The 271937-nt window shown below is 37.3% G+C and overlaps 37 protein-coding genes, 3 long non-coding RNA genes and 2 other non-coding genes across 53 annotated transcripts; 18 read left to right on the top strand and 24 right to left on the bottom strand.

Annotated features, from left to right (window-relative positions):
- Positions 1-23405: 23405 nt before the first annotated feature.
- Positions 23406-25922, top strand: LOC110849739 (cubilin). The gene is made up of 8 exons (XM_022097175.2): positions 23406-23565; positions 23673-23830; positions 24019-24178; positions 24248-24589; positions 24656-24828; positions 24901-25057; positions 25319-25588; positions 25651-25922. The coding sequence occupies exons 1-8, from the start codon at positions 23430-23432 to the stop codon at positions 25773-25775; spliced, it is 1521 nt and encodes a 506-aa protein (XP_021952867.2). The 5' UTR covers positions 23406-23429; the 3' UTR covers positions 25776-25922.
- Positions 25923-42440: 16518 nt separating this feature from the next.
- LOC110850152 lies at positions 42441-45006 on the top strand. The gene is made up of 3 exons (XR_002547936.2): positions 42441-42681; positions 42800-43985; positions 44992-45006. It is a non-coding gene; the product is annotated as an uncharacterized LOC110850152 (long non-coding RNA).
- On the bottom strand, positions 42994-46160 carry LOC110849962 ((S)-2-hydroxy-acid oxidase GLO1). The gene is made up of 10 exons (XM_022097445.2): positions 45994-46160; positions 45677-45830; positions 45172-45323; positions 44943-45063; positions 44732-44866; positions 44085-44210; positions 43892-44024; positions 43431-43550; positions 43205-43316; positions 42994-43146 (listed from the first exon to the last, which is right to left on the bottom strand). Exons 1-10 carry the CDS (start codon positions 46130-46132, stop codon positions 43088-43090), a joined length of 1251 nt encoding a protein of 416 aa, XP_021953137.1. The 5' UTR covers positions 46133-46160; the 3' UTR covers positions 42994-43087.
- Positions 46161-47270: 1110 nt separating this feature from the next.
- Positions 47271-48326, top strand: LOC110849849 (skin secretory protein xP2). Its single transcript, XM_022097311.2, has 2 exons — positions 47271-47419; positions 47827-48326. The coding sequence occupies exons 1-2, from the start codon at positions 47368-47370 to the stop codon at positions 48108-48110; spliced, it is 336 nt and encodes a 111-aa protein (XP_021953003.1). The 5' UTR covers positions 47271-47367; the 3' UTR covers positions 48111-48326.
- An 11196-nt stretch (positions 48327-59522) lies between these two features.
- Positions 59523-60296, bottom strand: LOC110850137. The gene is made up of 2 exons (XR_004834925.1): positions 60140-60296; positions 59523-59771 (listed from the first exon to the last, which is right to left on the bottom strand). It is a non-coding gene; the product is annotated as an uncharacterized LOC110850137 (long non-coding RNA).
- An 889-nt stretch (positions 60297-61185) lies between these two features.
- On the top strand, positions 61186-64946 carry LOC118435849. The gene is made up of 2 exons (XR_004835034.1): positions 61186-61308; positions 61541-64946. It is a non-coding gene; the product is annotated as an uncharacterized LOC118435849 (long non-coding RNA).
- LOC110850231 lies at positions 64210-65863 on the bottom strand. The gene is made up of 3 exons (XM_022097696.2): positions 65585-65863; positions 64946-65310; positions 64210-64639 (listed from the first exon to the last, which is right to left on the bottom strand). The coding sequence occupies exons 2-3, from the start codon at positions 65212-65214 to the stop codon at positions 64234-64236; spliced, it is 675 nt and encodes a 224-aa protein (XP_021953388.2). The 5' UTR covers positions 65215-65310; positions 65585-65863; the 3' UTR covers positions 64210-64233.
- A 4806-nt stretch (positions 65864-70669) lies between these two features.
- On the top strand, positions 70670-72093 carry LOC110849963 (FAD-binding monooxygenase BOA2). The gene is made up of 7 exons (XM_022097446.1): positions 70670-70695; positions 70788-70960; positions 71095-71293; positions 71434-71571; positions 71632-71697; positions 71785-71951; positions 72038-72093. The coding sequence occupies exons 1-7, from the start codon at positions 70670-70672 to the stop codon at positions 72091-72093; spliced, it is 825 nt and encodes a 274-aa protein (XP_021953138.1).
- Positions 72094-74071: 1978 nt separating this feature from the next.
- On the top strand, positions 74072-75193 carry LOC110849964 (baeyer-Villiger monooxygenase). The gene is made up of 2 exons (XM_022097447.1): positions 74072-74392; positions 74846-75193. Exons 1-2 carry the CDS (start codon positions 74072-74074, stop codon positions 75191-75193), a joined length of 669 nt encoding a protein of 222 aa, XP_021953139.1.
- A 4734-nt stretch (positions 75194-79927) lies between these two features.
- Positions 79928-84798, bottom strand: LOC110849965 (cytochrome P450 9e2). Of its 3 annotated transcripts, XM_035852249.1 has the most exons (5): positions 83645-84798; positions 82926-83165; positions 80402-82799; positions 80280-80317; positions 79928-80196 (listed from the first exon to the last, which is right to left on the bottom strand). In XM_035852249.1, exons 1-3 carry the CDS (start codon positions 83826-83828, stop codon positions 82663-82665), a joined length of 561 nt encoding a protein of 186 aa, XP_035708142.1. In that variant the 5' UTR covers positions 83829-84798; the 3' UTR covers positions 79928-80196; positions 80280-80317; positions 80402-82662. The 3 variants fall into 3 exon arrangements, with proteins under 3 accessions (XP_035708142.1, XP_035708140.1, XP_035708141.1); XM_035852247.1 differs by lacking the exons at positions 82926-83165; positions 83645-84798 and having other exon boundaries at positions 80402-80456; positions 80542-82667; XM_035852248.1 differs by lacking the exons at positions 82926-83165; positions 83645-84798 and having other exon boundaries at positions 80402-82667.
- Positions 84799-86573: 1775 nt separating this feature from the next.
- Positions 86574-88966, bottom strand: LOC110849967 (cytochrome P450 3A12). Its single transcript, XM_022097449.2, has 3 exons — positions 87786-88966; positions 87302-87541; positions 86574-87094 (listed from the first exon to the last, which is right to left on the bottom strand). Exons 1-3 carry the CDS (start codon positions 88912-88914, stop codon positions 86928-86930), a joined length of 1536 nt encoding a protein of 511 aa, XP_021953141.1. The 5' UTR covers positions 88915-88966; the 3' UTR covers positions 86574-86927.
- A 7081-nt stretch (positions 88967-96047) lies between these two features.
- LOC118435799 lies at positions 96048-97686 on the bottom strand. Its single transcript, XM_035852225.1, has 5 exons — positions 97596-97686; positions 97464-97524; positions 97379-97406; positions 96673-97118; positions 96048-96393 (listed from the first exon to the last, which is right to left on the bottom strand). Exons 2-5 carry the CDS (start codon positions 97464-97466, stop codon positions 96178-96180), a joined length of 693 nt encoding a protein of 230 aa, XP_035708118.1. The 5' UTR covers positions 97467-97524; positions 97596-97686; the 3' UTR covers positions 96048-96177.
- A 1182-nt stretch (positions 97687-98868) lies between these two features.
- On the bottom strand, positions 98869-103060 carry LOC110849968 (cytochrome P450 6j1). The gene is made up of 3 exons (XM_022097450.2): positions 101938-103060; positions 100468-100707; positions 98869-100258 (listed from the first exon to the last, which is right to left on the bottom strand). The coding sequence occupies exons 1-3, from the start codon at positions 103058-103060 to the stop codon at positions 100092-100094; spliced, it is 1530 nt and encodes a 509-aa protein (XP_021953142.1). The 3' UTR covers positions 98869-100091.
- Positions 103061-104030: 970 nt separating this feature from the next.
- Positions 104031-107069, bottom strand: LOC110849969 (cytochrome P450 9e2). The gene is made up of 3 exons (XM_022097451.2): positions 105923-107069; positions 104940-105179; positions 104031-104667 (listed from the first exon to the last, which is right to left on the bottom strand). Exons 1-3 carry the CDS (start codon positions 107043-107045, stop codon positions 104501-104503), a joined length of 1530 nt encoding a protein of 509 aa, XP_021953143.1. The 5' UTR covers positions 107046-107069; the 3' UTR covers positions 104031-104500.
- Positions 104660-104755, bottom strand: LOC118435972. Its single transcript, XR_004835088.1, has one exon. It is a non-coding gene; the product is annotated as a U2 spliceosomal RNA (small nuclear RNA).
- An 11433-nt stretch (positions 107070-118502) lies between the features above and the next one.
- Positions 118503-124159, top strand: LOC110849742 (deoxynucleoside triphosphate triphosphohydrolase SAMHD1). The gene is made up of 7 exons (XM_022097180.2): positions 118503-118904; positions 122059-122236; positions 122317-122505; positions 122717-122982; positions 123062-123311; positions 123621-123790; positions 123860-124159. The coding sequence occupies exons 1-7, from the start codon at positions 118672-118674 to the stop codon at positions 124008-124010; spliced, it is 1437 nt and encodes a 478-aa protein (XP_021952872.1). The 5' UTR covers positions 118503-118671; the 3' UTR covers positions 124011-124159.
- Positions 124160-124376: 217 nt separating this feature from the next.
- On the top strand, positions 124377-126383 carry LOC110849820. Of its 2 annotated transcripts, none has more exons than XM_035851734.1 (5): positions 124377-124987; positions 125133-125273; positions 125361-125598; positions 125687-125793; positions 125985-126383. In XM_035851734.1, exons 1-5 carry the CDS (start codon positions 124925-124927, stop codon positions 126303-126305), a joined length of 870 nt encoding a protein of 289 aa, XP_035707627.1. In that variant the 5' UTR covers positions 124377-124924; the 3' UTR covers positions 126306-126383. The 2 variants fall into 2 exon arrangements, with proteins under 2 accessions (XP_035707627.1, XP_021952964.1); XM_022097272.2 differs by having other exon boundaries at positions 124535-125014.
- Positions 126384-126467: 84 nt separating this feature from the next.
- LOC118435548 lies at positions 126468-128725 on the bottom strand. The gene is made up of 3 exons (XM_035851732.1): positions 127204-128725; positions 126855-126941; positions 126468-126756 (listed from the first exon to the last, which is right to left on the bottom strand). The coding sequence occupies exons 1-3, from the start codon at positions 128275-128277 to the stop codon at positions 126697-126699; spliced, it is 1221 nt and encodes a 406-aa protein (XP_035707625.1). The 5' UTR covers positions 128278-128725; the 3' UTR covers positions 126468-126696.
- An 828-nt stretch (positions 128726-129553) lies between these two features.
- LOC110849970 lies at positions 129554-131196 on the bottom strand. The gene has a single exon (XM_022097453.2). The coding sequence runs from the start codon at positions 131157-131159 to the stop codon at positions 130140-130142; it is 1020 nt and encodes a 339-aa protein (XP_021953145.2). The 5' UTR covers positions 131160-131196; the 3' UTR covers positions 129554-130139.
- Positions 131197-136173: 4977 nt separating this feature from the next.
- On the bottom strand, positions 136174-137332 carry LOC110849976. The gene has a single exon (XM_022097461.2). The coding sequence runs from the start codon at positions 137293-137295 to the stop codon at positions 136276-136278; it is 1020 nt and encodes a 339-aa protein (XP_021953153.2). The 5' UTR covers positions 137296-137332; the 3' UTR covers positions 136174-136275.
- Positions 137333-143457: 6125 nt separating this feature from the next.
- On the bottom strand, positions 143458-146105 carry LOC110850143 (zinc finger protein 2-like). Its single transcript, XM_035851736.1, has 3 exons — positions 144449-146105; positions 144287-144382; positions 143458-143597 (listed from the first exon to the last, which is right to left on the bottom strand). The coding sequence occupies exons 1-3, from the start codon at positions 144773-144775 to the stop codon at positions 143514-143516; spliced, it is 507 nt and encodes a 168-aa protein (XP_035707629.1). The 5' UTR covers positions 144776-146105; the 3' UTR covers positions 143458-143513.
- LOC118435599 (zinc finger protein 595-like) lies at positions 144700-147481 on the bottom strand. Its single transcript, XM_035851893.1, has 4 exons — positions 147455-147481; positions 146273-147378; positions 144854-145005; positions 144700-144784 (listed from the first exon to the last, which is right to left on the bottom strand). The coding sequence occupies exons 1-2, from the start codon at positions 147479-147481 to the stop codon at positions 146293-146295; spliced, it is 1113 nt and encodes a 370-aa protein (XP_035707786.1). The 3' UTR covers positions 144700-144784; positions 144854-145005; positions 146273-146292.
- LOC110849977 (oocyte zinc finger protein XlCOF19) lies at positions 147377-149091 on the bottom strand. Its single transcript, XM_022097462.2, has 5 exons — positions 148908-149091; positions 148809-148844; positions 148354-148710; positions 148176-148278; positions 147377-147943 (listed from the first exon to the last, which is right to left on the bottom strand). The coding sequence occupies exons 3-5, from the start codon at positions 148678-148680 to the stop codon at positions 147504-147506; spliced, it is 870 nt and encodes a 289-aa protein (XP_021953154.1). The 5' UTR covers positions 148681-148710; positions 148809-148844; positions 148908-149091; the 3' UTR covers positions 147377-147503.
- Positions 149092-149395: 304 nt separating this feature from the next.
- On the top strand, positions 149396-151033 carry LOC110849603. Of its 2 annotated transcripts, none has more exons than XM_035851735.1 (3): positions 149396-150051; positions 150321-150572; positions 150887-151033. In XM_035851735.1, the coding sequence occupies exons 1-3, from the start codon at positions 149830-149832 to the stop codon at positions 150923-150925; spliced, it is 513 nt and encodes a 170-aa protein (XP_035707628.1). In that variant the 5' UTR covers positions 149396-149829; the 3' UTR covers positions 150926-151033. The 2 variants fall into 2 exon arrangements, with proteins under 2 accessions (XP_035707628.1, XP_021952725.1); XM_022097033.2 differs by lacking the exon at positions 150887-151033 and adding an exon at positions 150642-150766 and having other exon boundaries at positions 149414-150051; positions 150321-150557.
- Positions 151034-154514: 3481 nt separating this feature from the next.
- LOC110849978 (cytochrome P450 6j1) lies at positions 154515-158079 on the top strand. Of its 2 annotated transcripts, XM_022097463.2 has the most exons (4): positions 154515-155658; positions 156994-157233; positions 157320-157372; positions 157604-157764. In XM_022097463.2, the coding sequence occupies exons 1-4, from the start codon at positions 154536-154538 to the stop codon at positions 157634-157636; spliced, it is 1449 nt and encodes a 482-aa protein (XP_021953155.1). In that variant the 5' UTR covers positions 154515-154535; the 3' UTR covers positions 157637-157764. The 2 variants fall into 2 exon arrangements, with proteins under 2 accessions (XP_021953155.1, XP_035707577.1); XM_035851684.1 differs by lacking the exon at positions 157320-157372 and having other exon boundaries at positions 157604-158079.
- Positions 158080-169377: 11298 nt separating this feature from the next.
- LOC118435674 (alpha-(1,6)-fucosyltransferase-like) lies at positions 169378-173146 on the bottom strand. The gene is made up of 8 exons (XM_035852054.1): positions 172742-173146; positions 172491-172648; positions 172229-172423; positions 171592-171844; positions 170898-171065; positions 170675-170828; positions 170135-170374; positions 169378-170054 (listed from the first exon to the last, which is right to left on the bottom strand). Exons 1-8 carry the CDS (start codon positions 173071-173073, stop codon positions 169941-169943), a joined length of 1614 nt encoding a protein of 537 aa, XP_035707947.1. The 5' UTR covers positions 173074-173146; the 3' UTR covers positions 169378-169940.
- Positions 173147-185630: 12484 nt separating this feature from the next.
- On the bottom strand, positions 185631-191571 carry LOC110849602. Of its 2 annotated transcripts, none has more exons than XM_035852163.1 (9): positions 191386-191571; positions 190364-190661; positions 189689-190092; positions 187953-189359; positions 186639-187878; positions 186334-186513; positions 186201-186249; positions 185855-186130; positions 185631-185776 (listed from the first exon to the last, which is right to left on the bottom strand). In XM_035852163.1, exons 1-5 carry the CDS (start codon positions 191386-191388, stop codon positions 187666-187668), a joined length of 2325 nt encoding a protein of 774 aa, XP_035708056.1. In that variant the 5' UTR covers positions 191389-191571; the 3' UTR covers positions 185631-185776; positions 185855-186130; positions 186201-186249; positions 186334-186513; positions 186639-187665. The 2 variants fall into 2 exon arrangements, with proteins under 2 accessions (XP_035708056.1, XP_035708055.1); XM_035852162.1 differs by having other exon boundaries at positions 186611-187878.
- Positions 191572-193424: 1853 nt separating this feature from the next.
- On the top strand, positions 193425-195603 carry LOC110849980 (retinol dehydrogenase 12). The gene is made up of 3 exons (XM_022097468.2): positions 193425-193826; positions 194367-194945; positions 195169-195603. Exons 1-3 carry the CDS (start codon positions 193524-193526, stop codon positions 195334-195336), a joined length of 1050 nt encoding a protein of 349 aa, XP_021953160.1. The 5' UTR covers positions 193425-193523; the 3' UTR covers positions 195337-195603.
- An 895-nt stretch (positions 195604-196498) lies between these two features.
- On the top strand, positions 196499-197853 carry LOC110849604 (myosin light chain alkali). The gene is made up of 6 exons (XM_022097034.2): positions 196499-196638; positions 196726-196756; positions 196845-196985; positions 197219-197386; positions 197475-197561; positions 197653-197853. Exons 1-6 carry the CDS (start codon positions 196636-196638, stop codon positions 197700-197702), a joined length of 480 nt encoding a protein of 159 aa, XP_021952726.1. The 5' UTR covers positions 196499-196635; the 3' UTR covers positions 197703-197853.
- Positions 197854-198384: 531 nt separating this feature from the next.
- LOC118435600 lies at positions 198385-199264 on the bottom strand. The gene is made up of 3 exons (XM_035851894.1): positions 198928-199264; positions 198551-198625; positions 198385-198483 (listed from the first exon to the last, which is right to left on the bottom strand). The coding sequence occupies exons 1-3, from the start codon at positions 199102-199104 to the stop codon at positions 198385-198387; spliced, it is 351 nt and encodes a 116-aa protein (XP_035707787.1). The 5' UTR covers positions 199105-199264.
- Positions 199265-203870: 4606 nt separating this feature from the next.
- On the top strand, positions 203871-208154 carry LOC110849601 (DBH-like monooxygenase protein 1 homolog). Its single transcript, XM_022097031.2, has 13 exons — positions 203871-204255; positions 204331-204477; positions 204922-205122; positions 205201-205287; positions 205357-205559; positions 205623-205726; positions 205983-206146; positions 206263-206379; positions 206462-206587; positions 206655-206830; positions 207362-207614; positions 207695-207752; positions 207829-208154. The coding sequence occupies exons 1-13, from the start codon at positions 203974-203976 to the stop codon at positions 207909-207911; spliced, it is 2001 nt and encodes a 666-aa protein (XP_021952723.1). The 5' UTR covers positions 203871-203973; the 3' UTR covers positions 207912-208154.
- Positions 208155-208501: 347 nt separating this feature from the next.
- On the bottom strand, positions 208502-211386 carry LOC110849981. The gene is made up of 5 exons (XM_022097469.2): positions 210516-211386; positions 210222-210389; positions 210047-210153; positions 209469-209930; positions 208502-209388 (listed from the first exon to the last, which is right to left on the bottom strand). The coding sequence occupies exons 1-4, from the start codon at positions 210790-210792 to the stop codon at positions 209493-209495; spliced, it is 990 nt and encodes a 329-aa protein (XP_021953161.2). The 5' UTR covers positions 210793-211386; the 3' UTR covers positions 208502-209388; positions 209469-209492.
- Positions 211387-211517: 131 nt separating this feature from the next.
- Positions 211518-215924, bottom strand: LOC110849599 (zinc finger protein 90). Of its 2 annotated transcripts, none has more exons than XM_035852214.1 (6): positions 215294-215924; positions 215060-215208; positions 213906-214024; positions 212796-213818; positions 212384-212462; positions 211518-212090 (listed from the first exon to the last, which is right to left on the bottom strand). In XM_035852214.1, exons 1-6 carry the CDS (start codon positions 215667-215669, stop codon positions 211668-211670), a joined length of 2169 nt encoding a protein of 722 aa, XP_035708107.1. In that variant the 5' UTR covers positions 215670-215924; the 3' UTR covers positions 211518-211667. The 2 variants fall into 2 exon arrangements, with proteins under 2 accessions (XP_035708107.1, XP_021952720.1); XM_022097028.2 differs by having other exon boundaries at positions 215054-215208.
- Positions 215925-217696: 1772 nt separating this feature from the next.
- Positions 217697-221695, bottom strand: LOC110849600 (zinc finger protein 37). Its single transcript, XM_022097030.2, has 5 exons — positions 221102-221695; positions 220732-221008; positions 219616-220644; positions 218781-218859; positions 217697-218251 (listed from the first exon to the last, which is right to left on the bottom strand). Exons 1-5 carry the CDS (start codon positions 221460-221462, stop codon positions 217829-217831), a joined length of 2169 nt encoding a protein of 722 aa, XP_021952722.1. The 5' UTR covers positions 221463-221695; the 3' UTR covers positions 217697-217828.
- A 328-nt stretch (positions 221696-222023) lies between these two features.
- Positions 222024-223878, bottom strand: LOC118435793. Its single transcript, XM_035852215.1, has 2 exons — positions 223616-223878; positions 222024-223230 (listed from the first exon to the last, which is right to left on the bottom strand). Exons 1-2 carry the CDS (start codon positions 223745-223747, stop codon positions 222862-222864), a joined length of 501 nt encoding a protein of 166 aa, XP_035708108.1. The 5' UTR covers positions 223748-223878; the 3' UTR covers positions 222024-222861.
- Positions 223879-227989: 4111 nt separating this feature from the next.
- Positions 227990-231149, top strand: LOC110849606. The gene is made up of 10 exons (XM_022097035.2): positions 227990-228357; positions 228627-228748; positions 228841-228954; positions 229036-229156; positions 229221-229363; positions 229498-229615; positions 229746-229869; positions 229935-230108; positions 230494-230631; positions 230711-231149. The coding sequence occupies exons 1-10, from the start codon at positions 228082-228084 to the stop codon at positions 231028-231030; spliced, it is 1650 nt and encodes a 549-aa protein (XP_021952727.2). The 5' UTR covers positions 227990-228081; the 3' UTR covers positions 231031-231149.
- A 6368-nt stretch (positions 231150-237517) lies between these two features.
- On the top strand, positions 237518-241111 carry LOC110849609 (zinc finger protein 709). 3 transcript variants are annotated; one of them, XM_035852217.1, is made up of 7 exons: positions 237518-238084; positions 238290-238546; positions 238657-238861; positions 238930-239157; positions 239295-239726; positions 239901-240124; positions 240318-241111. In XM_035852217.1, exons 1-7 carry the CDS (start codon positions 237766-237768, stop codon positions 240756-240758), a joined length of 2106 nt encoding a protein of 701 aa, XP_035708110.1. In that variant the 5' UTR covers positions 237518-237765; the 3' UTR covers positions 240759-241111. The 3 variants fall into 3 exon arrangements, with proteins under 3 accessions (XP_035708110.1, XP_035708111.1, XP_021952729.1); XM_035852218.1 differs by having other exon boundaries at positions 237519-238084; positions 239901-240109; XM_022097037.2 differs by lacking the exon at positions 238930-239157 and having other exon boundaries at positions 237520-238084.
- Positions 241112-241796: 685 nt separating this feature from the next.
- On the top strand, positions 241797-246365 carry LOC110849608 (zinc finger and SCAN domain-containing protein 10). 2 transcript variants are annotated; one of them, XM_022097036.2, is made up of 7 exons: positions 241797-242205; positions 242832-243436; positions 243619-243823; positions 244200-244631; positions 244788-244996; positions 245378-245792; positions 246044-246365. In XM_022097036.2, the coding sequence occupies exons 1-7, from the start codon at positions 241887-241889 to the stop codon at positions 246079-246081; spliced, it is 2223 nt and encodes a 740-aa protein (XP_021952728.1). In that variant the 5' UTR covers positions 241797-241886; the 3' UTR covers positions 246082-246365. The 2 variants fall into 2 exon arrangements, with proteins under 2 accessions (XP_021952728.1, XP_035708109.1); XM_035852216.1 differs by lacking the exons at positions 245378-245792; positions 246044-246365 and adding an exon at positions 245111-245281.
- An 84-nt stretch (positions 246366-246449) lies between these two features.
- On the bottom strand, positions 246450-248525 carry LOC110849610 (protein real-time). 2 transcript variants are annotated; one of them, XM_022097041.2, is made up of 7 exons: positions 248049-248510; positions 247899-247974; positions 247759-247802; positions 247321-247435; positions 247008-247214; positions 246867-246947; positions 246450-246799 (listed from the first exon to the last, which is right to left on the bottom strand). In XM_022097041.2, exons 1-7 carry the CDS (start codon positions 248178-248180, stop codon positions 246630-246632), a joined length of 825 nt encoding a protein of 274 aa, XP_021952733.1. In that variant the 5' UTR covers positions 248181-248510; the 3' UTR covers positions 246450-246629. The 2 variants fall into 2 exon arrangements, with proteins under 2 accessions (XP_021952733.1, XP_021952732.1); XM_022097040.2 differs by having other exon boundaries at positions 246867-247214; positions 248049-248525.
- Positions 248526-249743: 1218 nt separating this feature from the next.
- On the top strand, positions 249744-249827 carry Trnal-uaa. The gene has a single exon. It is a non-coding gene; the product is annotated as a tRNA-Leu (tRNA).
- A 6857-nt stretch (positions 249828-256684) lies between these two features.
- Positions 256685-259518, bottom strand: LOC110849983 (RCC1 and BTB domain-containing protein 1). Its single transcript, XM_035852362.1, has 8 exons — positions 259145-259518; positions 258675-259063; positions 258389-258457; positions 257776-258129; positions 257582-257706; positions 257410-257516; positions 256989-257119; positions 256685-256907 (listed from the first exon to the last, which is right to left on the bottom strand). Exons 1-8 carry the CDS (start codon positions 259383-259385, stop codon positions 256767-256769), a joined length of 1557 nt encoding a protein of 518 aa, XP_035708255.1. The 5' UTR covers positions 259386-259518; the 3' UTR covers positions 256685-256766.
- Positions 259519-259535: 17 nt separating this feature from the next.
- Positions 259536-262461, top strand: LOC110849984 (RCC1 and BTB domain-containing protein 1). Its single transcript, XM_022097472.2, has 8 exons — positions 259536-259918; positions 259998-260350; positions 260415-260477; positions 260682-261056; positions 261126-261250; positions 261313-261419; positions 261539-261669; positions 261743-262461. Exons 1-8 carry the CDS (start codon positions 259687-259689, stop codon positions 261878-261880), a joined length of 1524 nt encoding a protein of 507 aa, XP_021953164.2. The 5' UTR covers positions 259536-259686; the 3' UTR covers positions 261881-262461.
- Positions 262462-271937: the final 9476 nt, after the last annotated feature.

The raw sequence follows: 271937 nt of genomic DNA on the forward strand, positions 1-271937 counted from the left end.
TCGGAACGTTGACAAAATAGCCTAATATGGACCCTTCGAAGTATTACAAAAGTGAGGCTTCTCCTTCCATTTATATATATATTAATATATCTGGCTACGTGTCCCTAAAATTTCATAAGTTTTCCTCGAAACAAAAATTTCCTATACCATTTGAAAACGACGAAAGTCGGGAAACAAGTTTTTGTAAGTCCCAAAATTTGCTCGTCATTGACTCGTTGAAGGCCTGCCTACATTTTAACTGAGGAGCGAAAAGAGGGATGTGGCCGTGCAAAAATTAAGACATACATAAAAAAGTATGGAGAATCCGAAAATGTCAACCCAAAATACGCAGGATGAGAAAAAATCATCATTTCGACTCCTCCGAAAATGAAAAACTTGTTTAATAATAATAATAGTTTATTCACTTCATATTTGGTAGAAATACATTTTGAGAAGATCATTCATACCCTGAAGATCAGGAAATACATGAACGTCTTAATTATCGTCATTAAATCATATCAAAAAATCGTACATAAAAATTCATAAAACAAATTTGTTGATTCTGGTGCAACTTTTAGTCAATAAAACAGGTAACTCAGGTACTTTTAAGTAACATATAGTTTTTCAGTTTAGTTTTGAACGTATCATAAGATTGTTCAGCCTTAAGATTTTGAGGTAAGTCATTCCATAAACCAATAGCCCTAAAGTGGAAGGATTTTTTAACAAACTCCGTCTTCGGCTTTACAGTGCTCCTAAAATTATTACATAATCTAGTGTTATGCTCATGAATACAATTTGCACGTACAAAATACTCATTAATCCGGCTTATGAGAAGGGTCAACCACTAATTTCAAAATTTTTCAAAATTTTGACTTACACATCAAAAATGTATAAATAATTAGGAGGAATACAGGTCAATGCTTTTCGCCACATAAAATTAATGTTTTACCACAAAAAATACATTTACTTCCCATTTTTTGAACTTTAGCGGCGAAAAAGTTGATTTTAAAAACTTTTTTTCAATTGGCAGTTGTTTCTCTCCCCTTGAGTGATTTTATAAAAATACTTTCACTTTTTGATCAAGACTGCATGTATGACCCCTCAAGAATAGCAATTACTGTTTCGCTGTCGGTTCTGGGAAAACTCTCTTGTGGTGGGCCTCTGTACTTTTGCATATTAAGCCTCATGTGAATAAATAAAGATGTACTTCAACTAATCTATTTCTCATATCGTACATAAATTCATATCTTGTGAATTAATTTTGAAGAGAAACCCAATGTATGAAATTAGCTGTGCAATATGTTTGCATTAAAAACTTGCCAAAAACTAGAGATATTGTATTTATGTATTATCCAGAATATTAATGTGATCAATAGATACACATGTATTCAGTCGATGGAGCTGAACTGAAGGCTACATACATATGTGCCCATAAGTAATTTGTTCTAGTCAGTTGTGTAACTACTGATATTAATCCTGATAAATTTCATATTTGTACGTCAGCTCGCTTATCAATTTACATAGTCCGACCATAGGTTCCCGTGAATGCATTTCCGGTGCTAAAGCCCAAAGTATTAGAGCTATCTGATAGAAATTTTTGTGGATGAACAAGGTATTAATCTTGTTTAGAAATCATAACTTCGTTTTCACAATTTCCTCCACGGGCTTGTACACAAGACATAAGTCGTGGCGAAAACTGCTCGATCGCGGCACGCACGGATTTCCTGGGAAAAGCGCCAGATCTTCAGTAAGTGCGACCTCAGCCCTTCCACACTTGGGTGAAATTTAGAGCATACTTGTACCTATAATTTTGACCACCAGTCATAATTTAGGGGATTAAGGTCTGCAGATACTGAGCACCGTTCTACGGATGAAAAAAAAGTCATGAAAATTCGTCTGAAGCCAGTTTTGGACAATTTTGCACCTTGCGCATGAGCAGAGTCTTGTTGAAAGGTCCAATGTCGATTTTCGGAGGGTCCAGGGTTCAGGTTATTAACGTTTGGCTTTAGGACACTCTGAAAATAATTCTTAGCTTCAACTTGTACCCTTTGCGGTAAAAAACAGAGATTTCATTTCTCCAGCCAACTTGCTCCCATGCACACCACGGTGATGACTTCGTATTGACTTCCGCATACTTAAACGGATGTCAGACTTCTGTACAACAAATATCTGGCCTTTTTTTCTATTAAATTTTTTGCCAACGGTGAAAAGTCTGAAATACTTTTTGCACGAAAATTGGCGCGTACCACGATCAACCTGTGGCCGTCACGAGTTATGTCTTGTCTAATTGCCCGTGGACGAAATCTTGACAAAGAAGTTATGATTTCTAAACAATATTAATAGCTTCTTAATCCATAAAAATTTCGAACAGATAGCTCTAATACTTTGGGATTTATTACCGGAAATGCATTCACGAGAACTTATGACCCCACTATGTACAGTTAATTTCGAAGCAACATTTCTCGAGTATATTAAACATTTATTCTTCATTTTCTTTTGATCAATGTGATTACTTTAATCGATTGGAAAGCTGGCGAGGAGATTGTACACCGACAAAAATCCGGTAGAGTGAGATTTAACTCCGTAGTGGTATAGGTTTGATACTAACTTCTTCTCAGATTGGTAATCGTCTGTTTCTGAGTGGTGAATTTTCATTACCCAAACAGAGTACTTCATTACTATACGGTAATTCCCATTCTTTAAGATTGGTGAAGTAATATATGCACCCCGTTCGGTAATGATTAAATATCATTTTGCTAAGGGTATACCTACGTGGGTGTTTTATTATTGATTTTCAACAGGTATGTTCCGCACTGTTTCTGACCAAAATTTTGATGAAATAACAAACTTCAAAAACATTTTGGAAGTCGTGATTCTTTTCAGCTCAATCGGTTAAAAGAAACACCCGCAACAAATCATCCAAATTTACCTCGAAAATATGCAAAAATTTACGACTTGATTCCATTATCATCCTAAAATCGTTTCCCCCTGATGTTTTTCTTCGACGTTTGAAACGGATAATAATCACTAAGGGTCCTGTCTGGATTGCACGGGGGGTGGTCTGTGCAGGTAAAGCGATTTTCGTCTGCATCAGCTCTCTAAAACAGTGAGGTATTTGGTGGCGCGTTGTCGTCTAAAAAAAGGCCAACTCTTTATTTTGACCCCGCGTTTCTTTTCAACCGCAGAACGCAGCTCCTTTTGGGTTCCTGCATACGCGACCCCATTTATCGTAGTATTTCTAGCAATAAATTTTATAAGGAGGAGACCTTTGGTATCCTTCAAACTGATGATCATCAATTTTTTGGCAGATTTTTGCACTTTTCCTTTTATGTGTGGTGGAAATCCCCCGTGCTTCCAATGCATAAATTATTGTGTGGTCGTCGGGTCATAATAGTAAACCCAAGTATCATATTCAACTACTAAAATATGATACAGGTTCCAGTTTTCATTTAAAAGCTCAAAATTTGCATTGCAAAAGCAACTCGATCTTGTTTTTGAGATGCCAAAAGCAATTTTGATACCCAACAGAAGGAATCCATTTTCATACCTAAGTCTTCAGTTAACATGGAACAAATTATTGGTTTTGGAACACCCATCTCATCTGCTAAATAGGACAGTTTCAATCGTGGATCTCTAATAATTGGGTCTTTAAGTTTCTGGAGGTTTTCTGCGGTGGAAACCGATTTTGGGTATCCTGGCGACTTTTTTGTTTGGGACATCTTCTCGCCTTTATTTGAACTTATCGACCCAATTGTATTTGTGCTTTGTGTTGAGCAGTTTCCATCGTAAACTTTAAGCATTCGATCATAAATCTGCGACACATATTGCCCCTCCAGCAATAAAATTTAAATCACACTACGATGTTTAATTTGCAAATGTGACATTTTTTCCGTCGAGGTAAAGTTTGCTGATTTATTGCTAGTGTTAATGTTAACCTAAACGGCTGAAAAAAATCACAGCATCCTAGATGTATCTAAAGTTTGTTATTTCATCAAAATTTTGGTCAGAAACAGTGCGGAACATACCTTTTGAAAATCAATAATAAAACACCTACGTATTTTTTGATTTGATGGTCTCACGAAAGTATGGACAAAATATAGAACCAATTTCTCCATGAATGGAGAAAGTAATCAATGATTTGGATGATTACTAATCATCCAACAAAATATGTACGTGCTCCAGCATATACTCTCCCATTTTGACCAAATTAGTCAGTCTGGTTCAAGTGCCGGGGGATTGGAACTTAGTACCTGGGAAACGTCACCCAAAAGTTCCGATCCCCTGGACATTTTAGTTATGCAAGTTACAGGGAAACGGAACCCACTTGTCGCAGGATTTAGCGGGTTTCGATTCCCCGGTACCCTCTTACGCAAAAGTTACGATTCCCCGGAACCCAACATTTTTCTTTAATTTTTCATAAATTGGATATATTTCCAAGAAAAAATTTTATTGTCTCAAATTAACCTCCCACCAATGAAGAACATTGGATAAAAAAATTAGAATTTTTTATAGTGGCGTTTTTCCTAAAATCGCAAATATCTGACAAATTTAAGGAGCGGTAAGTCCAAAAAAGTACGGGGAATCGTCACCCAACAATTATTTTCAAGGAAAAATACAATTATTTTGAGAGAAAAATAAACCGTCGCAACCGCGCATACGGAAGTAGCTTCAGACTACTTCACTCCAAGCACTCCCACGACATCGCGGGAACACTTGATTTTACTGTATTTCATCTATACATTCAATTTTTTCAAAAATCTCATTTTGCCCCGACCACACCCCCTAGTGACGAGGGGGTGTGGCACAACTCGGGAGCACTTTATTCTACTGTATTTCATCTATGCATTCAATTTTTTCAAAAATCTCATTTTGCCCCGACCACACCCCCTGGCGCCCGGGGGGTGTGGCACAACGGGGGAACTCAAAATTTCACTCCATTTCATCCATAGATTCAATTGCACTAAAAATCTCATTTTGCCCCGACCACACCCCCTGGCGACCGGGGGTGTGGTCCGGTTGCACCCAAAAGTTGATAGGATCCTCCCCCTGGGGTATTATGTATGATGGCGAAAACCGATTTCGATTATCTTTATCCGTTCTCCCGTTATCCTGCTGACAGACAGACGGACGGACAGACAGACAGACAGACAAAGTCTTCACATAAAGTAGCTGAAGCTACTTAATAATTGTAACACAATTATAACGTAATAATTGTAACAATAACTGTAAAATAATTGTATTTTTCCCTGAAAATAATTGTTCGGTGACGATTCCCCGTACTTTTTTGGACTTACCGCTCCTTAAATTTGTCAGATATTTGCGATTTTAGGAAAAACGCCACTATAAAAAATTCTAATTTTTTTATCCAATGTTCTTCATTGGTGGGAGGTTAATTTGAGACAATAAAAATTTTTCTTGGAAATATATCCAATTTATGAAAAATTAAAGAAAAATTGTGGGTTCCTGGGAATCGTAACTTTTGCGTAAGAGGGTACCGGGGATTCGAAGCCCGCTAAATCCTGCGACAAGTGGGTTCCGTTTCCCTGTAACTTGCATAACTAAAATGTCCAGGGGATCGGAACTTTTGGGTGACGTTTCCCAGGTACTAAGTTCCAATCCCCCGGCACGTGAACCAGACTGTTAGTGTCAATCGATCACAAATTTAAGTTTATTCAAATTTAAGTTTAGGATCAATTGACACTAACCATGAAATCAACAAGATATTTGCAAAACATACATTCTGCCAATGCTCTGCTGGTTTGACAGAGAGATTTGCATTTGCATCTAAACATGAGGAAACGCACATTGGAAAATTGTCCACTTCCCAAATGTACTAATTTAGTAAAATTCTGAGAAATCTTCCATGGTCAGTTATGTTTTAAACGAAAAGTTGCAGTTTGATGAAATGTGTTGTAAATGTATTTCTAATCTTAACCGGACACAGCGATCTCTTCATTTCTGACCCCAAGGGTCGCCGCCTTTTGTCCACGAGCAACGAACGTATGTTTATGCAAATATCCCGAAGCGTAAGCGAATGCCCCAATTTCATTCCACACTCGGCTCCACTCGGCTAATGTGTGCTCCCTGCTCCTCCATATTTTTAATTTTTAATATTTCAAAGTTTTGAAGTGCAAATATTTAGCCCACTGTAAAAGAGTATTCAGCACTATTAAATAGTAAGTTGGCTATCCACTGAAGCCACTTTTAATGCTTAATTTCGCCGTAATTATACATTACGCCGTGCTAGAAAATTTGCACCTTTAACTTGGGCAAAGTTCCGCTAACCTGTGAGATTACTCACTGTATATTATATACATAGAACCCGTCTGTAAAAATACTCCAGCACTCCCTCCAATTAAAATATTCGGATTTGACCTCAGAATTTTGTCGGTTCAACACCATCGTGGGATTCCAGGCGCACGAGCCGCTCTGATGCCCACCCCCGACGTAGGAGTCTGGTGGATGAGACGCTGCTGACATTGTTACACCTTCATCTCACCTCTCTATCTTAAATGGAATGTTCTGTCCGTGGAATCCCCATCCGGCCTGGCTTGCACTTCATTGATTGTCAAAAATGTGGAAACTACTTCCACAGAAAAAAATGCATCCCACAATGAACCATGCGGCTTGGTCCATTGCCAAAAGGACCAGTTGGACTTGTGTCAATTGCAATTTATATTCAAATAATTTAAATAATTCACCCTCAAATAATGTAAATACTAATAGCCATATGAACTTATTTAGCGTATTGCCACAATTAGACACTGATGGACCTCAATTCAATACATCGACACCACTCAACTCTTCGACTGCCGACAACCTTTCAAATTTCTCCTCAACACTACATAATCAGCTACGTTCATCTAAAGGTCTGAAAATCTGCCATCAAAATATAAATAGTATAAGAAACAAGTTTGATGATATCATTAATATGTTAATTGATTGTAAACTAGATTTATTATCACTTACTGAATCCAAATTGAAAACTGGTAGAGATTTAGATGGTACTTACATAGTTGGCGGATATAATTCTATAAGAACTGACAGAATGAATAATGAAGGTGAGGGTATTTTTGTTTATATCAAATCTGAGATTGTGTATGAACAAATTGAATGTAATTTAGATATTGGACTGAATTCTGAAATAGTAATAGTGAAAATATGTCTACCTAATGCTAAACCTATTTTAGTAGTAACAATTTATAGTCACCCTGCTACTCCTATTGCCAAGTTCACAGATTTCTTCAGACAGCTAAATATTTATTTGTCTTCGTTTAAAGCTGATTATTATATTTTAGGGGATTTCAACATTGATTTATTAAAAAGGGATAGTAATTCATATGCAATTTTTAATATCAGTAAAGAATTTCGATTGTATCAGCATATGTTGGGCCCGACTTATAAAGGACTTTCTCTCCTTGATCATGTTTACTCTAATAACAGATATAATGTAAACATTTCTGGCCACTTTCCTTTTACAAGTTCCGATCACGACCTCACATATTTAGTTCATAAAACATGTAAGCTAAAATTCAAGCCAAAATTTATTAATTATCGTTGTTACAAAAACTGTGACTTTGATGAGCTCGATAAAAGATTAGCTACTTTTGAATTTAATGTGTATTCAACTGTCGAAGAAGAATTTAAACGTTACAATTCCTTTTATATGTCACTACTTGATCTGTATGCTCCACTTAAGAGGCGACAAGTAAAAGCCAAGGTTAATCCTTGGTACGCGTCAGAACTTGCAGCTTTACGTAAATGCCGTAATAAGTTGCGGGTAATTTCTGATAATGAGGGCACAGATATTGCTATTAAGAATTATAGGCATGCGCGTAACAAGTATAATATGTCTCTCACTAATGCGAAAAAGTTGTATTTCAGGACTAAATTTAAAGATTCGATTGGCGATACTTGTACTCTCTGGAATAATGTCAATTTACTTACCGGCTTCCGTAAATCTACCCAAGGAAGTATCAATAAACTAGTTGTAGATAAAATCATCGATACGCCAGAGGAGATCAACAAGACTTTAGCCTCTACGTTTGTTGTAAAATCTACTCCGGTTATCCCGGAATAGCAATTACAGAATAAGATTGTAAACTATGAAACTGAATACTTAAATGATAATCCCGATGATGTATTACCACCAGTTTCCCCCTCAGAAATTACCAAAGCCTTGGTTAATACAAAAAGAGATAGTTCCTCAGAGTTATATGTACCTCTCGCTATATTTAAGAGGTGTAGTAATGTTGTATCATTCCAATTAGCTTTGATGTTTACCTTGATTTTACATTTTTGTATTGTACCTCAGGTGTTCAAAACAACTTGTATCACCCCAATCTATAAACGTAAGGGTAAACTAACATGCCCTTCTAGTTACAGACCAATAAGTTGTTTAAATTTGTATTGCAAATTGTTCGAGCGTGTGTTGTACCAACGATTGCGTGTCAGAATCGAATCGAAACTCTGTAATAATCAGCATGGGTTTAGGACAAACAGGTCATGTGACACTGCCTTAATTGAGTTCACTAATTTTATATATGATGCCTTAGACAAACCAAATGGTAAGGTTATTGCAATATATTTCGATGCAAGATCTGCGTTTAATAGTCTAGATCGATCATTGTTAATTAATAAGCTTATGGACAAGTTCCAATTACACCCTCAATATGTAAAAACGATATATAATTATATGACAAATACTTTATTTAAATTTAAGGGTTTTAACGAGTATTTTAATAACTCAACCGGCATTATACAGGGTGGTCCGGTTATGCCTTTGCTTTATAGTGCTTATCAGGACGATATCGCCAAAGTTATCTATTTAGCGTTCATTTTATATGCGGATGATCTTTGTGTGTACTTAGCTGGTGATAATCTAGATGACATGATAAGTAAGTTATTAGTTCAGATTGAAATTATTATAAAATGGTACGATGATAATAATATGAAAATTAATTTCGATAAAACAAAATATCAAATATTTCATAAGAGTAAAGATCCCATCCCTCAAAAATATTGTAATCTTCCCCTAATCCTGAATGGGGGACAGGAGATCGAACAAGTGACTTGTTTCAAATATTTAGGGGTACATATTGATTCAGTCCTTGGGTTTAATAGTCATTATCAATCTGTATTAAATCGTGTCTCATGCAATCTTGGATGTATTTTCAGTGTTAAAAGATATCTAACTGATAAATTACTTAGTATATTTATATCGTGTTATATACATTCTATAATTGATTATGGTAATAATATATGGGGCGTGAAAACTAATCTGCAATTTGACGCTATTCAGAAAAAGGTACATTCACTCTTAACAAGTTACTTTCTCCCTAGCTATGCAAAAAAATTAAGAAGGTCAAATAAGCGTTGTAAATTCAAAAATGTTTATAGTGCCCTAAATTACAACCAGTTACTAACCAAATGTGACCTTTTGACGGTACAGGAGAGGCGAGATATGTATCTATTTAAGTATGCTTTCTGCAACCTCAAGCATTTGCAAAGCTCAACTTCCGGTCAGCGTTCTTGGCCACTTCTTGTAGTGCCCAGGGTGCGCACGACATTGGCTCTTAATAATATTACCTATAGAGCTACGAAATTATGGAATACCCTGCCACGGTCATGGGATTTTAATATATCTTATACCCAATTTGTTAATTTATGTCGCGACTTTATAATTAATCAAAGGACAAATGAATGATATATGTATGAATTCTTAGCATTTATTTAGTTATTACTTGACCCAATAATTAGATTAGTTTAGTTGCTTATAAAAAATATATTGCTACTTGTGTCATGGTGTGTAAACCAATTTGTAATGAATTGATCTCTGTTGACACGTGAATAAAGGATTAACAACAACAACAACAACATTCATAAAGCTATCTTACCGATTTCGGATTTTGGTATATGTAACTTCTCTTCGACCGAAAGAAGAGTTGCATCGCTAATTGGCGGATATACTATAAGAAATTGATTTTTTACAGGGCTGTGATGGGCTAAAATAAAAGCCTTATGTAACCTATAATGCAGACCTGAATTTTACACGTAAAAGACCTGCATTGTTAGTAACCTAATTAATCGATATAGAATGGTTGTCTTATTTTAGATATGTTTATAAACTTGATACTTATGTAACCATGAGGTTTGATAAAGTTGACTTATTCTTGTAATGCAAATGTTTGATAAATTCTGTCTGGGATTTATTTTTTTAAACGAGAACCCTAACTTAATTTCTACAAGAAAATATTGTTATCGCATGTTATTGATTCGCTATTTAATGCTCATATATTTGTGATCGAAACTTCGGGCGTAACGCCCGAAAAAGTTAATCAACTCAAATGCATACATACCTACATACATATATATACACTGATTGTAGCTAATTTGCAGCTTCATCAAACATTTATATTTAACTAAAACATATACATGCATTTGTATAAGCCATAAAAACTTATATATAGCAAAAATTGAAAAATCTGAAGCTTTAAGTTAATGAATACTCAGAACCCGAAATACCACCATACCTTCACCAGTATCGGTCAGCCTTCTAAATATTATTGGAAAAGGCTCATTCGAGTTCCAGTATGCAAAATGTGCAGACAGTTAAATTTACATGTACACAAACGATTAGAAAACTCGTACTAATTTATTACTGACCGGAGTGCATATAAAACGCGACCGGCAGTGGTAACAACGGGCATTACCGTTTAGTATTGTTGTGGTGATGAAAAAGTTACTACGCAGAATCAAACTACCAATCAAGTAGGACGTTATCATTAAATCAGTACCAATCTGGAGTATACATGTGCAAACGTGAATCATTGCACTTCTACTTAAATGTGTGAATAGTTGTAAATACGTGCATACTTAATTATCTTTCACATATCTACTACAAAAGGTACGGTTTCATTTTGAGCTTAGCTACCAACATGCGCATCCCTTGTGGAATCGACACACCCCTCGGCGTTCTCCGACTTGTACAGTTTTTGTATTTTAAACACTTCCCATTCCCGTATCAGCTCATGTATCAATGTGAATACCGGAAAGGGATTATGCACGTCGAAGCGGTGCCATTGAAACATTGGTTTGAGAAATTTATACCGGTGCTCGTCCACCTGGGGACAATATTACTGTCCACGATGTCAATCATTTATTTGGCGCGGGAGGAGGATGAACTTTTGCATGATACCCGTTCCTGGGTGTGGATGTGCTTAATAATCCTCTGCAGCAGTTGCATTTCCGGCAATGCGCTCGTATTACTGGATACGGACCAAATCTCTGTAGAAGTTTGGGAGCGAATGGTGGAATTCGATTGGCATGTTCGAAAAGGTAAATTAGATAACTAAGTACTTGCAAAGCCTCTAGTGCAGCTACTCACACGCATGAATGAATCCGCAGAAACTGCGGAGGTGCAGTTTCGGATGTGGAAAACGCTTGTGTACTTAAAAAATTAGTCTGTTAAATTTGTCCAGAAACCTGTTCGAAGGGCAATTCTTGAAGCATATAATTTTGTAGTAACGAAAACTAGGTTGACTTCGATGCACCACAATAGTTTTCTATTCAAAATGACTTTGCCTCCAGTGTGTGCAGAGCAAGAAGGCAGGCAGTGCTTTTTTTGCCTGCCTGTTTGCCTTTTTGGCCCACAAAAATGGTTGACTTTTTGCCCTTTTGCGAATTGGGGCGAGATGAGACGAAAACCCTGTGATCAGGGTAAGGAAAACCCCGGGGTTTTGCTATTGAAAACCCATACCCCGGGGGTTTACCTGGGGTTTGGGGGTAGTCGGGGTTTTAGGGACAAACTGAGTCAGTGTCTCATGTATTAAGTTCAGAAATGACTGAAAAAAATCAGTTTTTTAGTAATTTCGCAATAAAACTGCTTATTAATTATATTTTAATAAGTAATTAATATGTAGAATTGCTAGCAATGCCCTGTTATCATATTTTTTAAAATTAGAAAAACCCCGACTACCCCGACTACCTGTAGGTATTGCTACCTCATAACCCACCAAAACCCGCAATACCTCAATACCCCAAAAACCCGGGGTAGCATACCCTGCCTATGATTAAATTAAAGTGAAGTTGTTCATTGCGTTCTTTATGCTTTTCAAATATGATCTTTGGCCCAAAATTTGATTCATCAAAATGATAATGATCTAGAAACAACCGTGAAAATATGTAGTGAAAAGTATTCAACTAATTTGAAGTATCGATGAAAGCCAGAACCCTCCAATACAATCTCAAAAACATTTAATATATTCTGGAATTTCGTTATCACGTTATAAACGACAAGGAATCGGGTTCATTCGTCAAAAATCGAGCAAAAAGGCATGAAACAGGCAAAAAAGCATCAAAAAGGCAAAAGGGCATTGAAAAAGGCAAAAAGGCATGAAGAAATAGCAAAAAGGCTGCCTTTTGCACACACTGTTTGCCTCCCTCTTCAATCCAATTAAACTAAAGGAAGTTGTATGACTATGATTCACAGAGTTCAAAATCCATTCCAGCCTTAATTACCGCAAAGTAATCAAAAACTCGGAACTTCGTCTTGTCTCGGTGCTCCTCTGGTGTTACGTGATCTGGTCGTACGTTTCAATCCCATCCGGCCTCCTCGTTGGCATGCTTGTATTCAATCTGGACCCGACTTCCTTCGTTGTTGGACACATGTTTCCTGACACAATCTCTGGCCCGATCACGCGGTTGCCAATATTTTTAGCATGTTACGCAATTAATTTAGTAGGGCTGTATGAGCTGAATCGGATGGTATGTGTCGGGTTTGCAGCCTTAATATATGACATAAAATGTGTCAGTACCGCTGCATATATCTGTCCTTTGTTTCTCACTGTCATGCTTTGCATGTGTTAACTCGGTGGTATAAATTTTGGCAGATTCAGTTCGCAGCTGTTGAATTTGGTATAAGGAACTCGTTATCATTCTTGCTCGTTGCATGTGGTATGTTCTTAATTTCGTGTAGTTACCTATTAATTAGATTACACAGTGAATTAATATATTTTGTGGTGGGTACGATTGCCTTATTGTGTTGCGCTCTAATTTTTAAATTTGTCTGGGGGATGAGTTCGAACTTTGAGAGTCAGTCGAAATATTTTCTCCAAGTTTTTGGGGAGTTTAGAACCCTGAGGAGAATTGAAACGATTCGGGAGAAAAAGGTACACTTGAAAGTTTTGCGGTCTCTGAGGCCGATCGAATTCCCGGTGGGAATTGGAAGCTGCACGTTTTTTTATACGCGAAAATCCACGAATATTTATGTGATGATGTATATCATGGATAATATGATTTCACTGCTTCTAATGGACTGAAAATGATCCGTGCAGAGTAATGAAAATTTTTGTGGATGTACACATGTATGTGTACAGTTTCTATATGTGTGACAATCTGAGTGGTATGCATATATTTTAAAATTCCAAGAATTCTTGAAAATCCAATTAGTTTAAAACTGTATGTATATAATTACATCACTAGCATGCTTTAATTAAATATTTCAGTGTATACTTATAAGTTGTGGGTTAAACTATCGCCGTAAACTATATACATTCTTTTTAAATAATTAAAACTTTCAAATTATATCAATAACATATGATATTACTAGCTCTGTATCAGCTATTGATAAGGATATTGTGATAAGGACAGGGTTTAGGCTTTAGTGGAGCCGAAACAAAGGAAAACAGAAGCATTGAATGACCGATATTTTAAATACGACAACCTAGATATCGTATCGTAATTTTATAAATCAGATATCGTAATTCTACTTACATATTACACAACTTATAATCGTGATTCCTGAGTCATAACACAATATTATTATAGGCTATTCTTTGGACTGCTTTAATTAATTATTTTATTTGCATCAGGAAAATGCCAAATTGTGTGACCTTACAAAGCATAAGTTAGGTATGTAAATTCATCTATGTATACATACATAACCCATATATACAGGGTGGTTAAAATGTCACGCTACAATGGAAAATTTGTCAATGGAAAAAACCCCCTAAATCTCCATTAGTTACAAGATTTTGGATTGAGATTTTTATAATTATTTTCAAAACTGATGGAAAACTGATGACGAAATTCGTAAATTATTGAATTTTAGAGAGAAAATTTCGGTAACTAATAGAAATTTACGAATTTTTCCAATCGAAAAATTTTCCATTGTGGCCTGACATTTTAACCACCCTGTATATATTAGCGTTTTAATAGTAATAATAAACAAATTTCAAATTAACGTATAGTACTTTTACGTACTAAGCCTCACGTGAATAAATAAATATGTACTTCAACTATATTTATTTCTCATATCGTACATAAATTCATAGCTTATGAATTAATTTTGAAGAGAAATCCAAAGTATAAAAATAGGTGTACAATTTATTAGTATCAAAAACTTGCCAAAAACTAGCGATATTGCATGTTTTATCCAGAATATTAATTTGATGAATGGATTCATATGTATTCAGCCGATGGAGCTGAACTGAAGGCTAGGTCTACATACATACATATGTGCCCATAAGTAATTTGTTCTAGTCAGTTCTCTAACTACGGATATTAATCCTGATCAATTTCCAATTACATCAGCTCGCTTTATCAATTTAAAGTTAATTTTGCAACAACATTACTTGAATATATTCAACATTTATTCTTCATTTTCTTTTCATCAATGTGATTACTTTAATCGATTGGAAATCTGGCGAGGAGATTGTACGCCGACAAAAATTTGGTTGATTTACATATATGCTCCGTACTGGTCTATATTTTACATATACTAACTTCCTCCCCGATTTGTAATCGTCTGCTTCTGAATGGTAAATCTTCATTACCAAAATGGCGTATCGTTACCATACGGTATTCCCTTTCTTACCATGCTCGTGAAGTCATATATGCACCCCGTTCGGTAATGATTTAATACCATTTTGCCAAGAGTATAACTATTTTTTTATTTGTTGATCTCATAAAAGTGGAGACAAAGCGGAGAAAATTTCTCCGTGAATGGAGAAAGCAATCAGCAAAGCGAACATCTCACAAAATATTTAAGTCGTCCAGCATATGCTCTCCCATTTTGACCAAATTAGTATCAGTCGGGCATGAATTGAGTTTATGGTCGATTGAAACTAACCATAATACCAACATGAAATTTGCAAAAAGCACAATTTACCAATGCTCTGGTTGGACCTCTGGTTTGACAGATATTTGCATTTGCATCTAAACAAGAGAAAACGCTCATTGCAGACCAAATATTTTCAAATGTACTAGTTTGGTCAAAACCAGAGAATATAGGCCTCCATTATCAGTTATTCTTTAAACGAAAAGTTGCAATTTGATGAAATATGTACAAATGTACTATGCGTTTTCAAGTTTCCTACCAGGCAAAGAAGAGCTAAGGGGCGAGCACGTCGACGCGCCCTCGATTACCCCTTGGGTGCGAGGGGTAGTCGGGGTTTTGGCAAACTGAATCAGCGTCTCATTAATTTGCGAATACAATCTGCTTTTTAAGTAATTTCGCCACCAAGCGGCTTATTAATTTAATTTTGGTAATTAGTTTTTTGTAGAATTGTTGGTAAGGTCATATTATCGTTCCTTATTAAATTTGAAACCACGACTTGGTGAAATTTTGTTGTAAGGTTTGGGAAGCCTTGCGTTCACCATTTGTTCTTGACCTTTCGTATGTTTTGTTGCAGATCTTTTTGCATACACTTTGACCCACAATTTATGGACCTTAATATGATACACATAGTTTGTATTAAAAAATGAGAATGCTTTTGTCAAAATCGGAGATGTCATAATTTTAGCTTAGAAAGTGCTTTCCATTTTTTACCTTTGACGTTATCAGTGGTCCCTTATCTTACATCTGCCCACGTGCACAGAAATAGACCAGGAGACATAACGCTTTTATGTACATACAAGGGTTTAAAACTATGACATGTGGAAACACATAAAAGATTGCGCACATATATTTTTTACCCGACTGCGTTTTTTTCGAGCGAAAAAGTAGAAGACAGCTCTTTAAAAGCTCTTAAAAAACTATTTAACATTTGGCGCCGCCGCCGGGAAAAAACCGGCGCGGCGCGGCGCGCCGCCGCTGATGGAAACATCGGCGTCGACCGCTGGCACGGACGTGGAGTGACACTTTCCAAAAATAAATTCAATCGCTTTTTCCTCTCGGGGGGTCATTATGATGGTTTTTACTTATGGTGCGTATTTGAGGTCGATGTTTTCAGATTTTCTGTACTTTTTCTGTAAGCGTTAATTTTTGCACGGCCATAACCGTTCAAATGTGGTCAAGCCTTCTTCGAGTCTTTGTCGCTCAGATTTTGTAACTTATAAAAATCTCGTTGCCCGACTTCCTCGCTTTGAAATGGTGTAGACAATTTATTTGTCAGGGAAAACTTATGAAATTTTGAGGACACGTGGTCAGATATATTTGATATATTATACCAAAATTTGCGATTTTTAGAGTCATTTGTTGACCATGTTTACGTAAAAGTTCCCCATCGCCACTATATATTACGGGATCTCTAATTATAAGACGATTCAGATCAGGAGTTATGTAGGTTGAAGTGCAACCAAAAACTGGTAACTGGGAGACTTAAATGACGGACGTCCTAAGTGCACCAAATTAGATATCGTAATTCTACTGCATAAGTAAATAATCCATAATCGCTAGTCATAACACTAAACCAAACTATTTTTTGTATTACACCATAATTATAAGTAACCCTTACAGTTAATTTTGCGCATGCAAGTAATTTAATCTAATCGATTTTATATCTCTCCATATTAACATCTTGATCAATTTTTCATTTCTATATCAGTTTGCTTATCAATTTGGAGTTAATTTTACAGCAATATTCGTCGGAAGTATGAAATATTTATTCTTCGTTTTCCAAATATATGATTACTCTAATCTAAAATGTGGATCCGACAGTGGGAGACATTCATATACTTCTGCATACATATGTACATATTTATATGTATAAATATCAAACAATCATTTGTGACCAGTTGGATGACCACCCAGCAGAGTGTTGAATTATGTATGTAGGTAAGTATGTACTTACTATGTACTTACTATGTAGCAAGCTATCTACTAAAAACAAATTCGGTTTATCAATTATGAATTATGAATTAAACATCAATCCAAATCAATCGGTTTTTTACGAAGTTTCACCAGAGTCGCATTTGCTTACTATATATATACATATGTATATTTGACACACTTGTAAGGCTGACTTCACAAGGAAAATCAGCCATACAGGTAGGAGCTTATTTAAAAATATACCAAGCCTTCAATCGAAGCAAAGTAAAATCTCAAATTGTTTGATTTGGTACGTATTTACATGTCTATTTAAATACAAAAACGAAAAACTATGCATATATCTAGGAGAACTACAACTAATCTATCTACAGCTAAGTATGTACCTAATACACGAGGCAGAATAAGAACTACTTATTGAGGAAATTTATAAATGCATATTTAAATAATAGGTGCGTATGGCTCAACTTGAAATTTTTACAAACGTAAATATTACCTTTTGCTATTATACAATATTTAATTATTTTGCAATAGAATGAGTCTGGAAACCGTAATTTGATTAACTACTGGGCCTGGGTATTAACAAATTACTGGGGTTGTTCCTCTGGTCAGAAGTAATTTTCTGGTTCCTCCCACATTTATAGATATAGAGTTTAAGGCTCACCCTCAAGCTCGGAGGATTGAGTTGGGTTTGGAGTAATATCCCAGTTTCAACCTTAACTCTCGCTTTGCGTAATGCATTGTAGTGCCCATCTCGAAACTTCGCATCGACCCTGTGGGGGGAGGAGTCGACCTCAGGGGGCATAATGATGGAATCTGTTGCCCTCGTCATTTTGCGCCTGATGGTATTTTTTTCAAATTTTTTGGACTCGCGCGAGGGACTAAACATACTTTTCCAGTCTACATAAGGTTAACACACGTCATGGAAAAGTATGTTTAGTCCCTCGCGCGAGTCCAAAAAATTTGAAAAAATACCATCAGACGCAAAATGACGAGGGCAACAGATTCCATCATTATGCCCCCTGAGGTCGACTCCTATCCCCACAGGGTCGATGCGAAGTTTCGAGATGGGCACTACAATGCATTACGCAAAGCGAGAGTTAAGGTTGAAACTGGGATATTACTCCAAACCCAACTCAATCCTCCGTGCTTGAGGGTAAGCGTTAAATGTTCCAATAATTGCACGAATCTATCTATGAACTTACTTCGGTTTCATGCAATAAATACAAAAATTGGGGCTTGATATTTAGCTTAGCTACCAACATGCGTCTGCCCCTTGGGATGGACACACCCCTCGGGGTTCTCCGACTCGTCCAGTTCTTGTACATCAAGCATTACCCATTCCCGTATCGATTTGTACATCGAAAGGGAGTTCTGCATCTGGAAGTGGTCCAACTGAAAAGTTGGTATGAGAAATTCATACCCGTGCTGCTAAATCTTGTGACAATATTACTTTGCATGATGTCAATTTTTTATTTGACGATGGATGAGGATCAAATTTTGCGAGATATCCGTTTTTGGGTGTGGATGAGCTGTATAATTGTCTGCATTAGTTCGACCAACTCCAACCTGATCGTAGTACTGGACAAGGACCAGGTACGAGTGCGAATTTGGGAGGGAATTGTGGAATTTGATTGGCATGTTCGAAAAGGTAAATTACTGGCTGGTTTAGTCGATAACTTACTAAAATTAAAATGCATATGTTAAGGGTTGTCTTGATGATAAGTTAAATCATACTCTTCCCCTATACATTTTTAAATTCAAGTTTCTCTAATATGCATAAATTAATCCACAAAATAAGTCCGATTAAAAAAAAATATTTGATCTATTTGCTGGAGAATTAATATATTCTGAGCGGAGGAACTAATTTTTAAAGTATTTAGAATAGTTTGTACTAAAAATTTGTGTTACATGTGCACATGTAACATAGATAATTTTGGTTTATCTAAAGATTCACGAAACGGGTTTAGAAATTGTCATTTCATTACATAGAATACGTGAACAAACGCATTATTTAAAGCTTTGTCCATAAGAATTTAATGTGAAACCTTGAATTTCCAGAAACAATGCCATTTAACATATCCGAAATATCCCCTAGTTCAATTAATAACTTTACTAAATATACGGTATAGTCTATACCCCTTGCATCCAATTTATGTTACTAAACCAGGTTTTATGAATTTAATTCACAGAGTTCGAAATCCATTCCAATCTGAACTACCGTAAAGCAATAGCAAACTCAGAAGTCCGTCTTGTTTCTTTAATCCTTTGGTGTTACGTGATCGGATCGTACATCGGAATTCCATTTGTCGTCCTCATTGGCATGCTTGTCTTCAATCTGGACCCGATTTCCTTCGTTATTCGGCACATGTTTCCTCAAACAATGTCTGACACAGCCGCGCGGGTGGCAATATTTTTAGTCTTTTACGCAATTAATTTAGTAGGGTTTTACGAATTGAGTCGCATGGTGTGTATCGGATTTTGCTCTGTAATCCATGTCGTAAAATGCATCAATACAGTTCTGAAAATTGGGCCTTTATTTGTCACTAAAATCAGGAAATTGTACGATTTGCAGGTTTTAATCATGTGGTACAAATTTTGTCAGGTTCAATTTGCAATTGCTGAATATGTCGTGAGAAACACGATTTTCTTGATGCTCACGACATTTTGCACATTCTTGACTTTGGCTTGCTACATACTAATTAGGTTACACGCTGAACGACCGGATGTTGTGATGCTGCAGGGTACGTTTGCCTTAATGGGTTTCGCTCTAGTTTTTTAGTTTCTTTGGGGGGTCAGTTCGAACTTTGCTAGTCAGACGAAATACTGGCTCAAAGTTTTGGGGCAGTTGAAAACCCTAAGGAAAATAGAAAAAGTTTGGGAGAGGAAGTTACACTCGAAAGTTTTGAAGTCTGTGAGACCGATTGAAGTCCCGGTGGGGATCGGGAACTACACATTTTTTCATGCGAGACGATCTAATGATCTTTCAGTGATGATGTTCATCGTGGATAATACGATCTCGTTGTTACTACTGGACTGAAAATTGGTTCGGGTCTGTGCAGCAATCAGAATTTTGTTGATATATAATACTTTGCAAACTGAAGTTACTAAATAGCTTAATAGAAAATGCATTCCAAACTTTTAGATAAGGGGATTGCCTATGGAAATTATGCCATAATATGTTCTAATATGCCGATATGATTAATTTCTTGTGGTAACCGGGATGTTTGATTTATTATCTGATCAGCTATAATAATAATGAAAACACATGATAATTCATTCATGTAAATTCCCGGTGGGGATCGGGAACTACACGTTTTTTCATGCGCGCCGGTCTAATGATCTTCTGGTGATGATGTTTATTGTGGATAATACGATCTCATTGCTACTACTGAACTGAAAATGTGTTGGTGATGAGTAATAAGTATTTTTATGGATGTATGTAAATATTTTCGCTGTATGTATTTAGATATATTTAGATATGTATGAAAATTTTCGTGGTATGTACAAAAGGTGTCCAAACATTTTAGGATCTCTTGAAAGCGTGAATTACCTTAAATAGGTACAATGGTTATGAATACCCCTGATATTGTCAATTTGCTCTGCATGTATTTTATTACTCATGCCGTTAATAAATTCATATCCAATGGATTACTAAAACGAAAACCAATTTGATTGTGCAATTTGTTAGCATAAGTTACCCAGAAATTTGCCTCGATATTGTCCAGATAATTCGTTTGATTAGATACATGGGGCAGCCATGCACATATAACTTATAACCTAAAATTATGACGTATGACTTATTTTATAAGTTATAAATCATAGAAACGCCATATGTTGACGTGTATGTACTTATAATTATAAGTCAAATTATACGTGATAATTTTGAGTTGTAAGTTTTGCGTCCATGGATGCCCCATGTATCTATTAAACATGTTCATACTTCGTTCATCAAAGTGCCTAGGCGATAGATACATATACCTAGCCTAGGTATATGTATCTATCACCTAGGTATCTGAAGCACCTAGGTAACCTAGGTGCTTCATTCAGCCGCTGAAGCAGAACTAACCCTGACAAAGGTTAATTTGGGGAATTTGTAAGTAATTTGATCTTGTATGTGCTCCACCTATTAATTTTTGAGCAATTTCCATATCAACTCGTTTATCAATTTAATTTTAATTTTGCAATAATATTCATTGAATATGCATTAAACATTTTTTACTACGTGATTACTTTAACCTATTGTAACATATGGATCAGGCAGGCGAGGACATCCATATATTTCGACATATTTATAAAGCAAAGGTATGTGCGTAGATGCCACCCACCTTGCGGTCACGGCGTCGGCGTCAATTTTGATTATTTTTAGCTGCAGCGCGGCGCCCCAATGTTGAAGGAATGGGAATACTGTGTAAACTGAATTATGTAGTTACGCTAAGGATAAATCCTAAGAATAAATCAACCCCTACGGGGTAAAATACTATCCGTGACGGAGTTAAGTTTCCACTCTCCGCAGTGTATGAGACATATGTACATATACATAAATATGTACGTAGGTGTTTTATTATTGATTTTCAAAAGGTATGTTCCTCACTGTTTGTGACCAAACTTTTGATGAAATAACAAACGTCAAATACATTTAGGAGGCTGGGATTTTTTTCAGTTCTGTAGGTTAACATGAACACTAGCAATAAATCAGCAAACCTTACCTCGACGGAAAAAATGCCAGATTTGCAAATTAAATATCGTAGTGTGATTTAATTTTTAATGCTGGAGGGGCAATAGGTGTCGCAGATTTATGATCGAATGCTTAAAATTTACGATGAAAACTGCCCAACACAAGACACAAATTCAATTGGGTCAATAATTTCAAATGATGGCGAAAAGAAGTCTCGGACAAAAAGCCGCTAGGACGCCCAAAATCTGTTTCTCCCACAGAAAGGCTCCGGAAACTAGAGGAACCAATAATGAGAGATCCGCGATTGAAACTGTCCTATTTAGCAGATGAGATGGGTGTTCCAAAACCAGCAATTTGTTCCATGTTAACTGAACACTTCGGTATGAAAATGGTTTCCTCCCGTTGGGTACCAAAATTGCTTTCGGCATCTCAAAAACAAGATCGAATCGACTTTTAGAATGAAAGTTTTGACCTTTCAAATGAAACCTGGAACCTGATTCATATTTTAATAGTTGGATATGATACTTGGGTTTACTATTATGACCCGTAGACCAAATAATAATTCATACAATGGAAGCACAGGGGGTCGCCACCGCCTATGAAAGCAAAAGTGCAAAAACCTGCCAAAAAATTGATGATTCCCATTTTCAAGGATACCAAAGGTCCACTCCTTGTAACATTTATTGGTAAAAATACTATGATAAATGGGGCAGCCTATGCAGGAATCCCGAAGGAGCTGTGTGCTGTGGTTGAAGAAAAACGTCGGGTCAAAAAAACGAGTTGGTGCATTTTTAGCACGCTAAAGCGCCACCGAATACCTGGCAATTTGCGAGGGCTGCTGCAGACGGAAATCGCTTCACCTAGATAAACCACCTCCCGTACAGTCCAGACATGACCCTTGATGATTATTATTCGTTTCGAAACTTAAAGAAAGACATCAGGGGAAACGGTTTTCTGATGATAATGAAATCAAGTCGTAAATTTTGGCATATTTTCGAGGTAAATTTTGATGAGCTATTGCTAGTGTTAATGTTAACCTACAGAACTGAAAAAAATAACAGCATCCTAAATGTATTTGAAGTTTGTTATTTCATCAAAAGTTTGGTCAGAAACAGTGCGGAACATACCTTTTGAAAATCAATAATAAAACACCCACGTACATACATTCTAAATAGACTGACAAGAATTTGTTAAAAATTAAAGCATTATGTAAATGCATACATAATATTTCCATACCTTTAAGAAACGAATACAGTGGAACATCTACTTTAGTGCATATTTAAATGGATGTTCTCCGTACACATGCCAGTTAAGCACGAGGAAAATTATACATTTGATGTACTCCCAATAAAAAGATCGATGACAGGACGATGGAAGAATAGATTAGGTTTGATCAGGTGTTCAATTTCACTCATTGATCTCGTCAACATATTTTTGAATAATTGAAATGTTCCACTATGTATATGTACATATATTTGGACATATATAAATATCGCCTTATGCCATTACGCAACCAAGACTTCAAGTACGGCGTCACCAATACTGAGAACCATTGTGCTTAACCAAAACGTTTACTGGAATGTTCCAGCAGCGCGTAGTGACGTCACAACATTTTAATTGATTTTTGTAGTTGCTCCCCGTGTCTGAGATAAGTGGCTGTGTATTACGCAACCTTCTCTGTGATCTCCAGGTTGTTGCTCACGAATATAAGTGCACTCAACTCGCATGGCTTTCTCACTCATTGTCAGTCGGGGTTGTCCAAATTATTCAGTAAACAACAGAATTAGAGTGAAAATGAGCCTTCCATTTGCTATTTGTATAGTCGCCTTCCTCGCCGCGGGGGTAAATGGAGCAAATGAAAGTAAGATCATTTTCTGTTCAATTTAAATATTGTTTAAATTTAGTGGTAATAATGATTTAGTGGTAATGAATTTATGTACATATGTAAATTTGTGACATATATTGCAGCGACTGGAATCCTTACCTCGCCCGGATATCCGGACGCTTACACTAGAGGGACCAGAACGACCGCGATTGAGCTGCCAAATCCAAATGCTACGGTTTTACTGCAATTTCAAAAGCTTGATTTAACCGCAACTGGATATACCTCGTCCACATTTTTTAGAGTGAGTCATTTCAATTTAATTAGATAATAATAATACGGAGATTGCGAATTAAGGGTCTTTGCAATAAATGTTCAAGTTAACGTTAATTTTCAGCGTTTGCGTGAAAATTTAGGGTAAAAACCTTAATTCGTAATTTCCATTGTGGGTACAACACAGTGTCACAATGCTCTCTTATCATGTTACTACAGATACACGACGGCTTAAACACGTCCGACAGAGTGTTAAATATTTACAGTTCAAATGAATACTACACCGCGAAAGATGTTGAGTCGACCGGAAACAAAATGCTGATATATTTCTCTGCTTATCACACTGGGGCGCCAGGATCGGGGTATTATGCTACATACTGTAAGTGTCCCTTGGAAATAAAGCTATCAAAAAGTGTCATTTTATGGTAAATCCGTTAACTAATTTTAGCAACGGTCGACCGTCACGACAACATTATTCTGGAAACCGGTTCTATCACGAGTCCTGGATATCCAGCCAAGAACACGGATGCCGTCGCCATTCACTGGACCTTAACCCAACCGAACAGTGACTTTGTCCGGGTTGAAATCGAGGATCTCGAATTGAACGAGGACTCTGATTCCTTAACAATTAGGGATGGACCCTTGGCAGGATCACCCATTCTAGGACAACTATCCGGTGTGAAGAATCAGACTCATCATACATTCTTATCGTATAGGAACTCAACGTTTTTGCGATATGTTTCCAACGGACTTTCAACCGGAAGGGGGTTCAATGCCACATTTCATCCCGGTATTATTTTTTAGACATATGTACCTTAATTTTTTTAATAAAATTAACTTATTAAAATTTGAATAGGTTACCGTTATCGTCTAACTGGTTCCGCTTCTGGTGAAGTCGCATCCAAAAATTTCCCCTCCAATTATTCTACCTACTTAGCGGAAGAATGGGTAATCAACTTACCCGCGGGAAATATGAGTGTTCTTCTCGAATTTAAATGTTTCCATACCGACACTGACGATGTCCTTACGGTAATGTCGAATATTTATTTCTAGATGAATATTTTTATAAACCTGATTAGATTGTTCTCTATATTTAACTAGATTCGGGATGGAGATTCTTATCTAAGCCCGATTATTGGAGTTTACTCTGGTAATGATCTTCCCCCTAATATTCTAGCCTACAATAACAGACTCACGGTAAGCTTCGTGTCGTACGGTGGCGCAACAAACAAAGGATTTTACGCGACTTATAGATCAGGTAGGTTTATTTTTAAATAAATGAAAAATTTAGAATAATTTATATAAGAAATAAATAGTGGGGGTACCCATGACGAGTTCGCATCACATCATAATTTTGAAAAAAAAATTTGCGAACTTTGAAGTTGTGCAAGTTCGCAAATAAATTTTCAAGTCTATATTTTTGCGAATTTTATTTTTTGCAAACATTGCAAAATCCTGAATGAATACCCCCAGTGTTACAAACATATAGCCAAAATTTAACGACTGATCATACGTTCAGTAAACCGTGCCGATTACACGACCACCACGACACCAGCACCCACCACGGCTGAACATTTAACCTGTGTTGAACCCGGGGTATACAGGATTCCTTATCCTGGAGTTTGCGAAAAATATTATCAATGCGTGAATTTCAATGCGTATGAGGGAACATGCGCACCAGGACTATTTTTCGATTCCTCCATCTCTGAATGCAATCTTGCCGACCGCGTTGAATGCCCTTGGTTTAACCGCTGTCCACCAGAGGGTATCTTTTATCTTCCAGTGTCAGGTATGTATGCAAATTTTAATTTTGTACATAGTTTGAAAATTATACCATTTAAAATTTGATAGGTGATTGTTCCGCGTATATAATGTGTGTGGAAGGAGAACCTTTTCCACACCGATGCGCCAATGGAACTTCATTTGATCCTGTTGACTTAAGGTGTGAATTGTCTGAGGATGTTACATGCGCGTGATGTAAATATTTGTATTTTGTTGTAAATCCAAAGATTGACTGTAATAAAGCTAAATTTCATGCTTCACTATGGAAACAAATAGCCAAAGGGATGTTTTTAACTCCATATGTACAGATATTGAAGATTAAATAAACCTATGCCAAAAAAGTTTGGTTTGTTTTATTAATTTTCCAAATCACTATGAGTGATCATATACGGACATTCACCACGTATTAAATTTGATACGTGTTTCTCCTAATTTTACCTGCTCACCTTGCATTCCCACTTTTAAGAAGATACGTTAAAGCAGATTTCATGTCTGCCAAGATTAGTACTTCCCGTCTCATCTAACTCCCTGAACTGGGCCATTACTATTAGCAGCGTAAGCAGGACAGACCAGATCTAGCGGTACAAAAAATATATGTATGTACTACATACTATGTAGTACATATACATATGTCTCGAGCGCATAATTTTGACGATGGCTCGTCAATAATGTGTATCGATGCCTTTTTAAAATGTCAGGATCATTTTCTTACAGATAACACAAAACTCCGATTCAATGTAAAGAAATTCCCCGGGCTGATACTTAAGTTACAATTGATCACTTTCCGGTCAAGATAAGTTAGCTAAAAAATGCAAAATTTTAATATATGCATAATAATACAATTCTTTATTGATTAACCTTTTCCAGCCCGACTTGTCCCAACGTGTTCCCTTTCACGTTACACAACCGCTTCACCAGCGTAATCCGATTTTGTTCCAAATTCTCGCCCTCATTTCCATACGTGTACAATGTCCTCATCGCCATCCCGGATGCCAACAGGTTGGTCAGCATGGTCCCAAATTCGCCCATCTTATACGACACGAGTGACATGTATATACTCCCCAATATCCATACGATACTAATCCACACTTCGGAGACCAATCGAACACTTAACTTGTCATTAAAATAATCCACCAATTCCAGAATGACGTCATATGCTCGGGTGATCTCATCAATTTTGTCCAGAGTGACGAAATCTTGGTCACTCTTCATGGTTTCAACCTCCTTAACATACATATGTAAATATTAGTGACGCGATGACCCAACGCGAAGATAAGCACATATGTATTTCAAGTATTTCTTGGCTCTGGAAATTTATTAACAATTATTGACGACAAATTTGTAGGTCAGCTCGTTGCCAATTTTCGAAAAATATACACTCCAATCTCTCAAAGTTTTTGAAGGAGGGGATCTGAAGTTTAAAAACCTTAAGAAAAATTAGAACTCATCGAAACTTACTAACCCTGATTAAAAAAACAGTTGTCGTCCAGAATTTTAAAATAAATCCCCACAGCCGCGAAATGATTCAAAATTTGCCGATTTTGGTGATTAATAATCCAAATCCAAGTCTACCTTAATGACGCAGGTCAACACTAGATTGTAAATCTTGACGAAACAGGTGATCCAATTACTGAACAAAGTATGCGAATATGTGAAGTAGATCCAAAAAATTATCCCCCACAGGAGGCTAATATCCGGATCCTGTACCATTTTTAGCACGGAGGCGTTACTCGACTCGCCGAAAACCTTAGCGATAATTAAATCCACGGAGAGGATGGTGAAAATTGGTAGCAGAAGAAAGAAAACTGTCCAGCAGAACTGGACGCGAAGTTGTTTTCGCAACAAATCCGTAAATTCTGTGCCCAAATTTCCGAAATTTTTTCTAATTGACGACAATGCATGTGCCAAAACATAAGGATGCCTCGCACCGTAGCGAATCCATTGATGCGGTTTCCCAACGCGTTGACCAGTGCGATGAGGGTCATCACTGTAATTATGATTATGTCAGTGGATACTTGGCTGAATTGGTGGAATTTTTCCGTTTGTTGGTCAGTTGTCATGAAGACGATAAAAATTAGGAGGAAGAAAATGACCAGGAAAAGTTGGGAGAGGACGGGGATTGAAAGCCACCGGAAGTGTAAGGATTTTTTTAAGGGGAGCGATTTAATTTTTGAGGGGGTTTCATTTTGGAGGATGATGGTGAGGGGGACATAACCGATTATTTGGACGCCGAGGAGGGGATATTTCAGCAGTGTTAGGAGCAAATGTTCGACACGAGGTTGGTCTTCCATGCTGAGAAAGTATATGTGGGGAGAATTTATAAATTGAGTGAATATGGAATTAATGCATTCATGTAATTGGGGACGTTCTCATAAAAAGAATGAACTGCTCGATCGCATTAATTTGTCTAATTAAATTAGTGGATCGATTAATTGATGTTTGCAATTTGTCAGGTGATTTATTGACAATTTATAAACTAGGTAGCGAGTCGTACATATATTATTACGTAACTAAATTAGTTTTACCAGGTGAAAAGTAATGTGTAATAATTATTTTAATTCTTAAACGGTTAAGAATTTGCACACATTATGTAAATAGATATTCACCTATATATATGTGTGTATATCAAATTCATGTCTGAATCGTCCCTGAAAAAATACACTTCCATGAAAAATATTAAGCGAACGATATCTGAAGTTCCATAAGGAGTATGTACGTATCTTTTCTTCTTAATCTATCTAAATGTCAGTATTGAGCCAATAACTTATGTACGCAAAGAAAGTAATCCAATAATCTAATAAATACATTTTCATATGACCGGATTCACTTAGAATGGGGGCGCAAACCATGTTCACTCCGTAAAATTTTTTGCAACCTTCATTTGAACACTAGCCCTTCAGAAACTACATTTAGGGCGGCACATGCGCCGATGTGAAAACCTCAAGAAGTTATGGGCGCTGTAAGTTGGAGAGAAATAACAATCTGACCTGGTGCCCCAATATTGCATAAAAATCATGGGTTTTTGCGAACTTAGGCCTCCCATAATGATCTGCGTAAGTGTCGCAAACGTTGTTTCTGAAGAGTTTTTCTTTCAAAGTAGCAAGGTCAAAAAATGATCTGGTTGAACATGGTTTGCGTCACGATTGTTAGTTATTTTACCTCCTCCTGTTTTTAACATTTCTTCCGCTTTCCTTCGCCTCGGCGGGATTCGTTCTCTATTTGGTGGTGCCCATTGCAAGTTTAGTGGCTTTTTTATTTGTCATACTTTGGATCCCTGAGGCAGCCAAGGTGTACGAAAGGTCAAACGTTTACTTGTGTAGGACAAGGAGGGATTTACGAAGGGGGACGTGGGAGGAGAAAGTGGTCAGGTCGATGAAACCATTGGGGATACAGATTGGACCGTTTGGCCTGGTTAAAAATAATTTATTAATAATCGTGATCAAGGTTTTGACAGAACATACGGTGAATTTGTTAATTACGTTTTGAACATGCGTGCAAATATAAATAGATTAGAACCGTAGATTTAGAACCCACATTAAGTATATTCACAGACTTGCACTTACATATGTGCACACTTGAAGGGATGAACAAACGTTACCAGATTAATATGTAAAATTTACTATTTAAATATATACTATTCCTTCCTGTTGGGAAGTTAAATTATTTATACGTATGCACAGGTTCCTGTGTCATAAAGACACGTGCGAATATGCATATTCATACATTTAACAAAACAGGCACATTTGAGCACATTCATAGTATTGATCTATCTTCAACTCTGATATTTATATATATATATTTATGTATGTATGGTTGGAAATATGAGTTTAAGTTTAACGAATTATCAATTCGCTTGTATCGATCTATACCGTTATGATTTGTGATTTCAGTATAAGCAAAATGGTTAAATAATTAAATACACATATTAAAATATTTGTATATTAAATTCGTCTAGGTTACTAAGTAAAATAAATATTGACTATTGAATATATATTCGAAAACAAAAGGGCGTCTAACCGGAAATCATTCACTTGATTAAATATTCAAACAGGATAAAGACATAAACCTTGGTTAGCTGAATAATGTCGGCAATTAGCCTTAAATGTGCTACCGCCGCTGGCTTGGCCATCTCTTTTAATGAGTTGTCTGGTCACCCCACAAAGTACATAGCTGAATAATACATAAGTTAATAAATTAACTATTTACACAGATGCAGGTGATACTTCCTGTTCGAGTCTTAATTAATATGCATAGCGTCCCTTGTCCTAAAGTTACTGTCAACTGTACAAAATGCTGTTTATTTATTTAGGACATGAAAATGCTATCATTTCCATAATAAGATCGTATAGATCTATCCTCTTCCTTGATGCATGGGATGAAAATATATATCCAACTGTCATTTCGCGTCAACCAGCACCATTGTGATCAACTTCGCATAGAAACTGTAATCTTATTCGTAGACAATGAGGTATTTCACGTCAAGTTTGTAACTGCGTTAGATTTGTAAGTTTAAACACTCACGATGAAGTGAGTTGACTATGTAAACATTTCCCTAAACATTTTTTTAGGAAAAAGTATCTCGTAGAATAGTAACCCTGATTTCCACTAAAAATGCAGACATATGTAAAGCACCCAAGTTATTTACGAACTTTTAATTATCTACGAACCAAAAATATGCTTTTGAAAGCTGCGAGTTTTGTAAAAGTTAGTAAGCAAATTTTCTTGAGTTCCCTAAGTAACTACAGCTTGGTTTTACATATGTAACATTTAAACCTGAATGAGTAACACTCCCCCAACTCTGCTACATTCATGGCCAAAATAACGTTAGCGTCGGTCTTGCTGCCTCTTTTCAAGCGTAATTTATTCCTTGGAAAATTGCACTCTTTCATGTACTACGCATGGGATTCACGTCTAAAAAAAGTCATCCCATCTTCCCCTATTAACTCGCGCTGTACGAGGATTCATGTGTCGGTCAGCATCTCCTACGTCATTCTGCAAATCTTATTGATTCGAACGTCGCCTATCGCCTTGTCGGATAAAGTGTTTCCTGCAACCCTGACCTGGATGTATATCGCATGCACCGTCATAGGTGTGGAGTGGTGCGCAGATACAGCGAGCATACAATTGATGAACTTGATCTATAAAACGGAAGAAAGTGAGGAATTGGGTAAGCTAACCGTGATTAAGTTTTTGCTGCCCGAACCCAATTTTGAGTAAAAGTGTCCAAAACTGAGAATAAATAATTAGGGTATTTATTACTTCTTCGCATCCTTAGCATCTTTTCATTCGGAAAGCAAGTTACGATGGTTACGAGATTTTCGAAGACTCGTAAGATTTTGTCATAAAAAAATCACTTTACTAAGCTAACGATGTTTACGAAACTTGACCCCTTGTTTTTCTTTCGTACACCATTTTACGATACTAAGAATGCTAAGGATTAGTGAATACCCTCAGTAAGCAGCATCAGATTGTCCCGTTTCCGAGTTTTGGCTATCTATTTGATTTTGATTTAGACCTTTATTCACGTGTTAATAGTTATCAGTTTAATAAACTGATATCTATTTATTTCCAGATTGCTTAGTGGTAACTAAACTCCGTTTCAAGCTGACTGAGCTCAAGCCACAGGTAAAGAAAGTGAGATTCCAATGTTATTTTCGTGTGGCGGTAAGATCAGACAGCTTGAAACGGGGTTTAGGCATTTTTTCTAAGGAGGAGAGCTTCACCACCTGCCCCTCTCAGATCTTGATGTGCTTTGCATATGTGGTATGGTCCTATGAGTGTACTATAACCCTGAAGTGGTTTGACTCCATGGCTACATTTGCGCCCGCCACACCCACTCAAAGGGATGAAAACCACAAAAGTTACCAACTTCAAAAATCCACCAAAAATCCAATTTTGCTCGGATTTTGGTAAAATTTACATTTTTGTAATCCCAGATACTTGCTTGATCATATCCAGTAGCAATCTCAACTTTTTTGAAATTTTAGAAATTTTCGGGCATTTTCGGAATTATTCGAAAAAATTCAAAAATTCAAAAAAGTTGAGATTGCTACTGGATATGATCAAGCAAGTATCTGGGATTACAAAAATGTAAATTTTACCAAAATCCGAGCAAAATTGGATTTTTGGCGAGGGTTTGAACAAGTGAAAACAGGGCTTTTTTCGTGTTTTTGGCGCCTTTGAGTGGGTGTGGCGGGCGTGACTGTGGCCATGGAGTCAAACTACTTCAGGGTTTTGGTACACTCATGGGACACTACCACATATCCAAAGCACATCAAGATCTGAGAGGGGCAGGTGGTGAAGCTCCCCTCCTAAGAGTTGAGTTAGCAAAGGAAAACCCTAATCGCTAAGTATTGATGTTATTTCTAAAATATTGCTTGTGATTATTCAAATTCTATTTCAGCCTCTGGAGCATGGCAGAGCATCATATTTCAAAAAATAATCCAATTGACCTACTTCCTAATGGATCTCAGTTGTCACTTTGTCTTTCCACCAGCCATGGCTTTCCTTTTGATGCTACTCCCTTGCCAGCTACCATTTCTGGGATCGGTCATCCTCCCTGGTTGCGAATTCACAAGATCACCTTTTCCATCACACGTCTACTTAAATCTGGTGGTCAAAGTGGTTCTAATTTTATTTGAATTTTCCCAAATATTTCGCAACCTAATAACCGGTATGCACTACGGGATGTACATCGTCATCGCTGGAATTCTGCATCTGTGGGAAGCATCCTCTAAGATAGTTGGTTCTCCAGGATTTTCAAAGAACTACAGGCAACTCCAAGTTTTGGAAGCTGTAGTAAATGGGGCTCTTCGGGATAAATTGTTCCCCAGTTTCTTGGTACTGTGTCCATTCATGCAAATAATGGCAACCTATGCAAGCGTCAAGTTTCATGACGGGATGCCTGCAACCTATCTCATTTTTGTAGTGTTGCTTTCAGTCGAGGGCGTAATTCTAAATGGCCTCTATAGCACAGCAGCTGCTGTAATATATAGGAAGAGTGATGCCTATTTGAAGGCTGCGAAGGGCGTGGTGCTGATCAAGCTAGACAAGAAGGTGCTCAAATCGTATACCCCGTTAAGGGTGAGATTTGGGAGTAATTTCATGGACCGACTGACACCTTTGGTACTTCAAGAATTCATTGCAATGCAGACGATAAATTTACTTCTTTTGACGTAAAAACTTGGACAGATGAAGATGCACTTTAGTTAATATGTTCTAAATTTGTATGTCTATTTGTAACAGATCACAATATAAATTTTGTGGATATATGTATCTAAATCCAATAATGCATCATATGCTAATACAATTGTATTAGCATAAATAAAACACTCCGATGAATAAAGCATAGGGTTAATTCAATACGAATAATAGGTTTCCGATATTTGTCGGCTTGAAAAATTGCGTGCGAACATATTTTTCGTTAGGAGTAAAGTTCCCGAAACATTACAAAAACTATATTTGCGCTGCAAACATTGTAAGTAGTCTCTCCTTATTATTTTCCGAAAAAACTAATTTACGCTAAAACTGCAAACTTATGTATGTAGCACTGTCTAGAATAGTGTATTACATATTCGAATTACATGTTTGTGTTCTTATTCACGAATTGCGAAACACGAATAGGAAGAAATGCATAAGTTAATTAAATTACAATATAGGTTGAAATAATTTGGAAGATAATACTACACATTAAGCCTTACCCTCACGCTCGGAGGAGAATTTCGAGCAGGAATATTCTCCTAGTCTCATCCTTCTCTCTCGCTTTGCAGAATACATGGAATCACACATCTCGGAACTTCGCATCGACCCTGTGGGGGGGAGGAGTCGATCTCAGGGAAATGCGTTCTCCGGTGTTTAGAATTTGGTTTCCTGCGTCTGATGGTATTTTTTTCAAATTTTTTGGACTGGCGCAAGGTACACTTATGCCCCTTACCTACATAAGGTTAAGGTTAAGTCTACATAAGGTTACATCACTTGATGGTAAGGGGCATAAGTGTACCTTGCGCCAGTCCAAAAAATTTGAAAAAAATACCATCAGACGCAGAAAACCAAATTCTAAACACCGGAGAACGCATTTCCCTGAGATCGACTCCTCCCCCCCACAGGGTCGATGCGAAGTTCCGAGATGTGTGATTCCATGTATTCTGCAAAGCGAGAGAGAAGGATGAGACTAGGAGAATATTCCTGCTCGAAATTCTCCTCCGAGCGTGAGGGTAAGCCTTAAGAATTATTAAGCAATCATAGCTTTTGGTTTCAATAATACATAATTATGCGACTTAATTTAGACTTTAGAAAATGAATTTAAGATGAGTTACTGTGCTAGAAAGCACAATGTATGAATTTCACAAAATAAATTACTCAACGTTGAATAATAATTGTTGAATTACTAGGATATTACGTAAGTTATGCAACTAAACTAAAATTATTAATGACACAGTATGATAAAGTGCCGAGGAGAAAAACTGGATTCTTATCTCCCTCGTGACCCGAAGGAATGGTCCGATCCAAACTGCAAGTGCTCTACAACTTCTTAATTGTCTTTTTCTACGGCCAGACGTATTCTGAAGTTGCCAGTATCTTACGAAATTTAGCGTCTTTTCGGTCACCTCAACCAACAAAGGCATCAAAAGATGGATAAGTCCGATGAACAAAATTAGGGTAACAATTGCAAATATTGTTATCGGAAACGGAACTTTGCCCGTCAGCTTGACCACGATATATCCCATGCTAATGCAACAAAGCAGCATAACTAATATAGCGACCTGCACAACTTCAAATGCTACCTGATTTATCACCGTCATCATTACTTGAAGTTGTCGATAATTCATAAAATTTTCCAGAAAAAAAGAAGTTTTTTGAACTAAAATTGGTGATAGGCTTCCTAAATTTGAATTTGCCACGTTATTTGTACCCCACAGTTTTGTAGGAGTTAGTTCTTCCATAGTTCTGGGATTGCTTGACATCACGCTTAAACAGGAATGTAGCACGAGTGCAACATTTGTACCATTTATAACACATGAGAAAATGAGAATGCTGCCGTGTAAAGTGGCAAAAAATATGAGCAAGATTCTACAAATTAAGATATAAATCGGACTAATGAATGAAGCCTTTCTAAAAATAAAGTTCGTCGAATCAATATTTGGTAGGAGAACGGGAATACTGCAAAGTATGAAGCAGGCCAGCAATGGGGATGGAATAATTAGGTGAAGTAACACTCCGATTATGTTAGGTTCCATTTTGAGCCCTTGATTATAAAATTGTCCAAAATAATTTATAAATAAAAAGATATGTATATCATCGTCACGTATAGTCAAAACGACATGGTAACAACTCGATCCCTCATGGATTTCCTATGACCTTTTCCAGATTAAAGTTAAGGAATTAGTATAGAGTGGGAATTGGTGGGTATGAATAGGTGGAAGGGAATTGCTGGATGTAAAGCGTACAATACACAAAAATATCTAACGTCATAGTTACCCCGCGAGGCGTGTAAGTAAATATGTATATGTTACCATGTTTTTCTGAGCAAATTAATGCATGAAAAATATAAATGTTACCATATTTCCGAAGAATTCTCCTGAACCCCTGAAAATTTCCCATCACGAAACAAATCTCGTTCACTTTCCCCACATAGAGTGCAGTAATTACCATGTCGAGAGAATAAACGCAAATAGTGAGCAATAATAAAATTCCGGACTGAATATTAATCTCGGGGTCTTTCTCGTACGACAATATTTCCTGAACCACGATGAACAAGTAAACAATATTCAGGCCAGCGAGGAGAATGGACATTACGTACCAGGGAATTAGTTTAATTTTCAAAGTTGGATATGGTTTCCATGAAGATTTTTCCCAAGTGAAACATTGTGGGTACAAGGATTCACTAAATACTGCGAAACGTTGGAGAGCATTGTACGCTGTGATTGTTTGGCTGAAGTGAAACAATTGCAATTTTAAGCGATTCGTGGCGAAAAATTGATCAAAATGCATGGTGAATTTATGGATATTTACCTAAACGTTTGTCAAGGAAGACTGAGAGAAACATCATCTACATAGATCGATTTAGTTGACCTTAGTTTTCCTGATATTTTTTTTAGAAAACCTTGAAGATAATGGTATGATGGACGTCTTTATTTAGGAATATCAAGTTAAACCAATTAGGTATTTGAATAGCTATGGAATATAGAATATACTGAGGGAAATAGAAATAGTACCGAATACAAGAAATGGCATATTAAAAAGTTCTTATATATCAATAAGCATAGGAGCAGGGTTCGCTACCCCGGGTTTTTGTGGGTTGGGGTTTTTGGGGTTTTTGTGGGTTTTTGGGGTATCAAATCTCCGGAAAAACCCTAATGCTTAATGGGGTTTTTGCGGGTTTTTGCGGGTTTTTGCGGGGTTTTTGTAAGATTTTGGGACAGATTGAAACAAAATCCCTTAAACTACAACTTAAATCAATTATAATTAAATTGACGGATTCATCATGAAATTTTGAGAATTTTCATGTGCGACTTGAATTTCCAAGTTTGCATGCGAAATATGAATTTTCGATTTAACAGTCCAACTCAATGATAACGCTTAAAATTGCATGTCAAAATCGTATATTAAATTACTTTTTATCTAATATATAATTTAAAGAATTTTGGTTCAACCTGCCCCAAAATCTACAAAAACCCACAAAAACCCACAAAAACCCAAAAACCCACAAAAACCCCAAAAACCCCGGAAAAACCCGCGGGGTTGGGTTTTTCCAGAAAAACCCCGGGGTTTTCCGAACCCTGCATAGGAGTTCAATAGTTCTCATACTTCGCTGGTTTAGCAATAAACCCATGATATTTACATACACAGCTATAGATTCTTAAATATTTAATAAAAATCTTTATGTTATTGTAAGAGTTCCTGGTTTAGAGACTTGAAAAATCGTTTCACTCTTGTCCAATGTAAATATCCAATTGTATTGTATGTGCATATATATGTACATACATAATATATGTGAATACATATATAAGTATGTGCATTTATATGAAAGCAAGCATGTATTTGTATTCCTAATTTGTGATACGATTTTTTTAATGATTCTTTGTTTGTGAAAGTTGTACTACATTTGCACATATGTAATGTACAAATTTTTGTGTTATAAATATTTGTATGTACTAAAATGGCTAAAAGAAGCTAACTATCTACATATTTTTCGTATGTTTGTAAAATTTGCAAAATTTCATGCCAAATCAGTGCTCGTCAGCTTTTCATAAAATTCTCTCCGATTTCGGATTCTTGTCACTAATTGATCCTCGAAAGCTTCCTGATTTCTAAGGTCACCACCAAGTGAGACGGGAAGAATTGTTTTTGGTATGTCTTCATACAACGAGGCGAGCTTTGAGTGGCTGAATATCTGCAAAGATTTTGCAAATTAGTCACCATTTTTGCAGCTTATTTCATATGACAGACCCTATTTCGCATTTTCTATTTCATGAAACGAGTCAACAATCAGACCAAAAAGTTTGTGAGGAGACCAACATTGACCAAATGAATGGCAGCGAGCCGAATGGGTACGTTATTCTGTAATTTATTTAAGGCAAATTTGAATTTTTTGTTAAATCTTAAGAAGAAATATTGAGGGTATTCATGATTCCTTGGTATTCTTCGTATCGTAAAACAAATCACGACGGTTACGAGATTTTACAAGAGGTGTAAGATTTTGTCAGTGAAAAGGTGGTGCTAAGGTCACTATTTTTGGGAAACTTGACCCCTTATTTTTCTTCGTATACTTTTTAAGATATTTATTAAGGATACTAGGCAAATTGTGAATACCCTTAGTAATCATAGTTACCACGAATAAGTCCATAAGTTGCATAAAAGCTAGTGGCGTCCCATGCTTCGCGTGATGAAATGAGAGTCCCCCACAATCAATTAACAGGACGACCTCATTTTTCCCCATGTCGGACATATGTTCGCATAGCTTCATCAATTATGAACAAAATCTCGGCTGCTGCTTCGTAAATATTGTGATTCGCAGGGTCCCATAAACCTGTCAATTTTGATTTCTTGAATGAGTAACTTTTGGCAAGGTTAATTATTTTGTCAGTTTTACTAATTTGATCCACCACGATAAGATGCCCTCTAGGATCTCTGTGTCTTAACAGCTTCACCTTGCCGATATCCAACATTGTTGAATTTTCTGGTCTAAGGTACTTTTTCCTGAAGGTTTTGTACTTTTCTGTCCTCGCATGGATATAAGTTTGCAACTAGGTTACGAACAAAATATTTTTATTTGTTCCAAAATTATATTTATAATGGGGGTATTCATTACGAGTTCGCATCGTTAGCACAACAGGGTTATACATAGATAATTGAGTTAAGAATGATTAGCGAATTTGTGCAAATTTTACACAAGAAAAACATTTTGCCATTAAAATTATATTTGCAATTCCAACATCTGAATTTTTAATGAATCCCCCGGCCAAACTCGTAGTTTAAAAGACATACACAAAGTGCTGCTGTCTGCACATCGAAATCTTTCGCACGGAGAAATGCGAGCAGAAAATTGTCATCACAAATCCCCTGGAAATGTTTTAGGTTCTCGTGGTCTAAATAGTTAAAAGAATTATATAAATTATCTTTCTGTCTGAAATTAGGTATATCTCTAATTTGATCAAGGAAGTAGAATAAAAAAAATGATTTCTCATCTGAAATTTTAGATTTAAATTTTTCCAATTTTTCGGTCCTATTTTCTGAAAGCATTGTTTTTACTTATAAATAAATATATTTTGTTAAAAAATAAAATTCCACTTTAGCAACAAGATTTTATCCACCTTGGTCTGCAAAACTCGTACCGATTGAAATATGAACATGTGTTCTGTGGAAGAGTGGACTATTTAACACGAGAACCACATAACTGACCAAGACAATTAATTTAATCGTGTAATCACTTACATATTTTATGTCCTCAATTTATATATGTACACAAGTATCGGTAATATACTGACAATGGGAGCGCAAACCATGTTCATCCGGGATTATTTTTTGACCATGTTAGTTTGCAAGAGGAAGTCTTTAGAAACAACATTTGGTTCGGCACTTGGGCAGATGCGCAAAATTCAGCACATTACGGGCGCCACAAGTTCGCAAAAACGCATGATTTTTCATGCACGGTAGAGCGCGAGCCGAAAAATCATGCGTTTTTGCGAAATTGTGGCGCCCATAACGTGCTGAATTTTGCGCATCTGTCCAAGTGCCGAACCAAATGTTGTTTCTAAAGACTTCCTCTTGCAAACTAACATGGTCAAAAAATAATCCCGGATGAACATGGTTTGCGCCTCCATTGTGAGTATTTACATGTCAAACATGATAGAACTCATTAATAAAAATCAATCAACGATATCTTGAATTTGTTCAGGGCATGATCATCTTCATTTTTACATATGTACATATGTGCAGAGAGGCTACATATGTGCAGAGAGGCTATATCAGCGTTTGTTGCAATAAACTAAACCAATGTACAAAAATACAACGAGGAAGTTATCCCAAGGATTTATTAATAACTGAATTTATTTTATTTTTCCTCAAAGAAATATTTATGTTTATGTACATATGCAGATGATAAAAATACTTCGGTATGTGGATATGACGTGACTGATATTTAACCACAGAAATGTTTTAAAAATTTGTAAGGAGCATGACTTTAATTTACTTGCCGAATAAGGATTCTTACGAAGTCAATTCAATAATAATCCCAACTATTCTCAGGAAATGATTTTTCCTAAATAATAAACAAATACTAACCATTTAGATTTCATGAATCAGCATCCAATTATTTTTAAACAAATTCTAAATTCACCCCTATGAACATACATATTGGTCTTTTTCGAACAAGCCTCGGATGTAATGAAGCATTATCTCACTCACAATGCAAGTCTTTTACGTGTACAACTCAGATCTGGTTGGGACCAATTTTATTTTGTTCAGAACAAAAAATAAGCACACCCGTATTTTTTCATTTTTCATAATGCGCTAATTTGAGCGCGCGGCGCGAATTTTAAAACATTTTTCAGCCAAAACCTTGATTTTAAAAAATTTCGCAACTTTTCGAATTTTAGCGCGAATCCAAAAATTCGAAAACATGTCTCTTCAGAATGACTTACTTGACTCATGAAAAATCCAATTGTCTCGAAATTTGGATTTCAACATTTTTTGCCAGTTTTTGAAATTCATTTAAATTATAAATTCTTTCAAATTTTTAATTTTTCAAAAAATAATGCATGTGGATTTTTTTTAAGTCAAGTAAGTCATTCTGAAGAGACATGTTTTCGAATTTTTGGATTCGCGCTAAAATTCGAAAAGTTGCTAAATTTTAAAAAACCGAGGTTTTGGCTGAAAAATGTTTTAAAATTCGCGCCACGCGCTCAAATTAGCGCATTATGAAAAATGAAAAAATACGGGCAGTCTGGTTCAAGTGCCGGGGGTTTGGAACTTAGTACTTGGGAAACGTCACCCAAAAGTTCCAATTCCCTGGACGTTTTAGTTATGCAAGTTACAGGGAAACGGAACCCACTTGTCGCAGGATTTAGCGGGTGCCGATTCCCCGGTACCCTCTTACGCAAAAGTTACGATTCCCCGGAACCCACAATTTTTCTTTAATTTTTCATAAATTGAATAAATTTCCGCACAAAATTTGCATTATCTCAAATTAACCTCTCACAAATGAAGAACATTGGATAAAAAAATTAGAATTTTTTATAGTGGCAGAGGTTCCTAAAATCGCAAATTTCTGACAAATTTGAGGAGCGGCAAGCTCAAAAAGGTCCGCGGAATCGGAACCCAACTATTATTTATATATACAAATTATTTTTGGGTGACGATTCCCCGGACCTTTTTGAGCTTGCCGCTCCTCAAATTTATCAGAAATTTGCGATTTTAGGAACCTCTGCCACTATAAAAAATTCTAATTTTTTTATCCAATGTTCTTCGTTTGTGGGAGGTTAATTTGAGATAATGCAAATTTTGTGCGGAAATTTATTCAATTTATGAAAAATGAAAGCAAAATGTTGGGTTCCGGGGAATCGTAACTTTTGCGTAAGAGGGTACCGGGGAATCGAAGCCCGCTAAATCCTGCGACAAGTGGGTTCCGTTTCCCTGTAACTTGCATAACTAAAAAGTCCAGGGAATTGGAACTTTTGGGTGACGTTTCCCAGGTACTTAGTTCCAATCCCTCGGCATTTGAACCAGACTGACGGGTATGCTTATTTTTTGTGCTGAACAAAATAAAATTGGTCCCAACCAGATCTGAGTTGTACACGTAAAAGACTTGCATTGTCAGATGAAATTTTACACGGAAAAAATTGATTAAAAAAACCGACAGCTTCCTCATAATTTTCCAATCTAATTTTCTAACAACCTGGTACATCAAAAGAGATTGATGCGTGACAAGTCTGACAGACCCTCATTTTTAATGCGATAAGTTCGTCTTACTGCTCAAAAATATAAATTCATTAACGAAAATACTGGAATTTAGCAGCCCGTTAGCTTTTTGAATAATAATTTTTTTTTCACAGAAACATATGCATATCTTTTTGAAAATGATGGTATCATTTTATAGTAAAAACCAATTTTTATTATATTTATAACGGGTTAAACATGTTGCCCAACTTGGTCATAAAATAACTACGCCTCTGTCACAGTTTCTTTTTTAAGGCATCGTTTCTTCTCGCATTCGCCAACCACGTAACAACATGGAACCCCAGCGCCACAAGTCTTGTCCGTTTCGCAGGCTAGTTCTTGGGGGAAGTTGCAGGGTCCCCTTTCTTCTGGATCGGTGGGACAAGAATCACTTTCATCACGTCCCAGTGTTATTCCCGCTGAACCTGAGAAAAAATCAGTAATGTTCTTTACATAATCCTGAAGTCAAAGATTGGTTTTGCTGCTGTGGATAATTTTCGTTTTTTTTACCTTGAAAGGCGACGAGAAAAATTAATGTTACAACAACGAAGCTTGTCATAATTGTGCAGTAAGATTTATATTTTGAAATTTCTAAATAATTTTGGGAATATTTACTTATCTAATGTTTTTGTTTAATGGGTGTGGGTGATTTTAAAGGGTTGCTTATTTTTCATAATTTTATGTATACAATGTACATAGGTCTGTCATTGCCAAACATGTAGATAAATAATTATGCGCAGTAAGTTATAAATTGTTAAATTGATTGGTAGCGGACATCCTGTAACTAAATAAGAGACCATTGTCAATTGTCTTTGAGAAATTAAACAATTTTATTTTTTTGCTCGAATGGTTTTTGGCATTTTTTTAAGTCCTGCTTCTTTTTTTCATTTGCATGTTGGCCGTCGCAAATTATACATATATGGTATGTGTCTATATCATCTCTGCGCATTTAGGACGGGTCCAGGTTGGCTATGCAAATGTTTAAATGGGATTTGAAAAAATTGAATTAAATTTACACATGTGTTATAAATGCACAAAATGAATTATTTATTTAAAGTATATTTAATACTTCCAAGAATAACCTAATACATATGTTCGGAATTTCGTCACGACGAAAATAGGATTCCCCCGAATATATAGTTCTGGATCCATGCAACCTAAGCAATAATCCATTCTTTGTAATGTCTGGTTTATTGTGAAGATATTTTTGGCACAAAAATTGCAAAGGTAGGTTATGCACATATGTATACATACGCTATTGCGAATTGCAAGCAATTTCGCTTTGCATATGTATGTATCTACAAATAAATGACTGACTAATTATGCAATTCAAGTCATTAGCATAATAATACTCAGGTGTACGTCAAGTGCCCGATTTGCATACATATTTATGGATGACTGAATATGTATATAAAGTACCGGAACCACAAACTTATTTAATCGATTGTAAGTTGATCAAAGTGGAAATCGGACATTTGATGTTAAATTACTCGTTGCAAATTGCAAATATTTACACGCGGATTAGACTTATTCATTATTTGCGACGTTACTAATACAATTAATCAAGAAATAAAAAAACGAGTAAAATGGTATCGAGAACTTTGGGCTTGGTCATTTCCATTATCACCGGGGTGATTATTATAGCAACAATTCCTCTCACCATGGGTAAGTCAATTTAAATATTTAAGTACATATACCTTATGTGAAAAGGATATCGTCTAATTGCAGGGATAGTTAACGTGTTGTTAAATTTAGGAAACTTATTTATTCTTTTTCTTCATAGGCCCGCTATTAATGGGAATGCTGATGTAACACAATACTCACGCCATACGCCACAATAGTTGGACGGTCAAAGGTTTTAGATGGAGAAAGAAATTGTGACTTATATACATACATATTTTGTATTATGTTATGTAAGTGTTAGTAAATATAAAAATAAGCTGAATCAGAAATGTTTTTAACTCAAGCAAAAATAAATTATTTTAATTTATGAAAATATTTATTTAATAAAATAATTACTTTAGATTTGACTTAATCACTTATCTTGTACTATAAGTAAGACAATTTCTGACTAAATTGGTTCGTAAAGTTCCACATAGTCCGAATTTATACTCGCCACGTTCGAAACTCCTAAAAGAATGGGGAAGCTATTAAGTATATCTAGGTCGAAATTGGTTATTCTTCCTACCTGAAAGTGCCATAGTCAAGTCGAGTTCACTTTTGAGAATTTCCAACACCTTCGTGACACCTTCCTCCCCAGCGACGCTCAGACCAGCTAACGCCGCTCGCCCCACGAATACCTGAAATTTCAGAAGCTGCATCATTGTCCACATTTTTTTTCAAAATTACGTTTCAAAATTAAATATGTAAACTTGTAATGAATCCACAAATATTTTTGTCTTTGTTTGCAATACCATTTTGGCTCCAAGTGCGATCGCTTTAAAAACATCGGTCCCCAGACTGATTCCACCGTCGAGATAGATTTCCATTCCGCTTGACGCCGTGGCAGACACAACTTCGGACAGTGCATCAATCTGTAACATTGATACATTTGCAAATAATTAAAAGTACCAATTCGTATACTTTTAATTGTTTGTAAATGTATTAGTGTTACAGTTACGGATTAATTATAGAGGTAATTCACGCAGGTCTTGTAAAATCTTGTAAAATCTGTAACTAATATAGGTATAAATATTTGTGGGAAAAATTAACTTGCAAATTTTCGTAAATTTGCTAAGATCAAGGACATTTTTTATATTCTGTAAAAGTTTGTAAAATTATTCTACGAAACTTATGGATTTTATAAGTTACAAATGACTGCGTGAATTTCCTCCATATTTTTATGACTTAAATTTAAATTAGTTTAAATATTAACCGTGGGAATAACCGAGTCCAACTGACGACCACCATGGTTCGACACGATAATGGCATCCACGCCATAGTCCGCTGCAAGCTTGGCGTCCTCACCGGTAAGAATTCCTTTCAAAATGAGTTTCATTTCTGTATGGCTAATAAACAGAAAATTTTTAAGAGGCGACAAACGCATTTTTCATTAAAAAAAAAGTTACTCTCTGATCCATTTAACTACGTCCCAAGTCATGGTGATATCATCTCTCAAGACTTTTAAAGTTTGATTCAATATTGTCCCCGAGTCAGTAGAATTTTGGTTCATGTTTGAATCAAAGTTGGCCAAACTGCATGACATCAATGACATGTCATGTTAAATTAGTTACAAATTATTAAAAATGGAACAGTTCACTCGGATATTTAGATAACCATGTAGATAACCCCGGAGAGTCTGCAAGCTTAGAAATATATGTGTTCTAAATTTCACACACATAAGGAGGATGATTTGTTTAAATACAGCAAATTCTGTAAAATGCAGAGGCCATATTTGCTGAGTCATTTCAAGCTTTTAAAATCTGTAAGTTTTGTAAAATAATTTTTACACCTTTTACAAAACATACATCCATCCGGGATTTATGTAAGTTTACAAAAATTTGTAACCTAGTTTGCTTAGAAATATTTGTAATATTTTCCAAAAGCTTGCATGTTTACAGAATTTATGAATTTTACAATGTTACAAGGCCTGCGTGAATTGCTCCAATTTTATGGAATTTTGCAAAATAATTCGACAAAATGTATTCCAAGTTTAATAGCTAACAAACATCCGACTTAATTAAATGTTTACTGATTGAGCTATAAAGCTACAAACCTTGCATTTTCCGGAAGTTCAAATCCATGTCGTAACTGATCGACTCGCTTCCCAATTATTTGTGCGTCCAAGGTAAGAACGACAGCTTCGTAGCCTGAGTTTTCCGCACGAGTGAGTAGATTGGCATTAAATGTGCTGATTTATTAGGAAAATTATTACTTTTTTTATCTATTTCTAATTTCGACAAAACTATTTCTATGTATTTGCTAACGTGTCATTTTTAAAGTAAAGTTGAAACCATAATCGGGTCTGTGGTGCAGATGCGGCGACCTCTTCGATACTGGTGGTGGCTAAAGTGCTAAGAATGTAGATGGCTCCTGCTCGTCCAGCCCCTTCAAGTCGCATAAGTAATTATGAGAAAATAAAATTTTGAAAAGGTACCGATTAAAAATAGTGATCGAAATTTGTAAAAAAAATCATTTCTATCTACATATACGTACCTGTCGCCACCGCGATTTCTCCGTCTGGATGAAACACTTTCTGCATCGAAGTGGGGGCCACGCCGATCGGTAAACTAGTAAGTTTTCCGAGTATCGACGTGGTCAGGTTTCTTATCGAAACGTCGCGAAGTATCCGTGGTCGAATTACATAACTTTGCAAGTACGAAATTTAATTATACATAATTCTTAATTATTATGTGTATTCACATCACTCAAAAACGTCGCTTCACAACTTTGTGGTTGATGCGTATCGCGAGCGACTTATTTTAAATGAAAATACAGAAACTGAAAATTAACTTGATGACAAGTTTGCAAAAAAACTTTTGCGACTCTAATGAATACCTTTTTGTGTGTCATATTTCGTAAAAAATAAAGATTCTGATTGGTTATCGTGTCGCAACTCTTCGCAAACACTGGAAAGAGGGTAAGCTACATATGTTGCGCAGCTAAGTTTACGGAGTTGACGTGAATACGCGCATTGTCAATAATTTAATAACACTCTAACCGACGGTATGCTCTCTTATTCTGGTCCAGTGTCCAACCGAGGTCTGCCTTCCCTTCGAAATATTCCCACACTCCGGCAGAATTCTTCACCAATTTTGATTTGGCTGCCGTATAAAAATCCTCGATATTGAGAAGCTCCTCGGTTGTGTAAGGTTCTGCAAAATTATTTTTGTTCGTGTGAAATGTTAAAGGTACGACAAAACTGTATAAAATTTGGACTTTTTTATAACTTGATATTTATTTATTGCTTGAAAAACGACCTACGAAAGTTTTTTAAGAAAATTCATTGACTTAATATTGGTTTCAGTGTTGTTTTACCTGGTAAATCTTGCGGCCTGTTGTAATTAACTTTTCCATAGTCAGAAAATGGCCAAATTGCGACAAACATGCCACCAATAATAATCCCAGGTACGAAAACTAATACGAAGATGAGCACGTTTCGATAAGCACAATTCATATTGGGTAAACGAATGATTCTTGCAAAGTTTTATTTGCAATTTTTCTATTAAGTTTGAAAAAATATAACTAACTGTTAGTCAAGTTTTAGCAAAGTTTTATCTCAATTCGTTTGGCATTAATTAAATAAACTGAATCTTACTTGATTTGTATGTATCCGATTTATGAACATGTTTATGTAGATCACGTTAGAATTGAATGTCAATCTCGTTCAATAAATACGTAGTTTTCATTGTATGCATATGAGGAGGATGTGATTTATGTACTCAGAATGAGAAGATGAAATGTGAAATAGATAAATAAAAGGCAGATTGAGATGGTTTCAAGTTCTTTACCGTGTGAGTAAATTGATTTTAACTTTAAGGCAATGCTCTGATCTTAAGAAAAAATAGTAAGAAAATCAATATCACGGCATGAATTTACCTATGAGTTATAAATAAATGTATACATAACGGAATCAGTGTTTCTTTTGTTTGTTTTTTGCAATATCATTTTGATATGTGTACATACATATACTGCATAAAAAGAAGTAAAAATGCATAAAAATTATTGAATAATTTTTATATTTTTCATATTTTCAAAGAATTTTATGTTTCCCTACCCTGACTAATGGGGGGGGGGTAAGATTCAGCTATATAAACTTTTATACTGCAGTATTTCAAACCAGTATACTGGTTTGAAACCTTTTTAAATATTAAAACTTTTGGACAACTGATTAAGTTAAGATTAAAATTAAGGTCTTCGATTCCTAGAAATGGCAAAATAACACGATGTCTGAAGATAATGCTGAATTCCTGAATGCATACATGTACAAATTCATGTCTCCACTTGGAAGCCGACCAGTTTATCTATTCTTTTGGTTTCCAATTTGTAAAAAAAACACACAAATAGAACTTTTGCGTCTTCAATTCATCTATTGTAAAGTGGTCTGACTGGTTTTTTGTTGCTTGAAATGCCCAAGTTATGTCGCGCATGCTGAATTACATGTAATTATTTTCAGACACATATATTAATACAGGTTGGGCTAAAAATGCGAAGTTTTTCCAAGTAAAGTTATACGTCATCGGCTACATGATAAGTAATAAAGAAAGATCTTAACCCGTAATAATTTCTAACTTGTAGAAAATGTTGATTTTCCAGTCTCAGATCTCATATATAAGGCTGGAAGCCTCAAAAATTAAACATCATTTAACGGAAACATATTCATTTACATACATTGTTAACAAAGGACAAAACATGAAAGTCGCAATGTGCACCCTTCTTGTACTCGTCGCATCATTGGTTGCAGGTGATTGAAAATTTATTATAAATTTAATCACATTTTCATAAATTTGAGAAGAATTACTAAATACTGATAGTACTGATTGAAAAATAAAGTAAAAAAAATTGTGGACTTATTTTTGACTCAACCAGTTACTGATACACTTGTTTGAAATTCACTCTTAGAAATCAGGTATACTCACGTACTTAGGTATTGATTTCTCGGTACTAAAATTGTTACCGCTTGGTATTAAAATTATTCTGGTCTACCCAAATGGTACCTTTAAATATCTAGCTATTGTTACAAAAGATTACTTATATCTGCAAATACCACTTTGGTAGAGTCATATCTACAAATATGACCTTCAAACTAAAAAAATTAAATAAGAAATAAATTTTAAATTCTAATTAAAAAAATGTAATATAATCATCCAGTGATGGAAGCGAAGGACGCATGCTACCCAGAGAACAGACGGGAGGACTGTCACATTGGTGCAGGGGCCACGGAAGAAGTGTGTCACTCGAGGGGCTGTCTCTGGTGTCCAACAAGGCAAGGCGTTCCATGGTGTTACTTTCCACAAAAGGACAAATGCCTTCCCAACAATCAAAGGGAGGACTGTCATCCAGGAGCAGGAGCCACGGAACAAAAATGCCATGAAAGAGGGTGCCTTTGGTGTCCAACTGTAATTGGAGTTCCATGGTGTTACCATGCCAAGTAAAAAGTACAAAAACCAAGTTCAGTACTTGAGAGAAAAATTTACGATCTGCTACATAGATAGTTGATTAAAAAATAAGGGATATTTTAACTACGTGTACTTTTAATTATATAATTAGAACCATTTAGCTTTTCAAGACTGATCAAAGTGTATTTGTATTTCCTGTATGTATAGTAGAATAATGAATAATGAAATCATTTCTGAAAAAATAACTCAATTGCACATATTTCTGAAGTTTTTATTAATTCAATATTGCATGAGTATAAACTGCACTATCAGCATACATGCTTGGTTCCTTATATATGTACATACATAGTTTTCCAACAGCACATAATGTTTTTACATTTTAATCTTAACATACATGAAGTGCAAACATGTACAACTTTAGTCCTGTGAACTGTATACATAGTGTGTTCATATTCATGCATACCTATATACATACATATATGCATATGTAAATAGGTAGTATAGCTAGACGCTGACGTTTGCAGATTTTCCATATGTAAATATTTAACAAAATTTTTCAAAACGTGATTAACAGATTACATATATTCTCGCTCAAAACAATCATCACGATCTTCATCAAATTATTTCTAACTTGTCCAAACGGTCCGACCTCTATAGCCACTGGTCTCAACGATTTGACGACCCTCTTTTCCCACGACCCCTTTCGTACATCCTTTCCCTTTTTAGATAGATACAAGTTTGCCCTTTCGTACACCTTGGCTGCCTCCGGGATCAAAATAAAGACAAAAAATACAGAAATTAAACTGGACAAGGGCACAAACAAATATAGCGCAATTTCCATCCGATCTCGCATCCGTATTGTCCCATAAATGCCCAATACTAGAAAAGAAACCCCAAAGAATACCAACGGCGTGGTGGCAAAATTACCAAAATTTCTATTCACGAATCCAATCCAGACCAATAATTGTCGATAAAGCTGGATCTCACGTGCTGGAAAATTTCTCTCGCTAAACACCACTCGCTTAGAATTTAAAACGCTCAGAACTTGTAGTACTTCGCTAGCCGAGGATACCACAATTAGACCAAGGATAAAGAAAGCATTTACTGCTTGGAACAACACGTTTAAACAAATTATTAAGAAACTAGCTCGAACGAGAAATGCAACCAGTTTGAGCACAAGGGATGAGAAGGACACCATGGAAATTATAATCCGTATGGGCAGGTCAAGGGGATCAGTGCGGAAAACTACGGCGGCCAGGGCAACAAACAACATGGGATAATTAGTCAGACAAAGAATAACTTTCATAGCTTGCACAGAATATAGATTCTACCAGAAGAATCGATCTTATGTATTCGAGTGACGCTTATGGAAGAACGGGGAGAGCCAACCAAATAACGCGGTGTACATTTGGCCCACCTGGGGGATGGCACCTCCGCATCATCATCATCACCACATCTCCTGGCATCAAAAAATGATGATGAAAGCACATAGGTGGCGGTGGCACCCCCATTTGTGCACAAGAACACACCATTCTGAGCTGCGTCTCCACAAATTTGATGCTCTACAAGGGTGTGTTCTGGTGCACAAATCGGGGTGCCACCGCCACCTATGTGCTTTCATCATCATTTTTTGATGCCAGGAGATGTGGTGATGATGATGATGCGGAGGTGCCATCCCCCAGGTGGGCCAAATGTACACCGAGTTATTTGGTTGGCTCTCCCCGTTCTTCCATAAGCATCACTCGAATACATAAGATCGATTCTTCTGGTAGAATCTATATTCTGTGCATAGCTTGTATTAAAATTCTGTAGTCGGGGGGACATTCCATGGAGGACGAACTTGCGCTTATATCTGGAATAAAATCAGAAATATTTGTATTACTGGACATGAAAAAATAAGCCCACCTGCAAGAAATTACTATAAGAAATTGTGTTTGTTGCATCATAGGCATACTTTCTTGCACGAGTGAAAGAAATTCCAGAAATAATAGCCATCTAGCGGAAAATCCATAGAATTACGAAGGGTGTACCGCTAGATGGCGCCTATTTCTTACCTTTTCCGCCATGTATGTATTTCTTCCAGTGACGTGCAATAAATGTGGAAAAGGAAGTAGTCAAGGAATGCTTGATTACGGTAAACAATTCCATAATACATGTTAAATATCGATGATAAAAAATCTAAAAATTTTAAAAACTATTTACAAATATCTTGAGAACTTCATTATCCGAAATTATTTTTTACAAATTCTTCTTTATAGAAAATAAGTTTGAGCTTGTAAGCATGTGTTGAAATACAATAAACCTTATTAAAATATTACCATAAGCAAATTTCTTCAGGTCCACAATCGGATTTATGCTATTTATTATAATTACAGAATTATGAACTATAATGAATGCAATAGATACGAAACAAATATGAAGAACTGTTAAGACTAGAAGGATGTAAATTCGAATAATTTCCAAATTCTGTTCCTGATTTTCAAACCTAAACACATTTTTCCACAACCACCCCTTGTAGCACAAACTCGAGAATTACACGGGAAAAACACCTATTTTCGGACACCGAATTTCGTGATAAACGCGTGTTGATTTGGTGTAAAAGTTGGTGAATTTTGGGGGTAATTGTCGCCAAATTGGGGTGTAAAACTCGTTTAAAACTCGTGTTGTAAACGTAACAAAACCATAAACTAACACGTGGAAAACTCGTTTAATTCACGTTTAAAATTAGATACTATCTCGTGTAATTTTCGTGGTTCCAGATTCTCCATACACGTATTTTATGCTAAATAAACCCAACAATTACACCAATTTTAATTATATAAACCAGCTTTATTTTAATTTAAATTGCTTTATGATTAAAATAAATAACAAAATGATGAAATAGTCCAAGAACTACTCATCTGGTTGGTCATCGGGTTCAGACTCGACCCTTGGGAGTATTCCATCACTATTAAAATATATTATCAATGAATCATTAAGTTTAGATTTAACATAACTATGTAATGTGTAGTTACTTCGGATTGCTCTTCTTCTTCAATCTTTTAGGTGCACCTTTCAAATATTCTTTAATTGTAGTTTCCATCTCGTCATCGGAGACGAGCGTTAATGGTAAACTCGCACGAACCGCATCTAAAAAAATTATACTTCCATTACACTAAATTTCTGTACATATTTACGGTAAGAGCTAATTTACCAAATACAATGTGTCTCATCCACGCATCACAAAACGCGATTTTGCTGCCCCTGGACCCAATCCAGTTGTAATGCTGCATCAATTCGTCCGCACAAAGTCTTGATAACACACGGCGTGTGCAGCTTCCGATATTGCTTACTTTTCTCTGAGTTAATTTTACAATCTGAAATTTAGCATTTAGATTTTGCTAATTATTTAACTGTACATTACATATTTTTAGACGCAACGAATGGATTAAGATTATTTACCAGTGATTCTCGGTTACTTGGGACTGCATAAAAATTAGCAGCATTACTAACATCGACCATATTCTTCAGTGGAATTTCGTGCCGAACTTCATCTTGCGGCTTTCTCTTTCCATCTAAGTTAAGCAATATCGCGTCAAGTGTCTCCTGGATGTTACGATTTTGCGCTTTTAAAATGGCCACATTTCTGACCACCCAACTCTGAAATTGATTTCCTGCGCAAACAAAGACAGTGTTAGCTAACTATGCAGAAATTTTTATTGCTACTTCCCTACCAGAAAGTGAAATTTCGTCTTCACATGAGGACTGGGATGTATTTGTTGCGTCTCCCTCTGGAACTGGTGGTGCAGTTACTGGCTCGTTTTCATTCATAACACCGAGGAAGTGAACCATTTCGGTGGAAGCTGAACATCCAGGAATATCCATGTCCGGTTCCGGATTTCCAGTTTCTGATACTCCGGGCAAAGATGATCCGTTTTCCGTAACTGAAACGTAATAGCATTATTAATTAATGGAAGGTAAATAAATGCTGAGAAATAAACTTTGCCAGTGTAACCCACCTAAACACAATTTAAACGGGATCTTACTGGACTCTTTAATTTTACTGGGCTTTATTTTAGGAATTGATTGTCCTTTAGTTGTGACTTTCTTAGCTGCCGGCGTAATCAAGAGTGACTTCACATTTTTCACTGAAACATTATTTTAAAATAATTAATGGCATGTGTAAATATACAGTCACCTAATATGAAACAATTCTGTAATTATTATTAATTATTATCTCATAACGGTTCTTACTTAAGTTATCATTAGGCGCAGGAGGCGGTGGCAGTGTAGAGTGACAGTCATCCCCTTCACTTTCCGAGCTCTCATATGTATTGGGCGCCTCTTGACGAATTCGAATTTTACCATCGCCACTCCCAACCTCTGCGTCGGACTGGTCCATTACTTTGGGAAGCTTCTTCACCGCCTCATGATAAGTGACTGCGTAATAAAAAAAGTCTCAATAAAAAAGAATTAATCAATATTAAATGAAACTTGAAAGCTTTAATAGCTCACCAAATTTGTGTCCACCACCAAGTAGCTTGACATCATGGGTTGACCAGTTTGACTCGGGGGGCATATGTAGGCCAACAGCTTTCACAATTCTGCTAGGATTTTTGTAATTGGGCCACACGCACTGAGTATTATTCTTACATAACCACGCACTAGTGACTACTTCAATTTCCTCCGTCTCCAAAAATTTGAGTAGCACAAAATGTTCGCTCATGATGATTCAGATAAATGAATAAGGGGCGCACCAAAATATTCTTCACCGTACGGCAACAAAATCACTTTTTTGACGATTTCAGAAATTTTAATGCACTCGACTGGTCCAAGTCTTGATAATAAATAAATATTTATGGTAGATGATTCACAAGGAGTTTTGTAAAAATTAATTTTGTTTTGAAATCGTCGTCCAAGGAAAAATTCTCCTGTCTCTCCCTGTAGAAAAGTATTTATAATAATAACAGCGCCGTCGCCTATCTCACAAGCACTATCACCAGGTCCTCCAGCATTTAATTTAAACACCTGGTGTTGAAATTTCTTGTAAAAAACGGAGCAATTAATATCAAAGTGAGAGTTATGATAAGACCAGGCAGAGTAGAGAAATGGATGGAGTGGAGTGGAGTTGACGTGGTGGTGGGTTTGGTCTTCCCTCTCTAGCAGTCTTCTGTGCACCTGCTGCAAGGGGCAATTCGTAGATCGCACCAGCTTTTTAATTTCTTGCAGTTTATTTTCGAATTTAAAGGCACTAAATTTGTCAAGTTGACCGTGATTAATGCAATCATTCGCTAAGTGCAAAAGTCCGTGGACATTAAATGACATGTTTTCACGGCCATAAAGCATATCAAAATACTTAAGAAAAGCAACTCATTCGCATAATTATTATGAGTGACATGAAGTGTTTTATCAGCCAGAATTGTTATTGCAACATGAAGGGAAAGAAAATTTTGATATAATGGTTTCGAAATTGTCTGTTTCAAAACTACTGGTCCCGTGTATAAGATGAATTGGCGAAATTCGGTTGCTTTCCAATGATCTAAATCTTTTAATTTGCGAGGTTTGCGAGCAAATTCGTGAGGAATGTACTTTTTTAGTTTAACTAGTTTTTCTGAAATTTCTTCAATCTGATTTGGCCGTAATCTGGCAGGACATTTTTTTCCTTTTGTCAGCAAATGAAGAATCTTACGCACAATTCCTAGACATACTAAATGCATGTATTCACCAGGCGAGCCCTTAACTAAATCTAAATCAGTTTTTTCCATAAATGAGTATTCATTATGATGCTGAGGATCACTTTTTTCACGATGTGTTATATTTGTTCTTTCTGGGTGTATATCATACGGAAATATTACGCGGTTTTGATAATAAAAACCTTTTATAGTACAGCTTCCACATGAACTGTACCCAGTGTGACACTTTGTTCCGAGCACAAATGCACGCGCTGGTGCATCACAAATTAAGGCACTCAACTTTACTTCATATTGAACGCCATTAATTAATAAAGGTCTAGGCAATTCTTGCAACTGCTGAAGAAATGGCGACAAAAACTCATTCACTGAATTTGGTTTCCCCTGTCCAGAATAAATGCCAATGACGAATACATTTTCATTTATTGCGCCTAAAATTGGCCAAAATTGATGTGATGAACTGTGATATAAAGGTATTCCGTCAATGTTTATTTCACTTTTGCACTACTTTGGCCATTGTATAAAATTATTTTACGGATGGATGTGATCCAATCAAACGTGCAGTATTTTCCTGGAGGAATATCAATAATAGTTGTTGTCCTTGGAGTTTGAAGTAACGTCCTGCAATCGAGGGGTAAATATTTGAAACAATGATGACGGTGCAGAAGTTTTAACAAATCAGTCGTTGCTGTGGCGGTGGTGTTGTGAGTTATTGTCCAATTTCTTAATTCAGCTTTAAAATCAGTAACTGATCCACCTTCACTTTCGTCACTTGCACTGCTGTTATCACTTAACAGTGACCTTACACTAAAATCACTATCACTTTCAATTTGATCTTCATTGTCAGCTACGGCCAACGATGAAACTTTATCCTCAGACGCCGGATTGTCAACAAAGTTTGGCGATATTGGTGGGTGCACAGTTTTAAAAACTAAATTATAATCACTTATTGCACCGCTAATGTTTCTTTGTATTTGTCTATCTCTAGATTTTTTCATTTTTTCTAAATATTTAACTTAGAAAAATGTATTCCATTTAAATGACATGTTGGCCATCCTGCGTTTAAGTTTAAGTTTAGCGGCGACAGATGAATTGGGTCATCGTAAAAATGCACGAATTTACTACGTGTAAATCACGAGTATTTATTCAATGTCGAAGCTAAAAATACACGTATTCGATACTCGTGTTTTAATGTGGAATATACACGTGTTTCATGAATTGTTTAGATTTAAGTATTTTGTAGCCGAGAAAAACACGAGTATTACCAAAAAAGTTACACCAGTTTGACACGGACACCTAATGCATACGATTTTACACCAATTTAACACGCGGAATTCTCGGGTTGAGCTGCTAGGGACACTAAGCGCAGAAAGCAGTAAATTGCGTGAAACACAAATCCTCCGAATGCAAAATGGACAAAGGTGCTTTGCCTCTTGGACAATTGGACATAAAACACTTTTTGTCGCCGAACTGACACCCGGAGTGGGATTGGATTTCGATTTCGAAACTGGTCTACGAAGGTTTTGAAAACGTGCCACATTTCTAAAAATTACTGAAACTTATTTAGTAAGTAAATGATTTTATACATACATACATGAATTTACATATGATCATTCAAGCAGTTGTCCTACTCGTTCAGAGAATGTCTAAAAACAAAACCAAGAATAAAACAAGATACAATGCTTTGAATAAGGTGGGCATATGACAAAATTAAATTATTCATTTAAATGGGATACATTTACCAGAAGTATGGACAAACTTAGGATTAGCTTTTAAAAAGATGGCACAAATTTTTATGATAGAATATTTACGATGGTAAAAAGGTTTATGATATAGCCTTCAATGGAGTAAATACTTATCCGAATTTAATTTTTTGACCTTTAAGCTCGAATGTAAGGAAGTTACATATGTATTTTTGATATTCAGATATGTGGCATGGTTGTTCCAGAGGCAATGTATGTACATACGTACAAGTATGTATAATTAAAGTTATCTAGGTACATGAGAACCAATTTAAATAGAAATGCAAAATGTTGAAAGCAACTGGCTATACATCCAAGGCTTGAATACTTAAATAAGTCCCTAATTAAATGAAATTAAATTAAAATCCATAACAAACAAAGTAAGAAATTCGTCTGGAATATTCTAAGGAGGAAGGTTTCGCTACTGGCCCCTGTCAGATCTTGATGTCCTTTGGATGTCTCGTAGTACCCCAAGAGTGAACAGAAATCTACAACTGGCTTGACGCCATGGCCACACGTGCGCCTGCCAAACCCACTCAAAAGAAGCAAAAAATCCCTGTTTACGTTCGTTCCAACCTTGATATAATTTTTTAGTTATTTCAAGAAAATTCCTGCATTATTGTGCAGAGGTGTTTTGTCGTATGCAGTATTAAATTCAAACGTTTTCGAAAAAATTGAAAACATTTTTAAAACTTGACTTTGATATTATAAACGAACTATCTGAAGTCACAATTATGCTAGAGTTTTCAAAATCCGAGCAAAACATGATTTTTTGTAAGCCCAAAAAAGGCACAAAGGTTTTTTTTCGTTTGAGTGGGTGTGGCGAGCGCAAACAGACACATGGCATAGAAGCACTGCAGATTATCTGTATTATTCATTCAAGGCCTGGCATAAAACAGCAAAATGACAAATATCCAAGTGCCATCAAGTGTGAGATGGGCAAGAATTCAAGGCTTTCCACATTAGTTTCTTAATGCTCGATTTTTTTAACCATTAATATGAGTATATATTAAATATTAAGAAGAAAAAGTACCAAAGTCATGTCGGCGATTTTGACCAGTAGCCAGCGTTTTTATTATTTATTATTTTGATTATCTCGTACATAATATAGGAATATTCAAAACTATTGGAAAGTAAAGAAAATGAGTTGAACAATGGGGCAAGGATTGGCGAAATCGAGTTTCTAATCGATCCTAACCTCCATGCAAAGCCTAAAATTATATATAAATTTTCTTAACATACTGGTGTATTTGCATAAATATCACTTTTCATTGGATGTAGGGAAACAATTCTTTCGCATGTTTACATATAATTTTGCTACTAAATATTAGCCTTTGAGATGTTCAAATTCGTAAATAAATGTTCAACCCATTTTTTGCGAACTTGCGTCCTTTGTTTTTGTTAGTGGCGCTAACGATAAAAACTTGTAATAAATAGAGTTAAATTTAATGCACCACCGAATTAGTTGAAACTTGCCACAATTTTTAGCTGAATTTGCCACTGGATGAAATTTTTCCAACTTTGGCCTTTTTAGCCACCAACTTAGATGGTGGTTAAAACAAAATTAGATGAGCTGCCATTAAGATATTTGATGACGTTAAATATGGATATAGGATACAAATACAATGCACAATTTGCAATACTATGATTTACTGATTTATAATTATTTGCCTATATAGTTTTAAAATGCAACTGAAATAACAATGAGCGCTTTTTTAGTTTTACAGCTTTAACACTTTTCACCCAATGGAACGGTTTTAGCTTCCGGTCGACCAACATCTAAAGCGTATTCTGGATTGCTAAGTCAACTATATGCCAACCGTGTTCTATTAAATACACACGGGACGTGAACATGTAGAATTAGTCCATTGATTGGTGTGAACCATCCATAATCTTGTGACGCTGGCGACGCAGGAATCGAAAATTGTTGATGACCTGTCCGTATTCACCCGTAATGTAATCCGCAATTTGTAAATTTTCTTCTTACACCATCCTCTTTCAAAGGAGGTTGGCGTGAAAAAGAGACAAAATAATGCCTAACGTTTGGTTCATCTTTAGATGTATTATACCTGGTGCTTGGTTTTGAATTATTCCAATTGAAAGCATCGGTCTCAAGTCTGAGCGAAATATTTGGAAATTGTAAATATTTTGTGGTTTTTATATGCAGGGTCTCTTTGCTGCGATCAATCTTTGGTTTGACTTAACATATAGGAGATGACAAACGAGTCATCTTACCCAAGCAACCTCAATGCGAATTTACTGCGAATCCCAATGCAAGTTTATGCAATTTTTGTGCATAAAAAGTTGTAACCATTAATTTGTACAAGATTCGTGCAAAATTTGTATCAATTTTTGTGCTGCTAATAAATTAGCACAAGAAATCCACGAAACTATCACAAATTAATTAGTAGCAAATTATTACAAAGGAACAAGTGAAGATTTAGTGCGTATTTGTTAGCACTAAATTTTCATGAGATTTCTTGCACCAAATTCATGCATAATTCGTACCTGGGAAATTGTACAAACTCAAAATGCAGTAAACAGGTGCCAGCATATTCACACAAAATTTGTACCGATTATTCTGCAATAATTTACTACTAAATTAGTATCATTTTTCTATTCGCGATTAAATAAACAAACCTCAAGTCAGTTATTCTTTTTGCCATGCCGTGACATCAACTCCATCATCTCTTCTCCATTTTTAATTTCCAACCAAAAAATTTGTTTCGACAGTTATGGTCGAAAATCAAAATCCTATTTCGGATAAAAGTTCGTATTCCTCGAGTTTGAAGGCGACAAATGAGTGGAGATTGTGCCGTCTACGTGGATTTGGATTTGGACGACTCATGGCATGTGATATGTCGAAAAATACGGTAATTACATATATACATATTGTTGTTGGCTACTTTTGCATTAATATATATTCGGGTTATTTATGTAAATATACGTTTTGCTTAATTTATAGATTCATACGTGGGGAACACATACAAGGAATAAACCTATCGACTCATGTGATAACGGCAAACGGGATAGCCCTAAATTATCAGCAAAAGAGCCTGAGGTGAATAATGAGGCATTTCTCAGGAATTCATTTTAATTTAGTCTTTCTCTATACGCCGAAAGTACGTATTCTACCGAATAATTTCGGTAGTTGTCGTTATTGACAATTGCTGCTTGGGTAGTAATTGTCAATAATATTGGAGTTGACACCAGTATGCCAGAGCGTTTGTGCTTATAATTAAGCATTGAGTGGACTACGGATTTACCAATGGTACTTGGGATCTGTGAATTGTTGTTTTCCAGCGCCTGGAGGCCTCCAAGGGAAACAATTGGTGGATGGTTTGTGAGCGATGATAGGCCAAAAAGCTTTTAGTTGAGTTGTTGAGCTGTTGAGACAATTTTGCGTAACTCGGTTAGAATCATTCTTGTTTTAGTAATCCCCACTCCACTAATTTAACAATTTCGTCTTTCATACTTTGGCTGATGCCTAAGATAATATCAAATGTAATATGTACGTCAGTTCATATGTATGTGTTGCATATGTCGTACAAATATGTCCATATATATCCGGATAATTAAATTATAATTATTTAGAGATTATTGTAAATTGTGCATTGTATTTGTATCCTGTATCCATATTTAACGTCATCAAATATCTTAATGGCATCTCATCTAATTTTGTGGTAACCACCATCTAAGTTGGTGGCTAAAAAGGCCAAAGTTGGAAAAATTTCATCCAGTGGCAAATTCGGCTAAAAATTGTGGCAAGTTTCAACTAATTCGGTGGTGCATTAAATTTAACCCTAATAAATACTGGTCTGGTACTCATATTTTTTTATTCTGTAAATCTTAATTATTATGATAACCTCATGTTCTAAAAAATGTGTTGGCCAACGCTAATTTAAACGTACCTACATACATATTTTTTCAACGAAAAAAACGAATTTCATCTCAACCCAAATGAAAGTTTATGATTCAAAATCTTTTCTAATCAATTTCTATGCATGTTAATGAATTAAAATCTTGGCTCGCATCGCTACAGTATTAAACTTTTTATTAACAATCGTTTTTCATGCAAAGAGAAGTAAAATGTTAAATCAGAGATATTCCATCAATTAAATAAATTCTGCATCAAGGTTGGTAATTACAACATTGTAATCCAGCATAGCACTCCCCAGGCCCTTGGTGCAGGTCGAAGCCATCATCGGCACAAAAGTCCGAGCAAATTGTTCCCTCCATCTGCATTGTCATGAGAATTGTGCACTCCTCTCCAAGCCCTTGCGAATCTACATGCATGATCATACATAAATTCAATGAGATAATTGCAATATCGAACTTTATTTACACATAACTACACTTGGCACACACATTTCTGAACAAATCGAGTCAAAATTGGTTAAGAATCGAAATTATTTACGAAAAAGTCAGTGTAGGGAATTAGAATTGGACTCCAAGTAGATAGTTGCATCATAGGTGCCTTGCAAAAAGCCCAAACAATTGTACAATATTTTATTAAATTTATGAATATTTATTTATTTATTTCTGAAAAACATGCTGGATGTGAATTCCACAAATTATTAATCAAACATTACATATTTCCTTAAGGGAAATCGTGTTAAGGAAATTGTTTAAATACATATGTGTAAATTCTTACCAATCTTATCAATCAGGGAAATCAGGATGAAAACGGATGCAAAAATAATCAACCTCAAAACTTGAATCGATTTCATTTTTATCATAAGAATTTTTCACAAGTTTCTGAAAATAAGTATTTATATCTGTTAGGAGAAAATATAAAAGTATCCAATTTTTTCTTTCGACTTATATATACATATATTGCCTGAAAAAATTGGGTTGACGTTGACGTTAACGTGAGTTATTTCTGGCATGGAAATTTGTTCTTTTCTTTGTTCTTGTCCTAAATATGGGAAGACAATGCACAGGTTACTAACCAAGAATTAATTGTACCCGAATAATAAAATGTATTTGGGTTTTGGTTTACAATACTTTTATTATATAAATTTTATTCTTTAAGGTATGAGGAATTGGAACTACATAAATGAGCACAAATGTATTTATTTGTGTATGCTATTAGAAATCCAGCATTAAAATAATACCAAACGGTATTCATACATATATTTACGTTTGACTTAACAAAAGTGGTCGTGATAAGTAATACCGCATGGTTACAGCAATGCCACATTTTTACTACTGGTATAATGTTATTTCCAAGTGGTAGCGAACACCGAGAAATCAATACTTGAGTGACATGAACATATGTAAGTACAAAGAAGTTTGTAAATAATTACCAACGTGCTTGTCTGCGCTACGATTTTTGAAATTTCAGGGTAATTTTATATGTGCAAATATGTATTTAATATTATGCGTTTATTTATCTGTGTGTTAGTATTTAAATAATGCCTACCTTTTATTTTCGTATTGATAATTCAAAATTTGCTGTTTTTGTAACAATTGGCTGAAACCCTATGTACTCCTGGAGGCGTAATACATTAATTGCTGAATTGACAAGAGATGCCGAATATCGACTTGTTTACGACGTGTGTGACCACATTTTCAATCGTGAAAACATGTTTTTCCCACTACTTAATTGATTGACATTGATAAAACCGAATAATTAATTGATAACTGCATACATTGAGACAAACAAAATACTCAAAGTAGTTTTCCATTCGCTGTTCAACTTGGGTATATAAACGACACAAACTTATTTAAATAAAGCTTTGAATTAAGAAGCATAAGATGATCAAATTTGGTACTTGTTTAGTCTTGGCGATATGGACCGTTGTGTTTTTGTCTGCAGAAGTAAGAAGAGAGTATTCTTGGTATCCTTAGTATTCTTCGTATTGTAAAATAAGTTACATCGGTTAAGAGACTTTTTTAGCGTCATAAGATTTTATCTTAAAAAATAGTTACCTACGTACATACTAAGGTTACAATTTTCACGAAGCTAACCCTTCCTGTTCTCTTAGTAAACTGTTTTACGATACTCAGGATACGAAAATAATTGTGAATATCAGTATATTTATTTACATAGGTACTCTGCAATTGCCAGTGGAATGTGTATGACGTAAGCTACCAAGACGCGTTGGGCATACTCACATCAACGTGTTTAGTATTTCGCATCGCAAATCATTCAGAAAATAGCGAAATAAATAAATAATTAAGATGAATAAAATAAAAACTGTGTATTATAGCAATTTGAATTTTCCAACAAAAATGTAATTGTTTTCAAGCAAAACGTTTGTCAGAATTTTATACAAATTTCAGAAAACTAAAACTTGTGCAGGTTATATGTTAACACATTCAGATTTAAAGTTTATGTTACGCTGACCAAAGTTATCGTGGGTATGCTCAACCTTATGCTTATAAATAGCTTACAATATTAACCTCTTACATTTCCTCAGGTTTCCCATGTTATCTTCGAGCACCAAATTTGTGGAGACGCAGCTCAGAATGGTGTGTTCCGGTGCACAAATGGGGGTGCCACCGCCACCTATGTGCTTTCATCATCATTTTTTGATGCCAGGAGATGTGGTGATGATGATGATGCGGAGGTGCCATCCCCCAGGTGGGCCAAATGTACACCGCGTTATTTGGTTGGCTCTCCCCGTTCTTCCATAAGCGTCACTCGAATACATAAGATCGATTCTTCTGGTAGAATCTATATTCTGTGGGAGAATGGGCAATTTCAATAATTGCGTAACCCAGCAATACTTGCAGTAATGGGCCGACTAAAGTCAAGGCCAAGAATATACGATCTCTAATGCACGAATTTAGAATTTTTTCCAGCACTTTTACACTTCTATAAAGTGACAACTTCCCATCTTGTCCCTCAAGTCCTTTACAGTCCAGCCATAAACAGCCATGCCCGTGCCAGTGGTCGAGATTACGTAGTGCGCGCCTGAAACAGCAACAGTTTGATATCCAACAAACTCAAGAATGACCAATCCGACCGGAATCAATGTCCCGTTCCATTCTGAGTTGCACAACAATGAAGAAAACAAGGGTGGAAAGCACGGCCAAATAATGCACAGCAATGCCACGGAAATGGGGACAAGCCAACTTCCAGAGTAGACCAGATTCACTAGTATGGCTAAGCATTTATGTAGCCTCCCCGGGAATACCTTTGTCTGCAAGTTGTAAATATTTAAGTGACAGTCTATAACTTTTGAAATTTTTACAGATGTAGATTTTACAGTAGATTATACAGACCTTTCCTGGCCTCAATGTAGTTTAACAGTTGACCCGGCGTGGGATCTCGATTGATGTCGAAAAGGAGGAAGAATGCTAAAAAGTAGGCGCCACTCAACGCCGTTCCCACAACGGCCTGATAAAATGTGACGATTTCATTAAAATTGATACCATTTGGCATACAAGATGGAAGGCGTGGAAAGTAATCCAAAAATATGTTACGGTTTGTTTCCCTGTTTTGGTCGGTATGAACAGATCTTTGTCTTTATTGAACGTTAGAAAGAGACAGTTGTAGAAGTCTGCAATTTTGAGGAAGCGTTTGATACCGTGGAATGTATGGGAAAACATTTTTTGTAGATTTTAAGGCTTAATAAGTATTGGGTGTACAAATATGTAGAATGTCTGGGAAATTTTAGGAGGCAGTTCAATTCAGGCAGGTCTACATTTAAGTTTACTTAAAATTTTACTGCTCAAGATTTACCAGAACGACTTACTCGAGATCGGAAGTGAAATGTTTGAACACGTGTGTATAACATACACACGTATTTTAGTGCAACTTCGCTAGTTATTGACTAGTAGTCAGTTAAGGTGGTATAGTATGCGGGTTTTGAGTTTGAATTGTTGATTGTTGAAGGCGATTTTGAAACCTGTTCATCTCCGTGAGTTTTTCACAATATGAAGATTTTAATGCACCTAAAAATTGTTGATTTTTACAAAGTTAGAATGGTGTGATGTTGATTTTTGTCTTCCAAGAGAAATATTTAAGTTTTACTGATTATTTTTCGTCTATTTTATATTTATTTTCTCAAAATCTCCATTTGAATATATGGAAGAAGGGAAAGTTGAGACACAACAATTTAAACTCAAAACCCGTATACTATACAACCTTAACATTTCCCGTGTGTTCCTCTGTACATTATGTGTCTACGTACATAACAAGTGATATCAAATCAAGCCGTATTTTATTCAAGTGTAAATATGTACGTATCGGTTTGCAAAACTAGCTCTAAATAAATATATGTATGACACAGGAAGCCGCTAAGCTATTATGAATGTGTGTAAATATTTAAACGGTATCAAATATACATATAGGTAAGTATGCTAATACCAAATATAGATTCCACTTGCATTGAGTTACTTCAAAGTTGAGTCAATATTTCAAAATTTATTTTGTCCAATATTTCTTCATTATATACATCTGTATTTGTGCATGCACACATTTGCAAATGTTACAATTTAATCTGACTAATATCGCAAATTCTGCGCGTCAAGGGAGTAAGTACGTATTCCTTGATGTGTTTGATCGGCGCGTAGTTTCGATGTTTATTCGGTTGTGCAATAAAATTAAGATGCGCGTTGCTTAATGAAAAAGCATATTTTTTAATGTATATAAATTCAAATTTTAAAATCATAAATAGTCTTAATCATAATTTTAAAATCATAAATCAATTTTAAAAATCATAAATTCAAATTTTAAAATCATAAATAGAATCAACAAAAATAGACATAAGCATGAATTGAATCCGTTAAGTTATTTTACCCCAACAATAGCAAATTAACGATTTGTATAGAGCAAAAATGCTGCACGACCAGCGGTGTCAACTCGTCCACGAAATTATTCCCAAACCTCAATCTAACCTGGGTCAGGGATCTTGCAAATCTTGTCTCCAATTTCCCCCTTGCCCTGATCCTAACTCCGTCCAAGTAATCGGCACTTTTCGAGTAAAGTTTTGCCGACCCGGTGAACAACACCATGTTGAAAAGGATGCCATCCACCATCCCAAAAAATACTACGAGCAGATGGGTCAGCTGCATGGCGTCGAAGTGCTTCACGCATGCGTACGTCGTAATAATTTGGATGCCTGGAACCGTCGCGGCGAAGACGGGAAAGATTCGGAATCGCGTGCATGAATTCAAGAGCTGTTCAAAAACTTGGACTTGCCTGGAAAAAATAAAAAAAAATGATATTGCGGATACAATTCGTTCGCTAATTTACACTGTTAGAACTCTGGTATAGTCAAGCAGGTATTGATTCCTCAGTATTAAAGTTACTAGCGCTAGGTATTAAAATTATACATCCGTAAAACATTGGTACAGATATGGAAAAACTTTAATAACGAGCTATATCAGGACGACTTTGATAGAGTCATATAAATACCGCTTGGTATTATTTTAATACTGGATTTCTAATGGTGTATGTAGTCAATTGTAAGAATACAAATAAAATTCTGATCTGTATGTAGCTTACCTATACCTTTTGCTGAATTTTACCGTGTTATCTTCACAAATTTTCTTCAGCTCGATCCACAAATGGATTGTTCCCGCCATGAGAGTATAAATGGAGTAGAAGCCTCCCGACAGAATCATGTATAAGAGTTGTTTCATCTCGAAAATAGCCAAGAGAATTCTGACACCGGCAAAATACATGCCTGCTGCATGAATGGGTGTGTCACACTGATTCCTGGGTAGAATAGCGGACCCAAGGAAGGGAAGTTGGCAAGGAAATATCAGAATCATAAGGGCAGTCCCGAACGGAATGATGAATTCGGTCCCTGTCACCAGAATGCTGAATAGGTTGTTTACACGTGTCAGTAGTTTTAGTTAATTGCACACCTGGAAAATATTAACATAAATTGACTGTAATTACAAGATTAGTGAAGAATTAAGCCTTGCACTTAGAATGAAAATTGACACCTTATTGATCGCTTAGGAAATGCATAGGTTAATTATTCATGAAGATTTCACAAGGCAATTATGTGCATCATGAGATGAATTTTATCGATTTTTACGGGGTAAGTTGAGACGACCTGGCCTTCGCTCCCTCAAATGGAGTCCTCTTTTTACGTCGCTGGTAATGCTAATACATACCTTTTTATGAAATTCTTACCGGAATTTACACCATTTCCATCTTCCCCAAGAACGACATTGATCAACTGAATGGTTGCCATGTCAGGTCCCCATTCATACGTGAATCCCACCCCGGCCAAATACAGCAGCGTCGAAAATAAGGGGACAATCTTATTCGCCGTGTCAACTTTTGATGTCCAAAGGGAGACTAATTGGAAAGCGATGTAGACAGTATTTCCCGCCGTGAAAGTTCTCCCAATATAGCGTTCCCTTCGCCTCGAGGGGCCCACCCTGTTACGAGCCTTGTCCCAAGTGTAGTGAAACCCATGGGACAAGTCGGATAGGGAAAAGTGTCGTTTCAAATGCGTAATCAACAACCGTCCCAACATTCTATTTGCTACTGAGATTATCCAGGAAATAGGCCTGTAAATATATGAGCCAGGAAAATATGGAATTATGTATGTACATTAACGTGTCAAATATATGATATGTGAAATGTATTTAACCATATCCACAAGGTTGACTTGCGGAGATGATTAGATAATTAAAGTGGAGTGTGGAGTTTAATTAGTGTTAAAGCATTTGGTTGTTAAAGTGAAAACACTCGACAGGGTTTCTCACGTCAAGTTTGACATGTGGAAATAAATTTTGTATAAATATGATTTGGGAGAGAATTAAGTTTTATATTAATTGATAATGACAATGTCAAAGTTTGCGGGAAACAGACGTATAATGAAGGCCTCCCGGTAGATGTTTTCAGGTTTTGGCCAAATTAGTGTCAATCGATTACAAATTTAATTTACAGGGACATTATCTGCCAATGCTCAGCCTTCGTGGAAATACTAAGTAGGTACTTGGGGCAGCCTTGGGCATATAACTTAAGAATAAATTAAAATTATGACGTAATTATGATTTACTTAATTTATAGGTTATTCAGGAATAAGTCATAGGAACTTCAGATGTACATATAGGTAATTACAAATCAAGTCCCCGTATATCTTTATCAGTATTTACATCCAAAGTGGAAAGAACGTCTCATAAAGTTGAAAAAGTTTATTTTCAAAATCTGCTGCGCGTTTTCTCCTCTTCGGATGCACATCTCTGCCAAACTTGGCCATTAGGGGATCGTGCTTTTTGCAGGTTTGAGATTAATTAAAATCGTGATCACTTCATATGTATTAATTTGATTAAAATTGGAGAATACCTCCAATGTTATTTAGCTAAACTTTACGTAAATAATTCACTGGTGCTGAAATTGAGTCGAATCGTTCAAATTCCGAAATAATAGAAAATTCATCGCCTACGCTGTTCGAAATCCGGGTGACGCTTACTCGAAACCCTGGTCTAATTATTTCTGAACTAAATTGATCCACATTAGATTCCGCCATTTGGTTTAGTTCCAGCTTTGTTATTCAGACTGGCATAAAATTACCGGATGTCTTATCTTTCAAGGAAATCAGTTTATTCGAACTTAATAAATAAAGTAGTACGAAATCATTGTCACCATTACGTCGTAGACATTTCCGTCTTAACGGGTGACCAAATTATGTCCGAGTGATTAAGTATGTATCACTATGAGAATAGCGGCATGATTCGATTTTCCAAAGTAATTAACAAAACTTGGTGATGCGAAGTGAGATTGCATATTTAAGTTAGCAGTTTGATTGTGGTACATAAATAGATACGTATTTACCTGGGATTTTGGAGCTGTGTCGCAAAACGAATGTGTAGGAAACTCTAATATTCAGTTCTTTAATGAAAGTTAAAGTTTATAAAGTTGACCTTTAAAAATTACGATTAATATAAATTACGTACATTTTCTTATGCAAATTAGTCGAGAAGCATGTCAAGCTTAGTGTACAAATTACGTTTTAGAACGAGAATGAAAGAGTAGCTTAAAGTGAATGCTGATTAAATCTTAAAGCTGCTGAATTAAATAAACTTTAGTGTTAATTAGCACAGTGAAAGTCGTAAACTATGTATGAATATGATAATTGAGAACGCTTAATGTCGAATTAGAGTTAATTAATGTCATTTATCTGTGTCTAACGCGTTGGCTGAGTGTTTAATATTGTGCACGTGTACATAAATTTAACGTAGGAACGAAACATACTTCCATAAATAAGTATATGGATACATACTTTTAAAGTGTATGCACTCATCTCAAACGGCACGAAGCGATTACTCCGCAATAAATATTTACGTTTTGCTTATTAGCTTTCACTTTCTTGTGTCAACTGGATGCAAATGAGATTGACGGATTTGGCGAAAAATAAATTTTCACCAAAATGGTAATTAAATGTCATGAAAATATTTGACTTTATATACACACATATGTACAAATGTAAGTGTATGCACATATGTACAGTATGTAACTTATTTAATGCTACGATTTTTAATTTCAAATTCAACTTCAATTTTCTCGAGAACAGGTTGATATTTCAAAATTGTTTTCATACCAATTCTTCACCATATATTGGACTACATTTAGGTAAATTTTCAAAGGAATGGAGATAAAACTGTTGAATCCACAAATATTTTAATATCAAAATATTGCGAATTGCACGTTACATAATTAATGCTACGGGGGTATGAGCGGTTCAATATTTCGTCAGACCCCAATAACTGATTGAAATCGTTTGGACATCTAATCCACAAACCCTTCGGTTACGCTATGGTCGATGTTTGTTAACTTTTCTGTGATGACGGGTGTGCCGGGGAGCCGTGCTTGTCAGTTTTAGTGTTGTCACCAGACGCTGCAGAATTTTTGGGTTATGGTCGATCGAGTTGAGGTCAAGAAATTTGAAATTCAGTCCAAAACCTTTGTATCATTGTCCTTGATGCATTTTGAGATGATTTTTGTAATATTTGTCTAATATCCGACGTTTCTGAAAATAAATCTCTGACCAAAGTCTGTCTTTGTTGCGAATTGGCCAATATTTATTTCTAACAAATCAAGGTAAACCTCTTTGGTCATGATCCCAGCGACGCACGTCAATGTTACTACCCTGAGGCAACATAAACTGCCCCAAAACATTATCTCCTTGCAAGATTTCGAAAGTTTCACATCAGGATTTGGCGGTACAAATAGCCTAGATTTCCTTATCTCTGCTATGTTTGATAGCTTGTCTCAGAAATCAATTTCTTAAGACTTATTTGGGCTCCTTCCGCACTCTTATCGTTCCATCTGAGCTAAAAAGTTGAATTAGGGTCTAATCTGAGAAAAAAATTGTTTCCGGTAGCCATGGAATCATCTTCTCTTTACATTGCCCACGAAAAGCGTTTCTTGTGATTATTCGCTAAGGTGTATGGTGTGGAATTTGGAATTTCCCCAGATATTCCTGCGAATATCAGCCTGTGTCTAATCATTCATAGGTGTACAGCAGTACAACGGTCACTTTGAACATCTTTCGCAATTTCTGGCGCGGACAGACAAGCATTATTGTCACTGTTTTTACAATCGTCGCGTGCGGGTGTGGTGTTTTACTGGGTTTACGACTCTGACGGTTACAATTCGCTACAGGTCCTGTAGTTTTCCTTTCTCCGGTGAGCCTTGGAACAGATCCTGCGTGTATTCTAAATTGTTTCCAAGGTTTCCTTAAAGTTAGGCGTTATTAATGGAGGGAGGTCACTTTCCCAATATTTTGATACTGAGAACGGTGTCCTTTGTTATTTATTTATTTTAATTCGACAAATTATTTTCATTTGCAGCAGAAATACTACAGAATTGTTTATCCGTTCGAAATTCTGCTCTGTATTTAGGAAAGACTGCAAATTTGTACCGGTTGTGTATCGTAGCATTAATTATGTAACGTGCAATTCGCAATATTTTGACATTAAAATATTTGTGTATTCTACAGTTTTATCTCCATCCCTCTGAAAATTTGCCTCAATGTAGTCCAATATATGGCGAAGAATTGGTATGAAAACAATTTTGAAATATCAACCTGTTCTCGAGAAAATTGAAGTTGAATTTGAAATTAAAAATCGTAGCATTAAATAAGTTACATACTGTATATGCCAAAAAATATATTGTTAAAAAATCCTGTTGTTTTGATGTACATATTTTGAAGGTGGCATTTTAAGGATTTTACTCTATTCACTAATTTTCCGTCAAAAAAGCATAAGGCGCCGTCCATAAATTACGTAACGCTGGGTAGCATGGGTAAGATAGGGTTTTTTCCCTATCCTGCTCATGTCAGCCAGCGTTACGTAATTTATGCACGGCGCCTAAGATCCTTACTTATAGGTAGATTAAGCATTTTGTTCGGATAGGACATTTTCCTATGAATATTTTCAGGGTGGTATGCCGACATCGATCATTCTCCACTGCTGGTCATTCGCAACTAATTCATTTGCAATTTTAATGTGCACCCAAAGATTTTTTGCTTAAAAAAGCAACTGGTATTTCCCAGTCTCACACTTTATCACTAATGACGAAATGCATACATGCATTTAACTAAATATAACTTTCAACGCAACAAAGGCAAAATTCAATTAAGAGTATGATAACTGCTACATAGATCTCCATGAACTATAACTATGTATTCTGCCGCCGTTCCCACTCGCACAAGCGTAAGCACGCAAACACAATGAAAAAAATTGACTTCATAACTATGCATTTATATCTTACCAATCGTTTTGTATCTATGTACATAGTTAGGGACCCTAACTTAGGGTCTAATAATTTCCGTAACTTCTGTTACAAACCTTCGTGAGTAAATGTTTCAAGATCTTCATTAATTTTTTCTTGCAAGTTTAGCAATGTTGATTTTGAGAACCCAAGAACTGAAGAACCAAATCTGTTTTCAAATTATCATGTGAGTATGCACCACGTTATCGTACGATTACAGGTATTTCTCCAGCGCTGCACGAAATACCAGGATGCTTAATTAATGGAAATATGCATATGCTTATCCAATTACTTTAACGATTGGCATGGCACGTGTATCTTAATCCCCCAGTTATTGAGAAAAATATTTAGCATGTCCCATTACCAAACTGGGGCCATTAAAAAAAATAATGTAATCAAAATTGCAAAGTTAGTGTGGGGAAAATTTCATATAAATCAAACCGTGGGAAAGAGTGATCTCAGTCCAAATTTGAGCACATTCTGCTGGACGAGATGAAAATCTGTGTCGTTGGTGGAGGGTAATAATTTCTATATATTTGAAGTTAAATTTCTAGAATTGCGGAGTAAACTTACCGCGATTGCATATTTATGAATTAACCCTTGCTTTCAGACTGTCCGGAATTTGTGCTGGAGTTAAGCTCAAGACGAAGCTGGGTCTGAATGAATTTACCATTTTTGATGAAAATGCGGATTTTGGAGGAGTTTGGTTTACTCATACGTATCCAAAATGCGCGTGTGACGTGACAACGCAGAGCTATAGTTTTTCATTTGCTATAAATCCAGGTACAGTTAAAAAAAATTGAACTAAAATATAACTATGGTTTGTATTTTATGATTACACCCTTTTCTTCACAAGAAATTCATACAAAAAATGGTCCTGCCGAAATACTGAATAACAAATATATTTTGTGCCCCAGACTGGACCAAGACGTTCCCCAAACAACCCGAGGTCTTGGCATACTTGCACAGCATTGCTAAAAAATACGATCTTTACAAAAATGCCAGATTCAACCACCAAATTCAAACTTTGACCTGGGTCAATAACGCCAAAAAGTGGAAAGTAGTTAGCTTTAATAAAGAAGCAGGAACTACAGAAGAATGGATTTTTGACATTGTGTAAGCAAGCCGTACTAAAAATATACGATTAAATTTCCGTTCCCGGTCTGAACCAGGAATATCTGGTCCTCTTTACTTTGTGAACAAAGAGATCGAGTCGCTATACCTAACTAATTATACACGATCTATATTGTATACAGAATTGCTGGGCCAGAGCCTTTCCACGTGCCGCATATTCCAGAAAAATTCAAGTCCTTCGCCGGCCCGGTCATCCACTCGGCCAAGTGGGATAGTTCCGTCTCCTTAAAGGATAAAACGGTCGCCGTCGTGGGCAGCGGGTTAGTTTATTTGGCAAACTTATTTAGGCCTTGAAGATAATTTAATGCATTATTCTGCAGGGCAGCGGCATGCCAAATAATCCCAGGAATTGTGAATGACGTCAAAACCTTGTACAGCTTCCAGAGGTTGGTTGAGCAAACTTGTACATTTTTAGTATATTTTAACTAAATTGTTAGATTTAACTAAATCTATGTATATTATCCCACTTAAAGACGACCTGCTTGGGTCTATTACAAAGCCCAAGTGGACATACCGCCCCTTGCGCGCACCGCAATTCGGAACTCAGTTCTACTACAAGGTTTCCTCAGGGCGGTAACCGCCACCGGACGTGACATTGCTTTCCACTTTCATAAGAAAAACGGTGTGGCACATGCCATGGGTAAAATTTATTTAATATGCATTCAAATTTGTGTATGTACATATTTGACACTATTTGGTATTAAGCTAGATACGTCTTTCATACAGGGTGGTTCAAATGTCTTGCTACAATGGAAAATCTTTGCAAAGGGAAAACCCCCTAAATCTCCATTAGTTAGGGGATTAAGATTTTTCTGATTAAAACAAAATTATTAAACTTTAATATTCAACTCTATGATGACAAAATTCTCAAAAGGTTGAACTTCAGTGGCAAAATTTTGGTAGCTAATGGGAATTTACGAAGTTTTATAATTGCACCCCGACATTTAAACCACCCTGTAAATACGCATCGTTATAAAATAATGCCACGTATTCAGGTGAAGCTCTCTGCAAGGCGAACATCCTTCTGGGGGTGGGACGACATAATGAGGAACTCTACAAAAAACTAGTTCCCAATTATCCCCTCGGCTGTAAGAGGATATGTACAGTAGACTCCATATATCTGCATACCCTATGCATGTGCTATGCTCTGTTGCATATAAAATCTCAACCGATTATCCAAATTTGAAACAACTAGTATCAAATTGCAGGTAATTTAATGGGGACTTGAATTTTTTCTAACTAATGCCCATAACTCGTGTTAGTTGCGGAACACATACTGAAATATAAGATGACAAAATTTCGGCGCGCAAAAGTCTGCGTACCTTTCTGCAATTCGTAAAGTAAACAACGTCCCCTGATTTGTTTGACCAAGGGAAGTTAATAAATACATTTCAGAGATTCATAACAAATATTTTGTCACTCGTTTTACCGTAGGTCATGATGGCGCCACCACGGAGAGAGATTTCCATAGCCATCCGCGATCGGATTATCCAAGATTGGAAAGGTGATGAAAATGGGCGTCTGGGATACAAAAAATTAGGCGAGAAGTACAAATTAGCTAAATCGACGGTCCAGAGGATTGTTACAAATTTCAAACTCACTGGATCAGTGCAAAATAAGAGAAGAAGTGGACGGAAACCAAAGTTGACCCAGAGAGAAGTCCGCCATGTCGTGAAAAAGGTCGTAATATCTCCTTCACTAAGTGCTCCGAAACTTGCAACTGAGGTCGAGGAGATGTTTGGGAAGAAGGTGAGCCACAATACCATCCGGAGAGTACTACACAAGCAAAACCTAAAGTCCCGACCAGCAGTTCGAAAGCCTCTCATCTCAAAGAGAAACGCAACCAAAAGACTTCAATTTGCACGGGACCACACTTCCAAAGGCCAATCATTTTGGGATAGCATTTTATGGAGCGATGAGTCGAAATATAATGTGTTTGGGTCAGATGGACGTCGACGAGTGTGGCGACTACCAAATCAAGCTTTAAATCCCAAGAATCTCAACCCTACCGTAAAGCACGGAGGTGGATCTGTGATGGTATGGGGGTGCATGGCTGCGAATGGGGTTGGAAAAATGGAATTCGTGGACGGAATTATGGACCAGTTCAAATATCAAGGTATACTTGACCGAAATTTGAAGGAATCTGCCAGGCAACTTGGACTTGGGAGAAGATATACATTCCAACAGGACAATGATCCCAAGCATTCTGCGAAGTCCACCATGGAATACTTCAAAAGAAATAAGATTGTCAAATTGGATTGGCCTCCTCAAAGTCCAGATTTGAATCCCATCGAGCATCTTTGGGAACACATCGAAAGAAAAGTCAGAGAAGAGTCATTTTCTGGAATTCCAGGGCTTAAATCGAGGATAGAAAAAGTCTGGAATGAAATTTCTCCCGACGTGACCAGAAATTTAGTGAGCTCCATGACCCGGCGTCTTGAAGCAATTATTAAGGCTAATGGGGGTCCAACTAAATATTAAAATTGTTTAAGCTAAAATGTCTTGCTAAATTTGAATTTTAAATTATTTTTGCTCAAAGGTACGCAGACTTCTGCGCGATTTTTTTTTGCATTGTTTGTCTACAGTAATAATTTAATGAGTAATAAATTTTGATGGCAAACACCATTTTCACCGTTTGTTGTCCACTAAATTCTGCACAAATTAATATTACTCGTTCCAAATTCGGATAATCGGTTGAGATTTTGCATGTAGTTGAGCATAGCACATGCATAGGGTATGCAGATATATGGAGTCTACTGTATGTCCAACTCGTACTATCCCGCCTTGGCGCGCCCTCATGTGGACGTAATTCGCGAAGAAGTGGTCTCCGTGTCTCCCGAGGGGGACATTTCCACCAGCGACGGAACCACGAGACGAGTGGACGTCATCATTTGTGCGACGGGGTACGAGCAAATGACGACGCACTGGTTCAATCCGGTCAAAATATTTATAAAAGAGGACGAAAGTGAAGAGGGCGATGGGATTGATGTCACCAAAGGGTTGAGAGAAGACGCAAACTTTTATCTCGGCATAATGACGGATACCTTGCCAAACATGTTTTTCCTCTACGGGCCGCATTCGGTACGAATATTTTTGCAACATATTTAATGTTAGAAAATTTACATAATTTAAACACGGTTCAGAACATCTACATATGTACGAATTGCTTCATTGCGTTGATGGATGTGTGTGTGAGTATGAATCAGGGTAACGAAAACCCCCAATATTTGCTATTGAGAGTTCTGGTAAACCAGGGGTTTTACATAACTGGGTTAAGGGGTCGTTTGGGTAGTCTGGGGGGCAACCTGAGTCACGACTTTGTATATTAAGTTGTGGTAACAATCTGCTTTTTCCGTAATGTCGCAACAAAGAAGTTTATTGGTCAAAAAGATTTAATCACTTATAATAGCTAGTAATGTCCTGTTATCATACTTTCTTAAATTTGAAACCCCCGACCACAAGTGGGTATTGCTCATATTTGCTACCCAAAACCCACCGAAACCCCGATTTATGTATAATTTTATGTATTTCCAGATTATACCCCATTTTTCTGCCGTTTTTTGTATCGAATATCAAATGAGCTGGATTGTCACGGTGCTCAAAAGGATGCGGAATATGGTCAAAGGGGAAGTTGCGAAAAATGGGGGCAGCCAGAATGTAGTTGTCCGTGTAAAGGAATCCGCCCAGACGGAGGATGTCCGAAATGTCCGGAAAGAGATGAAATATGTTGCACATGGCGGATCTGTAGCCTGCAACGGTTGGGTCGTGGACAGAAAGACGGGCCAGAATATCTCCACTTTTTCCGGAAGTGCAAAAGATTTTTGGTGGAAGTGTAGACGTGTGAGATTTGAAGATTTGGAGTTTAATCTGACTCCAAGTTAATACGAAATCCAAGTAATTGTATAGCACGTTACAATTACTTCTGAAGACGGCGTACGAGTTTGTATAAATACAGTATCCCACTTAATTGTAGATGCAGTGCATTCATGCATTATACAAATCAGAAATACTCCAAGACGGGTTAATATTTCAAACTGATTCTTACACCAATTATCAACAATATTTCGTACTACAATCGTGCAAAATTTCAAATGAATTCGTCTAAAAATGATAAAGTTATAGATATTTAAATGTCAAAAAATTGCAAATTGCACGCCACAAAATTGTAGATGCAGGCGAGCTTAATTGTGATAACGACCCAGTCTGTCACTCTAAAGGCAAACTTCATTCGGGATTGCTTATTATGGGTAAGAACAGTTATTTGAGTTGTCAATAAAAAATATTTTGTGGAAATTGTATATCAAAATAGTAAATAAGAACGAGGTCAATCTAGAAATTCTGGCAGAAAATGTTGCGTGTCATTAAAATGTGCAAAGTTATGGAAAAATTGGCCAAAAACTTTAAATTTCAAGACAACCTGTACCATATATTGTGCAAAAAATGGGATTAGATTGCAACTCATTTTTGTCATTACGACCAGCGTCCAAAAAGCCGTACATCTCCGCGTCATGACACGAGACATATGAGAATTGTTAGGATGGTCCTCGTCTGTTCACACCAAACCTTGCGAGAGGTATCCAAAGGGACCTTTTTACAGATGTTCACTTATAAAAGATTAGAAACAGGCCGCTATTCGCTGAATTATCGAGAGATTTGGCAAAATAAACACCTAAGATCTCAGTGGGATACCACAAGAAATTATTAGCGTTAAGAAGGCAAAATACAGAAGTTCCGCTTGTGACAGGAAATTTTTTTCTTCTTGGATGAGATCAAAATTAAACTTCCTGGTTCAGATAGAGTTACCAGAATGTGGCAGAGGCCAAACAAAAGTGCGAACAATTGATTTCTGAGGCAATTGTTAAAAATACACGTGTCAAGGAAAATCTTTGCTGCCTGTACATTTAGTATGTGGTGTGAAACTTTCGAATTCTTGCCGGAATGTAATGGTTTGAGGCAGTTTCCGATAGGACGGGGTAGGAACATTGAAATGAGTCGCTGATATCATGACAAACGAGGCTTTTCTTGATTTGCTAAAAATAAATCCTTGTCGATTTGCAGCGAAAGAGGACTTTTGTCAGAGATTTATCTTCCAATATTGCGAGAATTTGATAAATATTACAAAAATTATCTGAAAATGTCTCAAGGAAAATAAAATGAAGATTTTGGACGATTGTAGTACGAAATATTGTTGGTAATTGGTGTAAGAATCAATTTGAAATATTAACCCGTTTTGGAGTATTTCTGATTTGTACAATGCATGCATGCACTGCATCTACAATTAAGTGGGATACTGTATGTACATATGTATGCATGCAAATAATATATTCAATAAATTCAAAATACATAACTGCAAAAAAAATTGATTTTGCCAAATTGGATCTTTAGTTTAGCTTGATACATATTTAATTGAGCAGTTATCGAATTTTAACACAAGTCTTGCAGTGAATCGGGAAAGTATGAAATTATGGAAATCGTAAATGCACTTGCAATTATTTCATCGGGATTTTTAATGAAACGTCACCAAGTTGTTTGAGTATGCTGGTACAAAGTGCAGTAATTTTTATTTTTTGACCAATTAATTAAGGTTTTGATTATTAATGTCAGTTCGTTTATTTCTCAGTTAGGTATTACTTGAAAGTGAGTCGTCAAATATTATGTGACAGATTTATGTAATTCATGACGGTGGAACGCTGGGTCAGCTTATTCAAAACGTTTATAAATAAAAGCAATTACGACTTGTATTGAGTTAACATCCTAAATTCCAGTTTTGGCTACAATAACTGGGCCAATTGGAACTTTAATTACTATTTATGTAATTATTTGATCTATTAAATAATATAAACATATATACTTTTAACCTTAAACCGGACCCCCCAGTAATCTCGTCTGTTTTTCACATTTGTGCAGAGAAATTTGTAAAACCAGGTCAGAAATGTACTCCGAATTTGGTTTACGATTGATCCACATCTCTTGCCTGCCATCTGCTCTTTTAGGAACAAATAGCATTCGATTTAATTCGAAAACTAAGACCTTTTACACTACGAAATTCTCCTCCAGAAAACTATTGCTTGTTTCGACCCTGTTAATTTGCCTCGCCATCTTCATATTTTGGCGAACAATTCAACTATTTTTATGAAGAGGGGGGAAATCAAATCCATATTTTCTTATCTGCTACGCGTTTTCATTCACGTTTCTAATAGGTTCGAGCACGTTAATATTTTTAAACGTATATCAGAAGCAAATCTGCCAAGTTACGACACAAATTGTACGATGCTGCTGTCAGTTTGAAGGTGATTAGAATCAGGGTATTCCGACCCAGGGTTTTACTAGGTTGTTTTTTTTTTAGTTTGATAGGTTTTAAGGGGAGTAAATGTTGACTTGGTTTTATTTAAGTTTTATTAGGGTTTATTGGGTTTAAATGAACCCAATTAAACCCGAAAACATTAAAACCCCTGGGTTGTTATTTGTGATTAATACCCTTCGTTTTTCTGAACCCTTCCCCGATCATGACGTTCCCGAAAAAAAAAACTATTTTCATTTTTTAATAGTGTATTGGATGAGGAATTACGACCCGAGAAAATCCTTAACGGGAACATTACTTGACGGAATCCTCTTGTTTAGCATCATATCCTTCTCAGTTACCCCATTGGGTACCATTTTTCACTACTTTGTGTACCCAGAAACACCGGTCTACTTCCCGACAGTGCTCCCCTCCATGGGGACACTAGACATTTACATTCACTGGACTCATGCAATTTTTGTGATTTATTATTGTTACGCATTCTGGGAACACACCATGGTCATTTGTACTCTTGGATTTCTTTATGTTTGTAAGTTCTTAAGGTGTTAGGGGAATGCAAATTGCGTTTAAATGTGACACTATGTATGCTGGTATTTTTACGAATTCGGATGATAAGTACGTTAAAAAACCAAAGTTCGCAAAAAGTTGGCTTGAAAATTCATTTGCGAGCTTACGCATCTCCAAAGCCAGAACATATGTATGTACTTATGTAGTTCACAATTTTTAAAAAATTTGCGATACGAACATGCGAACTCCTAATGAATTCCCAATTTGTCATTTCCATATAGGTAGTTGACTTCAGTTTAATTAACATGTGCTTTGCCTTCCAGTTTCCATTCTACCCCTGTTGCACTGTGAGTTCCGTGTTGGTGCAAAAAATCAAAAGTCGTCCCAACGTTTGAGGTCAGGGTGGGTACTTCCGTTCGAGTACAGGTAATGGTACTTTTACTTTTGATTAATTTCAGAATTAGTGTAGGACCCATGCAAGTCGATGGGTGACATGTCTGAAAATTAGTAAACAGTTCAATTTAGGAGATGCATACATATATTAATTGACGATTAAGGCTTCATTGTCAGTAAATAATTACAAGATTTGAATTGACATGCAATTTTTTCTACTAGATGCTTGGAAATTATACATAAGCAATTCTTCAGTATAACGGGCTGGCTGCTAAATATGTTTCAGGCTGGGCTAGGACAGTTTATCGTTTTCGCTAACGTGTCACTGATCATGTACAGAAACACGATGGGAAGTCACATCCAGGTAGATCAATTTGCAATATTGCGAATTTATTGTAGTCGTCATATTAATAAAATTTTCGGTAATTAATTACTGTATTTCAGTTGCTTCTCTTTTCCTGGTCGATCATTGTTGAAATCTTATGGGTAATTTTTCTCGAAATGGCCGGCCGATTCCATACAAACGCCAAGAGGACGATTTCCTCTTGGAAACAAATGAAGTTTAGGACCCCACAGGAGAAACGGTATATGTCGAAATTTCGGAAATCTTGCCGACCGCTAAAAATTGGGTGTGAGGGACTATTCATTATTAAACGATTGACCGTGCTGAAATTTATGAGGGCAATTATTAAGGGGTGAAAGCCCTTTATAAGATCGTTATGTCCGTCTGTCCGTCCGTCCGTCTGTCTGTCCGTAGCTCCGATAACTTTTGAACGAAAAGACATAGAGACTTGAAATTTTGAACGTGAACTCCTAACGTCAAGGGACAGGACGATTTCGAAGATGGACACTGTGACATCGTCACCTGTGACGATGACGTCGTCACGGTGACGAAAAGTGACGAAAAAGTGTCACGTGTCAGTTTTGACATGTGACACATCATTTTTAATTATTTTTCAATAAAGAATTCGAAAATTCATGTCATTTTGCGATTGGACGTCACCTGTGACGATGACGTCGTCACGGTGACGAAAAGTGACGAAAAAGTGTCACGTGTCAGTTTTGACATGTGACACATCATTCTTAACTACTTTTCAACGTTAAATTCAATGGTGACCTACATTTTGACCTCAGAGGTCATCTAAAGGTCATAGGGCATATATATGTCAATTTAACAGGAAATTCATTTTAACGTATGAAACAGTTCTTTCACCCCTTGGTTACATTGGTTGTAACGGTTTATTAAAGGAACGTTTAGAACGGTTTTGACACTTAATAAGAGAAAGTGAATACCAAGTCCAATTTGTTTAGTGAAAAAAGAGGTTGTATGAGGTTTAACTTAGCAAATAAATTTAATAGATTATGCACAAAAAACGGAGAGTTAAGGAGTATTAATTAGCTCCAGCGTTAATGACTTGACGTACATGCATGTATATTTTTGGAAACATGTATACTCATTGCTCAATTAGGGAATACATATTTTATGTTTCATGTATGTAGTACTTAACTTAATTATTTAACAGTTTGTAACCTAAGATGTGTCAGGTTTAAGGTAAATTAAAGGTCTTAAGATATAATATGTTCGAGGTGTAATTGGACCCATATTTTGATTTCCACCTGCGGCTCATTCCGCTCCACGAAATTGGATGAGAACAATGATGAAAGTCGTAATGGCGGATAAAACCTGAAAGTATGGTTGCCAAATTAATTAGTATCTTCTTAAATTGATAAATATGTACATAATAAATTATTATATGCAAGTCGTACAGAAGTTATTAATTTCCTATTCAATGTGAAAAATCCTCCTACCGAATAAAAACATTACACATCTTTTTTTGCTTTTCCTCGTATACGGAACTTATTTAATATGACAATACGTGTAAATGTACCTGGAGAAATTTTCAGCGGTTCCATCACAATTTGTTTCAACAGGCAGGAGATGTCCTTCAAACGATTATAGACATACAAATATTTTTACTGTAATTTGAAACCCTTTCAATTTAAGAAAAACGATTAATTCCGTACTCACCACTCTCACCTGCGTCCAAACCGTCCCACCAATTAATACCTCGACTTGACATAATTTGCTATAAATTACTCCCTGCACTTCCCTCAATTTTCCAGCATGATTAGCTAACTGATATAACGCTATCAAATGCAGCATCAACTTGACCGTCCTTGTCGCCGCGGGATAAATGCTTCTCATAGCCAGGAGGGAAATCACAGAGTAACTTTCACACGTGATTTGCACCGAGGCATACCCAACGGTCAAGAGAAGACTTATGTTTCCCGATTTTTTACAAGATTCCAAAATTTCTTTGACTTTCGTATAGTCCGCCACCCAATTTTGGAGGCGGGAAGGACAAATAAATCCGCTACTTCGATGACCAAGCTCTTCACTTATTTCGTTAAGGGCATCATTTAGATGAAGAAATAACCCTTCGGTTACCCTTATTGGCGCCATAAGCCAACCCATATACATCAAATTGGCGCAAGTTGACCAACTAAAAATTATCGTCATAGAGAAATGCACAACGAATCCGTACCAGATCTCTGGCTGGTCTTCAGTGGGGAAGAATACTGTGAAAAATGCGGCACTGATGCAGCCCGTGAAAGCAAGAAATACGAAAAATATTAAGGAAACACTGCATCTCAGGTCTCCCCGGAGGGTTGAGAAATGGTTAGAGTTTAGAATTTGGCGGGACCCTTGCAGTTTATCGATCCCGCTGCACAGTTCACCCCAAGTTGTTAAGGTTTTCTTGTGGAAAAATAATCCATGAATTCGGCAAACTATGGAATACACTATGGTCAAAGTGTAGCTAAGAGCAAATGAAATTTTTTCCGTAACGCGTGTAATTTCAAGAGATTTGTGCTGCTCCGCGCTGCTACTGATGTAGCCAAAGATAACAAAACTTTCAATGATAAGGAGAAATATGCACCACCAGGGTGGAAACGAGTTAAATTTGTGAGACAATCTTTTATGGGAAATTTTGAAGGGGAAACTCCCAAAATATTGATTTCCGCGAATTAGGTTTTTTAGCGTGAAAACGAGTCGAGATTCGGTCGTGTCTTGGTTTACGTTTGTGAGTGAGAGGGAAATTAAGTCGTTTAATGGAGGTAAGAAAATATTGTTAAGATGGGATTTTTGCAGGGAGACTTTGTTCGTCTCCATTTTAGAGGTTAGTGAGTGAGAAATGGGCATTAAGTGGTGAGAAATTGATTAAAGTAAAAGGTAGCTGTCTGATGAAAGTGTATTTCTTTATACACCGTATAAAAAAGTTGCATTTGGACAAGTCAAAATCTTGTGAACTTCAGAAAGGGACAACTAAATATATGCATATGTACATATTGAGTTACGACTTTACGAAATTGACAAAATTTCTACTTGTCCCCAGACGTACATATGTATTACTCTTTCAAAATATGCTATCTATTATCCTGATAAAAGTTCATTGATTTTTGGTCATATTTGTTATAATAATGGTAATGAAATTGAAGTGGAGTATGCATACAGAAATTGACGTTTTTCCACTTCATATAAAGCCATTTCCTAAAATAAGCAATTTGTGCTCAAATGTTAAACACGTACCGACCTTCGAATTGGGTCACGTGTTAGATTATGTACATCGATGCAACTCAACTTAACACCAATTTCCATTAGAGATGTACATATTTACTTATGTACATAGGTACGTATATTTTGGTAACTTCATTTGCACACATTTAACTACGCCCATGTTAAGCGATACGGGATTTTAATGTTTTTGTACACTCTATACATCTCTCTTTGTAATTAGCTCAAATGAGCGGGCGCATCTCTCTAAAATTCATGCAAATGAGGTGACCTGCTCGAATAATTCTGGAATATGTACAAGAAACTCGTCAAATTTATGGAATTAAGTCAAATTTATGATGTTTAAAATTTAGGTCACATTCTGAAGTATTTAATTTAATTAATGCGAAAGACTAATCATGTGGTAATGACGAATTTAAATTTAAACCACTTTTAGGTTTCTGTAGAAGTATGCATTTCGTAATATTTAAATTCACGATATGCATAAACTTTTTAAAAAATTTCATATAAGTATTAATTGCAAGTTTTCTTGTGATGCACACATAACCACTAAATTTAAGTGAAGTTTAGGACCACCTACTCCGGATCCATTCCTGGAAATTGCGTGTTAACGAACTTCATGGGAATGAGCGTATCTGAGGACGGGGTAAGTTTAAAATTTCTCAGGACGTGGCACAAAGCAATCTTGGTTTCCAGCATTCCCATCCGCATTCCTAAGGGTAGAATAAATCAATACAAATTTAATACAAATTCTGACAAAAAATTTAAGCAGATGTTTCAAAAATTCGAAAGTTTTTAAAAGTACTCGATTCTCAAAATATGTATACAACTCAACTCACCAATGCAATTCCTGGGTCCTTGACTAAACGGAAGAAAAGTAAAATTCTTACTTGCCCCGGAAAATCTTTCCGGATCAAAAACTCCCGGATTTGGGTAGTACTCTTCATCATAGTGTAAACCGTAGAGCGGAATAAATATGACATCTCCAGCTTTTAAGACGAGGGTAGTGTCCGGGACGGCGTATTTTGTTTTGCACGTGCGTCCCACCACTCCTATTGGCGAGTACATCCTCAAAGTTTCTGAAAAAAAAATTATTTAACGTGTCATTACGGAAGTCACAAACTTCCGATAGAAATTTTCACATTTTGTAAACACATACATGAGATAAGATAAATTAAGTATTATACGCTGACATAGTCGGACAGGTATTGATTTCTCAGCATTAAAGTTGCTGTCGCGTGGCATTAAAATCATACCGGTCCGTAAAAATTTGCTACCGATATGGTAAAACGTTAATAGCGAGCTATTACTACATGGTATTATCCACTCGTAAAATACCACTTGGTATTGCCACATATATGAATACCGTTTGGAATTATTGTAATACTTGATGTCTAGAAGTGTGCAAAGGCCACACATTCAAGTTTACCGAGTTAAAACTTTCATGGTAAACGTTTTGTAGATATTTCCCTACTCGCATTTATTCAATATCTATAAATGTTATTGTCATGTTATACTTATTTATGTATTTTAATATGGCTTTATGTATGCGGCTTACCATTTATCACCATATCCATATAGGTCATTTGACTAACCGCGGCCAAATTAAATTCATCCCCGTTCGATTCGAATAGGGCATTCACCTCTTCCCTTAACTTGTCTTGTACGTCTTGATGCAGCGCCAAAACATACGCGCACATTGATATCAGCGTCTGTGTCGTCTTGTAAGCCGGTAAAACCATGCCGCACAAATTGGCCGTGATCCATTCTTCCTTATCCGGCCGATCCACCACGTGACTCGCGTACAGTTCCTGCCACGTGGAATGGACAAGACCAACGAAATCATTCTTATCTCTGACCTCCTTCTTTTCCTTCGAATTATTTATCTCGATCTGTCCGACGTTACGATAAAATTCAGTAACTTCTTTGTCAATGATTGTAATCTTGAAGTACGTCGCAATTTGAGGAAACCACTGAATGAACCCGGGTTTCCACCAATTCCCAAAGTTGTCAAATGAAAAGACAAATTTTGCCGAGAGTTGTTCAAATCGAGAAGGTCCGCACGTCTGAAGGGATGCCGTCTCCAAATTTAACGGACGGATGTGACGGATCCCGCCACATCGAGCGTATACTTTTGCGCGGCAATTCTGAAATCGATCCCCGTTTCTGAATCCTTATCTAACTCTCGGATCAAAAATTGTACCAAATCCTTCCCAAGTTGATTAACCTGGTCAAAATTATGCTTGATTTTACTCGGTGTAAAGGCACTTACGAATTTTGTCCGGGTCTTCTTCCAGTCCTCGCCTTGCATCCAGACTAACGATTTTGACACGATGTAATCCCCTTTTAAACTGAGCAATGTATGAGGCCTGTCAAATTTGGAGGCGTCCTTTACCAGAATTGATTTTATGAAGGATGGTTTCCTCGCTATGATGAAGTTATGCCCAGCAATTCCGCACCCGGCGAAGTCGGCTTTCGCCTGTTTTACTCGATTGTAAATACACTTTCATCCAGTATCTCGTGGATGAGATTCCGTTGATAAAGTCTTTCGCGTAGTCGATCGAGACGTCGCCGAGGTAAAGGATTCCATTGGATTCAAAATATTCTTGAGTGTTGGGATTTCTTATCAAGTAGAAGTACAGCGCGACGATATGGAAGAGAACGTAATTGGAAATAAGAGTGGTAATCTTTTCTCGGAGAGACATGGTTTAATAATGTCAGATATAATGTCTGGCAATGTGTTATACAGTTTTGTGAAGGTGAGCAACTAAAAACAACAGTTGGGGCGCAAACCATGTTCAGCCCAGAGTATTTTATGACCTTGTTAATTTAAACGAGGAACTCTTTGGAAACATTTAGTGTGCAAAGCAAATGCGAAAAGTCTTGGGCTCTGCAATTTCGCGAAAACGCGCAGCTGCCACCGCAAGGCACAGATTCCGCTGGAAAACCGAGCGTTTTCCAAAACGTGCTGACAAATTTTTCCATCTGTGTTCCGAATTAAATATCATTTCCAAAATTGTGCACTTTAGAAGAAACATGGTGAAAAAATAATCTGTGTTGAACATGGTTTGCGTCCCCGTTGTAAGAAATTCGAAGTCCTTGAAACTTTCCAGACGTTAAAATGCGTAGTTGGGTAAGGTTATTACTTCTATATGTGATCATGTAGAAGAAAAATGAGGGACGCTACGTTAAAGATGTGATCGATTTTTAGTCAACTTCAACCCCGAAGTTTGGTGAACATGGGAGATGGCTATTGACTTCCTCAATCCTGCTAATCCTGCCCCCGACTCTTCTGTAGGGGCCGTACACAATGTATGTGATCGATTGTAGGGGAATTTTTACCTCTACCCTGCTACCCCCCACCCCCCCGGGGTATGCCCCATGTTATAATAAACATGGGAAGGATACATAGAATGTTTTGACCCCTCACAAATCGATCACATGCTTTCTGCAGTCTATGCAGTCCCATACCAAATTAATCACAAGCTTTGCGCACTGCCTCAAGTTCAGGTTGTAAGTGTTATCGTCCCGAACTGGTTGCAGACTTGTGTTACGCGAAATTGTATACATTCCTAGCTTATGTATACATTGTGAATACTTTGTTGACGGCTAATCTGTTGCGAAAATCTGAATATCCACGTCAGAAATGCATTTTCAGGGTTGAGATAATTACCCTTTGATGAATTGTAAAGTTGCAACTTATGCCTGATATTATGAGTTTCATGTTTCATGTATGTATATGTAAATTTGCATGACGATACTTTTTAAGTTGACAAAAACTAAAACAAAAAGTTTCATATAATTTCAATTTTGGTTTAAAACATTTAATTGACTTCAGCCTGCAGAATTTTACGCTGTCAAAATGAATCCGACGTAAAAATACAATTGATATCTCATTTTTTTGTGCACATGCAGTTGTTTAAAACTGAAGAAATATTTTTTGCGCATGCATGTAAATATGTGCATATTTGTTTGTACATATACGTGTAAGGCATGCATAAGAAATACCCCATCTCTGAAATTTTGTATATTGTTCACGTAGGTAAGTATCTGTGTAGTTCTACCCATTTTGTGGACCGATCGTAATTTTTTCTTTACCTTGTATGTGTAGAAGTTTGTTCAACTAGGCGGATGTTTCGAAATCTCTGGGATTTTTTACTCCACAGTGCAACTTCAGTTGAAATTCTAGTCTTGAACCTTTCTAAACGGCATGTGCTAGTTGGATGTTAATTATATAAATAAATTCAATACTGATAACTTTGTTTAATGTGATACATGTACATATGTATTTACAGACATATGTACATATAAAACTGGTGTATCTTTTACACGAGTAGATACATACATACATATTTATATTATTTTGACTTGATACATTTGTAGGATGAAAAATAGTATTCAAGAATAAAATATTTATGAAGGAATACAGAAAGCTTACACGAATATGTAAATAGATACTTGTCTCGAATACTTAACATGTCCTCCAATGCCGATATAAATGATAAAGTACATAAAAAATCAAACATTTATTACTTATCAAAATTTAATATGAACCTACAAATAAGTACAGGTACAATTGGCAACAAAAATGCTGATCGGACCAGAATTAAATTTCCATCAATTTGAATTGACTTCCGTTTCAATTCAGTTATGTATACTGTTTAATAATAAAATAATGTTTTTAACAACTTTATTGTTGATTGGCATGACCGTAAAATTATCCGCATCATTTAAATGAGTACTTATTAGATTAATGACATGTTTGCCTAAATAAGTACATAAGTAGTTATTGTGTTCTTTATGTTTCTTGGATCCTCCAGCCCCCGTAATTCTCTTGACGATCACTCAATTTTAGTACAGTTCACGAACACCTTTTCCGGATCCATTACAGGAACTTGCGAGTTAACGAACTTCATGGGAATGAGCGTGTCTGGGGACGGGGTAAGTCTGAAATTTCTCAGGACGTGGCACAAAGCCATTTTAGTTTGCATCATTACCATCCAAATTCCTACGTAAGAACAAATAAATCCAAATGTAATCCAAATTATAACAATTAAAAAAAACTTTATAAATAGATTATGTTCCACATGTTTCAAAAATTCAAAAATTTTCGAAAAACGATGGGTGGCTTATATTAAAAACTTATATTCGGATTTAGCCTGGTCGGGTTTCAAAACTCATCGATCCGACTCACCCTTTTTGGTGTAAGACTCACCTATGCAACTCTTTAGCCCTTGACTAAACGGGAGGAAGGTAAAATCCTTATTTACTCCGGAAAACCTCTCCGGGTTGAAAACTTGCGGATTTTCGTGATACTCTTCATCATAATGCAGCCCGTATAATGAAATTAGGATTATGTCACCGACTTTTATGACATATTTAGTACCCGGGACGGGATATTCTTTTGTGCACATGCGCCCCAACAATCCCACGGGCGAGTGCATCCTCAAAGTTTCTGAAAACGAATCAAATTGGGGTAACTGTAAAAATTTAGCCGTTTTTAGGTTTTTCAAACAGCTTTAACATTTTCTGGGATTACGAAGAGTTCTCAACACTAAAAACTTGCAAATTTAAGGATTATTGGTTCATTATAACGTTTTATTAGCATTTATTCAAGCCTAGGCGAAAAATTAAAGCTTTTTAATATATGTACAAAGATCCGCTTAAGTTTGTTTAATTGATAATAATTTGTGATTTACCATTTATCACCATATCTACATAGCTCATTTGACTAACCGCGGCATAATTAAATTCCCCTCCATTCGATTCGAATGTAGCGTTCACCTCGTCCCTCAGCTTATCTTGCACGTCTTGATGCAGAGCCAAAACATAAGCACACATCGATATCAGGGTCGGCGTCGTCTGGTAGCCCGGCACAGTCATGCCAAATAAATTGGCTGCGATCCATTCTTCTTCATCCGGCCTATCCACGTGTCGCCCGTACAGTTCCTGCCACGTGGAGTGGACAAGTTGGACGAAATTATTCTTATCTCCGACCTCATTTTCATTCGAGTTATTCATCTCGCCCTTAGCGACGTGACGGTAAAATTGCACAATTTCCTTATCAACCAGTGTAATCTTGAAATACGTCGCAATTCTGGGAAACCACTGAATGAACCCGGGTTTCCACCAGTTCCAAAAGTTATCAAACGAGACAAAAAATTTCCCCCAGACTTGTTCAATATGAGACGGTCCACGTGTCTGAAGGGATCCCGTGTTCAAATTTAGCGTCGTTGATCCCGCCACATCGAGCGTATATTTATGCGCGGCAAGTCCAAAATTGATCCCTGCTTTTGTACCCCTATCCAACTCGCGGTTCAAATATGCCACCAAATTTTTTCCGAATTGGTTAACCTGGTCGAAATTCTGCTTAATTTTACTCGGTGTAAAGGCACTCTCAAATTTCGCCCGGGTTTTCTTCCAGGCCTCGCCTTGCGCAAATATTAATGATTTTGACACGAAGTAATCCCCTTTTAGACTGAGGAGTGTATCCACCCTGCCAAAATGGGAGGCGTCCTTTACCAAAATTGCTTTTATGAGGGATGGGTTTCTCGGCAGGACAAAGTTATATCCGGCCATCGCACATCCGGCGAGGTCAGCATTCGCCTGTTTGATTCGATTGTACACTTTCATCCAATATTTAGTACCGGAAATCCCGTCAATGAAGTTTTTGACGTAGTCGACCGAGACGTCGCCGAGATAAAGGATTCCATTGGATTCGAAATATTCTCGAGTTTTAGGATTTCTGATCAAGTACAAGTAAACCTTGGCGAGAGGGAAGATGAAGTAGATGGAGAAAAGTGTGTTAATCTTGTCTCCCAGAGCCATGGTTAAAGAATGTCGGACAATGTTGGTTGGGCAGCCTGTTCGGTGTTATATATTTGCAGGAAGGTGAGCGACTATGTAAGAACTGCGGAAATTCTGCAAAATTTTGTAGACATTCAACTCTAGTTTTACGTACGTATACTTATTTGCATAAACAGAATGCCCCATGCATGCAGCATGTGATCGGTTTTGGTCAAGTTTAAGTTAGAGTTGACCAGGTTTGAGGATGAACCTGAAGTTATGATGCAGCGGTACTTAAGTGTCCATGATTTGGGCGTAATGCTTCTGTCAAAATGCTTTACGCACTGCCCCAAACTCCGTTTGTAAGTAGTCTCGTGACAGGAACAATAACTGGTAGTGATTTACATATGCAGTGAGAAATTGCGACATAGTGAATAATGCTTTGACGACTAATATCTTGAGGAAATCTGACAACTAAAATTGTGAGTATGCAGAATTATATATGCATTTTCAAGGTTGAGATAATTACGCGTGGCTGGGGATGAAAGAAGGTAAATTTTGCAACGGGAAAAGTCCATAAGTCTCCATAAGTTACTGAAGTTTTGAATTTTGAAATTTTTGACATTTCTTAAGCATTTTGATAATTTCGGTCGGATTTTGAAAATCCTAGCCGTTTCCTTTTGACTAATTTTTTATAGCTCATTGGAGCTCTAAAATTACAAGAGACGGTTGAAAATATAGATCAGTTGACTTATAACATATCATATGCAGTATTTGAGAGAAGCTTCGCCCTTAATTTAGCGTCCTTTACGATGTCAAATCGATCATATGCTTTACGTACTGCCCTAATCTCATTCTTTAAGTAGTTTCGTCCAGAGCAGGAACGACAACTGGGTAGAGAATTGTGCAATGAGAAATTGCAACATTGTGAATAATTCATTATTCATTTAATCTTCTGTGGAAATCTGGGTATCCAGATTATAAATATATGTATGCATTTTCAAGGTTGTGGTGATTATTACTCTTGTCTGTTTGTGTCAGATTTGAGTGGGAATGAAGGATACATATATATATAAATTTGTATATGGGTAAAAATTTTACACATTTACATACCCCCAGTCATAATTTTATCCAAGATCTTGGAACTAGATAACAATGCGATGGTGTGAAGTGTAACCCTCCGATTTGGTTGAAATTTCGAAATTATGTGGTCCATCTCAATACAACCAACATTTCTTGAGGGAATTTGTGCGATGGTCGGAATGTCAAAATATGTGAGGTTTAAGTTGAAAAATGAGCGATTTTCCCTTTGATGGCAATACGAATGAGGCTTACTTCCTCCGCCTGGTAAAAATCGCCCGTTGACTAACTTTGACCTCACATATTTTGACTAATTCCGACAATCGCACAAACTGCCTCAAGAAATTGTGTGGAATGGATATTCCACCCGACGATCCCACCACTCGGCACACCGTGCCACCGTGGCCGAGCTAGACTGTAAAAAGAAGGATCTTCTCTCCGTTTCTGGACAGTCGGACCCGAGTGTGCACAGTGTGAACACCTCCACAACACTTCTCTCCAATTTTTCCCTGCACCACGCCGTCTGCGTGGCTGCCATTTTGGAAATACATTATTATCAAAAATTAAGTTCCTAAAATTCATTTTTTGTACACGTTATGATCGTTTAATGTAAGGAGTAAAGATTTCTTAAAACCTTGTCAAGTGAAACTTATTGCGTACACCGATATCGAACAGTTTATTCGGGTCATTCTCCATATAAATTCGTACATTGAATCGTGCCAGGTGCAGTTTAGTATAGAAACGGTGCATAAGTGGAAATCAGAGTGCAAAGCAAGACAGTATTTTTAATTGCCAAGCGAGAGACAATTTCATCCTCCTCCCCGTGCGTCGTAGCTCTCATCTGGCTACTCCCCCTGTGGCGTGTAAAGGTGGCCGTGACCAGAGGCGTGTCCGCATCCGTCCCCCCAAGGACCCTGACGTCCGGTACTCGATGAGACTCGCCCAACATCCCTTACCGAGCAGCCGCCGCCATATTTTACGCCCACAAAATGTTGGTTGTATTGAGATGGACCACATAATTTCGAAATTTCAACCAAATCGGAGGATTACACTTCACACCATCGCATTGTTAGTACATAAAATGTACAACACAAATAAAGTATACATATGTAATAACCCGACGTGCCACCAGAATTCGCATCGAATTCTGATTGAAGTAGGTGCACGCATTCTGATCGAATGTAGGTTTTGTCGCCTAAGTTGTGTTCGATACGAATTCACGGTGCGCCTTCGATACGAATTCGGGATTCGAACTCGTTCAGAATTCGGTAACCGACCGCGATCGGATTCTGTTCGCGTTCTGATTTAGTACTAATTCACGCATCGAAATCGACTCTGATCAGAATCTCTTCCTATTCCACTTTACGATCGAGATCGGAAGTATAACTGACTCAATAACGAATAAATGCAAATACAAATATTTGAATATACAAATTTTATTTTAGCCAAATCTATAATTTTAATGAATGTAGTATAGGAATTAACAGAAATTCAGTCTTAAATGGTAGCATAATGTACTTAAATAAAAAATCATCTGGTAACAATTCTATTTTAGATAGTTCCGACAGTCCACTAGAAAAAAATATATATAGTTCACTACTATCTATCGGATAATATTCTACACATCGTCTATTCATAAATTCTTGACAAGTGTAATGTGTTATTTCACCAACCTGCTCAAAATTACTTACTATAACTATTTTACCTGATTTTAGCATGTAACAATTACCCCCATTCTTACACATATCTTTAGGCGAAAAATTGACTATTTTTGCCTGATTACACATTGTTATATCTTGATGAACAGCTTCCATTTCCATTATCCTTTTTACAACTTGTTCCAAATGAAAATTATGTGAACTCAATAAGATTTTAATTTTTTGCATAAAACTTTCGAAATGAAATGTACTAGCATTATCCAACTGTCCAAATAATAATGCGTCCTCATTAATATGTAATAACCCATGCACATTATAAACGGCAAATTCATTTCCATATATTTTTATGCAATATTTAACAAATATCTTTAGCAAATTTTTTGCGGTGGTGTTCCACCCAGGATCATTAGCCTTGGGTGATAGAAGTATATAAAGAGCAGTGTGAAATCTCAGATAATTTTTATATTCTTTAAGGGGTATGATGTACCTAAGGGCTGCTACCCCAGTATATAACAAAAGCGTCCTGAACTCAGTCCCTTTAAAATGGTCAATCTGTAATAACGATCTAGGTTTTCGCTGAAAATCTTTTGGAAAATCTTTACGAAATGCAAATAATCGATTACTAATTAACATGGTTTTTCTAGCAAGAAGTCGAAAGGGAAGACGACCTTTTACCCACATGCGACATAATTTTCTAGTAACGCCTAAACATACTAAATGTAAGTAATCCAGCGGAACTTGAGAAACTAAACCAATTTTAAGTTCGGATAACAAAGTCTCTTTTACATGATGAGATTTCTGAGTTTTTAAGGTAAAACTCTCATCTGTTCTTTTTGTAAAAGTAAGATTCAAAAATGTCACCCGACCATTCCAGTCACCTTGTTCAGTACACCGCTCGCAAGAAAAATAACTATTATGCATCTTCACCCCCTTAACAAAACTACGAGCTGGGGCGTCGGCCAAAATTTTCGAAATTCTAAATCTGTAGTTAGTGCCAGACAAATTGATTCCATTTAATTCTAAAACCTTGCATTCCTCAACAAATTGTTTTAAAAAGTCCAAGTTAGTTGGCTTGTGTTCCGCATAATAAATACCGATCACAAAAGGCGTATTGTTTAAAGAATTATCTACTAATCCTAAAATTGGCCAAAACTGCTTATTCGAGCTTTTGGAAATTGGAATGCCGTCAACTCCTATAGTAATACTAATAACTGGTCCTGACCCTAACATATTTTCAATATTTGTGGCTGTAGTTTTTTTAAGACCAGATTTAACCCTATGCATAACGCCACCGATCACGCCAAAGTAAAAGAATTCTCCCCCACTAACTTTATCAATTTTTAATTTGCGTGGCGTTTTCATCAACGTGCGCGGATCAGTTGGCAAATTATTATTTGGATACGAATTTTTTAAAATAACTAGAAGAGATTTAAGAGCCGATTGTTTCACATTATGGTTAACGGTCCACTGTCGCAGCGCTAGGTCGATTGGAGTAATTGTTAGATTAGGTAAAATTGTGCCTACGTTACTGCTTATAATCTCTAACTTCCCACTATTATTATAAATATCCTCTACTGTGGTACTCGTAACTAACTCTGATGCAACTGATTGCCTAACATTATTAATTCTAATTGGGCTTAAATTTAAAGATTGAGGAACCGGTGGAATTAAATGACTATTAAAACTTGGTTGTCGAATTTCACGCAGAATACGGCACCTCTCTTCTATTCGTTGTCGTTGCCTTGTCCGCTGTAAGCTGCGGCCTGACATGATTGTTTTCCTACTTTTCTTGGATCCTTCTTATTCTTTATCCAGGCTCGAATTTTCACGTCAATTTCACTATTGGTGGTGTATTTTGTGTCCTTGTTGAGTCGAACGGATTCTACAGATTTATAATGTACAGTTAGTTTTACGAAAAGTATTGCAACAAAAATACGAGTATTTGTAATATACTTACTGTAAATCAGTTCCAAAATTCGACTTTGTAATCCCACCTCACTTTTTTTTCATTTGCCAGAGTGACTACAAATCTTTGCCAGTTCCGTCGAAATCAATTCAGACAGAATGCGGTTTGTAATCTCTTCCAGATTTCGTCCACCGAGATAGCTTAATTTTTGACACTATTAAATAAATTATTAAAGGTTAGGTGAGATTACGAAAGATTCACATTTCAAGAATAACTGACAGAGTACGTATTTAACTCACCAATGAATTTAAGTGTAACTCGTCCTCATTGATCCAATCAATTAGTCCCTGGAAGTTTTCAAGAGAAGTTGATGGTAGTGGAGGATGCCGAAGTTGCTCAGCAAGGGTGGGTTCGCCTGGAGAAGAAGTTCGGCGCAGCAGTTCGACTAAATTTTCATTTATCTTGACCAATTCCCATACTAGAACGGTCTGCAGATCTAAACAGATTCAACAGAACTTAATTGGTAATTTACATGAATTTATGAAAGATTTGGTGAAATGTTTTACAAACTTTGAGATTCTGCTTTCAATTCATGAACCAACGTGACCAACTCGGAAATTGTTTCAAAACCTGGAACGTCTACAAGAGAAATATTTGGAATAGCACCAATAGTCGAATCATTCAGGGAATTTGAGTTGTTGACACTTGCGAGGACAATATTTTCAGTTTCTGACTGGATTGTTTCCGCTGCCACAGAATTGCTCGACGACTCACCAGTCCCTAAATCAGTTATTGCACCTATTTCGTAAAAAGATATTATTAAGATTAAATAACTTATTATACTCTACCCCAACTAGTTAACACATTTTTTTATGACTTACATATTGGCACAAATGGGATCCGTGTCTGCTTATCACTTTCTTCGGAGCAGCTCGATAAGCTGCTTTCATCCGTCGACGATTCCTCTTGGTTCCTTTGCGCCGGCTTTTTGAGCGAAGGATTTTTCTTTTTCCCCTTGTGTATTTTTCTTGTTGAAATTTCATCCACCCCGGACGAAAGAACCTGGTCACTTTTTTTGGCCTGGATAAGACCCACCTTCGCAGATGCTAGGGAATCTAAAAAATTAAAAGCGAATTTAATACTTACATAAAACTGATGTAATTTGAGTGAAACTTACTAAATTCCTGCATAAAATTGCACGAGTACTTTGGCCAGCTAGTTGTGGGAGGATGATTTTTCTTCAAGTGGTCCTCCGAATTCGGACCAATTGGCCATGAGCAACTAGTCTTTGTGTTATCCAACCATGATGAACAAACTATTGCAACTTTATTTTCTTGATAAAAATTAACAACAGAATAATTTTTTAACTTTTTGCTACTCATTCTGAATGGAAGAAAAAATGGACTAAACACGCGGTGGCAATGAAAATTGAGTTTCCCTCCTATGTCTGGGGAAGACGGGACGAAGTCGTATCACGGTCGGGATACGCATTCAGATTTTACGTGTGAATCCGAATTCGCTCCGACTTCCCAATTGCGCACCCAGTCCGAATTCGAAATACGTATTCAATCAGAATATGAAACGATGCGGAAATACGAATTCGGCACAAAGTCTGTAAAACCACTTCCGCCCGAAGGCGTCTTTGAGTCGTCTTTTCGAAGTCGGTTTTCAGACACCAATCAGGATTCGATGCGAAGTCGCATACCTGATTCTGATCAAATGATGCATTTCAGAATTCTGGCCTTAGTCGTTATCGAGTCGGCGAATTCGCACGAATCAAATCCGACTTTACTGAATTCGCACAGAATTCGATACGAAAGCGGTGGCATATCGGGAAATATGTCGTTTCACTGTGCATAACACATACATTTACATATAAATATGTATTTACATATACTCTTAGGAAACTGGTATTAAATCTACTGCCTCGTATACATATTTGCATACGTATGTATGTATATGATTTTACCGCCATGGTAATTTTAATAATGAGCATGGTAATGACAAATTTGCCACACAAAAGCAAACTACAACCAATCTGATAGGAAATTATTCTCAAATCAATACCAGTATTGAGTATACATGTACGTATCTAATATTGGAGAAGGTCTCTCAGGGTATGCTAAAAGATTTTCTCCAAACTAGTGACAATCGAATACAAATTTAAATAATATTTAAAAGGCACTATATGCCAGTTGTGAGGTTAGGCAGGAAGGTATTTGCAGGCATATGTAAGTATTTGCAACCGAAGAACAGAAAATGGGCAGCAAATTAGGAACATGTAAAATGTGTCAACTGTACATATGCTGCGTTTTCTCCTCTGTCCTAAGCATGCCTCGCTCAGGATGATCGGACAACTAATAATAGTTTAGTAGCTCGGGTAGCTTCGTAAGAATGTATTTTTATGTTATCATGTATATATGATAGTGCAGTCTTTTGTAAATACATGAATACAATTTTACAAATATAATTTATCGAATTCAAGGATCAGTCTGAATAAATGAGGAAATCATACATACGCACCTCGAAGATAATTTTTCTTATGTTTTATTAGACAATTCAAGTTTTTGTCATAAATTTTAAAGCTTATTAAACTGAAAATATTGGTTCAGGATAAAATTATTGCTTGACTCTAATTAATAATCCGAATTAAGTTGCGGCCTAAACTTGGTTAGACGTGGCATTACTGGCAAGTGTTGTTGAACACCATCCCCCATGTCCTTCAGTGACTTCCATATAAGCCGCAGAAACGTAGCCAGGCCCAACCAAAAACCAGTACGGGTTTCCAAAGACATCGTCGCCAACGACACGCTCGAAAACGGGAAGATTTACCCATTCGTCATAAACCGCCACAATAAATGCGCCAAGGTTGGGGTCCTGTAATTTTGATTATAAATAAATAGTATAAATCAATGGTATCAAGCAATCGCCCATTTATTGAAGGGATTCATCATTCCATCGATATTTAGTATCGTAAAATAGTTTACGAAGAAAAAATAAGGCATTAACTTTCTTAAAAAACCTAACCATGTGATTTTTTAAGACACAATCTTACGAAATCTCGTAACCGTCGTAACTTATTTTACGATACGAAGAATTCTAAGAAATCATGAAAACCTTCATTGATATATAAAACCAGCCAGTTATTTAGCATACTTTTCGGCAGTTTAGCGACAACGCGTTGACCACCCTCGCCCTGCAGGACGTTGGACAGCCACCCGACGCGCAAAATAATTGGCGTTCCGACTCCCTCCGCCTCGCCAGACCAAGGAGAGGTTGACCCCCGGCATTGATCCACTTTCTGAGTTCCAAAGATGCCGCGAGAGTATTTCCAGCGTTCAAGTATTCCAGCAAGGCGGAAATTTGAAAGTTCCCGCAGCCCAGGTTGAACGTGAAGGAGACAAGGGCAGAAAACATGTCGGCGTTTAGGCCCGCGAAGGCATTGTAGGTTCTGACGCAACCCTCATAATTTCCGTAAACAAGATCGTCCGCGAGTAGACTTTGACCATCGGCGAGCGAAAGTGGGACCCAATATCGGCCGTTCAGGGGACAGTGCAGTCCCAGACGTGACAAGCGTGACCGTACCCGATGGTCCGGATGCCCTAAAAAGTTCGAATTATGCGTGTAGATATGGTTTCTACTGTAAATATGAGGGACAGATCTCAAATAATTTGTCGGAGGATTTCCTTTTGAAGATACATATTTTTGAGCGGATTGGATTTTTGGATTGATTCGATTGAACGAAATTTTTCATGAGAGGTTAAAACCTGCGCAAATAGAGATTGAGACACATGCGCAATGAAACCTCTCAGGAAGAGTTGTCTCTCGGTTACAAATAAAAAAGTTCTATGACTTGACTCACCACTGGGTCCAAGTAGAAGTCTGGGAACCTGTAAAATTCGGAGTTAAACTTGAAGCTAAAACTTAAGAAACGTTTAATAGTTTACCATCCTTCGTAATATTTGATCACGTCAATCCCTGCCTGGTTTGTTGGACCATCGTAGCCAGCTACATAGTGCATGGGTAAATTTAAAATTTGAAAGTTTTTGCGAAACAAAATGCTAAAAAAATCGACTTACCCCCGTTGGCCATGCTAGCCACGGCTAGAAATGCTAAAAGAATAGGGACTTTCATTTTCCAGTTGTACCCCTGCGGAGAGTATAGTTTGACTGATGGGGTACAACGGTATTTATAGTGCTTGCAGCGTTATGTAAAAAAATCTGATGTGTACAGGGTTCGGTAAAGAGCAAGAAGGGTTTGGTATGACACATTTACATATTAGCAGCATGTCCTTCTATGTATGTACCTCCAGTTAGGCTGGTGACATCTAATGGCATGGATTCATTGAATAGTTTTTGCTAAATAAAATTTTAATGCTGAATTGCTGTTTGCATACATAATATTTTACTTGGCATCGACTTGTTATCCAGGTTTTGTTTTTAGTTAGCTTTTTTGCTATGTAAAAATAATTATGCTCGTACAATTTCTGTAAGCTACAGAAAAGCATTAAACGGTAAAAAAACTGTAATAAAACAACAAATAATTCATAAAGCACGCATAACACGATCAAGAAAAAACCTAATTTTTTGAGGGCCAAGAACACTACATACATACATATATGATATAATATTTATGTAAATTTATCCAATAATAGATAACTAACAGTAAAAATGGTATTGATAAGTAAACACTTATTTACCAGGTGTGGCGGAATTTTAATTATGCAACAGAAATTTTGTAACTGAACACGTGATAACCTTTAAGCTTGTTTTATAATGTGAGATTAGTGATTAAAGTTTTAAATTGGGATGGGCTGACGATCTTGGCAAACATAAAAGTACATTGTTGTTATTCAATACTCTAAATAATCTGGTCACTTATTGCAATGGTTACCTCAATCGTGTACATATTTTGGCCATTATTGGGAAAATATACACTTCATTATGTAGTATGTTCTTTTATTTTAAACATAGTTAAATGTAGCGAATCTTAAATTTTAGTAAAACTTACCTTTCGTACGTGCTATTAAAATCGTATTATACGAATAGATAATAACATTTTAGTTTTTAATTTAATTTTTTAAGGCATTAAAGTGATAAACCTATTTGTCCGATCATTTAGAGTGAAACACTCCAAACCGAATCTGATTACAAATATTGATAACCTGAATAAAGTTCTGATTTGGATTCCATTTCATTACATAAGAAGTCCTGCTATTACTGAAGCAATGTCCTGCATGTTAGGATTACAAGTGAGATTTTTATTGAACTAGGTTAGTTACATATGTTGTTTATAGAATATCAGTCACAAATGTTTGTAGACAATGCTAAATAGATTAACAAATTACAGAAATAACACTTTATTAACTTTATTATTGTGATAAACTTTCTCTATTTGACAAAATTGCGATGCCAATAGCTTATTCCTCTTATAAATTCAGAATTTCATGATAGCAGATAATTCAGGAACGTATATATCAATATCATAGAAATATTACGATTAATACTGATACACCAAGTTATATGATTTATAATTAATTCAGTTTCATGCTGTTAAATAAAATATTTGTAACAAGTAATTATTAATAAGCTCAGGCACAAGCCCCTCGTGGTCAAGGTGTGTGGTGACACAATTTTTCGGGGAATTACTTGTTTCCATCAATTGCTACATTTAGTTTGCATATTATTAATCTGATTATTATACATATGCACGGCAGGCCCGTAGCAACATTTTGTCCGGCCTGGAGAGTTTGGCCGTAGTACGGCCTCATACGCCCCCAAAAATTATTCAATTCCTGATTTTACCTAGTGTATTTTATTGCTGACCCTGATTTTATCTAGTGTATTCTACTACTGGCATTGATCTTGTCTAGTGTATACTATTGCTGACCCTGGCGGTACGGCCTGGAGAGTGTCTCTCCACCTCTCTCCACCTTCGCTACGGCGCTGATGCACGGTATAGTTGTGGGCTAACAATCAGTTTACAACAGTAGAGTAATTCATTTAATTGTCAATAGGTTTTATTTGGTAAGTGTGTGTACATGTTGGATATGTCGCAAATGTATGTACATATGTATGTACAAGATCCAAATAGTACTGCGATTTGATTTGTTATGAAAGTAGGTGATCATTTTTTTATCTTGGAAAATTTTAGAGATATTTGCTTCTACGTTTGCATGTAAATACCTCCTGACTTCACGATAATTTTCCAATCTTTCAATGCTACATGTATGTAGAAGAAACAGTCAGTAATACATTAAGGAGTTTGAAAACTATCGTCAGATTATGAAGCATAAACGCAATAATAGTCGTCTAACGAAATTAGCACTCGGATCAGAGTTGTAAGTATTTCTATAAATTTTAAGCAACATTTATATTTTAAATTTGTCACACCGTTTAATAGTAAGAAAATTGCTCTTGAAACATTTTTGTTGTTATTTGCTAACATGAAAAACTACCTGCACCATTTAAATACTTATCACACCAGTAACATAATTACATAAATACTTTTCGTATTATGTATGCCTCTTGGATGCTTAATACACTCGTAAATCTATGCAACTCTTCTCCTAACGATCATTCAATTTTAGTGCAGCACACGATCACCTCTTCCGTATCCATGACTGGAAATGCAGATTTAACGAACTTCATGGGAATGAGAGTTTCTGGGGATGGAGTAAGCTTAAAATTTTTGAGAACATGACATAACATCATTTTCGTCTGCACCAGGGCCATCCGAATTCCTGAAAAGTATAATAAATCAATTCAAACAAAATATACATACTTTGGACTCAAATAATGCTGTTTAGCAAAATGCTAAAAAATACGCATGATACAAAAACGTATGTATGTACAAATATGTTTCGTGTCAAAAATAGACCACATAGAAAAATTTTCAAAAAATCAAGAAACGTTGAGTTACCTACATATTTTTGAAAAAGGCATAATTTACCTATACAATTCCTGGGTCCTTCACTAAATGGGAGAAAGGTAAAGTCCTTTTTTGCTCCGGCAAATCTTTCCGGGTCAAAAACTTCCGGATTTGGATGGTATTCTTCGTCATAGTGTAAACCGTAGAGCGAAATAAGAATTATATCTCCGACTTTTAGGACAAGTGTGGTATCTGGAACGGCGTATTCCTTTCTGCACATGCGGCCCACCAGTCCCACGGGTGAGTAGATTCTCAAAGTTTCTGAAAAATGATTGAAGTACATATGTTATATTTTCATAGTGTGAAAGTATACATGCAAACAAATGGATACATAAATCGAAGACTTGCGTACTCTCTCATACGGAATTTTTCACTCTTTGTAACGATACATAATGCTTTCCAATCGTACAAATGATATCTGCACCCATGTTGGTATTATGTACTTACACAAACCGTGTGCGATCCCCAGATTGGAGTCGCCTTCTACATAAATATTGAACACATGACATCCGTAATATTTAATCCATATGTACTTTACTGTTGGGCCAAAAACGAGAGACCAATGTTCTTAAATTCCTCAAAATTATTTTTGTTTCGTGTAAACAGACTCTGCCAGACAACCGCTCAGACTTTTTGTATCTATTTTTTTTAAAGGAATGTAGTATACATAAGTACGTATAGACATGGAACTATCAGACCACTTACAATGAGGAGGTGTGAGGTGGTTATCGCCGATATCCACCGGACTAATTTTAAATTGTTCACGTTCAAAAATAAGTGGACCCGTATTTTTTCGTTTTCCTGAATGGGCATGTTTACGCCCTTGGCGGAATGTTCAAAAAAAATTCAGCCAAAATTCGGATTTTTAAAAACACTGTAACTTTTCGAATTTTAACCCGATTTCAAAAAATAAACCCATTTTTTGTTCAGAATTACATCCCTAAAAATATACAAATTCATTTTTAAGAAACTTTTAATTTTCAAAAAATTATCGTTTTTTGAGTTTATAGAAATTCAGAAATAGCAAGAAAATATCAAATTTTTAAAATTTTCAAAAATGAATTTTTATATTTTCAGAGATGTAATTCTGAACACAAATTGGGTTTATTTTTTGAAATCGGGTTAAAATTCGAAAAGTTACAGCGTTTTTAAAAATCCGAATTTTGGCTGAAATTTTTTTTGAAAATTCCGCCAAGGGCGTAAACATGCCCATTCAGGAAAACGAAAAAATACGGGTCCACTTATTTTTGAACGTGAACAATTTAAAATTAGTCCGGTCGATATCGGCGATAACCACTTCACACCGTCGCATTGTTAGTAATACCTCGTCCCTAGAAACTTCCAACGCATTGAGAGTGCGTACATGCATACATAAGTCTCCATTGTAACCGTTTTCAAACTGACAGATCTTAATGTCTCACGTTTTACAATCTTAGAAAAAGATAAACACAAATTTCCAATAAAAAAGTCATACATATAACTATTTATTACCGTTTATCACCATTTCGATATACGTCATTTCATTCACTGCTGCAAAGGTGAATTCGTCCCCGTGCGACTCCATCATTGCGTTCACCTCGTCCCTCAACTTGTCCTGCACGTCTTGATGTAGCGCCAGAACGTAAGCACACATCGCGATAAGCGTCTGCGTCGTTTTGTAGCCGGGCAAAACCATGCCGAACAAATTGGCCGTGATCCATTCTTCTTGATCCGGTCGGTCCACGTGGCCCCCGTAAAGCTCCTGCCACGTGGAGTGGACCAGACCAGCGAAATCATTGGCATTTTTATCTCCCCCAGAATTTTTCATGTTTTCCCTCGTAACGTGACCGTAAAATTGAAGAATTTCCTTATCAACGACTGACAGCTTGAAATACGTCGCAATTCTGGGAAACCATTGAATTAAGCCGGGTTTCCACCAATTCGCAAAGCTATCAAATGAGAGAAAAAATTTGGCCGAGATTTTTTCAAATTGAGATGGCGCACGCGTCTGAAGGGATGCTGTGTCCAAGTTCAGCGTCGAGGATCCTGCCGCATCGAGAGAAAATTTATGAGCGGCAATTCTGAAATCGATCCCTTTTTCTGGATCCTTATCCAACTCTCGGTTTAAATATGCCACCAAATTCTTCCCGAGTTGATTAGCTTGCTCGAAACTCCGCTTGACTTTACTCGGTGTGAAGGCACTTTCGAATTTTGCCCGGGTCTTCTTCCAGTCCTCACCTTGCATGAAAACCATCGATTTTGATACGATATAGTCCCCTTTTAAACTGAGCATTGTGTGAACCCGGTCAAAGTGGGAGGCGTCCTTTACCAGAATTGATTTTATGAGGGATGGTTTCCTCGGGATGATGAAGTTATGTCCAATAAATCCACACCCGGCGAGGTCGGCTTTCGTCTGTTTTACTCGATTGTAAACCTTGGTCCAGATCTCGGTGGATCCATATCCGTTGAGGAAATCGTTAGCGTAGTCGGAAGAAACGTCGCCGAGATAAAGGATTCCATTGGATTCGAAATATTCCTGAGTTTTAGGATTTTTGACGATGTGCACGTACAATTTGACGAGAGGGAGAAGGACGTATCTGGAAATTAATGATATGATCTTTTCTCTCAGAGACATTTTGTAAGACTGGAAATTGTGCAAGTTGAGTAACGTGTCTTTAATGAAGAGGAAAAATTTGAAGTGAGGAAAACTGGATTGATATTTAGTGCGTCGTGTAATTAACATACATACTCTTAGAAATCCAGTATGAAAATAATAACAAGCGGTATTCATACAAGTATGATTTTACCAAAGTAGTATTGACAAATACTTACGTGATACCGGGTAATAATGAGGTTTTACTATATCGGTAGTAAATTACACTTTTAATACCACCCGGTAGCAACTTTACTACCTAGAGATTACTACGTGTGCTTATTTATCCCAAATTTCTAACAGTGTAAATATACAACAGTGTGAAGGAGGCTTGAACCGTGAGGAAAATTATGTATTGTGAGAAATTATTTTTGACTTGCATAATCATTTTTCCAGCTAATCAATTGTGAAAATCTGAATAACCATGTTGCCTTATATGATTTGGGATTAATGGAAATCCCACGAACAAGAAACCGAAAGGTGAGAAGTGAGAGGGTATTTTCATTTTACACTTTTTTTTACATGAAGGACCAGCATATTTAGCTATAGCTAAATGTATCTACCTACACATGTGTAGGTACATACATAAATGCATATCGATTTACTGCTGTTGAGGCTCTAAGAACTGAAAGATCCCACATGCATAAATACACCGTTAGTTCTAAAAACTAATTTGGGCGAAACAAATTTTTAAATAGATTTAAAAACCTAAAATCGGCGGCCAAAATTGGGAAGGGGACTATAAATAGTCCTACCTACTGCTGCCACCTGTTATATCCAAAGCATTCCGCATGCCAAAATAAACTTACAATGGAACATTTTTTCAAGCTATGTACATACGAAATGAGGTACGATGAAGTGAAATGAAATGAATTTGAAAGAAAATTACTGAATATAACCGAAAATCTTCAGTCAGAAATGTCGATGACTGACTTTTGAATGAAAATAAAAATGAACGGGTTTAGCATTTTTATTTGCAATGAAAGTAAAATTAGTTGCACATCACTTAAATTCAGTACTAGTTAAATTAATAATATTCTTACATATTTGTGTACATACATACGCAAATATGTATGGATTTATATTTATTGTAGTACATACATAAGTACATATTTGTGTTTCTTGGGCCAATAAAATAATGGTAAACGTAACTGCTCTCTGACAAACATACAATTTTAAATCTAATTCCATAAATTTTAAAAAACAGCCTCATTTCAAATTATGTAGTGGCACTGCTTAATATTACCAAATTGTTTCCAGCAATCTTTTGTAAATATGTCAAAGTTAAAAATTTGTTGCAGCATTAACATATGTGTTAAATTAGTTACACGTACTTCTGTACATAAACGTTTATTGTACATATTCTCCGTTTCTTGAACGTTCAAGACAATCGTATAATAAATCTAATTGTACTCCAGTTGCTCACTCAATTCTAGTGCAGCACAGAATCACTTTTTCCGTATCCATGACTGGAAATGCAGATTTAACGAACTTCATGGGAATGTAAGTTTCTGGAGATGGAGTGAGATTAAAATTTCGGAGAACGTGGCACAACATCATTTTTGTTTGTACCATAGCCATTCGGAGTCCTGAAATAAATTCACTTATGTAAAATGTATATTAAGGTGATAAGAACAGATACTACACTTTGATCTTAGCCAAAAGCCAAGAAGCAATGTAAAATGTATATACGTCGTTCAAAAAACTGAAAAGGGTGCTACCCACGTGCTAAAAATCTGCTATGCAAAATCGAGTGTAAATATCTATGTACATTGTTCAGCTTGTTTCAAGAATAGGTTGCAAAAAAATTAAAAATACAAGCAACCTGATTAAGATATTTTCGAAAATAACCCAGAATTACCTATGCAATTCCTAGGTCCATGACTAAACGGGAGAAAAGAGAAATCCTTATTTGCGCCAGAAAATCTTTCCGGGTCGAAAACTCCCGGATTTGGGTAGTACTCTTCGTCATAGTGTAAACCGTAAGTCGGAATGAATATTATATCTCCGACTTTTAAGACAAGTGTAGTATCCGGGACGGCGTATTCCTTTCTGCACATGCGCGCTAGCAATCCCACGGGCGAGTACATTCTCGAAGTTTCTGAAAAACGATTAAAGCATACTGACAATGGAGGTCTCCCAACGTATTTTCACAGATTTGGACCAAACTAGTGTCAATTAATCACAAATTTAATTATTGTGCAATTTGCAAATGGAACTATTTGCCAATGCGCACGTTTGGCGGAGATATTTGCAGGAACATAGGATAAAACGCGTCACAAAGTTGACAAATTTTACATTTTCCAAACATACTGCACGTTTTCTCCACTTCGGATGCAAATATCTATGCCAAACCTGCGAATTGGCAAATAGTTCGATTTTCAAATTTCATACTAATTGTATCTGTGGTCGAATGACACTAGTTAGATTCAAATTTGTGAGCATATGTATGTTGTGAGATATTATGATTTGTCTAATCGTAAGTACTCTTTCATATTTTCACTTTTTTTAACGGGCATTAATTCATAGAAATGGATTGTACTAATTACAGAAATACCCTGGCTGCCCCCGATTGGAGTCATTTCCTCGATACATAATGGTCAGGTCACATGACATATGTACAATATTGTTCGTTCAAAAATGGGTACTGGTACTAGTTCCCAAATTTTTATAAATTATTTTGTTGAGCCATTTATACAAACTCTGTGGGATAATCTCTTGGATTTGTATATTTTTTAAACGAACAATAGTCTTGTGTTACATAGTATTAACATCGAACTATCGGATGGGTATGGAGAAAATTAAAAAGAAACTCTAAACGAACAAGTCATGTTTCAGCATTACCGTTTATCACCATTTCGATATACGTCATTGCACCAACTGCTGCAAAATTGAATTCGTCTCCGTTCGACTCGATCATAGCGTTTATCTCGTCCCTCAACTTATCTTGCACATCTTGATGCCGCGCCAAAATATACGCACACATCGCCATCAGCGTCTGAGTCGTCTTGTAGCCCGGTAAAACCATGCCAAACAAATTTGCTGTCATCCATACTTCTTGATCCGGTCGGTCCACGTGACTCCCGTACAGTTCCTGCCACGTGGAGTGGACCAGACCAACGAAATCATTCGAATTTTTATCTCCTCCAGAATTTTGCATCTTCTCCCTCGTAACGTGACCGTAAAATTGAAGAATTTCCTTATCAACGACCGTAAGCTTAAAATACATCGCAATTCGAGGAAACCATTGGATAAACGCGGGCTTCCACCAATTCGCAAAGCTATCAAATGAAAGAAAAAATTTGGCCGAGATTTGCTCAAATCGCGATGGTGCGCGTGTTTGAAGGGATGCCGTGTTTAAATTCAGCGTCGAGGACCCAGCCGCATCCAGAGAAAATTTATGAGCGGCAATTTGGAAATCAATCCCTTTTTCTGGATCCTTATCCAACTCTCGGGTCAAATATGCCACCAAATTCTTCCCGAGTTGATTAGCTTGCTCGAAACTACGCTTGACTTTACTCGGTGTAAAGGCACTTTCAAACTTGGCGCGGGTCCTCCTCCAGTCCTCGCCTTGCATGAACACCATTAATTTCGACACGATGTAATCCCCTTTTAAGCTGAGCATTGTGTGAACCCTGTCAAAGTGGGAGGCGTCCTTCACCAGGATTGCTTTTATGAGAGATGGTTTCCTCGCTATGATGATGTTGTGTCCAGCCAAGCCACACCCGGCGAGGTCAGCTTTCGCATTTTTTACTCGATTATACACATGCGTCAAGAACTCGGTGGTTCCAAATCCGTGCAGAAAATCGTTGACGTAGTCGACCGAGACGTCCCCGAGATAAAGGATTCCATTGGATTCGAAATATTCTTGAGTTTTAGGATTTTTGACCATGTAGGCGTACAAAGTGACGAGAGGGAGGAGCACGTAGGTGGAAATGAAGGATATGAGCTTTTCTCTGAGAGGCATTTTGCGAGACTGGATATTGTGCGAGTTGGGTAACGTGTCTTTAATGAATAAGTGAGGAAAACTGGATTGATAAGTATTTATACTTCGTCGTTTAATTTACGAACACTCTTAGAAATCCAGAAAAAAATAATACCAAGATGTACTCATATATGATTTCATCAAAGTGGTATTGACAAATACTACTGTATAGTAATAGCCCAGGGTTAAAGTTTTACTATATCGGTAAAAAATTTATACGTTGCGATACAATTTTTCTACCAAGCGGTTGCAATTTTGATATCGACAGATTTATACGTGTGACTACTTATCCCAAATTTCTAGCAACATAAATTTCTGTAAATATACAACTAGGCGAATTAGGTATGTAAATACATATGTTCCGTGCATTTCGAATATGATCGACTTTGGATAAATTTTGACAGTTGAATATTTCTAGATATTCTTTCAAATTGATGACGCGGTTTATGCACTGTCCTCGAAGTTGTTTGGGTACATACATGTATGTATTCGTCCTGAGAGTAAGAAAAACTGCGCAGGGAAATTAGATATATGCATATTATGAGAAATCATTTTTCCAGCTAATCTATTGTGAAAATCTGAATAACATGTTGTCTTAGGATTTGGGATTGATGGAAATCCTATAAACAAGAAACCTAGAGGTGAGAGGGTATTTGCATTTTACGCATTTTTATATGATAAATTTATTAACCCAGCATATTTACTTCGTACAGAAATATAGTTTCCATATATTTTTTTTTTTTTTTAAAAAAGGGCAAAATTAATTTTATTCCAATTTAAGTACATTTCACATCAAATTATTAAAATAAATATTAATTAATATGTTGAGGCGACGTCTTCTAAACAGGACTTAACTTTTTGGCCGTCAGGGGTAGAAACTAAGCCACTGCCTGTTATTCTCAATCTTCTGGCCTCTTAAGATATTATTACTCTATTAATACATAATTTGTTTGCTTAAACTAATTTATTTATTTGGATTAGTCAGGCAAGAAAATATAAAAAGAAAGTTAGTTATTCAAAAGCCTAAATTTATGTTTATTTTATTATTATCAATTGAGTAAATTTTAAATTTCTCCCATTTCTTGTAAAACTTAGAAAGTATACTTTTATTTAAGTAACATGCATGGAATTCCATAAGTATACGTCCATAGACCATGTGACGATAACTGGAGATTAAATCATAATTACCAGAATAATTATTAAGTTTATGTATAAAACATTGATAGATAGCATAATAGGCATAAAAGATCAGAATGTTTGCACCTACATGCTTGGTGCCATGCCGAAACGCTTCATCGAAGGCTTGTGTGCAAATATTTACCTTTGTGAACAGATTGGCAACCACTTGCCTCAAATCTGTGACATATGAACATGATAAATAGTGTATGACTTTAGGGTGCACGGAAGCACAAAATGGGCAACAATGATTATCGTAAATGTGTAGTGATTGTGCAAGTGATGGAGTGAGTCCCACGTTATGCCAAATTTTGAAAACGGTATCTTTTTCGGGGTTGGATATCGGCGTGGTCACTAAATGCTCCCACTGTGGAAGCGAGCAAAAATTATTATCTAGCTCTTCCCACTTGATACCTACGTGAGATCGTAAACAGTGGAGGTAGTTGGTCTCTTTGACTACACTGACTAGTATGGACTTGTCATATAATGAGAATAACGCGAGTTGAGTATTAGTGGACTCGGTAACCATGGCAACCACATTAACATGTTTCGCCCTCTCGGCTAATACATGTCTATGCGTTGCTCTTGGCAACGAGTCTAAATTTGTTAAAAATTGCTCTGCAAATAAATCTTTGATTTTAATTACCTTACATCGACTAATATAATTATTGCTGAGATCATGGAAAACTATTTTACTATGAATATGAATCTCATTAAGTATGTCCTTACTACAAGAGGTAAGCCTTAGTCCAAGCAGTTGGGTCATGGTCTGGATGTTAGTGAAAAACGGTGACAAATTCATATCACCATTTATAAATTTAGATGTCTGCAACTCTGACTCTGTTAAAAAATATGTATTATTATTTTGGGCCATGATTTTCTGAACAAATGTAAGTCTGAACGTGGCAATCTGCGCTGCTGGACTGCGCACGCCAAGACCCCCATTTAAGATCGGCAGGTAGACGTATGGACGCGCTACCCACCTTTTGGATGTTGCCCATACATAATTTTCAATTTTCGAACAAATCAAGCCTAAAAAACTTTCTGGGGGATCTAATACCTTTAGCACATACCAGAATATTGGGAGTAAAAAAGTGTTCACGATTTTAGCTCTGGAAAAATGACTAACAGGGGCGCATTTCGTCGTATAAAATTCTAGTTTTGAGTCAAATTTAGTCATCATGGTCAAGAAATTTTGGGCCATATACCTCTTATGCCCAAAGTAGATTCCCAAAATTTTCAAACCGTCAGACACTACTGGGAATTCTACCGGGATTTGAAGATTATAAGCTCCCAAAATTAGAATATTGGACTTATTACTGTTCAGTTTTGAGGACGAGAATGCGGAAAACTTTGTATATTCGGATACGACAATCGAAATCTGATTTTGATTACCCAACAAAGCGTTGGTATCATCAGCGTAAGCCGAGAGGTAGATATTTGGGTGTCTGCGCCATGCGCTAGGACCTGAATCTCTCAACTTGTTGTCTAGATTGAACAAAAAAGGTTCGATCGCAAGACAGTATAGAGAAGATGCTATTTCCATATAAAGTTAGCAGGTGTATCTCAAGACTTTATCATCGAAACGAGTAAATTAAGTTGCTACTTTTTTATAATTTTGCCAATTCGTCGATTAATGACCTTACATAAGTCTAATTGATTATACCAAATGGAAATCCCAAGCTAATGTATAGATGGTCATGTGTACAAAAAATAGGATTTACGGGGTGAGGATAGTAAACAATAAATACGCATTTACATACTTAGCTACGGATTTAATACGGAAATCATGTTGTAATCATGTCCTGCAGACTCAATATGTATACTCAATAAGCAAGTATGTATGTACACACAAATTATACTTCAAGTGTCACCTGCGAAACTAGTCACACATACATTTGTACATACATTAGGTCGCATAGTTGATAGTTTCCTGAACCCTTGAAAAAGCGTCGGAGCAAGAAGACGATTTGGTATAATTTGAGTTTAACGGATACGGACTTTGTAACTTTGTCGCACTTTTTCAGTCGGCAGAATCACCAGGAATTTACCTGGGCGTCTATACTATGTACTCGTACATATGTAAGTACATATCTATGGTTGTAACCTTGTTTAGACTTGTCTGCCGGATGTAGCAAATATTTAGAATGCTTAGAAAAGTATGAATGGAGTAAGGAGAATTTATATCACTGTATGACTATAGTCTTAAATATATCTTAAAAATATTACCGTATTTACGTCCAACAGTATGAGCAACATGTCTACTAGTAGTAACTTACTACTAGTAGACATGTTGCTCATACTAGCTTACTAGTAGTAAGTAGTTAAATGTATAAGACCAAAAATTAAGTTTAACCTAAGTCCAAATGATCTAAAGAAATAAAATCACAGGTAAATTTTACGGCATATGCGTAATTTTAAAATCTTCCGTTTAACTTTGTTCACTTGTGTGCTAAAATCCAGGCCAGCCAAATATTTGTATAATCGAATCCAAAGCCTCCACATGACCGCATAATTCTCCAAAATTAAAACAAATCCCCCCAACAATAACAGACATCCCGTTCCCATAAAAAGCGTAACTATCCCTCCCACCAGGGACATTGGCTTGTCTAACTCTTCCCCATTGGGGACTGCCCTACCCCGCCGGGCAAGTCTCCCTCGAGCCACTTGCTTTTCCACCCCTCATAAATTCCAGACTCCAAGATTGCCGCAAAATTCCTGGGCACCTTTGACCCCCCGCTACCTTTAAAGCTCCACGCCCTCAAACCCGATCTAAAGTCATCTATCCCCTTATAAAACTTCTTCCTAGGATATTTTCCCGATAAATAGACAAATTCTTTATCAACGTTAGTCCTCTCTCCGATTAGGACACTCTTTTCGCAAAGCGCAATCTCCTTTTCGGCATAACCTTGATACATTTCCATCGCCCTCCTCCTATTTTTCAGGAACACACTTGCCAACCTTCTCGGATAGATGGAATGCTTGTCGCTCAATAATAAAAATTCAGCAAGCTGACTTCGTCCCATTTGTGCTACGCCTCCCACTCTGTCCACATGGTGTAATTTAAGCTGAATTTCTTTTCGAATATCCACCAAGGCATAAGCAAGCATTGGCATCCGTTCGTATTTGTAGTTTTGTGCCATCAGAAATCGAAAACAGCCAGGGTCGTCCCATGAAAGCGATAAGTTTCTAGGTTTTCTTGCGAGGATTTTGGCCAAATCTGTACTAGTAATGTTAACCAAAAACCTAGTTTGCCTTGTCAGAATGGATTTTTCGCACACAAGATCCTCCAAAAATTCGGGCGTGGCGCCACGTAGCGGCGCGTTCAACTCGGAGATAATCAGGCTGCTGTAACAGTTCATCAAAAGTAGGGCAACTGGGCCCCAAGCGGAAAAAATGATGCGGTAAAACTGCGATCTTTCTAGCCTCTTGGGTACGTAAGGCGTATCATCAAGTAACATAGCGATAAATAAGAGCCACATCGAACTGTATGATGTTCCATTATCAGGAAAGTAGATCCATTTAAAGGCCATTAGAAGGGTTATCAGCATACCCAGAAAGATAAGCAACGTGCCCCACAAGTCAGGCTTAAAAGGGGTGAGGTAAAACTCAAAAGAAATATATTTCTCTTCATAGCACGAAAGAAAATTGAAACAGCTCATTTTCGTGACCACATTTTTGGTCGATTTAGCTCCTAAGTGCACAGTGTCGGAAATGATGGCAGGAGAATAATGGGACAAGGTCAAAGAAGAATTTGACCTTTAAGTAATAATCTGCGCCACGTGGAGATAAATATCGAACAGAGCGGTATACTCGAATGGGTTAAGGTGCGTCGTAGAGGGTAATATTTTTGAAGTTTTAGCATAGCTCCCATCTGGACGGTACGTCAGGCCGTTAATGTAGCGCCAAAAAAACGTGAATTTACACGTTTTAAAATAGGTTTGAAACACATTTTCGTATCTCTTAATTTTCCCGCACTGCGTTTCGGACAGGCTTGGTTTGCTTTTTGAAGTTAGGCAACATAGTTCCTTCGTCGTTTCAGTAAGAAAGACGAATGCAAACCTCTGAATGTCGTAAAAGACAAAAAGAGCTTTAAATTGGGGATCAAGCATGGTCCTCATGATCACATCTTTATCCGAATTTAATTTAATCGACGTAAAGACGTATGTGTTTGCCGTGTCGGAAATAAATGTCCTCCTCACTGGGGTTTTATCCAAGGAATTATTGTACTCAATTGCTTTCGGATTGAGGAAATATGAATGGAGGAAGGTTGAAATTCCGATCCATTTTGTGAAATCCTTCCCACGCATGGGAGATCCACTCTGAAATAAGGCGTGAGAAAGCAGCACACTAATTTGGCAAGGGGAATGGTGAGATTGCGCAATGTCGAGGGGAAATGGGAACACGTGATCTTTACGTAGTATTTTGTAACGAATGTATGCAGGGAGCATCTTGACGATCCTGGTGAGATGGGAGGTGGCAGTAATAAGGAAATTTTCGGTAAATATGCCGTCATAAATGGTAAGGAAATCGCAACTGGTCATTCCACCGAAAAGATGAACAAAGGATGAGTCCGAATTCGGAATGAAATTTGTAATTGCAGTAAAAGTGAGAAGATATGTCACAAATTTTGAAACCATTTTAGAAAATTTGGAAATCTTATGTATCTCGGTTTCTGAGGAATGAATGGTATAAAATCAGCAAGATTTTAATGTTGGAACTTTACACAGCGTTATGTATGTATGATTAGCATGTTTATAGAATACATATTTATAATTTTTGACTTCGTAGGTTTTAACCGCAAGAACACTTTGTAACGACGTTTCACCACTGTAACGGAGGCACGCAGTGGAACGGTGGGTGATAAATTGGTAGCATTGTATTTTCATGGTAGGAAATGAAGCGTATCTATATGACTCTACGTGACCCTTCTTATCTAACTTTTATGCATGCAGTCATATAATCAACGAAGAAGTAGGGATTTGTGATTCGTAACTATTAATGCTATCAGTGGCTGCGGAAGACGTGAGGACATTAGCATTTATATAACATGGGCAGATGTGGGGGATATCGATTAACTGTTTGACATTGTCTCCGCCTGTCTCCACGCTTCCGCGCCCACTGAATGCGACATATGTAAATAATTATCTAACCAAAGTAATGGATAGGTTAATTAAAATAAGTATGCAATGTTGTTGATTCTGTTGGATTCATAAACTTTAGTGAATTACATATGTACATTACATAAGTACTCAAGAATGTTGAGCCAACATTTACATAAGCCAATCTCTGTCGTGCATAACTTCGACACGAGTTAATACCCTTCTTCTTAAGTACTATCGTTCCGTCCTAAATATACATACCTTATATTCTACAGAAATCGTAATTCACAACAGAACTTACAGTAAAAGTATGTAGGCACGTACATACATATGCATATCAGTACAAACTAGATAAGGCATTAATGCTAATCTAAATAATCGGAACTAATCTAGATCCTCTAGGAACATTTTTAAATACATATTGACATGAATAAATATGTACTTCCATAAGTAGCTTAACAAATGTTAAAATACAGTAATTTTTATCGTTATATTTCATATTCTATTGATAATTAGAAATTAGTGAGTTTCCTGCGAGACAAGAAAATTGGACGAACTTGGACGAATACTACTGCAACCTTTGTAATGATAATGCATATGCGACATTACCATTCCAAAGGGCAAGGGATTCAACTACATAGATTTAGTTTCATATGCAGAGTGTTATATATATGTATCAACTCGCCTCTCATGGTTAACCAAACACATGTAGGTGAAGTTTCAAGTTTGATCAGGCCCCATACCTCGGGTATTGCCTTATCCTTAACTTTTCTTTGATAGATAAGATAATCAACTCTCTTTCTATAGTTCTATCAAAGTAAAAGTTGAGGAAGGTCGAAATATGAGGTGTACGGTCAATCAAAAGGTAGGAAAACTAGGGATCCATGATATGATTCGACCGTATAGATGCGCTCGTGACCTTTTCTCAATTAACTTCTTGAAGAAGTGATAATCAGCTATCACTTTAGGTACCTGCAAGAAGTTTAGGTCAGAAAAGTCGATACCCAACGTATACGGTCCCTTAGAAGGTGAAAACTTAGAATTCGTGACGTATTAGGAACTCTGATCACGAAGGGGAGAAAAGGATAGGGAAGAGGAGCGTAGGGTGGTAACAGCGCTACAAGCACTGCTACGTCATAGATGTACATATATAGAGTAAGCAGAGAAGAGAAGAGAGGAGTGTAGTTTTAGACACGAGTGAAGAAGGTGACACGAGTGAAGGAATTTAGCAACCATCAAGGTTACATATTTTTAAGTTTCTTAAAGTAGAATAAGTTCCCGTCTAGATAAGGTGTAAAATATAAACTAGCCATAAGCTCTCCCACGTATTAAATAATACTAGCATTTCGGTAATCAATATTTTTCAGTCGGTATTGATATTAATAAATATATTTTATAATCTTTCTATAAAAGTGAACTTCTACTCAAATTATTCGCACAAAAGTCACAAAACAAGGGGCATCCACGAAAGCGGGTGTGGACAGGGACACGCAAACCCCATAGTTAAAACAGGGGGCGTTACACTACATAGGTTCTTTACAACATAAATGTGAGAAATTGAGAGTAAAACAAATTTAGGGGGAAATTAGGGAAGAATTAGAACCATTTAGAATAATAAACACAATAAACTATCATACGACCTTTCAATTTATATAATACTTACTTAGCAAGTATCCTTACGCTATTTTGCCCGTCATCGTTCATGCATATTATTCATTCCTACATTTACAGTTTCAAGGAAATGTCAGGAGCAAATTCCATGTGTTGTTCACCACATTCATAAAAAACTCTGCTTTATAGTCTTCCTCAATACGATAAAACGAAGTGGCCGACAACCCACATTCCAAGCCCCAAATCGGTATCGAGGAAACGATCATTCTCTCCTCGGATTTCCTGACCTTACCCAACTTCAAGTTACCGAGCCCATCCTTCCACTTGGTGTGAATGCTGATTAACGCCGGAAGTAGCAAATACACCACCACGGTAATTAATGCAGATATGTACGGTGCAACGATGTATACAACGAAGGGCATCTTACCGTACAATTTGAGAGTGACATAGTTAAACCCAGAGATCACGATGAGCCATCCCACGAAAATGATGGACAACATGGTCATGACAATTTTTCGCCCGATTATGGCCACAACTTGCATCTGTCTATAGTTCCAGGCTACATTGTTGAACTGAGATTTTGTCGCGTATGAGAGATTTGCAACTAGAATGGTGATCCTTTCCCAGGGCAGTAATATCGAGCTAATGACCGTCGTGGACATAATGGTCATTTGATTGCTTTCCAACAGTCCTACGGTCATGATGACGAAACTGGCTGTTTTCACGGTCCAACGTAGGATCCAATATTTTGCAAGGTACGCTCCGAAGTATTCCGTCATTATGAAACCATGAGGACAGAGGTCCGTAAGCGTTCCTACGGCAGATGCGTAAAAACAGAAAAAAATGATGAAGTAGTTTTGGAACTTCATGAACCGGACGAGGGTTTTGTAGCAGGGAACTTGTTTCCGAATGTGGGGGAGAGATTCTGTAATTTAAGTGGAGGGCATAAACCATGAATTTAATTTTAAATTTTTTTATGCACTCCTAGAAATCTATTAAAATAGCGCCAAGCTCTATTCATATAAGACTCTACTAAAGTTTCATTGATAAGTAATGCCTATAGAAATAGCTCAGTGTTAAAGGCTCGCCTTATCGGTAGCATATTTTTATGGGAGGATATAACTTTAATTGCACGCGGCCAACGGTGACAACTTCAATACCGAAAAATAAATACCTACATGACTTAAGATATACGATTTCTATTAATTGCCCAACTTTGTGGCTCCATCACTTTTGGGGTTACATCTTAAACTCCCTCTACCATTTTATATATTAGCGAGACCAAAATTACCAGTCATGAGCCGACGTTCCAACGCTATCATTTTTCCGACCAAGTCAGCAACTCCAGACGACCAATAAGCGAACATTACTGTTAGCAGGAATGCGGCAAGTATAAGAGTCGTGACTACCGGAAAGAAGGATACAATCCATGTACTGTTGCTCCCGTAGCGGTATTGTCGCCAGAGAAGAACACTCAGCAGTGTACCGTTCATCGCCATGACGACCACGCACACGTTGAACCAGTACATTTTACAGGATGTAAATGGTACCCGAATTAGTTGTTTGCTGGTGATGTTCCACGCCAGAGGACGTCGTTCGAAGTATGGTTTATCGAACGTGGAGGAATAGATGTCGAGAAATTGGGAAGGCAATAAGGCGAATTCTTTCTTCTTCTTTTTGTTTGGGGTTGTCATGGTGACGTTTGTAAATTTTTCTCTATTTTGGAATTTAACGTGATTCTTTCTTTCTAAATGAAAAAACACATTTTGAAACATGGAAATACATTTTGTTTAGACCACGGAACGGCTGAATTAAATAATTAAAGATTTGCAATCGAACTCGAGTTATAAAGGTGTCGATTTAAAATAGTGCTGTTTTTTGCAATTGCCAGTATATGTTCTGACTGATTAACTGATCATAAGATACTACACTCTTAAAAATAATGTTGCCCATTTGATATGTAAATGCACTCTCGATTCTATATTAACTAACTATACAAAATCCAGAATAACGTAAGGTTGATAAAGAATAACGTTTACTTTGGATATACATATAACAGTTTACATGCTTACATAATATAGCATTGAGAGTGATCCTATACTCTTCAAAATGGTAAGATTATTTGTAAGACTGTATTGTTTAATCAATTTCTCGTTACAAAGAGGAGACACCAGTAATTAAAAAAACCTACTCAATACAGTTTGGGAAATTAAAATATTTTCTGACTTGCAACGATCGTATTGTTCGACTACGAGTTTAATAATTATAAACTATATATGCACGTATGTATATACAAGAGATAAGAACTCACTATTCTTATATCACAATACGAATGGAACTACATACATATTTGCGGAATTTCAACCGACGAATCAGTATCCTTCCCCTTGCCTTAACTTGCTGTTTAATTAGATTATTTTATTTTTAAGAACTCTTACCAACTTTGTATGATAAGACCATAGCTATATTTAATTCAGTAGACGTGAAGCAACACATACATTTAGCAGACTTATACATACATATGTATGTACATATATGTAGTGTGTTCAAATATGTACATATAAAATGACTATTGATTTATCCGTATCTCTAAATACAGTCTGCTTAAAGGACTACTTAAAAAAATCCAGATAGGGCTGCTGTGTAATTGACTCTAGGATTTTAAACTTATTGATAATGTTTCTGTAGGTATGTCTGAAATCGAATTCCGAAATGAGAGAATTTCGTACCCGGGATTCAAATAGAACTTGGATTCGTACGAGGCACTAGGCCGCTTAACGCATTATCAAATTTCTCGTATTAACATTCCCATATGAAAAATCAATGATACACGCTTACCAATATTATTACACATACATAAAACTAATTTACTTTAAAATGAAATCACTAATGGCTATTATGTTGTCTGGCCCACATATGTATGCACATTACAAAAGTGGTGAAAATTAAGAACCTATGTGGATAGCATGATTGCACGAATAGATAAATATGTTTTTCATAGGGAACGACTTTGCTGACACAACTTAGGATGAGCATTTACATAATATTTAATACGGTTCACACCAAACCCACTGAAGTTGGGTTTAATTTGTCTGATTTTATGCAGCAAACAACTAAAGTGTTGAGCTCTTTACAACACAAACCAACGTATTAGTCATTAAATTGCACTGAACAAGGAATAACAAGTGAATAAATGACAACCAACAAAACAATGCATTGATAATTATTTTTGATCGCCTTGCTCTTATTATGGGAATACGGTGTAAAATGCATGGTATACATACATATGTACCTATGTATATTTACATTGGTAAAATTAATGTTAAAGTCAATAAATATTTAAACCAGGCAAATATATAAAGCTGTTTTTTACGCATTAACTTACATATGTAAAAAGTGCTGAAAATGCTGTCAATTTGATTGATTATAATAATAAACTTGTCGCGTTTTGATTTCCGTATCTCTACATTTCCCAATGATACAAATCAGGGTTGCCAATTTACCTGCACATCACTTTATTATCACATTATCATCATCCATTCGTGTGCAAGGGCATTTTTATGGGCAGGTTGTAAACAAATTGTGATAAACACAGTTGAAAAAGAGGAGTTGTAGAGATTCAGATCCCAGTAGGACACAATCAGCACACATAAAAATATTTTCGTATAAGTTGACCAAGGATATACTGGCGAAAATTTCTTCTCGTAACGGATTTTAACATGGTTTTATTTAAACCTCAATTTAATTTCAACTTGGAAGCAAGGGGCGTTTCGATCCTGAAGAAAACCAGGTTTTATAATGACGCCGTCCATAAAGCTATCGGGCTTCCGGACTTATGCAACAGGATTATTGACACGCCACAATTCCAAAGATTGCGGTGCCTGATGCAGTTAGGAATGTGTTACTTCGTATATCCGAGCGCATGTCATAAACGGTTCGAACACTGTATTGGGTATGTAGACTTAAAATATGTTTATAGCTTGATTGATCGGCGTTGGAGGACATATTTTTGAAATTGAGTTTATTGACAAGCTTTCGGCACATACAGATACCTTCATCAGGTCATAAATTGGGGACAAATCATAAATGGCGAAGTAGATACATATTTGTTTTTTGGGATTAATGAAGTGCAGTTTTGGTGATTATGGCGATTGATAATTTAAAAAAGTGACGAGTGCTGAGCACCATATAGGGTTGATATGCATTCCTTGAGAGTTATTCATTTTTTCTTCTGTGCTGCGTATGCATAATGCTTCCTTAAACTTCCGGAAATAGCGTCTTTTCTCCTTCATAATTAATTTGACGTTGTGTCTACTTGATGGTCATTTTCTGCCATGTGTAATGATACAGGAGAAGTTGTTACTGCTCTGCGTATGTCGGATTGATGTTCTGCAAATCTCTTCTCATAATCTCTTTGAGTTTCTCCAAAATATTTAGATGAGCAGTTTTTACACTTGAAATTGTAGATTCCAGCTTTGGTGTTGGGAGGTTTTTCTTTTGTGTTACATATAAGAGAGCTTAGTTTAGTCCCAGGGTAATATCCAAGTTCTATTTCCAATTTTCTTCTCAAGAATTTAGCTATTTTCGTAGTTACATCTCCAGCATAAGGTAAAATGATTCTTTTTTCAAACTCCGGATCTGTTTTTGGAAAATTTAGTTCTGCTTTTCTTTTTACTATATCCAATCTATTCTTAATTAACTTGTTTGGATAATCGTTTTTTCTTAAAATGTCCATTGTTAATCCCAATTCTTCTTCAATGTGGGTTTCGTCCGACAGTCGATGAGCTCTTGTAAGTAAAGTGTCCACTACACCAATTTTATGAGCCAGTGGGTGCTGTGAATTGTAGTTCAGGTATTTATTGGTGTTGGTAGGTGTCCTGTATACATGATATCCAATTGATCGGTTAGATTTTTCATATAACATCAAGTCTAAGAACGGTAATTTCCCGTGGTTTTCTTCTTCCGTGGTAAACTTAATTGAGTTATGGAAATCGTTGATTTTGGCTAATATTGTTTTCTTCTTTCGATGTTTGATTAATGCGAAGATGTCATCTACATATCTGCGCCAAAAATAGATTGCACGTTCGTTGGCAATGGTCTGAATTTCTAATTCTTGTAAAAATATTTCTGCTATTATGGCCGAAATCGGACTTCCCATTGCTGTCCCTTCCATTTGTGAGTAGTATCCGTCCTGAAACTTAAAATATGTGGAGGAAAGACATATTTTAAGACATTCCATAATATCATCAACGGATAATTTTGTGATTGAAGTTAAATCTGATATCCTGTTGAGTCTATTTTTGACTATATTTAGACTTTGTTCTATTGGTACTTTGGTAAACAGTGAGACGACGTCAAAAGATACCATGAGGTCTCCGGGTCTTCTTTTGAGAGTTTTAATCTCTTTCACAAAATCTGTTGAGTTTTTAATACTGTATTTGTGATTTGTTGTGACATTTTTCAAAATATTTGCAATGTGAGAAGCCAGATTATAAGTTGGTGACATTCTGAAATCAACAACGGGACGGAGAGGAGTGTTTTCCTTATGAATTTTTGGGGCTCCATATAATATGGGTGCTCTTGGGTCTTTTATTACAAGATTGCTTGCTACTTGTGGTGTTAATTTTTCTTGTTCAGCTAACCTCTTGGAAATTAATTCTACTTTCTTCGAAAGATTGGGCGTTGGATCTTGTGGTAATCGAATATAGGGTCCGTCGTGTATCATTTCTTCTACTTTCTTAATGTAATCCGTTTTATTCATAATGACCACGCAGTTTCCTTTATCAGCTTTGGAGATGACAATGTTTTGGTTGTTTTGAATTGACCGGATAGATGTTGAAATTGACTTACTCCATTTTGTTTTGAAGTTAGATTTATTGACGAATTTTTTCATAATTTGGGTTACGCCAGTTCGAACATCATTTTTAACGTTCTCTGTTATCTCCATGTCCAACATTCGTAATTCTATTGTGGCTGCTGTGTCAATCATCGGTATTCTTATGTCTTTGTGTGGTAGTGAGAAGTTTAGACCAAGTTTCAGTAATTTTTCTTCATTTTCATCCGGTTTGTATGAAGAAAGATTTTGGATTAGAATTGGACTTTCGGGATTTGAATGTTGGTCAATAATTTTAGATGCCGATTCTTTATTTAGGGCGTCTAGTTTTTCTACGTGCCGTTGTTTGATTTGAGTCTGGATGGAGTCTTGTGTGTGGTTTATTAATTCACATATCCATCCCCATAATTGTGGCATTTTTTCTCTGGTCGAGATTCTTAATTTTTTTAAATCATTCTCAATTTGGTGTAATTCTTGAAAATTGATCTTGATCATTGTTTTAAGGAGTTTCTCTTCATACTCGGTTTGAAATTTGGCAATTAGTGGATGAGGTCCAAACTGTTTAGTTAAATGTTGCATTTTGAAGCCTTTTGGTGTTAAATTAAGATTTTTGCATCTTTTCAAGAAGATTGTGTTATTTTGAATTTGTACTTTCCTTTTATGAAGAGATTCCAATTTTCTAACGTCGATGACTTCAGCCCCGCCGTGGAGCGTCCGTATTTTGTGTAGTAGTTGCTTCCATCCTCTGTTATATATATAATTTGATTGATCGGCGTTGGAGGACATATTTTTGAAATTGAGTTTATTGACAAGCTTTCGGCACATACAGATACCTTCATCAGGTCATAAATTGGGGACAAATCATAAATGGCGAAGTACATACATATTTGTTTTTGGGATTAATGAAGTGCAGTTTTGGTGATTATGGCGATTGATAATTTAAAAATATGTTCTTTATTTATATATGTACTTGTTCAGTGTCTAGTAATATGTACGTGGGTTGATCTGAAAGCCCATTCAGTTTTACATTCTACTGGTCCAAAACCAATTTTTTATATTTAAAAATGGGTTACATTTGTTTCCATATTTTATAGTTTTATACATTTCGGAGTAAATTACATATTTAGGCGAGTGGTCAAATTTTAAACAGTGGACAAGAGCGATATGTACATATGTATTTATTGATGAACTCGTATGTACACACATATAGTGACCCTGTACAATGACTATTTCTTTAAAAAATAAATACATAGATACTTGCTGATTTTTTCAGGACATGCTATTTGGCTGGAAAGTGTGCGAAAATTCTGCGCAAAAACCAGCCAGAATTGGGCATCGATGATAAAGACATACTCTGCGTGTATGTCGGCGGCCTTTGCCACGACTTAGGCCATGGTCCGTTTTCACACACGTGGGAACACTTTATGAAAAAACATGACAAGGACTACTCGGTAAAACTATTCGTTATCATTATCATAATGCCTCCTTAGATAAAAAGTCTTCATTCATTTATGAATATCTTGATTGATAGCATGAGTTCATGTCGCGCCTAATTTTGGATCATATGATTGAGAAAAATGATTTAATGCCGATTTTTCAAAGCCATGGGTTGACCCGGAATGACGTTACTTTCATAAAGGAAATAATTTTGGGGCATTCCCTTGACGGAGAGGGGATGGAATTTAAGGGCAGACCGGCGGCGAAACACTTTTTGTATGAGGTACATATGTATATATTCATTTCTACGAAATCTGAACATTACGGAAATCGCGAATTAATCGTTTTTGCAATCAATTTTCACGAAGGCACCAAGTTTTCCCATTACGCTAATGTCGCTAATGATAAATTTAGCCTTTGCATGAAAATTTAGTGTATAAACCCTGAATTCACAATCTTAAACCTTGAAAAATATATGAACGTATTTTATTTAGATTGTGTCCAACAGCAGGACGAAAATTGACGTTGATAAATTCGACTATCTTCTCCGCGATAGTAAACAACTGAATTTAAAAACGTCCTTCGACTACAAACGAGTCTTCAACGAGAGTCGAGTCCTACGTAGCCCCGACCATGGGGGTGAGCTTCGAATCGCGTACCGACAAAAAATACGGCAAAATCTTGAAGAACTCTTCCACCAGAGGGCGGCCTTCCACCAGAAGGCGTATCAGCATAAGGATACTAAAATCATAGAGCTAATGTAAATACATATGTACATATGTCATATTCGCAATTTTTCGCATGTTTCGTTATGTTGTAAACATATATATTTTGCATAGGATTTTGGACGGCTTAAATTCCGCCAATTCTGAAGAGAAATTCGTCTATGGGCCTGACACAGGGAAATGGTATAATCTTTCCTCTGCTCACAAGGACATTTCGGCCTTCCTAAAGCTGACCGATGCAATTTTTGAACTTATCTGCAACTGGGGGAAGGGAGGTGTCCAAGCTGAAACCATTTTTGGCAACATCGTTCACCGGAATTTGTACAAATTCCTTGGATTCGTCAATTTGACTGATAACCCTCAAGTATAAATATAAGTTTCCACAAATTATTTCAGACGATATGTATCTGTACATTTTTAGAAATCTGGTATAGTCACGCAGGTATTGGTTTCTCGGTATTGAATTAAAGTAGCTTGATATTACCGCTTGGTATTACTATTATGCCGTAAAATTTTACAACCGATTTGATAACACATACATATCAATGCCACTTGGTAGAGCAAATGTGAATACCGCTTGGTATTATTTTATTACTGGATTTCTAAGAGTGTATGCAAATTATGTAGATACTGAAATTTGTATGTCTATACATTTGCCTAACATAAAATTTAGAAAGAGTTAACTGACGCCCTTGCTGAGCACAATGTCGTCTTGGTATCAACCCACATTGACTATGGAAGTGGGTCAGAAAACCCGCTGAATTCTGCAATTTTCTATTGCAAAGATAACGGACGTGATTCTGTTCGTGCAGTAAAAGCGAAAAACTTCCCAATGCCGTTATTGTAGGTTTGCAGATACATGCATAGTCATATAAAAAAATGCGTAAATATTTACATAAAAATAATTTTAAGGGAGAAGAAGGGCTTCCTTTTACTACGTCACAGTATCCCCGAAATTGATGAAAACAACAACAACGAGGTCAACGAGACGGATATAACCTCAACGGTTGAGGAAGTTGAAAAAATTTGTGGCAACTTTAAGTTAGAGTTGCAACAAGAATAAGAAAGATGTCCATAGGGTTAGTGACAAACATTTCTTTGACAACTTGAATATTATAGATAACTTACAATATTAATAATTAAGAAATTTCATTAATTTGAATGAAATGCAATTATATGAAATCAGTAAAGACAATGCCAGTTTAATAATGATTTTCAGACCTTTGTTTGTACACATGCATATGCATATGAACATTTAAAGATTAAGGCTCAACATACTTATGAATACATAAATTTAAATATATATATGTTACATTTATATTATGTACATAAATACATGTTATAATATTAACATTTATGTACATGCATACATATTTAAATATGCATTATTGACACTGTCAATTTGACAGTAAATGAATCCAAGGTGAATTACATAAGCAGATCACTTATTTACTTATTGCATAAATTCAGATAAACAACTTTTCAAGTTAAGCGATGCCAATTCTTATCAGGTTTTATCCGAATGTGCAGCTCCGACAATCCAACACTATTCGCGTATTCCAATATACATACATACATATATACATACATACATATTGCTTATGTATGTATGTATGTATATAAATTATGTAACAGTGGCACTACCGCATATCTGATTGTCGTATATCGCATAGTATGTATATATGTATTCCTCATAAAGTTAGTCCAGAAAACTTATGTACATATCTACTATTATAATGTACAAGTAAAGTTATGTAAGTATACATTTAATTAGTCATGGTTATTTTTGGAGTTGGGCAGCTTGAATCAATTTCTCTCATCTGTGCATCCAGCTATGTTTCTTGCATATAAATAAGTGTGTAAAGTTGAGTGCAGATTAATAATTCATAATCCATATTTTTGTAAGAATAGTTTGGTCTAGTGTTAAAATAAAGCTTAAATCTAGAAGCAGCATAATTTTATTCTTTAATTGGAACCATGACGGAGGGAAGGTTTGATCTAGTGAATGAGGTCGATCTCGTAAAATTGGAGGACGCTCTGGTACAAAAATTACCTTTGTCTGGGCAAGTATGTCGATGTCAATATATAATAATTTACTCGGACATATTTAGCATTGAATATTTCTCATATGCAAATACGTACATAAATTTTCAAAAAGCATTGATTATTTATTTATTTTCCATAGATGTTAAACATTTTACGATTAAAAAAACTTGGAAAATTTACCGACGAAACTTCAGTATTGCTCTACATTTATGTTGATGGCGAAAAAGGTGATACCGCCAAATGGGAGGATCCATTCACAGTTTGCATCCAAGAGCCGAACGTAAGCGGTTAAAAATATGTCAATATTTCACCCAAGTTCTTTTAAATTTCATAATTTGTAAATATGTGGGTTTTAAATGGAATAAAGATGCACGGATTGTACGTTATCTTGATCGATTTTCCTGCCGCTGGTCTATCATCCGACATGATTCGAGATTTTGAGAAGTTAGTAAAATGGGAGAGAAACCCCCTCTTCTACGCAATGCCGGACCAATTTTGTGACAATTATTTGGTTCCGCTCTGCCTAAAGTGGGGTGCAGAACCGAAGCGGGTAAAATGTGAGATGTACGCATTAACCGTAAAAAATGTGGAATCAGGCCAGAACGGTAAGAGCGTAAAGCTTAGAATGTATGAAATGTTTTTTTGTATTGTGACGCAAATACTTCAAGGAAATATTTTATAAATTTAAATCAGATTACGACCACTCGGTTAGAATTGGACCATTAACTGAAGCCAATGTCGAGCAGGCAGTTGCCACTGACTTAACGAAATTTTGGCAACATCGTGAAAATAGAAGACAGGTGATTTTTAACATACATAGTTTGCTTAATTATTGTGTAAACTTGTGTCTACTATGGGGGAAATTAAAAATTAATATTCCCATAAGAACGAATGACACCTTATTAAATATTTAATTATGATTAGACGACTAATTTGTTTTAAAGATGTTTTTTGCTTGACTGACCTAACCCAAATTTTGGTTCCCTTGTAGATTGAGCTCTCCATTCGTAATCTGGCAACGAGAGGAGCCTTCGTGAACGGTATTCTCGCCGCTTTCGCCTTCCTTTCTCCTGCCGGGCTGATGAATAATGTTTGGACGGAACCTCCTTATCGGAGGCGAGGACTTTCTGCGACCATAATACAAAGCTTATCTGGTGCCATCATGGAATTGGGGTGTATTCCGATGGCACAATGCGCCGCCACGAACGATTCGGTGCGGCGTCTCTTTATGAAATTGGGATTCACTCTGGTCCGGAAAACGAGTTCTGTTACGTTTCAGCCTAAACAGAAACAGGTTAGAAAGCGTGAATGATCTGACACAAAAATAACTTACAAAATTTGGCAAAAATATGAATTATACAAATAAATGTGTATATTCAATTCAATTATTTATTATGTGAGTTTACATGAAATTGATTACTCTATCATCTCAATCTTTTTAAGTTTTCACTATTTCTTGTTAAAGTTGTGACAATTCCATGCAATAATACTTCCAGAACAGTAAAACTTGTGTACTTTATGGTAGTCTCACAATTTGGCAAATTCTTACCAAATCAAGGTAATAAGGTATGTAAGTATTTATCGACAATTTCGGTTCGAATTATTTTAGTATATGGTCTCACAAAAAGAATCCTTCATACATACGTATGTACATCACTATTATAATTATGATGATGTATATTTGTTAGAACATATTCCTAATTTCAGCCACTCCCTTGAAACTGTATTAATACAATGAGATATGTAGTTATAGTCCCGACAACCTACATATGTGGGAGGAGAATAATAATAATTACGTATATTATACCAGTTCATCATTTAGTTCAGTTCATCATTGCATAATCTTATGCATAAATCTTACCGGTGTCAAAAGTTGAAGATTTACGTTAAAGAAATTAGTCTGTACACGAAGCGGATCCGATTTCCTGTACAGTTTTCCCCAATAATTCTTCAAAAATAATGAATACAATTATTTTAAAAAAATTCCAATTAATCTACTAATTAAAATATAGAAAGGGTATTCATAATTCCTTCGTATCTTTAGTATTCCTCATATCGTAAAATAAGTTATTATGGTTGAGTATGATTTTGTCATCAAAAATCGCGTTACGAAGGTTACGATTTTTAAGAACCTTGACTCCTTTTTTCGTAAACTATTGTACAAGACTACTGATACCAAGATAATTATGAATACCTTGATATTTATTAACCTTATTCTGGTTGACCAACTTTATAAACGAGTTCAAATCCTTCACAATTCCTCCACTTTCCTCCACAAGTTCCGACGCTTTCGTACACACGGCATAAATGATGTAAAAATACAGTCCAACCGTCATAAAATCATGCACCGTTCCCGAAATCCCATTCAGCGTTGCATAGTTCGTCTGCGTCGCGAGGAAATAACTCGAGAAAATAATTCTCGCGATGCTATGAATCATGTCAATCGTCACCCAAATTCCGAACAATTTATTAAAGCATTTCACTTGCTGGTGCAGAAATGCATAAAAATTCATAATACTTTGAATTTCAAAATTTTCTACGCCACTTAAAAACTCCGCCCCCAATATTTGTTCACGCTCCCACTCTACCATAACTTTAATTTGGAGTAACAATTCTAGAAACCAATTAAGCGTGTAAACCAGCACGAATGAAAATATCGAGTGAAAATATCCCAAGCCTACCGGTGCACAGTAGACAAATACGAACGGGAATTTTACCCCTGGTTGGGAAAGCATGTTGTAAATTATTTCCGCCATACCTACTGAAATTATGGTGAGGAAAAGTAGGATTTGAATTAATAACTGTGCACTGAACCGATTTCCGGTTTTTGGCCCGGTTTTTGAGGGAACCAGACCATTTGAAACGTTGAATCTGTAGAGTAACATGGACAATTTGTGAATATCCTTGTACAGCTTTGTTAACGATTTTCTCTCCAGAAACATTCCCACCTTGACGAAACTTGCGGTGAAAATGTGTAAAATGCATTTCAAAATAAGAGCTGCGTAAAATGTGTTTGTTTGTCGTCTCCGTTTGCGAATATGCGCAGTAGGATGGGATATGATGTCGGGCAAGATGACGAAAAAAATTGTGAGAACGGAACATACCAAGAATGAAAATGATATGACAGGTGCTGCACAAGACAAGTTAGTCCAAAATAGTGTGGATTTGTTCTTCGTTTTATTTGGAAAGGGTGGTGATACTATTAAATTGTTCCATGGTTTTTTAGCAATTGAGATTGGGAAATATCCCAAAATTTTAAATATCGTTGTTACGAAATTATCCATATTGTTGCCAGTGGCAAACTTGCTATAAATAATATAATTCTTGACAAACTATTGTCCAAATTCTGTGTATCAGTGTTATTGTATCTGTAGAGTGAACGAGTTGAAGCTGAGAGCTCTATTAATTTGGTGATTGCTTATTTTATTACCTAGTTTGTTTGCTAAATAAGTGGTCATATTTGGCTTGTGGACATACAAATTAAATACGTAAACGTTGTGTATGATGTGCCTATGGAATTTAATTCCATTACTTATGAAATCAATTTTAGTAATGTATTTATTCACTTATAAATACTTACATACATATACATACATACATATGTAGTTATCGAAAAATTGATTATAAATGTGCATTAAAAGTAAGAAATTTTCTTGTTAATTTCTATCGCTAGATTGAAATTGGATAAGTAAATATTTTCAAAATCTAAATTACTAAAAAATTCCACCCTTGACTTTAATCATCAAACATCTCCCTCGAAATATTCCTTACTTGCTTCAACGACAATTTAATATGATGCATAAATTTGACATGTTTTTGCAAGCTACCATCATTTTTTAATACTGCGTCACACTCCGGGCACTTCCGGCCTAAACTGTCCACGTGCACCCGCCCCATGTGCCCTTTAAGGCTTGACCCTGTCTTAAACTTTGTCCCACACGTGACGCATTTGAACGGCATCTCCAGTGTGTGGTCCAAAAGGTGATCACTCATCGTATAAACGTTTGGAAATTTCCTTTCACAAAAGTAACAGCTGTGCGTGCGCTGCTTGTGAACATTTTGCACGTGTGCCTTCACGTGATTACGTATTTTGAACATTAGATTACAAATTGGACAGGGAAAATTTTTGAAGTCACAGTGGACCGATTTCAGATGGTGGTTTAGAGCCAACCGGGTTCGAAACGATTTCGAACACTTGTCACATTCATGTGTTGTTACATCGGAATGCCATATTTTGACGTGATAGTCAAGCTTGTTCTTGCGGAATAAGACGCGATCGCATTTTTGGCAGGGGTACTTCTCTCCACGATGGCACTTTTCGACATGGTCTCCCGCAAAGTGGTGCCATTCCGGAAGGATGCGGGGCACACACGACAGGTGTAAAACGATTCGCCGGTATGTTTTGCAATATGGTCGCGGAGTTTAGTCGCACCTGTGAGGACTTTTTGGCAAAATTGGCTGTTCGTGAGTGTAACACTATTTAGAACTTTATGCAGGGATGGTAAGATGCACAAGTTGTCGACAAAGTTGAAGTAAATGAGGAGGTGAATTGAGACTTGGTTACTTTCTTAGGTCAGATAATTTACTACGTTTAGAAATACTTATTACATGGAAAATGACCGAATGATACTGAGCGACTGACAAGGTGAACTTGAGTTCGAGGTGTATTTATAAGTTTATGTACGTCACACTTAAATAGTCAGTTAACCAATAGAAATGTAGAGAAGGAACGCAAAGAGAGGAAAATATTTGAACTTTAAAGGACACGACAATGAACTGATAAACGATATTATACATTCAAAAGTCCAGCGACAAACTGGCGACTTGAGACACAATTCTTGTGTAACGTACATATACTGACTTGAGTAAAGAGGAAAAAGGTAAGTTTACATAAAAAGATAGCTAATTATATTAGTCAAATCATGGAATTGAGATTAGTTCAATCATCATAAAGTAAAATGCATAAGAAATCATAAGTTAAAATACATACAAATAATAAGTCAAATTCATAATGCATTAATCATGTTAAGACGAAACATTCCGCCGGCCTTGAAATGCCAATTTTCAATTTTATTGTGGTGTGGATGAGACGGCTTGATCCGATGCGGAAGTGATGGGAAGTGGGGACAACTTCACCAAGGGACGCTTAAGTTCTCCGGTTGCTGTCTTCACAACGGAAGTCTGGTCCAGGGTGGAGTTGCGTGATTCGTCCGAGTTGCCATTGCATGGGGGATAAATTTTCATGTTTGATGAGGACTAGGTCACCAATTGATATCTTGTGGTCACCGTAGATCCATTTAGGTCGTTGTTGCATTCTGGTGAGATATTCGGAGGACCACCGCTTCCAGAAATCTTGAGTTATTCTCTGGAGGAGTTGCCATCGGGAGAGGCGACTTATTTGCAAATCTTGGAGATGTGGTTCAGGGATGGAGGTGAGAGCGGTACCAATAAGGAAATGTCCGGGGGTTAACGTAGTGAGATCACTGGGATCGCTCGATTCAGGACAAAGGGGACGGGAGTTGAGTATTGCTTCGATTCTCGCACTTGTTGTCGTAAGTTCTTCGAATGTGAGGCGTTGAGATCCAATCACTCGTTTTAAGTGAAACTTGACACTCTTGACTCCTGCTTCCCATAGGCCGCCGAAGTGAAGACTTGCTGGTACACTGAAGTGCCATAGAATCCCTCTGGTTGAGATTTGGTCGGCTATGGTTTGGTTGTGTTTTGCAGACAAGACCAAGGTCAGCATCTCCTTGAGTTCTCGGTCGGCTCCAACGAAGTTGGTGCCACAATCGCTGTACATGTCGGAGGGAAGTCCACGTCGCGACACAAAGCGCCAGAGTGCTGCCAGGAATGCGTCAGTTGACAGGGAGCTGACAATTTCCAAGTGAACTGCACGGGTACAGCAGCATATGAAGAGGGCAAGGTAGGCTTTGATTGTTGTAGTGCTTCTTGGTTGGATTGGTTTGATTAGGAAGGGACCTGCATAGTCGACCCCGGTTTTCTGGAACGGACGACTTGGGGTCACGCGGAAGGAAGGGAGGTCTCCCATCATTGGTTGAAGGGTGACTGGCTTGTGGCGAGCACAGGTGACACATTTCTTAACAAATTGGCGAATTACATCCTTCGCACGGATAATCCAGAATTGGCGATGAATTATGGACATCATGAGTTGTGGACCAGCATGGAAGTGGTTGAGATGTTCTCACAGGAGGAGGAGTTCAACGAGTCTTCCGTGGAGGATGGGGTTCTTCTCTTCTGGGGACAGTAGAGAGTGGCGTAAGCGACCACCAACACGTAGGACAGAGTCTTGATCCATGAACGGTTTCAAGGTGACAATTTTACTTGAAAGAGGGATGTTCTTATCTTGTTGCAGGCATTTAATCTCCAATGCGAATGCTTCAGCTTGAGTGATTCGGACCCAGCAGAGTAGAGAACGGTTGAGTTCCACTGGGGTGAGAGGGAGCATGGTCGGGTTACTGGATCTGACCTTGGCTCGACAATTGGTAGCGAATCGGAGTAAAATTGCTGTTACTCGTAGCAATTTATCCAACGACGAGTACTTGTTAAGTAGGACTTGATTTGGAGACGAGATTACTGCATGGCAAATTGTTTGATTCCGTTCTTCATTTTTGCACTGATCATCATGGGGTCCAATAACTCCATGTGGAATTGGAATTCCATGCTTGAGCCAGTGTGGACCTTTCCACCATAGAGAGTGATTGATAAGTTCGGATGAACTTATGCCACGGGATGCGCAGTCGGCAGGATTGTCCTCGGAGCGGACATGACCCCAGCGTTCAGGGGGAACAAGAGCTTGGATCTTTGTGAGACGGTTTGCAACAAAGGTCTTCCATCGAGAGGGGTGTGACTTAATCCACGAGAGGGTAACGGAGGAGTCGGTCCAAGCTGTGACGGAATGTAGTGGAATCCGAAGGGCTGATTGGACTGACGACATGAGTTCAGAGAGGAGGAGGGCTCCACATAATTCGAGTCGGGGAAGAGAAACGGTCTTGACTGGAGCAACTCTAGTTTTCGAAGTGATGAGACTTGTCGAAATCTTATCTTCTTGGTATGCACAAAAGTAGACCACGGCTGAGTAGGCTCGTTCTGATGCGTCGGAAAATCCAGCGAGACAATAAGCTGGCAATGATGAATTGTTGGATTGGGTGGGATGATGAGGAGTACTTGATTGGAGAGTGTGACCATGTCTTTGTTTCGAAGAGTCAGTGTCCACCACCGGAACGCTAAGCATGGTACTGGAGATCGCGGGGTTTAACTGACTTGATTGACCACAGAGACCAGACATATTTGTGACCACCGGAACATCCAGCGTGGGACTGGCGATCGCGGAGTCGTGTAGATAGTGTCGTGGTAACTGGAGTCTTGCTAGGGTTGACATGTCACGGACCAGGGATATCCATTGTTGTTGAATGGATTCAGGTAGCGTAGTATCCCATCCAACTTGGAGAGTGCGAAGAGGTTGCATCAGTAGTTTAGCGTTGATGATGACGGGTGATAACCAGCCGGGAGGGTCAAATATTTTGGCGAGTTCTGAGAGAACTTTCCTCTTTGTTAGAGGTGTATCGTCGTGGGCAGGGGGTTGTATTTTGAATACAAAGACATCTTCTTTGGGGTTCCAGCAGATTCCCAGCGTCTTGATAGTGGGATCCACGTCAAGGGGCAGAGTTGACTTTGACTCTCGTAGGTCTTCGGGTAGTGCGTTGAGCAGGGTTTCACAATTTGAGGACCATTTGCGGAGTTTGAATCCGCCTGATTCCATAGCCTCGAGGAGTTGAGATTGAGTGATGAGTGCATCTTCTTCATTCGCATCTCCACTGATGAGGTCATCCATGTAGAAGTCGCGGCAAATGACGGCAGCAGCTTTTGGTAACTCTTCTTTCTTGAGTTGTCCAACTTCTTGTAGGGCCCTGGTGGCTTGAAAGGAGGCAGCTGCAGTACCATAGGTAACGGTACGCAACATGAAATGCTTGATTGGTTCGTTGCTGTTCTCTCTCCACACAATTCTTTGCAGGTTTGCATCTTCGGGACGGACGAGGACTTGTCTGTACATTTTTTCCATGTCGGCGGTGAATGCGATTTTGTGGAGACGAAAGCGCAGGATGAGGTCGAACAGGTTATCTTGAATGGTAGGTCCAATCAACATTGTGTCGTTGAGCGACACGCCGTTTGACGTCTTGGAGGAGGCGTCAAACACGATACGAAATTTTGTTGTAGTGGAGTCGGCCTTGAGTACGAAATGGTGAGGAATATAGCAGTGATTGGTGTCGTCCTTGTCTGGTGGGGCGACTTCAGTCATGTGGCCTAAGTCCAAATATTCTTTCATGAATTTGGCATATTCATCTTTGTAGTGGGGTTGCATGGCTAATCTGCGTTCAATTTGTTTCAGTCTTCGTATTGCAATTTCCAGGGAGGAACCAAGGACAGGGCATGGTAACTTGTACGGGATGTGAACCATTAGTTGTCCATTACTTGTTTGCTTGACGGTGGAGGTGAAATGTTCTTCGCATGCTTCTTCCTCCTTGGTCAGGGTGCGATGATGAGGTGGAACTTCTTCAATTTCCCAAAATTTGCGCATTGCTTGGTCAAAGGACTGCTCTTCGGTCATGTGATCTGTCGTGGACAAATGGGACACATTGCGGAGAAGAGAGTTGTTGTAGTCCGGGCACCCTCCTCCAATCATCCAACCAAATGATGAGTTGAGTGCGACGGGACTTCCGGGTGGGCCAGTCTTCTTGCCGTCTTTGGTGACCTCGAAGAAGAACTCGGCCCCCAGTAGCATGTCTACTGGGAGAGGCTGATGCCAACTGGGGTCTGCAAGCTTCAGGTTTTGCAGATGTGGCCATTGGTGCTGACTGATGGGGTTCAAGGGCAAATCTCCAGTGATTTTGGGAATGATGAGCGCCTTGACTTTCATTGATATGGATGGATTGAAATGGGGACTAACTGTGAGCCATGTAAATCCTTTGGCGACAGTAAGGGCTCCTTCACCAAGTCCAGTGGCGGAAGCGACGCATCGGGTTCTTGGTAATCCGAGTTTTTTGATGCAGCTCTCCGTGATGTAGTGGGTGTTGGATCCACTATCGCTGAGAATGCGGATGGGTTGCAATTTACTGTACCGATCAGGAACGAGGACTCTTGCTATTGCCAGAAGTGTTTCTAAATTCTTGGTCTTCATATCTTGACATGTGGTGGCGAAAACTTGACCATTTGAACCGTTGTGTTGCTTGTCAGGTTTTGCTGTGGCAGTGGCAGTGCCGGACCGGGCGAGGTGGACCGTGTGACTGCTGGTTTCTTGCGATCGGGAGGCGTCAGGGTTCCGTCCGCGATGAAGAAGAGTGTGGTGCTTACCGTTGCAGGTTCTGCACGTCTTTGAGCTTTGGCACTGGGCGCTTGTATGGTTGTCTTTGAGGCAGTTGAAGCAAAGGCTGGCTTTCTTCACCGCTTCGGTTCTTGTACGGACATGGCATTTAGGGTTGGACATTTGAAAACTGGATGGTTTTCCGAACATACTTTGCATGGTGGCGACTGGACGAGATGAGCAAGATTACCACTGGGCTGGCCATTGGGACGTGAAGTCTTCTCATTGTCGTGTCTATGGGTTGCTTGCTTTGACGACTTCTGGGCGTTGGTGGAGCTCGCTGAGAGAGCACGGGCACGCTGCTCGAGAAAGTCGTAAAGTGTTTGGAGGGACGGAATTGCGCTGTCTTTGAGAGACTGCTCCCACAATTCCTTGGAGGCGTAGTCCATCTTCCTTGCGATGATGAACATGAGGTGGGCACCCCAATGGTGCGTTGACAACTTCAAAACATCAAGGGATCGGATGCATTCGCGACTCACATCGAGTAGCTGGCGAATGCCATGGGCTGAGTGTGGCTGAACAAGTGGTTGGTCATGGAATCGCTTCATAATTGAAAAGAAAATCTCACGGTCGTTTTGGTATCGATCTGACAATTGTGTCCATGCAATATCGTAATTGGCGTCGGATATTGTAATGGACTGGACCTGTCGTGCAGCTTCACCTTTTAGTTGCGCTTTGAGATATGTAAGTTTCTGTGATTTGCTTAGACTTGCATTGTTGTGGACTGCATTCGTGAACATATCTCGAAAAGCTATCCACTCGTTGAGGTCACCGTCGAAGGTAGGAAGGGTCAACTTAGGTAGCTGTAGGGTACTTGGAGTTGAAGGTGATGCAGCTGTGGGGATGACAGGAACGGCGAAGGTCTTGAGAACTGTTGCAAACTGGTGCTCCAATTCCAGGGCTCGATCTTTCATTGACATGTATTCTGCTGAGTGAGGATCCATGTCTTTGTGGTCAACAATTGATGCGATTTTCTGAAATAAATCTTCAATCTTCTCTTGACGTTCCACTGTTTTGATGTAGTGTCGAATCTTCGCTTCTGGGGCAGGCGCTGTGACGTGGTCATTGAAACGCTTTTCCAACCAGGTAAGATTAACTTTAACAGTGTCACGGTCACGTTCAACTTTGTCGATGGCTGACGGTGCCATTTTATTACACTAAAACACGATAAGTTCACGAATATCTGGAGAGTATCCGGTACGATGGGACCAAAAAATGTTCGTGAGTGCAACACTATTTAGAACTTTATGCAGGGATGGTAAGATGCACAAGTTGTCGACAAAGTTGAAGTAAATGAGGAGGTGAATTGAGACTTGGTTACTTTCTTAGGTCAGATAATTTACTACGTTTAGAAATACTTATTACATGGAAAATGACCGAATGATACTGAGCGACTGACAAGGTGAACTTGAGTTCGAGGTGTATTTATAAGTTTATGTACGTCACACTTAAATAGTCAGTTAACCAATAGAAATGTAGAGAAGGAACGCAAAGAGAGGAAAATATTTGAACTTTAAAGGACACGACAATGAACTGATAAACGATATTATACATTCAAAAGTCCAGCGACAAACTGGCGACTTGAGACACAATTCTTGTGTAACGTACATATACTGACTTGAGTAAAGAGGAAAAAGGTAAGTTTACATAAAAAGATAGCTAATTATATTAGTCAAATCATGGAATTGAGATTAGTTCAATCATCATAAAGTAAAATGCATAAGAAATCATAAGTTAAAATACATACAAATAATAAGTCAAATTCATAATGCATTAATCATGTTAAGACGAAACATTCCGCCGGCCTTGAAATGCCAATTTTCAATTTTATTGTGGTGTGGATGAGACGGCTTGATCCGATGCGGAAGTGATGGGAAGTGGGGACAACTTCACCAAGGGACGCTTAAGTTCTCCGGTTGCTGTCTTCACAACGGAAGTCTGGTCCAGGGTGGAGTTGCGTGATTCGTCCGAGTTGCCATTGCATGGGGGATAAATTTTCATGTTTGATGAGGACTAGGTCACCAATTGATATCTTGTGGTCACCGTAGATCCATTTAGGTCGTTGTTGCATTCTGGTGAGATATTCGGAGGACCACCGCTTCCAGAAATCTTGAGTTATTCTCTGGAGGAGTTGCCATCGGGAGAGGCGACTTATTTGCAAATCTTGGAGATGTGGTTCAGGGATGGAGGTGAGAGCGGTACCAATAAGGAAATGTCCGGGGGTTAACGTAGTGAGATCACTGGGATCGCTCGATTCAGGACAAAGGGGACGGGAGTTGAGTATTGCTTCGATTCTCGCACTTGTTGTCGTAAGTTCTTCGAATGTGAGGCGTTGAGATCCAATCACTCGTTTTAAGTGAAACTTGACACTCTTGACTCCTGCTTCCCATAGGCCGCCGAAGTGAAGACTTGCTGGTACACTGAAGTGCCATAGAATCCCTCTGGTTGAGATTTGGTCGGCTATGGTTTGGTTGTGTTTTGCAGACAAGACCAAGGTCAGCATCTCCTTGAGTTCTCGGTCGGCTCCAACGAAGTTGGTGCCACAATCGCTGTACATGTCGGAGGGAAGTCCACGTCGCGACACAAAGCGCCAGAGTGCTGCCAGGAATGCGTCAGTTGACAGGGAGCTGACAATTTCCAAGTGAACTGCACGGGTACAGCAGCATATGAAGAGGGCAAGGTAGGCTTTGATTGTTGTAGTGCTTCTTGGTTGGATTGGTTTGATTAGGAAGGGACCTGCATAGTCGACCCCGGTTTTCTGGAACGGACGACTTGGGGTCACGCGGAAGGAAGGGAGGTCTCCCATCATTGGTTGAAGGGTGACTGGCTTGTGGCGAGCACAGGTGACACATTTCTTAACAAATTGGCGAATTACATCCTTCGCACGGATAATCCAGAATTGGCGATGAATTATGGACATCATGAGTTGTGGACCAGCATGGAAGTGGTTGAGATGTTCTCACAGGAGGAGGAGTTCAACGAGTCTTCCGTGGAGGATGGGGTTCTTCTCTTCTGGGGACAGTAGAGAGTGGCGTAAGCGACCACCAACACGTAGGACAGAGTCTTGATCCATGAACGGTTTCAAGGTGACAATTTTACTTGAAAGAGGGATGTTCTTATCTTGTTGCAGGCATTTAATCTCCAATGCGAATGCTTCAGCTTGAGTGATTCGGACCCAGCAGAGTAGAGAACGGTTGAGTTCCACTGGGGTGAGAGGGAGCATGGTCGGGTTACTGGATCTGACCTTGGCTCGACAATTGGTAGCGAATCGGAGTAAAATTGCTGTTACTCGTAGCAATTTATCCAACGACGAGTACTTGTTAAGTAGGACTTGATTTGGAGACGAGATTACTGCATGGCAAATTGTTTGATTCCGTTCTTCATTTTTGCACTGATCATCATGGGGTCCAATAACTCCATGTGGAATTGGAATTCCATGCTTGAGCCAGTGTGGACCTTTCCACCATAGAGAGTGATTGATAAGTTCGGATGAACTTATGCCACGGGATGCGCAGTCGGCAGGATTGTCCTCGGAGCGGACATGACCCCAGCGTTCAGGGGGAACAAGAGCTTGGATCTTTGTGAGACGGTTTGCAACAAAGGTCTTCCATCGAGAGGGGTGTGACTTAATCCACGAGAGGGTAACGGAGGAGTCGGTCCAAGCTGTGACGGAATGTAGTGGAATCCGAAGGGCTGATTGGACTGACGACATGAGTTCAGAGAGGAGGAGGGCTCCACATAATTCGAGTCGGGGAAGAGAAACGGTCTTGACTGGAGCAACTCTAGTTTTCGAAGTGATGAGACTTGTCGAAATCTTATCTTCTTGGTATGCACAAAAGTAGACCACGGCTGAGTAGGCTCGTTCTGATGCGTCGGAAAATCCAGCGAGACAATAAGCTGGCAATGATGAATTGTTGGATTGGGTGGGATGATGAGGAGTACTTGATTGGAGAGTGTGACCATGTCTTTGTTTCGAAGAGTCAGTGTCCACCACCGGAACGCTAAGCATGGTACTGGAGATCGCGGGGTTTAACTGACTTGATTGACCACAGAGACCAGACATATTTGTGACCACCGGAACATCCAGCGTGGGACTGGCGATCGCGGAGTCGTGTAGATAGTGTCGTGGTAACTGGAGTCTTGCTAGGGTTGACATGTCACGGACCAGGGATATCCATTGTTGTTGAATGGATTCAGGTAGCGTAGTATCCCATCCAACTTGGAGAGTGCGAAGAGGTTGCATCAGTAGTTTAGCGTTGATGATGACGGGTGATAACCAGCCGGGAGGGTCAAATATTTTGGCGAGTTCTGAGAGAACTTTCCTCTTTGTTAGAGGTGTATCGTCGTGGGCAGGGGGTTGTATTTTGAATACAAAGACATCTTCTTTGGGGTTCCAGCAGATTCCCAGCGTCTTGATAGTGGGATCCACGTCAAGGGGCAGAGTTGACTTTGACTCTCGTAGGTCTTCGGGTAGTGCGTTGAGCAGGGTTTCACAATTTGAGGACCATTTGCGGAGTTTGAATCCGCCTGATTCCATAGCCTCGAGGAGTTGAGATTGAGTGATGAGTGCATCTTCTTCATTCGCATCTCCACTGATGAGGTCATCCATGTAGAAGTCGCGGCAAATGACGGCAGCAGCTTTTGGTAACTCTTCTTTCTTGAGTTGTCCAACTTCTTGTAGGGCCCTGGTGGCTTGAAAGGAGGCAGCTGCAGTACCATAGGTAACGGTACGCAACATGAAATGCTTGATTGGTTCGTTGCTGTTCTCTCTCCACACAATTCTTTGCAGGTTTGCATCTTCGGGACGGACGAGGACTTGTCTGTACATTTTTTCCATGTCGGCGGTGAATGCGATTTTGTGGAGACGAAAGCGCAGGATGAGGTCGAACAGGTTATCTTGAATGGTAGGTCCAATCAACATTGTGTCGTTGAGCGACACGCCGTTTGACGTCTTGGAGGAGGCGTCAAACACGATACGAAATTTTGTTGTAGTGGAGTCGGCCTTGAGTACGAAATGGTGAGGAATATAGCAGTGATTGGTGTCGTCCTTGTCTGGTGGGGCGACTTCAGTCATGTGGCCTAAGTCCAAATATTCTTTCATGAATTTGGCATATTCATCTTTGTAGTGGGGTTGCATGGCTAATCTGCGTTCAATTTGTTTCAGTCTTCGTATTGCAATTTCCAGGGAGGAACCAAGGACAGGGCATGGTAACTTGTACGGGATGTGAACCATTAGTTGTCCATTACTTGTTTGCTTGACGGTGGAGGTGAAATGTTCTTCGCATGCTTCTTCCTCCTTGGTCAGGGTGCGATGATGAGGTGGAACTTCTTCAATTTCCCAAAATTTGCGCATTGCTTGGTCAAAGGACTGCTCTTCGGTCATGTGATCTGTCGTGGACAAATGGGACACATTGCGGAGAAGAGAGTTGTTGTAGTCCGGGCACCCTCCTCCAATCATCCAACCAAATGATGAGTTGAGTGCGACGGGACTTCCGGGTGGGCCAGTCTTCTTGCCGTCTTTGGTGACCTCGAAGAAGAACTCGGCCCCCAGTAGCATGTCTACTGGGAGAGGCTGATGCCAACTGGGGTCTGCAAGCTTCAGGTTTTGCAGATGTGGCCATTGGTGCTGACTGATGGGGTTCAAGGGCAAATCTCCAGTGATTTTGGGAATGATGAGCGCCTTGACTTTCATTGATATGGATGGATTGAAATGGGGACTAACTGTGAGCCATGTAAATCCTTTGGCGACAGTAAGGGCTCCTTCACCAAGTCCAGTGGCGGAAGCGACGCATCGGGTTCTTGGTAATCCGAGTTTTTTGATGCAGCTCTCCGTGATGTAGTGGGTGTTGGATCCACTATCGCTGAGAATGCGGATGGGTTGCAATTTACTGTACCGATCAGGAACGAGGACTCTTGCTATTGCCAGAAGTGTTTCTAAATTCTTGGTCTTCATATCTTGACATGTGGTGGCGAAAACTTGACCATTTGAACCGTTGTGTTGCTTGTCAGGTTTTGCTGTGGCAGTGGCAGTGCCGGACCGGGCGAGGTGGACCGTGTGACTGCTGGTTTCTTGCGATCGGGAGGCGTCAGGGTTCCGTCCGCGATGAAGAAGAGTGTGGTGCTTACCGTTGCAGGTTCTGCACGTCTTTGAGCTTTGGCACTGGGCGCTTGTATGGTTGTCTTTGAGGCAGTTGAAGCAAAGGCTGGCTTTCTTCACCGCTTCGGTTCTTGTACGGACATGGCATTTAGGGTTGGACATTTGAAAACTGGATGGTTTTCCGAACATACTTTGCATGGTGGCGACTGGACGAGATGAGCAAGATTACCACTGGGCTGGCCATTGGGACGTGAAGTCTTCTCATTGTCGTGTCTATGGGTTGCTTGCTTTGACGACTTCTGGGCGTTGGTGGAGCTCGCTGAGAGAGCACGGGCACGCTGCTCGAGAAAGTCGTAAAGTGTTTGGAGGGACGGAATTGCGCTGTCTTTGAGAGACTGCTCCCACAATTCCTTGGAGGCGTAGTCCATCTTCCTTGCGATGATGAACATGAGGTGGGCACCCCAATGGTGCGTTGACAACTTCAAAACATCAAGGGATCGGATGCATTCGCGACTCACATCGAGTAGCTGGCGAATGCCATGGGCTGAGTGTGGCTGAACAAGTGGTTGGTCATGGAATCGCTTCATAATTGAAAAGAAAATCTCACGGTCGTTTTGGTATCGATCTGACAATTGTGTCCATGCAATATCGTAATTGGCGTCGGATATTGTAATGGACTGGACCTGTCGTGCAGCTTCACCTTTTAGTTGCGCTTTGAGATATGTAAGTTTCTGTGATTTGCTTAGACTTGCATTGTTGTGGACTGCATTCGTGAACATATCTCGAAAAGCTATCCACTCGTTGAGGTCACCGTCGAAGGTAGGAAGGGTCAACTTAGGTAGCTGTAGGGTACTTGGAGTTGAAGGTGATGCAGCTGTGGGGATGACAGGAACGGCGAAGGTCTTGAGAACTGTTGCAAACTGGTGCTCCAATTCCAGGGCTCGATCTTTCATTGACATGTATTCTGCTGAGTGAGGATCCATGTCTTTGTGGTCAACAATTGATGCGATTTTCTGAAATAAATCTTCAATCTTCTCTTGACGTTCCACTGTTTTGATGTAGTGTCGAATCTTCGCTTCTGGGGCAGGCGCTGTGACGTGGTCATTGAAACGCTTTTCCAACCAGGTAAGATTAACTTTAACAGTGTCACGGTCACGTTCAACTTTGTCGATGGCTGACGGTGCCATTTTATTACACTAAAACACGATAAGTTCACGAATATCTGGAGAGTATCCGGTACGATGGGACCAAAAAATGTTCGTGAGTGCAACACTATTTAGAACTTTATGCAGGGATGGTAAGATGCACAAGTTGTCGACAAAGTTGAAGTAAATGAGGAGGTGAATTGAGACTTGGTTACTTTCTTAGGTCAGATAATTTACTACGTTTAGAAATACTTATTACATGGAAAATGACCGAATGATACTGAGCGACTGACAAGGTGAACTTGAGTTCGAGGTGTATTTATAAGTTTATGTACGTCACACTTAAATAGTCAGTTAACCAATAGAAATGTAGAGAAGGAACGCAAAGAGAGGAAAATATTTGAACTTTAAAGGACACGACAATGAACTGATAAACGATATTATACATTCAAAAGTCCAGCGACAAACTGGCGACTTGAGACACAATTCTTGTGTAACGTACATATACTGACTTGAGTAAAGAGGAAAAAGGTAAGTTTACATAAAAAGATAGCTAATTATATTAGTCAAATCATGGAATTGAGATTAGTTCAATCATCATAAAGTAAAATGCATAAGAAATCATAAGTTAAAATACATACAAATAATAAGTCAAATTCATAATGCATTAATCATGTTAAGACGAAACATTGGCACTGATAAGATGGTCGTGGCTTTTGTAGGAGAGAATACGTGGAATTTGGTAGTTGTAAAAGAGAGTGATAGATGTGAAGAAGGGCGGTTAGCCTAGTGGTAAAGGTGTCCGTCCGGGAAACGGGAGACGCGGGGTTCGATTCCTCGCACCACTCTTCAAAACATATTTTTGCTCTCTTTCGCGTATTACAACTACCAAAAATCCCACACTTTTTCTCTTTAGGGTTGACATGCACGCGATCTGTGTGGTGTCGGAGTTCTATTTTCTTCCAAAATTTGCTCTCACAGTGCTTACAGTGGTGTGGTTTTGGTACGTTGGAGTGTTTTCGTTTAATATGTTCTGATAAGTATACTCCTGAAAAGTTGCATAGGTGGCAAAACAGCTGTTTCCGGCTTACGTCGTGGTTTATGATTTTGTAGAACGGAACTTGATGCATAAGATTTCTCGCAGGTGGGGCATTTGTAAGGTTTTTCTTGGGTGTGGCTGGTATAGTGGTACTTAAGGCCTTCAGAGCTGCGGTATGTTTTCTTGCAAAGGGTACATCTCCATGGTTTTTCTTGTGTATGGGTGTTCAAATGTTGGGCCAGTTTACACATGCGAGTTGCCTGGATCAGGAATAATAAATATAAGTATGTAAATGGGGCGAAAAATGTGGCCAGACAGGCAGGTTTAAGTTCTCTTCTTAAGTATCGCTACATTTAAGGTTGCTTGGAATTGAATTTGATGTCCCATGCTCAAATATTTAGTTGTATAGGGTATACCAAATCCAATCGCAGGTGCATAGGAAGGAGACTAAATCCTGGAAGTATGACAATGCGGATGGCTTAGGCTACCCTCCGTCTGCCATTTCATATATATTATTGTATTCTGATACCGTAACGGAGCAAAAATAACAGGGCCAGGATTTTCTGGTACGTCCGACCGTGTGCATATTTTTGACGTGAGACACCAGGCCGCAATGGGTGGACGTGGAAAATCCACATTTTTCCACGTTGCAGAAATAGGCAACTTCTCCGGTGTGGATGGTCATGTGGTCCCGCAAAGACGTGTTGTTAGGAAATTTCTTTTGCAAAAGTAGCACAAGTGAAGGCGAACATGTCCGGTCTCGTGATGTCGTAGCTGGCGGAGATTCGGGAAAGTTTTCGGGCATAATTTACACTGAGCTCGGACCTCTAGAGAGGTGTGCGTGTAATCCAAGTGGCGTTTCAGTAATTCCTCGGATTTAAATTTCTTGCTACATTGGGAACACTGGATGTGACCAGGGACGTCAACATGTGTACGCCAGTGGTCTAAAATTTCGGAAATGATGGAATTTAGTACCAAGGTGGTAAATATTGCTTCCCGGATTATGGAACTAAAAAGTTTGGGAATACGTATCTCGACTTACAATGCGACGGTGTGAAGTGTAACCCTCAAATTTGGTTAAAATTTTGAAATTATGTGGTCCATGTCAATACAACCAACGTTTCTTCAGGCAGTTTGTGCGACGGTCAGAATTTGCCAAAATATTTGAGGGAAAAGTTGAAAAACGGGCGATTTTGACTAGGCGGAGAAGGCAAACTCAGCTTAAATACTCTTCCCGTGCTAAAAACGGTTCGTTTTTTAATTCGCCCTCAAATATTTTGACAAATTCTGACCATCGCACTAACTGCCTGTAGAAACGTTGGTTGTATTGACATGGATCACTTAATTTCAAAATTTCAGCCAAATCGGAGGGTTACACTTCACACCATCGCATTGTTAGTGGCCGTTCATAAATTAGGCATGTATGCAAAAATCGCGATTTTCTAGACCCCCTTTAACACGTGTCATATTGGGACGACATCATTGGAGCATTATATTCACCCCCGTCTCGCGTTACACAACTTATGAACGACCCCTAAGTTTTTGAGTTGGCAGTATCTCTGATACATAATGCAAAACTTGAAAATCACACAAGAAAACGAGTCATATATTTTACGCCAAATAGGAAAGTTACCTTTAAATTGTAGCATGTCCCAATCGAGCATAAGTGGCACATGAAACTGCTCCCTTGTTCATGTGCTCGTTGATGGGCTGTAAGTGCACTAAAATTCTACAAAAAAAGTACGTAAAAAATGTAAAATTCGATTTTGGCTGGACTATTAGATATATTTCCAACCTTCAAATTAACATCACAAGTAGAACAGTACGAATGTCGAGTTGCTAGGTGACCAGTTAGCAAGGACTTGGTGTAAAATGCGCATTCGCAAAGGTCACACTTAACCGATTTTTCTTTTATGATTCCTGAATGGTAACGGTCTCCATGATTTCGCAAGGCATATTTTTCCGTGAATGACCTACTACATCCGGAAACTGGGCATTTGAATGGTCTGTCGCCAGTGTGAGTGTAGCTGTGGCGGACAAGTTTTGCCCTGATTTTAAACGAGGCCGTGCACTTGGAGCATGGAAATGGGCGATCGTTCCCTTTACCACGTGGCGATTCCATTCGGCTATGCTGTTAAACAAATTTATGCCAAAATTAGTTACATACGTAAATAAATCAATTATTGCTTAAATTACTTACCAACTAAGTAAATTGAGAGAATATGTGAACTTGCAAAATATCTATGTTGGAGTACTACAATTTTTTACTGACTTTCCCACGTGGAGATTAAGCCTTTGTCTCTAAATAAAGTAGCCGACATGAAAAACTGGCCGTTATTTATTGTTTCCTGCCTGAAAAGGGGTATGGTTTTAAGCATCAGATACATATGTACATACATAAATATCTCGTCACATTGTATGCTGCATTGGGTTGTAAATCCATTTATGTACACACAATTGAACCATATTTACGTTAGATGATACGTGTATATTTAACCAATGAGTATTTATCTTCATATTTAAATATGTACATACATATGTACATATTAAGCGGACAGATAACAAGTAAAAAGTTCCATTCAGTAGAATATAAGACTTGTCAGGTCAAAATGATCAGGACGCATGCTTATTTAACTTGCGAATGTATTTGCATTGCAAATTGGATTAATTTTAACTTTCTGAAGCTAGTTCTATCTATAAATTTGTCGTAATTTTAACTTGCTCGGATGTACGTAATGAAGATCATAATAAAGTTAATGCTTTAAATTAACTCTTTGTACATGTCACGAGTTTCTACATATGCATGTAGTTTTCCATTTGACGCACATACACTCATATACATACATTGCGTCATTACCGAACCTGAGAAAAATATTGGATAGGCCATACGAGTCTAATTGAGTCTTTGGATAATAAGTAAATTGTAATTATTTACTTGGACATTGGATTCTTGAAAATACCCCAAAATTTTAAATATCGTTGTTATGAAGTTGTCCAATTTGTCGCAGGTTGAAAACTGGTTAAACGATAATTCTTGGAAATATACGTTTGCATACTGACAGTCCCGACATGCAAACGTATATTTCAGTTTTCGAATTTTCGCCGCGGTGGCGATTTTAGGCCTTCAACCTGTTCTTGGCGAAAAATTCCTGTGGGCGTCAAAAAAATCGCACACGGTCCGACCAAAGCTCATTTTTCTTCAAAATGCATGTCGTATCCGATAAAAAATACTAGAAAGTTCAAAAAAAATTATCCACGAAGTTTTTTTTTCGACGCCTCAAATTTGTTCACAAAAATAATGGTGACCTTTGACCTTTGTGAGATATTAAAAATCGGCGAGGAGGAAATTGTCCGTATATACTGTTGAGATTTTTATGCGAAGTTTCAAATTTTAAAATTTACGCGATCATGTCGATATAAAAATTATTTCATCGTAGCATTAAATTTGTTACATACTGTACATACATATGTATGTACAATGTACATTTGTATGCAAATATGTATGTACATTGTACATACATATTTGCATACAAATGCACATTGTAGTGTTCCTACATATTATTTATTTACATCGTTCTATTGCAATTGGTTCATTACATATTTTCAAAATGTAGATTACCAAAAATACCATCCTTGATTTTAATCACCGTACGTTGCCTTCGAAATATTCCTTAATTGCTTCGTCGTCAAGTTTATGTGATGCACAAACTTGACATGTTTTTGCAGGCTCTCATCATTTTTTAATACTGCGTCACACTCCGGGCACTTTCGGCCTAAACCGTCCACGTTCACCCGCCCCATGTGCCCTTTAAGGCTCGACCCTGTCTTAAACTTTGTCCCACACGTGACACATTTGAACGGCATCTCCCGCGTGTGATCCAAAAGGTGATCTTTCATCGTGTAAACGTTCGGAAATTTTTTCGCACAAAAGTAACAGCTGTGTGTCCGCTGCTCGTGAACATTTTGCACGTGTGCCTTCACGTGACAACGCATTTTGAACATTCGTCCACAAATTGGACACGGAAAATTTTTAACGTCAGAGTGGACCAGCTTCAGATGGCGGGTTAGTTCCATCTGGGCTCGAAATGCTTTCGAACACTTGCCACATTTATGGGTTACACCGGAATGCCGGATTTTGACGTGGTAGTCAAGCTTGGTCTTGCTGAAGAAGACGTAATGGCACCTTTGACAGGGGTGCTTCTCTCCACGATGCCACTTTTCGACATGGTCCCGCAAAGAGGTGTCATTCCGGAAGGATGCGTCACACTGACGACAGGAATAAAACGATTCACCGGTATGAATTGCAATATGGTCGCGCAGTTTAGTCGCACCTGTGAGAATCTTATGACAAAATTGGCACTGATAATTTGGTCGAGGTTTTTTCACTTTAGGGTTGACATGGATGCTGTTGATGTGGCGTCGGAGTTCATGTTTCTTCCAAAATTTGCTATCACAGTGGTGGCATTGGCATGGTTTTGGTAAATTGGAATGCTTGCGTTTAATATGTTCTGATAAGTATACTCCTGAATAGTTGCATAAGTGGCAAAGCAGCTGTTTCCGGTTTGGGTCGTGGGTTCGTTTATGCGCCTTTAGGACAGAACTCGCTGCATATGAATTCCCACAGATGGAGCATTTCCAAGGTTTCTCTGTCGTGTGACTGGTAATATGGAACTTGAGGCCTTCAGAGCTGTGGTATGGTTTCTTGCAAAGGAGTTTAAGTTTGTACTATAAAGTAGTAAAATAGTAGCACGGGGCACCAAGTCCAATTGTAGATAGTCCTAAAGTAGCGATGCATAAGAACGAGACTAAATCCTGCATGCTTGATCATGGTGGTGGCTACCCTGTGTCTTCTATATTTTACTGTGTTCTGATACCTTTACGGAGCAAAAATAACAGGACCAATATGTTCGGGTAAAACCGACCGTGTGCATATTATTGACGTGAGAGCTAAGGCCGGAATAGGTTGATGTGGAAAATCCACATTGCTCCACGTCGCAGAAATAGGCCACTTCTCTGGTGTGGGTTGTCATGTGATCTCGCAAAGAGGAAATGTTCCCGAAATTCTTTTTACAAAAGTAGCATGCATGTTGGCGTACATGTCCGGTCTCGTGATGCCGTAGCTGCCGGAGATTCGGGAAACTTTTCGGGCATAATTTGCACTGGGCTCGGACCTCTAGCAAAGCGTGCGTGTAACTGAAGTGGGATTGCAGGTTCTTCTCGGATTTAAATTTTTTGCTACATTTGGAACACTGAATGTGGCGAGGGGCGTCGACATGGGTGAGCCAGTGGTCTAAAATATTGAAAATGATGAAATTTAATATTAAATTCGTAAATATTGTTTACCGGACTATTAAAGTATTTAAGTTTGGTAATATCTCTAGTAATTGGCCTATCATAAACTATATAATGCAAAAATCGCGATTTTCTAGACCATAAATTATGGACGGGCCCATTGAACGGTGAGATCTTGAAAATTGCACTGGAAGGTAAATCATATATTTTACGACAAATGGGAAACTTACTTTTAAATTGTAACCCATCGAGTATTCCAATGGAGCATAAATGACACGTAAAACTGCTCCCTTGTTCGTGTGCCCGTTGATGGGCTGTAAGTGCGCTAAAATCCTAGAAAAAAATGTGCCCATCAAAAAACCGTTAACACCGAATTTTTCTGGTCTGCTACAGAAATACGTATCCAACCTTCAAATCAACATCACAACTAGCACAGTACGAATGTCGGGTTGCTAGGTGAGTAGCTAAAGATGACTTCGTATAAAACGCGCATTCGCAAAGGTCGCACTTAACCAATTTTTCTCTTATGATTCCTGAATGGTAACGGTCAGAATGATTTCGCAATTCATATTTCTCTATGAATAATCTGCTACATCCGGAAACCGGGCATTTGAACGGTTTCTTGCCAGTGTGAGTGTACTTGTGGCGATGAAGTTTTGACCGGGTCTTAAACGAGGCTGGGCACTTGGAGCATGGAAATGGGCGATCGTCCCTGTTACCACGTGGCCATTCCATTTGTTATTGAATAAATTTGTGGCAAAATATCTACGCATGCGTAAATCAATCACATTATTTAATCTACTCACTAACAAAATTATTGAGGACCTGTGTTTGCAAAAATATGTTCAAATCTTTCTACTTACTTTCCCAAGTGGAAGGTGAGCCGTGAGCTTTTCTATCTAAATAAATAAAGAAACCGACATCAAAAACCGGCCGTTATTTATGTATTTATTGTTTCCTACCTGAAAAGGGTTATGGTATTTTGAAGTATCACTATCAGGTATGTAAATATCTCGTAACATTGTAGATATACAACATTGGTCTGTAAATCTATTTTTGCACACACCATTTAACCATACATATTTACATACATTGGATGGTATGGAAAACGTGCTTATTTAACAAACGAATATTTATTCATTTATTTACGTACATATGTACATATTAAGCGGACGAGCAACACGTAAAAAGCTCCATTCTGAAGAATATAAAACTACACGACCTGAATACATGCTTAGCTTACGAATATATTTTTGTACATTGCAAATTGCATTAATTATAACTTGGTGAAGCCAGTTCTATCTATTAATTCGTCGTGTAAAATTGTAACAGCCTCGCATGTATATAATGAAGACCAATAAAGTTGTTGGTTTAAATTAACTCTTCGTAAATGTCATGAGTTGGTAAATTCATACATATTTTTCCATTTGACGTATTTGCACTCACACACACTGCGTCATTACCGATCTTGAGAAAATATTGGATACGTGAGTCTAGTTGAGTCTTAGGATGATAAGTAAATCGTATTTGTTTACTTGGACATTGGATCCTGCCAGGCTGGTTGACTCGTTGATTGGATAATCATCACAGATTTTAGGGAATTTATTAAAACTATTAAGTGCAAAAAATGTACAAATCAGTAGTTTAAATTGCGAAAAAAATATTTAGGATTGAAAAAGTTTAAGAATAAGAAATATGTATTAAGGCTAATTTTTCTTTTTAAATTTCGGTGTAACATGCAAGTCGTGAAAATTAACGAAATCCATATACTTTTAAGAAAATAGGACGTAGTTTTTAGGTCGACATTAGTTTACTTTAACTTATTGAATACATTTCTATCAATTTCTCTTAACAATAGATGTGTATAACAAATTGTTCGTTAAAATGACAACCGTAGTATGGAAATTATTACTTATTTTTGCCATATATATGCTACATGTTGGAAATGGAAGTCCTCTTCCTGACGAAAAAATTCCAAGCATGGCTCGCAAAGCTGGTGGGGGTTGGAGAAGAAAAGTAATTCAGGAAAGTACGCAAGCACCGATTTTGACGGCCGAATTGGAGGATCCATCCGCAAACAATGTGGAAATTGGGGTGGTTGATAGTGTATGTAAAATCCATCGTAATAAGTACACTCTAAATAAATTTGTTTAAAATTTACACACTAAAATTGAGGATTACAACAATTGGGGAAGTAAGATATATCCAGTTTTTTGGAAAATTTTACATATCCAACGCTAGACAAATTTTACAAAATTGTTGTTTTTCAATTTTATTTACTTTACCTAGCGTAAATTTTACACAATTTTAATTAGAGTGTACATTTTATAAGAAGTGGTTTTGCATGAAAATTAGCTGATTTTTTTTACTGGCAGGATGAACCTGACTCGAACTACGACGGCGAGGAAACGGATTGCAGACCGTCTGAATTTTGGCACATTCGTGGCAAAGCCTGCGTCCCGTTGAAATGTCGGGCCGGAAGAAATCCGGAAACTCGTGAATGCCTTCAGATTTATGGATCTTTTGGATCCAGTTATTTTAGTGGACGCTACGGACGGAATATGTACGGATTTAGTAGCAAAGGTGGTACACCGTGGCATCGAAGAATCCGGGTACATAAATACGTGATTTAATTTGGTATATATAATTATAGACTGTTACTTTTATTGTTTCCCATTATTATTTCATGTTTGCAGTACCGGAACGGTCGCGTGGTCGGATGAAGGAAAATTTAGACAAAATTGAATCTGGATTAAGTATATCATCTTTTTGCTTAATTTATTGTGTCACAGAAAAAAATTATTTTGTATGACTTACAATACACACTCAAAACAAAACGGTGTCAATATATGACTTAACCGCCTTGGTTACAATTGTGATTCCGAGTAGTAATGAATTTTTTCCGTCCGGTCATAACATTATAACTACCGGTATCAAAATCATCATAACTCGGATTCAACATTGTAACCAAGGCGGTTAAGTCATATATTGACACCGGCGGTGTTGATTCGACAAATTTTTGTTTTGAGTGCATATGTAAATAAATATACGTAAATCATTGCCATAAATAGCTGTCATCGATTGGAAATCTGTTTCCTTCCTTTTGGTTCTCAATTTTCCCATACATATTTAATGGACCATTAATAATGGTTATAATATCAAATTTACATAATTTACCAAAATGCAGGTTTCCACAGCGAGGAGATTTTATTTCGAAATAATTCTTTGCAAAAAAAAGCCTCGAAAAGTTAACGCTTGTCTTGCCAAACTAATTTTTTCTACCCATTATTTCTTTTTAACCGCAATGTACATATACACAGTCGATTTACCGACTGAGTCTGTTCATCCCTGTATCTAAATACATGCACACGTACACAATTGCACAAGTCGTGTGCGGTGAAATTGCATAATTTTTTTTGCATAACACCTTTATCGTATAATGCCATTTTGCATACTTCCCAATTATGCAAACAGCAAGTTCGCATAATGCTATTTAGTATAATTCGTAAATTAGGAAGGAATTATCAAGAGCAAACCCTATTATACCTACATATGTATTAGATGACCCTGAAACTGACCCATAATCGGCTGTGCTTCAAGCATCACAAGTCATACGAACACTTCGGAGATGACATTATCTACCGGGAAGTGCCCGCTTTTGATTCCCTTTGGATGTGTTGAGTACTACATAGATTACTGTACCAAAAATGAAATAGTACTTTACTCCATACCCCAATTTGCGCCCACTACCTACACCCAATTCACAAAAATTCACAAAAAGCGAACCACGAGAAAACCGTTTTTCCCACGTTCATCATCAAAAATTAAATAATTTTCATCAAAAATCTAATTTAAATAAAATACTAGCTTAATGTTGAACATAATAACACAACTATTTACGTAGAATTTGTAAAATCCAAAGAGTACCAAGATCGGATACTGCCCAGTAGACAAGGTCTCTTTCATAGGCGAGCGAGAAAAGGCTACCGGAGGAACAATTAGAGATCCCGTACTATATAGTGGCGATGGGGATCTTTGACCTAAAAATGGTAAAAAAATGATTCTTGATATCTCAAATTTAGGTATAATGTGTCAAATATATCTAACCACGTGTCCTCAAAATTTTATAAGCTTTCCTTGAAAAACAAATTTCGTACGTATCTTCAAAGCGAGGAAGTCGGGAAACGAGTTTTTTATAAGTACCAAAATCTGAGCGACAAAGACTCGAAGAAGGCTTGACTAAATTTCAACGGAGAGAGTTGTGGCCGTGCAAAAATTAGCACATACATAAAAAAGTATGGCGAATCCGAAAATATTAACTTTAAATACGCACCACAAGAAAAAACCATCATATTGACCCCTTGAAAATGAAAAACGATTAAACTTATCTTTGGAAAGCACCGCTTCACGTTTGTGCTTGTGGCGGCCATGAAGTCGAAGATTAATTCAAACTATGCGCATCATATGAAGGCCCATAAGTTGTGGGTCAAAGCGTATTCAAAGAAATCTGCACCAAAGCATACGGAAGGTCAAGATAAAATGGTGAACGCAAGCCCTCCCAAGCTTTACAACAAAATTTCATCAAAACAGTTGGACATTGGCAACGAGTCTTACGTCTTCAAAAACGTGACAGAAACTCCGGGAATGCAATTTTTTGTGGGAAATATATCTCACAACTGAAAACCGAAAAGAAACAAATATGTTCTTCGAAATTTCTCAAGAAATCTAAAGTTTGGCTGGCTTGGGTCAATTTGGGCATGTTTCGGACCCCTCAGTTCAAAAGGGCTGTGTGGAGGCACAGGTTTATTTTCGGAAATGTTAGATAGACCGTCTGATTCCTTTCATTAAGGAGTATCAGAAAATATGAAATGTAATTTTTTGGACCGACCTTGGACCAATCCACAATTCAATGACTATCAAGCAAGAAATCGAAAAAAAAATCAGTTTGACGTTGAAAAATGGAAACCTCACATTCAACCCTTATCTTCAAGCAATAAAAAAGTTTGGGCGATATGTAAGAAGACATACTCCCAGCTTTGCGAAACAGTCGAAACTTTAAGAAAATTTCGATCCAGGTTGGAGATAATTAACATTGAACTTGCAAAGTCTTCCGAAAAAGCAGTAATGGCGGGCGTGATGAAAAAGGCTAAATACGAGATCTACAATGGACTTCGGTCTTCTTTCTTCGCGAATATCTATGGTTGGATATATTTAGGATATCATACCAAAATTTGAGATTTCCAGAATCATTTTTTGACCATTTTTAGGTCAAAGTTTTCCATCGCCACTATATAGTACGGGATCTCTATTTAGGAACTTGTATCATCCCTGAATGCTTAAAAATCATTAAAAACACCTTGGGTACATTTGATTCTATTTACTGGTTCACTGGTCTTTGCATGCATGATTATGACCAATCGTGAATTTTAACCTGTTATGTGAAGTGGAATTATGTAAAAAGCCCTCTTATAGTAAGTGGTAGTTATGCAATAAATTTTATGCCATAAGGGTGTTATGCAAAAGTGTTTTATGCAATTTCACATGGAACCTGCACAAGTATAATAAATGAATGCTGATACCTGTGTATGTACATACACATATATATATGTACCTATACATACATATATGTAGCAACGTATGAATATATTCATTGTCTTCACCCCACGATCATTCTTTTCCTGTAGCAGTAACCATTACCTAATAAGTTTAACTTTTCGATGTAATGAAGTCAATTACATTTAACATTAGAGGTAGATATTAATCGTTGTATAACGAAATAAGTTACATATGTAATTATTTATGTAACAATTTAATTTACTTGTTTCACTGAGAAATTTGTGAGCTTTAGAGATACTCATGCTAAAATCGTATAGGGAAACTTGATTTCTAGGGAAGGAAGTACATATGTATGTACATATGCAGGATTAGAAAATCTGTCATAGAAAAAAAATGTAAAACCTAACACATTTTTTCCGTCCATGGGATTCCCATCAAACCTCAAAGCAATCTACTTATGTATGTACATATTAACATAGTTTACAACAGATTACATAGCTGGTAAAAAATCATGCACAATTATGCACACTCTTAGAAAACTGGTATTAAGTCATTACTGACCGGAGTAAGTATCTACATTGTATGTAGTACAAGCACTTGTTACAAAGGTGTCACCGATTATAAATGTTGTGATAATGAAAAATTTACCACTTACAAACAAATTAATACAAATCCGGTAGGAAGTTATAACTAAATCAATAGCACAACGTATGTGTGTAGTATATACAAAATACATATGTAAATATGTATTTTGCCGGATTTTTAACAGTGCATACTTCTTTCCCAATCATGTAATCTACAAGTAATTTCACAATTTTCTACTTTCCTACAAAGCGAACGACTATGGATCGAGTACACCCAGATACCTTTGACATAAAAAATTTGAGGTCAATCCATCATACATATGCGCCACAGCCAAGCTATGCAAAAAAGTAAATTAAACTACCCATGATAAATATCCATGTATACAGTTTTCCTCGTTTCATTCCTAGTAAAGCACATTGCCCAACTCCCACGATTTCCAGTCTTCCAAAATGTCTCACACAGAAAAGATTCTATCATTAATTTATTTCTACTTCCTCCTACCTGTCTTCACCTTGTACGCGTACATCGTCAAAAATCCCAAAACTCAGAAATATTTCGAATCCAATGGACTCCTTTATCTCGGCGACATCTCTTCCGGCTACGCCACCGATTTTCTTAACGGGATTGGAACCACGGAGATCTGGACGAAGTTGTATAATCGAGTAAAACAGGAGAAGGCTGACTTCGCCGGGGGTGACTTTATTGGACACAACTTCATCATAGCGAGGAAACCATCCTTCATAAAGTCAGTTTTGGTAAAGGACGCCTCCAATTTTGACAGGGTTCATTCATTGCTCAGCTTAAAAGGGGATTACATCGTGTCGAAATCGATGGTCTTCATGCAAGGCGAGGATTGGAAGAAGACCCGGGCAAAATTTGAGAGTGCCTTCACACCGAGTAAAGTCAAGCGGAGTTTTGACCAGGCTAATCAACTAGGAAAGAATTTGGTGGCATATTTGAACCGAGAGTTGGATAACGATTCAGAAAAGGGGATCGATTTCAGAATTGCCGCTCATAAATTTTCTCTTGATTCGGCGGGATCCTCAACGCTGAGCTTGGACACGGCATCCCTTCAAACGCGCGAACCGTCTCGATTTGAACAAATCTCAGCCAAATTTTTTCTTTCATTTGATAACTTCACAAATTGGTGGAAACCCGGCTTAATTCAATTGTTTCCCCGAATTGCGACGTATTTTAAGATTACAGTAATTGATAAGGAAATTGTTCAATTTTACGGGCACATTGCGAAGGAAAATATGAAAAATTCTGGAGGAGATAAAAATTCGAATGATTTCGGTGGTCTCGTCCACTCCACGTGGCAGGAGCTGTACTGGGGTCACGTGGATCGGCCAGATCAAGAAGAGTGGATCACGGCCAATTTGTTTGGCATGCTTTTGCCCGGCTACAAAACGACGCAGACGCTGATGGCGATGGGCGCGTATGTTTTGGCGATACATCAAGACGTCCAAGACAAGTTAAGGGACGAGATAAGCGCTATGATCGAGTCTAACGGGGAGGAATTCAATTTTGCAGCAGTTAATGGAATGACCTATATCGACATGGTGATAAACGGTAATGCATGTTTGCTTATTTTGAGTTTTTTTTATATTTTTGTATCATAAATTGTAAAACACAAAATGCAAGATAAAATCTGTGAAAAGAGATTGGGCAGTTTGCAAGTAAGTACTTTGGTATCACCTACTCATCGGTAATGTCACGGGGCCGGATTCTATACCAATACTTGCATACTATTACACACATACACTAGCGTACCTTCTTCCCAAAATGGTACTGAATCATTACTGATCGGACTATATCTATATATTTATGTATGACTTAACTGGCAAGACAGTAAGGGGAATTACCGTATACAGGGTGGTCCAAGAAGCTGTATAAAAATTAAATCCACCCCACCTTAAAGGCGGTATTACAAAATTCAAATTTGTCGTCAAAATCTGGTAGAGTAACTCAAAAAATTGTTTTGTGATTTTTTTTGTAAACTTATTTTTTAAAATGCGACCAACGTGTTCAGTTGAAGTAGAGGTACCGTACCGTACCGTACCGGCAAGACTGTTCCTGCCGAGGTTACATCGGAAGCGTTACAGAAAACAGCTTTAATTATTTGGTCGTGAAACAAATTTGCAATTAATTAATAAAATATGTGTAGATCCTGGTGGACATATTCAAAGTCATGCCAAGAGCCTAATATCATTAGCACCTTTGAAAAACTACCCATTGCCCAAAGTAGAAAAAAGCTGAAAACTCGGTTAAACAACTTAACCCACCAAGAAAATCCCCAATCCTAATACAACATGGTCGTTCTATTAGAATCCAATAAATTAACTATCTAGAGGCTAACTAAATTTGATTTGGGAAATATTATAAGAAATATCCGTCAGTATCTGATAACCTAACAGGGATGTCTTGATTTTTTTCCGCTTCCTTCTAAAAAATCTCAGCATTGCGCAAAACGGGCAACTGTGATTTTGATCCGGCAGTGGTAAAACATCAAGACATCCCTGTTAGGTTATCAGATACTGACAGATTGGATTATTTCGGATTTTTTATCGTGGAAATGTACTTTTAACATTCGACGATTTGCGGATTTTCATGTGCTTTGGAACGCTTTAAAAAATGACTGCAAGAAATACTCACTAGAAAAGTCCCTGTTTTTTTTGTCTGGTAAAAGCGATGCATTCCTAAAGTTAAGAACAAGGGCCGTCGAACAGCAAGTTTCGCATTAAAAAAGATCCGTTTGTAGGTTAGAGAAATTAAGAAAAATCTATACAGCTTCTTGGACCACCCTTCAGTAGAAATGAAGTACATCCTTGTGATAATGAAAACTTGCCACTCATAAGCAAACTATTACCAGTCCGGAAAATTCAATATGCCTCAATCGTTTTTCAGAAACTTTGAGAATGTACTCGCCCGTGGGATTGTTAGCGCGCACGTGCAAAAAGGAATACGCCGTCCCGGACACTACGCTTGTCTTAAAAGCCGGAGATATCATTGTCATTCCGCTCTACGGTTTACACTATGACGAAGAATACCATCCAAATCCGGAAGTTTTCGATCCGGAAAGATTTTCCGGGGCAAATAAGGACTTTACGTTTCTTCCGTTTAGTCAAGGACCAAGGAATTGTATTGGTAAATTATGCCTTTTTCCAAAAACAGGTTACTGCGCGTTTTTGAATTTTTAAATAAATTTCCGTCGTAACCTATTTTTGAAACAGACGGAATATACTTTTTATGCGCCATATTTTTAGCACGCTGGTGTCATCAAGAGGTGAGTCTGATCAAATTAAAACTCGGCCTGGCTAACTTCTAAACACCGACCGGCCCGAACTATCGGCGGGTTGGGGTATAGCCTGGACCAGGCTATACCCCAACCCGCCGATAGTTCGGGTCAACCAGGCTGCCTGGACCCGCGACCAGACTCATCTCTAGACAAATCCTCTGAATTTGTTTAGATCGACAGTCTAGATATGTACTTGAGCTGATTTATTTTACTGTTCAGGAATCCGAATGGCCATGGTGCAAACAAAAATGATGTTGTGTCATGTTCTCAGAAACTTTAAGCTCACCCCATCTCCAGAAACTCACAATCCCATGAAGTTCATTAAATCTGCATTTCCAGTCATGGATTCGGAAGAGGTGGTCGTGTGCTGCGCTAAAATTGAGTGAACAGTTACTTACGATTGTATTGAAGGTCCAAGAAACAGAAAATGTGTGCAAAAACATTATGTCAATATGTTACTAGATAATTTCAAAAAGTAAATAAATGCAGATAATTGAAGATAATTTTACCATCATGACATACTACAACAAAAAGGTTGCTAGAAACAATTGGATTTATTAAACGGTGTGATTTAAAATTTCAAATGAAAATGTTTGTCTAAATTTATGGAAATCGAGTTCAGTAAAATTTATCATTTTGAGACTCTTAAGTATTCACGACGTGGATTTTGAGGGCAATAAAAAAAATTAACCAGACTTGATGAGTTTTTTTAAGTATACCCTTCTGCACCTATGTATTAATATGCAACTAGTACACTCTACACTCTAAGAAACCCTGTAATAAAGTTATTACCAGGCGAAGTTTCTATGTGACTCTACCGCATGGTAATTAATTGATTGTTGAGTAGTAGAAAATTAGTTATTAACTGGTAATGTTTTCAAATTTCGCGTCCGGGGTTATTACCGGTTTGGTAACAAAATGTCTACCGCTCAATAATAAATAAATTACCATGCGGTAGAGTCACGTAGATACTCCGCCTGGTAATAACTTTGTTACCGGGTTTCTTGGAGTGTATGGTTAGCTATAAAGCGTGCACATACCCATCTGCAGCTAATGTCGCTTATGTACATACATACATATGTATTTGTATCTACCTATTTCCAACTTGTTTTTAGTACTTTTGGGTAAGTTAGCTCTTCATTCAAGTTGGATTTATGTATGTACCTGTAAAAACTGTATTTAATAGTAAGAATTAAACTTATCTGTATTTGTAAGTCTTGGTCGCATTAGCGAATTTAAATTGTGGTATTACCAAATCGATTTAGGTATGTAAATTAGGGTTGCCGCGGGTAGCGAAAATGCTACCCGTTACCCGACCCGCTACCCGCAGCACAACTACCCGTACCCGCACGGGTACCCGTGCGGGTACCCGTTACCCGCTACCCGTTATGAGAATTAGGTTAAAAACTAACCAAACTTCAGAATAAATATGATTTGATCAATTATTTGTTCATTTGGGTTGATATGTACTTTAAGATAATGCTATGCAAGTAACGCATGCTATAATTTGCTCGTAAATATCACTCGTTATTTTTGAAACCAACAATTTTGGCTTGCATTGAATCGTTTTTCAAGCTAAACCGATTTATGCACATATATCAAAAAATTGAGCCAAAAAATAGGAATTACATGACACTTATTTTTCCGTTGAATGACCCGTTTAATGGAAACTATTGGGATGGGATAGAGAGTTCAAAGTCCACCATGGTATTTGTTTAATGGAGGAAAAAATACGGAACATTTACTTGAAAATTAAACTTTGCCGCCGATATTTTTCTTCGAAGGGGCCGTTCAACGGAAAGATAAGTATCACGCGATTCCTAATTTGTGGCCTGAATTTTTTATATACTCGCTGGGCAATCTTGGTATGGCTCGAACATGTTAAAATCTCGTCAGCCTTACATACATAAATACACACAAATACAAGTCAAATTATTACTATATTTAGAGCAGGCAAACTATGCTTGAGAAACAATAATTGCTCCGCAGTTTCTGGACGTCAAATATATTTGAGGCTAGCATAGGCTTCCGTGGCTTCCGAAAAGAGACTCCGGCTATAAACGTTTGTTGCTGACAAATGACAAATTTTGAAATGGAAAAATAATAAATTGACGCTTTTGTTGGTAAATGGACTAACTAGCTGCTAACTTGCTTTGTGAACTGAGTTTTGACGAAAATTAAATAAAAACTGAACTACCCGTTACCCGTGCGGGTAGTTCTCGCTACCCGCAGATAACGGGTACCCGCAAGAATCGTGCGGGTATGCGGGTAACGGGTACCCGACCCGTTACCCGCGGCAACCCTAATGTAAATAAATAAAATTTGGGTCCCATGAAATATATTTTTCAGTTGAAAATTGTATATAACTGTTCTAGCACCTACTTCTAGCATTTTGTACCAAAGGGATCGTATTGTGAAGTTAAAAGTAAAGTATAGCGCATAGAATATACATATGATGTACATATTTATGTAACTAAACCCTATTTTAAATATTGATCAAAAACGCTGCGGAACTTGGCTATTCAAAATAATTACGGAATCACCCTCATTGACTCTCCATAATTCCCCCAGAGCAGAAAGACCGATCAATCATGTGATATCAAACTTAATTACCATTTATTTCACAATTCGTTAAGCTTCACAAAATTTACTTTTAAACTGCTCCTTATTAGTTCGTCTGGTATTTACGGTAATTATACAGCAAACCCAATGCTCTTTTGAGTATTCACGTATATATATATGAAAAAATGAATTTTCCTAATAGTGCGGCGTAATTTAGCCTTCATCGAAATTTGTTAGTACATTCGCCTTAGTAAAACCCTGAAGAAGCTTTGTGATAAAATTTTTAAAAAATACTTTTTTACTTTTTCTCCAATTTTTCCCAAAATCTCGACTTGAAATGTATTCCGACTTATTTTTCAATCAGATCCACCTCATGGTGAAAGCTTGCAGCACCGTGGGCAGTTTCAGCGCCCATTTCGACACAAAAGGAAGATTTTTTTATTCGACGGAGAAATCAAGGAGAAAATTTCACATTACGATCGTCATCATGTCCGGATACGTGGCGTTTCTTTGGATTCAGACGTACAAAGTGTGGGTGTACCACGGCGGTGAGAAAAACTTACATTTCCACACCGCCTATGGATTCAGTGGTATCTTGTTTATGTGTGTGGGGATATTGGTGAGCCTTTTGCAGAACCATGACAACGTAATCAATGGAACGAACCACATTTTGAATTACTTTCCATATTTTCGGAGTAAGTATTTAGTGGATTTAATCAGCCTACTAGGGAGCATACCGAAGTGTCTCTGTACTCTTAGAAATCTATTGTTAAAATAATATCAAACGGGATTCATGTGACTTTACTAACACGGTATTGATAACTAATGTCATGTAGTAATAGGTCGGTATTAAACTTTTACCATATCGATAGTAAATTTTTTACGGACCAGTATAGTTGTAATACCAAGCGGTAGCAACTTTAATACTGAGAAATCAATGTCTGCCTAACAAAACCAGATTTATAACAGTGCAGTTTCGACTTTTTAGTATGGCAAATGAAAGAACACCTCGGTACTGTCCCTAGTGACAATATACTTCATTCTATAAGAACAGTGGCGTATTTTTTTAAATATATAGAAAGTTGGATACCATATTCGAAAACGATTCAGAAATATTCGAGATTGTTGGATATCATGGTTTTTGTAGAAGTTAGTGGAACGCTAATTTGTCCCATCTCCTCGACCATTTTCTTCGTCTACTCTCCGGACAATCCGATCCATCCGCGATATGGTATTCCAAACGTGTATGGATTACAGGATAACTTGGTCATGATTGGGATATCTCTCATTTTTGTAACGTGGTCGGCGTGTGTTTGTTGGTATGCCCTCATGTTGTTCATCGTGTTTGGGACGACATATCTGAGTAAGTTTTTTTTTAATTTCCTTCCAGATAGCCATGAAATATTTAAGTTGAATAGTTTAAAATACTGTACTACAGTATGTAAAAGTGTCCATGTAACTAATTTACTGTGGCGTCACTTTAATGTTCGCCACTTTGGTTACAATTTGTCGCCAAACTGTAGCAATAATTCCTTCGAAGTTCTAAGCTGTTTATGATATCCATAAATTTTGTCACTGGAACGTACTATGTAAATATTTTAAGACTATGAAATTTCTGCATAGTTCCAATCCTGCTTGTGCTGCGGGAATTCAATATGAATGCACTGACGCATTTGGCAATCCCCTCGTTGCGGGAGGCAGATCACATGGCCAGAGAATTTACAACGGCGCGCCTCCTTCACAAGGAAATGATGCAGAGTGTGGGCCTAGTTTTGGGCTTTATTCATGGAATCGTGTCTCATCTTTGTCTATTCTGTAATTTTGCGGTGCTAAAAAATTGGCATACCATGGACACATCTGCAACGGTGAGGACTCAAAATCATAACATAAGTTCACATTCAGTTGATCAATAGAGAATGAATAAATAAATTATTCATTCATAATTCAAGTTAATGAATAATGAGCAAATAATTTCCTCAAAAATCTTGAATGAATGAATAATGAATAAATATTTATTCATTTTATTTCCATGAAGGACGAAAGAATAATTTTTATTCATTTTTCTCATATGCTTAATACATGGGGTATATTGTGAAATCTAGCTAATAAGACGAATTTGGTATAAAATGAATAAATACTGAATAATGAATGAATATTTGTGTTCAAATTTTAAATAATGAATGAATATTTTTCCCTTATTGAGAAATTCCATGAGTTTTGAGTGAAGAAATATTTGTGGAATTTTTTGAGATATTCCCGTAATTGATGTGAAATTATGATTTGAGTAAAATTAATGTTTTGCGCAGATGCTGTTGACGGTATGGTCCATCGTGATGCAGGTAGTATGGACAGTTGTGCTCGAAGTGGCGGGAAGATTTCATAAATATTCAATCAAGACGATCAAATCGTGGAAGACGTTGCCCTTCAAGAATAAAACGGAAGCGAAATTCTTTGCAAAATATAGGAAATCTCAGAAACCATTGATAATCGGGAAAGAAGGGGTTCTCACGTTTAGGAGGATCAGTGTCCTTAAATTCTTAATGGCTGTGATCAAAGGGACCTTTCGTGCCCTGTTAACATTGGGGAAAACGAAGGGATAATTGTATCGGCTTATTTTTTTAATTTAAGAAGTATATATATAGATATTCTAAAGAAGAAAAAAACTGAATTAATTTTAAATGCATATGTAATCACCTGCTTGTTCTACACATGTATAACAAGCATAAATATGTTCTACATTACACACATTACATAAGCATACATATGTTCTACATGCATTATGTAATTAATAAATACAGGTAATACCAGAAATAATATTTATTATCATTTTTCCACATACTTCCCTAGTAGCACAATATCGAGAATTACTCGTGTAAAACACAGGTTTCGAGCCCCAAAAACTCGGGGAATACACGTCATGTTTTGGGTGTCCGATTGGTGGAAATTTGGGGAGAAGTGTCGCCAATTCCAACGTGTACAACACGTGTCAAACTCGTGTTTTTTTAAGGTATTTCTCGAAAAAATCACGAGTGTGCCTCTACATATTTCCGTAATTATCTCGTGTTAATTCTACTTCATAACTCCAAATAAGCACCAATTTGAAATTTGTTTTGAAATTTAATTTATTTCAAATACTAGAATAATATGTCACAGCTTCAACTAAAATAGTAGACTGTATGTAATTAAAAAGTAATTAGTGTGAGTTAATCGGTGGATTCGTTCTGGTCATCCTGCAGATTACCGTTTTGATTACCTTCCCCTCCATTGTGAGCACGAGCACTAGGTCAAAAAACAACAATGTATTAAAATTCTATACAGATAGTAATTGTGGCTATTATATAATTTGTGGACTTACATCTTCTTGGAAGACTTTTTAATTCTTTTCGGTACATTTTTCAACCACGTCTTTGTTATTTCTTCAATTTCCGTATCCGTGACTGAATTTGATGTACAACTACGGCGAACAGCATCTAGAATTGACCAATTCGAATTGAATTAAGAATATTTTACACGAAATAATTATATTTGATCCACGTATGTCTTACCGAGTACAATCTCGTTCATCCAACTCTCACGAAAAGCATATTTTTCTCCTCGTGATCCAATCCAGTTGTAATGCTCTGCCAATTTGTCATCGCACAGATTTGACAACACCTTGCGGGTACATTTCGGATTATTGCCACGAGCTCGATGACCCAACTCAATTATCTGGTGAACAATTAAAGCAATTATTTCTCCATTCGTCTATGCATAATTAAAATATATTAATATTTTTTACCAATGTTTGCTTCTTGTCATCTGACTTATAATGAAGTTCTAATTTATCGACCTCTTCTTTTGTCTTCAATGGAAGATCATGTTCCACTTTTGCACGGGCTATCCTTGGAGTCTTAACCTGCTGTGCGACAAGTATGGCATCTAGGGATTCTTGAAGTTGTCGAATTTGAGCTTTCAAAATAGCGATATTTCTAACCATATATTTCTCAAATTGGGATCCTGTGAAAAAGAAATATTGTTAATATAGTTCTCTTATACTTTTATTATACATTATACGTATTATTTATATCGTAGTTGCATAATAAATATAACTCACCTCCCAAAATTGGATTAGATGCATTCAAAGAAGAAACGTCCTCTCCATTTCCGGCACAATTAGTGACACAAGTTTCATCGTAAACCGTAGGGCTCCGGGCCTCAACATTTGACTTGTTTTCCAAAGGGTGAGATTCCGACGTATCTTCTCTACTGGGGCCTTGATCGTTCGCGAAAACTTGTTCTTGACGCGATGTTGAGGCAGCATCTTTTTTCGTTTTCTTAATCGATTTAGTCGCCTTCTTGGAAATTGTCTCCGGGTTGACTAAAAGCATCAATACAAAAATTTTACTAATTGTATAATTAATAAATATATTCCCAAATTCTCAATATAAAGCTACCCAGAGTAAGATGAAACTTTGGAGGGGATGAAACTCTTTTGGTCTTGAAGCTGCCATCACTGTGCCCGTCTTCATCGCTGGAACTGTTTTTCTTAGCCCTCCTACGAGATTTGTCTGCGTCACTAGTCAATTCAGCATCACTCTCCCGGACGACAGCCCCCAACTTTGCAACAGCGTCATGATAAGTAGCTGAAAATAATACCGGTTTAAAATTAAGAAAAAGAAAATTATCCATATTAGCATTTAATGTTCCGTCTAACAAGTAAGTATTACGTCAGCTTACCGAATTTATGACCATTTCCAGCAATTTTTATATCATAAACTAACCAATCACTTTTTGCCGCCTCGTGTAGACTTGCAGCCTTAACAGTACGATTAGATGATTTAAAATTCGGCCACACACATTTTTTGCCACCTTCACGTAACCAGCAACTCGTCGTGACCTCAATTTCCTCCGTATCTTGGAACTTGACAATGACAAAGTAGGGGTCACTCATTGTAGAAATTTTACTTAGAAGTATGGAGTAAAGGAATCGCCAAGTATTTCTCCTCACAAGGTAGAAGAACTAACTTTTTTTCTGAATATCTTCCACCTTGTATTTACACAGCAAGTCAAGCGACGACACTAATTTAACATTCACTAGTGATGACGAGCAAGGTTTTTTATAGTAGTCGACTACTTCTTTAAATTTTCTACCAAGCAACACTTTTTCCCCTTTATGCGTTGCAAATGTTTTGACCACTACGATATCCCCTCCCACAAGTTCACACACACTGTTGGCAACCCCGACTCGAAAGGAAAATTTGGGATGCAGGTATTTCGAAAAATATTGCACTGGGTGTGGAAGGATATTAAAATAATCATCAAATTGGAAAGTGTGTAAAAATGTCGCTCCAAGCTTCTCACCTCGTGTTGCACTGATTTGTGACTCCCGCTCGATTAACCGCCTGTGTGCTTGAGACAACTGATTTGATGGACCACGGATTAATTTTTTTATTATTTGAAGTTGATTTTCAAAGCGAAACCCACTGAAGTCGTCCAATGCTCCATGAATTAAGCAATCTCTCGCTAAATGTAATAAACCATGAATATTGAAAGATAAATTTTCTTTCCCATACAATCTTCCAAAATGTTGAACAAAGTAATGTAGTAGATCGTTGGCATAATCATTGCAGGTTTTATGTAAATTTTTGTCAGCCAAAATTGATATGGCCACATGGAGGCAGAGAAAATGTTCATACTGGTCATTTGGAATGTTATTTTTCAAAACTACTGGTCCTGTGTAGAGCACAAATTGACGGAATTCTGTAGCCTTCCAATTGTCCAACTCCTTTAATCTACGAGGTTTTCTTGCAAATTCAGATGGGATATTCCGAACGAGACCCACAAGTTTAAGTGATATGTTATCAATTTCGTGTGGCCGTAGTCTTCCTGGACACTTCTTTCCTCTAATTAGTAAATGGAGCAGCTTTCTGACAACGCCCAAACAAACTAGATGCATATACTCGCACGGAACACCATCAACTAAATCAAAATTAAAATCTCTAATTATAGTACACTCATTATGATGAGCTGGGTCTAATGCTGATCGAAATGTTTCGTCGGTTCGTCTTGCACACTCTTCATATGGAAATGTAACACGATTTTTAAAATAAAGTCCATTAATTGTGCACTTTCCACATGATTTGTATCCGTTGTGACATTTTGTTCCAAGAACGTACGCTCTAGCTGGTGCGTCGCAGACCAAGGCACTAATTCGAACAGTAAATAATTGATCATTAATTTAAACACCATCTGCACACAGTTTAAATGTTTTAAGAAATTCATTAAGATATTCGTTGACAGAACTCGGTTTTCCTTCTCCAAAATATATCCCAATAATAAATACATCATCCAAAATTCCACCCAAAATTGGCCAAAATTGTTGTGAAGAACTTTTTGTCAATGGAATTCCATCGATATTTATCTGTAGATTTACAACTTTGCTGGGGAACTTGGTCACATTTCTTGATACAATATCCTTCACATATCGCACCCACTCAAATGCCACATATTTTCCTGGGGCCACAGTTATGGTGGAAGTCTCTCGTGGGGTTGATAATAAGGATCGACTATCAGCTGGAAGTTCAGAAAAACAATTGTGTGACCTTAGTATTTTTAAAAGATCACTTGTTGCAGAGTTTGTAATATTATGTCGGATTGACCAGTCTTTAATTTCTGCTCCGATGTGGATTACAAAATCTTCTCTATCTTCTTCAGTACTTGTTATAGAGTTAATTGATTCACAATCTATTTCGAGACTTGAAAATGATTCAGCGAGTATATCCACTTCCAAAGTAGAACTGTGAGGTGGAGATTTACCCTGATCTAAACTTATTGGAACAGATTTCGAAACATCTTGATTACGCGAATTTAGATGAAAATCTTTCAAATTCCTGTTAACATTTCTTTGAAACTTTCTAGATCGTGTTTTTTTCATTGCAAAATAAAAACAAAATATTTCATATTTTTCTTCACAATAATACTTTTACCGCTTTTGATGATGACAGGGGGTAAAAACATATGTAATATGATATGATACCATACGTGATAATCTCGGATTTTTTTGTGCAAATAACACGAGATTTCTCGTAGTTAAGAACTCATGTTTTGTATAAATATAACTCGTGTTTTTTTACAAATAAAACTCGTGTATTTATATGCGGCAATACACGTGGCGCCGAACCGTGTATAACTCGTAATTATTATTGGTTTATTCGCGAGTTATACACCACTACGAAAAATACACCAATTGACCCCAATTTAACACGCGTATTACTCGGTATGTGCTACTAGGGTTTCTATTACATATGTATGCATTTGCTTCTAAAACTGAATCAATGAGAGTTGGAAATTAACATGAAGGTTATATTTAAATTTTACGGATTAAATTATATTTAAAAATTAATTAGAATTAATTTTTAGTCGTAACAATTTTTTATCGCAGTATTTACATTTTTTGTTCCACATTCTATGGGAATGGTTGACATCAAGTCTAGGCATCGGAAAAATATTGGACATTGGATTCATCAGCAAGTACACATATTTTCGCATTTCCTGCAAAATTTATGAAATTTTAATTCCTTTCATAATTTGAGGAGGATTAATTCCAATATGCCGCAATCCATACCTTATGACAATCTAGTAATAACCACATTGTTTCCCAGCCCCAATGATGCGTACTCTGCAAACTAATCCCCAACAGCAATCACATTGCGCGGTGCAGCCCCACCCCGACTTGTGACAGTTCTGGTTATCTCCGTTGCAGTTTTGGCGTCGTCTCCAGGGAGCGATGAAATAGCCCTCGTCATGGTTATCGTAATAATCATTATCGTAGCCTGGTGGTGGGTACAAATGCTGGAATTAAAATAATTAATTAATAAAACTATTAAACTTCTTAAACACGCTTAGAAATCAAGTCGTAACTAAAAATAATACCAAGCGGTAATCATATACATATATATGACGGTACCACAGTGGCATTGATAAGTAGTATTTAGTAGCTTAGAAAGTTTAACCATATCGGTAGGAAATTTTTGGGGCGAAGTATAATTTTAATACCAAGCGGTTGCAATCTTAATACCGTGAAATTAATATCGGCCTGACTATAACAGGTGTCGAACAAAGATATTCCATTCTTTACTGTAAATCGTTTTACTAATGACTAAAAAACGCATATGTGAATACCCTGGGGACCGCGTCCACAGTGAGGGGCTTATTTAGACCCATAATCGAAATCCAGACCAGTATGACGGAAAAAGCAGCAATTTTCATTCTGGCTAAAAAAATACTTTTAATATTTCTCGTTACACTACCCTTTAATATTAGTTGATTACTGTTGGGTGAGCGGTGACGGAATGAATTTTAAATTGTGAGGCAGATATATTTATAAGTTTTCTTTAAAGGGTGACCTCTTGTTTGACTAGAACGGAGAAATATTGCGCTTAATGCAGTAATTTGTGTCCAAGCATTAACGATTTTTAGGTCTTTTATATGGGATATTATCCTTGTGACGTAAAATTTAAACTTCTGAAAAGCTGGACTTAGGTAAACTTTCAGGGTGAAGACACATAGGTAATTCAAGGCAAGGAATTGTTATGTAATTCAAACGAGCAATTTAAATTATTTAAAACGCCAGAAATTTACCTAATTAACTGTTAACATACAAATTTCCAGCAGTGTATTAACATTGAAATTTTGAAACAATGGTTTTTTATGTACATACTAGCGTATAGCCCGGCCAAGGCCGGGTTCTAGGGTTCCAGTGGGGGGTGTGCCCAAAGCGAAAAATTCGTCATACTATACTTTAAATAATTCCCACTGGAGACTTTGTCATACCACATGCATACATCAGAGTGAGGGTTTGCCCAAGTCATGCTGCATTTTAATTAATCTGGTCACAGTACAATTTGATTTCCCCCTGTGGGAGTAGTTGAATAGCTAATTACTTAAATTCCCGTCGCGTGGGAGTAACTGCATAGCTAACTATTTAAATTCCCACGCTTCACGCTCCCGTTAAGTTCCATAAACCCCGTTAGCTTCTACAATTAACGCCAAGCTATTGACGGATTCGGATTCAGCGTCAAAAATATATTCAAATTGATATGCGACATCACGAATACGCCATATTTGGACACCACGGTCACGGCAAGGTCACGCGGGCCTCGGAGGTCAAAACCATTAACGGCGTTGGATTTAGTGTCAAAAATACATTGGAATTGATATGCGACATCACGAATAAGCCATATTTACCCCCTACGGTCACAGGAAGGTCACGCGGGCCTCGGAGGTCAAAACCATTAACGGCGTTGGATTTAGCGTCAAAAATACATTCGAATTGATATGCCACTCGTTGCAGGTGGAGTGTCTCAAACTAAAATAATTAATTAATAGTGTTTATCAAGATCACTTATCATGATAACCACTATTGATGAGTGATGTGATGTATGTATGTATACTGCACACTCAATTTACTTGCACACTGTGTTTATATATTAAAACATTTAATTTGAGTTTGATGGCAAGTGTACGTACGCGAAAGTCACGTGCAGGCGAAGTGAGACTCATGCAGAAAATTCATGCATGCAGTTTTTGCTCCGCTTTCCTCTGTCTCCTCTACGGGGCAACTTGCATTGAGAGCCACAGGGACTCAGTCAGCGACTTAACACTAACGCTTTATTAGAGTGGATGCTAAAAAAAATTTAAAAAGCAAATTGATTTGTATCATGATTTATTGCATTATGTTAATCCATATTTTTGAATTCGATTACCACCTAGTTTTAAAAAATAGAATTTCGTCCATTTCTCGTAAATGGTCATCTCCGTGCCTTCGTTTGTTTGAAGTCCAGTCCTTAGGTTTTATCACCTCGGAAATGTATGTGCTGGAAATTCAATTGCTCAAAATATCTATGTAATAATTATTAATGTATTTTATTTGAATAATTTCAGGACGAAACAAACTTGACGTCATACGTATTTGGTCATTCATATTAATTAATACATATCAAGGATTAAGCGGCATTTATGTTTGAAAAAATTTACTCCAATCATCTTCCATTGATGTATTAGCCCATTTTGTGGGAAACTCTTCCCTCCGACTCAAAGATTTTATTTTATAAGATGGGAAAGTTCCATTCTGTCAAAAAGAGTTAAATGTGGACATTCTCATTTAGCATAATTTTGCAACACGTGCATTTTTTAAATATTTTTTCTCACTTTTCCCGTTCGTTTATTAACCCCGAATGCAATATGTTCATCTAATCTTTTAAATTCGAGGATTTCATCACCAACTTCGAATTCTAGCTCAATGACCGAACCCACTGGATCATTTGCATATGCGGCTCGTCTAACGAGATGGCTTCCTCCACCGAAATAATATTCGGAATCAAGGGAGATTATCCGGCCAGAGGCATCCGAGCGTTTCGCCTGCATTAATTCGTAGGCGAGTCGACACACCTAAGAATAAAAAAATATTAGTGATATAAATTCGTATTTTTAACATAACAAATATTTACATAATTACGGGTATAGAATTTTAATGAACGAATACATATTCTCCGTAAAATATAAATTTATCATGTCGCCAAAGCTACGCACTTTCAATTAATGAATAAAATGGCTTAAATTGTGTGCAAAAAACAACTGTTTGTTAAAAAAAATGACAAAAATATCTGAGAAGTTGTCTGGCAGAGTTTGTTTACATGACATAAAAAATAAGTTTTGAAGAATTTAGGGACCTCTGTTTTATCAACTTACTTGAGAGGATAACGTGCAAATTATGAATTCACAGTCGGATAATAAATCCAAATCTTGAAAAATCCCGATTAGACTTCCGTTAAGCCTTTTACTAATTGCGGCGGATTCTGCAACTTTTAAGTCGGCATGAATCTCCCACTCGGGGGATTTATACCTGAAATTAATTCCAATCAAGTGAAAATTCTCAAAGTTCATCATCATCTTTACTTATCCATCAACGCACTTTTGGCAAGCTTCTTTAACCACGCGGGGATCATCGGTTGCTAAAAATACTCGTTTTCCTTCTATTTGACCCAAACTCGAAAAATATTCTCGTGCCGGTTTCATGTACATGTCTAGCGGGTAGAATACGGCTTCTTGACCAATCTTGTCCGTTCTCCTGATATGAATTCTGTCCAAGTTCGCAGAAAATAATTAATTATTTACTGAAATCCGGTAAATAATAGGCATTAAAATAAGGCGATTAAAGCAGTCCTGGGTAACATTGTAAAATCCGAAAATTTCCTTAAATTGTAAAATCTGTAAATTCAAACTTGGAAACACGAAATTTTACAAATACATATGTATGGATTTCAAAGCAAAATTAGGTTACACCATTTTGTAAATTGACTCAGACCTAGGTCGTCTTTTTACTTGGTAAAAGTTTTTAAAATTATTTTGCAAAACTTACGAGTTACTAACTACTGCGTAAATTGCTTTATGCATTAAATTTTCTACGGGTTTGCATTAAAATTATGCCAGAAATGGTACCGCCCGATATGGCAAAACTTTAGTGCCGAGCTCATACCATCCGGTATTAATTATTAGCATCAATTTTGTAGTGTCAGTAGTGTCACACTTATTTGAGCCCCGCTTTGTACTAAGCATTTTAACCCTGGATTTCTAAGAGTGGGCATAAATTCATTCCCGAGTCTTACCCAACAGTGCGTGTCTTGTTGTCAAATTTTGCCTTGTTCCTAGCGCCATCTAATATCTGCCTGATTTTGGGCTGCGGTTGAAGAATGTATTTCACAAATTGCCCCACCCACCAAATGAGGGGCTCGTCCTGCAGAAGTTCCAGTGTCTCCGCCAAGTCAAGTGGTATCGTGGTTGGGAGAAAGTTTGGCGGGTTTTGGAGTACGTCGATGACGGGTAGTTTTAAGACTTTGGCATGATTATTGCTGATGTTACCTATAAATTAGGTATGTTAATATAGAGGTAAACCGAAGTCATGGAAGTTTAACTAAATACGTATGTAAATCATGTGAAATTTTCGAATTTTAACTCATTATGAGAAACGTTTCGGGTGCCGTTTGCAAAAAAATAACTGCAAAAAGTGCTTTCTTGCAGACATTTTGACCTGCTAGAAATGTAAGGCACAAGAAACTACTTCCTTCCTGTGCGCACCCTATGCACTATGATAGTGCATAGGGTGCGTCGCTAAATGCGCATATTTATTGAAGTTCCCTGCACGCTGCATTTCTTGCCTGACCTGCGTGTTATCTTTAAATTGGGTTGGATACAGTGATTCCCATTATACATATATCAAATTGATCACGTGTTTTTATCACTAACCGACTGCATCCCAACCCTCAGCAACTTCTCCGTCATCGTAATCTCGGCAGGTTTCACTTATCGGAAGAAAAGTCGTTTCCCACCCGTCGGGATTGTAAGACCAGTTCTCGCTCTGTAGGATAAGCGTCCTCCCAGTTGCGTAAGCCGTGATGAGACAGTACACGACGTGATGGATTTGACATGCAAATCCACAAGCTGAAAAGTTAGGAAAAATCAGCTTAAAAATGTTTATGAATTCATAGCTTTCACATTAGTTATATACTTTTGTTCACGTGACAAACAAGTTTTCTTGCAGAGGTGCAATTTCTAGGATTTTGCAACAATTCAAGGCGTCGCTGGATTTTCCTTGATAACAAGTTTGTTTCACGAGTGCGATAAGTCTCGTAAATATCTAGGCGGTTCAGTAACGAGTTGATAATTCTAAAAATGTTTTTTATTTGGAAAATAAAAATTACATAAAAACTTCTTTTAACTTAAAATTATAACTTTAAATATGTTTGTTAGATTTCTTACAGTGTGATTTCATTATTCATGGCTGATCCAGCAGTTCTACCGATGTGACGTAATTCATCAACTAGTCGGTGTAATTCTCGTCTTGAGAACTCGTATTTTTTAAAGCTTTCTTTCCGCAAGGGTCCATAACCTCCCAGTTCGTAATATTTCCTGACTTTCACCCCAAGATCTTCAGACTCATTCTTGAGACTCCTTAATTCTTCAAGGACCAGGTCAAGACGAGATTTTAAATCTGTCGCAGGAGGAGACTTTCTCATTGTGGAAGCGAAAATGGCAGCCCACAAGGAGACATCAATAACAAGAAGCACTGCGATGATGCGGTTAAATTCCATGGCGTGTGGTATTCTAACAAAGAAACACGTATTGAACCAGCTAAATTTGACCAGTCAACTAAATTGCAAAGTGGGTATTTAAAAACGTGGTTAGCCTCATTTAGATCAAATTCGTCATATGACGTGTTTCAAAAAGCGTCCCTAAGAAACCATGTGATACGTCATATCCTGTATTTTTCTAAAATACAGACTTCTCAAAATTTCCCAAAATACGAGTGTTTCTTTGGTATTTTGTGGAAAACTCGACGATAAACAGTTGACTTTCTTTTGTATATTTGTCTTCACAAGTTAAGGAATTTTTGCTATACCCACCAATTTTAAAAAGTGGATTTTCCGTGATTTTCGAAAAAAACTCAAAACTTAGAAACTGGTTGAAATAAATATTAGTCTTTTGCAGCAAATCATTGAATTTAATTGGTTGCTACCAGATGTAGTTATGAATTAAATATCATACTCAATGGAATTTTTTTAGAATTAAGATTTCAGCGAGGTCAATGACAAAAATTAGTAAAATGAACCTGGATAATTTGTACCCTAGGGATAATCAATGCTTGAGCCACTATGTGACCATAAAAGACGTTGTTGAAAGGTGTAGTTCTTGATGACACTTAAATGCACCAATTAAGACCTCGATAACACTGCAGAATTATCCTTGTCTTTGATTTTGACAATAATGGTTTTTTCAATTAAAAATAATAAAAAAAAACATTAACTTTGAACTACTATCTACAAACAATGTATTAAACCTGGCGTGGCAGGCAGCCTCGCTGTGAAATTCACTATTGGGGAAATCTATCTTTTTTGGTTGGTAATTATCTGTAAATATTATCATACATTTGCTTCAGTTGCACATCCTCAGTTTAATGGGAACACTGACGATAACTGTATGTAGATGGATATCCTTATGCACACCTATTAATGACATGGCAAAAAGTACCATATGGTAAAATGCTCGTCGGTTTGATTTTTCCAAATTTTTTAAAAAATTCCAAAATTTTTTGAAAAATGTTGTAAATACATATGTACATATGTACATATGTAGGTATCTCTTTAGGGTAGAACACTTTTTAAACTACCATTGAAGTCCAAATGATCTGTGTGACCTTGTTTTAAGGGTTTAAAGGTAGGGACGTCAGAAGCTACGGAGCTCCATAAACTGGGTAATTTCGCTATAATTTTTGTCATGTCATTGTAAACTAATCGATGTGCAAATACTATTAAAAGTGATAACAGGAAAAAAATATGCTCACATGTACCGTTGACTTATCGCCGGTGACGTCGGTATTTAGTAAGTTTCCAACACTGCAGTTTGTAATTAATAACTTGTATATGTAGACATATAGGTATGTAAGTATACATAAGTGCTTACATCTAGACATCAGGAACATATGTACGTGCACAAACTTATTTTACTCAAACAAATTCATACACACATGCATTATTTCTACAATAAAATTCCTAACTACGAATTAGTACAGATTTATTAAATACAATTGAAAATTACACCATATTAGAGATGAAACTTGTCGTGGCAAAAGTATTATGTATATGTAAATATTCACATTTTTGTAATTCTCTTGATTCACTAATTTCGATTTGTATAGGAATTTTCACAATGTCTGTAAGCCTTAAAGCTTTGTTTCTAAATTGCTGAAACTGTTCAAATTTTAGTGTCAATTAAAAAATATTTGTTAAGCACTCTTTTGTATAAATTGAAATTATGTAAATGGATTGGCATTCATCAAGATTATGATTAAACAAGACGCCACTAAATTTATAAAATCAGTATGGTCGTAAATTTAATTCTGCAAAAGTTTTTTTTTACCTAACGCGTCCCTTCAACGTACGGTATTGAGATGGCGACCTGTTTTAACCGTTCCATAATAAGAATCACGCCGGATACGAAAATTCCGAACAGGAAAAGTAAGAACGCTGTCGAAGTATCGCGCAGACCAAGGTCGGGATCGTAGCTTGGTTTTACCGTGTAAAAATCACACCTAGGTTTCCTCGGATTTGTATTTGCGAAATATCTCTTCATCAATCCGGTCTCCTTAATTTTCAAGATGCTGCAAAATATTGATTAGAAAATGATTTTGAAAAACGTTTAAAATTCAAAATTTTAAAAAGTTTTTGCACTCTTAGAAATCCAGTATTAAAATATGTAGTACCAAGCGGTAGTTATATGACTTATATGACTACCAAAAGCTGTTTTGATAAGTAACACCATGTATGTATGCAGTAAGTAATAGCTCCATATTACAGTTTTACAATATCTGTATCAAATCCGAGTGATATAATTTTGATACCAAGCGATAACAACCTTAATACCGAAGAATCAATAACTGCGTGACCATATTTACTGGATTTCGAACGGTGCGATAGCTCACTTTATATTAAATCGGTTTCGCCACACGGACTTTCTATTTACGTAAAAGGCCGTCGTCAGAAACACATTGGATCTTGAAAACTTCAAGATTGACAATCTTTCGCACATCGTCTCATCTGACATTTTTATGTTGAGGAGACGCTGAACAAACCAGAGGACGCTGTTCATCGAGTCGAACCCGACATCGATATGGGCGTGGGTTTGATGTCCCGTTACGGCGGCACGAATAGATTCGGCTTTGTTATTATTGACAAATTCTCTGCGTCCTAGCGGCATCTGAGAAATTTTTGTAAATTTTATATTTTTTGTGCATGGAAATATTTATGTTTTTCGAAAATATTATTAATATTTATAACCTTTCCATTGAACACGACCGTTTTAGCCGTGGGAATGCTGAAGAATGTAAAATCTAGGGTGACCAGATCTTGAATAGTTTGCACGGGGATGACCGGTCGTAAAATGGCGGAGAGCAGTTTGCCTCCAAACATTGAGTAAATCACGTAAGATAAGATCAGGCCGTACAGATGAGTTAATCTTGACACGGTTTTCTTTATCCGAACATAGCCGGCTAAATATGCATGCATTTAAGTTTAAGTTATCATTAAAAGAACTGTAACAAATTCCATGATTTTTTTTGCTAACTAACCCTGCTGTGTCATAAGACTCGTCGTAAGGATAAAAATTTCGGACAGTTTTTCGGAAACTTTGGATTTGAAATTGATTGCCTCTCCGATCATGGAAATTATCACCATAGTCAAAATCATGAATACAATCAACTCCCAGCTTAACGGATTTAGGTAAATGTTTCGAACAGAATTGGGCAGAGGTTGGACAAAGTAGACGTACAAACTGCAAATAATTTAGTCTAGTCATGTTTGATTAGGGGCATTCATTACGAATTCACTTGTTCGCATCGCAACATAGTTTTGAAAAATTTGCGAAAAATCCGTAAATTCGTAAATAATTTTCAAGCCAAAATGATTTGCGAACTTGAGAACTTGTTTTTTATAGTGCTGCTAACGATGCGAACTCTTAATGAATATCGGCATTGTAAGTTGCTTGCACTACAGATATTAATCTAACCCGTCTGACATTAAGGGAATTAATGGTGCCACTAGTTGAACCCTGTCTTGGTTTACGTAGAAATAACCGATCCCCAAATCTGTTTCGTTGGATATGAGAAGCTTTCCAATTCCCCCAGAAAAGTAAGTCGGGTCGCTGGGCATAGTGTTGTCAAGGATACGAAGATTAATCCTACGGGGAAAAAATCTTAATTACTTGTTACAATCCTAAGACACTTATGTATGTACCTGAAATTTGACATGAATTGCATGTCTCGCAAAGTACTCTCGGCAGCACGATCGCCCCTGATAATTCCAGTCGTGGCCTCGACAACGCCCACGATGCCCTCCAATTTCTGCCGGAATGATAACTCCGTGTTTATTTTTACTATGAACTTTTGTACGTTTAGGATTTCAATGAGGGTATTTACAATTGTTATCGTATCCTTGGCATCGTAAAATAATTAAGTATCCAGTTTACATAGAAAAAAGAAGGGTTCAAGCTTCGTAAAATTGTAACCTTATAGTAACGCGATTTTTGATGCCAAAATCTTACATCGCTTACAAAATCTCGTAACAGTGGAATCGTATTGTACGATATGCATAATACTAAGGATGCGAAGGAATCGTGAATACCCTTAATATCTAAACACTTACATATCCCATGACTGAGACGGTGACATGGTCAAAATTACAAGACTTTGAAACCTTGTTGTTTTCGAGGTAAGAATGGTTCATATTGCAATTATGGGGAGAGAAATCAAGTAAAATTACGGTATTAATTGAAGCAAGAAATACAAGGAGAGAAGCAAATAGCATAGCAAATATGACCTAGATAAATATATGTATGTTGGTATGTTCACATCTTGAAAAAAACTTTGTAACTAGCGAGATGCACTTTAGTATCCCTGGTTTGGAAGAGAAATTTGTAGGAAGGATGGCAAGGTTACCGTTTGATGGAACAAGGTTGCCCACATATTCACGTCATGACAAAAAATGAAAATTACACAGGTCTAAAAATTCGTTGGACGTGAAGTGTGCTCAATGTTAGATGGTCACCAAAACTGTCAGTTCCTCCTCACTCAATAAATTCCGATCAACGAAATTTTTATGTATATAAGTACAAGCAAAATTTACGTTAATAGTCATGAAATGACCTTGATGACTTGACATATATGTGCACAAATGTAAATACATGCATGTAAATATTTAGAGACAGAAAAAAATCGAATTCTTAAATTTTCCGGCCAAACTTTCCAATTAAGTAAATGTCAGTACATAATTTGTGGCCTGGCTAAAAGTAAGGATAATATAAGATATAACACTCAAATCAAACACTTGTCGATACCAATCCGTCTTAACAAAGTGATATCAAGTTTGCACTGTAAATTATTCATAAATACAATTGTGTATAAATTTGATTTGCTTCAGAGGACATTTTATTGAAATTAATAATTTCCATAAACTTCTGTTTAAATAAATACATTAAACTTCTCCGCAGGCACCCCCAGCTTATGAAAATTGCTTAAAGTGTACATATTTACATACAGTAAATCGTTTCGTAGTAACGACATGCATGACAATTTGTTTTCTAAGTAATTTGTTAACTACATATTTCCAACTGAATTTGTACCAAACACTTAAAAATTACATGTGAGCAATTTACATACAAGTAAAATTACTTTGCCGTGATTCCCAATCGTACGATCGGGAATCACAGCGTACATAAATAATCAAGGTTCAACTAAGATAACTGTCCACATGTCATAATTAATTGCCTTCCTGTGTACGCTGTTAATTGTGCACTTGTTTGTGATGCAAAATGTCAAGTTAATTGAGAACGAATGGATATCAAATGTACCTAATATAAAATTGATTGACGTTCCAAATTGTACCAAACTTTATTTATAAACACTAACGTTTCACTCCCCATTAGCATAACGTAATTGGTTATCAATCGCGATTATCATATACGTAGTATCATACAATTGAACAAAATATAGGGAGCAAGTCACCCCAAAATATTCAATTATAACGATTGTAACTTATTTGTTCTTAAGTTTCTGCAGAAATATCTTTTCGTCAACAATCGTCAATGAGCATGTCCTTAACAATGTTCATTTTCGTACTTGCCACCACCTTACTTTGTACCGGGCAGACCACTCGCACCCTTGTCGTGCAGCCTACCGACGCCATTTTTCCCACCGATAGGGTCCTTACTGCCGTGCATTATGATGGCGCCGACTCGATTTACGTCCTTGGCGGAACGCAGCTTTCGGGCATGACATTTTTTCCGGAAATTCTGAAATTTTCCATTTCCAACGAGAGTATTCAAGTCGTCGCTAATTTGACACATGACGCCGACGGAGGGTTCACGATTGGCGATGAGAATGGAAATATCAACTATTTTACGATTGGGAGGTGGATCAATCCAGACCCGATTCATCGTTTTAATCCTGTCACGGGAGAGGTGACATTTATCAAGTAAGTTGTGGTTAAAATGTCACATTTTAAAAATTCTGTAGCACCAATAAAATTTATGGCTGGATTTACAACTACGTTTAATATCAGTTTATGAATTCTTATAGTTTCAGCATTTATTCTGATGAACTGCAAAGCACTGCAAACAATGCAAGGTGCAAGAAACAGGCAACACCTAGCGACACACCCTTCGTGATCGACTAAATTATCGGGATTGTCCGCTAGGCGGCGTCGATTTCTTGCATTTCCTGCACGTCTGCAAGAAATTAAGCTTTCTGAAGAACAATTTCTTACAATTGCTTCGTGCAGGTGTTTCTTTCAGTATTTCGTTGCTTCGAGTTTACAACATTTCTTGCACTGCAGAGCAAGAAACGTAAGAAATGCACGGTGAAAGAAATTTGGGCCATCTAGCCATGCCCTCTATGAACTTAAACGGCGGGAAGTAGTTTCTTGCGCCCTGTATTTCTGGCAGGTCAAAATAGATGTAAAAAAACATTTTCTTGCAGTTGGTTCTTCCTCGTGGTTACTTTCACCCGAAAAATTTGTTTCTTTTCTCCTTTGAAATAAAAATATTTATTTTCTTTCTCGCTAGATATCACGATGCCCCTTACGTCGTCCCAATCGCCAAAGTCAACTTGACCACGTTCATTTCCTACGCTTTATCAAAACTAACGGCACATGATACGGAATTTAATGAGTTATATCTCATTAAGGATTTTCGCACCGATGGTGGACATCCAGGCGACGTGCATAACGCCGTGTGGGACGGGGCTGACATGATTTACCTGTTCGCCATGTACCCACACTGGCCTTCTTATCCAGTTTTGCATTCCTATAATGTGACATCGGACCAAATTGAGACTACCCGGCTTTACAATGGCTACCCGATCCCGACCCGGGAAGCCAGCTTGGTTTGGCGGGATGGACTTATTTATATCTTTGGTTCGGATAACGACTGGCCTAACAGTGCAGTCAGGATTAATCCGGCTACAAAGGAGGCCGCCCTCGTGCCCTTGGAAGGTCTCAGTTTGCCGGATTATCACGAGAGGGCAGGCGTGCAGGCGGTCTATGTTAAAGAGATGGATCGTGTTTATTTGTTTGCAGGGATGATGGACAGGGTCAATTATATTCAATTTGACAAATAATTTGTAATTGTGGTGAACTAATATTTTTATGCTGGTAAATAATCTAAATAAAAGATTAGCACGTGATAAGCTCAGGTAATTTATGATGACATGGTGACACTCCTGGCAGTTTGAAATTTAAATAGGTGGCATTTTGGTGGCATGGTGTTTTAATTTTCAAATTAGTATAAACATTTGTATAACTGAATCTTACCTTCACAGTTGACAGCAGTTGACAGTAAACCACTGTCTGCATACAACTTCTTGAAAATATGAAATTATACAATTTCATATTTCATAATTAAAAACAATTTCCTTCATTTTTTCTAAGGTGAGGTAAAAATACTATAGTTACAGTTACACCTTAGTATGCATTCCGACAGGTCTCGAAAACTTTGACCGCGCCCTACTGCCAAGGGGGTGCGTTTTAGAGAAAAAAATAAAGAGAGCAAAAAATCAATTACGGACATAATCTAGTGCTATTGAAAGGGAATTTTCGATATGACCTCCCAGAAAAAAGTTTTGATGGTGGTGAATGGTTGCATTTCGCAGTTTGAGTATGAAGGAGACTACCTACATGGCTGGGTATTTAAATTTATGAAAGATCGCCCCCACTTTACTATAAGGGGAAACAAGAATTGGGTCGATTGGTTGATAAACCAGCGACTTTTCCTTATAACGAAAATTTCCGAGTGGTTGCTATATAGTAACTATATAGTTACACCCTCGCTATGGAGTAATTTATAGTGTTAGCCCGTGTCCGCGCTTATGGGACCGTCATATACGTCCGTGAACAAGATAGACTTGCAATTTTACCATATGCATATTGGACAAAGTTAAGAAACAAGTTCGAAGGTGGACGAAATCGGTCAAATGGTTGACCCGTTGGGGTCATCTAAGTGGGTGGGGTATTATGCACCAAAATTTCAAAATTGTCTTAGAAAGCTGAAATTTGGCATACAGATTGTTAGTGGCTCCTAATGGAAGAATATGAAATCAGATTGGAAAAATTTTCATCTGGAGAGACCCTATGGGATCACCCATGCTGATTTTTCAAAATCATCAAATAGAGTTGTAATTCGGTACATCAATTCCCAGTCGCACCCAATGGAAGAATATGAACTGGAATTTGGAAAATTTTTATCTGGAGGGTCCCTTTGAAGTCACCCACACGTTTTAGAAATTGTCACCAATGGTCTTATATATATTTATAAAGTTATAGCTTTACACATAAGCCGAAGGACAAATTTAGGAGTGGTTAGGAATATCAAAACTTGACATCTTTCAACTGACACTTTTAAAACGTATGTAAATTTGAACGGATTAAATTGGCTACGATATCCGCAAGACTAATGGTGTAAATGTTGCTTAATAGCGTGCAATAGTGGTTATATTCTATATTCCCCTTTAAAATTCAAACCTAAAAAAGAATTAAATAAAATATAGCTTGAAAAAGTAAAAAGTTCTAAGGTGAAGAAGTGCACTTAAAAGTACTAAACAAGCTCCCTCCGCTACCCAGACAATTTTACTTCGCCTGGGCGTCTATTCCATGCAAAATATCGACAATAATATTTCGGCGTCACGTAAGAAAATAAAGATCAGATTTAATTTTTTGGTCCAAAGTTAATTTTTGAATTGGTTATTACCCAGCCAGAACAACATTGCTGGGTGGTAAGGGTATTAGAAATTATGATCATTTGGTGGTGATTATTACATATGGCTCAACCGTCCCCAAATATTTATTACTAGTAATTATTTGTATAACTAACTCGACATCGTTGTACTGATAAACCGATATATTTTAAGCCTATAGTATATTATACAAGACAACCATTGCTTTTAGATTTTTTGGGTGACTCTTTGAGCGACTTATTTACAACCTACATATTTTAACCATTTAATCTGTGAAAGTGGCATATGTCGCTTTGGCGACTTGTCCATAATTCGTGACAAAGGCATATGTCATCGTCAAAATCCGCTCCATAACCCGTGACGACGACATATGTTGCCACAGAAAACCTTACCTTAATTCGTGACGTAGACGTTTGTCGTTCCCTGGCAAATTCGCCACACTGTAAGAATAAATAACCCCACACGGAGTAAAATTCTATCCATGCCAGAGTTAATAGTGTTTGCACTCTCTATGGTGTACGTGGGAGCTTAAATGCAAAAGAGTTACGCGTTTTACTCCGTGAAAATACAGCGTTACTCTCAGCGGAGTAACGCTTCCAGCCAGGGCACTGCGCATTGGTAACCCTCATAGGAGTACTGCTTACTCGGTACCGGGCTATTTCTGTGAGAGCGGTATATGCAAATAACTTGAAATCTACTTAATTTTGCTTACATAATTTCAATTTAAAATTTTATTAATTATTTATCAATTTTAAAATTTCATCCCTCGTCTCTCCCCCTTCGATGGCTCTAGTAATTCGTCATCTGTAATATGGTGATCTGAAAATAAGACGGAAAATTCAAATCAAATTTATAAGAATAAAATTTATTGTACAATTTGCAAGAATTATTTAAATATCTATTTACCCTCAATTTTTTACGATTCTTGTAATCCAAATTGCTGTAGAAGTCCTTGCACTTCTTGTGTTGCCATTTTCGAGTGGGGGTGGTTAAAATTAAATGGGGGTCAGAAAATAAATAAATTTCCATTGCCAAAATGACACTCGCAGCGTATGCGGAAGGCGGTTGAGTGTGGAATGAGGTGCTTTGTGGTTTACCAGCCGACCTCGCGCCCAACTCAGATAACTCTGCCATGGGTAAGATATGCATTGGCAACTCTTGCTCGAGTAAACGCAAGTAATGTTGGCTAAACAGAGTAAAGTTTGGGCAAACCCGGTGAAGGGTTGGCCACTTTACCCTGTGTAGACTTATCAATACCCCGTACAGTGTATGTAGGCAAGCAACTCAGCGCTAAGTTAGATACATTTCTAAGAGTGCATAATTCGTGACGTCGACATTTGTTTTTAGCCCGAACCAGGGCTTATGTAATTGTCATGTCCGTCCGTCCGTCCGTCCCTCTGTCCTTCTGTTCGTCTGTCTTTCGACAACTCTGGAACGAGTTGGCCGATTGACTTGAAATTTTTACCAGATGCATATTGGACAAAGTTAGGAACCGAGTTCGAAGATGGGCAAAATCGGTCCACTGGTTGACCCGTAGGGGTCATCTGGGTGGTTGGGAATTATGCACCAAAATTTCGAAATTGTCGTAGAAAGCTCAAATTTGGTGCAGAGGAGTAAATGGGTCCTAAAGGAAGGATATGAACTCAAATTCGAAAAATTTATCTTGAGGGACCCTATGGGGTGACCCCTACCGATTTTTCAAAGTCGTCATATCTAACTTAAATTTGGTGGATAGGTTGCTTATGGGGCCTAAAGGAAGAATATGAAATGAAATTGGTAGAATTTTCATCTGGAAGGGTGGGTGACCCACTAACCCATACTGATTTTTCAAAATCGTCATATCGTTCTGAAATTTGGCATTTAGTTTTCTTATCGCTCTTCATGGAAGAATATACATTGGAATCTGGAAAATTTTCATCTGGAAGGACCCTATGGGGTGACCCCCACCAATTTTCAGGGATTAACATGGAAAGCTGAAATTAGGACCAGAGATCTTTACTGCCTTCTCATGAAATAATAGGAAGTTAAATATGAACACAAATTTGCAGAGGGACACTAGGGGGTGGTCCACACCGATTTCTTAAAATTGATATAATCAGCCGAAATAATTTAGTATGCAGTCGAGAAATAACTTAGGATTAACATTTACCCTATAGGGTACCTCAAGATAAAAATCTATTTAATTCTACGTTATATTCTTCCATTGCTAGTCATTATAAACTTTCACGCAAATTTTTAATTTTCGTTACCCTTGACCCCCAACACCCATATGACCCCTACCGGCCAACCACTTGACCGATCGAACCAGTCTTCGAACTCGAGTTGTGTATTTGGATGGTCTATATGTGTGGAAAATATCAAGTCGATCGGATAATTTTAAAAAGAGTTATCATTGTACAGATGGACAACACGGGTACATAAGCCTTGGGTCGGGCTAAAAATTAAAATTTTTTATGAAAATGTTGTCACGGAGTAACATATTTGACTGGCATTTTTGGTTACGAATAATGATCCCTTAGAAATAAAGCTCCCTCACGAATTAAGGTAACTCTACTGTCGCCTGGTGACACGAGTTATGGACATCTTGACTTTTACTTGTCCTCTTTAAATGGTTAATTTACAGCAGATATTTTGCATGCAGTAGACAGCCCAGGCGAAGTAAAATTATCTGGGTAGCGGAGGGAGCTTGTTTAGTACTTTTAAGTGCACTTCCTCACCTTAGAACTTTTTACTTTTTCAAGCTATATTTTATATGCATTATTATTCACCATGCGTGCAAAAATAATTTCCTGTACACAAACAGAAACACTTGTTTTCATTATATTATGTGCTATTCAAGAAAATTAACTTATGTATGTAGGTATATATACATAGATTTTAACAGTCGTAAATTTAATTCGTACTGCTACATACATTTCAATTAATCATTAATTCTTTCACATCCTTAATTTCTACGAAGACAATGTAATCTTTTAATTCAACATATCTATCAATAATAGTTGAAAACTGGCTGTTAGTAGATGTGCAAATATTTGGAATTTCATTTCCCATTAACATCACCACCCCCTCGATGAACGTGATTCACCGTGACCGGGCAACTCGGTGTCACAGCCATGGTTGCGAGTGCAAAGCCAATTCCAGCCACCACACCGACCGGACCGGCCACGGCGGCCAATCCAGTTGTCCCCGCATATGCTCCAAATACACCGCCCGCATTTATCAGACCGTTCGCAATCGCCCATTTGGCAAGCGTCGCTGTCACCGTTGCTCCTGCAGAGCCCCCTCCAAAACCATACACACTAACGGTAACGATGATGCAGCGGTAACGGTTTTGGCGACAGCAACCCCACCCACCGTACCCACGGTAATCGCTTCAATTCTCTTCTTTGCGCCACACCAGGTCCATGACTCTTCTTCAGGAAATGCAGATCCGATGAGCAGTATCAGGACAAAGATGATCTTTATAAATAAGTGAAAAAGATAGAGAAATCTATTTTTATAAGGTAACATTGTGGTATATGTAAAATTATTACGGCCTCAGATCACTGCAATTTTGTTAATTGTTTTACCTGCACATGGAGATATTTCATTTTGAATCCCAATTGACGTCTTCGGTACACTCTAAGAAATTTTACCACCATTCTATCACCGAGCGGTGACTATATGTGACTCTACCGCAATGGTGGTTACCTACCACCACGCGGTGATAGAAAGTGCCATCACCATCGTGGTGGTAGACGTCTACCGGATGGTGGTACAAAGATCTGCATTTTTTGTCACCGCGCGGTGATATGCTACCACCATATTATGCTCTCCTTGTCACTGTCTGGTAATGAGTAATTTAAAATAATTTCGCTACTTATTACAACAATGTCACATTTTTCATAATTTATTAGTTTATTCAAGTATTTAAACAGATAATTAATACTTATGTATAAATATATATGTATGTAAAACCTCTCACCATTGTGGCACCAGCAATTAAAGTTGCGAAATTTCCAGTAACGACATGTAGGACACTGATGGAAATTAATTAAAGTTTGAAATTAATCAACACTGATTTAGATTGTTAAAAAAATCAGCGTTTATTGTTTTACCTTTCAGTTGGAAGAGCTTTGTCCCAATTTTTGCATTTGCAAGTACATATGCTGTTGTACTATCGACGATATTTTTGAAGTACAACCGGTGACCTCGGATCGATTACAGTTGGCGGACCAATTAAAAAAAATATACATTAATTAATGATGTACATACATGTGTATTTACAGCTGCAAAAAAGCAACTAAATTTTATGGAAACATTACTTCGTTAATTTTTGTCCCGTCATCGTCATCCAGGCGAATCGAGGTCTCCACGTCCGAATTTTTCTCCAACTAGTAACAAAACAAAATTAACTAAAATTAGCTAAATTTTAACTTAAAAATAAAAATTTGTTTTTCTTACCGTGTCAATAAATGCACCAATATTTGGGGACGGTATTATTTGTTTCCTCCTAAACTTTGAAACACGGAGTAATTTTACAATTAAAACTCCGCTCCTTTATTTGTGTCTGATGCGTGGAGTATGACAAACTCACCGCCACGTACTCTGAGCCACGTGCAGAGAGACTACTACCATCGTACGGTGGTAGCGGTTGTCACTACCAATGGTGACAAATTTCGGTGATAGGTTTATCACCATTACGGTGATCCTTGCTATCTCCACTCGCATGGTGATAACGCCTGTCACCCAATTTCTTAGAGTGTACTTCAATCGTCTGTAAAGTAATTTTAGTTAGCATAATTTATAACGACTAACATATGTACATATATTTATATACATTATGTATATAGTGGAATGTAAATAATTCGTACCTTTTTACTCATCAAAATTAAAACTTACTTTATTCACATGCGTGACCGATACAAATTTTGTTTAGTATGAGATGAGTTTAAGTTTGACAAGCCAGACTTTTGTACTGGATTCTCACACAGAAAATGTGTGTCTTTATGTATTGTCAAACGAGAAGATATTGTAATCTATACTGTCGTTAATATAGTCGTTATTGCACTCATTCAGGGTTAAGGAATGGATTCGCACATCGTTGTCAGAAGTGTAAAATAATTTATTGCGACAAGTAAATAACAAACGAGGATAACCATTGGTCCACGTAATAGTGTAGGTTTGTGCAATAGTGAACCTGATGTTATGTGGGTTTTCATAAATGCTCAGCAGTTCCCATGATGACAATGATGCATATGGGTTTTAATGGTCAAGAATGTTCATGGCATGCACAATAATTTCGTCTCAATCTTTATGCTCTTTTATAAATCTCTTCGCAACCGATTCGTAATTAATTATTTCTTATAAAAACTAGTCAATCTCTTAACAATTTACATATACATACATATCCAAATATGGGAAACTAAATCTTGTGAATATAAATTTGCTAAATTTACGATGCAGTTTGACACCCTTTTTGTTTTTGTGTTTATTTATAATTTGTTACCAACAAACAATTAAGTATAAGATATTAATAGTCAATAAGGTTCATACATATGTATGTACATACATATTTATTTATTGTAATCAAAATTATGTTTTCGACAAATTTTCTGCAATTCACCATATTTTCTAGTCGTGCGAATATATCAAGACGTTTACGTATTTCCTTCATTCAATTATTGTCAAATCAATAGTATCTTTTATGAATTTGATCTGAATTTTGGATGAGAGTCTCATACAAAATTAGTCTGACCAAGTTAATTCAATTACATAGCATATGAAATGTCAACAGTTGACTTATTACGTATTTGCATACCTACAAGTGACATTTTCAAATACCTTAGCTTCATTTACACCTGGGGTAAGCTTTACGTTTGGCACCATTTCACTTTATCTCGCCTTCCAATAAATTAAACAATCAAATCTACATTTTCCACCCCAAGGGGCCCAAAAATACTTCGTCTTGTGCCTTAAGCAGTCCCGCCATTCCTCGGACCCCACCCACCATAGCTTTCGAATAGACCAACTCCATTCTCATGCCGTCTATCACATTCGCGATCCTCATTTCAGGGTTCCTTTCCACCAGTTCTAGTACAGATTTCAGTCCCTCCTCCAAAAGAAGAATTGCATCCGTTGGCTGTAATTTTTTTTTTTTTAATTTTCTAATTTATCCGATATAACATACATATTTCTGAAAAAAGTTGATCTCACCTTTCCCGCTTTCCGAAGTCCTCTCCCGACTGCAAATTTAACCCCAAAAAATTCCACTGTTTTCTCTCCACTCCAATTTATCAAGGCATCCTCACCAACTTCTTTCCCCTCTTGAATTTTCCCACCAAGAATTAATTCCTCCGCTAACCTCCCTTTAGCCGCTAGAATCTCACCCTCATCGGAAAGAAGATCCACTTGTAAACTCCGCCAATCCGCGGCCTCGTCATATTTCTTCAAATGGCTGAGTGTATCAGCTAAGTTTCTCATCGTTATGATGCAATATGGCCCATGCGGACTCCCCTCGATAGTCAAGAATTTGTCGTACACTTTTCTAAAGAGATCTACAGATTCTTCCCATTTGCCCCAATAACGTATCGCGCAGGCCAAATTGTGTTCCAGGGCGGTAACCTGAAGATGATCCGGCCCCAACTTGTCCCCCATTTTGTGCACGTTCTCCCTCGAAAATACGAAACAGTCGAAAGTGAATTCCCTGAGAGCGATCAAGTGGTCGGATATCTGCTCGGAAATTGGGGACAATACGTTAACTTCATCCTTTGATAAGCGCTCGACCGCGTGATACCATAAAACCAATATCTTCACGACAGGATTCCTCTCCTTGAAGTCGGACAAGTTCATGTTTTTCAGGATTTGCGAGACCACAGCGCCATCTGAATTAGTTCTGACGCATTTCGCAATAGTGGAAATGTTCTTCGGGTACAGCCAACCCTCATCGACACCAATTTCAATCCGTAAAATTCCTAAGTTCATTAAAGTTGATAGCGTTTCTTCGAAATTTTGACCGGCGGGATTTCCAAGGTTGTAAAATCTCTTGAGATCGTCTCTCCTTACGCGTACGTTGTGCTCGATAAAGGATAAAATTTCGATAAGCATTTTCTCATCAGGCGTTACCCCGTCCATTAATAAGTTTACTTGTGCGGGAAATATGACTTCATCAAAACCACCTTCTTTTCCTTTAATTTTATCCCGGAATTGCGCAATGTATTGTTCCACTGTAATTTCCCTTGCCTTCATGAAATCCGCGGCAAATTGCAGCGCACTAAAATTGAATTCAAGCAGTTCACATAGCTCGAAATCCTTGGCGTTATTACTTGCTCGCAAACTCCGCAGAAATTCTACCGCTTCTTGGTTTCCCGCTGGCGGGACGTGGTACCTCTTGCTTCCCTTAAAATTTTTTATCCCGTCAAAAATGCTGCCGTCTTCCACGCAGATCACGGTGCTCACGACATTCAGCGTTTGCAGGGCTTCCAGTACTTCAACCAGCTCTGGAAACAGGGTCTCCACTCCGGAGAAGATTATAAGCGTTTGGATACTGGGCTCGACATAGTTGTATCGAAGGAGCAAGTGTTTCTCAATTTCAGCTACGATTTGGACCAGCGTTAAGGTGACCTGTCAAAAAATATTGTCTTCATTCAAAATTAAGTCATTTTATAAATCGGAAAAAATTATTCATTTACATTATTCAATTCTTCAAATTTTGAAAATAAGTATTCATTGTGCATTCATTTTAACTCAAATTCGCCTTATTAGATGGATTTCTCAAAAATACAGCATGTATTAAGCACAGAGTGAAAAATGAATATGATATGAATAAATATTCATATTACTTCATTGTTCAATTTTTAAAGAATTAGTCACTCATTATTCATGAATTTTTTAAATAATGAGTGAATAATTTATTCACTCTCTAAATGCGTGTGAATAGTTAAGGTGCTAACCTGGGAGTGGAATCCGGATACGAGCGGGATCTTAAGGTATTTGGCAACTTCAACGATGAAAGTCCAAACGTTATGAGCGTTTTCCGCCTTAACCCAAAAGATGTGGGGCGAATTGCGACCCAGCTGCCACTTGTGATCTAATGCAGACATCAAGAGTTCCTCTTTTCCGCTTCCTCTATGCCCAGAAATGATTAAATTTTTCGCTTCTAGGGCCATTATTTCGTTCAAAGCGACCAAAATGGTTTCCCGCTCTTCGGATCGGGTAATATTTTGAATATCCTTGTTTAGCGGGAACACCCAAACGAGCCCGGTTCTTGGCTGCTGGTTTAGAAAATGTAGAAATTCTGGAAGCGATTTCTTAGTGATAAAAGTCATCTCTGGGTTGAATTGTATTGGTATTTTGTCTGAAATTCATAAATACATGTGTCAAAGTTTAGGGTTAAGCAGGTATCTTAAACGAACGTAGAAGTCGGGATTTCGCAATGTCACTTTTTAACCAGTGCTGGAAATTGGAATAAACAGAAACAAGTAGGGTATTGTGATCTACCCGCATATGTAAATAGTTTTCAAAAATTGTTTTTCCCCATTTTTACCATCCTTGGAGTCAAATTCTTGTCCATAAATTTTTAAGATATCTTATCTCCGCCAAAATTTAAAAAATCTAAGTGTACATACCTGCACACTCATAACATCCTATGCTATTCAAAATTCCGACGAGGTTTCGCACATTTGCCAATTTTCCTTCCTGCTCAACCCAAAGGTCCACCAGAGTTAGGAACAGGACCCACGCGTCGTCATCCGGGGTAGGTGCAACGCCTGGAATTCCCGACCTCAGTTTCTGCATTGCCTCCCACTCTAACGGGTTGATATTCATCATTGTCGCCAATTCGTCCACTTTTTCACAAACTTTGCCATCCTTGCAAAGCAAATTGACAACTATACTCGAGTCCAGCGCGGCAATGACAACTTTTGCCTGTGCAAAAATGACATACATACATTAACGACATAAGAAGAAATTGCAATATAACCTTGTCAAACTATTTAACAAAATTTAAAATGTTAAAATTCTAACTATATATGCATTTGTATTCTGCAAAAAAATTATGAGAAAATTACAAGTCGATAATTAATATTGTTCAATTCGAATAGTCCTTAAACTTAGCAAGTACTAATACGACTACAAATGGGTAAAAGTGCACACACCACAAAAGTGACCTAAATATGTATGGATATGAAGTTATCTAGATTTTTTAAAACATTAAAGTTCAACGAAGTCAGCTTTCCCCATAATTACTAATTACACAGGCCACAATTTATCCCACTGCATGTGCTAAAAACTAATTTGTCCCACATTTCCAAAGAACCACTGAGGAAAATGTGCGTATTGGATCAAGACAAAGAAAACTTTGTTGCATATGTACAAATGACATATACATACACTCTTAAAAACCCGGTGTTAATCGTCACCGCGTAGTCTGCATGCATGTGTGACTTAACACAATGATGACAATGTTTTTCACAGAATGGTAATAAATTGTCACTGGCTTGGGTTAATTTTATCACTATTACATATATAGAGAAGCATTATAACCACGCGGTGAAGTCACAAATGCACGCCGTTCGATCACCGCTCGGGGACGATAATACCGGGTTACAGTAACGATAACACACACCAACTGGGTGACTTTATTACATACCATTTCTTATTGTCCAGATTTTCCAAATTCCTTCACAAATGTGCATAGATTTCTGCAAGTAATTAATCCTTTCCAAGAAAATATTGAAATATGTATTTTATTATAGACCAGCGACTCCTCTTCACTTCCAGCTGGCAAAAACTGACGTGATTGTGCACTGTCAATGTTCTGCTAGGCCAAAATAAATTGTGTTTATGTACGTGATACACACGGTAAGATTATGTAAACCACTACAGAGAAGGTGATCATGCCCTTGAATATTTATTTCGTGGAAATTGTTCCATGCCAGATTATCTACGTATGTAATAACTCTACATTTCGCACACACTGTCACGCACATAATTGTACGAATGTGCATAGATATGCAGGCATGTTATATGTGCCATTATCGTGATTGTGATGTTATACAAAGATTGACTTGATAAATATTTATGCCAGCCTACATACATAGTAAAAAATAATTCCATTTTATTCACTCAAAGGATTTACCTAGATAGTTAACTTACATAATAATATCTGGGTATTGAAATGTTATGTGTATGTATGTAGGGGAACTGGCGTATGTATCTAAATATGTATGTATGTACATCCAGATCTGTACACTCAAAGCTCCTCATCTTTTCAATGGCATTGTACATATTCTGTCCAAATTTGTAGATACTTCTTCATTTAGCCTACGGTGTCCAGAAGATTAGTGAAAACGCTAAGGTCACCAGAAAAACGGGTCTGACAAAAATTATTTATTTTAAAAGTGTCAGAGTTAGTGTGAAAGAACTTTTAAAATTTAGAGATTTACATATAACTAAAGATACGCAGATGGGTTTGAAATTTATGACAATATTTTCTACCTTTGTCCGTCTTAACCTGCATGTACGAGTGTATACATACATAATTGCATATCTAAATTCCACTACACTTGACACTAATTATATGTAAATTAATTCCATACGTATTTACATAAGCCTATATGTTTGACGTTATGATCAATCATGTTTAAATTAAGATGAAGCATGCAGAGATGTTTATGCCGTTGTCTCACGCTCCATCGAATTCGATTTTGTTCATTTTACTAATTGCCGTGACCTATGTATCTAGGAAATATGTATAAATGATAATTTGAAAAAATAACCCATCTCTAGAATAGGCTTAAGCATGTACATTTAATGCAACTGGTGAAGATTTACATACATAATGCATAAATAATCCACCGATGTTGGATATATGTGAAATTGAATGCTAAGTATACATCTACTTTGCGAAACATGGGTCGACGATCGAGTATTTGGAGAATTATTGGTTATCAGGAATTAATTGTATATCAATTACTCAAATTCAGTTAGGATTTACGGTTTAATCCCGCAAAGGCAAGCTCGATAAGCACCGCTAGTAGTAGGGAAACAGACATAGATTTTCTAACGCCCCCAGTTTCCTCAATGGTCACTCGTGGTTTGGTAGATCCTGCCCATTGCAATCTTTTGTCATGATATAATCTGTCAAAGTACCAACCTGTCCAAAGTCCAGGTGGGAGTGACCGCCAGAATTTAACACGAATAAACTCCACAGCATATTCGCTTTTCATTTGTAGTCGTTAAATGAGAAAAAAAATCTTCCAAAATCTTGATAAAGCCTTAAATGTGTATGACGAATGTCTAATTCGACACTATACATAAACTGTATCAACTTGACACAAGTTAATTGGGCAGATCTACCCAATTACATGGGTCGACTTGATTATAATTTGTCATATTTGTGCACTCACAGCCATAGTGCCGAAAATATACATACATACTAACAACAATCCCCTGAGTAAAGTACAAGGTCGTACATTTATGATAAAAAAATTCGGCTTGATTGCCTCAGCTAATATGCACACCTTCCAGAGAGTTAACGTCACATGCTTAAGCACGATCTGTCATCTGTGTAAAATATCAACATGAGTGCATGCATCTACGAATGTGCATAAATATGTGTAGCACATGACATATCCTACAAGCCAGTGACTATGCAATTTTGAAAAGTATTTATGCCCACGTAACTTCTCTCCAGTTCGTCCAGTAACGATTTCTCATTCACTTCGTCGACATAATTTGCAAATATTCCGCATACATACATAATTATTTTCAAAATTCTGCAATAAAATGTTTTCCTGTCTGATATCCTGCCTTTTTTCGGCGATCTTCTATTTGGCTATCCTTCCTGCCTCTTTCCTATTCGGGGCGAGGGTCCTCGTCAAAAATCTGCGAGGCAAGGTTGACCCCACGAATGAGATTGACATTAAGGGAAAAACGGTGATTGTGACGGGTGCCTCGGACGGAATTGGGAAAGCAACTGCGGAGGAATTTGCCACCCGTGGCGCAAGAGTTATTTTGGCTTGTAGAAATTTACAAAAGGCTGAGAAGGTTGTGCAAGATATCCGATCGAGAACGAGGAATGGTGAATTGGTACGTAAATAAATGTCTATGTACGTATGCAAATTTTATTATTGTAAGTGATGAGCAGATCCACATATACATATATTTTGTGAACCAACGAAAGTCAGTTCAAAAATCTGCTAAGATCACAAAGACGAATGGATTTTTTAAATTTTGTAACATCATGTTAAGAAATTTTGGAAAGTTTAAAATTTAGCGTGTTTCAAAAAAATATTGAGGCAATTCACACAGTCCTTGGTTGCTTTGTAAAATTCATAAAATCTGCAAACTTACAAACTTTTATCAACCTTACATATAAATAAACATTTCCTATAAATAACTTACGAAAATTAGCTGACAAATTTTTATAAGTTTACTCAGAAGGGCGTCCTTTAATTTTGCAAAAGCTTGCAAAACTATTTGACATTTACGGATTGTAAGACGTTACAAGGGACTGCGTGAATTGCCTCATTAATTTGTTGATTTTTATATTAAATCAGCAACGGCTTAGTACTCATGACATGAAAAGTTTACTAACTTTGCTCCCGTATTTTGATTTCCGGGTTCCAGATAATAATGCATCTCGACCTGTCATCGCTCTCCTCAGTTCGAAAATTCGCATCCGAATTTATCCAAAAGTATCCATCAACCCTGTCCATCCTTGTCAATAATGCCGGAATTATTAACCCGGTTGGAGTACAAAAAGTAACAGAAGACGGATTCGAAGAAACCTTCGCTGTAAATCATCTCTCCCATTTCCTCCTCACAAACCTCCTCTTGCCTGAATTAAAGAAAACAGGCGAAAACAATCCTACTCAAGCGAGTCGCATAGTCATCGTTTCTTCCGGAGGACACAGTTGGGGGACGCTCAATTTTCACGATTTAATGTACCAAAAGACTCCTCTGAACGATTGGGAATTTATATCCAAACTTTACTGCAACTCAAAGCTGGCGAATAACCTGCACAATTTGGAACTCGCTAAGAGGTTGAGGTCAGAAAAGGCCAACGTCAACTGCTACGCATTATGTCCTGGGGCTGTTGACACGAACATTGCGACTGAAAATGGAGAGAAGCATCCGGTACCGTTTTGGGCAAAATATGTAATGTTTCCACTGGTCAGAATTATTATGGGGAAGGACGCCAGAGAGGTAACACATTTGCATACAATAAATATATATGTATTTATGTCTCTACATAAAATAGCCATGTTTCGCACAATCGTTTACGGATAAAAAAACTTTGGGAATTTACGTCGTCTTATTTAAAATTCTCGTTTTTGAATTTGAAGTTTTTGATTAGAAAACCATTCCACGAACAGTGACGATATGTAAATTTCCATACTTGATCTACATATATGTAACATTTTTACAGGGTGCTCAAACCACGGTGTACTGCTCCCTCTCGAAATGTTTGTCCCATCACAGTGGAGAAATGTACAGAAATTGCGAATTCTGGGATTACAGTAAAAGACCCAAATTGAGCGAGGAGGATGCAGCAGCCTTGTGGGAAAAGAGTGAACAATTAACTGGAAAAATTTAATAATTTAGTCACTTGAAAATAAAATGACTTATTTCGAATTTATTTTTCCTTTAATGTTTGTTATTGCTTATACAGTATTATTACCAATGCCGGTAGAGTCACATGTGTACTTGGGTCAGTAATGGTGTAATAGCAGTTAGTTTTCCAAGAGGGTAATTATGTAGGTTAAGTCATTTCAACTTTCAATTTCATTCAAGTTGTTATGTAATTGTACATAATTCTGTATGAAAAGTTAAACAATTTAAAATAAAGCTATTAATGTAAATACATATAAATTATTATTTTATGTACAGTATGTCATTTAGCTAGCGCAGGATAGATTGAGAATCTTAATAATAGATGCATGTACATAGATATGCACATAAATGTGTCTCATGCTGGCAACAGATTATAATTTTAATATCGACCATTAAACATGCTTTGGCAAGAAGAAGAATGTTGCACCAGTTGGTTTGGGGAAATCTGTAAACAAGGGCCGCAGAATCTGCAGGGACATTTGGGTCAATTTAGAATTAAAAGGTATATTTAGTGGGAGGGATAACGTACTTAAATAACGGATCAAAATTTCTATGTGGACATTGTCTGCCTTCCGCATCTCCTGAAAATTTGCTGGGCTGGTCTCAGACGGTTTGGCTCATCTTTCCATTGCCCTCTCCTCTTATCATTTTTTGCCTCATTAATAACTCTGAGGATTTCCCGTGCTAACCAGCAAAAGTCATAATAATCTCACTTTATCCTTTTATCCATTCCAGTCTCCTCAGAGGACAGGTGTTGTTCTCACTCATTTCTTGAAAGAACACTCAAAATACATAATTCTCTCTTGTGACAATGTCTATTTGTGTAGCTGGTTGCTCCATCCGAACTTTACTCCCCTCCTGGTAAGGGGGCAATGCGTAAAATAGGTCATAAATTTATACTCAATTACCACAGCGTCTATTGTTTTCATGTTTACGATCAGTGTGATAGTCCCCTCAATTTGCAACGAATATCTACGTAAAATTCTAGCATTCTTACATATGTAAATCCCATATCGACGACTTCACTTATGCACGGGCCCACATGAAAAAATTTGGCTTCTCTCCTCCCGTGAGTTAATCGAGTAAGACAGAGTTTAATGGGGGTGCTTAAAAAAAATTTAATAATTACATATCTGTGCAACCAGTCGGGGTATAGCTGCATACAGGCGATTCGGTTTATTCAGGCTTGAAGATTCACTCGGAGAAGAAGACGCTCACTCATCTTCTTGATACATACAACTTTCTTCGATACAAATATCAGAAATACCCAGTTGAAGTTGCGATGGTAACCAAAAAAATCATTTTATTTCGATTAATTGCTTATGGTAAAATGCTTCGTGTAATAAAAGTCGTGTCCCTAATTACATTTTAGGGTGACAAGCTTAGCGCGGCCGAAATTGAAAGTAAGACAATCTTTTTTATGGAAATCGAGCAAATTTATTATTACATGCTAATTACGAATTACATAAATTTACTCCCTTGCGATATCAGGGGCTCAGTTTGCCTTCTCCATCTATGATTTTGAAGGGAACGAAACTCTAGACGCGTTCCAGTTGGACCCCGCTTTACGTGCCCTCGGTCTCAACCCGACGCTCAAAACGGTCGAGAAGTTGGGAGGACAGAAGAGAAAGGGTGAGTAAAGGATGAGGGTCATGCCTGCAGTATGTCATTAATTTTTATGTAGAAAAGTTCAGTTTTTCAACGTCCTTTCTGTGCGAAACGCATGTTGTACACTGGTCCACATTGTTAAATATTGTTGTTTAAGGAAGTCAATATTATGGTCCCATTATCCAATTTTAGACACTTTTTTTACATTTCCTGGAAATTTGTGTATCTTCCCATTATTTAAAGCAATTTTGGTACAGGCCAAAAGAAGTTTACAATTGAGGAATTTCTCGCCATCCTAGCCGAAGCCAAGAAGGACAAGGATGTCGGGAATAAGGAAGACTTTCGCGAGATTCTCAGACTGTATGACAAATCTGGCGATGGAAACATGATCTTCGACGAATTAAAGCACATCCTCCTTTCAATGGGTAACTAATTTACGTACTAAATATCAACCTGATATTAGATCGGACCTTCCAAAATTTGAAAGAAAAAAAAATATAAAAAAATGAACAGGTGAAAAGTTGGAAGCTGATGAGGTTGCCGACATCATCAAGGATTGCGCCGTGCCGGCAGATGATGACGGATTTACGCCATATGGTGGTAAATTTTAAAGTCGAATTTTTAAGCACAGAGTTTTCAACCACTTAAAATTTAATTAATTCATTAAAATCAAATCAAATATTTATTATAGTTTTCCTGGACAAGTTGATGGCTGGCCCGGTTTTAAAAGAAGACGAATAAGTGTTCTTATTCTGTATAGGGCGAATTAAATGATAGGATTTATGTAGGTTGCAATGCTCCTTTAAGTAATATGCACATTCAGTTTTTACTAGAATTGTGTTTCTCCAAATTAACACGTCGACAAAATAAATATTTGCCAAAAATAGGTTGATTTTGATGGGTTGTAGATCATTAATTTCTTCCTTGCATACATATATGTACAAGATTGGTATTCATAATTCTTGAAGTTTGAAGAAAGTGCAAATCCTATATTTCTTTGATTTGAAGAACTTTTGCAGGAATGTAAAGTGCAAAAGTATAATAATAAACTGTTAACATGAGCATATCATTCATCCAGATGATTTTTCTATCCGACAGGAATTGCATTTTGGTAAGAAAAATTATGTAAAAATTTATGAATATGCACATTTAGTATTTCATTTATGTAGTAACGAGAATATTAAGATTCTTGTAATATCATGTTTATTCGATAACATTTTCACATATTGTGTTTTTTTTTAATGAAACTTTCTAAACCTTGGGCCAAACGTAAATATTTCCCCTCATCGACGAAACTGCATTAGGATAATGAAATGCGTGAAGACTTGTTGAATGACCTGGATTCGATTTCATTAAAATATTAAACATTAAAATCTGACTTCTCTCCACTGCTTATACCAATATACTTATAAACAAGAAATATTTACCTTACCCCCAAAATTAACGAGCTATTCAATGTCACGTAATTGTTAAAGGACACTTCTGTAGGATGAGTTGTCAGCAAAGTGTGAACTTCACGCAACTGATAAAAGTTTAAAATGAGAGCATTTTTATTAAATAATCTGACATTTTAGATACAAATTACCTACCTCAGTGGAATAGTAATCTGTTCCAAATTTCATCTTTAGACCCTCCGATTTCAGTAGGGACGCAATCTGCGCTTCCTATTAAAATAATTTCCCTGAGTTTGAAATGCAAGTGTTTTCTGCATATGCACACTGTTAGAAATCTGGTATAGTCTGGCAGGTATTGAATTCTCGGGATTAAATTTGCTACCGCTTGGTATTAAAGTTGTACCGGTGGGTAAAAATTGCTACCGATACGGTAAAACTTTAATACCGACCTATTACTAGACCGTATTCCTTATCAAGACCACTTTGGTAGAGTAATATATGAATACCGCTTGGTATTATTTTAATACTGGATTCCTAAGAGTGTGCACGCCCTTGATATTAGTGTATCTAACCTCCTTAGTTATTGACACGGCCATGCAAATTTTTACATAGAGTCGACTCATTCCATACGCCACCCATGCCCCCGTCATGCTAGTTGTGATCCACAACCACGAAGCGTCCCAAACTGGTTGATCGCTTAGCACGGAGACAAATATGAAGCAGGACGCTCCCATAAAATATATCGTCATAGAGATGGAGACCAGTTGTTGGGGGGCCAAATATTCTCCGCAACGTTTAGCTTGTGATCGTAACTTGATTAAAAGGAGATGAACCCGTCGAACTTCTAGTTGCACGAGACCCCCATCAAAGGTTTTCTCAATGTGGGCCCGAACCTTTTAAGGGAAATTACATTTAAAATCTTCGGGGAATTACTTCTTGGGTTCAAAATTTTCAGTAATATTTACATATGTAATTGAAAATTGCACTAAATTTTACAAGCTAATTAATGCACGTTACACATCAAAGTTTCGATAAAACGGTAACACAAATTCGTCCATTTTTTTCTATATTCTTGCAAATTAAGATTTGAAATCTGATGTTACACAATCGAACACTTACCTCGCGAAATTCGACTTGTAAACATTTCAGCATTACAAGAGCCTGTGAGTCTCCAGCAGAATAACAGATGTGAGGTAGAGATGCATAGATTATGATAAATACGCAATGAACCGGATATTTGGGGTCAAGTCGGAGGAAAGTTTCAAAACCTCCGACTGCAAGTACGGGCCCGAATTCAAACAATGGAATAAAATATTTGATAAATTTCCGAATTTTGATCTGGTCCATGCTAAAACCCATTTGTTGCATTTCGTCTTCAATTTCATTCCAATCGTTCAGCCATTTCGTGAGCTTGGGTGCTTTCAGAAAAGCGATGAAGTAGTCGATCGGAGCAATCATGACGTACACCGAACTGATCGAAGTAATCAAACCGGCCGTAAATCCAGACACGTGATCTATCGCGGTGTAAAGTTGTCCACTGTTTGTTGGCCAGCTGGAACATAATTTTTCACTGATTGACTTTTCATTAATTTCATGTTTGGTTTTTTCAGAAATAAATCAGCATTGTAATGAGAGTTGCAAAAAAACGCAAATAGTCAGTTACAATACTTACAATAGTGCAATAAAAGTTACGAGATATTGGGCATACTCACGTCATCATCGTAGAATTTCACCTTGTAATTCATTTATCAAATAGCTTTTGAAATATGTAAGAATTGTGAATATGAAAATTGAAATCTAGAGGAATGCAAACATCCACTATGGGAAATCTATAAAAAAGAATAGTCTACGAGCAAAAGGTTTTGAGAAATCTTTCAAACAAAATTCCAGAAATGAGAACCATCTAGCGGACAATTCTTATAATTAAGTGTCCATAGTACAAAGGGTGACGCCAACATATGTATGTATTTCCTGCATTTCTTACACTTACTATTTTTTGTTTTTTTATGGTGCAGTGCAAGAAATGACGAAAAGTTGCAAGAAATCAAACACTGTTTTTACATAAGTTTCGCTCACAGGTCAGACCCAGGTAACACGTCATACTTCAGTAACCCGCCATATTTAAGGACTCCAATAAATATCAAGAGGTTGAAAAACAACGCGAGAATTAGGCATAACGAAAATAATGCTCCGCCAAATTTGAATTTAAAATTTACTTGCCCCTTTTTTCTCATGCTTTCAAATGATAACGGACACAGGGCAAGGGATCGGGTGAACGTGAAAAAGGGAAGGACTTGTTGGGTCAAGCCAGGAAGAGGTTTAAGGGGCACACCAGTTAGGTCAATTGAGGTCGATAATGATTTTGTAGGCTCCATTACGGAGGAAATATGTAGATATGAACAAAGAACGGTGTAGTTGTTTGTTAAAAATTCAGTACACCGCATAAGTTAAAGAGGAAATTTAATTTGTTAATTGTCTATTTACGAATAATTGTGCTTCTGAGTAAGCAATCAAGTGGAAACTGGAAGGGTGGAGCGATTATTATGTATCGCACATTAAGAGATTATTCTTCATTTCACTAATTAAATATTTACCATTAGTATTACTATTGCATATTAACATAAATATTTATGTAGCAATAAGTATGTAAGTACACGGACGGTAAGAATTGTTAATCGAACTACAAACTACAAGGCACCTGTGCATATTTATGTATAGGAAGTCGTCGAGTACACAGTAGGACGCTAAACAAATTTAAACAAATATCACATCTAAATTTTCGGGTTTATGTCAATTTGCATGATCTATGTAACTTCTGCCAAATTTAGTCGAATAAATTCAATATTGCACACCGAGCGTTTTAGCATTTAAATAAGTGAATATGTACGTACATATGTACAGAGTATATAATACTCTTATGTACGGCGCTGGACTCTTATGAACGGCGCTGGTCGTTTAGCCTTTTCGAAATATATGCATGTAAAATGATTTCATGGAAAGAACAATAAATGTACACATGCAGTGTATATAAATAAATTGATGCGTATGAAAAAAAATATATATATAATACAATTTGAAATTGGTCAACAAGGTTATATAATTAAATTTATCAAAGTGCAAATTATGTCTCCGATTTGCGTAAAGTACCTCATGTGTACATGTATTTCATAACGTATAAATCGTTTTGTACGGGTTCCACTTTATTGTCGATGGCATTGGCGAAAAGATTAAAATGAAAGATAGAATCTAAATAATTGACGTAATGTTTTATAATACAGGCATTAGTATTTGTAAGTATGTACATATTAAAATTTATATAGGTACATCATTAAGAGCTATTAAGTACATATAGGTATACGTATCTACCTATAAATATGTACGTATTTATGAAGATATTTATGCACGCTTGCCCTTATTATCTTCATTCTGTTTCACTTCATAAGCAAATATACGTTCTAAGAAGATTACATTACCTTCAAATTCGGTCAGATTTACAGATTTACAGTATGAAACTATTAATTTTTTCATATGTATTTACTTAGGATTCATTATATGTACATGAATACATATTTATTGTGTGTAACATGCACAGGGTCATTTAACAATTAATTTGAACATTTTGAACCATTAGACCTTCCAAGAACTGAGATTTTCTGTAAAAAGATCGAAAAAGGTTTTCACAAGGATGAAAGGCACCTTTTCATTGCATTATGAAAAATCAAACGAGCGTGACGACAAAAAGGTTTCAAAATCTAAACTATCTATGTATGTATATATGTATGTATGGTTGAGTATTATGATGTAAGAAAAGTGGGTTTATTTGTACTCCTGTTGTAGCAAAAATATTCGAATCTGGGCTTCCAGTAAATACTGTACGTGAAAATATGTACAATGTTTCCTTGACTTACTTAATCATATATATACATAATCTTAAATAGAAAAATGTTACATATCCCGTAAAAGAACTCGTGTTAATAAATAACCCAATCACATCATTCTCTGATTTTTATGGGTTTAATAAATGATGTACATACATGTGTACACCATCATTACACAATTTATGGTGTAAACGACCTTAAAATGATTTTTATTTGACTTGTTAAATTTAGAGTTATTTTATTTCTGTCTCATTAAACAAAAATACAAATTTATTACATACGAATGCACTCTTCTCTATGTTATCTCCATCCCGTCTGAAAATGCCTGTCCAACCAAACTTACACAACAAAGGAACCTTTCATACTTGTGTAAATATATAAATTGCAGGTTTCCGTTTAAAATCTTGCCTGCCTATCTCAACGTTTTTGAAGTTATACACTTTCGCTCACAGAGCTTAAGGGACACGCATAAACCAGACTAAACTGGAATTGTATGTATATCCATTCCAAAATTATAACCAGTTAAATATTGAATTTAATTATGTAAAAAATGACCAAATAAGTAAGTACGAGAAACTTGTTCATGTCCAAACTAAGCACTACAATGAGTACTAAATACAATAAATATCCGATTTTTTTCAGACATGTGTACAGTGCATATACCTAATAATCTTGTTTTTCTTCTTCTAATCTGCTTGCTAAAAAGCAATATTAACTAAAAATGACATTTATATGCATGGTCACCTTCTTCGTGCTGCATAACTAAACAACTTTTTTCACTGCGCGTGTAATAATGGAGGGTGGTCCGTGAAATGGTTACACAAACTAAACTGATATACATAGATATAAATAGGTATATGTTTTTACGTTCATATTTACATTATTTATTTGAATAATCAGGTTGCCGATTGAACGTTTTACAATAAATTTGAATAAACGGAGTTAAGATAAATGCGTTAACAAGCTGATGTATGTCTTGGAGGATAACAGATAGACGTAAATATCTGTATGTACATTTTTGTGTTGTAAATATGTAAATACCTACGTTAAGTGTCATATCACTACTGCATATGTATTCAGCAATAAGATATGAAATTTTTTTAAATAGATAACGTACTTATCATACAGTAGCAGGCACGCTACTTGTAACTTTTCGCCTGAACCACCCTGTAAATATGCATACATATACTTATGTAACGTTAACGCGTATGTGTAAGACAAGTTTTCCAGTTTTTATGCTGTTGACCCATGTATGTTACACATAATCATCTCTCTGTGGTTTCTTCTTATAAGATGCAAACCACTTGACATAACCTACATATTTGGAGAAGAATTCCTTATCTCTCTTGCCCTGGACTGCATAAAGATGCTTTCCTAAACTGTATATGTAATCTGGAACTGGTTACAAATACATCAACAAAACTGGAATTTGTACATAAGGGATCCTCCGCAAAGGATGAGGCCGATTTTATGGGAATTTTTACCTCAGTGACCCTCATGAAACCCAAATTATGGTTAATCCGGAAATGTCATGATGATTTGATCACTTTTGACCCTCACTTTGGCCACATTCTTTATGCCCAGGCCCCAAAAATGAAGCCTTACTCGTACTTTTAGTCCGTTTTTATTTCGTCATATCCAGTCCTTTAGTTGACCCTGCTGAAGATACATCTTTAGAAAGGAAAAGTGTACATACCCACATTTTTTTCAGAAATTTCCTTCCGTTTTTTGTACCAAGCCATGATTTCTGATCGGTGGTCACCCTGGGTGGGTGTACTTCTCCTGGTTTGCATAGGTCACACCCTGTCACAAAATGAGGTCGATTGGACGACAAAAATCAAGCTGGCGGATGGAAGAATCGAAGCCAAGTGGAACACGGAGGATAAAACGTATATCACGATAGAGATCAAGGGCCCGGTCAATGGTTGGATGGCGATAGGGTTTTCCCACAACGGCGCCATGAAAGGGGCCGACATGATTATGGTTTGGTTGGATGAGGTAAATGCGAAGGTGGTCGTTAAGGTAAGAAATGTGATAATTTATGTACATAGGCAGATATTTTATTTTATGTATTCTTAAAAATTAAATTCATGACAGGATTTGCACGGTATTGGAAACCAAGTTCCGGTGGTGGACGAATCTCAAGATGTGGAATTGTTGGATTGGAACGTGGACGATGGGATTTTGTCGGTTCGATTAAGGAGAAAGTGGAACACGTGTGATAAGCATGATTTCGTGATTGGGGTGAGATTACAAATTTACATGCATATGCAATTAATTTTACGAGGCGTAATTGCAGTCGGAAGCGTGCATTGTAATGTAAATGAAATATGAGGCTTATTTTGGGGATATTCATGGCCTGTTCGCAGTTCGCACCCGGAAGAAATGCTTCCAAATTTTGTAATTTTTTATCAGAGTAGAATTTGCATTGTTCGCAAATAATTTTCAACTCAATTTTTACGAAAATTTTAACGAACTTGGTTCTGTACATACATACTTGTCGTGAATACCCCCAGTATCTTTAATGATACACATTCAAATTTCTATGTCGATTTTTCAAAAAATAATTGTCTATCGCAATATGCCTTAATATATTTAGATACAACTATTTAAAAAGTCTACACATTTTGGTTGTTTAAAACTTGCTCGTAATTTAATTTAAGAAATTCCCATCCCAAATTATTTCAGGAAGAAACCGTAAAGTTACTGTGGGCTTATGGCACCGAGATTCCTCGCGATGAGTCCACCTTCACTCCGAGTTACCACGGACCGCATCAACGAGGTCAAAAAATGGTTAATCTACGGCTTCCCGCGCAACACACAAAGTTTCCTGAAGACATTTCCCCTCCGGATCCAGACATCAAGTATTTCGATATCGTCATGAATAAGGTTTCAAACTATTTTGAAAGAAATTAATGTAAATATTTGCAATTTTGATTATTTCCTAATACTATAAATATTTATTAGTATCCCGTCCCCGCTAAAGATGTCACAGAATATTTCTGTCAGATGATGAAGTACCCTAATTTTGATAACAAGGCACAGATCGTTGGGGTAATCAGATACAATAATAGCGATTTAGAGTTTAGTCTATATATAATTTCAAATTGCCCGCCCTTTCAGTGGAAACCCTTAATTCAAGAGGAGAACATTCCCGTGGTGCATCACATCGTTTTATACGAGTGCATTGTTCCTGAAGGAAATTCGAGCGACATTTTTGAAAGTCACGTGGGCCGCGTGGAATCCTGCTACACGCCCAACATGCCGCCAGAATGGGGTGCCTACTGCTGGACGCAACCCATCGTGTGGACCATTGGAGGGGAAGGGTGAGAAAAAATGCGTGCAATCCAGTAAAAATATTAATGTTAATAAATTTTTCTTTTTAATAGTGACATGTTCGCAACGCATACGGGAATGCCATTAGGTGAAAAGCATGGAGGGTCCACCTACTTTTTCATGGAGATGCATTATGACATTCCGGAATTAGTTCCGTGTAAGAGAAATTTAAATTTAAAATTTAAGCTTTGGGTAACCGCGGGAATCTTGAACAATTTAAAATACTTCATACCGCAACGAGGCAGTTTGAGACTGCATATGTACATAAAGATAATTAATAATTCTCAGGCTAGCACTGTGCACAAAACGTACTTAAACTGTAGCGATTTGAAGTTGATTCCAACTTAATTTGAAATTTTGAGTATACAAATCTTCTACATTTTTATTTAGATTTTTAATTTTTACATTTGCAGTTATTGACAGTTCTGGACTTCGAATCTATTACACCGAGAAACCCCGACCGGAAGACTTGTCGACGCTTTTCATCGGAAAAAGGTTCTCCACATTCCATTTCATTGCGCCAAGGGCCGTCGGGTATCAAGCTTTTGGTGGATGTACGTCTGAATGTACGCAGAAGGTAAAAAATACTGAAATAAAAATAATCAAATTATAAAATCTGCATTTTCGTAAACAAAACAAATTATATAATTGAAAGACTTCACTAAATTTATGCTTCGTATTTACTAAAATTAGGCCATTCCGGAAACTGGAATCACTGCGACCCACGCGTTACTCCATGCTCACCAAGTAACCAAGAAAATCATGCTACGACACATCCGAAATGGGAAAGAATTGCCTCCAATTGCAATGGTAAGTTAATTTTCAGAAATTATTGTTCTACCTAAAATTTTCAAAATTACCTACTTTAAAAAAAATTCCGTATTTAATTTAGGATACAAATTACGACATAAATTACCAACAAGCCCGCATCATCAATCCCCCGAGAAAAATCTTACCGGGTGACGAGCTCTACACTTACTGCGATTATGACACGAGTGACCGAGAAGTTCCTCTCTGGGTAGAAAATTCGCTACTTTTCCAACTTTTTATGCAAATCATGACAACCTTTAAAATTTTGTATTTAGGGTGGAATTACGACAAACGACACGGAAATGTGTCACACGTTTTTGACTTATTATCCCAAACAGAAGATAGCCACGTGTCAATGGCAAATCGAGTTTGACGATTTCATCCACGCCTTGGACGTCAATAGACTCGAAGGTAGCGTTCTCCCTCTCGTGTCAACGCCTTATAAACCGAAGTAAGTTTTTTTTTTACATATTTTGGAGGAAAATTTTCAGGAAACTTTAAAAACCATTAAAATTCACGTTGGTCAATCCCATAATGCCATAAGTATTTTGCATACATATGTACCAACTCAACCGAGGAAAGATTTTGCAAATCCAGGAATTAATCTTACAAAATAATCTGATATAATGGAGATATTCATTACGAATTCCATGTTCTCATCACAACATAATTTTGAAAAAACTTCAAACTAAATTCTAGCCTTGGAGATTCGCAAGTTCGCAAATGAATTTTCAAGCCACCTTTTTTGTGATATTGTAAACTTCATTTTTTGGTAACGTTAATAACGATGCGAACTCGTAATGAACACCCTCAATATCATTTGATGATAAAATTTGATCAAACAAATCCAATAGCTTTCCAGAGTTTTTCTTGTAAAAATTTGAAAATTACGTAGAGATTTATGCTAAATTTCCGAGATTTGCGAAAACTGTATCAAAAATATCATTAATTAAATGTAATCATTTACGCATTTTTGTTCCAGTCCGAAGGATAAATATGACCCCGAAGACGAAGTTTTGGTCTTGCTCGCACATAATTTGAGTACCAATTTATTCACCCAGTTGACCATCGCAGACAGTGGGAAGCATTCCGGTAAAAACTTTTGGGACTACTTAACCAAACTTGAGTGGGGTCGGGATAGTGGAAAGTTGGCGAATTCGGTCAACAGAAAATTGGAAAAGGCTCGAAACTATGCCTACTGCACGGAACATGCTCATTTGAAAATCCCCTTAAAGGTTTGTCCAGATATTAATTAATGATTAAGTAGTTTTATGTAAATACTGATACGTCTTTTATTAATTTTTTTTGTTTACAGGAGTACATCAAAAATCCTCCCGTCTTTGAGCAGTATGTTAATCCGGAAGACAATATTTGTAAGATTTTACTTATTTTTTAAATAAAAATTTAAAACAAACCTTTACAACGTTCTTTTTCATTAAAATTTAACAGGTCTTGGTATGGGAAGTGGTGGACGAAATTTCTACCCGAATATTTTAACACTTTTCATTCCACTCTTGTTCATCTATTTCTAAAATAATTTTATGCTAAATACTTGACATACGTGTAATCAAGAATGCACACACATTTACAGAATAATATGTATAAATTGTATTACCATTTTGTACGTGTACTTATGTACCCTTCTGTACAAACTTACAGTGCAACTGTGATACACACTTAACATAATCAGACACAAATATGAATACGTATAATTGTTGTTTCTGGAATAATAAAAAAACAATATAATGTAAGAAATCATTATCCTTCAAACTAAATATTGAAGGAAATACTTTTTTTATAATCTATGCGTTCAGATTTGCTTCAAACTTCGAATTTATGCATGTATGCACATCAAATTGGACTTGTTCTTTGTTCGGAATGGTTGTGAATGCACGAAAAATATGTAGTGGGGGCTAACTTAAAAAAGTATGTATGGCCTGACGATTTAATCAAGTAGACATGATAATTGCATAAATTTTAGCATAACTAATTTGAAATTAGTGATTTCCGTGAGAGGAAATTAGTAATTTCCTCTCACGGCTTTACAGTAGTTAAATTCTTATGACTCACCAAAAGTAAAATATATATGTATGTACGTATTAGGACTACATAGTACCATCAATTATAATTACTAACCCATTTTATTTACCAGAAATTCAATTAATTGTTGGATCATAAATACATGACCAGGTTACAAATTTACCGAGGAACGAAATCGCCAAAAAGTGACAAAGTATTAAGCGAGGCAAAAATTGTGATCCAATATGCGAGTACATTTTCAACTGTGTACATATTCAACTACAAATCATCATTCCTAATATATATATATCTACATATGTACACACATACAAAATTCAACAAAGTATTGCAATTCTGATCAATAATAACGAGTAAATTTAATAAAATAGCGTCACCGCCATCCACTCGGTGACTTTACCGGCGTGTAAAAAGTTCAGATAAGGCTAGATCAGTCCCCGCGAAGTACTATTCGATACGTATCTCCCGTCATTCGCGCCATCCTCTCCCTTCGCATCTGCTCCTGGAAATATTTCGCATTCTCGGGGTCCAAATACTTATTTCCCACAGGTAGATATGACACCACAAGCTCGACCATCTCCGGAGGTAAAAAGTTTACCAAGACGTCCTTCACTTGGGCGACGTACCACGCCCATTGCTGACATGGGACGCGAGCTGACGACAAAATCCTAGTACCTGGATCGACAAGGAAAAACGCAAGGATTCTGCGATGTCCGGGTTTCTTGGGATTATCCAGTTCAAAAGGAGCCACACGGTGAGAGATGATATTCTTAAATACAACGCTTCGGCCCGGCACCGATTCGATCGCGAAGGAATTGTTCCCACCCTCAAAGACGTTCGTGACCCCACCCAATCCCCGCTGAGTAGGAGCAAGAAGCAATTTTGACTTGGTAATGTTCTCATTGGAGAAGTAGTGCAGACCAACGGCGACGATTTGTTCGTTTGCCATCCCCTCAATGTGCCACCGTCCGCCTAGAGTTTGTGATAATATATTTGTGATCATATTTACACACTTTAGCAATACCACAATTCCTAACATATTTCCCACTAACCCGGATGCCTCGGATTGTCCGGAGTTAAAATTGTTGTCGCCATCCTAACCACGACTTGGATCTTCCTTCCGCCCAAGGTGACAGCAGGAGGAAGACTTGCCTGCTTCGCAATCTCACTCTGCGCGTCCGAGGTTCAACCTCCCGTCTCTGGACTCGGATTTCGGTCAGCGTCTTTTCAAATAGTGGAATCATCTTGGTCAAAACTTGCTCCAGAGTTGCGTACAATTCCCCATGCTCCGCTGGATTTAGACCATTCACATACGACGTGAAGTGCGACGTTCCATCCGAGTCGATTGAAACGTCAGCGGGAAGCATTTGGTAATATGGGTCCCATTCCCTGACTGGCCATGTCATATCAGCCGGTATTTGTGCTGCTATTTCTATCCTCACGTTTATGCTGGCGGCATAGTTGTCGGCTTTGTCGGAGTGGAAATGTAAGAGGTGATTGTAATCGTAGATATCCTGAAATATCAATTTTTTCCAAAATGTCAACTACTTCGATTTTTAAGGTGACCTTATCATGATTATGGTACAAATATGCATCAAATGGCAAAAATACCAGTATTTTAAACACAAACCTTTTGTGGTTTCGGGATAAAAGGCTCTTTCAAAACGTGTCCCGCCCTCTCTGCTAAGTAACAATACATGTAGGGGCTGATCACGTTGATTATACGATTCTCCGACCCTGCGACATTGCATAAATCATAAATTGTAATCAAAATAATTATTTATTTTGGTATAAAAAAAGTTGACCTGGGTGCCAATTATTCTCCTTAATAGCGATTTCTTCAACTTCCGCCCCTTGCTCAACGAGCCGCTGGGTCAGGGCGACGTCCACGAGGTCATCGGCCACCCAGGAACCATCCAACGGGCCGGGATACATTTTACCATCCATCAGAGTCAAGTAGTGGGGAAGTCTACCTGTAAAATTGGTGTAAAATTCCAAATTTTGTAATTTGAACAGTATTTCTAAAATGTGCATCAACGTTGCAATTTTTGTTACTAATAAATAAATTAGTACACTTGTCACCTAATTTAATTACTTACTAATCACGACCGCCCAATCCTTCTTGATTTGTGGTAAGATGACCTTCGTTAGTCCCCAAGTTGACGCCACGTTATCGCCAAGCAACTTGTCCTTCGCATCTTGGAACCATTCGCTCACCGTGGACCAATCATTCATGTCAGCTTCCCACCCTGGTCTTGACCTTATCATCCAACTCAACCGCATCCGCGACACGTTCAACGAACGGGAAAAGTAACGGCAAATAGTGTTGTGAGGATGGGTGTAAAATCGTTCGAGAGGGAGGGAGGAGGAGGACATGATGAAAATAAGTAAGTCGCAAATAAACTCAACGTTTATTAATTTAATTAATTAATAGTGAATAGAGCAGACTGCATGCAAGAAACAACTCGTCAATATTTTATTAGTTGTTGTTGTGTAAATTTTATTTTCACCTCCAACTTGGCTCCCGCTTTCATAATTATGGACGGTTGAGAATCATGTAAATGAGATGAACTGAACTTATGTAAATGAAGAAGAAAAAATTAATTCCACATTCATATCATAATTCATTTATATTCATGTCAGAATGTTTTAAATTGTTTAAAAAATCTAAGATAATTTATAAATTTAATCAGGATTGGTCTACTTAAAATAAACGTTTTTAAACTAATTTAGATTCGATGGAATTTAACTTGCTAATAAATTTCTGTGGCGTTGGGTAAATTTGTCGCAGGGTAAATCTGGTAGGGTCAATTTGCATTTTGTCATGCCTTCGTTAATATTAATGCTTGCAAATTTCTCGAATCTGGTGTACTTAGGATTCCATAGTATGCATGTATATACATATTTACATATGCATCTGTCGCAAATTTGCATTCGTCCCTAATTCACCATTAAATATAATTATCAGCGAGTCAGAGATTAACAAACGTGGAAATGAACTACAACTACTGGTAATCGTATATACACATAAATGGTAGCTTACCATACTTGTTAAGCCGCTAATTATAATCTAAATAAGTACGTTCATACTTTTGCTTAAATATATTTAATTTGACTTTATTAAAACGAAATAATATATGACGTACAAATATGTATATTATATTTAAGTTCTGTGAGTGAGTAAACAAAATGCATGCAATTGGTGGAACTAATTTCTATACAATTTCATATAACACATTTTTTTTTACAAATTACGGATCCCCTTCTTGTTCCACCGCGACGTGGAAAGTGTCCCTCTTGGACCTCGGTTGCCTATTTTTAACCACAGGCTCGACTTCAATGCCATGCTTCCCCTTCAAATGCAGGGTTAAAGCGGACTTCATAACGAACCCCTTTCCACAGTGATTGCAGGTGAAGGGACGCTCCCCCGTATGAGCTTGGAGGACGTGCGCCTTCACAAGGGCCGGGTACTGGAATGATCTGTCACACTGGGGGCATTTGTGCGCCTTGGGGGTCACATAGCCCGCGGTGTGGATACTCTTAATGTGCAAGGTTAGTTGGTTCTTCATTTTAAACGCTCGTTCGCAGTGAGGACAGGGGTGTCGTCGTTGGTCAGAGTGGGATAATTGGTGAGTGGTAAGGTGTCGCATTTGGGAGAATTTGGCGTCACATTTCTGAAAAATGCAATAGTTTTTAATTAACATTTACAAACGTCTCAAAACTTCCAAATCTTTTGTGAAGATAAACTGTTTTTGGTTCGTAAGTGTACGTGGTTAGGACTTACGAAGGCTGACGTGAATTGCATCAATGTTTTGTCAATGAAATAAGTCATTTTGAAATAAGAAATTTTTGCAAAGTTTGCAAGCAACAAATTGTCGTATTCTTTTGCAAACTCATGCATCTGAACTGGGTGTTCAGGCTGAACACCCTAAATGGTTTACAAAAATAGTTAATATTTCCATCTTACATCACAATTGTACGGCTTTAATCCTGTGTGCGTCAACTTATGTCCTTGAAGTCCCTTTAGTGTAATGAAAGTTGCTCCACTGCAATTATTTATAGCGTTATTCCTCCGGAAAGCTTAACTTAGGGTGGAGGCGCAAACCATGTTCAACCTAGATTGCTTTTTGACCACTTTCAGTTTGAAAGACCAGCTCTTTATAAACATCATTTTGTGCACAGGCGCTGGGAGCGAAAATTTCGACCGGAAACTGTGAACTGAAAACCGAGAATTTTCTGCAGCACACAGAATTCCTTTAATTTTTCGTGTACTAAATGCTGTTTCAAAAGAGTTGGTCTTTCAATTCAAACCGTCAAAAAATTGGGCTAAACATGGTAAGCGTCCCCATTGTTACATAAATTAGTAGAAAATTAATTACCACTCATCGCAAACCAGCGGGTCAGCTCCATGCTCCCGAATTCTGTGAGACTGGAGGGTGCTATAATGCAGAAACTTTTCCCCGCATGTTTCACACTGTGGACGCCGCGATTCGTCGTGAGTTATCAGATGATGTCTAAGGTTGAAGATGGTGTAGAATTTTTTTCCACAAATGTGGCACACCTGGTCTTTGGCGCCAGTGTGGTCACGGGCGATGTGGCTGGTTAGGGCGTACCGATGGATGAATGATTTCTGGCAGGAGGAGCATTTATAGGGGCGAACAATTTGGGCACGCTGTGCCTCAGTTAATTCCGACCTTGGTGGACAACCCGGTGGCTTTTTGAAGGTTATGGTATCCTTGTCCTTGAACAATTTCAGGTAACGGTACACACTACTTTTTGGAATGCCTAGCTGCTCGAAAAATTTCCATGTCTTCCTAGAGTTTCGGTTGGCCTCATTTTTGTAGTAGTCCATCACCCGTTCGGCCACTTGTACACTTTGCGCCCTACTTATCCCACCTTCAGCACGCTCGTAACGGGGGACGCTTGGGTGGGCTACCTTTCGGTGGGCATCTCTCGCCTTATACGAGCTAAATGAGGCGTTGCACTGCGGATCAAAGCAAGGGACGCGGTGCTGGCAGGCAATATGGTACGACAGTTTGGGCCCGGTGGCGAATGATTTCGGACAATTTGGACAATTGTGATTTTTTGACTTGTTTTTCTTATCAGAGGATTGTTCTTTCGATGAGTCGAGATCATTGGAAGGAAGGTCTTCGTCGTGGAATGGTGATGATGAGGGAGAAGAAATAGGGCTGGACTTTGTAATCGGGACGGAAATCCTTTCAAGCGAGACGGTCAGTGTTTTGCAACCTTTTGGAGGAAGAACTGGTGTTTTAGTGCGCGTTGAGCGACGTTTTGAAGTAGGAATCAGAATATTTTCTATTTTTATCCTGGTCGCCGTGGGGTTGCGTTTCTCCGAGTTTTTGACTCGTTTTCGAGAATCGTTTTCAACTTTTCGCTTAGTTCTAGAAATAAATAAACTTATGAGAAGGATAAGCTAAATAACACGTTGTGTGTCAAAGATTAGTATTTTAAAAATATTAATTTCATACCGTAGTGGATTTGTTTTTCTAGTAGGTTTTCGGGCTCTCTCCCTTCCCTTCCTTTGTGGATGTGGATTAATGCAGAAGGGCAATTCGTCATTGTCGTCGTCGCCTTCTTCATATTTTACCTAGATGAAGTGTTCTATCCCTCTCTCACTCTCGTGGAGAGGGATGAACAACAGTCCGTAAGAAAAATCAACCACAATTCCGCTGCAAAATGCATCGGATTTTAGCATCCACACACTGTGTTGGGAAAAAATCTAGTTCAGTGGACTAGCTCGGATTTGATTTAAATTTTTTGTGTGAATACCCTATGGTCCCCTGAGCAAGAAAATACCTTTTTTTCGCGGCGGCCTCGAAAAATATAATTTCTAGAAATTTTCGAAATTTTGAATAAAAATTATTTTTTGCCTCGGATTTTCATGAAAACGATTTTCGGGACTAATTAAACTATACTGAACAAGAATATGAAGGAATTTTTGAAAAAATTCAAAACCAAATAAGTTATCAATTTGTGAAATTTAGTATAGAAAATATTATTGCACATTTCAGAGAATTCCAAGACTTTGTCTCCCTTTCCCCTACGGCAGGAAATTTTTTAGGGCAAAATCAAATTTTTGGGGTAAGATGAGATTTTATGTTTCAGCTACCCTAACATAACCTAACCACCTAGCTAGATCTACTAGCTATCTTTCCTAGCTAGCTCTCCTAGCTAGATCTACTAGCTATCTTTCCTAGCTAGCTCTCCTAGCTAGATCTACTAGCTATCTTAAATACGAACAATACCCTATATGGGCCATAAATATACTTTTTTTAAAATTTTTTCTCAATATTCTTTATATTCTTGTCCAACATAGTTTAATTAGTCTAAAAAATCATTTTCATGAAAATTCGAGGCAAAAATAGTAAGTTTTGTACAAAATTTAGAATTGTTTAAAATTCAATAAACCCAACTCACTACCCCACACGTTATTTACTTCTCCTACCCAATGCAATGGGATTATTTTAAATCATAAACTAATTAATTCGCTTTGCACAACCACCACAACATTCATGCACGACCCTTCCGTCGCTCAAACTGTGGTGCTCGTTTTTCTTACGGACTTACGGCCAACTGTTATCACGGATAGCAGTTGGCCCCGTCAACTATATTTTACCGGAACCATTTCTTCCTCGTTATAAAGTTCGACGGCGGGGGAATAATGGTCGTCAAATAGTTCGTCCCCACCCAGGAATCCATCTCCATCCTGTTCGACTTTGATCAGCACTTCGTCCAGTGCAATGTTGTCGTCTTGTTGGTCGTCATTATCTCCTGATCATTGACCACAGTAAATTTTTAGTTAAGAAAATCTTTAATAGAAAGTAAAAACTCATTAAAATTGCTAATTTCACTCAACCCATCATTTTAAGTATGGTTGTCCTCAATTTGTGAACCTTGTCCCCATCATCATCCCGATTTTCTATTGAGGAGGCCGAAGAAGCTAGCATAATTTCGCGAATTTCAGTAATTTTCACCCCAATTAGTTTCTCCAGGGCGGACATTTGACCCCGGATTTCCTCCATCTCGCTTATCACGGGGGCACAAACCGGGCAGAGTTCACAGCTCTCGTCCTCTTCAAATTGTTGAGTAATTGTTTTGCGACAAGACGACAATGACAGTAATTCTCCCAGGGACGAGATTCGCATTTTTCTACTTTCCTCGACGGTGGTGGTGTCAATGGCTTGGAAACAGAGAAAACAAACTTGGCTCGACATAGTGACTGTGAATTTCATGTTACGGTTATTTATTTTCTTCGATTGTGAAAAAATTATTTCGCTACAAAGTTTACTTTCACATTTTCTCAATTTTCCTACTCGCCTCGCAACTTTTGGTACTACATGAACATGTAGCACACTTAAAAAATATAGGTTGTAATTGCACTTGGATAATTTAATTGAAATAAACTTAATTGTAACAATTAAATGATTTTGAGAATGGGAATTGAAATATTTTTACAAAAATCTTGTTTGAGCAGATGACATCAAATTCGTGCCATTCGTTTTAAAATGGGACGAGTGAGACTCGTTTCCCTTAGGAAAACAAAGAGAAATCCATTTCTTCATGCATGAAATAGCTACAAAATGGATGAATAATTATCTCATCATAACTGTATCATCAATTATAGGATTTGAATATTTATTTTCCAATTAAAAATGTGGACCAGAAACTGTCTCGTCTGAAAAGCAATGGTTTTTGGTGAACAAAAAAAAGCTGGAAAAAGTAAAAAGAAAACGCATTTGAACCAAAATTTTAGCATGATAACAAACTTTAAGCACATTTTCGAAGTTATAATTTTTTAAACTTCCTAGATTAACAGTAACAATTTTCAAAATCTGACAAAAAATACAGATTTTTAAGCGCTATTATTGTAGTATGATCGGGGTTTTCAAGCAGTGGGGAAATAGATGTCACAAATTCACGACAGTGCTCGCAACGGGTCGGGTCCCAGGTGGGAGCCGGACCCGGACCCGACCAGGACCCGGACCCGAATTTAGAAACGGGTCTTCGGACCCGGTTCACTCGGGTCCCATAACTACTGATCCGGACCCGACGGGTCCGGGTCCGGGTCTTGAAATTTCTAGACTCGGATCTGGACCCGGACCCGGACCCGAACCCGAACCCGAGACCCGGGTCTTCCGTTCTCATATTACATCTAAGCTTCAAAGTTCCCTGCTTTGATTCCTTTAAGATATGCAGCAGTACTAGATAGTTCTAAAGTGTGCACGAAAACTGAAGGAGGATTGTACTCCATGTCCCCATTTCCGCCCACGACATGCCACATCCCCTCAAAAGCATTACATCCGCTAGAACTGCCGCATTTAAACTTTTACCAAAAATTCAATTTTTGCTCCCTTTTAGTAATTTCCTAATTTTCGTGATCGTGCATTATTGTTTTATCACATCCAAATTGAACTAATTTAAAAAAAAGTATTTTCTAAAATTTCCTAACCAGGGATGTTTTCCAAAAAATCAAAATTTATAAAAGTTGATTTTGATCTTGAAAATTAAAAAGTAACTATACACTTGCAATCCAGACAGTAAAAAAATCAAAGATTGAAATTAGATTTTTGGTGATGAAACGGTGATAATCTTTTCGCATTTTTTGTGCTCTTGCGTTGGTGTGCTGGCTCAAATTGGGTCATGAAGTAAAATCCTCCTTCGCTTTTCGTACACTCACTTAAATATTAAATGTTAAATGTTTTTAAATTCTTCTATGATTAAACATATTGATTAAACATAGAATTCTGTCTTTCATCACCCCAGATTTGAAGTAGTCATAAGGACCCGGTTTTCGGGTCCGGGTCGGGTCCGGTTCCGGCTCCGGTTCCAACCGTCGGACCCGGACCCGGACCCGACCCGAGACCTGTTTATATACCATATAAAATCGGTGACCCGGACCCGGCGGGTCCGGGTCCGGGTCTTTTAAATTTTTGATCCGGACCCGACCCGGACCCGGACCCGGACCTGGGACCCGACAAAAACGGGTCTTGGGACCCGGACCCGTTGCGAGCACTGATTCACGAACTAAAGCTAAAAATGCACGATAAAAAGTACCCACTGCAGGAACCAATATATGATTGGGTGAATTAATTATAAAATAGAGGAAAATCAAGGTCCTCACAAGAGATCCTGTGAAACGAAAACCGGTTTCCACAGATATGAATTGTGGGGAAATGAAACGTGGGAAATGCGATGTGGGGGTATGAAGTGCCCTAAAACCGTTTGTATGTAATATATTTCAGACAATTTTTACATTCACTGCATGTTTGAATAGCTAGGGTGAAAATATTTATTTTCAAGTTCTGCGAGTGAGTAAATAATGCATGTACATACATACTTAAATTGTGGAACAAACTTCTAAAAAATCTTACAAACTACGCATTTTTACAAATTAAGGATCCTCTTCTTCTTCCACCCCGATGTGGAACGTGTCCCTCTTGGACCTCGGTTGCCTATTTTTAACCACAGGCTCGACTTCAATGCCGTGCTTCCCCTTCAAATGCAGGGTTAAAGCGGACTTCATAACGAACCCCTTTCCACAGTGGTTGCAGGTGAAGGGACGCTCTCCCGAGTGGGCTTGGAGGACGTGCGTCTTCAAAAAGGCCGGGAACTGAAAGGATCTGTCACACTGGGGGCATTTGTGCGCCTTAGGGGCCACATAGCCCGCGGTGTGGATACTCTTAATGTGCGAATGTAATCGGTTCTTTAATTTGAACGCTCGGTCGCAGTGAGGACAGGGGTGTGGTCGCTGGTCAGAGTGGGATGTTAGGTGAGCTTTAAGTTGTTGATTATTGACAAATTTGGCGTTACATTGCTGAAAATATACAGTAATTTTGTTAGAAAACTTATAATGTTTTACCTACTAACAAATTTAGGTCTCCTAGCGTATGTTTTCCGATTTTGACCAAATTAGTGTCAATCCATCAAAAACTTAATAAGAAATTTGTAAAAGCAAAATCTGCCGATGTTGAAGGAGTAATTAACATCCGAAAAGGAGAAAATGTGCCGTAAAATTGGCAAATTTTACACACTCATACCAAACCTTACTGTGTGTTTTCCCCTCTTCGGATTCAAATATTCCTGACGAAACTGCGCATGGATTGTCTTTTATCAAATGTCAACTTAAGTAAACTTTTGATCGATTAACACTAGTTTAATTAAATCTGCGAGTACATATATTTACGATGGGAGGCTTCGACTATAAATAAAACTGTCACATTGAAATAAATCGTTTTCGAAAGCAATTTTTTCAAAGTTTGCAAGTAACAAAATATTTTTTCTCGATCTTTTGCAAACTCATCCCGAACAATCTGCTCGCAAAACAGTTAATATTTCCATCTTACATCACATTTGTACGGCTTTATTCCCGTATGTCCCCTCTTGTGTCTTCGAAGTCCATCTCGTGAGGCGAAAGTCGCTCCACTGTAATTATTTAAAAGGTCATTCTTCCGGAAAGCTTAAGATCGGATTAGATGACTGGTCTCCCAAATCGTCAAAATCAATACAGGTTGAATGATTTCTCAGCTTTTGGGGTATATGTTTCTATCTATCCTGGACAAATTTGTAGACTAGGTCGGTGTCAATTTTTTAAACAATACACTCCAGATTTGACAGTTTTTTTTATAGAATCTCAAGTTTAAGAAGGCTGCAGAAAACTTGGAGCTCATCGACCATTCTATCAATCAACGTACTGACAACTAACAATGCGAGGGTGTGAGGTGTAACCTTCCAATTTGGTTGAAATTTTGAAATTATGTGGTCCATGTCAATACGTATCTTCAGGCAGTTTGTGCGATGGTCAGAATTTGTCAAAATATTTGAGGTCAAAGTCGAAAAACGGAGAATTTTTACCAGGCGGAGGAAGCTAACTTAACTTCCATTCTCTTCCCGTGCTAAAAATTGCACATTTTTTAACTTTAACTTCAAATATTTTTCCAAATTCTGACCATCGCACAAACTGCCTGAAGAAACGTTGGTTGTATTGACATGGACCACATAATTTCAAAATGTCAACCAAATCGGAGGGCTACACTTCACACCTTCGCATTGTAAGTACAAATTTGTCGTCCAGAATTTTAAAATAAACTCTCAGAGCCGAGAAATGATTTAATATGTATGCATAGATATTGACGATTTTGGTGATGCGCCATCGAGATAGATTAGTTGGAAGGTAGTTACCACTCATCGCAAACCAGCGGGTCATCACCATGCTCCCTAATTCGATGAGTCTGGAGGGTGTTAGAATGCAAAAACTGTTTTCCACATGTTTCACACCGGGGACGCAGCAATTCGTCGTGACTTCTTAGATGAACTCTGAAGCTCAGGACGTTGTAGAATTTTTTTCCGCAAATGTGGCACACCTGTTCTTTCGCTTGAGTGTGGTGACGGGCGATGTGGCCGGAAAGGGCGTTCCGTCCAGCGTATGATTTCGGGCAGGAGGAGCATTTAAAGGGAAGATTAATTTGGGCAGAGTTGGCAGGACGCTGTGTAAAATCCGAGCTTGGTATTCGACCCGTTGGCTTTTTGAATGTTATGATATCCTTATCCTTGAACAATTTCAGGTAACTGTACACACTACTTTTTGGAACTCCTTGCTGCTTGAAAAATGTCCACGTCTTTTTAGAGTCTCGGTTGGCCTCATTTTTGTAGTAGTCCAACACCCGTTCGGCCAACTGGATACGTTCAGCCCAACTTTTTCTACTTTCAGCTCTCTTGTGAGTGGAAACGGGTGGGTGGGCTACCTTTCGGTGGGATTCTCTCGCCTTATATGTGCTAAATGCGGCGCCACAATTAGGAGAAAAGCAGGGAAAGCTGTGCTGTCGGCCAATGTGGTAGGACAAGGTGGACTCGGTGGTGAATGATTTTGGGCAAGAGGGACATTTGTGAGGGCGAATTTTTTGCTTGTTTTTCTTATCGGGCGAGCGTTCTTTTGATAAGTCAAGATCGTAGGAAGGAAGGTCTTCGTCGTGGAATGGTGATGATGAGGGGGAAGAAACTGGGCTGGACTTTGTAATCGGGACGGAAATCCTTTCAAGCGAGACGGTCAGCGTTTTGCAACCTTTTGGAGGAAGGACTAGCGTTCTAGTGCGCGTCGAGCGACGTTCGGGTTCAGGATTATTTTCTACTTTCATCCTCTTCGACGTGGGGTTGCGTTTCTCCGAGTTTTTGACTCGTTTTTGAGAATCGTTTTCAATTTTTCGCTTAGTTCTAGAAATAAATAAACTTATGAGAAGGATAAGCTAAATAAGACGTTGTGTGTCAAAGATTAGTATTTTAAAAATATTAATTTCATACCGTAGTGGATTTGTTTTTCTAGTAGGTTTTCGGGCTCTCTCCCTTCCCTTCCTTTGTGGATGTGGATTAATGCAGAAGGGAAATTCGTCATTGTCGTCGTCGCCTGCTTCATATTTTACGGGAACCGTCTCCTCGTTATTCAGTTCGGTGGCGAAGGAGGAATGATGGTCATCAAATCGTTCGTCCTCCCCCAGGAACACATCTCCTTCATCCTGTTCGACTTTGATTAGCACTTCATCCAGTGCAATGTTGTCGTCTTGTTGGTCGTCATTATTTCCTGATCATGAATGAATCAATCAATCAATGCTAATTTATGTTTAATAACATACTAGAAAGAACAAAGAAGAAAAACATTATAATTTCACTCAACCCATCATTTTAAGTATGGTTGTCCTCAATTTGTGAACCTTGTCCCCATCGTCATCCCGATTTTCTATTGTGGAGGCCGAAGAAGCTAGCATAATTTCGCGAAGTTCAGTAATTTTCACCTCAATTAGTTTCTCCAGGGCGGAAATTTGACCACGGATTTGCTCCATTTCACTTATCATGGGGGCACAAACTGGACAAAGTTCACAGCTCTCATCCTCCGCAAATTGTTGACTAATTTTTTTGCGAGAAGAACCAGACGATGACAACAATTCGCCCAGAAATGAGATTGGCATTGTTCTACTTTCCTCAACGGTGGTGGGGTCAAGGGCCTGGAAACAGAGAAAACACACTTCCCAGGGCATGATGACCGTGAATTTGAAGGGTTAATTATTGTATTAAATTGTGATTAAATTATCTATTTCGCCGAAAAGTATTATTTCCTTGAATTTTATTACTGAAAATAAATATGTAGTGCACTTAACAAATATAAGTAAGTGCACTCGGAGCAGTTCAACAATTAAGTGAGTGAACATCAAACATTGGATTGAAATATTTTTGCAAAAATAGATGTTTTGAGCAGATGAAATTGAATTCGTGCCCATTTTACATTCGGGGCTACGCAGGAAAACAAAGAGAAATGCTGATCTTCAATTCTTCATGCATGAAAAAGCAAAACAAAATGGTTAAATAAGTATCTCAGAATAACTGTATCATAATAATTATGAGATTTGAGTATTTATTCATCACAACAATTTGAAGAGAAGCAGTCTTCTCAAAAAAGCAATGATGGTTTGTACACTGGTTACGTCGAAAATAATTTTTTAAATGAGTTGCAATGTGAAATAAGACGTTTTCGGACACTTGATGTTACATACATCTCGAAAAATACATTTATTTATATTTATTTAAATGTATGTATTTATGTATGTATGCACACGTACATAACCATGGTTATACGTATGATAGAAGCACTTATCCGTTAAATGCCTAAGTTGATAGTTGAACTCATAATTAATTAACTATATAATTGATGGAACATATCAAACAGCGGATGCTACTAAATAAGTGTTTAAATAATTACACTGGCTATAATGGTCTGGGGATCGAGTTTCGTGGTACATACGCGTGGTATGAGTGATTATTTAACACTTACTGATGACTGATCGGAACATTGGGATTGCAGATTCGGATTTATTCTCAGGAGAAAATGCCCACATTTTGGATAAGATGCAAAATACTGTATGTATTGACGAGCAGTTATGAGGAGAAAGTACAACGCATATTTATATAGCACTTGGGGAAAAGTATGACGCGATCAGCTTTCAACTCGTCATGTTTTCTAACAGAAAAATATACTTTCCCTCGGGAAAATTTCTGCGTTGAAGTTTTCGCAAAGTAAATATGTCAACATAACTTGTAAAATTTATCAGATTTTCGAAATCTTTTTCTGGAAAACTGTAGGATTTATTTCGCAAAAATAATTTCGCAAACCCATCCTGTCTATTGAATGCTTTAGAAATCGCAAATAATCCATACACATTAAATTAAAATATCACAACACATGTATAGATTTGTCGAATTTGTGAATTCATATTTTGCTATTTCGCTCATGACACAAGTTTTTTGAGCTTGGCAAATTTCTAAATGAGTTTGCTAAATAAAATATCGTCGTTAGAACATATACGCTTATTATACATATGTACATACATATTACTAAATTACGAAGTTTATCAACATTATAAATAAATCCTAATTCCATGCTTACACCTCCCTATTCACGTCGTGGGTAGCTATATCACCATCTTCCCTATTTTGTTCCCTAAGTTCTTGGCCTGGTGACGCCTCCGTAGACTTATCACCAGCGCCACACATACATCGCGCCACTGCGCCTATTCCCGCGCAAATCAAACCGATCGGGATGTAATAGGTTGTCGTGGTGTAGGTGTAACAGCCATCGCTGCGACACTCATCCCCCCTTTTGCAACAGTACTGACCACAACATTTGTGACCATATGGGCAACAAGAGTCATCATTAGCGCAACATTCATAGAAATTGTTCTTCCCGCAGCAGTAAATCGCGGTATCAGATTTCTTGCACGTCGTTTCAGTCCGTCGACATTGCCCCTGCCCCTGTGGATAAGATAGCAAGTAAATGACAGAAAGAAAACCCAGGCTGGAAATTTTGTGTATGTACATATTTAGTTCATTTTAGTACATTTAGAGGGGGAGGGGGAGGGGGAGGTTATCGGGTATGATAACCTCTTGTAACTGGCTATGAGGCAATTCACGTCAACTTCATAAGTCCATAAACTTGCCAAGATCAGATTACGAACCAAAAACATGTCTTACATCTTCGCAAGGTTTTGTAACTTCATGAGCAAAAATTACCTTGGAAATCTCGTCAAAGTTTCGTCAAAAGTTCGTAAGTTTACGTGGTTATTGACTTCCGATTTATGAAGTTTGACGTGAATTTCCTCTATAAATATTTTAGTGTGCCCCCTTATAAATTTCTTACCGAGCCGTACATTAAATCGAACAAGTTAAGATCTATTGGCTGCGACGTTGGGAAGGTAGATGTAAAAACTGAACTTGGGAGGAGTAGAATTAGCAAAATTGGTCCTTTGACAGGCAAATAGATGGTCTTCATTTTGCAGTATCTAATCGAATTCAGGGAAACTAAAAATCAGAAAAATATTACTTAGGATGATAAATTCGTCGGTTTTGGAGTCAGAGATATTTATACAATGAGATGGTAGATATTAGGTATAGTAACTCGGCATCTTCTGTAATCAATCACGTCGTGTAAGTGAAAGTGAGCATTGTATAAATGGGCTTTCCTCTCCCAGATCAGTGAAGATCGATAAGTTAACCTTAACCTTGATCTTAGGATTAGTTGATACACACATATAATCATGGATTTGAGGAGAATTTTGACCCCCTCCTGCTTACTTACTGTAAGCTACACGGGCATCGTTATGACTACCAATATCACTGGATTACAGATAGCGGTATCTGTAAATATATGTATATTCATAGGTACCTGCACTGTTAATAATGTGGTGGTCACATATTTCTCACTCCGTACTGGTAAATATACATACATTTGGGAATAACTTCCTCCCTAATTAGTAGTAGTTTGTTGCTGAGTGGTAAATTTTCATTATCACAACGGTGTACATTACTATACTGTATTACCAGTGAAATCATACATATATGTACATATGTACTCCGGTCGGTAATGATTCAATACCATTTTTCTAAGAGTGTATATATTCAATGTGTCACCGGATATTAACCCTTGCCCTGGTCTGTGTGACACATCAAATCAATCACGTGCTTTATATATGTATGTACGTATAAGACTTTTATAATATCGGTGTTATTTACGTAACACAACAACCCATGCAATGACAAAGAAAAAATTTATTTGCAAATGCTATATCACAATTTGGCGTACTCAGGAAAAGTTTTACATACATAGATGGCAAATTTTCAGGGACAAACCTGTGTAAAACTTTTGCTTCTATTAAGCCATTTGATGATGCCGAAAGTAATTTTCTAGATGAGTTGCATTACGAAATAAGACGTTTTCATACACTCAACGTTACAACACCTCGAAAATTAAATACATTTATTTTTATTAACGTATTTACATATGTACATGTAACCACGATTATAAATACATATGTACGCACATATGACATACTTTTAAATACAATACATAGAAGGATTCACCAAAGTTTGACGCCAAAGTTAACAGTTGAACACGTAATTAATTACATGCAATTTATGGGTAAATAGCAAACAACTGATGTCACTAAACAAGTGTTTAATTACACTGGCTATAATTTGTAGGGATCGAGTTTCGTGGTACATACGTAAGAGTGATTATCACTCACTGAGGATGAGATGGAGATCGGATTTGTACTCAGGAGAAAATGTCCACATTTTGGATCAGACGGAAAATGCTGTTTAACGAGAAGTTCTGAGGAGAAAATAGAACGCATGTTTAGCACTTGTTGGGAAAAGCATGACGAGATCAGCTTTCAACTTGTCATGCTCTCCTTCGGGGAAATTCCTGCCTACTCAATCAAGTTTTACATATCTGACAAATTAAATATCGCAATATAACTTGCGAGGGGTCTCAAATCTTTTGCTGGAAAACTGTAGAATGATTTTCGCAAATGTGCCCAGGAATGGTCTCATGTTACAGGATAATTTCGCAAACCCATCCTATCTATTACATAAATGAAATTGCAAATAATCCATGCAAACCAATTAACATGTTGTTTGTAGAGATTTCGAGACACACATTTTTTGGGTTTCGCAAGTTCGCTGAATGAGCTTCGATGCTGAATAAAATGTTGTCGTGAATTCACTTATTATGCATATTACATAAGATTTTTTTAAAGATACCAAATTACGAAGCTTACCAAAATTATAATAAATCCTACGCGCACCTCACTTTATGCTCCTTTTATTCACGTCATAGCCATATCACCATCTTCCCTATTTTGATTAAGTTCTTGGCCCGGTGACGCCCCCGTCGGCTTATCACCGGTGGCCCACACACATCGCGCCAACACGCCTATTCCCGCACAAATTAAACCGATCGGAATGAAGTATGTTTTTGTCGTTTTTGTGGTCCGATAACAGCCATCTCTGCGACACTCATCCCCACTTCGACAGCAGTATTTACCGCAACACTTGTGCATACTTGGACAGCAGCCGTCATCTTGGGTGCAGCACGTGTGATAGTTGTCATCCCCACAGCAATATTTTACGCCAGAAGATTTCTGGCAGGTCGTTTCACTTGGTCTACATCGCCCCTGATAAGATAAACCAAGAGAAATGTATAAAGCATAAGTTGGAATTTTCAAATTATGGTTAAACAAAATATTTATGTAACAAAATGTTTATTTGATGTCTTACCACACCGAAGAGGAGATTGTAAAAGTGATCGTGATCTCGACTCGAATTGGGCTGTGATGTTGGAAGTGTAAGCGAAAAAGTGTAATAACTAGGTAGGAGTAGAAAAATTAGCAAAAACTGCAACGAGATGGGAAGAGAGATGGATTTAATTTTGCGGTATCCTAGTGAATTTGAGGGCACTGAAAGTCATAAAAAATATTTTGTGAAAAGTGACATTTTTTAACATCCTTTATCACACATTTCACTAGTTTATATTGGGGATATTCATCACGCTATAAAAAATCACGGTTCAAAATGATTTAAAATTTATTTTTGAACTTGCTCATATCTCCAAGGCTAATATCAGTGCTTGTATATATGCACATATGTAGTTCGCAATTTTTGTTTTCAAAATGGGATGCGATGCGAACATGCCACCTCGTAATCAATCTTTACCCACAAAATCCTTAAATTGAGGACATACTTTGATCACGGTCTATTATAATGTTGCCCTCTTCACGTTTAAACAGGTAAACACCATGCAACTAGATAATTTACTTGCAATATTTTTTATAATGGGCGTACTAACATCAACGCCTTGTTCGGATCGCGACCAATGCAACAAAAACGTGTGCAATATTGCTATGTAGTAAAAAAAAAAGAAATGTCAACTAAATATGTAGCTGGTAAATTTGGAGGTAAAAATCTCATGCCTTTTTAGCAAAATATTTAGCAAAATTTCAAAAAGTTGGTGAATTTATATACAAGTTTTGCAAAAGTTGGCGTGAGTACGCCCAATATTACAGATCCAAAGCAACATACCGATGTATGTAAGTGAATCTTTTTATTTATGTAAATATGTATGTATCACCATCGCCATGCAAACGTCTACTTGTGTAAATACATGCATGGATATTTAGGTACATACCGAAGTACTCACCCATTTCAAACCCCGAACGTACTAACTTTTTAATTCGTAATTGATGATTGACCTACAAGAATTTAGTTGCAAGTTCTTGGTATTTCGGATCTCTTAAATATTAGTTGTACACTTTTGGTATGTTCCTGGAAATCGTGCTTTGTAAGAGGCTTGAGTAGTGTATGTAAATATGTAGGAGACCATTACCTACTGAACTGAGGATTGATACGGTGAGATCCGGATTGCTATTTCCCGACAAGCTGTTAGATGAAATGCAAGATGCTACATGAATGGTTCTGAGGAGAAAGTGGTATGTAACATTGGTCGAGAATATGTTAACGAGTCGGCTCGTTCATTAATCCATCGCTAGTGGAAGTGGACTATATGTACAATATGTATGTACATATGTAAGGATAACACAAGTTGGGCATATAAATAAGCAGCTACAATTTTTTCTAATTATGAATTTGGCAAGGTTTTTGCTAAGTAATTAGGTATATTAAAATAGTTTAAAACTTTTAATATTTAGCTTCGTTATGATGGCATAGAAGGTCACCCATGGTTTGCAGTTTGAATCACCTGTTGCCAAACTTGAGGAGAACATGAGTCTATTTTTAGAAAAATGCATAAAAATTGGTTTAATTACCGTACGCTAATTATAAATTACCTAATTAAATTATTAATCAGAACGCAATATCAATGAAATTGGGTTCTGAAATTATTTCATGTAACTTTCAGGTTTCCGAACACAATTTTTTAGCCCTCCTCATTTTATACTCTACACACGTCCCAAATTGTGTGACAATGCATGCAAATAAATCACCTTGAGAGTAAAGATGATTTGATCAATGTTTAAATATGTGAAATATGTAGAAGATGTTCTATGTAAGTCCTCCATTGAAGTGTTACATATTACTCATCACTGTGTAACTGATTACTTTCTACGTGAAATATAATCACTGAAATGGAGCTTATTTTTATCAATCAAGTATAGATATTAACTGATAAGTCATAATATGTACGAGATGAGGTTGAAATTTACAGTAGCGATAATATTACACGACCAAGGAATAATTATTATTTTACAATTTTAATTGTACAGAATTGTATTTTTATCCCGCATTAAATAAAGTAATAAAGAACTACAAATAATGCGTCCGGGATCCTTGGTAGTTGTACAAGTGTTGCTAATTTTTACAACAAGATTCGCGACCAGTGATCAAAATGTGATCCCACCCGAAATACAGGCAGAACTTGACACATTCATAGAATCGTGGATGACCGAGTTGAACATTGTTGGGGTTGGTCTCGCCATAACGAGAGGGGACGGAGAGCTGGCCTACACGAGGGGATACGGTTATCGAGATGTCGAAAATAGACTGCAAGTCGATCCCACCACTTTTTTCAGTATTGGATCAATTACAAAGGTCTGAATCCGAAATTTGAGCTAAAGGCACTTAGAAATTGGTATTTAAATGATACCAATTCACTACCACTCTACCAAAGTGGTAAAATATGCTCGGTATTAAAGGTTTACCACATCGGTACCAAATTCTTACAGACCAGTACACATAATCTTAATACCAAGCGGTAGCCACTTTAATACCGAAAATTCAATACCTCCATGACGATGTACTTATACGTAAATACACAAGATTTATAAGAATGTATACAGCCTTGATTCGAAAAATTTCAGAGCTTCACGGCAACAATTGTGGTCAAAAAGTTGAACGAGTTATTCCCAACGATGGGAGAATCCGTTTTGGACACACCGATAAGAACATTAGCTCCGAGATATGATTTTGTCATGAGTGACAGGTGTGCGTAAATCCTAATCTACATCATTAATGGTAGAATTATATAATTTCTTTCCACCCCATAAATTCATTACTTTTGATATTTATATGTAGGTATCGCACTGAAACTACTACATTTCGTGACTTACTGTCACACAAAGTCTGCACATTGCCAGAAATGGCTGGGATGTGGGTACAATCGTTCACCGGAGTGGATAATCTCATTTAGTGAGAAATTTATTTAAGATTTTGTCATAATTGTTTTTTTCATTTCAAAATTTGAACGTAATTATTTTTAACATACTCTAGTCGACACCGATACGCCCCGGATTATTGTAGCTTTCGCAATGGGTACACTTATAATAACGGACATATCACAATTGCTGGAGATATCATTGCCCACTTGGCGAATTCGACGTATAACGATTTGGTAAATTAATTATCCAAATTTTTGCAAACAATTATTGAACTAATTTACATATGTATATTTTTAGTTATCCGAATTACTGATTGGAATTGGAATGAATGAAACGACATGGGTGAAAGTAACGGATGACCATAACAATATGATGAGTAGGTCGGTCCCATATCTGAGAAGGGATGGACAGCTTATTCGCTACAATACGGAACTTTTGAAGTACGTACTAATAATTTGCTAATATTTAAGTTGCAGGATTTCAGAGATTTGCGAAAGTGACGTGACGGAAATGCATATCTACATACATACATAAATATGTAAATTTACATGTATGCATTTTTGATGTACTGAAGGGCGGTCGTTGACGTCAATGCAGCCGGAGGAATCTTAAGTAACGCTCAAGATATGATGAAATATATGAAATTTCACTTAAACGCTGGGAAAGTGGGAGAGGACCAATTTGTCCCAGAGGTACATACACGAAAGTAGCAAATTAGCCATAGCAAATGCATGAAAAAAGTGCATTTTGCCAAACTAATTCTTTCATGGTATTATTTAAATATGTACATATTTTAATTTCGTTAAATAATAATAACGGCAGTCAGTAATGGCTTGGCTTACGACGCCGTCAAATCTTAATTTCGGTGGCGTTCTGAAAAATCCGAGTGGAAAAATTGACATGGATGTGGCGTCAGGTCTCTGCCTTAACGTGGGAATTTATGATGGTGGGTTTGCTTGAATACACTTATGTTTTGTTTTTTCTACACTCATGTAAGTTTTTGCTCGTAAGGTTTTAGACGCGTGGGTCATGGAGGATATCTCCCACCGTACGAGAGCTTTATAAATGTGTACCCTGACCTAAACCTTGGAGTGTTCATAACGATTAATGGACCTGGACCGACGGTTTACTCAGCAATGCCAGTAAACACAGTAGTCCATGGAACAATTTTCGACATATTGCAAGGTCGACTACTTACAGATATATTTATATTTTTGCATTTTTACTCGAAAATATTGAGGGTATTCATTGATTAATTGATTGATGGATGCTTTATTCAGGTGTCTAACAAGTTCACAGTTACATACCATGCTCATTCCTTAGTGTACAGATATTCTAATCGTAAAATAAGTTACGACGGTTCTCAGATTTTGTAAGCGTCGTAAGATTTTGTCATCAAAAATTACAAAGCTTTCGAATTTTACCAAGTTTGACCCCTCGTTTTTTTCTAAAACAAATCTACCATATTCACGCTACAATGACAATTCTAAATTGTCATTTTTGAATTTTTCTTAAATGTTCGGTAATTTGTTTAAATGTGTTTTTAATTGCTTAATATGTGCGCGTTTAGGTCGCCGCAAGATCACGCCCACTACTCGACACCTTATTCCTCAGAGAAATCAAAATTCGAAACCCCATCTGGCTCCGGCTTCCTTTGTAACAATTGAACCTGACGAAGCCGTGGGAACATTTGGCAGTGGGCTAAACGGTACATAAGCTCCTTAAATTCGTTAACTTACATGCACATTTAAATTAAATGCAAAATTACTTCTTTACGTAACTTTCAGGCGAAATGAGCATCACAATGCGGACAAATCCTGATGGGATTGACCAGTTGTACTTCGAATACGGAGTTTGGGGTCTTGGTTGGCTTGTACAGAGTTCAAATTCGACATTTGACATAGAATGGGACTCTGATTTCTGGATGACGGCATGGTTAAGTCAGCCCGGTCCGGCGAATTATTCCCTTTTTTATAAAGATGTAAATACTGTCGTACTCCTGGAAAATGGGGCTGCAGCCACGACCAATTTCGAAAGAGGGGTTGGAATCGATGACTTACCGGAAATTCCATACGCACCTGATAGTTGCGGACCGGAAGAAATGTAAAGAAATGAAAGAATTTTAATTTTTGACAACAAATTCGGGAATCGGCAATTTAGTGATGGACGAAAATAAAATATTTGATAAGTATGAAAATAAATACACATATATGTGCATACATCCATTACCTACTAGTATATGTATTATATATGTAAGTATGATACTCATTTTCAACATTTATGTAGGTGTGTCTGAAACATAATTAATCACCATATGTATTGACTGGTTCAAAAATATGTTCATATTTATAAATAAGTATGCAATTTTACTTACTGGTATTTTCTTTAAAAAGCTTAAACATGCGGATGTGTTCAGCATAAGGATTTGTGATCAAATGAGACCAGTTTTGAGCTTTGAATGTACTAACAATGCAGGTCTTTCACGCGTAAAAGTCAAATTTGTATGGGATTAATTTTACGTATGTATTTTGTCACCACAAAAAATACGCATAAGCGTATCATACGTGCTACATACATACGTATATAATTTGTATATAAATTGGAGTGCGAGGTGGAAATCTGAAACCGTTTTCCAGCCTCTGGTTGTGAAAATCCTGGAAATTTTCCAACTTTAGCGAAAATTCAAAAATACGTTTGAAAAATTGTAATAATTGTTCAAAAAAGTACATACATTTTCATCCTCAGCCAGGATAGGGTCACTTGACTTTATGTTCTTATCCTTTTTGCCCTTTTCTTCTTGTGCCCTCTTCTCTTGAAACATTTAAATATATTTAAATACAGCTTTAGCTTTACTTTAATTAGCTTTAAATTACCTTTCAAATATTTAATCGGTATGTACACACATGTAGGTGAGTGGACCCCCTCAGTTAGTTTAATAAAAAAATAGTTGGTAGGTAATAATGCCAGATAAAAACTTGGCACCTTACTGTGTTTAATGCGAATCGGTACATGATGTGTATAAAGGATTGATATAAGAATTAACTTGCAAATGAGTCATTGTATGCACACGTGCCACACGCCAAACCGTGATTGATACAGTATTGACGGTCGTCAACCTTCACATGGAGATTTTGAACAGCGTTGGACACGATTTATTTATGTACTTCGCATCTGTAACGGACAATTGCCGAAATTGTAGTGATTTTTGAATACATTTACTAACTTGAATGGCACTATCTACTTGAAGTACCATACATGCATATGTACATATTTATGCAATACCGTGCAGATAGGCTAACGATGAACACATACACACACAGGCGCAGTTTTGTTTATGTATACTTCTTGTACATACATGAGTATGTAAAATTTGTCATGCGAGTGCGAAAAATGTGAATGCATACGAAATGCAATTTTTGAGGATTACTTAGGTTCAGGAAAGCTCGACCTTATCAAATAGAGTAATTAGTCTCATTGTTTCTCAGTCACAATGAACTTGGCTGGATTTATTTTAGCCTCATTTTCCCTCATGGTCCAACTTTATGTGGACAAATACCGGAGAGATGATTTGCAAAGGACGTTACAAGAGCTAGAGGTGACCTGTCTTTGCCACGAATTACAGAGTTTGATTACATAATTGGTGTGTACATTATTTGTTTAATCAGAATCTCCAAACTCCAAGATTGTCGGAGAAATATAGCGTGCTCCTCTTGGAAGAAGGGGGGCCACCCCCGCCGGCCTCGGACCCTCAGTTTTTTCATAATCTAATTGGTTACGATGGTCGTACCAGTATCAATAATTTATTCGTTTCAGTTCCACAATCAAATGCGGGGCTTGAAAATAAAGGAGTAAGTATATGTATTTATGTACATATTAATAAGTTTCTGGTCTGCATGCACATTTAAAGTGCAAATATTTCGCCACAAACAAACCCACAAAATTGGAAAGCTTGACAAACAATATTTCAGGTGCAACTTGCCATGATTCATGAGGCTGGCTATTCCAGTTTTTTTACAAAGTTTTACTTTATTCGAATCATTCAGTTTTTCATAAAACTGCTGGTACATATGTACTACATAATAAAAATTTTGAGCCGTTATTTTCTTCAAAACCTTAATTTTCTTTAAAAGGATTCCTGACCTTGTTGGCTTCAGAGTTTTCAGAAACTTGAATTTCACACATAATTTATATAATTTTTACACCTGCGTCGGTGCACATAAGCATTGTTTGCTGGGACTTTATTTCTCCACATGCCATTCGTATCCTGTGAAACGGAACTGAATATATGCGGAAAATAAAATTATGTAGATTCTGTCTAAATTTATGCATATACTCACAATTATCTAGCGTCACATAACCGCCACAGGAAAAATGTTGGGAGGTTCTGGATCCCATAATGGCAACGTCTATTATCGCGGGTCACCTCGAGACTTTGATAATTACGCAAGACTGACGGGAGACGCGTCATGGGCGTATGAAAATATGCTGCATCACTTCAAACACGTGGAGAGTTTTAGGGGATGGCTTGTCAATGAGGAGGATAGGGCGGGTATGTTATCGAAATTTTGAAAATTTAATACATATGTAGATATGTACGGAAGACATATATGCATTTATGTATGTATGTATGAAGTCATATGATGGTATTTGATTAACCCTGTGACCGCGGAAGCTGTGGGGACATTAACATTGTAGAGTAGAGAATAGGGATGGGTTTATGTATAGAACTTGGGCAGACGATGGGGACATCGAGTAGTGGGGACACTGTCCCCACACTTCCGGGGCCACTGGTGGTTGATTTGATTAGCCAATTTGACAACGAGTGGGATGTAACAAGATGTAATTTTAGTTGAGACGAAACCCTAGATAAGTTTAAACTATGTATACCTGAATAGTGGAGTTATTGGCAGATCAAAAAAACTTGACTGACATTCCTCACTAAATCCTCACTCAAAAGAAAGAAGGCTGAAATTGGAATCAATCTTGTTATATAAATTCTCTAAAAATGTCACTTCCTTTGAATGACGAAAATGTTCTTGTTTTTATCCCAAATTTCATATTTCCACAAAGTATAAAGTGTAAATTTTCGATTTAAGAAAATTCAATCGAAATCTGCTTGATGTACATATGTCCTACATATTTAGATATGTATGCTCTATAATCCTAACTTAGGATTATAACTTACGATTACGACTTAGGGTTCCTAAGTCCATTGAAAATTGAAGTTGTGGACACCCAAACGATAGCTCAACTAGACTTTGATGTTTTCAAAAATCGAAAAATTACTTTACTTGATGGATATATGTATGGTTCAAAAATAATATTGCCGTTATTCAATTATGTAAAAGCAGGTGACATTTTTTGATAATTTTGTTAATATGATTCTAACGGCTAGTTATTATTTTTGGGCGAGGATTTCGTGGGGGTGGTAGGAGCGGCATGTCAGTCAATTTGTTTAGTTTTGCCTGGGTATACAATCCCGGTAGATGATGTACATACGTTTGTATTTACATAGATTGCTATGGAACGTCTGGACCCATTATTGTGACCACTGACACGCCACCAGTGCTATCAGCATGGTTTGAAGCTGGGAATGAACTAGGCTACAAAATTCGAGATGCCAACGCTTACCAAGAAGAATGTAGGTACATACATGTAGATATGTACTTTACTCATAAACATAAATAGATGATCTGAAAATTTAAAATTTTCCTTGTAGCATTTGTCCCTATGGTGATGTCCTTGTGGGACGGGGTTTGACAAAGTACGTATACCGGGTATGTCAAACCTATCATTTCCCGACCAAGCTTGAGAGTTTTAACGTATTCCAGAGTTGATAAGGTTAGAGTTGAAAGTATTACAGTCATTTAACTTACAATGGAACCTCTTTTCAAGCTACACCGGGAGTATTTGGCGAGCCATATGAAAAAATCAAGCCAAAAATTAAGGATCATGTGGTGCTTATCATTCCGTTGAATGGCCCATTTGAAGAAAATATTGGGGAAAAGTTCAATTTTTTAGTAAATTTTCTCTCCCTTTCCCTTCACGAGGCGAAAACCAAGGCGCTCGTGGGTACTTTGACCCATAATATTTTTCCCCAAAAAGGTCATTCGACGAATGATAAGAGCCATGTGATTCTTAATTTTTCGCTTGATTTTTTTTGTTATAACTCGTTACACAATCCCGGCGTAGCATGAAAAAAGGTTGAATTGTTGGTCACTAAAAATATGTGTAAGTGACAATTATACAGATTTTAATAGATGAGAAAAAATCAGCTTATGGGGTGGCCTATAAGAGACACGGGATTCCTCAGATCGCACACGCTAGACGAGAAGTTATCCTTTCGTGTGATACATTGTCTTCCCCGATGCTTCTAATTCGGTCAGGCATTGGACCGAAAGCCAGGCTAGAAAAGGCTGAAGTAATCTCTAACGAAAAACAATGGGGGTATTCATTACGAGTTCAGATGATTCGTTACGAGTTAGCATAATTTAGAAAAAATACAAACTGAATGCATACTAAAATATTGCATCAGTGTTGCACAAGTCTGCAATTTAATTTTCAAGCCCAATTATTTTGCGAATTTTGACAGTATATATTTCGCTAAGGTTGCTAACGATGCGAAATTTTGAACCCGTAATGAATACCACCAACGTGTCCTGGGTGATGATAATTATTTATAGGGATGGAAATATATTGTCCGTCGTACATCATAAAATACCCAAGTTGTGTTCCATAAAAATCTTTAGATACCCGTAAAATCTCCGCTACCCGGTGTCGGATCAAACCTTAGAGATCACGTCGCCGTTCTACTGCAGTTTACCGCATCCAACCCAAATTCGACTTTGTCCCCCGTCCTACGTGACGACGAGGTGGAGACGGAGTTTCTGAAATTTCAAGGCAATCCGAGGTCCGGTTATTTGGCCAGGATGACCGAAGGTCCGCAAGCCTTCATAGTTTCGTCTCAAGCCAAAGCAGCCGGTGAAGGAGACTGGCCTGACTTGCAGCTTGGATTAGTGCAAGATCCAGTGAATTTATTCGCTACAAAATTTGCCGTTATCCTGGCCCGTCCAGAATCCGTGGGGGAAGTGGGTTTCAATATTAGTGCCTATAGAAGAAATGAATTGGATGCTAATGATGTCTCATTGGCCGTGTTGGACTACAAATACTTGACAAATCCTAGGGATGAGTCCGCTTTGTTGGAAGGTGAACCATAAAAGTTTAACAGGGGGCAATACTTGTGTTTCTAATTGGCTTTTAAATTCTTTAAGCTATAATGCACGAGTTTGGCGTTACTATAAGTTACTAACAATCGAGGGCTTCCAGCGTATGCTCTCCGACTTTGACCAAATTAGTGTCAATCGATAGTAAATTTAGTTAGTATGACATTTACATAAGACACTATCTGCCAATACGCAGGTTTGCCAGAGATGCATATTTGCATTAAGCCATAAAGTTGACAAATTTTACAGCTTCTAAATTTATTTCGCGTTTTTTTCTCTTCGGATGCAAATATCTCTGCCAAACCTTCGCATTGGCAGATCGTGTCGATTGCAATTTGCATATTATATTAATTAAATTTGCTAACTTAACTAGTTTCGTCAAACCCCGAGAGCATACGTTTGTAGTCCTCCATTGTAAGATTCCGAAAATGATGCATCTTTGAAAAAAATATATTTTTGAAATTTAACTTCGGCAAATATTGTAGGGATCTCGATAGCTTTTGGAATCATGGAGGGCACGTCACCATTTCAAGCGATGGGGGTAAAGTACACCGGAGAGACACCGGAAGCTTGTGTTAACTTTCCACAAAATTCTGTTCACTTTTGGCGATGTTACATAAAGCAAGTCTCCAGAGGATGGTTGCATCCAGTAGGGAGTTGCAAAATGGGACATGATTCGGATCCCATGGCAGTGGTAGATAGTAAATCAAGGTACATTTGTAAATTTCTGTGCATTAATTATGCGATTGATTCTTGATAATTTTGACTCCAAGAACTTCTAAATGCAAATACTACACGGTATTACTTATCAAAACCACTTTGGTGGAGCCATATATGAATACCACTTGATATTATTTTAATACCGGATTTGTAACAGGATATTATTTACGACTGTCACAATTGTAAAATATTTCCAAGTCTCCAAGTTACACCAGACCTTATTCTCATTATACAGGGTTCGTGGCATTCAAAATTTGCGTGTCGTCGATGCTAGCATATTACCAAAGTTACCAAACACAAATATCAGCCCAGCTGTAATCGTGTTGGCAGAGAAATTCGTTTCTGAACTACTATCTGGCAAAGGATGAGCTGAATAGTATATAATTGTAACAAATTTATGTAGACTAGAGGAAGATTTTTGTAACAAATTCAAATAGAACAAAGTGATTTATATTTATTTTTGCATTTTCCCCTGTGAAAATATTAAATTCTTTATTATGTAATATATGAAATTCCAAATAAATAAATTCTGTGAATTTGGTGTCTTTTGATGCATATAGGATTTATTGCAAAATCGGAATGCGATGCATCCCGATAATAATTCATGCACTCTTCAGATTCATGAACAAAGATCTGTCTTCAAACACCGCGAGCCAAAAACTCAAAAATCCACACCTGATAAAAACATAACATTTCATAATACGACAAAATATATCTTGGAATAATCAATAATAATAATAATAATAATAATATCTTGGAATATCTTGCTCTCTAACAAAGCTACATTTCTTATCGTGTGACATTTCATGTCTTTTTTCTTCTCCAACAAACAATTATTAAAATATGTTTAACTTTTAAATTCTAACTAATTGTCGCCTTACTACGTAAAATTGGGTGCGATGGATTCGACCTGTTTCTTCTGTCACTTGACGTACTACTCGACCCTGACAAAAGAGGCGAGGAAGACGATTAACAAGTTGTTTTTGACTTATCTCGAGGTCATCAATTTGTCCACGGTCGAAATCCAGGACGCCGTTAACCTCGGCAAAGTCCCCTTTCACGCTTGTCCCCCCTGCGTCACCACGCTCCAAAATATCTCCACCCACATTCTCCAACTCGAAGAGGAAATAAAGAAAATTTGCACAATCATTTCGCAACATTGTGGAGACGGTGAGGTAGTCGGTCGACTTGCAGAATTGAGGAAGCAAATCATCTCAAGTGAGTGAATTGTACAAAAAAGTACAAATTTTCAGGTTGAAATTGTCCTGGTTGCTACATTTTTTAATAAGTTTGCGGCATATGAGATTGAAATTACGTGACATATTTAAATAAATATTGAATAATGCTAGCAACATTTCACTTTTACGCAATTTTGCAGGCTTTGTCCACCCAATTATGAATGATAACAAATTATGTATTTCAGGATCCAGACCAAACGTGCAGCTCAATTTAGAGAATGTGATTGCCCCCGTTGACCCTGAACCATTGAAGCTGGAGAATTACCCTGAAATTAAGCTGGAAAATGACGTTGAAATTAAGCTAGAGAATGACGTTGAAGTGAAGCTGGAAACTGACCCCGGCGAAGAATCTGACGTTGATCTCGACGACTTCATGATCCATCCAGATAATGATAATGACGACATGGATACTTTCGAAGATCCTTTGTCCGTCCCGGCAGTAGTAATTTGAATTTTTCAATTGCATATAAGTACACTATGGATTTTTGCTAACTTGCTTACAAAGTAAAAAAAGTTTCAATATTACTGAAATTGCAAATCGTCTCCTCACAGACACCGCCGTCTCCGCCGTATAAACGTGTCGGCCGCCCGCCGAAAAAAAATTCCTACCCTCCTGGATGGAAGAAGCCGTTCCGTGGCGTTGAGGTCACCCGCGTGGATCACAAACAATCCCTGAGTTTCCAGTGTGGAGAATGCGACTTTAATCACAGATTTTGGAAGCATATGAGGTGCCACATATTAGAAAAACATCAACCCGGTAGAGAAAATATAATTTAGTCTCGCAAATTTGTAATTAAGTCAAGGTTAACAATTATATGGATTTAGTGGCCGCTGAAGCATGGGGACAACGTTCCCGAGTTATTCAATGTCCCCATCATCTCCCCATGTTTATTAAAATCCGTCCCTTCCAGTTAATGTCCGCATTTGTCCCCACAGCTTCCGCGACCACTGGTCCCTCCCCCCTTGTAACGGGTTACATCCCCTTTTTAACATGGGGCGCAAGTGGATGGGTGCTGCTTTATGAACCTTCCCGAATCATTGATTGCAAAAATGGTACCTACGTATTAATTAGAATTTGGACAGATTCGATTATAATCCGCTCAATCGTTAACCTCTTGACTCCCGACATGACTTAATATTATAAAGTTACACAGTTTCCTAATGTGATCAAATAACACGTATTTTTTTAGTGTTAGAGGCTTTCAACTTCAAATGCTCCCATCCCTCATGTGGCGTCTTATTTGCGACGCAGGAACTTCTCTCAAGCCATATCACGCTCAAGCACACGATCCATTCTTGCGGAAATTGTGATTTTACTTGCAATTTACCCAGCCACCTTCTCCGACACATCAGCGAGGCCCACCCCGAACTTCCAGACCCCTTAAAGTGTCCCACGTGTGTAAAGGTCCTCTCATCCCAATTGCAGTTCGACGCACATGTCACAAGGTGTAAGGACGAAACAAAGCCTCAGCGACCCACCAGCGTGCAAACGTCCAGCACAACGTGGACCTATTTAGACGTCGCAATGTCCAAGGTTGGCGACAAGGTCCTCTGCAGCCTGTGCGATTACACAAATCCTAAAAAGTTCCAGGTCATGCAGCACATTCGGGCCGTTCATAAAAGTAAATCGGTTAATTTCCGTAGTTAGTTTGTACTCTAGAAAAGTCCTTAAAGATTGGAGCAAATCTTTAAAACGTGTAATATAAAATTTTCTGAAACGGCGATAGTTTCGATTTTTCAAGTAATTTAAGCAAGTCGATTGACATTAATAATATTGTTGTACCTCTTTTACATAGAACATTTGCCGTTCAGATGTCCCAGCTTCGCGTGCAGCTGGCCCTTCGCCAACCAATCCCAGCTCGACGAACACCTCGCCAGCACGGGACACGGCCCCCAAGTCTGCGACGTTTGTGGCAAAGTCGCCAAGTCAAAGGACTCCCTGCAGCAACATGTCAAAACTGCCCATAAAAAACAGGATCGCTTCATCTGCACGACATGTGGGAAGGTGGGTTCCCTCAAGGTTGTATATTTATAAATATATTGAGGGTATTCGTTATTTCGAAGATGTGTTGCGAAGCGACGTTTTTAAATGACATGAATACTTGAATACCCACATTATTTAATTTCTTGCCACTTAAAATCCTACTTTCGACGGCACAATATGCTAATTTGCATGCCACAAACCTGAAGAATATTCAAATTATCTTCCGCAGGGTTTTCCCTACCTGTCTGGCTGTAAGGTGCATGAATCCACGTGTACCCCCGCAAACCACAAGCCAAAGAAACTCAACGCGGAAGAAAAGGCTATACTCGCTGCAGGCCGGAAATCAATTTTGGAACAAGAAATCATTTCAAATTCCTGTAAACACTGTGCCAAGAGAATATTCGGTTCTTACGAGTCCCTCTCATTCCACGAGGAGAAATGTCGCGTCGGATCACGTACAGATGTTCAAGAAGGAGAGGAAGTTATCAGGAGAGGTGTTCGTCTAATCGATGACTCTGTTGAGCTTTCACTGGTCAAGGTCAAGGAGCCTCACGACATAAACCTGCACAAGTGCTGGGGGTGCAATCAGACCTTTCATCATAAACCGCCTGCTCTGGCGCATATCCGTGCTGCGCGCCATGGCGACAATTACATAACTGCAACTTTGTAAAAAAAACTGTATATTACCAAAATTACCAAACACAAATATTCACCCATCTGTTATCGTGGTGGCGCAGAAATTCGCATCTAAACTAATATCCGGATACAAATGATAAGAATAGTACAACAAATTTATGTATACAGAAGCAGGCCAATTTTTGCAACAAACCCAAACAGAACGATTTCTTTTTTACAAGTTTTCGCCATGAAAATATTTAATTGTTTATTTATTTTTGAAATTCTAAGTAAATCAATTCTGTGAATTTTAGTGTTTCTTGATTCATAACTAAATTATTTATTTATTGTACTAAAAAAAGTAGAAATCGGTCGATGAATAAATAATTCTGCATACTCATGAACAAAGATCTGTGTTGGATTTAGCCATAAATCTCCATATTTAATATGATATTTAGTTTCATGTATGTATTTTGGAAAATGAGTAATTTTACATGGAAAAAGTGAGACTCCGAGCGGGCGTCTCAAATTGGTAAAAAAGGAGCGTTTTTTGTGTGAATGCGCAGTTGAGTTGACGAAGGACAAAGAACTGGTCGTGTCATTCACAGTTTAGAGAGAATTAATATATTTTTAGTTTGAAATTATTCTCTAATTAACTGCTTTTGTGTAAATAAATTGGTGTGTAAAGAAGAGTAAAGCCAAAGAGTATCTCTTTCTCAGTTTATTTTGCATTCAAGTATAGTTTTTTGACCAACGGGTCTTGTTTTTAAGACCAGACACTTAAGCTCTACGGTTCTCAATCAGAGTTACGCTTGGGACGGGTAGTCGCAAGGACCGAGCTCAAACAATCTGTCTTCATTTCATGCAATAAGAGGCCGTGCATATGTTACGTCCCAATTTGTAAATTCCCTGAAAAACAAGTTGCTGGATAAAAATATTAAATTTACGACAAATTTTTTCCTCATATTTATTAACAATTTTCAAGACCAGAATGTCCCCATCGTGCGTGGACGACCCCAGACAAAAACACCGCGAGCCTAAAATTACAAAATCCACACCTGATCTAATACCAACACATCTCACCGTACTTTTTTTTCTTCTTCAACAGAATTTGCAAATTTGTAATTATTAAACTGTATTTAATTTGTAATTTCTGATTAATTATTTCCTACACTTTGGTACGATGGAGTCGACCTGTTTCTTCTGTCACTTGACGTATTGCTCGACCCTGACGCTAGAAGCGAAGAAGAAGATGAACAAGTTGTTTTTGACTTATCTCGAGGCCATTAATTTGTCCACGGTCGAAATCCAGGATGCCGTCAACCTCGCCAAAGTCCCCTTTCACGCCTGTCCCCCCTGCCTCACCACGCTCCAAAAAATCTCCTCTTACATTCTCCAGCTGGAAGAAGAAATGAAGAAAATCTGCATAACCATTTCGCAACATTGTGGAGATGGGGGACTGGTCGGTCGACTTGCAGAATTAAGGGGGCACGTCATGGCAAGTGAGTGAATTATTATTATAAACCCGTGCAAATTTTTAGGTGAAAATCGAAGCAAGTTTGCAAAATAGGAGACCGAAATTAAGGGCCCGGGGGAAGATTTACTTGATTTTATGTTAGCAACAATAATTGCCAGGGCCCCAAGATTATTATCGCTCTGTTAGGTTACGACCACAATTAATTGACACCGTTTCTATGGGACACTCACGTTCAAAAGCTTTGGTTTTGTCACTGCTTTTGAAAAAGTTTCCCTCAAGTCCCTCAAGTTTTTGAAAAAAGTTGTTTCTTTTGTTCCATGGATACTCAAAATGCAATTCCTGCCATTAATTTGGCAATTCTAAGCCAATTTGTCCTCACTTTACGACCAAATACCTCCACTGCACAAGAGGGCAGATCGTCAAAACAAACTCAAGTAAAATCTAAAGATATGATTAACGCATTAAACATAATTTAAAAAATCTGCCCTCTTGTGCATTGCTGAATTTTATCGTCAAAGTTGACGTGATTTCTAAGCAACTTCCCCCAGGCCCTTAAGTGCATATTTAAATATGTATAGCGCTGGCAAAATTTCACTAATTTTTAGCAGGATTTGCCAATTATGAATGATGAAAAATTATAATGTGTTACAGGATCGAGACCAAAAGTGGAGCTGAATTTGAAAGGTGTGACCTCTACTTATCAACCGTCACCGGTACTGTTCACTGACCCAGATCCAAGTAAACTTCCCCCAGCCCAACGTAGAATTCTACCCGCTCCACAAATAATTCAACCCGCTCCACAAATAATTCAACCCGCTCAACGTTTAATTCACCCAGCTCAACGTAGAATTCTGCCAGCTCCAAGTATAATTGACCCCGCTACAAAAATAATTTCCCCCGCTCCACAAGTAATTCCCCCCGCTCCACAAATAATTCAACCCGCTCAACGTTTAATTCAACCCGCTCCACGTTTAATTCACCCTGTTGACCCTAAACCATCCGAGATTATGACTGTCCTCGTTGATCCTAAACCATTGAAGTTGGAAAATGACGCTGTAATTAAGCTGGAAAATGACGCTGAAATTAAGCTAGAAAATGACTATGAATTGGAATTGGAAACTGACCTTGAATTGAAGCTGGAAACTGACCCCGCGAAAGAAGCCGAAGTTGACCTCGACGACTTCATGATCAATCCAGATGGCAATGACGACATGGACGTAGATCTTTCCGAAGATCCTTTGTCCGTTTCGACAGAAGTAATTCGAATTTTTTAATTGCGTTGGCTCGAATTTTTTTAGCTACAAAATGTAAAAACACACGGACTTATTTTTTAAATATGACCACAAATACTGCGGATTTCAACGAAATTGCTTATCTACAAAATGTATAAGTAAAACAAGTTTCAAGTTTCTTACTGAAATTTTAAATCTCCTCACAGGCACCTCCGCCTCCGCCGAAACGACGTCTCGGCCGCCCGTTGAAATATAATCCCTACCCTCCAGGATGGAGAAAGACGTTCGGCGGGGTTGATGTCACCCGCGTGGATCACCGATACACGAGCGGCTTCCAGTGTGGAAGATGCAAGTTTAAGCACCAAATTTGGAAGCATATGAAGAACCACATCTTACAAAAACATGGATCTGGTAGGAAATATGATTTAGTCTCGCTAATTAATAGCGCTAGGCAAGGTTAACGATTGTGTGTTATAATCGGTTATGATTATAAACCAAAACTGTGCGATTAATCTCGAAACAATTAGTAATTAGGACTAGATTTTACTTTCTTTCAGGAACGAAAATACGCAAGTCAATTGCAGTTTTAGGCTTTCGTTTCTCTTCAAAAGTTTCTTGGAAAATGCGACAATAATCGAGTATTGATCGTGTATTTTGACCATCATTCTTAAAAAAAGATAATCCAATGGCCAATGGAGAATTTGGACCTGATTATAATCCACATAATTGCTAACCTTGACTAAATATCGCAAATATCACCAAGTTTACACAATTTAATTTTTTTTAGTTTTAGAGGCTTTCAAGTTCAAATGCTCCTCATGTGGCGTCTTATATGCGACGGAAGAACTTCTCTCAACCCATATCACATACAAGCACACGGTCCACTCTTGCGGAAATTGTGATTTTACTTGCACGTTCCTCAGCCAACTTGACCGCCACATTAGCGAGACCCACCCAGAACGTTTAAAGTGTCCCAAGTGTGGGAAAATCGTCTCGTCCCTATCGCAGTTTGACATGCATGTTGAAAACTGTCGGGTTGGTGTCGAAATGGACGATACAAAGTTTCTGCGACCTACCAGCGTGCAAACGTCCGCCACAACGTGGACGTATCTCGACGTCGACATGTCCCAGGTTGACGACAAGATCCTCTGCAGCCAGTGCGATTTCTCATATCCTAAAAAGTATCATGTCATGAAGCACATTCGCGCTACTCATACAAGTAATGGGGATAATCTTATTGTTAGTTTGTACTGTGAGAGAGATAAAAGTATTGAAATATGAGAGAAAATTGTAAAAACATATTTTCTGAGGTCCTGTTAATTTCCACTTTTAAAGTGTCTTAGGTAAATTAATGATATCATTTTACCTCTTGTAGAACACCTGCCGTTCAGATGTCCCAACACCGTGTGCGGCTGGCCCTTCGCGAACCAAACTTTGCTCGACGAACACCTCGCCAGCACGGGACACGGCCCCCAAGTCTGCGACATTTGTGGGAAAGTAGTCATCTCCAAACACACCCTGCAGAATCATGTCAGACTTGTCCATGAGAAACAGGATCGCTTCATCTGCACGACATGTGGAAAGGTGGGCTTCCTCAAAATTAAGATTGGTGTATAATTCAGTACCGAACTTTTACAAAATTCACAAATACTCCCAAAGAAAATGACCTTACAAAATTTTTATAACTTGCATACTCAGATCGAGAGAGTCTTTTCATTTGGTAACAAAGTTACCAAGGACTGCGTGAATTACCTCAATATCATGGCTATGGGCTGTCATATCAAAAACTATTTGGAGTAGAAATTGAGCTGACAAAATCGTAGAATTATCCAATTTTTTAATAGTTCCTTCCCACGTAAACTTTCTAGATACTTTTTTTGATGGTACAATATGCTAAATTTGAAATTTTCATGCCAAATGAATGTACACCGCTTATGCTAAATCCATAATTATTCACTTCCGAAGGGTTTTCACCAACTGTCTTCCTGCACCTATCATGAATCCAGGTGTCCCGCCGCAAATGGCGGGAAGGCAAGGAAACTCAACGCGGAAGAAAAGGCTATACTCGCCGAGGCCCGGAAGTCAATTTTGGAGCAAGAAATAATTTCAAATTCCTGTAAACACTGTGCCAAGAGAATATTTGGTTCTTTAGCGTCATTCTCATTCCACGAGGATAAATGTCGCGTCGGATCACGTACAGATGTTCAAGAAGGAGAAGAAGTTATCCGGAGAGGCGTTCGTCTAATCGACGACTCTGTCGAGCTTTCACTGGTCAAGGTCAAGGAGCCCTACGACATAAACCTGCACAAGTGCTGGGGGTGCAATCAGACCTTTCATCACAGACAACTTGCTCTGGCGCATATCCGTGCTGCGCGTCATGGTATATACAAAAATAAAGCCAACTTTGTAATGAACTGTGTAATTTTCATTTAGTAAAATTGTTATTAGTGGCAACTAATTTCAATCAACCCGTCTACCTAAATTCTGAATTCTGATTGGGCTGAATTTGATATCAACATTTTGTTAGAATTTTGAAAAATAAAGTTTACACAGTTTCATATAATTCTTTGCGGTAAACGTTCATTATAACATTGTTTAAACTTTAAATTGAACTGCTCTTAATTTTTTCAGGACACTCTGATGCTGCTCCGTCCGAATCAGAAAAGTAGCTTCTACGCAAATTTTCTTAAATAATTGTTAAATTCTTAAGCGTACAAAACTGATCTCAGTTTGCTAATTTAGGAATTAATAATTTTATTAATTTTATTATTTCCAATGTACTTTACCCTACTTTTATATTTTCGCAGGATCCGAAATGTAAAAATTAGTTTATATATTTAGGAATATTTACATGTTCGTTATTTACAGCAGTAAATTCTTCTCAGGTCGATAATTGACTTTGTAAAACTGATCGGTAGTTTTTACTATATTAAAACGTTTCATATTTCTCCAATGCACTCATAATTTAAAATAATAATTTATATTTATTCCACATTTGAGCTTGATGATAAATACACTTAAATTGGAAAACTGTTGCTGAATTTCATACTTTTAAGTAATCGCAGTTTTTATTAATTAGGAGAATTAGTATACATAAATATGTATCCTGACATGCAAATTTTAGAAGAAGCCATTTATGCAGGGTTTTGTAACATTGTAAAGTCAGTAAATTCCGGAAACTTAAAATCTTCTACAAAATTGGACTGGGTGAATAGCTTCATAGTTTCGTTCCCCCGAAATGTGACCCCAACTGATCTCCCGGAATTAACGAAAGGAGAAACTTTTTCCAGACGGCCTTATTCGTTCCGAATACGTGAAGAGAATCTCGCATAGCAGAACTCATCACTGGACGAACCAGATTGAGCACGATTTCAAACGCGGCTGGGGCTGGATAAATAAATTCGGAAACTTATTTTTTGTAATTTAAAAAAATCTTTAAAGGTCTCAACCATACTATTAATGATAATTATCTTATCCGCCCCGAACGGGTAGTAGGCCTCGTGCGCCGTGATGAAACGGAGGTAAACGGGAAGACCTGCAATTATTGGCGTGCAAAATTTTAGTTGGCAATTTTTTTGCAAAAAAAAATACTTACATTGTAAACAACCGTGCTGTACAAGATTAAAGCTATCCATGTTCAGGACCACTTGCCACTGGGTAACGTTTTGGCCATTTTCTTGACTTTTGCGAACACGTGTCGCCCCAGACTCAACGGCACGAAACATGTATCGCACCAAATTGTCGGCATCTCCGCTAACGACGGCATTCCGAACGTCCCACTCTGATACGTCGGCAGCAATTACTTAACATTTTTTATTTACAGTTAGTATGCATGTAGTTTTGTAAAAAAACAATTTAAAAAATAGTTCACGTGTGGGTGGAACATATGCATGTTTTTATTTAAACACCTGGCCTTCCAGCGTAGTCGGTCCCGGTATCGTCGAAATAAAAATTATCTTGAAAATTAGTCCAGTCGTCGTCGAGGATGGAGTCAATTTTATTTTCTTCTCGCCATTTCAGATTCTGTGGCAATTACGGTATCGAACTTAATTATGTATGCGCATATCATATTATATATATTTCACGCTAAATAATAAGGCAGACATTGGTACTTGTAAAATCCATAAGTTTTATAAAATCATTTTACGAAATTTTACAAAATAAAAAAGAAGCCCTTAATCTGAGCAAGCTAATATTTTCCTTTGGAAATATTTGCAAGATTTTGCAAAACTTTTTAAATGAGTTTAACGAATTATGGATTTCATAATATTGCAAAACACTACATGAATTGTTACATATAAAGAAATATGAAAGAAAATCAATCTCATTCTAAGTAGTTCGCGTACCGCTTTAAATGCTGTTTCGGCTTGTTGAATGTTCAAATTGTGTCCTGTGATGCGATAAATATTTAAGAGAAGAAAATCACATCATAAAATTTTCTATCCTAAAAATTCGATTTGCATGGAATTTACATTTGTTTGTATACCTCGCAACCATCGGATCAATGCGAGATCAGATTTTTGCCAATCCTGTGACGGGATTTGCTTCACCGTAATTTTGAACTTCACAAATAAATTTCAGAGTAATAACTGTAATGCGTATAAAATTTTGATAAAATACTTGAATAAATACAAACCTTTTCCAATTTTTGTTTCTCGAGGGACGATAACCGCAATTCTTTTTCTATTTCTATCCCCTCCACGTGCACGTCAATTACAACAAATAGCATGCAAGTAATTAGGGCTGAGGATAACTTGTAGAAATCCATTTTAATGAAGGTGGAACAGTAATTAATTGTATGTATGGTTTGTCCCAAAAATGTTGAGGATGAAAACAGACCGGATTATGTATATATTAGCGAGGGGAATTCCTCAGGGGAAATATGTATGTATCTAATTTGCACAAATATTTAATGAAATTGTGTTGGTATTTGGTATATTTAGAAAAAATTGGCACGTTAACTATCGTCAAACGTCGCATTACGTAAGGTCACTTTATGAAAAGTTGAAGGTGTGATGTACCTGACAAGATCACAAATTTGACGTGAATATCATCTTGAGGTTACCAGGTGCATGCGTGTGCATGAAAATACATATGTAATAAATATTTATGGAGTTTAATTACTTGGAAAATACAGAAAAGTTGTGTGTGTGTGGCAGATACTTACATAGATAACTCTAATTCTAAGATACAGGTATGCATATGTATACAAGTACATATTGTATGCACATTGTACATATGTATGTATGATGGTTATAGTATGAAAAGCCCTGTGATCACCGATTAAATGAAGAACATATGTACATATGTACCTTATATACAAAATTGTGAAATATGTACATACATACTATACGTACATAACATACAGGATCTATGACTGGAACTAACAATGGACTTTTTTGCAACAACAATACGAAGTGGTTAGTATCGATCTATTTATCTACATGCATCTTCATATTCATACACCCTTAGGATGGATTAGGCCGAAAACCATCCTGTTGATGGCTTATTAATGAATTTCCTTCAACTTTGAACCTTTGTTTCTCATAAAGTACTCGGAATTTTTAAAACCATTATTATTATTCCCTGTTGAAGGCAAGTTAATGGATGTTCATAAATATGGGCCTGCTTATTATAAATTATAAATGACAATTTGGATATCTTTTGCAAAAATTGTATATGCATTTATCAATGTACCACGTCCACGTGCAAAAAGAATCTCACATTTGCATAACTGGAATGTATAAAATAATTATGTCAAGCAACCCTCCTGATTTGCCAAGCAATAAATAAATGTACATATGTCGCCAAATATCAAATATGTATGTAAATGTATATACATATATGTACTTATAAATATACATGCGTTATATGTGTGTGTGGCATGTTGCATTTACACGTGTTGGGAATAAATTCGCAAATTTTCCCGTATATATTCAGCACACGTAAAATTTTGGATTTTTGTAAACAACTTCTTACCCCTTGGCTGGTCGTCTGGTACAAAGTTTTATAAAAATTTACGGAAAATTTAAAATAAAAATGGAAATGTGCATTTATTTTGTATTAATTTGAAAATAAATGCACATGCACATTTCCATTTTCAGTAGTTTCGTATATATATATAATTCATATACTTTAAACAACTTTCACCCTCAAGAATTTACAAGAAATCAGTACACATTTTCATATTTTAGTAATATAATTTTAATTTGCACATAACTAGTTTAAAATTGTGCGAAATTCCGTTCTGAAAAGTGGTTGCCATGGAGAAATCAGATATGCTCTTTCGTACGTACAAGAGCGAGCAGGAAGCCAACATCGCTCAATCAATGCCAGGTTGGCCGAGTGGTCGAAGGCGTTGGACTTAAGTTCCAATCCACGTAAGTGGGCGTGGGTTCGAACCCCACACCTGGCAAATCTTTTGCACCTCTTCAAACCTACTTTTGCACTTTCTTTTTGCACTTTACCATATATGAGCGATCTTGTAAGGATTGCTATTCCATGGCACTTTACACATTAACATACTTTTCAAAATTGTGTACAAATTTACGTTCATACGGGAGAAACAACGTGAATTTGAAAAAAATGCATATATTTTTACGCCAAATATAATTTATTTTTAGGAGCCGTGCAAATTTGGTAATGTTTAGATTTCTTAAATAGTGAGAAATCATAATAGCGATTATGCTAATGAATAATATAACTATGTAAGGGGATGATAAAGAGCAAATACATAATTGAAATTGTGTAGATGTAGTGTGAAAATTTTTCATAATTTTTCATGATGGAATTATTTTATTATAATTGGTTTTCTAATAGTACTTGCTAAATTACGACATTCCTAACAAGTATAATTAAGCTAATGGAAAAATACTAAAAAGTTTTCAGGTCTTGTGCAAATTATTTCCTGTATTTTTCACATGCATGCATTTTTACTGAATTACATATTGTATATAATTTTTGCAAATCTTGATTCAATGACAAAATTTGCAAAAAAATAATGTCCAAACAAATGATGATAGGAATTGGGTCACTCTGCATTCGAAATTATAGGTCATCGTTGTCATAGTGATAATATGTACTATTAATATGTATCATAATATCTAGTTTCAGTTTTGGCTATGGCTTTGATAAAACTACTTTATGCTAAATATTTTAGAAAATTTGTATAAGAAATAAATTTAGTGCGAGCAGCGTAAATTTAATTTTAATTTGTCGATTATTTCTAGTTATCCCCGTTAGTAATTAAAAATCTTTCCCGCACCCATTAGGTAAATATGTGGGTATGATTTGGATATGATTTTAGCGGACAGAATTAAAAAACGCGGTAATTAAGGATTGTCTACATACAAGTATGTACGGATTGCAGGTCAATTTTATTAATAAACGAAGCAAGCCCCAAGCAAAACCTATTCATTACAGACAAAACAATTAGCATAAACTGAGAACATTTGTCAATCAAAACAATTAATAAATTCAATCAAATAAATTATAAATTCAATCAAAAGCTACGATATATTATTTCAACAAGTCCGATACATTAACAATTCAAAGTCCAGTCCAGAGTCGTTACATTAGAGATAGAGTAAATTTATTTGCAGGTCGGCTTGTGATTTTTCCAGTCCAATTTCTGGCACAGCTTGGTACAGTATGACGCTCGTCTGCAGCCCGCACAATACATCAAGTCGCTGGGCTTGTCGGAGCAAAAAAGATCGCGGCCATTGTTTATCGGAGTGGTTGCTAACTGCTCGGGATGTATTTCGTCAAGTTCACCACAGTAGGCGCAGAATATTTTCTTCAAGTATTTTCCGAGCAGACGTTGCAAAACGGGGATGAAACCGTCCGCCGCAGAGGGCTCGAGTGGAGCGTCGATATGCTATTAGTAATATATAATCGTGAACAAAAACCTTACATACAGGGTGGTTTAAATGTCAGGTTACAATGGCAAATTTTTCAATGGGAAAAATTCGCAAATTTCCATTAGTTACGAATTTGGGAGTAAGATTTTTATTAATTTTTATCGAAACTTATGGAACACTGATGTCAAAATTCTTAAAATAATGAATTTCTGAGGCAAAATTTCGGTAACTAATGGAGATTTCCGAATTTTTTCCATTGAAAAATTTGCCGTTGTAACCTGACATTTAAACCGCCCTGTATTTGAATAAGATGCGAATTACTGGCTCACTTGAGCTACAACGAGTCCCGGGAAATTTTCCTTGTACTCGTCCAAAATTCCGTGAATGACGACACTCCCATTTGTCCCTTTGTATCCGAACTGTCGCCCTGTGGGGTCCACGATGTACACAGTTCCGTCCGGTAGTTCCGCCGAGAGGACGGCATGTCGAATAGTCAACTTGTCCCCTGCGTCGCTCATAGTTGTCATTACTTTCCGCGTATCAAACCGGATAAATTCTGGGTCAGGATGGTCCCCTGGCTCAGCACCGAAGTATGTCGCTGGTCCCTCAACGGCGCGGGTAACTTTCTGATTGACAGAGTAAACATTGATTGGAACGACTTCGAAGATTGTGGGTCGCAGAGATGACAGCGGGATCTGTGACATCATACAAAATTATAATAGCTACGAACATTATGTAAATCCTGTTTAGTTAGCTTACTTTGTCGCCCGTGGGAAGTATCCAATTCTTAAAGCCCATTTCTTCCAAAGATGGCACACTCGCCAAAATTCCGGCCACCAAAGCTCCCGTCTTACCAAGAAAGGTTAACCCCCAGTAAACTTCAATATTCTGTTCATCACTCAGCAAGATAGGTTGTGGCGATACAAGGACTCGATTTTGTGCGAGGGACGCATGAAGTTTGTCATTCACCGTCCAAATGTCCATGAAACCACGCAAGTTTCTGATTTCGAAGAAGGGTTTTTCGCCCTCGTCCGGAGGTAGAAGTGGGTCAAGAGCATTGCACGAGGAACCGATACGGAAAGTGTCATCAGTCGTTAGTAGAGTAGCTTTAAGCGGCCTGTGATAGTTATAAAGTTTGCCAATTGTAGTACATAGATTTATTGACAAAATTACATAAAAAAATTGTGTCGAACTCACCAGTGAGTTCCATTTGTAAGCAACACGTTTGATCGAGTACCAGGAAATAGAGGTGCTAAACCCTGCTCCCTGGTGGTGGTTGCCTGGCCATGTATTTTTCTCTCTTTTGCAAGAGAACACTACACAACTCACACTTTGTCAATGTTCCCGGCCACGTAGGAACACAGAATTATTTATTACTGTCTACACAAGCAGCCCATGTTAATTTTACCTTTTCGAAAAATCGCCTGAGGTTTTAAACTTTTTTGTTTGCTCAGGCCCAAAGGCATCGATTGGCTTATCTCACTATAAGCGATTTTTGTCCGTCTTCTCGATAATAGAGTTTTTCAATGCATTTCAAATTTCTAATTTTTTCGAATTTTCGAATTTTAAAAATTTTTTTCTATCAATGAATGATCGATTAATGAAATCCGTAAATGTAACCTACCCCTTTGAATCTATACTTTGGCTACGAAAGCATTTTCAATGCATTTACAAATTTTCTTTTAACTGCTATATCTTTGCGAAAAAAATTAATTTTCAAATTTTGATTTTTATGGTATGTTTTATTTTATATCATGCATCTACTATAAGATTGTGGAAGATATCTCAAATATGGGTGCGACGACGATCGTGTGGGTTCAGATGGAATGAGCCACTGGAACAATGCTTTTGGGAGCGATGAAGGACTGATCATTTGCCTACTTCCTCCTGAACCAGATGAAGATTCCACATCCACCAGAATGTCACCCTTTGACAGGAAAACGGGTATATTTTCCTCCACGTTCAAAATGGTTGGCATATGTTGGCATGCTTGGAGGATGCCGACAGCACGATGAGTGTACTTAACGAGGTCCAAATCTTCCATTTTCTCCTCGTTAGAGGACGATCCTGTCGCCATATCGCCTTTTAGTTTACCTCCGTGTCGACGAACCACCCTGAAACAAAGGAATAATTAATTACTGTCGTGAAGGGTGAATAAAATGATGAAATTTAAGTAATCTGCTGAGCACCACGCCCTCTAAGATAAATTAATAAACCGTTGCAAACGAAATGTAGCAAAGGGGTGAAAACACACGGAATTGTCTTTGTGACACGCCCACATCGTCTTACTGCATTTTCCCGTCATTGTCTCACATTACCCCACGTCTTATTTTGCCCCGTTTTGACACCCCCACCCGCGTACTTCAAACGTACACGACAATACCTTTCAATAGACACCCCACATGACAAAAGTCATTTTTTCGACATTCGACACCTCCCACACGGTCATGGAGTCGTCGCACGTCGAAATGATGGCGATTTCTGAAATTCCCGCAAAAAATACGTCTAAAACGGTGGCAACAAAAAATTCGCCAATTTTCGACTTTGGCGTCGTCTACACGGTCACGGCACGTCAAAACTATGTCCATTTTCGAAATCCCCATCCAAAAATACGTCTAAAACGGTGGAAACTAAAAATTCGACACGTTTGACCGTTGGCGTCATCACCGTGGCGCCGTGACCTAATGACCTACAACGCCCATCTTCGAACTCATCCCGTCCCCAAAAATTAGAAACTCGTTGGCGTAAACCGGATGTCAAAATTCGAATCCGTTCTAAAGTTATCGTGGATACAGACGGACGGACAGACGGACAGACGGACAGACGGACGGACAAGACATTTCCATAAAGGGGTTTTCACCCCTTAATAACCCGGTCCGGATTATTTTCCCACTACGTCTTTCGCGATTTGTTAATGTATGTAGAAGAAAGTTATGGATTTATTTAAAAACGAATTTCAAATTTTACCTGAGGAATTATTACTGGAAAACTTATTAATTTGGCAGACTGGCAAGTGGAAACGATGACTGCGCTGTAGCTCTGACCACCACTAACTGACTTGAATTTAGAGCTAAGTTTCAACGAGGCAAATGCAATATTTTGAGAATGAGAAGTTGCGAACATTTACATTTACATGCAAAACAAAACAAATGGTTTCTGATATTTCCGAAATCAAATTCGGAAAATACTTGGTTTCCTTGTCCCTGAATTATACAATTTCAACGATTTTGAAGGCTTGATCGAAAAATGGTTAAATTATTCTAAGGCGAGACACCAAACGTAACCATGCATCCAAAAACAAAAAAAATAAGTGCATGGTTACGGCGAAGCCATAGTATGCAGTTAAGTGCCCACCTCAAAACAGTCAGACGGAATTGTGAGAGAACCATACGTCGTATAGACATGCGGTTTCGAGTAAATTCTGTGTAGTATTGCGCATAGATCTCTGGGCTTAATCGGTTCATACCTTCATGGTATATTTCTCGTTTTAGTGACTTTTTTTTCTGTATCTCAAAATATTCCGCTGAAAGTGAAAAATCGGCAAAGGGGAATCGAAAGGGCTTAAACAATTATTAAGATCATTCTTTAGGGTCATGAAAATCTGATGCAAAATGACGAAGTTATGGAGGTTTGAAATTTTTTTTAATTCAATTTACACCCATAGCAACTTTAGTAAAGAGATTCTTTATATGCATGTTTTACTAATGTAAGAATATGAATTTAAATTAGAACCATTAGTTTTTATTTTTAAAACATAAATATGCATTTATGATAAAATTTCGTGCAAAAAGTCGGATTGGATGATAATCCCAACCTGACTCGGGCTATATTTAGTCTGCACTGTAGGTTTATAATGACGGAGTTAAAAAATTATTCACTTACAAGCTCCAAAATAAATAAATTTAAAAAATAAAACTAAGGCGAGAGGCGCTATTAAAAACAAGAAACAAGCCCTCCCACCAACACCCCCGTCTCGCCGTGGCCCCATTAATATTTTTATATCTGGGGGGTGTAACCACAATTTATGATACAAACCTTTAACTACTAATATAAACTACTTTAAATTTATGAATATTACAATTTGATATTGCATTGCACTTCTAAAACCTAATATATGCAGTTGTTGCATTAATTTCAATTTAAATAATAGATACATGGGGCAGCCATGGACATATAACTTATAACTTAAAATTATGACGTATAACTTAACTTATAATTATAAATATACGTCGCCTTATGGCGTTTCTATGACTTATAACTTATAAAATAAGTTATACGTCATAATTTTAAGTTATACAAAGTTTGTAAGTTATATGTCCATGGCTGCCCCATGTATCTATTATTTAAATACTTGCTTAATATTTAACACTACATATTATGTAGTCTAGCATTAATCAACAGAGTCCGGCCAAATATATTCTAAACATTAACGCAAACATTGATTAAAATTTATGCAAAATGTTTAATCAAATCTACAAAATATATATAAAAGCAGTTTTTTAATTTATTTAAAGAAAATCTATCTCAGAACCAAGACCCTAAAGCTTCAAATCAATGGGTATTGTTGTTGAAAAAGTTTAGAGCATATACATACTCAAAACAAAAATTTGTCAAATCAACACCGCCGGTGCCAATATATGACTTAACCGACTTGGTTAAAATTTTGAATCCGAGGTATGATGATTTTGACACCGGTAGTTATAATATTATGACCGGACGGAAAAATTTCATTACCACTCGGAATCACAATTGTAACCAAGGCGGTTAAGTCATATATTGACACCGTTTTGTTTTGAGTGCATACCCGGACTCTGTTCATCAACCGTCGTATAAAAAATGAAATATTCACTTCTTAAAACCAACTATTTTAACGTCGGCAATCATGCAGTTAAATACATTCCAAATCTGCATTCAGAAATTTCAGAATTGAGCTAGCTGCTTTTGTAAACGAGTTAAATAAATAAGCTTTTGTAGTTTGATTTCCGACATTTGTGTCACAATTTTATGACACTATCACGAAAATGACATGCACCCATGTTGGCATATATACCCCATTATACGTGGTTTTTAAATTTTGGTGTTAGAAACGAATTACAAAAATAAAATTGTGGTTACACCCCCCAGATATAAAAATATTAATGGGGCCACGGCGAGACGGGTGTGTTGGTGGGAGGGCTTGTTTCTTGTTTTCAATAGCGCCTCTCGCCTTAGTTTTATTTTTTAAATTTATTTATCTCTCAATAGAAATAGAACAACTGTCCAACATAATTGCATACATAAAGCATGTCGCCTCCCTACCCCTGCATTACGTATTTTATGAACTAAATTGTGAGCGATATTAACGAACCTCATGCATTAATCCCTTCAATGCGAACATAAATTACATAAAGGTCGTCAAATTGAAATCTTTCCGATTGGGGAGAAATGTCATATTTTATTCGCAAAAGTTGAAAGTAACTACAAAAATAATTATTCCCGGATCCATTAATAGCAAGCTATCGACGAAGTGCGGCCATCGCAAATTTGTCGAATGCTTCCCTCCCCAGTAAAGCGACCAAGTCGCTGGCACCACCCAATGAAATTGTATTGACGAGTCGATTCTCCAGGATGAATTTTGTTACTTTCTCTTCCAAATTCTAAAATGATAACAGGTACTTAATTACATATACTTATTTATGGCAACCTATGAAGGGAAATTACAACAGCAAATCATGTACCAAAGCGTTTGCTGAGACGGCATGTTGAAGTAAAAAGAATGCATTTTCTGCGCCGATATTCCGCATCAGAATCCCTTCACATTCACGCCGAATTTTCACTTCGCAATAACAATCCGCCAACTTCATCAGGCCTAAAAAAGTATTTTGCACATTTAATTTCAAAACAATGACGCAATTCAAGCATTGGTAATGTGTAAAATCCGTCGGTCTGCAAAATAAATTTGGAAAAATTATTACAAAATATAAAAAGACGTCCTTGATCTGAGTATGTAAGTTTGTAAAAATTTGTAATCTAATTTTCCTTAGAAATATGTTTATAATTTTGTGAAAGCTTGCAAGTTTACAGAATTTGCGGATTTCGCAATATTACCAAGGACTTCGTGCCCCAGTATTCCAATTAACAATAAATATTTATAAATACCACAAATATTTTCGTACTCCTTCTCCGAGAAAGTCACCTTGTCGTGGTAAATGTGGAACAGTAGAGCTTCAAAAATGTCATACTTCGTGTCCTTGATTTCAATCACGCTACAAAATTTACCCTTAAATTAATAAACTTAAAAAAATAATTACGTATTTCGAAAAGTACTCACGATCCTTTCGTTTCACTCCACTCGCCGCTAAACATTTTTGCGAAATATTCACTTCTGCACGTGAGAATCAGTTTATGCGCGGAAATGATTTTCCCTTGCAAGGAAAATGTAGCATCCATAGTATCCTGTAAAGAATGATAATACAAAACGGTGCCAGTGTTTAAATACCGTATAATCCCACTTAAAAAACTAACCTTACTACTCCATAAATCGTCACCCAACGAGGGTTTCTTGTCTTCTTGGCTTCTCTCCATAATAATAGTTCCGTAACTTTTTTGGCAAATTCGAGCAAAACATTCTTCTATTCGTACTAAAAAATAAGGGACCTCCCGAGTCGGCTGCTTATCCAGATAGCAAGCTAAATAGTTAGACTTAAAATCGACGACACAAACGTCTTCCATCCAACAGGTTCGAATGTCCTGGACGTAGAAATCAACAACTACTGGTTTCGTTGACCAAGTCAGATTCCCTCCAACTGCTGGAGCCCTCCACGAATGAACTTTACCGTCAAAGGTCAAAGCGCAAATAGTATTTTGTGTTGTGGCAATCTGTAGTAAAAGCAAACTAACAATGAGGACGCAAACCATGTTAAACCTAAATTATTTTTTGACCGCCTGTTTTATAACAAACGCTTGAGAATAGTTGAGAAACAAAATTTAGTGTGCCACTGAGCGTTACGGGTGCCGTAAGTTCGGGAAAATTCTCGGTTTTGAGCGGAATCTGGGCCTTACGATATCTTACCTAATCTGACCTACCTCACACTCTGAAAACCGAGCGTTTTCTTCCGAACTTGAGACAATTAAATACCTTCTTCACTGGGATGCCTCTTGTACTCAATTTGTGTCCATCATCTGCACCAAATCCCCATCGAAATACCTGTTAAAAATATTAAAATTTCGTAATTCCGGCGAGGCAGCAGAAGTTTAAGACAATCGGATTCCAATTTCCCTCAAAAATGCCCCCCAAATCCCAAAAGTTGGAAGATCTTTTTTTAGAGGAGAAATTAAACAAAAAGTTGGAGGACCTTTTTTTAACATTACACAATTCATTCTAAAGAAACACCAAAATCAAACCACAATTTTGAATTACATACCTCTCCTCTTTCACTGAGGGCGTAATTCGCCCCAAAATTACACCCCACCGAGACAAGGTCCCCACAATCCCATTCTTCCTTATCAACGAACATTGGCGCCCAAATGGTTATCTCACCAAATGTACCCCACTGATAAACATCCCCACCCTCCGTTAACGCCACGACGTTCCCCATTCCCATCCCTGGCAACGCTACTTGCCGTATTTTTCCTCTAGTCAGATAACTCGGCACTTGTCTGGGCGTGTACTTATCTTCCCGACAATTAGCGATACGTCCTAAGTGCTCAGCTCGCCTATCAAATGGTACATCGGCTGGGCGGAATTCACTGCACCACGAGTAGAGTAGTCCGTCCTCCGTAATTGCGAGGTTAACTGATCCAATGATAAATTCTATAAAGGCAAAACAACTTTTGCCATCTCAATTTCGCATATCACATTGATTTTGAGCATATTCTTCATAAAAATGAGTACCTTTCACTAGAACGTTGCACAATTCAGGAATTCTGGTAATTTTCGCATCGTCAAGACCTTTATGGATGAAGTGGTAAGTTTCGTCCGTCGTGGTGACGACGAAACCCTCCTTGTCGTGAACATGTATCAATTTCGCTGCCTTCAAAATCTCCTCTCCATCCGCTCCCACGTTGCGAAAGACGGTCCAAGGCTTTAACTTGTCTTCAGGAATGACACCATGCGATGACGTGGACGCCTCCATTACCAAAACGGTTGTAACTATTAAGTAACAAATTAAATGGAGAAGTTTATAAGGTGTAGTACAGTAAAAATTTAATTAATTACAAATTATAATCGCACAAAGAAAGATTATGCACGAAGTGATTTATTGTAGCCAGTCCGCTGCCAAAAATGAGACGAGGAAATTGAGACGGACGACGGAAATTGCAGCTTGTACCCGCTATCTGCTGTTTTTTTTGCTGCTGATTAAAACTTGACATTTTTCTCATCCTTATAATTCAAACCCTTTTTAATCGTGTCATTTCCTTTGATAAGTGACTATCATGGCCTCCTCATCTGGCATCATTCCTCGCGACAAGTTACAGATCTGGGAAATCTTTCGTAACCCTGGGCACGAAGGAGAGGAGATTTTGAAGACATCGAAATTGGCACATGTTGTCGACCAGAAGCACGGTCTCGTCGTCACTATAGCCGATGAAACGTATTCCTTCTTCCGGGACGAGGGAGGGTGCAAAATTACTAGAATTCCGAACCTTTGTGGCGTCCGGGTGAAAGGTACTTGATTTTAGATTGTAATTAATTCCTGGCTAATTAAAACTACAAATTTAATTTTAATTACCTGAAACATTCCTAGAATTTTTCATCGTCAATATTGGAGTTGGCCTTGCCATAGCGGAGGATGGATCCTTATATTCTTGGATTAACGATTTCTTCCTACTCCAGCATTTGGATACGTCCCAAATTTCGTTTGATATTGACCCGCACGTCGTGGGGGGAAGTTTGATAGGAAGAAAGGTTCAACAAGTCGCCTTGGCAGGGGAACGTGTCATGGCGTTAACCGTGGGTGGAGATGTGCATCACTGGGTTCGAATTAGGGACATGTCTTTCGAGCCAATTTTGATTGCCAAGAAGAACTTTGATTACCAGGAGGTCATCTCGATTGCTTGTAGTGACGATATTTCTATCGCTCTTACATCAAATGGAGAGGTCACAAATTACATAATTTGCGATTTTTTAACGGGACTAATTTGTGGAATTTGTATTATTGCAGGTATTTCAATGGGAACTGGGTAACATGTTGCCGCAAAAGGTGATCGTGGCACCTTTAAGAAAGGTAAGTTCAATAAATATTACAATATTGGGAGGAAATTCACGCATTTTTACAAGTCTTGATCTGTAATTTTACAAAAATTAAAATTCCCAAGAAAGCTTACGCGGAGCATAAACTATAAACAATGTATTTCGTGATATTGCGTAAAAACATGCCGATTCTACAATGTCATTGAATTTGCGAAAGTAATTCATGACTGTTTTGCAGATAATTGGAATCAGCCACATTATTTTTGCACTGACTGTTGAAGGAGCCCTGTACTCGGCGAGATTTTATGATCCAATCTCAAGAGAAACGAAGCCTGTATGGACGCTTGTCTTCGAGAATTTAAAATCCCACGATATTACAACCTCAGTATCGGACGACGTTGTTGTTGTCGAGTTGAAGAACAACATCCGGTTAGCATTTTCCTACCGTGGTGGAACTTGTGATCCCCATATTCTCTCAATTTCGCCAAATGTTACCTCGCTGGACGATCTCTTTGCTGAAATTAGTCAAACAACCTGCCGTACTATTTGGGCGAAAAGCGATGTGAAACCGGGGACAGTGGAAGTTGACATTGCCAACTTGTGGGGAAGCAAGGTTGACATGAATTTACAAAATTTTGCTGAAATTATTCTATGATTAAAAAAACTTGCATTCTATTTACAGGAAAATTCGGACGTTACATTTTCCGTGGAAGGGAAAACTATCTCGGCGCATAAATTGGTCCTGACAGCGCGAAGTGAATATTTCGCCAAAATGTTTAGCAACGAGTGGAAGGAGATGAAAGGATCGTGAGTACTTTGTCGAAATAGTTATTTTTTAACCGGTATTTTTATGAATTTACATTTTGTAGCTCTATTGAGATCAAGGACACGAGGTACGAAATTTTTGAAGCGCTTCTCTTCTACATTTACTGCGACAAGGTTACCTTCTCGAAGGACGAGTATGAAAACATTTTTGGTGAGGCGAATTTGAAACCGTGAATTTTTGGCGTGAATTCCACCTAAATTATGGAGCGCATGTGCATTTGTGCCGCAAATTATATTATTTTTCTGGTTGTCTGTTTATATTTTTACTAGGCCTCATGATGCTGGCGGACGCCCATTGTGCCATCAAAATTCGTCACGAATGTGAACAGATTCTGATGCGGAACATCACCACAGAAAATGCTGTGTTCCTCATTCGAAACGCTGCCTCGGCCAACGCTTCGGTTTGTTATTATTTATAGCTAATTATCATTGGCTAATGGGTAATTAAATAAGCTTGTATCATTATCATTTCAGGATTTGGAGATGAACGTCGTTCGATTTATTTTGGATAATCGACTCCTCGATGTAAATTTGTCGCCTCAGGCGGCGATTGACCTTTTGGGAATTGAAGGATTCAATAAAGTTTGGATGGCCGCACTTCGTCGATTGTAGATAAATTTGTGGAATTTTAAATACATAGCTTTTTCGACTTTTTAAAACTTAATAGATAAATAATTGAATATGAATTATGATACTGACATTTGAAGCATAAACAAAATTAAGCTAAGAAATTAATCAAAATTTTGCATTAAAAATACAAATAAGCAGGCTTGGGCAAGATAGATACTTTAAGATACAAGATACTAGATACAAGATACAAGATACTACTCGTATCTTGTATCTTCCACCCGCCTCAGCTCAAAGTATCTTGTATCTTGTATCTGGAAAATCCTCAATGAGTATCTTGTATTTGTATCTTGTATCTGATGTTTTCCATCAAGAGGAAAGTATCTAAGACACTTTTTAAGATACAAGATATTTTTTGCAAAATATGCTACCCGCGACATCAAAAGTTCGATTTTCTTATGATTTATGAGGTAGTAATTGTAATTTGTAAGAAAATATGCGTGGTATTTTTGCTAGTGGAAGGTGTTTTTAAATGCCTAACTACTCAATAGTAAGACTTTCATTTTACTGGCGATGCCTAAATGGCAAAAAATATGAAATTTTATCTTTTTTAAATCTTAAAAAAATCAAAGGTATCTTGTATCTTGTGGAATATTTAAGATACTTTATCTTATCTTGTATCTTGTATCTTTAAAAATACTTAAAAGTATCTTTTACTTAGTATCTAAGTATCTTGGAAAGAACAGAGAATAAAGTATCTTTATCTTGTATCTTGTATCTGAAAATAAAGTATCTTGCCCAAGCCTGCAAATAAGTTGATAAATTTTAAATTGCATGTATTTATTACCCGAGTTAATTTATTCTGAGAAAACGGCCACTATTTAAATTGATAGAAATTAAAATGATTTCTGAGCTCTGAGGAGAAAAGTTAAATTCCAAGAAGCGTTGAAATTTCAGGCATTTATTTTTTGATATAACACTTGTGCAAGAATATTAGCTCATTAAATTGAGGATAAAGCTTGACACAAATTTCGAAAAATCATTTGTACACATAAATTAGAAATCTCGGGCAGGAAAAAACCTGGCAAATCAAAATAGTCACACCGTTTTAAAATTAAGTCTGCCTCCTTGAAAAACATCTAGAAGGTTTAAACCTTCTAGACATTTGGTGACGCCAAATCAATCAGTTCAAGTGACCATGCAACTTTGTCTCCACACTTTCCCGCACTCCCATACGAAAACAACTCCAGCTAAAGAAACCAACCCGCCACTCAGGAAAAGTATAAACTTAATTACTTTAAGTGACACTCGCGCCGATTCGTGAAACACAACTGGTTCTGTTCCATCCGCCATTTCTTTTCGGAAAAAACGTCCATACTCTGACTTTCCTATTAGCCTCATGGCATTCAACTTATACTGCACACGCCTCAGCCCATCCCACCTCCCACTTATTCCGAACTCCTCCAAATTAGTGATCGTCTTGGAAATGAATGGCGTGAGAAAATTCCTGTACCCGACGGACATCGAGATTGTACGAAACGGCGTGGCTTCCCGACTATTTAAAACGTATCGATTTTCAAATTCCTCAAGAAGTACGGCCAAATCTGATATCACCATTTTCACATCCATTAGAACGATTGGTTCTTGCCTAAATCCAGAGTACTCTTGAATCGAGTAGGACAAACTTTTTGCAAGCGTTAACGAGTCGATTTCGCTAACTTGATAAAATTTAGTTCTGTTCTGAAGTCGTTCGTACTTGGAAATCGATTTGATCCTGGATAAACCTTTTTTGAAGGTTGTGATCTCCTCAATTACCAAAGACGACGCAACCATTTTCTCCTGTTCTTTGTCCCACCTTGTTATGGACGAACGTGTCACAACTTTATAGTCCGACTCAAGCAATACCGAACCATACCGGCAGCAGGAACCATGCAATCCGCTTCGATTTAAATAATTTCAACGTGTTCCCCTCAACTTGACCTAACAGGATGGATGAAATTCGTAGAACATCAGAAAACATGGAAGAATTTTGATGTCCCACCTTCCTCAAACCTAGTCGTCCCACGATCGTAATTCCAATCGCGCTCAGGAAAATCAAGGTCCACGTGGGTGCATCAAATGGGTATAAAAATACGGCGAAATCGTTCCTCAGCGTCGGATGGTCGGTCACAATGACGAATTCAATTTCTGAAAATGTTACTTTGTATACTAGCGCTCTCTCATTTGCAAGTCGGGTAATAAAACCGTTGTTCAAATATTGTCTGAAACTTAATCTCCCGACGAAATTATCCATATTGAATTTTCCCATCGTGGGAATCACTGTGAAATTATAGCGTTGAGTAAGCACAGAGATGACACATCTATGGGGAGGGTTACTTTCATAATAGTTGATTATATTGTGACCACATTTTGCTTCAACGGGTGACCATGACGTAACTGATATAACCAAAGTGACACTTTTTCCTTGCATATCGTTATTCCTGGATTTCCAAATCTGGTCTATTTTTAATCCGTTTAATCCCTGAATCTGCTCGTTTGGAGGAAGATCTCGACAAACAATGCACGGAATAAATAACAAAGTGTCAGTTATAATTATTAGAATAGAGTTTCCATTTGAGTTGGGGTAGTAACGGTAGTAATTTCTCGATATGGGGGAACGAACGATTAGAAATATATAGGTTGGATTATCATAAAGCAACACGTTTGCCATAAATAGTGTTTGGGATTGTTTGTAATCCGTGAAGGTCATATTTGTTGAAATTACGTGTAAAACGGTATACCGAGCTTGTGAAAATAAGGCACGATTGTTTCTTTCGAGGAAAGATATTGTTGTTTCATCAATTAACTCAGGATCGTAGAGCAACCGATGAACTAGTACTGGCGAACGATTATTCTGTCGGATCATTTTGGCCAAATAGCTTTGTATTTGTTCAAAATCAGCTTTCGAAGCTATGTCGCTTGCAAATATAAACTGCAACGTTCCCGGATTTGGAACATCCAGAAAGTGTTCGACGATCGAAATTAATGAAACCGTAGGAGTGATGAAACACAAAAATAAGTTCGAAATGTAGTTCATGTTAAACCTTTCTACTCAAGTTTTAATTGTTACTAGACAAACAGATGCGAATTTTTGCTTATGGGTCTCGTCGATGAGGTGGCGTTATGCCCGTGAGCTCTAATATTTAATGTTTGAACGTCAATTTACAGACACATTTTACCATATTACGTAGATTCATAGACAGACATTATGCAACACAGTTTATTTATACGCTACAATTTTCAACGTATGTACATATGTATGTACTTCTGTATGTGCGTCATGGATAGAGTTTGTTTCCTTAAATTCCCGTTGGTCACATATGTGATATATGTACACAGACATAGATACTCCAAATTTGCAAATTTATATGCTAGATTTAGATTGAGGAAGGCAAGTGCAAAGCAATTTGTGATGGAATAATTTATGTATTTCAGTTCTTTCTGTACGTAATTGTTGCTTGTTTTTCTTAGGTGAGGCATAGTAACCATGACCACATGAAAAAGTGCATGGTTACGGCGAAGCCTTAGTATGCGAACAGACCCCCCTCCAAATATTCCGCTCAAGTTTGTGGCAAAACAGCTAATCGTATCAAAATGGTGTAAAAGGCAATCGTGCAGACCTTGCTGGGTAGATGATGCCCGTCAGGTCTAGAGACATGACAATCTTATTTTAACCCATTAAAAATCGATTTTAAACTTTCAAATGACTGGCAAATTCACTTTTGCCAAGCAATGGTAGTGTCGACCCCGATATTAAATGTGCGGAAATCTATAACGCGTCATTTGAAACAAATCCGAGCGAAATCGGATAAGAAATGAGAGACTTTTCTTGGTTGCATATGCAGCCAGTTACGTTAATTATAATGGTTCGTCATTACTTATCAAAATTCACGTTTCTATTAGCAACCAGCATAAAAGAAACATGTAAAAGCCCTTCACTGTAAATATCTACGCATGGAAATACTATATGTATGTATGTACTATGTACATGTACAAGTATGCACTTTTAGAAATCCAGACCGAGTTTGGCAAAACCACGATAATTATGTAGCCTTAGATAAATAATTAAGCACGTGTTTCTGGATTTTTAATGCTCACTTTAAACTAAGTTATGATGGAATCCGTATGCGAGAATTTGTATTTTTCTCCTTTGTGAGAAAAATTTCACGGTGAAAATGTAAATTCTCGCTCACGTTTTCCATCAAACTTCGTTTGTATGAAAAATCCTTAAACACGTGTTTAATTATTTATATATGTATAGCTACATAATTATCGTGGTTTAGTCTAAATCGGAGCGAGACCGATGATGATCATCGGTCTCGCTCCGATTTGATGACATGATATGACACGATATGATGACATCGCATTGACGGCATTGCATTCCTTCGTTACCCGTAGACACGGGTAACGGGGGAATTTAATTTCGTGTGCCACGCATCCACACCCACTGGGGGATTAATTTCATAGGCAACGCATCTGGGCTTATGGAGATTTAATTTGGTATCTATAATTGATGACATCTTAAAGAGACTTAAAAACAAAAAATAAACCAATTCTTTAAAAAAAACTTAGGTGAGGCTTGCTTAAAAGGAGAAAACAAGCGGTTATCATCGTGTATTAGAATAATGTGCTAAATCAATTTTCATCTCATGATTTATAATTTTCGGTAAACAGAACAGCAAAGTATGTGTTTGGGACCATTTGCCTCGCCGTGGGCCGTTTTGTGAATTAGAATAATTTTAAAATTTATTAGTGTTCAGAGAATTTGCTACACACATGCGGCAAATACGTCGAATACATAATTTGTTGGTTAATTTTGTTATCCATAATCGATTTCTGATCATATTTACCAAGCGTGGGTTAATTTCCAATATTACATACAATAGTAGAACATGAATTTTTAAAATCTTTACCTATTCTAGAAATATATTCAAAGACTGCAAAATCACAAATTAACAAAGCTTAAATATAGACAATTTGAATATTTATGTAAGATGACATATTTGTATTGAATTAATTGCCCACGGCGAGGCAAATGGTCCCAAACGCATATACTTTGCTGTTCTGTTTACCGAAAATTATAAATCATGAGGTGAAAATTGATTTAGCACATTATTCTAATACACGATGATAACCGCTTGTTTTCTCCTTTTAAGCAAGCCTCACCTAAGTTTTTTTAAAGAATTGGTTTATTCGAATATAGACACCAACTTTCTTTCAAACCTTGGTAATAAGTAGTCTTTATTACATGCGAGTTTCTTATTTCTAGTACAAGCACACTCATGAGTTCCTTGTAGTTAGTTAAGTCCACAGTTGCACTCATATGCAGGTACAAAACCGAAGTAAGTTTATTTGCTTTCCAGGTAATAATATTCCAGGTAACGTTTCGCATAAATATGGACCTGCATGCAAAGACATAGATGCAGAATGAATTTTTGAGATATTTACAGGCTGTAAATTACAGCTAAAAATTTTAGCTATGGAGTTGAGGAGGTAGGCAAAAGGGATCGAGCTTCTACTCAATAAAATTTATTTACCTCAACTGCACATGGAGAATTAAAGAGTTTTATCTAAATTTAATATATATTATATACGTTCATTTATGCACTTCGTACACCGACATGCATGTCTAACCTGTTCATATATTCATTTCAGCCAGAAATTTTGCTCAAAGTACAAAATTCATAGGTACGGTTTTCAATGAAATGCATGCACTAATCCTAAGTTAGAGATGATTCGGGTCAAACATTTTGAAAGCCCGACCCGCCTGGACAAACCTGGTCGGCTTATGGGCAGTAGTGAATAAATTTCTAGGTTATATACAGACATGTATTTTATCTTAACTACAGTATCGCATGGTTATTACAGATTACATATATTTGTGCATACATACATATGTATGTATTGATGTAACGTACGAAATTTTCGAATTTTTTCACTTTGTTGTAAATGGGTATAGGTACATACATAATTGTAAACAAAAATAAATGTGGTATTTATTACGTTTCTGTACAATATTTCAAAATACAATATGACAAAACAACGTAAATATTGCAATGCTAGAAACCCAAATTCCAATACACAATTTTCTTCTTCAGCGAGTGTACTTGTTTCGAGGACCGAAGGAATCAATAGGAGTCGAAAAGGAATTTAAGTAATTGGATTTTAGCCGGCGGATTATGCTTATATAACGATGCATGTATAACGTACTCCTGTTTATTGGCAAACGGATTTTTAGACGATGAAAAAGCAGTGCGTGGAAAATCATACATCATTCTGTTTCAGACATTAATATTAAATCTCAAACGTTAGGCTAAATGGTAAAAACATACCTAAAAATAATCAAACCCTTAGAAAACATACCTTGATCACACGATTTGCATATTTCATATATCATAGCCGTATTAAAAAATCATAAATCAAGTTCAACTAAAATGAAACACGTCTCCAGGTTGTTTCTTTGTTTCACCTTTCCAAACGTCGTCTCAATATCGGTTGGTGGATACCCTTTAGATATTAAGTTTCCGGGAACGTTACACTTTATATTTGGAACCAACCAAGCTGTGAAAAGTGATTTTGATCAAATGTCTAGGAATTTCGTCGACATGAATCGTTCTCCAGTGTCACTTCAAAGGCTACTTATTAAACCTGGTATAATTAATCGGACCGCAGTGATTCACCCCAAAACAAGACATCGCGTCTTATTTTCGCAAAGTTGGTACACAATTTTGCAAGCTACTTCGAACAACACAAGTTGGATCCATATCCAAACTATACTTATGCAGGACGTGTTGTTTTACGTTAACCCAAAATATATATTTGTCCATATTAGTTCACCCATGTCCAAAAAGTACTACCAAAACTACCCCCATTTCAGAGGTAGCTCGATATTAATAATTCTTCAGAAGACTACGACCCGCAAGACACTGTTATTTATTCCCTGCATTGTTTGTCACGATCTTCCTCACCCCGAGGAAACAACGGGATTAAACGGATTACAAATTGACCAGATTTGGAAGTCCAGGAATACCAATATGCAAGGAAAGATTATCTATTTATCTACAATATTAACTGCATCGTACCATCTTGCCACAAAATGTGGTCCTAATTTAATTAACTACGGGGAAAAAGATGTTCACAAACGATGCGTTATCTCACATCTAGCCCAGCATTATAACTTCACAGTGATTCCGATACCCGGCAAAGCCCTCGAAACAACTGTGGTGGGAAGAATCGGTTTCAGACATTATCTCACTGGTGGATTTATTGCGGATATTTCTAGCAAAAAAATGAACATTTTCAGGACTACTTTCACCGAAATTGAATTCGTCCTTGTAACCGATCATCCAACCCTGATGAACGATTTCGCTGTATTTTTATACCCTTTTGATTCACTAACGTGGACATTAATTTGTGTAAGCGTTGTTGCAATTACGAGGATTATTCGGCTTCAATGGAGGAAGGACGATAGAAATTCAGCATTTCTCGATTTATTGCGCATAGCATCTCTCCTACTGGGTCAAGCTGGGGGAAATCTGCTAACATTATTTAAATCAAGGTGGATTGCATCATTCCTGCTGCCCGTTTGGTTTTGGGCTTGTTACATTTTAATGTTTAACCTTTACCAGGGTTCTATCTTCTCTTACTTAACCGTTACGATGTCACCTAGGGTGCCCAGAACAATGGCGGAATTGCTTGAATCGGATTTTAAAGTGGTTACACGCTCCTCAATAGCAAATTATGACCATGAACAACACAAAGTGATACACTGGGCGTTACTAATTGAGGAGATAATAACTTTCAAAGAAGGTTTATCCAGGAATGAGTCCATCGAGAAATATAACCGTCTTCAAAACAGAACCAGTTTCTACCGGTTTAGTGAAATAGACGTGTTAACACTGGTAAAAAGTTTGTCGTTATCGACTCAAGAGCACGCTGGATTTAGGCAAGCACCAATCGTGTTAATGGACGTTAAAATGGGGCTCTTGGATCTGGCCGTGCTGCTTGAAAAAGTTGGGAAGCGATACGTCATAAGAGGAAGGGAGGCAACGCCATTCCATTCAATTACGGTATCCGCGGGGTTTAGGAATTTTCTGACTCCATACATTTCCGAAACAATTGATGCCTTGGAGGAATTCGGAATTAGCGGGAGGTGGGATGAGCTGAGTCATTTGAAGTACAAACTGAGTGCAATGGTGCAAATGGGAAGGTCAAGTTATAGTGAATTGTTCCGAAAAGAGATGGCGGGAAGGAAAAAATCCATTGTGTTTCACGAGTCAGCCCAAGTATCACTGAAAGTAATGAAATTTTTATTTTTTCTGTGTGGCGGGTTGGTTTTGTGCGCCGGGTGTGTTTTAGGATGGGAGTGCGGGATAGGACGGAGGCTAAGTTTCTTGATCTCTTTATACTGGAGACGACAGATTACTTAGGATTAGTTATGCGCTTTAAGGTGAGGTCTTTATATTGATACATTTCACGATAGCCTTCATAAGTTCGTAACCACGTAAACTTATGAGGATCAGGTTACGAACTAAAGACATGCCTTTTATCATCGTAAGGTATTGTACGTTCGTAAACAGAAATTGCCTTCGAGATGTTCGTAAGTTTACGAAGTCACGGGATTACGAAAGCTGACGTGAAGTGAACTGCCTGATTATTTAAATTGAAGTTAATTTATTCAATTGCATCCAGAGTGTGCAAAAAGGCGCCTTTTTTGGAAAAATATTTTTGCTGTTTTGCACGTTTCAATGCCTAATTGCCTTTTTGCATGCCTTTTGCATGCCTTTTGCATGCCTTTTGCATGCCTTTTGCATGCCTTTTTGCCCGTTTGATGCCATTTTGCCTGTTTTTGCATGTTTCTATCGACATTGCCTAGATCATTTTACAAATTTTACTACAAACAAGAAGGTGTGGTAACAATGTATTATGCTTTACATTTTGATTTTTTTAAATCGTTACTAATCTTGCACTTCTCTACAACTACTCCACAAGATTATTTACGCACTAATGATTATTACGAGTGTTTATGAATATTTATACACATGACGATCTGTATAATTTGTTTACTGAGTGGTGAAGTGGTGTCGTCAATCATCTAAGGAGGGGAGCTTGCGAGGTTGATAATAACAGATCCTGATGCCCTTTGGATATGTGGTAGGGTCCTATGAGTGTACTAAAACCCTGAAGTGGTTTGACTCCATGGCCACATTTGCGCCCGCCACACCCACTCAAAAAACGCTTTCACACCAGTTTTCACTCACTCAAATCCACGCCAAGAATCCAATTTTACTCAGATTTTGCAATTTCTTTCACCATTACACTCCCAGATAGTTGCTTTCTTCAATCCAATATCAAACTCAATATTTTCGAAATTTTTAGTATTTTTAAAATTTAAAATTCTGAATGAGCATTGTTGTAGTAATCAACAACGCAAATTATCCCTGCGAAATAATCATCAGCAAAATTGAGTTTGATATTGGATTGAAGAAAGCAACTATCTGGGATTGTAATGGTGAAAGAAATTTCAAAATCCGAGTAAAATTGGATTTTTGGCGAGGTTTTGAGTGAGTGAAAACTGGAGTGAAAGCGTTTTTTGGGTATTTTAGAGTGGGTGTGGCGGGCGTAAATGTGGCCATGGAGTTAAACCACTTCAGGGTTTTAGTACACTCATAGGACCCTACCACATATCCAAAGGGCATCAGGATCTGTTATTATCAACCTCGCAAGCTCCCCTCCTAAGTAACTCAGCTTAATAAATATACCTTAATTGTTCACATGTCGATAAATCCTGTGAATTAAGGAACATTACAACAAAGCATGCGATTGTATTATCACAATGCCCCGATTTTACCAAAAAGGCATTTCGGGCAATCGGGCATGACCAAAATTCATGTGCCTAACAGGCAAAAAGGCATTTTAGGCACGGCAAGCCTTTTTGCCCTTGCACACTCTGATTTCATCAATATCGCAGAACTGGACGAAAAAGTTGCATAAAATGTACAAAATTGGTGACTCAAATAATTATCAGTTAACGTATGCATGTACTGTTCAAATGAGATTCCAA

Source organism: Folsomia candida, unplaced genomic scaffold (assembly GCF_002217175.1).
Source record: "Folsomia candida strain VU population unplaced genomic scaffold, ASM221717v1 Fcan01_Sc005, whole genome shotgun sequence".
NCBI lineage: Eukaryota > Metazoa > Arthropoda > Collembola > Entomobryomorpha > Isotomidae > Folsomia > Folsomia candida.

Excerpts from the sequence above, each read along its gene's own strand:
- LOC110849610 (XM_022097040.2), bottom strand. The coding sequence starts at position 248,180 with ATGGATTTCTACAAGTTATCCTCAGCCCTAATTACTTGCATGCTATTT. Across the intron at positions 247,975-248,048 it reads AGAAACAAAAATTGGAAAAG|TTCAAAATTACGGTGAAGCA; the intron begins GTTTGTATTTAT and ends TTATTTGTGAAG. Across the intron at positions 247,803-247,898 it reads ATTGATCCGATGGTTGCGAG|GACACAATTTGAACATTCAA; the intron begins GTATACAAACAA and ends ATCGCATCACAG.
- LOC118435548 (XM_035851732.1), bottom strand. The coding sequence starts at position 128,277 with ATGGATAATTTCGTAACAACGATATTTAAAATTTTGGGATATTTCCCA. Across the intron at positions 126,942-127,203 it reads AGTTGGTCAACCAGAATAAG|AATTATTGGGGAAAACTGTA; the intron begins GTTAATAAATAT and ends TTATTTTTGAAG. Across the intron at positions 126,757-126,854 it reads ATCTTCAACTTTTGACACCG|GTTGTCGGGACTATAACTAC; the intron begins GTAAGATTTATG and ends CCACATATGTAG.
- LOC110849602 (XM_035852163.1), bottom strand. Across the intron at positions 189,360-189,688 it reads TATCCGGATTCCACTCCCAG|GTCACCTTAACGCTGGTCCA; the intron begins GTTAGCACCTTA and ends ATTTTTTGACAG. Across the intron at positions 187,879-187,952 it reads GACTTCGGAAAGCGGGAAAG|CCAACGGATGCAATTCTTCT; the intron begins GTGAGATCAACT and ends AAAAAATTACAG.
- LOC110849600 (XM_022097030.2), bottom strand. The coding sequence starts at position 221,462 with ATGCCCTGGGAAGTGTGTTTTCTCTGTTTCCAGGCCCTTGACCCCACC. Across the intron at positions 221,009-221,101 it reads AACCATACTTAAAATGATGG|GAAATAATGACGACCAACAA; the intron begins GTTGAGTGAAAT and ends ATTCATGATCAG. Across the intron at positions 220,645-220,731 it reads AGAAAAACAAATCCACTACG|AACTAAGCGAAAAATTGAAA; the intron begins GTATGAAATTAA and ends ATTTATTTCTAG.
- LOC110849984 (XM_022097472.2), top strand. The coding sequence starts at position 259,687 with ATGGCCTCCTCATCTGGCATCATTCCTCGCGACAAGTTACAGATCTGG. Across the intron at positions 261,057-261,125 it reads CCAACTTGTGGGGAAGCAAG|GAAAATTCGGACGTTACATT; the intron begins GTTGACATGAAT and ends TTCTATTTACAG. Across the intron at positions 261,670-261,742 it reads CTGCCTCGGCCAACGCTTCG|GATTTGGAGATGAACGTCGT; the intron begins GTTTGTTATTAT and ends TTATCATTTCAG.
- LOC110849969 (XM_022097451.2), bottom strand. The coding sequence starts at position 107,045 with ATGCCTCTCAGAGAAAAGCTCATATCCTTCATTTCCACCTACGTGCTC. Across the intron at positions 105,180-105,922 it reads TATCGAAATGGTGATAAACG|AAACTTCGAGAATGTACTCG; the intron begins GTAATGCTGAAA and ends ATCGTTTTTCAG. Across the intron at positions 104,668-104,939 it reads TGGACCTAGGAATTGCATAG|GACTCCGAATGGCTATGGTA; the intron begins GTAATTCTGGGT and ends AATTTATTTCAG.
- LOC110849964 (XM_022097447.1), top strand. The coding sequence starts at position 74,072 with ATGTCCAACTCGTACTATCCCGCCTTGGCGCGCCCTCATGTGGACGTA. Across the intron at positions 74,393-74,845 it reads TCCTCTACGGGCCGCATTCG|ATTATACCCCATTTTTCTGC; the intron begins GTACGAATATTT and ends ATGTATTTCCAG.
- LOC110850231 (XM_022097696.2), bottom strand. The coding sequence starts at position 65,214 with ATGATTCTGATATTTCCTTGCCAACTTCCCTTCCTTGGGTCCGCTATT. Across the intron at positions 64,640-64,945 it reads AAATTCAGCAAAAGGTATAG|GCAAGTCCAAGTTTTTGAAC; the intron begins GTAAGCTACATA and ends TATTTTTTCCAG.
- LOC110849976 (XM_022097461.2), bottom strand. The coding sequence starts at position 137,295 with ATGATGTCCATAATTCATCGCCAATTCTGGATTATCCGTGCGAAGGAT.
- LOC110849608 (XM_022097036.2), top strand. The coding sequence starts at position 241,887 with ATGGAGTCGACCTGTTTCTTCTGTCACTTGACGTATTGCTCGACCCTG. Across the intron at positions 242,206-242,831 it reads AAGGGGGCACGTCATGGCAA|GATCGAGACCAAAAGTGGAG; the intron begins GTGAGTGAATTA and ends AATGTGTTACAG. Across the intron at positions 245,793-246,043 it reads TATCCGTGCTGCGCGTCATG|GACACTCTGATGCTGCTCCG; the intron begins GTATATACAAAA and ends TAATTTTTTCAG.
- LOC110849599 (XM_022097028.2), bottom strand. The coding sequence starts at position 215,669 with ATGAAATTCACAGTCACTATGTCGAGCCAAGTTTGTTTTCTCTGTTTC. Across the intron at positions 215,209-215,293 it reads AACCATACTTAAAATGATGG|GAGATAATGACGACCAACAA; the intron begins GTTGAGTGAAAT and ends GTCAATGATCAG. Across the intron at positions 212,091-212,383 it reads TAAAGCCGTACAATTGTGAT|AAATGTGACGCCAAATTCTC; the intron begins GTAAGATGGAAA and ends TGCATTTTTCAG.
- LOC110849739 (XM_022097175.2), top strand. The coding sequence starts at position 23,430 with ATGGCTTTCTCACTCATTGTCAGTCGGGGTTGTCCAAATTATTCAGTA. Across the intron at positions 24,179-24,247 it reads GGGGTATTATGCTACATACT|CAACGGTCGACCGTCACGAC; the intron begins GTAAGTGTCCCT and ends AACTAATTTTAG. Across the intron at positions 24,590-24,655 it reads CAATGCCACATTTCATCCCG|GTTACCGTTATCGTCTAACT; the intron begins GTATTATTTTTT and ends AAATTTGAATAG.
- LOC110849603 (XM_035851735.1), top strand. The coding sequence starts at position 149,830 with ATGACAACCGTAGTATGGAAATTATTACTTATTTTTGCCATATATATG. Across the intron at positions 150,052-150,320 it reads AAATTGGGGTGGTTGATAGT|GATGAACCTGACTCGAACTA; the intron begins GTATGTAAAATC and ends TTTTACTGGCAG. Across the intron at positions 150,573-150,886 it reads TCCGGGTACATAAATACGTG|ATCATAACTCGGATTCAACA; the intron begins ATTTAATTTGGT and ends GGTATCAAAATC.
- LOC110849970 (XM_022097453.2), bottom strand. The coding sequence starts at position 131,159 with ATGATGTCCATAATTCATCGCCAATTCTGGATTATCCGTGCGAAGGAT.
- LOC110849967 (XM_022097449.2), bottom strand. The coding sequence starts at position 88,914 with ATGGCTCTGGGAGACAAGATTAACACACTTTTCTCCATCTACTTCATC. Across the intron at positions 87,542-87,785 it reads TGTAGATATGGTGATAAATG|AAACTTTGAGGATGCACTCG; the intron begins GTAAATCACAAA and ends ATTCGTTTTCAG. Across the intron at positions 87,095-87,301 it reads AGGGCTAAAGAGTTGCATAG|GAATTTGGATGGTAATGATG; the intron begins GTGAGTCTTACA and ends GTTCTTACGTAG.
- LOC110849820 (XM_022097272.2), top strand. The coding sequence starts at position 124,925 with ATGACGGAGGGAAGGTTTGATCTAGTGAATGAGGTCGATCTCGTAAAA. Across the intron at positions 125,015-125,132 it reads AATTACCTTTGTCTGGGCAA|ATGTTAAACATTTTACGATT; the intron begins GTATGTCGATGT and ends TATTTTCCATAG. Across the intron at positions 125,274-125,360 it reads TTTGCATCCAAGAGCCGAAC|ATGCACGGATTGTACGTTAT; the intron begins GTAAGCGGTTAA and ends AATGGAATAAAG.
- LOC110849601 (XM_022097031.2), top strand. The coding sequence starts at position 203,974 with ATGATTTCTGATCGGTGGTCACCCTGGGTGGGTGTACTTCTCCTGGTT. Across the intron at positions 205,727-205,982 it reads CATTCCGGAATTAGTTCCGT|TTATTGACAGTTCTGGACTT; the intron begins GTAAGAGAAATT and ends TTACATTTGCAG. Across the intron at positions 206,380-206,461 it reads AATTGCCTCCAATTGCAATG|GATACAAATTACGACATAAA; the intron begins GTAAGTTAATTT and ends TATTTAATTTAG.
- LOC110849978 (XM_035851684.1), top strand. The coding sequence starts at position 154,536 with ATGTCTCACACAGAAAAGATTCTATCATTAATTTATTTCTACTTCCTC. Across the intron at positions 155,659-156,993 it reads TATCGACATGGTGATAAACG|AAACTTTGAGAATGTACTCG; the intron begins GTAATGCATGTT and ends ATCGTTTTTCAG. Across the intron at positions 157,234-157,603 it reads AGGACCAAGGAATTGTATTG|GAATCCGAATGGCCATGGTG; the intron begins GTAAATTATGCC and ends TTTACTGTTCAG.
- LOC118435600 (XM_035851894.1), bottom strand. The coding sequence starts at position 199,104 with ATGACGATATATTTTATGGGAGCGTCCTGCTTCATATTTGTCTCCGTG. Across the intron at positions 198,626-198,927 it reads CCGTGTCAATAACTAAGGAG|GAAGCGCAGATTGCGTCCCT; the intron begins GTTAGATACACT and ends TTATTTTAATAG. Across the intron at positions 198,484-198,550 it reads CAGATTACTATTCCACTGAG|TTGCGTGAAGTTCACACTTT; the intron begins GTAGGTAATTTG and ends AACTTTTATCAG.
- LOC118435799 (XM_035852225.1), bottom strand. Across the intron at positions 97,119-97,378 it reads ACTTCTACTTGGACCCAGTG|GGCATCCGGACCATCGGGTA; the intron begins GTGAGTCAAGTC and ends CGAACTTTTTAG. Across the intron at positions 96,394-96,672 it reads TGTCGCTAAACTGCCGAAAA|GACCCCAACCTTGGCGCATT; the intron begins GTATGCTAAATA and ends TCAAAATTACAG.
- LOC110850143 (XM_035851736.1), bottom strand. The coding sequence starts at position 144,775 with ATGGAATCGCCACGTGGTAAAGGGAACGATCGCCCATTTCCATGCTCC. Across the intron at positions 144,383-144,448 it reads CTTGTGATGTTAATTTGAAG|AATTTTAGTGCACTTACAGC; the intron begins GTTGGAAATATA and ends CTTTTTTTGTAG. Across the intron at positions 143,598-144,286 it reads GGACATGCTACAATTTAAAG|ACCACTGGCGTACACATGTT; the intron begins GTAACTTTCCTA and ends CCGAAATTTTAG.
- LOC110849968 (XM_022097450.2), bottom strand. The coding sequence starts at position 103,060 with ATGTCTCTGAGAGAAAAGATCATATCATTAATTTCCAGATACGTCCTT. Across the intron at positions 100,708-101,937 it reads TATCGAAATGGTGATAAACG|AAACTTTGAGAATCTACTCA; the intron begins GTAATAAATAGT and ends ATCATTTTTCAG. Across the intron at positions 100,259-100,467 it reads AGGACCCAGGAATTGTATAG|GAATTCGGATGGCCCTGGTG; the intron begins GTAAATTATGCC and ends TATACTTTTCAG.
- LOC110849983 (XM_035852362.1), bottom strand. The coding sequence starts at position 259,385 with ATGGAGGCGTCCACGTCATCGCATGGTGTCATTCCTGAAGACAAGTTA. Across the intron at positions 258,458-258,674 it reads CCCTCAGTGAAAGAGGAGAG|GTATTTCGATGGGGATTTGG; the intron begins GTATGTAATTCA and ends TATTTTTAACAG. Across the intron at positions 258,130-258,388 it reads GAGGCATCCCAGTGAAGAAG|ATTGCCACAACACAAAATAC; the intron begins GTATTTAATTGT and ends CTTTTACTACAG.
- LOC110849981 (XM_022097469.2), bottom strand. The coding sequence starts at position 210,792 with ATGTCCTCCTCCTCCCTCCCTCTCGAACGATTTTACACCCATCCTCAC. Across the intron at positions 210,154-210,221 it reads GGAGAATAATTGGCACCCAG|GGTCGGAGAATCGTATAATC; the intron begins GTCAACTTTTTT and ends GCAATGTCGCAG. Across the intron at positions 209,931-210,046 it reads TTATCCCGAAACCACAAAAG|GATATCTACGATTACAATCA; the intron begins GTTTGTGTTTAA and ends TTGATATTTCAG.
- LOC110849606 (XM_022097035.2), top strand. The coding sequence starts at position 228,082 with ATGCGTCCGGGATCCTTGGTAGTTGTACAAGTGTTGCTAATTTTTACA. Across the intron at positions 229,616-229,745 it reads AGGACCAATTTGTCCCAGAG|TCAGTAATGGCTTGGCTTAC; the intron begins GTACATACACGA and ends TAATAACGGCAG. Across the intron at positions 230,109-230,493 it reads AATTTTCGACATATTGCAAG|GTCGCCGCAAGATCACGCCC; the intron begins GTCGACTACTTA and ends GTGCGCGTTTAG.
- LOC110849962 (XM_022097445.2), bottom strand. The coding sequence starts at position 46,132 with ATGAATTGTGCTTATCGAAACGTGCTCATCTTCGTATTAGTTTTCGTA. Across the intron at positions 45,324-45,676 it reads AATAAGAGAGCATACCGTCG|TTATGTAATTCGACCACGGA; the intron begins GTTAGAGTGTTA and ends GTACTTGCAAAG. Across the intron at positions 44,025-44,084 it reads GTAGTTAAATGGATCAGAGA|CCATACAGAAATGAAACTCA; the intron begins GTAACTTTTTTT and ends TCTGTTTATTAG.
- LOC118435793 (XM_035852215.1), bottom strand. The coding sequence starts at position 223,747 with ATGAAGACCATCTATTTGCCTGTCAAAGGACCAATTTTGCTAATTCTA. Across the intron at positions 223,231-223,615 it reads TCGATTTAATGTACGGCTCG|GGGCAGGGGCAATGTCGACG; the intron begins GTAAGAAATTTA and ends TCTTATCCACAG.
- LOC118435674 (XM_035852054.1), bottom strand. The coding sequence starts at position 173,073 with ATGGAATTTAACCGCATCATCGCAGTGCTTCTTGTTATTGATGTCTCC. Across the intron at positions 172,649-172,741 it reads ATGAATAATGAAATCACACT|AATTATCAACTCGTTACTGA; the intron begins GTAAGAAATCTA and ends AAACATTTTTAG. Across the intron at positions 171,066-171,591 it reads AACAAGACACGCACTGTTGG|AATTCATATCAGGAGAACGG; the intron begins GTAAGACTCGGG and ends GAACTTGGACAG.
- LOC110849604 (XM_022097034.2), top strand. Across the intron at positions 196,757-196,844 it reads TAGCGCGGCCGAAATTGAAA|GGGCTCAGTTTGCCTTCTCC; the intron begins GTAAGACAATCT and ends TTGCGATATCAG. Across the intron at positions 196,986-197,218 it reads GGGAGGACAGAAGAGAAAGG|GCCAAAAGAAGTTTACAATT; the intron begins GTGAGTAAAGGA and ends ATTTTGGTACAG.
- LOC110849963 (XM_022097446.1), top strand. The coding sequence starts at position 70,670 with ATGAAAATCTGTGTCGTTGGTGGAGG. Across the intron at positions 70,961-71,094 it reads TTCATTTGCTATAAATCCAG|ACTGGACCAAGACGTTCCCC; the intron begins GTACAGTTAAAA and ends TTTGTGCCCCAG. Across the intron at positions 71,698-71,784 it reads ACCTTGTACAGCTTCCAGAG|ACGACCTGCTTGGGTCTATT; the intron begins GTTGGTTGAGCA and ends TCCCACTTAAAG.
- LOC110849965 (XM_035852247.1), bottom strand. The coding sequence starts at position 81,714 with ATGCCCATTTCTCACTCACTAACCTCTAAAATGGAGACGAACAAAGTC. Across the intron at positions 80,457-80,541 it reads TTTGGACGCAGGTGAGAGTG|GACATCTCCTGCCTGTTGAA; the intron begins GTGAGTACGGAA and ends AATCGTTTGAAG. Across the intron at positions 80,197-80,279 it reads ATAGGAAATTAATAACTTCT|GTTTTATCCGCCATTACGAC; the intron begins GTACGACTTGCA and ends CCATACTTTCAG.
- LOC110849609 (XM_035852217.1), top strand. The coding sequence starts at position 237,766 with ATGGATTCGACCTGTTTCTTCTGTCACTTGACGTACTACTCGACCCTG. Across the intron at positions 238,862-238,929 it reads ATTAGAAAAACATCAACCCG|TGGCCGCTGAAGCATGGGGA; the intron begins GTAGAGAAAATA and ends ATATGGATTTAG. Across the intron at positions 239,158-239,294 it reads AATCATTGATTGCAAAAATG|TGTTAGAGGCTTTCAACTTC; the intron begins GTACCTACGTAT and ends GTATTTTTTTAG.
- LOC110849977 (XM_022097462.2), bottom strand. The coding sequence starts at position 148,680 with ATGGAATGGCCACGTGGTAACAGGGACGATCGCCCATTTCCATGCTCC. Across the intron at positions 148,279-148,353 it reads GTTGTGATGTTGATTTGAAG|GATTTTAGCGCACTTACAGC; the intron begins GTTGGATACGTA and ends ATTTTTTTCTAG. Across the intron at positions 147,944-148,175 it reads CGATGGGTTACAATTTAAAA|ACCACTGGCTCACCCATGTC; the intron begins GTAAGTTTCCCA and ends TCAATATTTTAG.
- LOC118435599 (XM_035851893.1), bottom strand. The coding sequence starts at position 147,481 with ATGATCAAGCATGCAGGATTTAGTCTC. Across the intron at positions 147,379-147,454 it reads AGCATGCAGGATTTAGTCTC|TACAAACTTAAACTCCTTTG; the intron begins GTTCTTATGCAT and ends ACTACTTTATAG.
- LOC110849849 (XM_022097311.2), top strand. The coding sequence starts at position 47,368 with ATGAAAGTCGCAATGTGCACCCTTCTTGTACTCGTCGCATCATTGGTT. Across the intron at positions 47,420-47,826 it reads CGTCGCATCATTGGTTGCAG|TGATGGAAGCGAAGGACGCA; the intron begins GTGATTGAAAAT and ends ATAATCATCCAG.
- LOC110849980 (XM_022097468.2), top strand. The coding sequence starts at position 193,524 with ATGTTTTCCTGTCTGATATCCTGCCTTTTTTCGGCGATCTTCTATTTG. Across the intron at positions 193,827-194,366 it reads GAACGAGGAATGGTGAATTG|ATAATAATGCATCTCGACCT; the intron begins GTACGTAAATAA and ends TCCGGGTTCCAG. Across the intron at positions 194,946-195,168 it reads TGGGGAAGGACGCCAGAGAG|GGTGCTCAAACCACGGTGTA; the intron begins GTAACACATTTG and ends ACATTTTTACAG.
- LOC110849742 (XM_022097180.2), top strand. The coding sequence starts at position 118,672 with ATGGTTTTATTTAAACCTCAATTTAATTTCAACTTGGAAGCAAGGGGC. Across the intron at positions 122,506-122,716 it reads CGAAACACTTTTTGTATGAG|ATTGTGTCCAACAGCAGGAC; the intron begins GTACATATGTAT and ends TATTTTATTTAG. Across the intron at positions 123,791-123,859 it reads AACTTCCCAATGCCGTTATT|GGAGAAGAAGGGCTTCCTTT; the intron begins GTAGGTTTGCAG and ends AATAATTTTAAG.